Consider the following 275,132-nt stretch of genomic DNA (forward strand, 5'->3'; position numbering starts at 1 on the left):
AAAATGAAAGAAAACGTTATCCTGTAAAATATTCTGAATTGCATAATTAATATTATATATTTTGCCTTCAGAACACTGCTCACAATGAGCTGCATGGTCGGTTTTCAAACGTGTTATTGCCATTGTTCCCTGTCTATCTTATCTCCTGTGTCTCGCACCCATCTTCCTGTTTGCTAAAAGACCAATATATTGAAATTCTCCTTTTTGCTTGAAATGGTCACAATTCCTGACCTGTATCTTTATGTCAATTCTACAAATTAGACTAGTTGTTATATACCCTACATTTTTCTGTTATCCATTTACTTTTGAACCTTTCTTTCGAATTCCTTCTACCTGATAAGTTACCTCTCTTGAAGCTCTCCAGCCGTTTCTGAATCTCTAGGTATTTCCCACGGTAAACCTTTGAAAATGCACTTAAAATGTCTGACAATATTATAAATAACAAAGCGCCGAGTGTCAAGCCTTGGCAAAGCCCAGCTCTATTAGAATCACTTCTTTCACCATATTAGGTCTAGGACTCACGGTACATAGCATGTACTCCCCGTTCTTCTTTGGGTTGCTTCTTTGTATCTTCTTTAAGTTTCTTCTTTGTATCTTCTTTAAGTTTCTTCTTTGTATCTTCTTTGGGTATTCTTCTTTGTATCTTCTTTGGGTTTTTCTTTGTATCTTCTTTGGGTGTCTTCTTTGTATCTTCTTTGGGTTTCGTCTTTGTATCTTCTTCAAGTTTCTTCTTTGTATCTTCTTTAAGTTTCTTCTTTGTATCTTCTTTGGGTATTCTTCTTTGTATCTTCTTTGGGTTTTTTCTTTGTATCTTCTTTGGGTTTCTTCTTTGTATCTTCTATGGGTCTCTTCTTTGTATCTTCTTTGGGTTTACTCTTTACATCTTTTTTGGGTTTCTTCTTTGTATGTTCTTTGGTACAGTACAGTCCTTTTTAGGCACAATTAGATTAGATCTCTTCAATGCCTGCCATTAGTACTTGGAACACCCATCAATTTACGCTGCATTTGATATCTTTCATTCCTTTCATGTTTCCTAAAATCCTAATCCGTTTGATAGTAAACGATTCTTCTTTAAATCTTCTTTGGGTAATCTTCTTTGTATCTTCTTTGGGTTTTTCTTTTTATCTTTTTTGGGTTTATTCTTTGTATCTTCTTTGGGTTTCTTCTTTGTATCCTCTTTAAGTTTCTTCTTAGTATCTTCATTAAGTTTCTTCCTTGTTTCTCCTTTGTATCTTCTTTGGGTTTCTTCTTTGTATCTTCTTTGGGCTTACTCTTTGTATCTTCTTTAAGTTTCTTCTTTGTATCTTCTTTGGGTTTCTTCTTTGTATCTTCTTTGGGTTTTTCTTTGTATCTTCTTTGGGTCTCTTCTTTGTATCTTCTTTGGGTCTCTTCTTTGTATCTTCTTTGGGTTTACTCTTTGTATCTTTTTTTGGTTTCTTCTTTGTATGTTCTTTGGTAGAGTACAGTCCTTTTTAAGCACAATTAGATTAGATCTCTTGGTACCCTGTCGCACGCTATTTTCAAGTGAACAAAGTTTAACAAATACGAGCGAAAATTGATAAACAGAAAAGAAATATCACGGCAGTTATCGTCAAAAGAACTTACAAAGGAACACTGCTAGCAAGAACTCCATTGTCGACCCGCTAGAGGGAATTTGGTATCCTTCAAAAGAGGAAAATTGCAAACATCTATATTTAAATGAGAATCATAAAATCTCCCTTACCAAGAAATGGAGTGTTAAGATACAATTAATGAACTGTACATAGTGTTTTAAAATTAATTTTTATTGAACGAAAATCTAATACAGTAAATGAGGAGGAAAATAGTTGGGGAGAATGGGAAAGTTATGCGAAAATACTGTCTGAAATTCTCGTCATAGAAGAAAGAAAAATCATTTGTCTTTCTGGATAGAATGTGACACCTCAAAATGCAACAGCTAATGCTTTTAACGATAATGAGAATGATAGAGTAATAAATCCTGAAGAAGGTTTATCCAGGGATGTGGTTGTTCAGACTTAAAGTAAGAAAACACAAGAAAACTCAGCCTGAAATATAAAGCGAAGATTACTCAAAAAAATGCGTCAAGATAACTTATTAGAACTAATACAGAATTGATGACACTTGCGTAATCAATTTTTTGTAACGGTTTCTCTTGACAAGATCAGAATTGGTTTCATGAACTTTCTTTTTTCCATTTTTGCTAAAGTCCCATTTTCTCATAGTTTTGAGAGCTGGACGTAAGTTGGACTAAAACATGTCCATGAAAAAGACCAAATTCCTGACCAGGGAGAAAGGACCGTATCAATGAAAAACGACAGTACAAAATCCTGATATTTAATAAATATGATAAACAATAAATATACAACCATAATAACATTCTAACACGTTCTTAGTAGTCATCATTGTCAGGAATATTTACATCCACGCCGAACTGGCGCGACAGTTGTTTCAGTTGTCTTTCATATAGTACATTTCTCTCCACAGATTTCTTGTAATTGTATTTCAAGTCTTCTATCTCCTCGAAGAACGCCGGATCAAAAGCTTCTAACTCACGTTTTAGCTATAAAACGAAAATACATAGATATGGTGGGTTTGGCAAAAATTAGTTAAAGTTAAGATGCATAGGATACAAGCTGGAAATTTTAGAACCACCTACCTTCTGAAAATACCACTGATTACACAAAATTAGATAGAACTCTATTGAAAATGTTCCATTGATATGCCAGCAAACTACAGCGCCTTCTAAAATTCTTGGTATACTACACAACATTTTTGAACATTTTATATTGCATCACTATTGAAAAATACTGTATTATGCAACTTTGACAGATTCGTTGTGGTCCAATCGATTCATTTCAGATAACTATGACATTTAACTCTACCAACAACAATGTTTTGAGGGAGAAGAGTGAGATGTCGGTTATTTTTACAGAAAACAGCAGCTGATTGTTTTCAAAAGAACACTTAAGCAACTGGGTGTTCTCAGCACTTTGGGCAAGGATTATAGTTTATTTATATTAGATGCTGTATTCCTTCAACATATAAAATCTGAACATCAGTAACATTTTTTGTGTTGATAGCTGATTAAATCGACAAAGCACAAAACAACAAACCTTCACATTTTCTGCAACAAGGCCTTCATTCTCGACAATAGCCACTCTCAGCTGAGTCCTGTAAGAACCACATAAACATTTAGCATTTTAGAAGCAAACATTTCTTGCATATGTTGAGACAAAAATTGTCTGGCTAGAGCTAGGCCAAATAAAGCAGCTTGTAAGAGGTACGTTTGTGTAGAAAATTGACTTTAATAATTGTAAAAATATTTGTGGAGCTCCATCCAAGATGGACCTTTTGTACATCTACGCGCATCATGAGCAAACAGTTGACTGGCTGCTTGGAAAACTGTACAGAAAGTGTGAATACTTCTGTTCCTTTTTCTGAAGAAATTTCAGCAAATTTATCACCAAGCAATTGTAGACAGGAAGTATTATTTGGGTTACCTTAATTCAACTTCTATTGCCAACAAACGATCATACTTTTTCAGCTTGTTCAGTATTTCATCTTCATCCTGAAAACCAACACAACAATTATCTTCAACATCAAATAACGTTGAATAGTTGACAAAATTTTTATGAAAATGCTCCTTGTTAATCAGTACTTAAATTAAAGAGTCCCAATCAATCAATCGCTAAATATCTTAAAACAAAACATACAACCTTTAGAAAACTTCGAGTGCAGCTGTAGATTGTGCAAAACATATATTGTACATAAGCTTTTTACAAATAACTACATTTTAAATAATCACATTCATTGTAAATAGTTTCCTTACATTAGCTTAATGATAAATACACGAAATAAACTATTTCCAACTGTAAAGTCATCACCTCATTATATTATATATCATTATCAACAGGCCTTTTCCGGCGTACACAGTGATGTATTGAATATTAATTGCCCAGGAACAGCATAAAAAATAACTCTAGCAAACATAAACAAACTAAATTTCAACAATTTTATGAAAAGCTGAATACAGACCATTTTGAGTGGCTGCGTTCCATCACTCGTAAGTTCTCTCATTCTGGACACATCGTCTAGGAGTTCATTTTTCTCGGCCTCTAAAGTCTGTATGCGCAGCCTACATGAAAAAGTATTTGATGTCTGTAAAGGGTGTCTATTTTCATCGCGTTGCCTCTGAGAAATGCCAGAAAATAGATAACACAAGGGTAATACTGAATGCAATTCAATTGCAAGTGCATCTGAAATGTTGAGTAGCCATGTCAGACTACCTTAAGTTGAAAAGGAAGGCATAAAACCTTTCCAAAACAAAAGCATGAACAATTGGTCCCCTGTCTAGGGTCTTCTGTAAAAGGAAGATGATGTTCTATTGAGCAGACAATAAGAAAGAAGGGAAAGAAAAATGCAAAGAGCAAGAACCTTGCTTTTTGTAAATGCTGAACTACATCACTGTCAGCTTTGATGTCTGCAGGAAATCGCTCTAGCAGCGAAATCTAAAACGAAAGAGAGTTGTTGCTCTTTACTGGGGGAAATACACGACGTGTTCTAAGAACACAAAGAGGAAACACAAAACCTAAATCAGAATCAAACGAGGCAAGGTGAATCAAGAAGAACAAAATCCAAAGATAATTGTCAAAAAGCCATTCAAAAAGCCATTCAAAAAGCCATTCAAAAAGCCAAAGCATAGAGTGTCTAAAAGGGAGGGTGCAAATAATATGCTTAGATGAGCCAAATTTGAACCTAGAAAAAACTAGCTTTTGAATTTCGACTGTTACGAGTCATTCTAATGATACTACGGGTAAACTGCCTTAAGCTTCTCTAAACTACCCAAACCCTAACCCTCCCCCCTCCTCCTTAAAAACCTTCTCTGTCAAATCTTCGATTTCCTGATTGATTGAAAAAGGAAAAAGCACGTGAGGTACCCGAAAGGTAGGATTTCAACGATTACTAACAAACAAAGTTTAACTGCAGCTAATGTCTTATGCTGCCTCTTTTGATAAGAATTGGCAAACGATAAATAAGGCACAAGCAGATACAAGTTTGGGTTATACCAATGAATAGCGTGCTATGTGGTTATAAGAATTTCTTGGAATAAGTCTGTCTTCTTTAAGATTATCTGAGATTATCTGAGATTATCTGAGAATACAAGACATCAGCAAGAAGAAACAAAGGATTACCTTTTCTTTGTATTCATCTTCTTTTCGCAGTAGCTCGGCTTCCCTTTCAGCTGCAGATCGCAAATGGTTCTTCAAATCATCCAAGAGCTTATTCTAGTAAATAAAGAGCAACTCGGGTCATACAAAAATAGAGTTTGTTAACAAAAACATGCAATAAGCAACACTGATTGAAATACACTCATGGCAGCTACAATAATTGAAAAACGAAACCTTCTTCTCGAGTTCCGCCTCAATTTTCCCGACCCTCTCTTCGCTCATTTTTGTCATCACTGCTGCTGTCCATTGCGCACTGTCTGCTTCTTCCAATTTTGGTGCACGCGCCTCCGCAGCTACTAGCCGCTGTGTGACCTGCAAATTAAGTCAAGGCGACAATACTTATCAAATTGAATTCACCTTTTTTGAAAAAGGGTGACCGGGCTTTAGGAACTTCATAAGCTAAGGAATGAAGACTTGAAAAACTTTTGAATACTTAAAAAACTAAGGAATGGCTTTGGCTTAAAAACTGCTTTATTAAAACTCAACCTTTTCGAGATCCTTTGACAACTTTTCCTTTTCAATTGCAAGGCTTGAATTGCTGTTTCGCAGCTTTTCAATTTCTTCATTGCACTAAAAATTGATATAGTCACGAGATAAAATATGAATTCAGACCAGACATCAATAAACATCGAGTATTCATTCAATCCACAGGTACATGGGAACATTAACATAAAGAATCATAAAAATTAGCAAGTGCAAAATACCTTCTTGAGGTCTCGACGAACTTTTTCGTTCTCCTGAACAAGTTTGGTTGCCGCTGCACCACGGGCTGATAACGAGCCCCCGTCTTTGGATCTGAGTTTTTGAATCTCTTGCTGTAAAAAAACAGATGATTGGCAACAAAAATATATGCGTCAGAATAAAAACAAAAGGGGGAACAACAATAACGTGCGTACACCAAATATTTGCTATTTATGTCCCCTTACATTTCTCGCTGGACAGGGTCATACGATTTGTCCCCCCCCCCCCCCCCTGTGTACGCGAATGTGCCATTTCGTGCGCCCTTCTAGAACTTAACACTTTAACTAAACTTGAATTATTTTCTTACAATAAAAAGTTTGAGAAAACATTGGAAAAAACTATTTAAGACATTGCTACGAAAATCATGTTTAAAGCAACAGAGAAACAAAGCTTTACTATCTCCAGAATTTCCAAAATGGAGGAATGCAAAAACAAAGCTTCGTTGTTAAACATAAAACCTCTGGTTTTAAATCTTAGCGATAGCATATACAAGATAAACTCATAAAGAACTGTTAAAACTCACTTTAAGTTGTCGATTTTCCCTTGCAACATCAGAATGCGGTGGCGCCTTCGACTTCAGTTTCTTCAAGCTATCATTTTCACCCTGCAGTCTTTCTATGACCCTCCTCATAGCGGCGATTACTCTCTCCATGTCTTCAACTGACTGGCCTCCCATCCCTGTGCCCATCGCTCCCTTTGTTTGTAAAATTAGAAATTAGTCAAAAAGAACAAAGGACTGATAACAAGAGCTTTACATACAGCTCTGCTTACACAAAACATTTAAATTGCTTACGTTCGGTCACATGGACAATTTTGGAATTTTCCTTAAAAACTGTTGAAACGATTTCTGACTTGGCACATAATCTGGAGACAAGCGTGATGAAAGTCTTTTGATGAAAAGCTTATAGCTGAGATGTGAAGAGTTAAAATGAAAATCTAAATTACCCTTCTTTCTTTTTCTCTTTTCTTCACAGTTTCTAGTTCTGATTTCAGAATTTCACAGTATTCCTCTAAATCCTTTACTCTGGCCTATGAATAACAAACCAAAACAAACCCATAATCTCCACTTGATACTAAAGAAAAGACACACAGAAAGTATTAAATGAGGGTGAACTTGTCATCAAAGAGAGGCTGAACTGGCTCACCTTTAGACGAGGAATGTTTGTTCGGGCACGGTCGTTTTCAAATTTCAGTTCCATGTTTTCCTGCAGAAGATTCAATAGATCAAAACAATTCTTTAATAGAACAATAAATGAAAATTTGCTATCTAGCCGAAAGCGAACACGGGGTAATGAATTGATTTTGAAAAGTATAAGAACAAAAATAACAGTTAGCCTTGGTTAACAGTTAGAACGGAAGTTTACTGACCTTTCGCACGCTTAAAATTTCCTTTTGGAGATTCTGTTCTCGGGCCAAAGACCAATCATACTGATCAGGATCATCTCCCGCCTGAAACAAAAACCCAAATGAATAGGATCAAAGCAAAACCAACAGTTACCCTTCGGAGTTTCCCTTGAAACTTGGAACTCTCCCTGAAAACACAAAGGAGAAAGAGAAGCGAAGGGGTGCGATTCACTCCATAAATATGTCAGTAAATAATCACGGAGGTAAAGTTGCCTTTGATCAATTACCTTACCAATAACTTTCACAATTCTCGGATTTCTCCCTTCCTTTGTTTTTGGTGTTATTAACTGATTATTCAATTCAATGATTTGACTTTTTCGATCGCATCTTCCATATCATTTATTCATTATTTCGATCATTTTCTGATTGTTCATAACAAACTTTTGATCAATTTTCATCATTTCAAAAGGGAGAGAGTACATTTGATACGTGAATTTTGTCACCACAAAAACAACACTGCGACAAAATTGACATAATGAAGTTAAAATTAAGAAATCTAGTTAATGATTGTAATAGGTAAATGACTGCAATGGCTGTAATGTTGTAATTCTAAATGGTGTAATTCTAAATGGATTTTAAAAAGTATTAAAGCAACTCGCTTGTGAAGTACATTGCTCTGTTCGATTTCAAACACGTTGAAGACAGCTAGCACACAGCCAAAAACCGTTTACTATGAAAGTATGAATGTACAAAAGTGGATTTGAACAAGACTAGAATAAGCCACAATAGCTGATACATTAAATCTGGGTTGTGCGATGTAGCAAAGATTGTCCTAAATAAAATGCTTATTTCCTACCTGCTTGTCGGTCAGCTCGATCTCCAACGCCCTCACGTTTTCCACTAATTGACTATTTCGAATTCGCAATTCCTGAAAATGGATGATCGAAACTTAGGGCAACTAGATATGACAATAAAGCAACTGAAAAGTGTTATCTTTATGTCTTACGGCTTGGAACCTCTTTAAGTGACTTGTTGCCTTCTCTTACATAACGAAACAAATTTCTCAATTTTTTCAAACACAGCACTAAATTCATTTTATTGTTGTTGGTCAATATAAATAAAAGCAACTCACATGTAACTCGTTGTCCCTATCCAAAGCAAGTCGCCTTTGCAAATCGTTGTTCTGTCGAATTAAAAGATTAACGTGACAGATAAGCTTTTAAAATTTTCATAGATCATATTGCTATCGATCATTTAGAATTTGATGATAAATCTTCGAACGTTTAACAGAATTTAAAAAATTATGTAACTGGTCTATTGGTGACCACTAAAATCACCTTTTGGTGAATGGAAGAGAGATACAACAGAGTCAAGAAAATGAAAGGGGATAGAGTTGTGACCAATCTTTTTTATAGTAGAAACTGTAATATCTCGAAAAAGCAGAACTAATTTATCAATCGACATCGCATGCAAATAGATTACAGTTTAATGAGCAGCAATCCAAAAGTAAATTTCCACTATCAAATGGACAACCGCCTAATAGTAGAGGTTAATTTCGTAATGAACATCAAGTAACTGTGATCAAAATTTTACATCAAAGATAGGTAAAAAACCACTCCAGTCAGAGATCATGCAACAATATTTCGTAGTTAAAGGATGGTAGGGTGATCTTATTGAAAAATTTCGATTTACATTGATGCCACAGTTGCCTGATATGAAACCCGATTAAGCGTTAAACTCGTCGGAGTACATACTAAAACCGTCTTGTTCTAACCACCAAAGATCTGTCTATATGTCATCAAGAATTCTATGACAAACCCGTTAAAAGTAACTGAAATTTTACCTCCTCTTCCAGCTGGAATATTCTTCCTTTTAACCTCTGTACTACTTCTTCTTTGCTTGTGCCAGTGGCTGAAAATTGCACGTCTTCAGCTGATCGAGAAGAGCTAGGGATCGACAGAGTGAGTAGGATTAACAAATGATCAAATATAATTATCATGAAATACAGCAGCTGAATGGAAATCCTCATTTCAAAATGAAAATCGAAAAGTTGCAGTGTAAAGAATGAAGACTACTGCATAAGCACACATTCTGATACAATAACGAAACTATTGCTCAAGAAGATGGGCAAAACACAAGCCTTATGATACAGTATCATATCTTGTAGAGCAAAGCTACGTCATCAACTTTTACTAGTTCCCAGTTCTCTGTCTTATTTCTCCAATTGCTTTTTAGCAACAAAATTATTCGGCAATACCTTTTAATTTTGGCTTGCAAAGAGGCCTTCTCCTTGTCATTTCTTGAAATGATATCTTTCATCATTTGAATATTCTTCTCAGCTTTTTCAAGTTCCTCCGTTTTTTCTTTTAATTTGCTTTTCAAAGACTCCATTCGCTTCTGCCACTTCTTATTTTCCTCCCACCTAATGACTTCTTCTCGGGACTATAAGTACAGATCAGATACTTAACTTGAATGACTATAAGTTTACTTATAACATTGGTCGTAAATACAAAATAAGGATTTCATTTTGCCACTCTCCATTAGGCTTCTCTAGCTTCAATAAACTAAAATTTGATTTAACAGCAATTGAAAATTAAACTGAAAACCATTTAGACAGGATAAATATCTATCAAAAGCTATCTTTAAATTAGCTCAGACAATCTGTATTGAGAGAAACACAGCTGATAATAACCCAGACATCTTAGAGTATAAAAATTACTCTCTAAGATGGAAGGGCTGGCTGTCCATGAGCATTAAATGGCAAATACCTTTTGTTCTTTCCCCGGCTCGTCCTTTGCAGTCTCATTCTCTTTCTCGGGGAAATAATCCAACTCAGCGCCAGTCTGCGCGTTATCAGCTTGTTGCACCTCAAGCTGCTGCTCCTCTTCCAACACCTGAATTCGCTTTCTCAACTTCTCCGCCTCCACTTTATATTTTTCAAGCTGCCAAGAACACCAAATAATCTCATCAAAAACTAGAGGATACTTAAAGATTTTATTAACAGAAACACTTGCAAAGCAACTGAACTGATTGCTATTACAAGAACTCAAGTTGATTGCCTACTAATCACATGCTGAACAAGGATTCAACACGCTTGTGACTTTCAATTGACAACCTTGAGTTAAGCAACAAGTGGGTTGCGCTATTATATTTGATTCAAAGATTGACTATCTTTCATATACGATTGTATCAGCATGATCAGAATAGCAAATATCGTGGAAAAATGGTATCGTACTTGCATCTAGAAGTGTGACACAGAAGTAGGCATTATACCTTACTGCTTGCAAAAATCAGATAGAAAATCAGCAGTGGGCATGGCTGGCTCCCTTACAGGAAATGACCAGAAGTAACAAAAATTAGCCCTCTCTTACCGATCTAATCTCTGCCTTAAGACTTGACACTTGATCTTCCAACTCTTCACGTTCTTTGAGTTCCAACGCAAGTTTCTTTACACTGGCCTCCTTTCTTCCATTATCCTGAGAAATATTAAAAGATGCTTCAATCTTTCTTACAGAAAAAGGTACATTTTTTGAATTTCTTTTACCCGTCAAGTCCTTTGAAGTTTAACAATCATTTTCAACTTCATTTACACGATTCATAAAGGGTCTAAGATGGCGACGAAAGAACAGTATATCAGTCAGACAACGATAAAATTTACAATGCTATAGAGATTTTTATCATCCTGAAGCAAGAAAGTATTGTTTGTAAATGATAATTCTGACAATATCACTGACCCTTTTCAGTTGATCCAGCTCTGTTTTCATCGCATTTTCAGATTCACGTTTAGCTTTCAGTTCTGTCTTCAATTTTTCTTGCCTTGCTTGCAGCTCTTCTATTTTTGACTAAAGACGGTGTAAGAAAGACATAGATTACATCAAAACCATGGACACCATAATAACATGGGACTAGACCACGGACACTTATCATGTTTGGAATATTTTTCAAGATATGGTCATCAGATGATTGCCTCTCTAAAAAGGTTGAGTATGGTGTTTGATCAGCATGTTACAAAACTGGCAAGCAGGATCTTTATGCACCATGTCGAAAAACATAATGCTTTCAGCAATTATTAAATAAAGTAAAGACCTTTACCTCTAATGAAGATGTTTGCTTATCGACGATTTTCTGCACATTCAGCTCATCTTCTGCTTTTCTTGCATGAGTCTAAACAAATTGATGAAAAATAAGTTCGATATAGGGTATATAATGAGCAAAAACAGGGTATATGAGAGATAAACAAGGCACGCTTTTGCTTCAAAGGCCAGGCGTGGATGAGTAGGGCACTACAGGTTTGTCATTACTTTCTTAAGCTGCTAAAAAGATCTTTAAAGGTTCTGGAGTAGAAATTACGAAACTTAAGCTTGTCATTTGAAGCCACCAATTTAAAGGAAACAACTGAAAATTACAGAAAAGAACAAGATGATGATGATATAAAAATTATGAACAGAATGAGCAAACGAGTAGAAGGCAACCTGGACGTTTTCTTCAGCTTGATTAACCATGTCTCTTCTCAACTGTAACAATGCTTGACTCAACGCCTGGCAGGAAACGAGACCAAAAATAAGACGAAATTCTGAATCCTTGAAATTCACTTACCCTTTAAAATAGCTGGTTGGGAAATAGTTCATGCTCACTATAAGTGAGCTCTAAGCACGCTTTTTTTTACCTTTTAACAAAGTAATAATCATGCATATTCTTAGTGGTAGCAGGATAATAAATTGCTATGTGGATACAGAAAGACGAATCCTCTTAAAAGAATAAGCCCTAGTGGTCAAAATGTTTAGCCTTTGCAATAAAAACGAAATTAGTTCGAGTAAACGAATGTGGATGACAATTTAGTAACAAATTACTGCAATTTAGTAACACGACACTTACTGAATTCCTTTATCTTTGGCATTTAATTAAGTTAATTATTCAAACAATCTTTTTGTGGCACAAAATTTAAAAATGGCTTTGAGAAAAGCAAATATTAATTGCTAAAGTTAATTTTTTAATGTAAAACTGTTACCTTCAAAATTCCATATCTGTGAACGGTTTTTAATCTCAAAACGGCAAGATTGTACGCAGATTGAAATAAAGCGACGCCTCACCTTTTGCTGTTTCTCCTTCAAGGCTAATTGATTCCTAAGTCTTTCAACCAAAGCTTTCATGGTCTTTGTTGGTGCTCTTTCATTAGCCTCTTTCGCAGCATGGAGATCATCATTCAGAATCTCGATCTGAAAACAGTTGAATCGGCAACGAAATTAAAAGGTGCAAGATTCAACTTTTTACTACAGCATGTAAAATGTCCACTGCAGATGATTACCCCATTAGCTACAGAAATGTGTTTCAGGTAGCCACAAAGCACTCTTGGATAAAACTCACACCTCCAGTGTCAGTAAAGTGCCCTTAAACATGAAATTAACTCGTATACTGCAGAACCACAACCTTTAACATAAACAGATAAATGTTTTAACTTGTCGATTCAGTTCATGCTAAGGCAGCTCAAGAGAGCTGATGTAGACCTGAAAAAGTAAAGCTAATGTTATAAAAGGATAATGTTCATAAGGAAAACTAAATCCATAAACAATGATAGACGAACCTCCTTGCTAAGCTCCGCGACTCTGTTTTGCTCTAATTCAATATCCTTGTTCAGTTTCTCTATTTCCGCCTTGTGTTCTTCTTCTTTCCTGCCAGATAAATTACAGAAAACCAAGTGAGCCATGTAGTTACTCTTCAAACAAAACTTCGAACAAATCCTTAAAACTCCAAAGAGTCGAGTATTATTATTTTGCGATTCTAGTTCTAAATTCCCTAAGAGAGACCGTGCAGACCAAAAGACTGCTTGCAAATCTCTTATAATGATATAAAAAAGTCTTTTGATTGTAAGTTAACATACATTTTTATCTTCTTCTTTTGCATTCTAAGCTCAACATCTGACTTCTCCTTCAGTCGCTCAATATCATCTTTTCCTTTCTTCACCTGTTCCTTTGCAACAGCTAATTTGTTGTCTTGCTCTGCAACCATTTCTTCCAATTCGGCAAGCCTATTCAGCTACAGAAACAAAATAAGAATATACACATTTATACAATATAGAAGTTTGTTTGTTGATACATCCGTAGCACAGTGTTCAATACGTTTGCACGTAGAGTGTGATAGAGTTTAGAGTAAATCAACATCTCTTGAACAGAGAGTTATTCACAAAACAGGCTTGAAGAGACAAAACATATAGTTTGATTTTCTTAAAGTCTACACTATCTACTAGATATATACGTCCGTATTGCATGCGTATCCTTGATGTAATCCTTGATACCAAGCTTAGGAAGGAACACAAAATCTACACAAAATACAAGATAGCAATTTAATATAAGCATTCTTTATCCCTACGTAGTTAAAAAAAATCATTACTGATGGTTAACCACATAAAAATTTCACAGAGAAAACAGAAGAGCCTTCAACTGATAATTGGTTGGGTCGAAAGAAATAAGAAATGCACACAGAAAATTTGGTTGCTTTTTTGTCAAGTATTTTCAGGCTGCGAAACTTTATCTTTGAAATCAAGATTGTTCTGTAGCCAATGTTACACAACATACCTGTCTTTCTGATGGCGTTGGTGGCTGCGGGGCGTTTATGTACTCCTAAGACAATAAGGAATAATATGACTTTGTGACTTTAAGTGATGGAAAATTGGGCTATAATCACAGATGTGCATTAACAACAAGTTGAAATCTTCAGAACAAGAAAGAAGGCCAAATTCAAAATGAAATATAAGCTTTTAAATTGGTCAATACAGGGATAAGAGGCACCCTCAGGTAATAAAAATGCACACTTTCAGAAAAATAACAGCATCGTTGTTAGACAAAAATATTTCCCGCTAAACAATTTCGACATATTCTTCCCCATAAAATAATTTGGACATTGTAATCAAGTAAAGCAACAAGTACCAAATGCATTTTCTTCAACTTCTTCACTTTCTCTTCTATTTCTAAGTGCAGTCTATCCTGAATGACTTTCATCTCATGTTTATGTGACTCTTCTTGTGCCTTCATGTCCTAGATATCAAAATGACATTTGCAGATATGAAAAGAAAAATCATTTGTAGTAATGAAATTTGAGATGCAAGAATCCTTTTTCAAAAAGACCCCTCCGGACAAAGGTGGCTAAAGTGCTTGCAATTAACTTGCTGGAGGTTTGGTATGGGCGATTAAGTGCGAAATTTACAAGCAGCCATCTAATTCTACCAGAAGCAAATCTTTGGGCAATCATTTTGAGGTGAATGTAGAGCTTTGCATCACAGTCTAACAAATATTTCATCACATTAAGGCAATACCTCTACAACAGCAGTGCCTAAAAAGTCAGTCTTCAGAGAAAACAAAAAATTCAGCACAAATTGGCAAGAGTGACTCAAAAATATTGCCATACTTCTCTAAGAGACTTCAGCATTTCCTGATACTTGGAAATCGTTTCTTCCTTCTTTTTAATCATTATCTATAAAGTTATAAGATGAATATGATTAAGATTGAATTTGAATTATGCAAATGCTAAAATTGAATAAGTGGGTTCACTTAATGGGTTTACTTATGGCAAATGAAGAAAAAACAACTTCATATGTCAATATAAGACCGATTTCTATAGGCAAGAGCTACATCTTGGCATGACTGTGATTTTTTCAACTCAGAATCTTTTTTCAACTCATAAAGTATATCATTGTATTATAAATGCAACATAATAATGTATATATGTAATATAAAATAATTAAAATATATTGTGTTTTCTTCTCATTTGGAATGTTATTTTGCGATTCAGTATTACTGCTAAAAAAATCAAATTCAGCTGAAAATATAACTACGTCACTGGTGCATTATGGATAGTGAAATAGCCGTGTAATACAAGGAAGCTCAACCTTGAGACTGTCGACTGTTGACTGCGCCACTTGCAAAGCATTCTGGGCATGCTGCTCCTCGTGGGACTTTTCACTAGAAACAGTCCCAACCTCTTGTGGAAGAATACCTCTCTCGGATATTGGAATTCGCAAGCGGAGCTCGTTAATCAGCTAAAAGGTAATTTTTTTACTGTTTCAACAAATTTTGAGAAAGAACACTCTAGATGCCCCGTTTGTGTAAATGATCAAACTCTTCCGAAAAAGTTAAGAAGTTTGTAACCCAATACCGACAAATTTACTGGGGCAGTTGAAAGCATTTACACTTGTGTTACAAAATGTATTACAGCCAAATAAATGTCCCTATTATTCGAAATTATCATAATTACATATATTAAAGATGAAGAAACCAGAAACCACGGCTGCCTCTTTTGAAAATTGATAAGCGCGAATAATTCTACAGAGTCAAATGTTGAATTAGAGGCATTATGTTCCGTTAGTCATCCATGCAGAGTTAACAATGGGCTCTGCAGCAAGTTTATGATCCAGGAACCATCGAGAAATTAGCCGATTGGATACGTAACAATAGGTCTCTTGTGTGTCCAACCAATGGGAAATATAAATGGCCAGCGAAATGCATCGGGGCATACTACGATTGGACCATCAATAGGTGTAATACCACCTAGGCATTTCTTGATTGGCATTTCTTGATTGGCCAATATTTGACTGACAGATAGCATACGTATTTTTCAATTGCCTTTACATAAAATACGAGAAAACCTGAAATTTCATAGTTAAAGATACGAGAAATACAAAAAAATACCTGATCTTTTCTGACAATTTTCTTCTCGGCATCTTGCAACTTTTGTTCCCATTCTTGCATGTTCTGGAAAAACACATCATTGAAAACCATAAAATAATATTTAGTTACAAATTTTTCGCAATTAACATATTTCCTCCATCTACAACGTATCGCTTTCCTCATGCACCATAACATTTTTTATTCAAAAACCTAAACATAACCAGATCTATAAAAAGGACTGGATCGAGCTTCTTATTGTTTTGAGACACCCAAACAAAAGCGGGATAACTTTCCTCAAACCAATACATGAACGGTATGGATATGAGAGAGCTGCAATGCTGTGTGTATGAGTGCTGAAAAAGAAAAAGACCAGAGCAGCTGAAAACATACTCTGGAAAATTTTAACGGCTCTCTGGTACCCAGGGTACTGAAAACATTGCTAGGAGCGACAATGAAGGCCCTCTCCTTCTTTGGGCTAATCTTGGTCTCTCATCTCGGATGACGACACTCTTGTCCCCACAAGAGCTCGATCCAATCTTTTTCATTACCATGCTTTGGAAATCTTAGCTTGCACGCATTTTTACAATGTCCCACAATATATATGTTTCCACAAATATCCCTCATCTTCAAACTGGCTCCAGTGGTGAAGCAGCAGCCTTAATTTGCTTTTATTCCTTTCCTTGCAGCAATCTTATGAACATGTTCAACTTGAGATGCAAAAGAAAACGTCTAATTTTCCACTTACCGCTTTTAACCTTTTCGCCTCTGCTCTTGTGATAACAACTGTTTTGATGTGCTCTTTGAGCTTCACTATCGCCATTTCCAACTGATTTGCAATTGGCAGAGTGGGATCAACATAGGAACCTGTGGCCTCTTCAAACTGTAATAAACAAGGTAAGCATTGGTGACTCGTCACACAGGGTATATCCTGAACTGTGCCGGAGATATATGGCAAAGTGACAGACAGTAGATGGAACTAGCGAATCCGGGTTGGGTAATCTGATTAACCTCATTGTTTACATATAAAGGAGTTTTGGACTGCATTAGCAAATCTACTTGGATGAGAAAACGCTAATGTGGATGAGGAAATAGCATATAGCAAAACAGGCCCCCTATCCGGATTCACGTCGCTTAAAATTACAAATGGCTAACAGTGTTTACGAGTGATTGGGATTGCATTTAAGCAACGAAATCGACTGATTTCCCATAAAATCTTTTCCCATAAAATCTGCTATAATCTTGGGGTTGCACAATACTATGGGAAGCAAATATGCAAGTAAGATTGCAAACCAATGAACTAGCATGCAAACAACATCTTAAAATACTGCACTGAATATGTTATAAATATTACAGTGACCCATCGAGCACAACAAAGTTTCCAATGGAAATGAAAAAAAGAAAGCGAACAGCTATCTTCTTCCATAAGCAACACTTGCCTTTTGTGCCGTTTCAAACAATTCGTCTTGATTTTTCTCCAGTCTTGCTATCTTTCTTTCCAGTTCAACTTCATATTGCTCCCAGACCAACTGGCGATCCTCGTATTCCTTGGTAAGATTCGAAGATATTTAGAAAATTTGCTAAAGATACCTATTCACATTAAAAGAAGGTGCAAATATAAAAAAAATGTAATAAAAGGAAACTTCCACGAGCTTGTAGCATTAAAAAGACTTAAATTCAGCGAACATTATACAAATACAAATACAATTTAACGATGTCCTAGACTTACTTTAGATTGCTTGAAATTCTCATCTTCAAGAAGAGAAATTGATTCTTCTAGTCGCTTGTTTTGATCTTCCAAGTATTTGATCTGCATAAAAAAGTTTCAATATGTATAAGAAGTAATGAATAGGATGAAAATCTAACAAATAACCTGACCTTAGCTTTGAAATCATTAAATTAAATGCAACGATAAAATGCAAAATGTAAAACAATGTCAAAACTTTATCAAGTGCCACTACAGGCAAGATTTTGAGAGAATTTAAATCTAAACGTGATATCTATAAATTAATATTGACTCAATTCTCATTGTATATAATATTGGCAAAGGGTACATTTTTATGAGAATATCATGAAATGATAGGCCTGTTATCAAAAGCGAGTCCAGTAGCAGCTCTCGGGGAAATTCCTATTAAGTTCCTTCACTTTTAAGTTAGCACGTACGTTCAGAAAATTTACTAGATGGTCTAATTAGAATTTTGAAATCTGAATAAAACTAGCAGCAGACTTCTAACCAGTCAGCTTAAGGTGAGCCAATGTTTATTGTAAGTTTAAACAGAATAGAGAACGCGGCTCCAGAGGCCTCAAATCTAGTCCACAAAAAAACTATACATATTTTCTTAAATAATTACCAAAAAGGATATTGATTCAGCCCTTTTGAGGAAAAAACCGATATAAGATTCAGTAAAACCCTTAGGAAAGTTTCAAATTGAAGTACTAGTTATACGACAGGCCTGAAAAGAAACCTTTGAATACCCTCTGTTCGTTTTTCTCCAGCTGTCTTCTTAATTTCATATCTTGGAGACGTATTTCAGCCATTCTGTTGTGCCATTCCGCAACCTGAAACGAAAAATATCCCTTAAAAAAAGAAAGTCTAAGACACTTTTGACACGTAGTGGCAAAAAGGGAATTCGTTTCGGATTTGCTGCATAAAATGAGAAAAAATAGAATAAATGAATTTCTGAAAGCGTCCAGTCCGCAACATTTAGCTTTCATAAGAACTGACGTCAGATGTTTTCAATCAGATTTGGTATCAGCTAATTAAATAATGATTTTAAACATATCCAAGCCACATAGCCAATAGTAGTCATATCTAGACATCAACCAGCAGCAGTACTGTTTACATATGGGAGCATGAGGATAGCACCGAATACAACATTTATAAAAAACATCAAACATCAAGCACAAAATAGAAAACCATCAACAATCACCCACCTTTTCAGCACCCTTTCCATCCTTTAACGTGACGATTAAATGTTGCAAGCTGACGAGCTTCAACTCTAATTCGGAACTTCTGCCCTCGGCTTCTTGGCTTTTGGTCCTCAACTTCAAACGAAAAGTTAGCTGTCTGAGATTCATGCACTATTAATCATATTTAAAAAACGAAAATCGCTGTAAAGAGTAGATTAAAAGGAGAAACAGCACCCCAGCAAATAAGGCATGTTAATCTATATGAAGAGAGCATGGAAAAGTATTAGCATAACATACTAAAGTATCTAAGTACCCATCAAAGAAATTATGTAAACGTCTTCATACCAAATTCAGCTGAACATCTTGGTCTGCCTTGCTGTCCTGCAACATCCTCAAAGTTTGTGCAAATTTTTCTTGCTTAATTAGAGGCAGAGCGCCACTAAATTGTCTTCGCAGATCCTGGAAAGCAAACAATGCAAATTATATTAGTTTCGTTATAGTCAACTGTTCTTTGAAAGGGAACCATGAGTGTTGCCGCATGTGCAAGATGAAAGTTGCAGATATCACAGGCCACACAGTGTAAATTTTGCAGAAAATTGTCAACAGCCTGCCCGTAAAACTTCCACAAACTATTAGTCATAGGGCTATCGAAAAGTTTGAAGCACAAAATAACAGTTTTAAGAAGCTAATAGTTTTACCTGCACTGTCTTTTGCAAGAACCTCGCCTTGGCTCTCGCTTCCATCCGAGTTCTGTATAAGATCTGGTCCTTCTCATCCAACTGCTGCTCAATTCGCAGTATGGCAACCTCTAGTCTCTTTACCTATTGAAGCGATCAACAACAAAAATCAAGCTATAATTAGGTTTCAATGAAAGGAAAAAAGTTCATCAAAAGCTGCTGCAAAAGAAAACGGTTACAACTAACCTACGTAATTGTATTCTGTGTAAGCAAACAACGCCTTGCTGAACTTATTAAACAAAAGTAAATCAAGGTATCATAAGCATCAAACCTTTGCATTTGTTACTTCAAGCTTCCGGACAGCAGTCGCTTCGCTTATTTGCTGTGCGACAATGTGCTGGTGCAGTTTTGCTGAAATCGATAAAAATTACTGAATGCTTCAGCATAAATTAACTAGTCAGAGCTAAATAAGTAGCTGCTCTTCGTCTTGAAATATCATTGCAGAAACATCAGCAGATATAGTTGTTGTTCTCTGAAGCCTAGTGACAACTAAATCACTGCTAGTCAGTCAGGTACTTGCCTAAAATTTATAGTTTCACGGGACATTAAAATTCCTATTATCCTTCATGATTCTACATTACATTGAAAATGCCTTTAAAAAAGATTAACTGAGACAGCGTGCTTGCAGTAATTGTCCTTTCAAAATCTTTTCATTGATTGTATATACCTAAAGACCTACATAAATTAACCTGAAAATCAAAACAATACCTATGATAGTCTTCTCGTCCCCTTCCATTTGAATATCAAGAAGCTGGTTTCTCAGTGACGTTAGCTCTTTCTCCTGTGCCTGCTGCCTGGAGGTCACTGTCTCGGCTTGGTGGTTTGCAATTTCAGCAATTTCTTTTAATCGTGACATTTCCAGCTTTAACTTGGCTGCCGATTCTTCTAGTTCTCCGATGCGTTTTTTGTCAGCTCGATTAATTTCAGCTGGAACCGCGTCTAAAAATGCATGACATTTTAAACTCGCATCATGTTTCAATACATGGATTGCATTAAAAATGATATTTTCCAAGAAACCACATCTGCATTAAAAGTTTGTATTGATTCTAAAAGCACCCTTAAAATTCGGTATTTCCTATTTATTTAACGAAGTCTTTGGATCGAATCTAAAAGGTAAGACAGCAAAGGTGTTGTTCTTTTGCATCCCTCAGGATCTGGCCGCTTTAATGCATCGTTCACTGGAAAAGTGAGCTAAATTAGTGCCACTGCCCCCACTACCCTTGCTGAACTTACAATTAACCACGATAAAATGGTCAGTTCTTACCTTGCTGAACTTACAATTAACCACGATAAAATGGTCAGTTCTTCCTGTTTTGACGGATAATAGATATCAAGCATTTAGCAGTGAATCATAACGAAATGAAATAATGGTGTTTGATATTCTACCTCAAAAATGAGAAAGAGATGTCGAGTGATCAATAGGTGTAATGCATGACTTACTGATAAGTTCTTCACGCAACTCCCGTTCGACTCTTTGTGAGTCCAAATTTATTTTCGTGAGCTGCAGAAATAAATGGTTGTTAGCTAATGTCTCCACAAATAAAACTTTGATAAATATTGAATACAATAGTTGGTTTTGATCAGTACTCTATCAACAATCTCAGAAATAAAAAAACTAATGGCAGAAGTGAGAAGGCTTGTCAAACCTCAGCAAACTTTTGCTCCAGTTCCTCAATTCTATTCTCCAACTCAGCTACTGTTGATTGCAATTGTTCCCTCCTCCTTACGGCATGCTCCGCTCTCTGTCTCTCATTTAGTTCCTACAAAAGCAAATGATAGTAATTTATATGTAAAATATCAATGAATAAAATTTATAAACAATAAATGAAGCTTCAGTTGCATCATTGAAATTGTACTAAAACAAAGATTCTCTTCATATGGTACCGGTACAATAATTAACGGATGTATGGAATCACACAGAATTTAGAATTGCCTATTTTTCTTCCATTGAAATGCTTTATTTTATCCGGTAAGTAAAGTTCGGACTTGAATGAGAAAGTGATCTTGAGGAATAAAAAAATTGACAAAACTAGTCTTCTTTTACAGATTTGATTTAAGATTAAACTTAAAACCCTACAAGTAAAAAGTCAATTCTCTTGGTCGTTTTTATTGAAATGTTATATGTAAACATATAAAGCAGAGCTTACATACGAATCACAAAGGTATTAAGTAAAAGAAGCACAGTGATCGAATTCAATATACCTTCATCTCCAGGGTTGCCAACTGTCTTGCAATCGAGGTTATCTCATCCTGCCTGATATTGCTTTTCCCTGTCGTGTCTCCAACTAATAGAGAAATTGATGCAATTAGCAAAAGTGATGGGAATAGAAAACAGGAGACATCCATTCTTTAAAGCAATGCAGTTTAGTCAGAAGAGAAAGAGCAACTGCAACGCACTTACAAAACAACAATACATTGCTGACCAAAAGAAAAAACATTATAGGACTGAAGCACTGCATTTTTGGTTAATGTCTTTCATTGTATTAACTTATTGTGATGACTTTAATAATACCAAAGGCTTTTGTATGATAATAATTCAATTTAAAACATATGAAACTTTTTTCTTACCTTTTTTCAATAAATCATTCATTGATTGCTCAAGCACATAACTTCTTTCCTTCTCAACGTGTAATTGTTTCCTTAGGGTCGCTTGAGCTTCTTCAAGAAACTTTTTTTCGTACTGAAAACGGGATTTTAGAATTCATTATTTATGGATACAGTGTTTTATTGTATTACACTCGACCTGTTGAAGTTTGTAATTCAAGTTGCTGCATATGCCTAATGTCTTTAGTTGATTGACAGCAAATTAGAGGGAAATTCCACTTTTGAAGACAACGATTGCAGTCAGAAAAAACCTAATCACGGAATACTCCACGACGTCACACTTAAGACCTTTATTATATCAATTTATTGGAATAAGCTAAGTAAGATGCCACGATGGAGAACATTGATACCTTCCATCACCTTCGGAAGTAGATTGCTCATAAGAGGGTGATTTGATCACCATGTCTGATAGAACTTAATAAGGTAAAATCATCCGTCACTAAAACACAAAAATGTTTTCCTAGCCAACCAGCTTATGATCAGAGAAATCTTACCTCAAGGTTTTCAACAGCTGTTGATCTTGAGATCAGAATGTTCTCTTTTTGAAGAAGGTCTCTATATTTAGCGGTTAGCTCGTTATATTTTTTGTTGGCAAGCTGCAGCTCAAGTTCAGGCACACTTTCATCCAACGCTTTTTGAAGGGCTGCTATTCTGTAAGATGCCATTTCCTACAGTATGGAAAATTGCGATTGGGTTACAGCATAAATGACTGAATAAGAAAACTTACAATAAAACATAACATAATATAACATAACATAACATAAAATATATAACATAACATATAAAATATAACACAATATAGCAGGTTAATAGGCTGGCTAAAAAAATGGGAAATTAGATCTCAAAATCCTCCAAACCAACCTTATATCGTGTAAGATAGCCAATTCTCTCGACTACAGCATTCTCCACCGACGTGATATCATTCCTCAACTTGCTGCATTCCTTTCGAACGTGTTCCTCTGACTCCTTAAGAATTGTATACCTTCTCGAAAGGGACTTCTCGTTTACCCGTAGCAATGTTATTTTTCTAGCATACTCAGATAAACGAGATTTTTGCCTGTCAGGGTCACGACTAAGTGTTTCCAACAAACGCTACAAAAAAGCAATACACGCTTAAACGTAAGATATTTTAATCATTGCATATAAAAAATTGTAGGGATAAATGTAAAAACATACTGAATTTAGGTAGGGCAAGCTTCAAATTTGGTAGCATATGTTCTAGCATGTAACAAAATACACTGGACAGCTTTAGTGCCATATCATAAATAAAGAGTTGAAGTTTAAACATTGAAACAATAAAAAAGATTGTTGAAACATTTTGGATTGCCTAAAGCATGGTTATAGCATTTAGATATCTAGAAAAGTGCTGCACCGATGGTAGATTACTGGTTGATATCCGGTAGCGAATTAATAAAATAAACTCTTACTTCATATTCTTGTATACGAATCTGGTCTTGATCTCTGACTAAGCTCAAACTATTGTTCTCTTCTCGAAATTTTTGAAGCTCAACCTCTCTTTGTTCTTTCTCTTCCAAATATTGGGAATAGAGTATACTCTAAAAACAAGACAGTAAAATTCATCATAGCTCAAAATTGAATTTCAATTAACAAGTGAAACGTGGCCCTGTTTTGGAATTGGTTTCAAAGTGGCTATTACAAATAAAAAAGTTAGCTGACTCGAAATAAACTGCAAAAGTAGCTTGAAAAAGATTGGGCCAGAGTCTTACCAAGAGCTAATTCCAGTCACCCCTCGAAGCCCCCGTAAATGCGCCAGAATCTGCCCATTAGGCTCGATGAAAACATGAAACAATTCTTTTCGTGTCTTTATTGTGCGATGGAAAATTTGAAAGGTAACCATTTCAAGCAGCTATTTCTTAACCAAGCTAAAGTATTCCTGATGGTTGCTATACAAAGCCAAAAGGTGATTTTATCCCATGTTGCTCCCTCTCAATGCTACTGGCAAGGACTTCTTGTTAAAAACTGGCTATCAATGCATCCTGACCCTATCCATAACTGAAAATGAACTAAGTACATCAAAACACACCTGCTGGTGCATAGCAACAGAGAACTTCCTCTTGTACGACTGTAAACTTTCTTCCATGGTTTTGAACTCTTCTTCTTTGTTGGAAAGCTCCTGCAAACATCAGTTGAATTTTGCCGGAAAGTTTACACAAAGTTACATGACAAAAAAGAAGGTCAGTCTATAACGGTAGCCTCAAAATAAAGCGACTCATTTCCAGGTTAAGAACTAGTAGAAAACTGCATGTATCCAGACCCCTCTAAGTCTTGTAACACTCTTTAAAGAAATTTAGTCATTGTACCTTTTGCTCACCTAGGATAAATTTATTAGCCTAATAAACATAGAGTGGTTACAGCATAAACTCAGGTAATTTGAAAAAATTCGTTGGTCGATTTTTTGGATCTCAAGCAAAGCAAAACCGTTGAGTAACATATACCATACGGTTCTTCAAGAAGAAAATAGATTTGAAGTAGGCGAAGGTTGAACATTGATCCGTATTTATGTTTCACACAAAATCTTCACTGACAAGTTTTTTCTGGGCAGACGTCGTGAAAAAGATACCATCAAAAAAGAATGGCTGATGGTTGAGTACGACAGTGACTTTCAAAACAGTGATCGACCATAGCTAGGTTCGGAAATCTGCCTGGAAAAGAATTATCTTTTGATGATGGAGATAAAAAGTAAAGTGATTCTGAGACATGGGGCCTTGACACTGATAAAAGTTGTAAGTTTTATTAACAATGTTTAAAAAGCAAGGCTCTCTGATTCATTACAACAACTGTGGCAGATATTATGTTACCTGAAGAATTTGAATGAGAAATTCGTTGAGGCTAGCAATGATGTCGACTGATGATGGATTCATCCCTTGTGGCAGTTGAAATGGACTGAGTTTGATGATCCCTTGGCCTACAGATAACATTAAATTCAAGAATTACATAGCATGAATACCAGCTATGGGTTGATGAAGTACGATAATATAATGTATTCCAAGGAAAGCAACACTTTTTAAAGATCCTATTGAGAGTCATATAGTAAGGCTGGCTTGAGGGAAGAGACGGTATGTAACAGGCATCAAGAGATACATTATCGAAGCTGATTCAACATCGATAGGTATTATCCAGGAACAGACCTTGTATCTACCATTAACTATTTCATGCGTTATTACATAAAGTTCTTCAGTTTTTACCGGCTTCTTTTAAAAGCTCCACCTCTTTTTCCGCTTCCAGCATCTGTTGACAATATAGGAAATAACATAGAAAGGTAGTGATACAAAATTAAAACTACGATCAGGAAAGACATTGAGCAAGAAATTATTTTTAACTAATTGCCTGATAAATAGAATTTTGCATTATAGCAAAGCAGTGTGTCCGAAAAGGTTCGCAGAAAGGGTCTCTGCAAGTAATACAATATGTTTAATTGAGTTATTGATCACGGTTTGAAAATCATAAAAAAAGATGGTTACAGATTGAGCTTTACAGCAGAGAATTCACAGATTGCATTCAGGGATTCAGACACCAGCCGAAAAATTTGGCAGGAACAAGTGTTAATTACAGGCTTATAAAGAAAGTATGTGCCGGAAGTATTTTGCTTCACAAGTAATAAGGGGTCATTCCACCGTCATCAGAGACCCCTGTTCCATGATACAGCTCTATTTGCGTTTGCAAAAAAGGAAAGTGCATAATTGTACCCCTATCTCTGTACCCCTACCCTTATCTTATGTGAAGAATTATCTAATAAAAAGTACTGTTTCCCTATCTGTCATAAAGTGCTCCGTGCCGTATAAGAAGAGCTGTACACCCTATTGATGTATAGAACAGGGCGGTTCTAATATGCTACTCCGGTTTTCACGCTTAATGTGACCATCTGGTAACTGTTCCAGAATCATCTATATTTCCAGACCGAAATGAGCTGCTACTTGCCTTTTGATCTTTTCGCTCAATCTCTGTAATCAGTCCGTTAACTTCATTCCTGGAGTTTCTCAATTCCAACCTCAGTTCTTCATTTCTGCCATTCAGCTGATCAATCTATGGTTAAAGCACAAATATGTATGGCAGTTTTGTTCGATCAAGCTGAGGTGGAAAAGTGATTTATTTTTTCATACAAAACTAAACATTCTATAATGAAAAGGAATCGTTGAAAACTAGTGCCCGATAACATGTTCAAGTCCACAGCAACTAGAATATATGTGTTTAAGTGACGTAATAAGGCCAATTGATATAAAATTTGTTACGAAAACCTAAATTCAATGAAAAACCATAAACAAAATTCACAAACTCAGGGCAGAAAAATGGAAAATACAGCAACGGCTCACCTCAGCCTTCAGCTTCAAGTTTGTATCATACTGTCCAACTGCATTTCTAGACTCAATCATCTGGAAAGATTGCAAAAAATAGAATTCTGATACACATATTCCCACAAAAATAGTTTATCAGAAGAAAATACCCAAAAATATTTTCTGGCTGATTCAAATTGGAAAAGCAGGTGTGCTAAATCTCACCGCGATCAATTTCTCCAGCGCTGGAATTCGCAAGTCAAGCGGCCCATTCTGATCTGAAAAAAAAATCAAAATGCAGTTTAATAACAAATAAAATTCAAGTCTAAAAAAAGGACCAAGATAAACAAAACCCAATAATTTTTCTTAAAATTTTTTGATTAAGCAATTAATTAAAATAAATTAATGTATAATATACTTTCCCATTTCTCTTACCTTCTTTGAATCGGTTATCTTTCACAAGAGCCAGTATTTCTCTAAGACCAACTTCAAGTTGCTTGTTTTCATCTTTTAACTCCTAATATTGATCAATAAAAAATGACGCGGCTTATAAATACCATAAACTGGACAAATTCCCTTCATCCAAAATAACAGAAAACGTCTTTTGTAACGTTATTTCAACTTTTAATGAGAATATCTTGCCAAAAACTCACATCACTCTTCGAATCAAAATGTTGATTAAGAAAATCTAGTTTCAGGAGTTTCTACCGAAAAATTTATAGAGAATTGCATAACGCTATCTGCACATCGAGAAGGTGCGAGGAAGGGTCCATGGTTCGAGTACCTGGCATGACCAAACTTTCACCCAGAGTGGGGGGAGTCGCCAGCTTTCTGTAATTCCAGGCATATGAATCACGAGGTGTGGTCACATCGAGAGAAAGGACCAGGACACTGCTTGATAAGCTAGTGAAGGGTAAGCTTCTAAGTATCCTAAAAACTACCTTCGGATGCTAGGTAGCAACAAATACAAATACAAATACAAATACATCAAGAAGAAATGCTGATTTTTATCTGCAACTAACTTTGCTTGAATTGATTCTATTCAAAACGCACTTTTACACACTGAAATATAATATTCAGAAAAGCTAGAAGCAATCACTCAAAAACTCCCCTTAGTGACAAAGGACAGGCTAGGGTTTTATCTGAACTTGAATTGCAAATATTTACAAATTACAAACATTGCTTTAAGAAGATAACGACTTTACCTTATTTTCATTCTCCAATTTTGTCACATTTGATTTCATTTTTTCTTTACTCTTTTCAAGCTTGGACTTTTCTTCAGGATTTAACATCTCTCTACCTTTATGGTATGCCTTGAAGGTAATAGGAAACATGTGAAGAACATGAGTAGGGTCCCCCTTGTTTTTACAAATCAAGTGCTTGATATGTAACTTTTCACATAAGTTGCAACATCAAAACCAGCTAAGCATGCAAAAAAGCAAAAAAATAAACTACGATAGGTATAAAAAAAATGAAAAAGTTTGATCTAAAATATTTCATACTTTTCAAGTGAAATACTTTTCAAGAAGGTGATAAAAAATGAAATAAGGAGCAGACATTTAAAGTTCAATAGACAATACTTCAGGCAAATATTTAAGTGCTAGGTTAAAACCTGTCCTATGGTTATGTTTGTGTGACCAAAAGTGATTTCTTTATAGGACTTTAACACAGGCCTATAAAAAACGGGGCTAACATGTGAGTGAAGTCGACTGAATGTAAAAGAGGTCAAGTATACTTACAAACGACTGAGTGGCATCTGCGTGCACCTCTTTCACGCTGATTGGTTTGATAACAGGTTCTTCTTGCGAGACCAAATCCTCCACAGTGACAAGATCTTCAGTTGTAAGGCCAAGCTCAACTGCCCTAATAGTGAAAAAAAAAATCTCAGAGAACATGTAAAGTATTTCAAAGGCAATCATGACATAGTTTGTCAATTATGACATAGCATAAGAAAGTTTAATAATTAATTTCTTAGTTTGTATCAATATAATGATCTATTTTAACGGACGAACCTCTCTCCTCTGTGCATTGCTTGTTTTCTAAGCATTTTCTTTAAATGTTGCCTCTCTTCTTCCAATCTCTCCACCTAATACAACAAATGAAATTCAAAACACGATGTTCCTTAAAATCTTACTATATACGCTGATTCAAAATTTATACCCGGTTAAGAAAATCTGATAATTTTACGTAAAAATGAAAAATTGTGAATAATCATATTGATCTACGATTTTTAAAAAAAGGACTAAATCTTCGCATTGCTATGGCTTTAAAGACATAACTTTCAGCCCCTCCATCCACTTAAAGAAAAAAGTGGACACTGAATTTAAGCACAAGAGAGCAATTTTAATGTATAACAGCTCTACTTGGGGACTGACACAAAAAGAGACGAAAGGTCTAGATGCTTTTCACAGACAGCAACTGAGACAGCTAATAGGAAAAAGTATCCTAACAAGATCTCCAATCAGAACTTGTACAAAAGATGCGAAGAAGGACCAATTTCAATTGACATCCTCAAGGGTAGATGGCGGCTGTTTGGTTACATATTACGTTTGTCCGACGATACACCGGCTGTGAAGGCAATGAGATTTTACTTTGAGGGATCGGAGAGGGGATTCAGAGGCAGACCTAGAGAAACTATCGTGACAACCTTAAATAAAGATATCACCAGAGCAAGAGCAATGAAAAGGTCTTTTTCACTACCGAACATAAAGAACAATGGAGATTTTGAAAAGATACAATCCACAGCAAAGGACCGCAAAGAATGGAGAAGATTATCAGAAGTAGTGTGTAGAGCTGCAGAAGCAGAAATGACATGAAACCTTCATGTCGGGACTGCGCAACTGCAATAATATATATATATATAGAGCAATACACAATTTTATATTGAGAAAACCTAAATTTATAACTGAGCATTGATGTTCTTAAATTTCCTAGTTTTAGTTGTGAAATTATACTTACGTCATTCTTAAGCGTAACAACCTGTAAATTTGCTAACATCGATCAACATCAACATCGTTTTTGTAGTTTCTTCAACACTTAAACAATTTTGGAATTGAAATATTCTAACACAATGCGAATTTGAAGATAAAAATATAAAGCAAAGATAAAAAGCCGAACTGTAGACGAAATTCGGGCTAAGATATTATTCTTAACTGTTATTCAAAATTCAACAAATTTAAGCTTCAATATTCTTATAAATGCAAATAACTGCCTAGCATACCTCCTTCGCAAGGACTCTGTTAAGGGCCAGTGCCTGCTCCTCCTTAACTTGCTTTTTCTTGCGTATTGAATCAGCATCTAGTTGCTCTTTTGGGTCCAGTCCCAAACGCTCTCTAAGCTCCTCATTTTCTAACATGCAGTCATCAAGTTCCATTTGAACATGATTGAGGCTCTGCGTCAAGTCTTCGATATTTCTACATGGAAATTTACCGAGTTTTGAAACCTGAGCTCGGTTCAACATTTTATTTTAATGACAAAGCATTCCTAGAGCTTACAACGAATTCATTAGAAACGGGAAGTAGCTTGATCTATTAGAATTTGACAAATAAAATCATCGAAGAAAATTATATTTTCAAACATTAAATTTAAAAAGCATCCATTTCTAATGTCACTTGGTACCAGTGGTAATAAATGGAAATTTTAATTTGCTGGAAAAAGAGACGCTGTCATCTTGAAATTAAAATACTCCTTCAAGGTCTTGTGTTAAGACTTAACGAATAACAATAAGAATAGAAGGTAATAAAATCTTACTTGTCTCGAATTTTTATCTTTGTTCTAAATTCCTTAATTTCTTGCACAGCTTCTGGCAAACCAAATTGGCCCTACGAGGGAAAATTCAAGTTTAGTTATATTAAGTACCAAACATTTTATTGAGAATCATTTTTGGTTCAGCAGGGCAACCGAAAATTACTCCCATCGTAATTTTTGAATCCAAAATTCCATCTCACAGAAATTTCAAAATCAGCATCGTCAATTTATGCTTTACATTGGTTGGTTTCGCAAATAAGAAACAATGCTTTGCTTGAAATTTTCAGATGTCAGAGGATGTGGAGATTCAAATCTAAGATGACGAAGCATGACTGAAAGATGTTAAATATTTTTTAACTACATTTTTTAACTACGAACATTGCTTACGTACTACTAAAATCACTGCAAAAAGTCTTGGAACACTAACGTCAGTCTTCAAAGGGAAATTCAGCCATCCCCCTCTCCCCTAGGAACAATGTTGATTTACTATTGAAATAATAAGGGGGTTACGGAGTACGCTTTTTTGTGTGCCTTGTATGCTGTTTTTCTAAACATTGTTTTGGGGGGAAATGGGGACGGAAATTGTTTTAATCGGGAAAACAAAATGAAAATGAGAAATCTCAGCGCAAAATGTTGGGTGTTCCAAGTAACTTTGGCAGTGATTGTACATTCAATTCAATATCAATTGTCATTTCCAAATTTCGGTTCTTTTCCATCATTAACAAAAAACCTAAGCTCGTCATCACTTCCTTTTTCTTTCTTATCTACATCCAGGTATTTAAACTTCACCTCGACTTGTACAAATGCTTTTATCCGCACTACCAAAAGTACGTTAAGGGAAAAGGCGGCTGGCATTTAGCAAAGGCATTAATCTGGTAGGCGTGCAAAGTGAGCTGAAAACCAGGAGGTCCAAACTTTTATGCCACCACCCTCTAGATTGCCAAAAAGAACATCGAATCATATTTCGACCCTTTTATTCTCTTAAAAACATATTTTACGTTACTGCTTAGTCTAGTTGATTTTAAAAGTGAAAAAGGCTTAATACGGAATCTACTTTAAGAATTTCTGAATTTGTATCAGACAACCTGGAATACCTCTGTATCAAAATCTTCTAAAATCAAGCTAAAAACAGTGATGTGGTAGCAAACTTTAAATCTTTCACTGGCAATATTTCCTTAAATTATCAACACATTCAGCTGACCATGTCAAACATTCTAAACAAACTTTTTTAGACGTCATACCGGGTAAAAATTTGTTTTCCTTACATAGTTCAATTGGTTACTGGGTGGTTACCAACGAGAAATTTTGGCCAGTGCGGTTAATCGAACTAAGTTCCAGTAGAAAAATTGAGTAAATAGATTTGTGTGAAGAATTATTTTAGCGAAATAATCATTCAATGGAATTTTCATCATGAATTTCTCACGACAAACAGATGAAAGTTTTTCTTAAATAACAAGGTAATTTCTAGTTTTCGATCATATCATGGCGTTTTAAACTCTGATGAAGAGTATCAGACGAACACGAAAAGCTTTAGTTTACTCAAATGTTTCCTTTTTTCAAAGCTTTTCGTCTGACACTCTTTGACACTCGTTTAAAGCTTTAGTTTACTAAATGTTTGCTTTTTTCAAAGCCATTTACAAGTTTTGTACCACAAAAAGATTTTTTTTTCAAAGCCATTATCAACAACGTAATGTCCTTGAAATTATTTTTACCGAAGCTTCAGAACGCCAACAATAAAACATCACCCTAACAATATTGTTCTGACAATTAAAAACGGCAAAAATTGTTACTGAACTAAAAGTGAAAGTTCCGCGTAAAAATTCAAGTCCTAAAACTAATTTGGAGCAGAAATGAAAAAATGCGTCAGCCGGGAGTCGAACCCGGATCGATTGCTTGGAAGGCAACCATGCTAACCGCTACACCACCGACGCCTGTTGAATAAATATACTACGAAAATATCGTAGATCACCACAATAGAACAAACTTTGTGTTCCATTGAGATAAAATTTACTATGAGTTGTTTCTTACGACTCGAACAAGAAGTTAGTGTGTAAGTACCATCTCGTACTGCATCATCCTTGCTCGCAACTCGCTAATATCCTTGTCTTTTTCTGCGATGTCCCTCTCAAGCTAAATGAAAAAGAAAAACAACATTAGGGAAATACAAGGTTTCATCTAATTAATTGATAGTATTTTCTTTTGAAAGTTTGATCATAAAAATGATAATGTTTTGTTCTCATTTGTTACTGTTTCTCCATCTTAGCCTTTTACGTTAGGTTTCTGCATGAGGCCTGCAAGTTAAATGGCAAGACTTTTAGGGAAACAGAGACGCCAGGGGGGGCAACCATTTTGATATTTAGATTTGGAAGCGTGGGACCCTGACCTTGGCCCTGTTTAAATGCAAATAGGGAAGAAAATGCTAGAACTGCTAAAAATGCCGTGACCAGGATTCGAACCTGGGTTATTGCGGCCACAACGCAATGTACTAACCACTATACGATCACGGCCCATGAAATTAAAGAAACCGCAAATAGGGGAAGCCCTAACAAAGGGGCAGGTAAACAGGAAGCAGGTCCTCAGTCCCCTAGTCAGGACCGTCGCGAGGCAAGCCGTGTTGGGGGGGGGGGGGGGGTGTGGACTACAAATTTACCTGATTAACAAATTATTCTCTGAAATTCTTTAGTTGCTGTTACAAACCTCTGCAATACATTTTGCCAATCTAACTCTGCATATAATTCGCAACTTTTATTTTTATATGATAATAACGGATTTTCCTAATAGTTTTGTCCAATCTGCTTACGGGACGGGCAAGAACATAGTTACTACCTGAGGTGGCACTATGGCTGCCGCCGAAGGAGCAGAAAATTTTCGAATTTTGATGCTTCCAGTTCCCTCGAAAATGCACTCTTTTAAGTAAATTTCACTAAAGCAATCTTGCTAATCCTATTGAAAATTCTTTTTTTGCAAACAAATTGAATACCAGATAAAAACAACTGGTACAATTTCGCCGTGGTCTTGAAAAATACCACGTTGTCACTTACTGATAAAGCTAGGTAACAAGCAGCACTGGTTGTCAATTTAAATCCCTCTTTCCATCTTAGCACTCCTTTTCAATGGCAAATATATCTGGAGCTCATAGTGATATTTTGTTGACGCATCTACCGAGAAACTTTACGGGAAATGGACACAAGGCAGAATTTTACCTAAAGAGGGCCTGGATTTTTAGATTCAGTGCCAACAAGGAATCTTCAAATCTTCAAATCATTAGTTTGTTTACCTTTATTCTTATCAAGAAATGTCATACTTAACCAACGGAGCAACTACCTTTGCTTGATCCTTTATTATTTAATGATAGGGAGGTCTCTGAAATACCTAAAGCGTTTCTTCCACCGAACGGATTTTACCTGAAATTTCCTACTGAGATACTATTGGGGGTGTGACACGTTACTTTCGGCATTTTAAAGTACGAAATTTCATGCAATGTTTTCGTATTCCAAAGAACCCCTTGAGACTTGCTAGAAGCTAGTCAGTTCTTTTGAAAACTGGACAGTACTGGTAAGTTGAATGGTCACTATCCTGACTATATGGTAGGACAAAATAGACAACAACGATGGAGTTCTGGATATCGTATAAACCAATACATTGTTGAGGGGTAGATGGGAACATTTATTGAAAATATGTAAAAACCCTTTATATGGCCTTTAGCAACTATCATAATGTAATGATATCTGCTTCTCTGAATTTGGTAAAAAATTCATTTAGATTTTTACTCTAAACTCAAGATTGTTACCTTCATAGCCTGCTCCCTTTCTTTCATGGTTGAGATTTGTTCTTTATGCAGCGTCTGGTTCAGTGACTCTATTTTCATTTGCTGACGCATGGAAGCACCACCTTAAGAAATAGCCAAAAGATAATGTCAACTCATCCAACATGAAAATCATTTCAATAAAAAAATAATTTTTAACATAGAAAAATAGTCTATTTTCACAATGCTTGGATTTTCAAAAAAGGCATTCTTTCATTACGGAGAGTGTTTAGAGCGCGGTTTCATATGATATTCCAAGGGACCCCTCCCTCAAACCCCCACGCCTCCAGAAGGCCACATAAGCCACGGCATTTTTATCATAACAAACAAAAACTGGTGTATTTTAGCTCGTTTGCTGTTTAAAACCCTGTCCTTTCGTCAAAATATCCACGCTAAAAGTGATACAGCGATATTCGTCAGAGAGAAAAAAATGGATAATAAATCCCCGTCAGTACAAATTCCCTTAAAGAGAATTTACAATAAAACATATTGTCACGAAGGCTGTTTAAAATACACTGACAATAATGGTAGATACAAAAGTGATGATGGAGTATTTTGAACGCTAATCACCGTCTTTAGCCTTCTGCTTTGTTTCTTCAATTCTCTCTGTTATTGACTGCATGTCTTTGGAAGCCTGGAAAGTATGCAGACAGATATGTCAAATTTTATTGTAAACTTGACTCTTTACAAAGTCATTATGCGTTGGGACTAGAATCCACAAATCAAGATATTAAGGGATATCAGAAAGGACTACCATTAAACACGGGATAGGGAGCATATCAGATGCAAGGAAAAGAACTCATTGGCAACCTTTGCCAAGCGTTTCTGCTGGCTCGAAGCTAAAAATAGAAGGAAATGAAATCTTCTGACTATATTTTCGAATATGACAGATGATAAGAATAGGGGAAGCAAGATGAAGGTAAAGCATTTCAAGGTTGACAATTGGTTAGCAAGGTTAGCTCTGCAAGGGAGAAATGAGTTATAGGACTAAGTTCGGGGCTAGGCATAATTTAGCTGATTTCCAGGGAACAATGTCCATGTAAATATTTGTAAAGGTAGGTTGATTGGGAACACCACGCCGACAAGAAAAAGGTTAAAGTTGTTAAAGACGCCAATAACGTTGGTTGAATTTCGTCATCGAGATGGTGCAAGATTGAGCGTCACCCAAAATATGGGAGCACTACTCAAAATAATTTGTTATTGGTAAAGAGCTTAAATATATTAGGGTAAGAATGGCCAAAACGCCATATTAAAAAAGTTTTTGAGTTGTGGATTTAACGATGGAAGAAATTTCAAACAAGGATTGGATGAAACAGAAAGTTTTGAAAAAGAACAGTTTTGAAAATCATCAGCGAGTGGGGTTGAGATATCACATTGAAGGGAAGTAAGTGTTCATAACGGAAATGTTTTGTGAACAGATGTGTATAAAAGAAAAATAGTCTTCACTTTCTAAATCACCTAGCTATTAAGAGAGCAATTAAAAAAAGAGATTGAAGTAGGGTCTCAATTTTATCAAAGTGGAACAACAAAACAGACCTTGGAAATCTCGGAATTTAGAAACAGCTACGCAAACTACAATATTTCAACAAAAAAGAGCTTCAGTTGCATTTTCTGAGTTTGATTTTCAACTTTCGGTTGCTCCGGAAGGAATTTCAACATTTTAAGACACCCCAGCACAAAGTATCTCTCAATTCACCATAACAAAATCCCTCAAGCAAGGAAAAGTTTTTTTAATGAAAGTATTTTACAGGTACACCTATCATCAAAGCTCAGTTTTCGTGTTTTCGTAATAATGGATATTGTTCAGAAATAGAAGAAACTTGAAATTTGTTTGCAATTCATATCTTAATTACAATTTCTTGATAAATTTTCTATTATTTCCCGCTTGAACTGATTAAAACTTTCTGTTACTTGTTACGGTTACTTGAATTCTTTTAGTTAAAAAACTTTGTACGGCCATTTTTTGGCGAAGGGTGCAACACTTTCGGACCGAAACTCGGAGAATTTCGGGGCATAACTCCTAATGAATGTATGGCGAAAGTTTCATACATTTGGAAAATAAAGTATTGATTGATTTTTCTCAACAACGTATTCAGAGATGGTATATCCTCCACGCTTTGATTTATGATGCTTCTTAAATTGTCAGTGTTCCATGGGCTCCGAGGCAGGATGGAAAGTTGGAGGGGGGAGGGGGGTGCTTGTCAAGGGAATATCTAGAAATCACAAGAAAAGATTTTGAAAAAAGCTCTCTTGTTTTGCAAAAAGTAGGGGGGAGGGGTATGCACAGTGTTCATTTCCTTCTCGCATCAAACACACTTTACTTTCCGTCTATACTTTAGCTGTCGATCAATACTTTAGACTTCATCTCGAGGCGAATATAAACATGTGCGCGTTGAGCTCGAGACGAAAGCTCTGATCGATGGACGAAAGACAGAAATGTATATCTTATGTATGTATACAGACTGTTGCTTGCCTGGTTCCTGTTTTGTTTTCCCAACTGGATGGAGATTGAAAAAAAGATGGGGGAAAAGACGATAAAATCAAAAACCAAGCTAGGGCAAAAGTAGCAATAAGAGTGCGACCTAAAGAGAATTTTCAGATATTCCCGATAGATACACTGACAGCCATAAATTTGCCCGACAAAATCTACCTTTTTGAAAATTAGGGGGTGCAGCACGTTTATTTGCCGAAGTGACCCGTTTAGTCGTTGTTGAATTAGATGAAACTATAAGAACCGTCGAACCAAGAAATCAGAACACGCTTAATGAGATTTGTACTTTCTTTTACTGCCGAATCTGCGAACACAAGCCTGTAAAACCCTCGTAAATTCAGTGGTTTTACACAACGGTTTTACACAACAAAAAGAAAGCTGCCAATCCACTTGATATGGGTTTGGTGAAGAGACACATTTCTTAATCGTTTAATTTAATGTTGGACATAAGAGCTTCCTTCATTACATTTAAATATAATCAGCTTTTTAAGACATGAGAGGTGAAAATGAGCACCTTGCGTCCGATACTCTCGGAGTCCTTGAGATGCCGAGAGTTTCATAAAGTGGGTGAAAGGAACCAAATTGCCTTGGCTGAGAAAGGGGGATGGAGAATTTTTAACTTAATCTTGGTTGGCTGGAGACAGCATTCGGTTTGAAAACAAAACTAAAACAAAACATGACACCATACCACTTCTAAACTCTTCTTGAGTTCATTGATTTTTTCATCTTTTTCTTGATTACTCTAAAACAAAAATAGAGCGTAATCAGTGCATTGAAAATCGTTAAACCAACGCAACTCACTTTTGCAACTTTTAAACATTAAACGAACTTCCTCTACCTCAATATTTTGAGCTAGTTGAGAAACATTACAGTGGCGTACCCAAGGGGGGGAATAGGGGGATCCGGACCCCCCCCCCACTTTTCTAAAATATGATCCTCGAGATTTGTCCAGAAACGATGTAAAACTCATTGGGGGGGGGGGGGGGTTGTATACTGTATGCTTGTGTCAAAAACAATTGTAAAATGCCTTGCTATTTACCGTAGCTAATATGAATCAAATAATTGGGTGACATTTTGCAAAAAGGGCGTTTCCCGCATTTGCGAGTGTCTGAAGGGCGTGGTCCAAAAAATTATGGGGCTCCGCCCTAAACCCCCCACTAGTACAGCCCTGGGTACGCCACTGATTACTTCGATTTTTCGTTTAACATCTACTTTACTTATTGTCACCAAAAATGACTAAGAAAATTGTGAAAAAGCAGAGAGGCGGAATGGATCTATGTGGGGGGGAGGGGGGTTCAACCTACGAGTTGTTTTCTGTGCTTGTTAACATCTTTATCTGGTCATGAAAACGACATGAAAAAAAATCAAATTGCCCAATCTTTTATTTCACCCGGTTTACAATCAACAGAATACTTCAAACTCTTCGTGACCTGCACCTTTCAACGCAACAACTTTAAACTTCAAAATGTTCCCGGTTAGAGAGATTCCAGGTTGCAACTTGCAAGCCTGTATGTACATGTGTGTAACGCCGACACGTTATTAGTTTAGAAATAATCTTAGACGGTCTAACAAACTTACTATTCTTAAAGAAGTAACTAAACAGTGCATGAGAACTGAATACAGTTCTGTAGAAAGTATGTAGAAATGGCGAAGTTGTTGGTTGTGAAAGAGGCAAGAAAGGAAATTGCGTCCCCGGGTGGGCTCGAACCACCAACCTTTCGGTTAACAGCCGAACGCGCTAACCGATTGCGCCACGGAGACGACGCTTCTCCAGTCAGTAATATCCAATTGTCAATTTACGTCACAAAACAGCCGCTGTTTTAAAAGAAAGATGGGGTTGCTTTCGTAGGTACAACTCGTAGGGGACCATTTTTTAATAAACAAGCAAGCACCAATTCATTAGGCTTTTCTTTTATTATATCCAGCAGACAGGCTTTTATGAAACTTGCCACCAAGCACTTTGGCTCTTACCAATTGGTAATCCGGTTATGTTGGTAACTACTTATTCTCAACGATGCCTGTGCTTTTCGTTTCTAAACAATAACCAGCCAATGGGGACATTTTCTTGGTAGCGCAGCATATGGAAATGGTACTGACTTTCATGGGAGTATCCCTCACAACTCTACCGTAAAAGTTCTATCAGGCCCCCCGGGGGGGCTTATTTATTTCTCCAGTCCTGAAGGGGGGCTTAAAAGAGAGGAGGCTCATTAGAGAGAGAGGCTTATTAAAAATTTAAAGTAAAAATGTTTTAAAATGCCTTTTTCTATTTTTTGTTATAAAAATGTCACACAAATGTTCTCAGAAAACTTTTCTAGCAGCTTCGAAAGTCTAATTAATCAATTACAAAGTCCTTATTTTCATCAGAATCACCAGGATCAATTGATAACCCTGGGACATCTTCTAAACAAATTTGGACGGATTTTTTGGGAGCACAAGTACGTCTTTACATGGGCCCTATTTAATGAATTCGATCTTATCATCACACCCGTTAAGAGACCCACTAAATGCGCATGTTTTTCTATGTTTTCTTGTTTGACAACAAAGACTAAAAAGGGAGGCTTAATAGAGAGTGGGGGCTTATTTTAAGTGTTTGCTTGTTAAGGAGGGGCTTAATAGAGAGGAGGGGCTTATAAGAGAAAAGGGGTTTAATAGAGAGAAGGGGCTTAATAGAGCTTTTACAGTATTTACATAACTATTTCAAGACACAAGTTTTAGGCATTCTTCACTGTCTGACCCCACTTTTTTTATTGTTGCTCTAATTCCCATTGTAATCACTAATAGGACTCTTTTTTTGCGGCACAGAACTTGAAAATGGCTTTGAAAAGAGCAAACATTTTACAACTTATTGGCTAAAAGCTTTTTCGTCTGACACTCCTCGGAGCATAAAACGTCAGAATAAGGGTCCAAAAGAACACGATGAAAAATATATACCCAGTTGTTGATCAAAATAAGCCAATCAGAAAAACGCAAGCCCGAAGAGTTCATCAGTGCCGCGTGCCTAAAGAAAAATTACCATTGGAGTCCAAGAGAGAAAACGAACTCCTTCTGCCTACACAATGGCGGCTTTTTCGTTTGTGTGTAGATCAATTCCAAAACTGCTAGATGTAAAGACGACCGAGCTCTGAAACATGTCGTGACTCTAGCTTGCGATAAATGTGTATAGGGTGGCGAATACGACCACTCCCTACGTAACCAGCACTTTCGAATTAGGACCCTAATAAACGCCTAGGTTAAAAACCAAATAAACGCCCCTAAAGTGTAAAATGTTCATACAAATTACCCATTCCATTCTTTCTGCTATAACAACTGAGTTAACATCCCTGTATCGTTTCCCAGTAACACAAAAACTTTAACCATGTTATGATATACTATCAGATGGGAAGCTGCTGAAAAACACATGAACGCTAAGCAGCATGTTTCAGGCTTTTGTCTGAGCAGCTATACGTCGAGGCAAGGAGCACTCACCAAGATTAATTCTGCCATGGCATTTTTGTCAGTATCCATTCTGGCAGCCTGCAGCTGTTTCTGCAATTCGGCAATGCGTTCATGCAACTGAACAATTTCCTCATCTTTGTAAGAAACAGCCATCTAAAAAAGGTAATAATTTATTGAATATTCATTTAATACCCTCTGAGAAAGAAGTGGCTTGAGATAAGGCATGCCAGGAAGTCTCTGTTTACCAGGAGACCCCTCCTAGAACCGGATACCTCCAAAGAACAGACTAAGGTGGAAGTATTATACAAGTAACATCTAGAAAATATCTGCCACCCACAACGGACAGTATATCTGTCTAAGATGTGTCCGCTATAACATCGTTTATCTCTATTCAAATAAATGCTTTGTGTTCACATTATGATATACTCATTTTTTATTCCTTTGAAGACAATGGCGACATAAGATAAACACTAACATCTAAAAGCATAGGCAACTCCATAGATATATACAGAGATTTGATGAATCTCAAAAACTGGAATCGACTTTTAGCAGGAAATCAATTTACTGAACAAAAGTCAAATTAAAAACTTTTAAATTGATATATCTCGAGTTCTCAGGTGATAAAAAATAAGGTAGCGAACCTTCCATTCATCTACTTTCTTGCTGAAAGCCACCATCATTTCATCGTCTGCGTCTGTCTTCAAATGACGTTGCTCATTCAGATCTTGCACCTGGAGTTTAAGAACAGCAGTTTCAAATAAAATAGAACAAATAATGGAAAAAAATATTAAACTCTTGAAAACACTGATGGAAGAATATAACAAAAGAAGAGCGAGATTCACCTGTGATCTCAACAGATCTCGTTCCTGTCGCATGTTCTCAAGCAGGGAATCCGTGTCCTCTAAGACGCTCTGTGAATCGAATTAAGTCCAATTGAATTTGCAGAATACAAAATTTACAATATCAAGCAAAGAAAAAAAAAATGTATATTCCAAGCTTGGGCCAAAAATTGCTAGAACTAAACAAAAAATAGAAAAACCGAGCCAAAAAAATTAAAATGAGAAAAACACATTTGTGAAGAATTTTTGCGATGGATAATATCGGTCTCACTGTACTTGACAAATATTTTGATACTGGGCTTTTTAATGCTTGATTTTAAAAAAGGGTCAAATATTATTCTACACACGCAAACTAATGTTTTAATTAGTTAGATGTGTGAAAGAAAAATAATTAATGATTTGAGTGGAGATTACTTTAAAATGAAGATGGAAGTTTGCCAGGTATCTTAACAACGCAATTACTACAAAAGAGAAGACCAGTTTTGGGAAAAAACCTATAGAAGAGGAAGCAACGCAACTAAAGCGATTCTTCGTGGCACAAAAACGATGTCTTTATGACATTCGTTTATAACATACTAGCATTTCTTTAAGCAGAACGCATTAGATGCTATGGTTGTTGTGGTTTGTGTCATCTGTTTAACTGGGGGTTTGGATAAGGGGCAGTCTTACCTTCAGCTTAGCATAATCATCTGCCATCTCATTCATTGCCGCTGTTGCATCTTTAAGCTCCTTCTGAGCAAGAGTCACGTCTCTTTGCAGCCGATCATTCTCATCCTGCAGCTCCTGCGCAATTACAAGCTCTCTTAAATTAGAACACCATATCAAAGCACTCTATTTAAGATGACGTAAGCAAGCAGATACATAACTCATCACATAGCAGAAATATAAGCAGGTATTTTATTCTACTCTTCAGTTTAAAAGGCACAAAGAACAAACATTGAATGGAGATTTATATCCAGGAGAGTGGAAATCTGTTGGTTTCTTGTTCTGACCAATCAGCGATCGCTAGACCTGCATGTAGTTGAAGGCTCCAATCAAGAAAATGAGCACTTACTGTCTATATATTTCTAGATTATTTCATCTTAAACAAACAGAATCAAAAAAGCAAAAATCAAAAATGACCTCGATTGCCCAATGATTCTGAAATTGACGTCACTGAAATTGTCTAAAATATGTCTCTCGAAACGATTGAAAAGCTGACGTTCAGTGCTCGGTTTAACTCCACAGAAAAAACGTGAAAATTAGAAGCACTGCACAACCAGAAGATGCAAATATTGAAGCGTTAAAAAATACGCACCTACTGTCATATCACTATTGATGCAAAATTGTTGACGGAAGTTTCCGCAAACAAAAGTTGAAAGTCTGGTCAAGGCCTGAATAGCTAACTCGAGCTAACTGGTAGATCTTATGCCAAATTTAGCCTGACTTACCCTGATTTCATCAATAAAACCCGAAATCTCTTTGTTTTTCTTCGATATCTGATCTTTCACTGTCATATCTTCACCTCGACGAAGGATTTGGCTTTCTCTCTAAATTGAAGAAATAATTTGGGAATACGTTTAGGAAGTATTGCTGCTAAAAAATGAAAAATTTCTTGAAATGGTTGCGAAAAGAATAGATGAGTCTGAAATAAATTTGAATTGAAATGCAAATGCTTGCCTTATACCATAAAAGTAGTATAGAAAGGGATTTATAATTATTACCCCGCATGCCAACGTACCCTGTGTTCAAACCCATTCGAAATCATTAATTATATAAAGTTTACAGTCAGAAGTCAAAGTTAACCAGCGCCGAAAAACCTCTTTTTGCCAAATCCACCTCTTATTCTCCATCTTAAACTACGGGTCTTTGCCATTGCTTCGTAGGATACAAGGCTTTTCTTTGTTTTCTTTTATTGAGCCGTGTTTGCAGGTTTTAAATATTTCAACAATCCTAAAATTGCTTAAAACATGCATTCAAGTCCATGTGGCTAGAATGCAGGATAATCTGATGACTGTCAACAAGACGGTATAAATTTAACATTCTTGCAAAATTATTAACAAAAGCTAAACAGGTTAAAACAAGAAGTGTTACCAGCTCAAATAAAGATTCCAAATTAAATCTAATTCAGATGGAAAACAAGAAATGCAAAAATCTCTTGGAGATTCAAAAAAGTTTGAAGAAATAATCTGAAGGCTTAAGGCCATACAAGTGCAAATTAGTGAAACGTGAAAAAGAAAACATTGTGTTACTTGTGACTCAAGCTGCCTTTGGTAGTCTTTGATATGGTTTCTTAGTCTATCTCCCTAAATCAATAAAATCATAATGATTGGTTATAGCAAAATTGATCTTAAAAAAATTGGGGAAAATCTGGCCAGAAAATTAAAAAGAAAGTGTTCAGATATTGACATAACACTGAGTTTAAAATATTAATCGTTCTCTTTGTTATCAAAATAAACATCAGCTTTAAATTTTCAGTAGCTAGTTGTTGCGAATCGAATACTCAAGCCTTATCATAAACACGGACTAACCCTGGCTAGCCCCGGTTTAAGCTTATCCGAGTTAGTTTTCTCGCTGTGCAAATGCCACCTCAAGAAGTGGCTTAGTATAAATCGAGCTTGGCTGAGTTTTCGAAATTGTATTCTTAGCACAAACTGAGGTGAAGGTCAACAGGGTTCGTTTCTTTTAATGGCGCCGTCTAGCAAAAAAAGGCGCCAAGCAAGGATCTAACTAAAACTTACTAATGTCAAACTCGCCCGGGCAAACCTAATATGGAGCAAACCCGGGTTAGTATGTATAGTGTAAATGGGGCTTTGTTTTCGGGTTTCCATTAAATCATGGAGCTTTTCCATATCGCCTTATTCAAGAATTAGATGTGCTGCTTTCCTACCCATTCATTACCACTCATCTTCATGATAAAATCCACTAAATTGGAACAGGATAACAACTTTAACCTATACTGTCAACCAAATGTATTACCTCTCTTTTCAACTCTGTGTTTTTCAAATCGAGGTCTTCGCACTGCTTTGACAACTGCCATTCAATAAAAGAAACGTTAAATAAAAAAGGCGCCAGAAAAAAGAAGCAAGAGTCTAGCAACAACTATTGAATCAACTGAGCAACAGAACACAGCACACAGAAATAAGTTCAAAAATGGATACACCAATTAAAACACAACAAGAGTCTTTTGACTAAATAAAAGGTTTTCCAGACTGTTGCCTGCTCCCTGCTTTTGCTTATAGTTTTGATTATTACTTTATTACTTATAAGCAAGTTCCAATTTAGAGACCGTTTCACATCACATTCGGAATTATCTTGTTTTGCTGCAACATCTTTCACGACATCATAGATTTTGTGGCTTTACATAGAGACTGATTTGAAAGCATCTTATTTGTACCATCACTTACAAAAATTTTAGCAAAGGCAAAATGTTACTGAAAGGATTTAGCTTTAATAGCTAGTCTTCTTATGGAAAAAATATGAAAAATTCTGAAGCACTTCCCATTTGATCTAAAGATAGATCACGTGCACCATTTCTCTTCATGAAGACGGGGCATCCTAGCGAAAACTGCTTGGATATTTCAGCACGACAATTCCTCTAAATATACAATATACTTTTCGATTAAAATTCAGATTACCTTGTCTCTCTGTTGCTGCTCTTTCACTAGTTTTCTCTCCAGCTCTTCAAGTTCCTTTTCGTATAGCTACAAGTTGAATAAGATTATTAACTGTGAAGCTTCTATGCATTAACAGGACCCAATTTAATGGCAATTAGTGGGACGTTTTGTTGTCTGAATATTGCTTCTGGGCAGTTTTGACCGATAGCAAAAAATTCTGGAACAAGCAATTTGTGTGTTATTTGGAAGTATTTGGTACTGGTTATTTTAGAGTTTTCAATGTTTATTCTCAAAAGTTGCAAAGTTATTATGAAATTCATTACTATCGTCTATTGTCTATTGTCCACCAAAAGGCTTTGGTAGATAAAATGTCATAAAAGTATTTCGACAGTAACAGGGATGTCAACATTGTTGTGCACAGAAAAACAAAAGGCCTCGGGCAATGAAATTATCAACAAAAATATTTAATACAGTTAGGACGATAGCTAAAGTCAGTTGACGTTGAGAATCAAAGACAGCACGGTCTCAGGCATTTTCTCTTGGTTAAAGACTGACATTCGGAGGTTTTTTATCAACCTGTTAGTGCCTCAGTTTAGCAAAAGTCCTTTTGCTCCTCGGGGTATCATTTCCAGCGGTAGTCTTTATAACTTTATTTTTTGTCAAATATCTTCCTCCACGTGACTGTAGCTTCAAAGTTGAAAATATATAGAAAGCGTTCAAAGTAATACGATACATTACTCGTTGCAAAGTGTATCAACATCAGCAAAAAATCACATGTGCATATTGGATCTTAGAGACAGCGAAAGAAATGTACTTAAAATCATACCGAAAATTGCCCTGATCTTAGTTTTTAGCATGTTAAGCCCCTTCAAAACGTTTCAGCCCCCTAAATCTGTAGTGTGCTCCGCGGTCCTTGTTGGATTTCTATGCTCCGCGGCCAATTCTCAAAATTGGGACATATAAAATGAACTAAAAGTGTTTTCGGATAACGTTTATGACAATAATTCAAGGAAAATTAATCCAAACCTTGTTTCTCTCCTCAAGCTGTGCCATTTCGGATTTCAAATACTTGTCCCCAGCATTGCTATATTTCTAAGAAAAACAAATACCACTTATCAGTGACTTTAGTTACCGTAAAACATACTTTTCTTAGCATAGTCTGCATTCGCTAACAACTCGCTCATGAATACATCCTTGGTAATGTGCGGTTGAAACTTTTCCAGGCTGGACGAATGCTCTAAGACGTCACAAGCATTTGAAAGTTTGAGGGACACTATCTCTGATCTCTCAGAGAAGAGTACTTCCCAAAAAGTTCATAAAGGGAATTCTACAAAATGAGCATTTTCTTCTAGTGCCCCCGGTTTCGTCGTCCTACGAATGCTACATTTGTTCTTTCCATATAGTATAGAACAGAATAGATAGACTCAAGCAAGAGGCACTGTTACGAGCCCTTGACACGTAATGAAAAAAGTCCGTAAGTGTATTCGTTACAAAATTTTTGTGTGAAAGTGAAATTGCAAATGGCAACACAGAGGGTATGACGGTTGATTAGAAGGTTATCGAAAATCAGTAAATTCAACATCTGTTCGCTATGTTGTCCTGCTATCTAGCCAACGCTATAAATAAAAGGATCAGTAGATCTAAAATCCAAAGAGAATTTATCAAATCTAAATTTACGAAAAAAAACAAGTGAAAATAAGAATATAAAAAAGTAAACATTTTGCTAAACATTAGCAATCAAAAGAGTACAGAAAAGTATGCCAATCACGCAACCTTATAATAAAACCGTTACCTGGTAATGTGCCAACTCTTTTTGCAAAGCCTCTACCTCCGCCATCAAATCGCTTTCTGAAAGAAACAAGCGTCAGTTTTCGAATGTGGTTTGTTACTGATATAAAAGGGCCTGAAATTGCCAGTACCTAATATGAATCACGCGTTGAATGATATGAATCAAACACAGATAAAAAACAAACGACAGAGGGAGAAAACAAATGAGCCAGCTTCATTGGCAAAATTCGCATATGAATCCAATTCTCATACATATTTATGTTTTGACATTCATATGAAAATTGGCAACATTTTCAGCCATGAAGAAGCAAGTTAAAAAAACAGAAGATATATCGACATACATTTAATAAATATATAATGTGAGATACAGAATAATGATCAAATTAATGGAGAAAAAATGGCAAGTTGGCTACAACATTGGCTGAAATTCCAATAAAAGATCATTTAGAATTTAATGCTACTATCATGGTCATAATGATCCTGGACTATCAATCTTCCTCGCATATCTTGTAAGCAATTAAGCATGTCAACACAAAGATAGCAAGACCTATTAAACATAAATTTGGCATTCAAGGAAAGACTAATTTGGATCACATGCACTAATGGAGGTAAACACTGGAGACTGTAGTTCCCCAATGTAGGAGTCTCAGCTCAGTTTATGTGTAATTGTGAGGTTCAATGTTCAAGGATGCAGCAAGATATATTTTCTTGGGTTGAGGACCCTCTAGATAAAGAAATGGCATAAATTGAAGACAACCTTCTTCTACAAAGGTTTGTAAAATTTTGAGGATGTTGCAGTTTTCTTTGCATTTTTATGCTAATCTACACCATGATAAAGCATCTCAAGTCATATCAACTCAGGTTAGATGTCACCCAAAGTAAAAACATGTTGCTTGTTTAGAACATACAAGGCACATGCAAAGCTTTTTGTTTATCATTCTCACAATGTTTAAAGTTCTTTAGCCTAATGTACACACACACATCATTTTTCTTAGGTGAAAATAAACAATAATTCAAAGATGGCACAAAATAGAAGAAACGAAGCATAGCTAAGTACTTTTCTATATGTCACTTTTGAGAGTATAAACATTGTAAGGAATAGTACTCCAGCATGCTGTGTTTTGTGACAATCTTCAAATTTTGTGAGACAAGAAACCTATTTGATATGTAGTTATCTGTAATAGACAGATCTTGGAATAAGAATCTAGCTAGACCAGGTGCAGTACACATTAAATCTTAGTAAGTACTTGTTCTAATACTTGAATTAATTACACAAAGAGATAAATGATGATGGCATTAAGCTTCAAACTCAAGAAGGAACTTAGAATTTCTGATAGACCAAACCAAAACTTTCAGTTTTATATGATAGCAGCAATTATCCATGAGAATAAAACCATCAAGAATAATTCTTACCTTTTGTCCCACCTCCTTTCATTGCTTGTTCCAGTTCATCTAAAGCTGTCTCATATTGAACATTCTTTACCTAAATGGGATTTATTCCAATATTATGGCTTTCTAACTTTCCAAAAAACACATACTATCAGCTTTCTGATGCAAAGAGCTTGGAAAAGCTTGTAAAACTTAGACAAACTAAAGATTAAAGAAAAATCAAAATACTAAAAGATAATGGTAAAAGCATCCCCAAATTGTCATTGCTTGAATGGTTAATTGTTTTGATGCAAAACATGTCTTAAAACATTTGTTTTGAAGCCTAATTTACCATCATCACTGCCTGTGTGACTCTAAAAAGTTGAACCATGTTTTGGGGGCTTGATGCTTCTTGATTTTCTTCTTGAACTTCAGCCTAAAAAGACGAGATGGAAAATTTAGGTGATAACTGATGATCATTGAAAGAACCTATTTTATTGTGAAATAAACTTTCATGAAATACTGCATGAATGGGTAAGCAAAATGTGGTATCTATAAAAAAAATACCAATTTGACCACCAATTCGGTGTACTTTCAACATTGCTACTTTCCTGAGATTATTTCTGAATAATTTTAGTCAGAGTACCTAAACCATAACAAAAATGATTTTCAAGAACCTCAAAACATGCTACCTCAAAACCATGAAAATGCTTATTCCTTATCAATATTTTATGCCAGGCTCTTTGTCCTTTCCTACAAAGCCTAACATTAAAAACACCTTAGCTGAACTATTTTGGTTTCCTAATCATCAGACTCTGTTTAACTTTAACCAATTTATATAACTAGATTCCTGCCAAGGATCTTTAGGTCTTGGAATAAAAACTAGATAAAGTTTAATGAAGGAATTTTAAGTTTTAGAAGCATGTTTAATGACCATTTAAGCTTTCATGAAAAACAAAAGTATATAACTGATTCTTGTTTGAATTTCTGCTTGATATTTCATAACATATGAAATATTGAATAAATAACATCTTAACAAAAAGGAGCAACCCACCTGAGCAAGTATATCAAACATCTTTTCTGCTGCATCCTCATCATTTTGAAGAGAACTGCTTTCAATGCTGAGAATTACATTCCAGTCTAATGGTGCCATCTCTTATACACCTAAAATTGAAAATAAACTCTCTGGTTTACACCAAATATTCAGTCTCCAGGATCTAGCTTGTAGTAGTTTTGCCATGAAAAATACAATTCTTTGAAACTCAAATATTAAAATTGGTTCAATCAAATTCTTTTTTAAAAACCTTTGTGATCCTTTTTCAAAGTGTTAGCAACTTTAAAACTAAGTGTAATGATCAGGGTTCTTGTTATGATGGTGAATAGCCTGTTAATAACCAGCTCATTGATGGAGCGACGGGCTACTTCTTTGGTGTTATCTTCAACAGAACATGTGATCTAAACACGCAACGGGAACATTACCAAATGGATTGAATATAAAATCCAAACCGTTACATAAGTTAACCTAAGTTTTAAACTAAAGCTGACCCTACCGTCACCCAGCCTTTGCTCATTTTTAAGTTCCACCATTCATACCATGAGAGAATAGTGTTTTAATATTGCTTCTTAAAATTTTTATTTCCTGTTAGTTCTGAAATGATATTTCTGTTGCGTAGCACCGCCTATATGGAGTAGGGATCTCCGGCCTCCAATGATACCGAAAACTTATCAGCACCGTCATTGTGAAAATCTTGATCTATTTTTTCCCCGATTCAAATGCTCTCGTATTATATTAAGAATAATATAAAAACTGCCTTCCTCAATTGAAGCACAGTCTAATTTGCATTTACAGAGGTTTAACCAAGGGTTTCAAAAATTGTAATTAATTGCTGGAGCTGACAAATGTTTAGAATAATATCGATATTTATTCGTAAAACTCAAACTCAAAACATTTTTTTCAGCAAATAAATTAATTACACGTTAAGTTATTTAGGTAAGTTGTTTAAAATTCAATTATTAAATGCAAAATTACAATAAGAACATTAAAGAAAAAACAACCCTATATAAAAATAAATCAGCATTACACAGCCAAGGCTATCCAAAAATTACATACATCTCTTACCTTGGCTTTTTCCAAGTGTATCTACGCAGCTTTATGTTTGGTTTTATGACGGTCTCAACATGTCAAGTTAACAAACAAACATGTACAATATAAAATTTTGTAGACAAACAAAACGATACAGTTTTATTTCGAAATTTCCAGTTGGCGCTTCTCCTGTCGCCTAGGCCATAATAACAACCTTCAGGTGGATTCTGGGAATTCTTAAATTCACCTCAGTCCCTTGTGGTCTATGACGCAAAGAAGGAAGATGGAGCCGAAGAAAGAGAAGGCATATGTAAAAATTGTGTTATGTTTCATAGTTATAACTGCCCAGGTCGCAGTTTCTGATGATAATATTTGTGAAAAGGTTATAGGCAATACAATTAAAAACTTATGTAGTGAGCTAAGCTCAGAATCGACTTGGCACAAAGATTTTATTTGCAAAAAGGAAGCGATCCCATGGCCTATTTCGAATTCCAGTTGCTGTGTAATGCCAGATTGCACAATAGGGTAATTTTCTTCTTCTTCTTTTTTGGACAATTTAAATTTATGACTTTTAGCTATGTAGTGTACACTCCTCACGAAAAGTATCCGCACAGTTTCAAATTTGGTTGCGAATCTGTTGTTAGGCCTAGAGAACTTTGTTTACAAATTTTAAAAACAGTTTTCATAAAACTGTTTTTATCAATTTCCTCAAATTTTTTCTTGAAGTGTTTTTGGCCTTTAATCTACTTATTCGTCGAAAAAAAAATACTCTTATCAGCAGTGTTTAGAAATAATGTTTTATCACAATGATGGGAAAAAGCTATCCTTAAATTGCTAATATCATTGGATGCATAAACACTGCCACTTTCAACATATGCAAAAAAATTGAAAAACAAGAAGCATGAAAAATTTGTCACAGTCATCTCTCACAAAAACAATGATCGAACGTTCTGCCCTAACCAAATTTGCATCAAAACTTGTTTACATCATTACAGAAAGATGCATTAAATGTTCACAAACAGTTGAACTTTCAAAAGCTGTCGGTGAATATTGCAAGGAAAACGATATAGAATTGTGAATATACTTTTGTACCAATCGATTTCATCAAAACTTATTAGCGGTAAAGAAATAATGTGGGTTTTGGCCCTGCACTGAATCATATGTCTGCTTTTCAAGAACGTTTATGATCTGGTAAAATGTTACCATATGTCATGCATGCTTTATGACCAATCAATGCAAATATTTTTCGCAACTAAGAGTAAACACATATGTATTTCTCTTTATTCAAAAATATTTGTGTCTCAATAACCAGTTTGAAAAAAATTATCACCTGACTTGCCGGTTCTTTGCTTATTTGACATCAGTTGATTTGTGTAAGGCCTATAGCGCAAGTTTTTCTTTTTAACAAAAATGATAACAGATAAAAAACACAGAAGTTGGCAGCATTTTAATGTCTTGTTTGGTTTTGGAAGGGTTTCTCAAAAAATTATTATCACTAAATTAGTCTTTATCACCAATCTTCGAACTGTTCGGATACTTTTTTTAGGAGAGTGTATTATGATTTCAAATTTTTGAAGAAAGTCAATTAATGTTACATATAATTGAAGTTGCAAGTTGTTTTTTTGTAACATTGATTCTAAGCCTATTCATCATTCTAAACCAAATTACTCTTTTATTCAAGAGTCAGGCAATGGGCATTGTATTTTACCACTTTGTTCAGTTTGTCATAAATTTTTCTGCAACAATGTACATACATAAGAATAAAAAAGATTTGCACACAATCTTCACTTGTTTGTAAGCAGTTCATACAATTTTCTTAAAATTTCAAATATTTATTTTCAAGCATTGATTTGGTTGGACACAGTGGCAACAATCCAGCCTTGAAAAAACACAGTATTGAAATGGAAAATAATCTGAAATATATGTAAGTGCTTTTTCTGCTCAGTTATATATTTTGTTTGACTTGTAATTTCATTTTATGTATTTTTTTAGCTGATTATTATCATCGAAAACTCAGCCTTTCATTCAATATCTGCCTAGTGCGATTGATGGTGATCAGCAATGCAGTTCAGGAGAAAGCTCTTGGTCAGAAGTAAAGGAGCATGATGGTGTTAAGATATGTTCAACACCAAATGCTTGCACAAATAGTAAGTACTCTTAGCAAAAGTGTTGATAAGGACTAATGAAAAATGATTAGATTTTGATATGAAGCTAAAAAAATTTTGCCAGATCGTAAAGTGAGGTTCCTTTTCTGTAATCACATTGAAATGGTTGTAATCAGTGGCGGCGCCAGCTGCTGCAGAGTGGGAGGGTAATGAGTGTTACCTGTGAGACCACACCCTATTGGCCTCGTTTCAGTGCTTTGTATCAGGTCAAATTTCCTAGGAAATATACCTAGTGCTTTTTAATCCGTTTTTAGATGAAATATGTAGACCATGTTTCAACAAATATATGGAGGTAAAAACCCCCCCTTCCCCCATACCACCCCTTTGTGCCGCCACTGGTTGTAATCACAACTATTTTGTGTGAATTTGTACTCCTTCAGAAGTAATTTGTTTATTTTATGGTCTTTGAGATTAGGTGTTGAGCAATAGTAAGATTAAATATGAATTGAATTTGAATGTTTAAAATTCTTCTAAAAATGTTTTTTTCTCTTCTCCTTTCAGTTGTATTTGCAATTTAATAAAAATTAAAAGCCTCAAATTGATCATCAGCAGGCAATAGCTCGAGCTATGAATTGCTCTCCTAAACAGAACATGAAGGGAGAATCGCTCCCCTAAAATTCCCATTCATTTGCCCTTTTACTATTCAGAGAACCCTGAAAACGTATGAGGGTTAATTGGTTTATTCTTGTAACAGCAATTTCTCCTGTCATTGCATTTTTTGCAGTTAACTTTTTGCTTGTTGGGTGGTTTTTGTTATGATAGGCATGAACTTTGATCTATTTGGAAAAGGATAGTTAAGCGAAAGGTATGTTTGTAGCAATTAGAACCTTTCCATTTTAAGAAAACAGGCATATTTTTGGAAGGAAAGTCAAAGAAATTGGTAGGAATTGTAGATTGGGGGGATATAATAAAACAGCAGGACCCTTCCAGCAATAGAAATAAAACTATCCGTCAAAGAGAACAGGGTAGGTACTCTGTCTTGCAGTTAAAAAACGACAACCAAAACATGAAATTCCACTATCCAGCTGCATTTACTGAAAAACCCAGATTGGGTGAAAAACTATAACAGTGACATGTTTCGCATTATTGGCAAAGCCTGATCATCATTCCATCTAGACAAATGGAGTTCATTTTTACTTTGTGACTCCATTGGTAACATTTTCAATAGGAAAGCGGGACTGATTGGACAACCTCAACAGTCATGTGCTCACGTTTTCTGATTGGCCTATTTCAATCCAAAACTGAGTATTTTAGCGTAGAGTTTTCTATCTATGTTCTGACGTTTTATACTCTGAAGAGTGCTAGACGAATAACTTAGGTTTGTTTCAAGATTTGTTTTTCAAAGCCATTTTCTAATTCTGTGCAAGAAAAAGATTGTTTGGCAAGATAATTGTTGTTTTTGTGTTGTGCCAGCTTTACATGAAACTGAAAGAGTCTGTTCTTTCAAATACTTTAAGTAAAGGGGGTGTCTAAGTAATGTTTAAAGCAAATACAAATTGAAAGAAGTAAAACAGCATCCTCCTGAATGAGGCTATTAAAGGCTACCAACAGATACTAAAGGGGCTTAAGTCATCTGTCGATTGTCTTTAAAGTACATTCTATGTGTTACTGATTTAGCTCGCCTCAGCAAATGAGGGGAGCGATTCACAGCTCACCTAAAAAAATACAAACGGCCAGACCTGCTATCAGCAGATTTTATTGCAGGTCCTAATTATGGAAGATTTTCATTCTGAAAAAACTTATATTTCAATTTTCAGTCACATGCCCTGATAATTCTCACTGTGTTGTCAATGGGTCAGGTTGGTGAAGTTTTTTCCTTAAATGCTTAAATTTTAAGGCCTTTAAACCAATAGGCTTATAGCAGCAGTAGCACAGAAAACATGTTAATTAAAATGGAGCTGAATGATCTTATTATATGTTTTTGTGTTCTTCAACCAATGTTCATTGTGTCGCCTCTTTTATTTCATGAACCTACCAGTAGTTCTCTTTCCCAGCACAGTATTTGACGAAACATCATTGTTGATTTATTTTCAAACACATGAATGGTGGGAATTTTCTGCAATGTTCACTAATATTAATTGTATTTTAATTAACTTTCAGCTTATCAGTGTCAATGTGACAAAGACTGGCATGGATACAAGTGTCTCAAATATGTATGAAGTCCTATTGATAAGTTCAATTGCATAATTCATTTTTAAAAGCAAAGGGCTAATGTTTTGTAGCAAATCCTAACCATTATTAGCTAGCAGAAAAATTTTTCAAGAGTTTATGGTATTGATATAATATTCAAAAGCTGCAATTCTAGAATGGAATCCATTTCCTTTTCAAACACTGTAGAATGGCATCTCTACATTTTGCTATTTGGCATCATATTGTACAAATGATTTATTAACAATAAATTGTAATCCTTGATAACAAATTAGTGAAGTTTGGCAAGCTAAAAATTGTCTTTGGTTTGATTTGTCTATCAGAAATATAAAATTGCTTTGTCTTGTAGAAAACATTTCCAGCTGAAACTTGGCTGATTAGTATTGGTGCCTCAACATTTGGAATTATTTCAATATTATGGTCATATCAAAAGTACAGGTAGGAAGTTGCTTATCATAATCATGCTTTATTATAATGTCATTAGAGACCTGTCAATTCCAGCTAGAAGTCTTGTTTTGTGTGTTTGCTAGTATATATATGGACACAGGCCTGGCCATTTGTATTTCTGCAGGGTGAGCTGTGAGTCACTCCCCCCGCATTTGTTCAGGCAAGCTAAATCACGAGGAAATCAGAATGTGTGTTAAGTGGTCTAAAACTCAACAAAATGTAGTTGTATCTACAATAATTGTTGTTGAAATCTGCTATTGGATAAACAAAGCTTTTATATACCACAATTGTCTAAGAATATATGTCAAAAGAATGCCACAATATTTTGAGTTCCAAGAATAAATGTCACTGTCATTCTTAATGGTTGAACTGAATCTTCAATGTTGGTAGTTTCAACATGCCTGCCTTCCTCAAGGCATACTATACCTCTTATAAGTGGCTTCCTTTCAGCGTCTTATCTTGACAATTTTGTTCATACTTAATCAACTGTTAACAAACAGAGTTTTTACACTGAATGCCCTCTCCATAGCAAAATTGGAGCCAGCAATAATTCTCATCAACTCAACAACAAGACCAAAATTGGGAAATTGAAGTCCTTAAAACTTATAATTTGCTACCACAGTACTTCTAGCCCCATGAAAAACCCTGTTGATTGTCGACAGGCAAAAGGTTTAAACCTTTTCTATTTAGTAGAGCTGCGGAACAGTAAATCTATCCAGAATAACCTCAAGACTTTAAACACCATAACCACTATTATCACCATAGTACTTTGTGTAACAAATTTGCATTTCTTTGGTTTTATGCATTTTTAGCCCTCAAAGCAACCACCCATGACTTAATTGAGAATGTCATCCATGTGATCATTTGATCAATACCTTCTCTGTTCACTGGCTTCTTTCTTCTATGTCCTTCCTTCTAGTAGGCCCTAGCAATTTCACCACTCTCTTCTACTATGAAACCTTGCATCACTACTCTCAAAACATCTGCTATTAATCTTTTGAAAGAAGTTTGCTATTTATTCCTAGACACATGTTGATTTTGATGAATTTTTTACAATACAAAATTTTAATGGCGCTGAATGTTTTACTTTTCACAATGTTTGTTTCATTTATGTATGCTTCTAATGTGGCACGTTTACCCATTTTGCACAAAGGATTTAAAAGAACAAATTCTTTATTTTTCTTGTAAAGCCTGCACAACACATAAGTAACCATATTCTTTGTCTTCCTATCCTACCAATATCTTACCAATTTATTCAACTTTCCAATCAAGAATGTGCCTGTTTTCATAAGATTGTTTGGTTCTAAGCTCTACATAGACCCTTCTGCTTCACTACCAATTTCCAAATAGATTGAAGTTCATGACTATCATAACAAAAATCGCCCAACAATCAACACATTCAGAAGAGACATGGCTTTACAAAAAGAAACCAATTAAGAAATTTAGGTTTTTCAGGTTTTGTGAATATGAAAAGAGCAGATAATTGGAATTTTGATGGGGTGATGCGCCTCAAACAGATGGGCTTTTTTAGGATGGTTGTTTTGCAATATTTTCTGCAAACTTGTTGTGCAGTGCATTTGGTTGTTGTGCACCTTAATTCTGATGTCAAAGTCCTAACAATTTGAAAAATTTCATAGTTTTCTTAAAAAACTTGGAGAATCAAGAAACCTGAAATATTGCTATTAATAATCTTCATATGAATCTCAATATAGTTTTTTTATCAATGTCCCAATGATTCTTGGTGATCACCCTGTGTTTTTCAATGGACTATTTTAAACGTTTGAATCAAAAATCATTGCATTGCTGAAAAGAACAGGGAGTAACACTACAACTCTTGACTCCAGAATAAACATCGCCCTCCTATTAATTTTTAATATAGCTATAATTGTTTTAACTAAAGGTTTTCCTAAATCTAAAAAAAGGTAATATGCCGTTCCTTTTTCAGAAATTTCACCCAATATTCAAACTAAGAGAAAAATAATCTAATAGGATTACTGTAAATAGAATGCTTGTGTCTGGAAATATATAGCAAAGCTAATCAACATATCCCTTCTGGCAGTTTTCTATGTTCCCTGGTTGTTGTACTTAGTCTTTTGTCACCCATTCCAAGAGTTTCTCAAAGGGGTAACTTACCTTTGTTTTTTTCTTTCAGCATGGTGAAGAACAAAACGCGCTCAGTTAACATAGGTACCCGATAGAAAGCTGGTTTTCAGAAATTATTTTTGTTTAATAATAGCGATTTTGTGATTGAAATTTTTTTAATTTTTTGTCTTAATTGATGAATGTTAATATTAGATCTATCTTAATGAATAAGAAGAATACGCAAATCAACATTTTTCCCTGGGGGAGAGGGAAATACCTGGATTTGTCCTTGAGAACTGACATCAGTTTTCCAAGACTTTTGGCAGGCATTGTAAATGACAGTCTTGGATACTAGGTAATCTTGTAGGGTTGAATAGATGGTTAATTCGAAATATTTGATGAATAGTTGGTTTCTCTTTTATTTACAGTTGTTCAAGAGTATCTTCTTTTGATTGTTTCAATTAGAAAGCCCTTGTGAAACATTCCATAGGCAAAACAAACATTCCATAGCAAAATTATCATTTGTTCATACGGACTTTTTTATTTTCCCGGTTTGGTCAGATGCGGGGTGATCTTGGGCACCTAGTCTAGTTTGAGTCGTTATCCGACGTTTCATTTTGTATGGAACATGTCCATGTACGCGTTAAATCTTTCTTCTATTTCAATCTTTGTACAAATGCTTCAGGAATCTAGAAGATCTCTTATAAATATGCAGTTTCTGCTTAAAAGTTAAAACCGTGAACAGTTTGCTGTTGTACGATTTTGCAACTTGCGCTTATGCAATTTTTAATGATTACAAGGAAAACTGACGAATGTGACTTATTTGTATAAATAATTTTTTACTAAATTCGATTAAAGAGAAAGTTTGATATCTGATGCTTTATAGTCTGATCTTTTTCTTCTCCTGATCGAACTAGTAAAAGTATTTTTTTAATTTTACAGCATTCAATCTATGGTGAAATTTAGCTTAATGTTCTTGCATTGTACTATTAAAGGTCATAAGCTCAGGCTTCAGAATATATGCTGCCAGTTTATTTGGATATACGTGCGAATCATGTGACCTCGCAATTTGATATGGTGTTCCACAGTGCTCTTGTGTAGTGCCAACGCTGTTGATAGCTGGTGTCTGAATACAATCGGCCACCAAATGTCTCATATACAGGAATATGTTTTGTACGCAAGAGGCCTGTAAACGGCCGGACAGTAAAATCCTGTAAATGAGGTATACTTTACACTGATATCAAAGTGTTGTCCAACATATTCTACCCAAAAGGCACAGAATATTTTAAAAATATACAATTTCAAGAACCTTTCGCGGTAGCTGGTACCCCCAGCCCTCAATTCTATCCACGTGCCTGTTACACCATGACAAAGCATTAAAAACCTGATTGATCTTTTCTATGAAACTACGTTTGCAGATTTGCGTATATTGATAATGGAAACATTTCATTTCCAATCAAACTCAAACTACAATTACAAATCTCACTATTACAAGGTAATTTAATTTGGAATTGGCTTGCCTGGTTTTACAAGGAAAAACTATAACAATCGAGGATGTAATTCTGGGTTTGTCCATGGTCTATTCTTGCAAGAAATATATATAGTCGGTGTACGGATGGCAATGCTGGAAAGTTTAGAAATGAGATACTGTTTTTGTTATTGATTGATTGAGAGAGAGAGTAAGACATGTTGAAGAATGAGTTGCAGGAATTGCCGAAGATAATAAGAGAACTCATATAAAGATTCAGAAAAGAGACACATTTGAATTGCCGCTGTAAATCAGATAAGAGCGGAGCATACGTCCTGTGTTTCCTTGTTGCATTTATGTCAAAATTGGATTCGAAACCAACAGCTAGCTCTAAGATGTAGAGATGATTGTTGTTTGTCTACAAGAGATAATATGGGCGAAGGTTTTCTCCTGTTAAGATTGATGGTGAAAGATAGGCAGGTATATCAGCGTAGATGCTAAATTCGTTAACAGCTTTTAGAGACGTAGCTAGGAAGTTTAAGATAGAGTTATGCAGTGGCGAATCTAGTCTTATAACAGCGCTCGCTATTACTTTCCGAACTAGTAGAATGTAAAGCAATGGTGTAGTGGCTCAAAATTGGCTACACAGCACCAATTTTGGCGCCCCCTAGAAAAGCATGGCCTTAGTACAACTGTTTCAGGGCTGATGAAACTCAATGTTAAGATCGATCGAGGGCTTTGTAAAGCTCGCCGCCATGGGTGGTGGCAAGACAAGGTTTGGAACTATTACATTCTAGGGATGACATTAAATTACATTTAAATATCTACAACATTCATAGGTTTAAGCCCATTGAAGAGAAACAATGTTGCTGGGGGCCTGTAAAGATTGGGGACCCTTTGTTCTTTAACTAAAGGTAACTTTGGTCCTTTTCTCCCTAGATTTTTATCTGTTTAACAATAATGCATGAACATTAGAATATCAACAGAAGAACTATACTTCTAAAAACAAGCAAATCATTCGGTTACATAGAATTTCAAATCATAGAATTTCGAAATAAATGGTAGACTGCCAGGGTATCTTGGTATTGGTACTTCCCTACGCTGGGTTCCAGAGCGAAAAGAGTTTTCAATGGAATGCGGAGAAGCTTGCTTTGACTCACCCTGCGCAACCAACCGTCAGGGCCCCTAGTTGTTAAATAAAAGCAATAAAGAATCACATTGAGCCAACAGAAGAGAGCAACCCTAACAAAGTCAAAAAACGATTGACCAGCTATGGGAGAAAACATCAAATTTTTAAAAGTAACTTTTGTAAAAACTGGGCTGGCCAAGCAAGGGGCCAAAAAAAATTCTGGAGGGCCATGGCCCTCCTCCCCTCTCCCCGTTAAAATGCATCTGGAGTTATGTTGCCAAAATGCCTTGTTCCGGTAGGTTTTCAGCAACAAAGTGAAGGAGGGTTTCTGGCAGAAAACAGTTAGAGTAGTCTGGCTCAGAGTTATTTTTGTGTCTTTCAATTTACTCCTTTCCTCAATTTGTCATTAACCCTATCCAGACTAGGCTTTTTGAAACTTTCGGGAGACTAGGGGGGGGGCACAAAGTGCCCCCCCTCCGTAATTTCTTTGTCCCTCTAGCTAGGACAATGAACTTTGTTTGGATGGTACTCTTATCTGTTGTCCACATTTTAGTATTTTTGTTCAATTTTTAAGTCACGTGGTTTTACGATGACGTCATCATAATGGTGGCCAGGTGAAGCAAAAATTTAGAAAATTTTAGAAAATCTTAAAATATTCATTAATTCCAAAGCATCGGGCTAAGATATTAAAATAAGCAAATTTGATGCATTTTCTAATAGAAACAAGAAGATTGACACAATTTTAAAGGACAAGTGACACGCTTTTGGCGCCAAATTTTCTTCTTCTTTTAACTTAAAGTAAAATGCTGTATGAGAGTGCTGTTAAAATATTTTTCCTTTCTGATTTCATTTTCCTACTTAAAAACCCTTTTAAAATTATGGCGGGAAATGAATCACGTGACACCGTGACGTAGATTGTGATAATTTGTTCTTGCTGCTACTGGTATACAGTGCAATATTAATGTTTACAACACGGTTCTAAACGAATTTAGTTCGTCTGGACCTGTCGCGTTGTGTTTCGTAAACTCTCTATTAATGACAGGAAAATTCCAAGTTATCACAATGTACGTCATAGGGTCACGTGATAAAAAGCGAAATCGCGCCCCCTGCGCCCCCTGATTAGAATTTTTTGTTCTAAACCAGGAAAAACTTACTTCTAAATGATGATCTATAAGTAAATGAAAAGAAAAGATAGGGTGAAAAGTGTGTCACTTGTCCTTTAATGCTACTTCTCAAAATTATTAACGTTCCAAACAAAAGAACTCAACATATTTTGTATTTGGCTATAGTTTTTTCTATATAACTAATTGATCGATACAACCAAATGTCATGTTTGAGTTCATTATTAATGCCTTAGCGACAAATTATTCTAATCTTGCAGTTTTATTAATGTAATACCTATAAATATGTCAACAAATGTGTGCGCATGCGCAGCAAAAAAATCATAGAAAAGGATGTTGAATTTGAATTTTCTGGTCAGAATCATAAAAAGAGCACAAATTCATGCCTAGATACTAATTTTCATCAATATATCTACTTTTGTTGCGAATCCGTGGCAGATTGAACTATTTTTACTTGACTAGTTTTGAAAATGCCCCTACACAACCCCCTGATTAATAATAAAAAAATTATCTTTTTATATGAACATGTGTCAGATAGGTTAAAACTAAAATTCAGGAAGTCTGAGGGGTATTGCTTTGAAACTCCTGAAGTTATGAAAGAAAAACCAACTAGGGGGGCACTTTGTGCCCCCCCTAATCTGGATAGGGTTAAAGTAGCTTAACTTAACATAATAGTTATTTCCATGACTATAACTATGACCTTAACCGTTGAAAATAATTTTTGCAAACATTACGAGAGCAGAATGTGAGAAATTATTGGTTGTCATTTGTCAATAATAATATATTATGTTTTCATTGATGTTATGTTACATTCAGAGTGACGACTACCGAGAGGCCCCATCAATTTTGTCCTGCCTCAATTATCTTAAGAATTTGTCTTTTTGAGCGTGAGTATATTATTTAAATATTCTTCGGAGAAGCCGGAACATGTTTTTTGAGGGGGGGGGCTCTAGACAAATTGGCAAACTTTTATGGTAGTTTTTACCCATTATCTTTTATGCCACTGCCTGAATATCATAGTTCAGCAATAAGGTGAGGGGCTAGCAGCCCCCTCCCCCCACAACTGCCTAAAAATGGGGGGGGGCTCACTTTTGCAAATTATGATGGTGTACGAAATTTATTATGGTGTACGAATATTATGGTGTAGGAAATTTCCCCGTAAACCAAAGGACTCTCAGGGATTTTCAGAGAAAACAATAGGGATTTTGCTATAGTGATTTGCCCCTCATTATAAATTAGACACGAATATTCGATCTGAGACTGACGTTGTGCAATATTCTTACAATATTCTTATAATCTGAATGTTTCTGAGCCTGAATACCGTAAATCCTTGAATTAGCCTCCTGGGGGCTAATTCATTTGTGATATTTTTGGAAGGGGGCTTACTCGAGGAGAGCTTATAAGAGGAAGGGCTTATACAATTATTGTAGACATTAAGAAGACATTACTAAAAGACCTCGTTTATTCTAGTAGGAATTTCTTTATGATCATTTAATTAATTACTACCAGAAGTATGAATTTGTTGTGGTAATTCAATAAAACGCCATAGGCAACCTCTGATGGCAAAAATCATCAAAATGAGGTGTCCAATTCGAGAATTTACAGTAGCAGTGGGGGCTTATTCGAGGGGTGGCTTATTGATAATTTGTAGCTCTAGGGTGGGGGCTTATTCGAGGGAGGGCGGTTTCAAGGGGGGCCAATTCGATGATTTGCGGTATTCTGTATTTTGATCTTTTTGTTTTTGATCTTAATTTTAATTTTGAGTAATAAACTAGCAAGTATCCTGATTTCCCAAATCTAATTTTGTTACTTTAGTTCCATTTTGCTCAGTTTAATATTCTTATTTTATCTAATCTTATTTCTTAGCTGTTGTTGTTATGTTACTATTAACATAATATGTTTCATTTATATTGCAAATTGTTGTTAAATTGTGTAAAGGGCACTTGGCTCGATAGCTCTTCTGAGTTTTTTCCAAGTGTCCTAAGCTTACCTATTTAATATTAAATCGTATTATTAGTATATAAAAGTTTGAATTATCAATATGAAATGAATGAAATGAAATGAGATGTAGATTTACGCTGTTCCATTTCCCTGGCCTGGAGTTTAGCGCCCAACGCCTACGCAGGTGCTATCATGCTATGTTTTGGCGAATCTTTCTTCAAAGATAGTTGTGGGATGTTTCAGTTTAAGGTTTGTTACTTATTTTTCAAAGCATTTTCTTTAATTTATTCTTTATGAATTACTTTTCATTTAATGGGGGTAATTTAATGTTGTTAGTAACCCGCTCCCTGCATCAAACCAAACGGAAACAGTGAAAACTTCGTTTTAGTGTTTGCTTTTTAGGCCCATTTTTGCTATTATGACCAAGTAATGCACACATTCTTCCTACGAAAAAGTGATGCGTTCCAATGAAAGTGGAGAAGGTATTGCTTGCAAATATGTAGATTGTAGAAGGGAGTAGCTGTATTTATGAACTGCCTTCATTTGTAATATCAAATTGAGAAGGGGTTTCAACTATATTCAAGTAGTCGCAGTGAAAATATGTTGATCCTAGCAGCAGCTAAGCTAGCAGCTAGATCACAGTTAAATATGGGTGTCCTTTGATCTAGAGCATAATTTCATGAAATAATATTACCAAGGTAATGCGTTATGTATATAATTATGAAAGTAACATCTGTATCATTGATAAAGATAATCTGAACAATTTTTTTGCGGTACAGAATTTGAAAATGGCTTTGAAAAAAGCAAACATTTTACAACATACTTAAAGCTTTTTCGTCTGACACTCCTCAGAGCATAAAACGTCAGAATAGGTTCCGAAAAAACACCTTTGAAAAATATATACCCAGTTGTGGATCGAAATAAGCCAATCAGAAAAACGCAAGCACAAGACCGGTATAGTTGACCAATCAGTGCCGCGAGCCTAAAGAAAAATTACCAATGGAGTCCAAGAGAGAAAACGAACTCCTTTTGTCTACACAATGGCGGCTTTTTCGTTTTTATGTAGATTGACTCCAAAACTGCTAGATGGAAGGACGACCGGGCCCTGCCAATTATCCGAAACATGTCGTCATTATAGAGTTTTGCACAATCTGGGTTGTCTAAAAGATGTTGACCAATGGCAGAATCACTTGTTTTAACAGTGTTTCTAGACCTACAAGATCGAGGAGGCTGTTCACTTTGAGGGGCAGTTTTGTTTCGTATGTTGGAAGGAACATGCTGTTTTATCCTATCCCCCAATCTTTGGGTTGTGCGCCCTACATAGCCAGAATCACACTGGCACGTAAATTCATAAATGACGGAACTTTTTATCATAAAGATAATCAATACAATACATGCAATCTTCAAAAATATCAAAGAAGGACAACAACAAATGTAAAAAGAAAACTGAAACAGTTGGAGTTTATATGTAAAGGGATTTACCTATCATTCATAAATCTCTTGGATGTTCTTCCTGACCCATAGCCCTATGTACAGTTTGATATGATTAACCTCAGAGCCATTCAGTTCTAAAAAAGGAGCTTTTCCCATCTGGTGGTTGGGAGCTGTCCTCTTGAGCACAATAGCTAGCAATGGTCATGAGTGACCCTATGCTAAGAGGTTCTGGCACGGGTTCATTATATTTTATATTCCACAACATACTTTGCCATTAAATGCTATAACAATACAACAAATTATTATCACAATTATATGTGGAACATAATGGTATGCTAATGCATTAGGGCAGAGGAATCCTAATTCCAATTTGCTGGGGTCAAATGATGTCCTAGTCTTGTTGATTTCTAGAGTATCTTGTTTATTTATTCTCCTTTGCTTCAAACTTGTGTCTGGTTTGAACACTTCCCCTTTCGAATTTTAGGTTCTTTTGGTCATAACCACCAAGAACCAATGGCTTGAAAATTAATCCACATTTTGCCATTTCAATAAATGAATGATGAACCAGTGGCTAATTATTGTGGTTAGTATTTGCCATGCAGTAACAAAAGCCATTGCTCTGTCAAACAAACAATGTGATACTGAAGAACCAGTGAGAGGGATTTTAGACTTGAAACAACCTACAAAACCAGCACAACTCATCAATGCAACATCAGCTAGTTCCTTAGCAGACTGCAGTTTACTGTGCTGCAATGTCAAAAGATGCAATACATACATCTGGAGGAATGGTGAACAGTGCTTCTTGTTTATCTGTAAATCAAGAGAAAAATGCAAGATTTTACCATATGAGCACACAATGACTGGATATGTGAATAAAGGACAATCTTCGATAGGTATGTTTGATTTATTTTATTGGTAGGTTTTTGGTTATCAGAATGCTTTTATCATATTTGTTGAAAGACCTGTAACTGAAAAACTTATATATTTTTATAGAAACATTTGTTTTACCCTCTTCTTTTTTAGATTGTTCTGTATGTTAGACTGGATATTTATCCTTACCAACAGACCTAAAAGCTCCTTCCAAAAATGAATGCTTTGAAATTCTGCTCTGTTCTTAAATACTTGCAAATTTACTCCTAGTCAATCATGAATTTCATAATAGTTTTAACATAACCTTTATTGCTATTCTGTCTGCTTTCTCCTCTTCTTCTTTCTTCTGTTGATTTTCTACTGATGCACATATTGATGACTTGTGGGCCCATGTCTCAATATCCTTGAACCTATAGAAAGATTTGCCAAAGCATTTTGACAGCTTATTTGGATTTGTTTGTTTTTTGGTAGTTTTTGGGGTAGAAAAAGGATCAAGTCAAAACTTGCCTCAGAATTGAGTGCAGGGCTTTTACGTTCAAAAATCAAAGCTCACAGCCAAAAACTCACATGATAAGAGTGGGGCACGCGAATCAAATTTAATTTTTAACACAAGGCAATAAAGTTTTTTCTATTGAATCATTAAACATGACAAAACTTTTGATAGATGAACTGAATGCTACACATTGTATAGTTATGTCCATGTTTCCCTCACCAGTTTTTGTGAAAGGTACTGTGCGACATAGAGAGATTTCAGTGACTTTAGAAATATGAGAAAGTTTGAATTCTGTTCAGCAAAGTTAAAGGAAAAAACAGACAAAAATAGTTTCAGCAAATAAAACAAAAAGAAGGCCCTGTAACCAACAAATGGCAAAGTGGCATTTAATAATGTGTGAGTCCATTGGAAATCAGGCCCTGTTCCTTACTCCGCTTTCGTAGCAAAAAGGAACTGAATGAAATCTTTTTTGATTTTGGGTTCCGATTGATACGCTCAAAAACGGATACATTTGATAATGATATTCAAAGTTATTGAAAACAGAAGCAAAGTAATGACAACATAGTTTCCATACAAATATGTGATTTTCCCTTATTATAAATTTAATTATAAATATTTCACCAAAGAGTAATTATAAGTTTCTCTTTGGTGAGACCCCACCGTAAGCACTAAAAGGGTAAATAAGCAAAAACTAACAGATACAGGCTGGATTGACATGTTTGTCAGAAAGTTTATTCCTGCTTACAAGCTGTTTTTTTAAACTTGTCGTTATCATTACAGGAAGTCATCAAAATACACCACAAGAGGGTATAAATTCCAATGCATCACCACTTGAAAAGAAAACCTCTTTAAAGGCACAGGTACAAATTTTATGAAATTATTTGTTACTTACAAATTCATTATACTTATGGGTAAATTATTTTTTATTGAAGACATAAAATACCTAATAAGAAATGCTTTGTTTTTGTAAATCTTAGAGAGTTCTTTATCAGTTTTTTGTTTTATTTGATTGTGGTTTGAATTGGATACAGTAACAGGCTGCTGTAATTGTTTTTCAAATTGTGAATGAAGGGGAAAAAGCATAAATATAGACATCGATAGAAGTGGGTTAATCATAGAAAAAATTTAGCATTTATAGTTTGCCCCTAATTACTGCAATTTGTGCACCATGTTTTTTTGCTGTTCAGAAATTGGCAAGGAACTATTGGAAACTGTCCTTGAAATGCTCTTGGCGACTCACTGAACAATAGCAATCAACAAGGATTAGGAAATGCAAAAAGGATTTTCGGGCATTTTATTGCCCAAAAGTTGAACAAAAGTGAAACCCTGCAATGTTGATAATTTGAAAATGTATATATGGCAATAAATATGCAACCTGGACATATAAACTAGGCACTTTATTGCCAGTCAACTAAATGCAGCAATTAAATGCCTTGTGTATTCCCTCCTTAACATTTGCATAGAGTGACAGGGATCCTTGGTTTTGACTTTTTAGGATGCCAATCTCTTTACATTTGTTTCAGGCAATATGTTTATGACAATCCCAAGTTTTTGTGGGTTGACAAAAAGTATACAGGGCTGGAAAATGTATTAAGTTAGCAGGTGGTTTTACCAAACAAATTCGCACTGACTATATTTTTTCCTGTACAATGCCTTCATCTCTTGGTATGATCATACACCTATATGCCTATTTTTGAGTCCCGTTTTATAAGTGTTATTTCTTTTTTGATAGCATAACTATAATTTGAATTTCCTTCAGACAACAGAAGAATATCCTGTCAGCAATGATGCTGAAAACACAGTAGCAATCAAATCTGTTTCTATGAGAAAATCGCCTGATCTACATGAGCATGCAACCATTGCAAAAAAAGAAGATTCTCCGTCTTTACATGATTCACAAAAGTCACTTAAAGGTAGTTTAGGTATGCTATACTGAATATCTTCACCCAATAACCTGGAATTTATTTGCAAAAGTATCATGAAAAGTCTATAAAGAACTTTCATATAATTTTTTAAAGAATGTTTTAGTTAATGTCGAAATACAACTGCTGGTCTGACCAGGCGGCTAAAATTTTCAACAGAGACCCAGAATTTCTATCAGAGGGCCGGTTGAGAGTTAACTGGAAAAAACTGGCTGAAATTCTCTCTAAAAGGGATGATGTATATCAGAAAATAGTGTTTATTTGTAGGGATTTTTTTATTTTTAGTAAATCCAATATAGCAAAAACATAAAATTTAGTAGAGAACATCTGTTTTTTTTATTCAGATTTGTAGGCAATCTTACACCACCAAATCAGATTCTATGTAATTTTTGCTGCTTGATGCCTGTTTTTGCCTGAGCACAGTAAGATAAGTCAAAGAAACCTTTCCAGGGCACAGGACAAATTGACAAGTTGGTTTTATTTTCATTTCAGGGAAAAACAACACTAAACATACTTCTTCATCTACAGTCAAGACTAAAAATTCCACCCTCAAGCATAAGAAGATGAAAGGTTTGGAATTTGTGACTCCCAAGTTTTTTTCTTAAAAATTTTTTATTGTTATGAAAAAAGATTGTAATTTATGGCTAGGTTTATAGTAGCTTCCAGTCATTCAATTTAGCAAACGAACACAGATGATAGCAGAAATCAATTCCCAGAAATCAATAAGTTTGCATTTAAAGATAACATAAAACACTTATTAATTTCAAAGCACAAACAAAATTAGGATACATTTACAGTTTTTTTTAAAAGCTGTTCTCCGTTTTTGTGTTAACAATTGTATTTGCCCCCTAAAATGTTTGTTTCATAACTTGATTTCTTAAGAAAATTAATGCCTCGTTTATTGATACCGCATGTGATTGTTCACTTAAATTGTTCTTTTTCTAATCTTTCTCTAAGTACTGTTTTAGCCTAAGCTACTTTATAGAATATTTGATTGAAAAAAATGATGAAAATTAATTGAGCCTACGTCTACATGTATCAAATGAAGAGTGCAATGCATTTCCATTCCATTGCCATGGAGTCATTTTATCAACATGTTCTAGTTCTAGTGGGCGTCACTATAGATTTAAAAGGTCAAAGTAAATCGCCATGAGGGGTTAATCTGTGTTGATCAAGCCAAGACTGCTGTAGAAATGAAGTTGAGGCTGTTAGAAAACTACTCCGACGCAGAAATATCCATTGTGAATCATTTTAAAAGTTTTTTGGGGGTCTCATACAGACTGACATAAGCTTATTCTGTGCTGCAATATTGGGGCTACGTTTATGTTGTAATATTTGTGGTGTAATATTGGGCCACAAATCCTAGCGAAGTCATTCCGAAGAAAAGAAGTTAATGAGCCCAAAAGAACGAAGACGGAAAAACGTTGAAAAAGTCCAAGTTGGATTTGAGAAATTGAAACAGTCATTTTTGATCAATTTTTGCGCCTTAGTGTAATTTTCTTGAAAGGGGGCTAATTTGATCAATTAGAGAAAATTGTGTTGTGTAGTTCAGGCGGATCCAATGGGCTGATCTCAAGTACGCTTTGACAATCTTGGAACTTAGCATTAACTTGGTGGGAGATTTACGGTTTTGTGGTGAAATTTTACATGGAGATTCAACGGCAGTGTCATTTGTTTTGTATTGTTCACCTTTAATCTATTTTTTTGTTAGATAATGAGATGGTAAAAATTGCTGCAATGACGAAGGTAGCATGACAAATGTGATGAATTTCTTTCTTTCTGGTGATACTTTTTTACTGCAAATCTCTTTCGCCAGTTCTAAATTCAACACTGGTATGATTGTGATAGATAGTCTATCTGAAATGGTTTTTTGTTGATTTTAGGAAGAGTTATGAAAGCGAGCAACCAAGAAAAACCCGTTCCTCTACTAAATACCTCATTGCCACAAAAAGTGTCCCACACAACTACAACTTCCCTTATTGCTGCATTGGTATTTGGGGTAATATTCCTAGTTGCAGTGGCAGTACAGATTGGAAAACCATGGTGGGAATCTTTGTTTACTTACAGAGATGGCTATAATAGAATTACGTTTTTGATGAACGGCAAATGAGGTGAGTTTTAAGCCACGTGTTAGTGTCTCTTCGATTTTAAATATTACAGCAGCAATCCAGCCTTTGTTCTTGCTGCAGTCTAGAGTCTCTGTGATTCCATCGCAAATCAACACACTCGAAATATTTTCATATCAACAGCTAATTGATTTGTTGATTGAATTTGCGCTATAGAAGCCGCTAAGCAAAACCAAGTTCTCAGTTGCCCTGTGACCAAGTAGCGTTTGAAACTTGTTAGCCCATGACTGTAAATCAGAGGCGCAAAAGATTGAATTGATGCCTGATAGGGGCTTATTTTTCCAAACAAAATTCTTAAAGAGGATTTGATAGAGAGGGCAGCTTCGGCCACGAGTCTGAGGTATTAAGGAGCGGTCATTTTGTTCCCAGGACTCTTCAAAACATTGAAAAAAATGAAAGACAATGATATATTTTTTTGAAGAACGAACTAGAAAACAAAATTAACCAATTGAAATTCAACGTCAATGCAGTAATTATTATAAATTAAATATAACAAATAAATATTAAATTGAAGTTGTGTGCCTTGATTATTGGTGGTGGGTAGATAAAGAAGGGGCGTTATTTTTAGAGCTGAACAGGGCAGTTTTTAGAGAAAGAAAACTTTATTCAGAAAATGCGGTTTTTAATGTTACCTTCCGATCTCTTTCAGCTACTGGCATCTATATGTTGCTTGTATGAATATTGCTCGAGTAAATGGAATTTTTTTATCTTTGCAGAATGTTTGCTGTCCGAGAAAATATATGGAATCAACGGAATGACTATATATTTATCTAAACCTGACGAATATGCTATTTATTTTGGGAAATGATTCGTTTCGACTTGTATTATATAGAGCTTTAGTTGCACACTGTCACGTATTTGCTGTGGATGCCTCAAAATATATCGCAAAAGAAATTAGCATCCTCGTATTGTTTCTCTGCTTTTTTCACATTGGGGCTTCTTGCGTCAGCCTTATTAAAGTCTTTTATTTTTGGTAGAGCCTAACGCAAGCTGAAGGGGATTTTTCGAAAATTGCCTATATATCCGTGTCTTTACGTGTTTCGCTAATTCCAGGTCCCTTTGGTTAGGCTCTGGTTCCCAAACAAGTCAGATTTTCTGGTCCACGTCAATAGTCTTATTGTAAAAAAGTCCACCTCAAGAGTCTCGCTGAATTTAGTGCGAGAAAACAACTCACTTTCTTACAAGATCAAGCAACAAATTACTCCATCCTTAAACAGTGTACACTGCAATCGTGGTAAAATCAAGATTAAGAGGTTATCGTTTCATGTTTATATATGATGAAAAGCCACGTTTTATAAATCAAGTCCAACACCTTTGCATTTAATCTAGAAAAGCATGCTCCTATGGCAATAAATGGGTGTCTGCAAATTTTCCCCTTGGCTCACAAAAGAGTTTTGGAAACTGTCTGCCACTCGCAATTAGTTACGCAAGCAACCAAAGCGCACCAAATCCGAAATTCTGCAGCAGGCAAGGGAGATTAAGATAGGGGCTTTTAGCGCTGCAGCATAAGGACCAATCCTGAAATAGGCCCAGATGAAAACTTTCCTTAACAGTGGCGTACCCAAGGGGGGAATGGGGGCCCCCCACTTTTCTAAAATATAGACCTCGAGATTTGTCCAAAAACGATGTAAAACTCATTGGGGGGGGGGGGGTAGTATACTGTATGCTTGTGTCAATAACAATTGTAAAATGCTTTGCTATTTACCGTAGCTAACATAAATCAAAAAATGAGGAAAAATTTTGCAAAAAGGGCGTTTCCCCGCATTTGCGAGTGTTTGAAGGGCGTGGTCCCAAAAATATTTCTGGGGGCTACGCCCCAGACCCCCCCCCCCTGTTGCAGCCCTGGGTACGCCACTGTTCCCTGAAGTTTCCCTAAAGCTGAATAGACCTAGCAATAGGGTACTGCGGCATCAGGTCCAATTATAGACAGAGAATTTGTTGCGGAACCAATGAGAGTGTAGGGAAGTAGGGTGTGAAAGTGTTTGCCAAGCCAATGAGGTATTGCTCGTCGAACACTCTCTCGTTTGTCGTTAAGTTGCATTGCAGTAACGGTGTGATAGTAATGTCTTTGATGGTATGTTCCGGGCTGCAAAAGTGTTCTACAACGCCAGACTTGTCTACTTTTTTGTTGACAATGTCTCGTCTGTGTTCATTAAATCTGTCTTTCAATCGTCTGCTTGTTTGTCCGATGTATTGGCAGTTCTTATGTCCGTTGGTTAAACAGCGTTTGCATTGTAATGCGAAAGTAATGCTAGTAGAGTTGCAGTCTATTCTTTGTTTTATGTAGCAGTTTTTGACATTGTTAGTAGAGTTAAATGTAGTTGTTCTGGGCTGCATTTCCTTTTTATGGGGGCTTCATTGTCTTCAGTCCATTCAAACGCACGGTTGAAGGACAATTTGTAGACCTAAAATTTGTCCTCGTACTTTTTTCCATTATTTTTACTGTTTCTGCTTCACGAATAAAGCATCGATTATAAAAACTAAACTTATAGTATTCGAGGTGCATGAAATGTCGTTGCTGCCAAATTGTTATCCTAAATGTTGTACAATGTCTTGCTCGGAGAACTACGTGCAAAACGATGGTGATCCTGATTCGGTTACTTTTTCCACTTATAAACGGAGTAGTACAAGTTTCTGAAAACTTTGCTAAGACCCTAGTAAATGCTTAGTTGCTGTGTTGATGCTCAGCAATTTCCTTCACATTTTTTTCCAATCATTGAAAAGTTTTAATGGTTTTTAAATGTTTCTTATTAAAACTTTCCTGTAAAGACGTGGCAAGCGATCCATAGCTCAACTGGCTGAAGACAACTAACTCGACTCAAAAAGTATCTAGTACATTAAGTTATATTATGAAATTTATTTTGGTATTTAGGTAGTTTGATTTCTTTGCGTCAAACTTCGCACGTCAGATTGCGCCAGAAAGCCACATTTCAGTTGCATAGTTTTTTGTTTAGTAAAGTTTTGTATCTAAGTTAACGACCATCGCAACCTTTTTCTACGCGTTTCTACCGAAGTAAAAGGATAGAGTCAGATTGCGCCAGAAAGCCACATTTCAGTTGCATAGTTTTTTGTTTAGTAAAGTTTTGTAACTAAGTTAACGACCATCGCAACCTTTTTCTACGCGTTTCTACCGAAGTAAAAGGATAGATACCAATATGGCCTTAAAGGACACTGAAACGATACAATCAATTCAAACACTGACCTTCCCACACGATAAAAACAATGATACTTAGCGGGTCTGGCAATCCTTTGTATTCCACGGCAATATTTTTACCGCTTAGTTTCACATGATCTGCTGTTTTGGATATGTATTAAATTCTTTTCTGTTGTATCACTCGACAATTGTGAAGTACAGTGAAACATCCTTGAGACGGAGGGACTTGAAAGCAGAAAGTCATAAATGTTTCACTGAACAGTGTACACGTATATCAGAGTCTTTAGAGGGCTATGGAAAACAAGCAAGTCGACATAAGTTTGAAGCTAGAAAGGATTGGTTTTGGAAAATTCCAAATTGTTGCTCTAGCGATTTTGTGCCTGAGATACTTTTCGTATTCATCCACAACAAGTCTTGTCGCAATTTTGGAGCCGTATCTTCGATGCCATTGGAGCCTTAGTTACATTAACGCTGCATGGATTGTTCTACCAGAAGCCATTACGAAGATTATAGGATCGATTTTGCTTGGTAAATTGTCAGATATATATGGTCGACGTAAGATTTTGATTCTGGCTTCTGTTGCGAATTCGTATTTGGCCTTACTTTATTCGTTGTCGTCAAGTGTCTTACTGCTGTCCATAATTCGCGGATTTATCGGTCTTGTGTCCTCAAGCACTTTAATTATTTTTACATATACAATGGAAATTTTGCCACTATCTGGACGTAAGTTTATGTCACTGTTTGAACTCGCGTTTTGCCTTGGATGTGGATATGGGATTGTAGTTGCTGGCGTTACATTAAAATATCTAAACTGGAGATGGTTTGATACTTTTGCAGAAACAATACCAATTGCGTTGTCAACATTTCTAGTCTTTTACTTGCCAGAATCCCCCAGATATCTTTCAGCTGCAGGAAAACGTGAAGAAGCCGAAAAGTCTCTGGAAAGGATAGCTGAAATGAACGGGTGTGAAAAAGGGTATGTTCCATTGGGAGAAGCCTGTGCCGAAGCTGAATACCAAGAAGAAGGGGCAAAGAGAAAACTTGAATCTGAATGCAAACTTTCAAGGAGAGAATTAGCAGAAAGAATAGCTTTGCTTTCACTTTTGCAGTTTTACGGAGATGTTGTCTCTGGAACGATGCGCTTTGGGTCAATGCAGTTTGGTGAAAATTCTGATGTTTTGGGATGTGGAAAATGTTTTCAAAATCTAACGTACAAATACCGTTGGTCTGTGGAAACAGCTGTTTTATTGTCCTTTGTTGCGTCTTATTGGTTGTTGAACAATGTAACAAGAAAGCTTACTTTGAAGATTTTGATTGTTTACCTTGCTGCTTGCCTTGTACCATTTTACTGGCCTCTGCGTGGCTGGCCGCTACTTATGGCACTAGCTTTCACAGTCCTTGGTTCTTCGACGCTTAATAATGTTTTGTTAGTTTACAGAGCTGAACTCATTCCTACATCCTCTAGGACGTTTGGGTGCGGCTTATCTGACGCTTTTGGCCAGTTTGGTATTATGTTTGGTCAAATGATCGCACTTTACCTGTATCATATCAGTATTCCTCTGTCTTTTGGCCTTGTGCATGGCCTTACAGTATTGTGCTTTGTTGCTGTGTTTACAGCTCTCATAGAGACAAAGTATGATTTCTTAACGTGACAATGTACATACTTTCCTACTTCCAATGTCATTACTACCCAATACTTAGTCAGCTAAAAAAATATTTCATTACTTCTCAATTAGAAGCCAGAGATTCCCAATATTTAGTCGGGTCATGCCAGCATTCCCCGTGCATTAACAAGGCATTGCTATAATTTATGCAATCAATCCAGGCCCCATTTCTGTAGTGTATGAATAATTTTATTTCTATATATTAGTTATATCAGATAGTTACTTGATTTATAAAAAGATGTCTTTGTCCATCAGTGAGTTACTGCCCTCGTTGTTCATCTCTTTTCAAGCAAGAGGTATCGAAGGTTAAGTTGGTATGCTGATTTTGCTATTTGTGACAACCCAGACAGCCTGGACCAGGGAGGTAGTCGTAAAATTTTAACAAGGGGGGCTCTATGCAGTGGTGGCGCCAGCTATCAAAGAGACCACGCCTTTTTTGCCTCGTTTCAGTGCTTTGTACCAGGGTAACTTTCCTAAGGAAATTTGGTCTACTTGTCAAGTAGAGTCACATGAGTCACATGACAATCAGAGTCACATGACAATCACATGACATTCGTAATTGCTTATTAATCGCTTTTGACATTCTTAACGAGCTTACTGCTGAGTTATGTTAGTTTTCGTGTAAATACTAAAATGTTATGTATATATTTCGCTACTAAACACACACTGTCTCTTCTCTGGCTACTTAAAATCCTAGATCTAAGAAGGACGACGCAAAAATATCAGAATAACTTTTCAAAAGTTCAACAAGTTGAACGTTTTCTGCAACTGTTGGTGTAGGGCTAGACAAAGATTTAAACTGCATATATAGATCTTTAATAGGCTCAGAAGTCGTAAAAGACTGCGGGCTAAATTGAGTCTGTGAAGGAGCTTCTTTTGTGGAAAACTCGTTATCAAAAATTAACGCAATAATATCGTCAGGTGACTTTACTTGTTCAAATTTATCAATGACAGAGCACTTGTTTAAAATAACAGGCGTGTCCAAAGGGTTCAGCAAACGAAAAGATACCTCACCAAGTGCTGTTGTAGTTGGAGCTCGATGACATCATGTCTTTCCCGGCCACGGCAGACACAGAATATTTATATGTAGTTAATTTTGAGTTGTTTTTATTTGTGATATAAAAAAAATATTATAGCGATCAGAAAGCTTTGGCAAAGCTTCAATAAGACCCACAACAGGCGGTTGATGACAGGTTTCTAAATTAGCTGGAATTATGATTTCGCTTTGAGCATCTATGGCCCTATTTGCACTGAAAATATGATAATGTTTGTCAAACCTGATATTCTCACGCCAATTAAGAAAACTTTTTCAAGATTGACAAAGTTTGTCAGACTTCTGTTCGCATTAGGCAGTTTTCTGAGATGTTGCATCGTTATCTAACACGTTCTCAAGGCGGGTTTACACGATCGTTTTTCCTTAAATTTTTTTTCGATATTGGACCGCGATGAACGACAACGATCGTGTAAAAGGCTAAATTGCTGAAAAAAGTTTGATGCTATCTGTCGTTTTTAATCCGCTTAATTGGCGATAATGATCCATCGTTGAAGATTTTATTTTGACTCCGGGTCAAAATAAAATCTCTACCATCATTTTTTTCAGAGGGGCCGACAAATTCTGACGTCATGTCAGCCTCGGGGAGAGAATTCGAGACTTTTTATTAAGTATTCGCGTGAAGGTCCAGATAATTTTTTATTTGTGCATTTTGTCTATTGGATGGATTGTTCTCTATTTCTGTTGCTCAAAACCTTTAATGTGTAGCTAAGGACGGGCTATGCTCAGAGAAAACTTGTGAAACCCGAACCTCATTTTATCTAAAAATAGTCCCCTGCCAGTTTAAACTACCTTCCCTGACTATTTTAGTTCTCAGAGCATGAATCCAATCTTTTCTTCACGCGAATACTTAATAAAAAGTCTCGAATTCTCTCCCCGGGGCTGACATGACGTCAGAATTTGTCGGCCCCTTTGAAAAAAATGATGGTAGAGGTTTTATTTTGACCCGGAGTCAAAATAAAATCTTCAACGATGGATTATTATCGCCAATTAAGCGGATTAAAAACGACAGATAGCATCAAACTTTTTTCAGCAATTTAGCCTTTTACACGATCGTTGTCGTTCATCGCGGTCCAATATCGAAAAAAAATTTAAGGAAAAACGATCGTGTAAACCCGCCTTCAGGTTGCCATTAAGAAATTGTACCTTTTTAAATTGTGACATGATTTCAAATAGCACCCTGGGCTTTTTATTGGTGTTAACATAATTCTGCCAGAGCTCTACGACGGAACCTTTGACCAATTAGTCGAAACCTTACAATTTGTCAGATTTCAGATTTTGCTGTTCGCACTCTACCAATTAAACTACTTACTGACAAACCCTTGCCGCCTTTGAAGATAGAACAATAAGGGATTAGCATTGTCAGGTTTCTAGATGCAGTGCGAATAGGGCCTATTATAAAAGCTAGTTAACGAAATTGAAGGAATTTGTTGAGTTAATTCCACATCTTTATCGTCAGTAGAATGCTTAGATGCAGGGTTGATAAAACAAAAAGAAACAGTGTCATTTTTCTTAATCGCATTGTCTACCTTTTCCCAAGAAATATTCGACATCTGTTTACGCTGTGCAGTCCATTTTTGCAAGTCAATATCCCTATCAAAATTAGATAAATTGGCGTTTCCACCAGAGTTGTTTGAAGGGACCTTCATTGACCCCACTGGGAAGGTCCTGACCCGTTTAAATTTTCATGAACGATACCAGTGGCATAATGCTTTGACTGGGATTGCGGTTTTGGCCTGGAAAATTGTTGGCTTTGAGCCTGGAAAGATTGCGAACGACAATAGCATGTCACATGACCCACGCGGCGGCATTTATTGAAAATAGATTGGCCGTCTGTTGTACGTAAATTTCGACCACATGAAAAAGGACGATTATCTTTCTGAGGAAACTTGGACCTGCCATTTTGGTTGTTAAACGAAGAAAAATTTGCATCAAGGGCTGCCAAAACATTGTTTTGAAAATCAAGCAGCTCACTTCTTGTTGCTGGTTCCCCCTTACAACAGCTTGTTCAACAGAAAGGTTGGGCGAAACTGCATGAACGTTTGAAAACTGGCTATTTGAAGCTGGTTTTGACATCGAAGCCAATAAAACAAGTAAATCAACTTGCCCCTCCAATTCCTTAATTCGCTGGTCCTGCAGAATATTTCATCGGGCGGTAGTAGGTTTTTGGCACCGAAAGGATCTTTTAACGCATCGCACAGAACATTAAAATTATTGGCTGTTTCCGGGGACTGGGTCTGCAACCATGCTTGGGCGGGGCAATCCAAAAGAAGTGTCATTGCCCTCACTTTCTTGGCGTTAGTCCAGGCAAAAAATTTTGCATACTGATCAGATTCAAGAAGCCATTCGTGTATATTTTCACTGGGCAAACCACTAAAAGAACGGGGTTTAAAGAGACCTGCCTGTCCTTTACCCTCCAAAGCAGCGTGTACAGCTGTCATTTGATTTTGCAACTCATTGACTGTCGCCTGCATATCTTCAGACATAGTTTTAACGCAAAAATTTCAACGATAAGAAAACAGGACGGAAAGCTCAATAGTGCGATTAAAACAGCAACAAACGTGAAAGCAAAGATTGTCAATCTTAATTCGCAACAGGGTAGTAAATACCAAAGTGTATGTGTCAATCATGAAGCTAATAAATCGATCAATGCTGTGAAAGGATTGTCACTTTAAACGGAAATTCAATAAAAAGCTAATCTTGCCACTTACGACTGTGAAAAACTCCAAGGCCAATGTTCACGTCTTGCTAACGAATATTTATACAAAAATGTCAACGTCGATTATTCCTACAAGATATTTTATATTTACTTCTTCCTTCTTTTTCTCCTCACACGGGGCACCAATGTTAACCTTTTTGCTTAATCTAGGAGAAAAAGTCTAAAGAAATGCGCGTTCTTCGGTAAAAAACCAGTAACATCAAGAGATTAAACCACTAAATTACTAAAATATAATAAGTAAAGTAACTCACAACCTTGAGATTATCTTTGCGAGCTTTAAAGCGGATGCTTGAAGGATCTTGAGCTTGAGTCTGAACCTTGGGCAGGGCAAGTGTTTCTGGACTTCTTCTTCGACAAAAACCTCAAGTCTCTTTCACCAACAATATTGCTCTCGTAGCGGCTGGCCCCTCAAGACTCACTCCACCCTAAAGCTGGCACGCTAGATATGACTGTATAATCGGATTAAGCTAATGTCCAATTAGTGTCCTAAAATGATGATGCACACAAAATTAACCAATGGACATTAAGAAAAGGATCAAAGATCCACAGAAATGTTAAAAATTTAAGCGAACACATGAAAATGAAATGATCAATTAAAAGGTCACTTCCAACGTAACGGCGCCTCCATTGCGTAACATTCCCCCCCCCCCCCCCCTTAAGATCAAACCTCCTGGTTGGCGTCAGGGACAAAGTTTCGAATTATATCTGGTGTCCAGGTGTCTTCTGGGCGTGTTATGTCAGGTTCCTCTTCCGAAGTCACAGTGACGGCAATTTTTGAGACACGTTAGCGACTTCAGCGGGCTCAGGAGTGCAAAAGCTGTCCGGTGGCAAGTCTGAGTCGCACAAATCCGAAGTCTCACGCAAATTTTCAACTGGTGGATCAAGCGGACGATCAGCTGGGTCGCAGTACGGTTTGAAACAATTGGCGTGCACGGGTACGGAGACAACACGATTATCTAGCGTGCGAAGCTTGAAGTGCACAGGAAACAATTTCGAAACGATACGGTATGGGCCGTGATTATTATGCAGCAGCTTTTTCGATTAGCCTTTTCGACGTTTAGGCGTGTAAACCTATACGCGTTGGCCGACTTCATAAAGTACAGGACGACTACGTTTATAGTGCTGCTCCTTCATACGCTGCTGAGCAAGTTGGCAACCTGGTGATAACCAGATTGAAGATCTAGGAGAGCTCCAAGGGCTTGTTGACACACTAATAATGTTTTGTTCAAGCAGATTAGAAATGTGATGGCCAATTTCCGCTCTTTGTGTATTAGAAACTCTTTATGGTTGTTGTTTTATAGGCCTAGCATCACCAGTGTCTATTTCATGTTCGATTATTTGTGTATGTCCTAGATCTAAGGAGGACGACGCAAAAATATCAGAATAACTTTTCAAAAGTTCAACAAGTTGAACGTTTTCTGCAACTGTTGGTGTAAGGCTAGACAAAGATTTAAACTGCATATATAGATCTTCATTAGGCTCAGAAGTCGTAAAAGACTGCGGGCTAAATTGAGTCTGTGAAGGAGCTTCCTTTGTGGAAAACTCGTTATCGGAAATTAACGCAATAATATCGTCAGGTGACTTAACTTGTTCAAATTTATCAATGATAGAGCCTTTGTATAAAATAACAGGCGTGTCCAAAGGGTTCAGCAAACGAAAAGATACCTCACCATTTTCACCTGGGCAGTGCACTGCAAATATGATAATGTTTGTCAAACCCGATATTCTCACGCCAATTAAGAAAACTTTTTCAAGATTGACAAAGTTTGTCAGATTTCTGTTCGCATTAGGCAGTTTTCTGAGATGTTGCATCGTTATCTAACACGTTCTCAGGTTGCCATTAAGAAATTGTACCTTTTTAAATTGTGACATGATTTCAAATAGCACCCTGGGCTTTTTATTGGTGTTAACATAATTCTGCCAGAGCTCTACGACGGAACCTTTGACCAATTAGTCGAAACCTTACAATTTGTCAGATTTCAGATTTTGCTGTTCGCACTCTACCAATTAAACTACTTACTGACAAACCCTTGCCGCCTTTGAAGATAGAACAATAAGGGATTAGCATTGTCAGGTTTCTAGATGCAGTGCGAATAGGGCCTATTATAAAAGCTAGTTAACGAAATCGAAGGAATTTGTTGAGTTAATTCCACATCTTTATCGTCAGTAGAATGTTTAGATGCAGGGTTGATAAAACCAAAAGAAACAGTGTCATTTTTCTTAATCGCATTGTCTACCTTTTCCCAAGAAATATTCGACATCTGTTTACGCTGTGCAGTCCATTTTTGCAAGTCAATATCCCTATCGAAATTAGATAAATTGGCGTTTCCACCAGAGTTGTTTGAAGGGACCTTCATTGACCCCACTGGGAAGGTCCTGACCCGTTTAAATTTTCATGAACGATACCAGTGGCATAATGCTTTGACTGGGATTGCGGTTTTGGCCTGGAAAATTGTTGGCTTTGAGCCTGGAAAGATTGCGAACGACAAAAGCATGTCACATGACCCACGCGGCGGCATTTATTGAAAATAGATTGGCCGTCTGTTGTACGTAAATTTCGACCACATGAAAAAGGACGATTATCTTTCTGAGGAAACTTGGACCAGCCATTTTGGTTGTTAAACGAAGAAAAATTTGCATCAAGGGCTGCCAAAACATTGTTTTGAAAATCAAGCAGCTCACTTCTTGTTGCTGGTTCCCCCTTACAACAGCTTGTTCAACAGAAAGGTTGGGCGAAACTGCATGAACGTTTGAAAACTGGCTATTTGAAGCTGGTTTTGACATCGAAGCCAATAAAACAAGTAAATCAACTTGCCCCTCCAATTCCTTAATTCGCTGGTCCTGCAGAATATTTCATCGGTCCGTAGTAGGTTTTTGGCACCGAAACGATCTTTGAATGCATCGCACAAAGCATTAAGATTATTGGCTGTTTCCGGGGACTGGGTCTTTAACCATGCTTGGGCGGGGCCATCCAAAAGAAGTGTCATTGCCCTCACTTTCTTGGCGTTAGTCCAGGCAAAAAATTGTGCATACTGATCAAATTCAAGAAGCCATTCGTGTATATTTTCACTGGGCAAACCACTAAAAGAACGGGGTTTAAAGAGACCTGCCTGTTCTTTACGCTCCAAAGCAGCGTGTACAACTGTCATTTGATTTTGCAACTCATTGACTGTCGCCTGCATATCTTCAGACATAGTTTTAATGCAAAAATTTCAACGATAGGAAAACAGTACGGAAAGCTCAAAAGTGCGATTGAAACAGCAACAAACGTGAAAGCAAAGATTGTCAATCTAAATTCGCAACTGGGTAGTCAATACCAAAGTGTGTGTGTCAATCATAAAGCTAATAATTCGATCAATGCTGTGAAAGGATTGTCACTTTAAACGGAAATTCAATTAAAAGCTAATCTTGCCACTTACGACTGTGAAAAACTCCAAGGCCAATGTTCACTTCTTGCTAACGAATATATATACAAAAATATCAACGTCGATTATTCCTACAAGATATTTTATATTTACTTCTTCCTTCTTCTTCTCCTCACACGGGGCACCAATGTTAACCTTTTTGCTTAATCTAGCAGAAAAAGTCTAAAGAAATGCGAGTTCTTCGGTAAAAAACCAGTAACATCAAGAGATTAAACCACTAAATTACTAAAATTTAATAACTCACGACCTTGAGATTATCATTGCGAGCTTTAAAGAGGATGCTTGAAGGATCTTGAACTTGAGTCTGAACCTTGGGTACGGCAAGTGTTTCTGGACTTCTACTTCCACAAAAACGTCAAATCTCTTTCACCAACAAAGTTGCTCTCGTAGCGGCTGGCCCCTCAAGACTCACTCCACCCTAAAGCTGGAACGCTAGATATGACTGTATAATCGGATTAAGCTAATGTCCAATTAGTGTCCTAAAATGATGATGCACATAAAATTAACCAATGAACATTAAGAAAAGGATCAAAGATCCACAGAACTGTTAAAACGTGATCGAGCCAAAGGTCACTTCCAACGTAACGGCGCCTCCATTGCGTAACACGTTGGTACGTTCATAACTGTTCTGGCCTTGGACCAAGGGTTAACGTCTCCATTTAGAAATAGTTTCAAAACATGAACAGAAGAAGGTTTGGAAGTCAAAAACCGCATATAAATATAAGAAAATGAATTTTTTTTTCAAAAGAGCAAGATTTTTCGATTATACAGCAAAAAATTTTGTGAGGACGTTGGTAAGTTCTCTTCAACTTTCATGATCATGCTGAACAGATTTCAAATTGCTACCAACGTTGGCTCGCATTTGTTTGATATATCAGTCAAGGCATTAATGATGTCTTGAAATCAAGCAAAGGCGTGAGTACCGGAGGGCACAGTAGGCCCCTTTTTTCCAAAATTCAGTTTACCTGCTCCTTTGCAGGTCACCGAGTTGCTTTTTTTGCCGACTGGATAGCTTAGGTACTATGCAAAAAGAGCACAGGGGTGACCTTGTAGGGCGATGATCTAAAATTTTTCTTTTCGATCTGCTTTTAGAAACACCAAAAAACAAGCCCACAACAAGATTACCAAAAGGTGGTGGCGATGGCAAATTGGCCTTGGGCATTGAGGTTTAGGGGGTCCTCGAGGTTTCCAGTTTGTGAAAGCAATTAGTAAGGCATAACAAAATTGTGCAAATTTTTAAACGATTGCAAGAAAATGATTGCAAAAAATATTCTGAAAAAAATTATAGATAATCTAAAAAATGGCATTGCCGCCAAAACTTTTCTGCTTGCTCCTGACTTCTATTAACGATCCCCAAATGCCTTTCTTGAAATGCCATATGAAAATGTAAGCTCATTAACAGGTACCGGGGTGGGGGAGGGGGCGGTAGGTTTTTTCTACAAAACAGATCATGCAATCATGTTAAAGATCATCTTAATCATGCAAGGCTAATGACGTCTCTTCTAGCTAACAAGCGGCGGTGTACCATAAGGCTCATGTATTTAACCACTCCTTTATTAAAGCTACCTCCCCCAAATGACTTTTATAACTAAATTAAACCAATTAAGAAAACTTACTTTTGGCTTTTAGCATGTCCAGCCCCTCCAAATTCCCCCTCCCCAATCCGTAATGTGATATGCATGCCCTGCTAGTGGTATGCCGCGAAAATTTGGCAACATAGTTTTCTTTCCAATTTGTCGCTACTTTCAAATGCGGTAGATAGTTCAACGTTTTTATAAATCTAAAGTGTAAGTCTCGAAATTACCGTAGTTGGCGACCGAAACATTTCGGAACATAATTATGTATTGGAATAAACGCTGTTTTAGAGAATATCTTGTTATACGAATATGGATGTAGCTATGTTTTTTGCTATTGATTCTAGTCGATGATTCTTCTACTGTATGACGCACGATATCGCAAACAAGCACAAAATCCTCGTAATATCCGCTTGCGATTAATTAAAATTCTTATTTATTTTACTCTAACGCGAGCGAAACGAAAGTTGCAGGTGTTCTCTTTCTTCAGGCAATGCATCATGGGAAGTTTTCTTTCAGTTTATTTGGTTGTTTCTACTACATTGTGACATATTTATTAAAATTTATGTAAACAGGTGGCTGTTTATAAAAGAGGAATTCTCACACATCGCATTAACAGTCTTGCTCAGTGAACGAAGTCGAACAGCCAAAGCTATGTATTTGCAATTGTAAGTAGATCTATATTGATTACATTAATGTCTCTAATGCAGAAGTATTATTGAGTAGAAAAATTCAAAGCATACACTGCTTTTTTATAAGAATATTGTTTATATGAAATTTCATGTTCGAGATCATCGAATATGCCTTCCTATGTCATTTTTTTTATTTCCCTCTTCAAACAATGTTGTCATCTAACAAAGTTGTACTTTTGTGACGAACTTTTTATAACGATTTGACTTTTTTGTCCTTTTGTGACAAACTTTTATGTCCTGCTTCGAAACCAGAATTTTTTTGGGAGGGGAGCTAGTCTGTTAATAACAAGAAAAAGAAAATTCAGCTGGCATCAAAGATTCATTTTTGCCCGTCTTTTGCCAATGTTTTATTCAGATACTTGTGAAACTTTTTAATCAACGTTGTTTTGGAATATGCTACTAGAGAAAAGGTTTTTCTCAATAGGGTGGCTAGGACATAATGCAATAGCAATGTATTTGAAATTCTTTTTAGCAAAATTTGTGAGCGTTGAACAACTTGTTCGGTGCTGTTCAGTCGTCTTGCTCTGCCTTGTTCAGTGTCGTTTAGTTATGGCCAATCTTGTTAGGTCTTGTTAAGTCTTGTTGAGTCGCTTCAAGTGTTTTTTTCAGTCTTATTGTTATGATAGTATTATCCAATCTTGTTAAGCCAAGTTATGCCATGTATAGTCTTGTTCCGTCTATGTTAGTCTTTTTCAGTCCCTGTAAGTTAAGTTTGTTAAGTCTTGTTGAGTCTTTATCATTTTTGGTTAGTCTTGTGAGGCTTGTTCAATCTCATCTTTTTTAGTCTCGTTCAGTAAATGTTGAAATCGATCGAAACTATTTTGTGAACTTTCACAGCTTTTCCATTCTTAGTTTTGCTAAGTGTGGCTGAATGGGTTTTGTTACACCCTTCAAATAGTTTAAGCAAGAACAAGTGCATTTCGCCTGAGACCATTTTTCTTAGAATAATGGAGTTATTGGATAATTGTGAAATGAAAGGGTTTAGACTAAGTTTATGTTTCTTTCCGAAATAAAGATAGAGTTATTTATCCGCTTGATCACACCGTTTTTAACCAAAGTCCAAGATACCTTTACCAGGCGCCAGGGCTCCTTATCAGTGTTTGCAAACTTTTACTCTTCTTCTTTGCTTCAGTGAGATTAATTTTCCATCTCTATTTTTGCTTGCGATTCTGAAAATGATTCTTATGGTACTCTTTCTTCTGAATGAACTCAACCTTTCAAACAAACAACTTACTTCATAAAACCGTATTTTCATCCTTTGCAAAAAGCCGTTTTACACTAAATAATTAATCAAATAAGCAAAAAGTTAATGCTTCTTTTGTTGCAGTTGTTCGTTTTTATATCAAAACTTTTATATTATTCTGCTGCAAAGATAAATATTCTGACACAATAATCGCCTGGAATCCTGTTGGTCAAAATTAGCGAAAATTTAATTTCAAACCCTGTCTGTTTGTAAAGTAAACATTGTGTGCCGACTAAATTTGCCCCAAAAGCAATTCGAGCAATGAAGTACGGGTGAAACTTGCCAGTTTGGCAAACATCTCAGCCATAACCGTTTTCTATTCATGAAATGAACCGATGATACGTGTGTTTTATAACTGAACCAAACAGAATATACAGCGTTGCCATAATGCTTAGCTTTACAAAAAAGGTAGTACTGCAGAAATCGGAGCAATAATTAAAAATCAAATATTGCACTGCTGTGTGAAAACTTCGTAAAAATGTCTACATTCTCAATTATCCATCTTGGTTGAAATATGAAATACTAGTGGCAAAGACAGACATCACTATTAAAATCTGGGTTATATTTTCGGACTTGACTCAAGATCCTGCAAATTTCTTTTTGATGATATGCATGGTACACGTAAAATCAATTATTCAAATTTTGATAAAACTTTTAACGAATTCAGGCTGACCCTTAAGAAGCTATAAGAGAGGCCAAAGTCTCAGAGAGTATGTATTTCGAAGCAGAAAAAGAAGATTAAAGCAAATAAATTGGATAATATTGATGAAATATGCACTTTCGATAGGACTGGTAAAAAAGAAAGTATCAAATAAAAATGTAGCATCAAATAAAAATGTAGTATCAAATAATGTCAAAGCCAGTGTCGCTCTTTTCTAGCTCAAATAATAATCTCTTTTACATACAAAATTCAAGGACTAATAAAAGGCGAAGTTCTGTGTTTTTGGTTTCTGTTGTTGAATATTGCGAAATTTGCGCATACAGCAAACATATAGTACCTCATAGCCCTAATTCGATGCTTCCTGGAAGGGTAGGCCTGTTTTCAAGAAAAAAGCTAATTATACAAAACATTTCATTTCAGTTTGCTGTTTATTGCCAATGCCTTTCTGCCAAATGGAGAAATACTTCGTTTACCATGCAAAACGTTTGCAAACTTTTCTGTTGTGCTTCATGGTCACTCACTCAATGCTATATATCGCACTTTGGAAAACTTGGACGAAAAGATGTGTAAGGCTGAATGTATCATAGAAGGTCAATGCAAGTCTATAAACATAAACAAGGATATGGAGATTTGCCAGTTGAATGACAAGTCGGCACAAAATCCCAATGATCGTGTCAAAACTGATGCAAAAAGCGGTTGGACATACTTTTCTACTCGATACGATGAAAAGCATGTAAGTTTATTTTTTTCTCTCTTTTATTGCCGCACCAAAATTGATAAATGTCACGTATGTTAACCACAGATTTCGAGTTTTGAAAAATACAATACAAACAAGAATGCCAACAGGTGCTAGAGATGAGGATAATCGATGAAAACATTGAAAACATTACCAATTGGATAACATCATCAGAACATCATAAGAACATCAATAGAATATTATTTTCAAATTGAGCACACTCCCGAAAACCGAAACGAGGAAATTGCTTTAATTCAAGAACATGACGTTAACTCACGGCTAAACTCTATATGAATTTCTCTGCAAAGTTGGGCTTATTCTAAATGAGAAAGGCCAATAAAGCATTATAACCAATTTTGAATCATATAATTTCGAAATTCGTATCCTCTTCATAATTTTTCTGCGGGTCACGCGGATCAAACAATTTTAAGAATCCTTTGGCCCAGACCAAATTTGTCCATGGGCGAACAAGTTTGCTAACGTTGCTAACGCAAAAGTTTTTCAATATGCAGCTTCAATTAATCACAGCATTTTACATTTTGAAGCAAGAAACCAGGATGCGTCAAACCAAGCAAATGTTTTATTAATAGATTCGTTGATTGCGGTGTGCCAGGAACTATGTGGTATAAACATAACTACGATTGATTGCTTTTTCAGTGGTGGACCTCTAGCAGGTTGAAATGACCTACTAACATAGTAACCGTGACTTGCTGCTAACACACTCAGTGGCGGCTCCAGCCTGGGATAAGTGGGGAACAAAAGGTGTGTCAGGGACCACGCCCTTTTGGACCACGCCCTTTCCCCTGTTTGAAACTGTTGTCTCCCTAAAAATGTAATTTATATGTGACGATCTAGATAACGTACATACCCCCCCTCAAGTTTTCTCATCAGGTTTGCAAGAATCTCCAGGACCAACTTTCTGAAAAAGTGGGGGGGGACTAGTCCCCCCCCCCGTTCCCTCCCGTGGCTCCGCCACTGGTCACACTATGAGATAATCATTAAACCATGTCAGATGACAAAATTATCTCAAATTAACTCACATTAACTTAATTCAAAGTGGAAACCAAGCTTTAGCTAATTATCAATTTAACTCAGAATTATCTCACGTTAACCAATAGTGGAAAACAGACACAAGAAAATTCATAAACCAGCCACTGAAATTTTCATGTCGAGGTTAGATGTTTTCTTCTCTAAGCTTCTTTAAACTGGATAAAGTCCATCAAGTGCCGACGGTATTGGAAAAGCCAAAATAGATTGGCTGCCCGCTGGGGGGATAGCTAAGATGGTGGGGGGCTTCCCTGTCGAAATTTTAATTGAATTGCGAGGACTTTTTGGCTGGGTGACGCGGCTAAGTAATTCTGATTCATGAGGGGCGATTCACTCTTGCATATAGCGTACGAGGTTTTGCCTAAAACAAAAGGATTTCTGGGGAATTTTTATACAAAATAATAGGATTTTCACAAATGGTGTACGAGATTTCCTGAGAGTGATTTGCCCCTCGCTGATTCCACTGCGTATATCACTTTGTGTTCGCATGCGAAATCAGAGATGGGACCCTTTGCGATTCACAATATTATATTCGAGAATGGTAGTAGTTGCAGTCATGTTGAATGCGAGAGTAGATACGGAGCTCTCATTTGATTCTTTACCGATTATGACGAATATGGCGGGTTCTGTCAATTTATAATATACCGACCGGTTGGGGGGGGGGGTACTCCTATTAAAGTCTGACAGGGGAGTCTGGTCGGTTTGAGGGTCTAACCAAATGTCCCAATTTTGATAATAGCATTACGATCTGGGGGTATTTGAAGTAGTTGTTACCTCGTAGGGGGCACGTCTACATGACTGCTGAGTTAAGATTGCGATCTGTTTCAAAAAGTATCTATCTTTACTAGCCTGTCCTCCAGACCCCTATCTTGAAAGTTAGGGGTCTAGAACACAGACTAATCTTTCCCGGATCAACGCGGTCAATATAGAAGGCATTTGTCATACCCGTATTCTTATATTTTATACCCTGTAGAGTGTCAGACAAAAAAGCTTTCAGTATCTTGTAAAATGGTTGTTTTTTCAAAGCCATTTTTGAATTTGTCAAAAAAACACAAAGCGATAACAAATAATTTTGATTCTTTTGTTACTGTTTGGGGATTATTGTGAAAAAACTACAATTCGAGGGTAAATTTTAACAATTTAGCGTTGGCCCTTTTTTACCTTGACTGGACCCCCCATTAAGCCTTAATTGGAGGGGGGGAAGGTATTTTCAGGATGATGTGCTTAAAAGCAAGAAAACGTGTTTTTTCTCTGAAAAGTTTGAAAACCACACAATTGTTGTACACCAAATCAAACGATGTTAATTTTTGAACTTTGACATTTTGAACTCGAACCTTTGTAGGCTATAATTTAAATATTTAGCAAACACTTTATTTCCGGATAACTTTGCTGTTAATTATCGATGTTTCTTTTAGTTTAAGGTTTTACGTGTTTCAGCTGATTGGTTATTATCAATAGTTGTAAAATGCTTGTATCTATAAATACGCTGTAGTAATTTTAAAAGGGAGGCTTTTTGGGAGAAGCATCTTGCTGTTTGTTCAAAGTGCTGACGAAAGAAGTCGTTGTCTCTCTGCTCCTCTCTGCCACAAGTCGAGTTGAAAAGGGCCGTGAGTTATTTTCTATATACTTAGTTGCACTGTAGTTGAAGTGTAGTATAACACAATTTCAGAAACTATTCTTTGCAAAAATCTTCTTCATATAGCTTAATGGATTATCATCACCTGCTTCTCCTAATCAATTATTATGTAACAGATCTTGTTCGGGAGATGAATCATGCCCGTCTTCAAGACATGCACTAGTCCCCGTTTCAGGGTCATTGCACATGCGAATTATCACTTGAAGCCCTGGCGGAAGTTGTGTGGTTCTAGACCAGGGACAGCCTGTGCGAATGCTGTTATTAATGCGCATGTGCTATGACCTACCCTGGGTGCCAGAGCCTCAGAGAGTCAAAGGATGAAGAACGGGGGAAAGGAAATGCGAAGGAGCTATGACCCTGTGACACTAATTGGTTTAAGACGGTAATGTTTCGAAACAAAGGACTGAAGGTTCCGTCTCCCGAACAAAATCAGCTTTTAAGTCCGTATCAATTGTGATTAAGCAACGTTACCCGCCTCTAACCAGTTATAGTCTATACTAGTCAATGATATATAAGCGACGAAGTCGCTGGATGTCTAACTCTATTGTTATTGAGTGAGTTAAAATCACTAATGCGGTAAAATGGTGCCCTTATCAACCCTACGGTAAAAAAATATTTTAAAAATCTCAAAACTCGTGTACAAACAAAAATTATGGCCTAAAACCATCTAAATGCACACGGTAAGTTAGACAAGTATAACTAACCTTTCAAAACTATGCTAATTTTCGATAATCTTGGTTTTTCTTCGTCTAACTTGCAATGTCCCGTACTGTGCCCTGATGAGGAATCGTCTTTTTGCCTTATTACCGCTTGAGTGATTTTGCCTCACTAGCTCAATGGGCAATTATGCCCAGTAAGACATCTAGCGCTTTCGGCGCTTCTATATCATTCATACCAGAAATTAAGAAACCTTACAGATTAGCCATATTTCAGGTTGGTGAGCTTTGTAGAGCAACTGATCCTTGCATAGCAGGAGAGCAATGCTTCGACACATGCACGTGCCCTGGATATCAATGCATTGGTAAATACCATCCAAATATTTTACAGCACATTCAAGCATATTTATTGCCTCGGCATTCTTCTAAATGCACCCTCTAAGGTAAAACTGCACCCTTTCTCAAAAACAACCTCACAAAACATTCAGGGCATTTATTGAGGATTTGTCAGTAGTTGGGCATTTCTCAAAAGGGGCCATGCTCACGACAACCAATTGAACGGTGCTTCAATTTGTAATATGCTTCCGTTTTCTCTAAAAAAATCAATGTGTTGTTGTGACAGCTAAATTGGATGTTGCACACATATTTTCGAAGACAACTATTTGGTTAAGATTTTCTATTATCAAGGACATTAGCTGAGGGATGAAGTAAACAATTGAGCTTGGAATGAAGAATTTAAATTTTGGTGTTTGCATTTTATCACATTTAGGAAAATATTACTATAGCGAAGACACATATAGGAAAATATTGTGGAACCTTTGTTTATGAAGTTTTCAGTGAAGTATCTGGATGTCTATAAGAAATTTCTAGCAAAGATTCCAGAAATGTTAAAAATGACTGTTTCTGGAAAGCCAGAAAGCCATGGTCCCAAAAAGTTGCCCCCACTCTCTTTGCTCATTTTATATAGCAACTAAGTATTCAAAGGGCAATATTGGGTTATGCAGTTGAAAAAGAAGGGCAACGTCGTAATCTGCAAAGGGGCATTTTGCCTCTAGTTTTTGAAAGTGGGGGGGGCACATTCCTCCTGTGCCCCTCAGTCTCTACATCTATGAAGCAGGATGACTTAGCCTTTCAGGAATTAGCCAAAATTGACAAATCCATTGTAAAAAAACAATAGGAAAAAGGTCGGATTTAAGCAACAATGATTGGAGGGGTGTTAGACATTAATTTTTGTGCCCCACCCTTAAGGTCACTGGTAAATGATGGAAACGCTATTTTTAAGATTTTGCTTTTAACTGTGGCGTAGCCAGGTTTGGAAGACTGTTAGGCCAAAGAGGAAAATATTTTTGCTGATCACACCTCTTCACAATTTGGGAAAACACCCATTTGGTAAATGTGTTTGAAAAAGCCATGGCATTTTTACGTGGCAATTTCCCTTTATTCAACGTCATAGGTTGCTGACCATATTCTAGAACCGTCTATATCCTGAATTGTGTAAGGCGAGGAATCTCTACTTGTAATAAGTTATTTTCCAAAGTTGTACTCTAATATCTAAAAAAATTAACAGTATTCAATAGTTTTAAATCAAATCAGTTTTCCTTAGAGCAGAGTCCACGACAAGCATTTCAGAATTCATTTTTGTTAAGGATTGGACTGCCTTAGTATTTTTGCTTCTATTTTATCATGATATGCAGATTTAACACAACTACGAGGAAAGTCTGTTATTTGATGACACAGAGTTTAGTTGAGAAAATGTATTGCAGAGGTATGTGTCAGCAACTAAAGAATTTCAGGTAATTATTTTTCAATCAGGTAAATTTGTAGTTTACAACCACCCCCCCCCCCCAACAACGCTTGCCTCGCCACAGCCCTGTTAACGAGGCATGCAAACGAAAACAATTGAAACGTTCATTTTATATATATATATTATAGAGAAAGTGCTATGCCCCTCCCCCTCTTCATTTTTTGACTCTACACTACTGCATGCAGCCCAATGTTCTCTTACTTTATACCTCCCATTAAAAATACAGATCTAGATATCCTTGAAACGTGTTTTTTCCCACCAGATTTCGATGAATGCAGTACAGGTGTCCACAACTGTAACTCTAATGCAAGCTGTATCAACGCATATGGCTCATTTTCCTGTCAATGCAATCCTGGTTTCGTTGGCAATGGCACAATGTGTACAGGTAAACCAGAATTACGGTTACTCTATCTTTCGTACTTTTTCAAGTATAATATTTTGTGTAACAGTAAAACTTGAATGGGGTATTGTGGCCTAGATTGTTGCTACCTCTAACCGGACAACGATTTCGGAATGTCCGAATAGAGGACAAATTTGACCATGAAAAAAGCAAAATCCAACTCTGAATTATCGACAGAAGCTGGGAATAGACAGGAGACCAGACAGAAGGTATTTACAGATATTTCTTTAGCACGTTGACTTTTTTATAATCGGGCTGATAACATTTTTCAGTAATTGACAGCTCGAAGTAATTGAACCTTGGGAGCTGAGAATCAAGTTTAATGACATAGGATGACCCACTTGTTTGGGCCGAGGGGGAAGATTGTTTTTGTAATCATAACTTCTGAATAGCTCAAAGCGCATCTCCCAGACCAAGTTTAACAAAATACTATACCATTCAGGATAAATCAATCGACGTTTCTCTGAAGAACATAGATTATTGTTTCTGGGAGAAATTGAGGAGGGGAAAAGTTATGCTTAAACTCTAGTGACAGACGTTAGGGAAAGAGGGAAAATGTGTACTCTATTCGAGATTCGAGAGTAAGCGATTTTTTCCTGAAACCATATCGGATTCGAAAAAATAAGGATGTATCTAAGAGCATAATCGGGCTCAAAACGAAAAATTTCTTAAAAAAAATCGAGGCTGGGCAAAATTGATTACATTCTAATAACAAAGAGTGTAGTCTATATTAAATGCAAAAGTACTTCTTTATTGACTTGGTACTTTTACGCAATTTAATTGTATTTCTTGTCCTCTTTATCTTTTGGTCTTGTTTTCTAGCTACAGCTACTATCATGCCACTAAATGTGCAGTTAAAACTAAGAAGCTAGTATGGAGGTCTCTTGGTACCGAAATTCGACTAATAGAGGTTCAAAAATTAGGTACATTAGGACCTAGATTTTGAGTTAGGATTTTTATAAAAAGGCGTGTAAGGAAAATTTATGTAATGTCAAGATTTATGATTTATTACTTGCATGTTTTTTTGAGATTTATTCAAGGGGCGACCGTTGGATAAGATATTTAGGGCTAGTCCCCCACGTGGGCATCATCGCCGACTCGACATAACTCTGCAAACATAAATAACAGCCATCAACAATAGTCAACTTACGCTTGACACCATGACATCTGCTGAGGTTTGCTGCAATAACGCAGAAAAACTTAGTTTGGTTCTAACCCAGCTACCAGGGATTCCTTTCATTAAAAGAAAATAACGATAATTTTACCAAAAAAGTCGTTTTGCTTCAGATTTTTGGGGGATCCAGTCCCCCACGTCCCCCCGACATTTACGCATATGAAATCAGCTTATCTCTTTCTCTATGTCAAAGTTCTCTATAGGTCAATACATCTTTCAGAGTATTATTATCTTTGCACCTCCAAGCTAGTCTTGGACATCCCTGGGTCTCCTGCTATAATTTTCTGTTATACCATCTCAAGAATATCATCTAACAAAAAGCTAATCGTCTGATTCATGAGCAGTGGGGTCGTGATCGGTCTTCCCCGTGTTAGATAGGCCAGTCAAGAAAAATTTCCAATATTTCCAAAAATTTCAGTTAAAGCAATAAGATTCCGCTAGAGGTACGAGATTTTCATGACTATTTGCAGCGTATGTTCGTATTATTCATACTAATGATGATTTTTCGTTACCAACAGAGAATATCGCTTATAAGAAGCCGTCCTCGCATTCATCTGATCATGATTATGGTGGAATTACATATTTTGCCAGCTTTGGAAATGACGGTGACAGAACTGGTGACTATCAGCGATGCAGTATCACAAAAGCTGACAAAGTACCCTGGTGGCAAGTGGACCTTACAAGGCAAGCTGCTGTTAAAAGTGTCCAAATAAAGAATGGCGCAACTTTTGGTCAAGAAAAAATCAATCCATTCGATGTCAGTGTTGGGGATGATAGTTCAAATGGTGGACGAAACAATGCGCTTTGTGTGAAAGATGGAAGGTTGGCAATCGGTGAATTGAAAAAGTTCGATTGTCCAAGGCTTTTGATTGGTCGGTATGTGACTGTGTTCTTGAACAGGCAAGAATATCTTCAAGTATGTGAGCTTGAGGTTTATGAAGGTATGAAAATACTGCTCATCATCAAGCAAAATTAACGTGATTAAATGTAGTGCAATATATTTTGACTTCTGATGATTATTGCTTCGGAATCTTGTTGTCGTCAATATTCGGTTAAAGGAGGTTTTAGCTAGGCAGATTTTGAATCCAAGAAAACTTTTCAAAGTGCACACATCTTTAGTCATTTAGTTATGATTTCTTAAAAACTTAAATCCTATTTGGAATCGAGCAATGTAGCATACAGGAAGCTGAAGGCCTGGAGTATCCTTTGTCATTAAATTAGCATGAATTATCATATTTAGCATAATTCATAAGAAACATTATCAACAATTATCGCAGTTTATATACCGTCATGGTAGGCCTTATTTTCTTTGTACCTCAAGCCCCCAAAAAGCTTTTACCGGGCCTATGTAAGGGGAGCTAAAGCCGAAGTTTGCATACAACATATCCTAACAATAACTCAAAAATCTGCTGTCTGCATTTAACGAAGCATAACTCTGCTACCTCAGTGGCTTAAATGTTTTTATCAAAAGACATCATATGACAGATTTCAGCTAAACATCAACCTTACAATCAGCCGCAGCCACATTCTATCGATAGCCAAGATAAATGGGGCCTAGGGGTTGTGAATCGCCCAAATATTTTGAAAAGGTTTTACAATTCTTCAAAAGGTAACTCCAACAACCTCAACATTCTAAGTCATTGTGACTGGCGTGAGTCATATTATCCGTGAATAAACTGAAAAGAACAATATCACTTGCTAAAGATCTCTTCGGCTATTCTATTTCACAGGGATTCTAATAGAATAATAGATATTCTAATCAACAAGAAGCTATTGTTTAATGAACTTTTACAAGATGATCACAGGGATCTACTGAACATAAACTTTTTGGGGAAATTGATCAGTGCATCGTTCTTACGAGTGTACGCTGACGCGACTAGTTGAAATAAAAAGAAGGTAATATCATCTCTCTCTCTCTCTCTCTCTCTCTCTCTCTCTCTCTCTCTCTCTCTCTCTCTTTTCTCTCTCTCTCTCTCTCTCTCTCTCTCTCTCTCTCTCTCTCTCTCTCTCTCTCTCTCTCTCTCTCTCTCTCTCTCTCTCCTCTCTCTCTCTCTCTCTCTCTCTCTCTCTCTCTCTCTCTCTCTGTCTCTGACTCTGACTCTATCTATCTCTCTCTCTCTCTCTCTCTCTCTCTCCCTCCTCTCTCTCTCTCTCTCTCTCTCTTTCCCTCCTCTCTCTCAATCTTTCTCCACTTCCTTTTTCTTTTGGCCACATCCTTGAATCTGAGCATAGATCTTCATTGATTCAGATTGCCATTATAGAGTTGTGAGTATAACAATTGGCGATCACGTTCCATCCTGTGAACATGGCCGAGCCAATTCAAGCTTTTCTGAATGCGGATATCAGCCATTGGCGGCAAGTTACCACGTGATAGGATTTCTTCATTTGTGATCGTGTCGTACCACCTGATGCTCATGATGTCTCTGCAAATGGTCAAACCGTTGCACACTTGACTCGACTACTAAATCACCGGAAGCAATGAGCAGTGAAGAAGATTTTAGCAGCTTTTGGGCATTGATAATGAAAATGAAGTCTGAGTGCAATATTAATCCTCCAGCACTCTCCCAGCAGATAGCTTGTTTTGAGATTGAAACTGTACAGCCGGTTCTTCTCAACAATGCAGCACAAAAAGATCTACAAAGAGGCTTCGGATTCAAGGACTCAAATAGGTCCAACCAAGAGGTTGCGTAAAAAATATGTCGAGCTCAAAAATCTACTCATCCATCAAGAAGGTGTGCATCCTACAAGGATGATTCTGACATACAATCACTGTAATCACAGTTACTAATTCATGCAAAAAGACTGATCACCAATGAAGCAACATCAATGAATAAAATTTAAAAAACTTCAAGAAGACGTTAAAAAGAAGAGAATGCTGTGTTCTGAACTCCTTACCAGATTGGCTTTCCTTCTAGTGGTGCCTGCAACGAAGGCAGTTTCAGAGAGAAGTTGCTCTGGTTTTAATAGGCTGGAAACGTATCCACCGCTATCCTGGATACAGTAGCGGCGCTGCAACTGGGGCAGAGCCTGGTGTCTGGCACCGCAACTGCCTGGGTACCAGAGCCTCATGAACCCGACGATAAAGTATTGTAGATGGCTGCGACAGCTAAGAATGAGTGGATGCAGAAAATGGGAAGGAAAGAGGCTCTGGACTGATCTGATAAGATTCCTTGTCTTGCTAGGTAAACCAAAACGAGATTAGTCATCTTCGAACCAAAGTATCTATTTGCAATCCTCGTCAAGAAATTTGCTGTGACTAGTTTCTAGCTGTTTTTCTGAGACTAAATAATGGAGACTGTGTTACCGAGGCTGGAAAACCATGGAACATGCAGGAAAAATCACCTAATGACTTCAGATAAAAACAAAGAAAATTAAGGATAATGTATGCTTGATTGCTGTTGCAAATGAACTTGTTCTTTGAACAAAGACTGGGTTCTCTTTGGCAGTCGTTTTGCTATAAAATGTTTCAGCCATGAGCTGAAAGGGGTCACAAAAGCCAAGCCTAAATATTATCTCTGTACTAAAGATGCTACTTTTAATTTTGTGTTTACTATTGCCTTTCTTAGGCGTATCTCCATGTCAGATTCTTAGGCGGTAGTAAAGTACACACATTTCCTTATTTGAAAGTCCTTTTAAGAAATTACATTATTTGCAACTTTTTAGGAAGCATACGACACATTTGCTTTTGTAAGGTGGCACCGATAGGAGGGTTCAGCCGGGGCAGTGCCCCGAGGTCCGGGACCAAAGAGGGCCCATGCTCAAAATCAATGCTATTTTTTAGGATAATGCAAAGTTCCAATTAGGCTTTTTCCGTAAGGGCCCCAAAAGGTCTGAAATTAAATATTAAAGTGTTTGCAATTTATTCTGTGATTTTTAGTTTAAAACATTTTTTCGACGATCTGAGCTCAGACTAGTGGGTTCGTTGAAATAACAAGGAATGATGGCTTACTGGATGACGCGGCTGTTCTGTGTATTGAAAATGATGTTGCTAAAAGAACAGACCTTAGTGATGTTATCGACGCTTCTGCCTTTGAAAATCTCGTAAAGTGTTACCGTGAAGGCTTTGAAAAATAATGGGTAGCAATTTGTCGTGAAGAGAAGGGGTCAAAAATTGATTAATTTTGAATTGCCACGATACCAGTTTTTTGTCTTAATTTGTAACACCGCATTCATACCTCTTTTGTTTTGATAGAGAACGATCTAGAAAAGATAAACATTTGAACCATGCTACAAAGCAATGAGGGAAAAACAAGGCGTGGTTCTTAAAAAGTTTCTCCTTCTGGTTCTCGCCCAGGCATTCGCTTCGTGGCCCGTCCCGCCTAGCAGTGCCCCTGGGTTATACTCTCGGGCTTCAAGCTTTGACTTTCGACTTTCGATTTTCGACTTTCGACTTTCGATTTTCGACTTTCGACTTTTGACTTTCGACTTTCGACTTTCGACTTTCGACTTTCGACTTTCGAATTTCGACTTTCGACTTTCGACTTTCGACTCTCGACTTTCGACTTTCGACTTTCGACTTTCGACTTTCGACTTTCGACTTTCGACTTTCGAGCAATTTAGATACAGGTCGTCGTCATTTAAGATTGATTGTCGGCCAGGCATCGTTCTTATTTACCTTTGACGTACAACATGACGTACAACACGTACTCATTACTCGACCCACAACACCCACAACTCCATTGGTTATCGTTTTTATTTACCTATATATGATATGATAAGAAATTAAAAAGCCTCATTTAGAATTTCAGTTTTTGTCATATTTAAGAAGGCGGGGAGAGCCCTTTCTTCACCCCTCACAAAGTCTGAAACTTTTCTTTTAATTTTGAGCAGCCGAAATTGATGTCTTAATTGACAATTTTTCAGATCCTGCATTTAAGAAACCAACTGAACAATCGACGACTGCTTACGGCATGATTAGTAGCAATGCAGTTGATGGCGTGAACACAACATGTACCCATACAGCAGAAAATACTGCCAACGCCTGGTGGATGGTTGATTTGCAAAGTGATGTTCATGTCTTCAGTGTAACTATCACAAACAGAAACGACCAAACATACGGAGATTTTACATACAGGCTGGGAAATTTCGATATCCGGGTTGGCAACACACGTGCTTACAATGCCAACCCGCCTTGTATTTCGAACGCTGGTTTTCCATCTAATGGCACAAAGAGGATTCAGTGCACACATTCTCGGCGCGGGAGATACATCTTTGTTCAGCAAAATCTTCTTAATGAGCCCTTAACAATTTGTGAGATTTCCGTAAATTGACCAGAAATCGACCATAGTTCATTGAAGACGTGATTACAAAGGTTCTCCATCGAGGACTTACAGTAATACCTTTTCCTTCATGGGCATTCGCTATTCCTTATTTTCATTTTGTTTGCATTTTTAATATACTTAAGACTTACAAAGGCTCATTATTGCCTCCTTGGCATGTCGATTTTCTCAATCCAACTGAACTTTACATTGATGTTGATTTATCTCCCTGTCTTGGAGACTTGGTGGTGGCTCTAGACAAATTGGCACTTTTTATGGTAGTTTTCCGCCATTATCTGGGATACCAAAACATTAATATCACACTTCAGCAAATGAGTGAAGGGCCTACAGCCCCAAAGCCTCCTTGCTCCAGCGTGCCTGCGTTAATAGTATTTTAACTCTAGATTTTCTCTATTTGAATCAAATTAACTATTTCAAAACAGTTGAGCGTTGATTGAGATGATGTGCAGCTTTCATATCTTTGGCTGAGATCAAAACTCCACCATCTTAGGAATTCATGATACCTCTCTGACCTACTTCAAAGTGGATCTCTGCTATTCGAATTTGCTTAGCTTTAATTTGTTCGCAATTGAAAATTTTATTGAGCATCATTCTGTAGTTTTAAAGTTTAAATGCACGTGTATCTATGCACATCTGCATTAATAAAATCACAGGTTGTTGTTTTTATCTGTAAATACACATTTGCAGGCAGCAATGTTTTATGAATCAATGCAAGTATGTAAATGTATAATCAAATATGATATAAGATGTTGTTCCAGTAGCAGTGTCGAAATTGAAATGAACACATTAACTGAGTTGAAAGGAAGTCCAATACTATTATGATAATTTTTAACTATACATTATGAAATTATTCATAATTTTGATTCGGATCTTAGTAGCCAGTTAATCCTGTTGTAATAAAAGGTAATTTGACAAAAGCTAGTAGTTATAACGTTGACACTTTTGTGTTGATTGCATTAGTAAATGTAAAATGTGTCCTTGCAGTCTTTTCTGCATTTCATCTTCTGCTTCTTTTCTTGTAAGTTTATCTTAGCAATGAATTCGGAGATTTTAACTGCTTTGAAATTGATGCAAATGCACGCAACCAAGACACAACCGAATTTCAAATCTGGGGGGTTGCCTCTGTTGTTGCTTGTTTGATCGGATACACTTCATGATCATCATCATCACGTACCATCTTCTATCAGAAGGTGGTCTACCATGACCCTTCAACTATCCCAAAATCTGAGTTTTGGTTTGTTGTCATGGTCGTAGATACACTTCATGATCATCATCATCACGTACCATCTTCTATCAGAAGGTGGTCTACCATGACCCTCCAACTATCCCAAAATCTGATATGCTTGAAACAAGTGTCACTAAAGAAATGACCATTGCTTTGCTATAACAAGGTAAAGCTCTCGCTGGTCAACCAAAATCTGATAAATAAATCACAGTTGTCGTTAATAGCATTAAGCTTGAGGCTCAGAATTTAAAATTATAACCTTCCTGTCCTGCACCCATAAGGGCATATCAACTACACTCTTTAGTTTTCTATAGAAAGTGGGGAGATGTGGCTGATGTGGCTGATGTGGGACAGTTGATGTAAGGTCCCTTCAGCAGTTGGCATAGACCTGAAACCCACAACACTCAATATCTATAGCTTATAACGGCTTCAGTTTTTCAGAGATTTTGACTCTAGCATTCCATATTGACAAAACAATCACGTGATGCATTGATACACGTATCTATGTTAAAAATGATGCTGAAATATCGTGACGACAATTCGTTGCGTCAGTACTGCTTTATTGATATTCAAAGAGATGAAGGAAGGCTACTACCCTATCATGGCTGAAAACATTATCTTAATTTTTTGATTTATAAATGTGCTTTTTAAATAAAGATGATATCCATTATGCAAGTCGGAATTAATATGTTGCAAATACTTAAAATAGATTCAATTCTGAGAATGGTCCTTACGATTTGTTAGAATTAAATCGATTTGTAGTCGGATACAGTTGGAATTGTATGTTCCATTATAAGGTTATTGGGTTCAATAAAAAGAATATTCTTGAAATGCTATTTATGACCATTCTATTTCCAATCTTTTGCTTGATAATAGGTTACGGTTTGTTTATAGATTATATGAAAAAAAATTCCGATTTTGTTTGCATCCAAAACATTTTCATAAAAAGATAAGTAAAATGAGCGTTTTAGTTAGGCAGAGAAAACGTTACAATCGAAATAAAATGTTAGAAATGATCATCTTCTTCAGAGTTCAGAAAACATTACGATTCAACTGAAATCATAGAAATGGTCTTCTTCATAGCTCACTAAACATCACCATTGAAGTAAAATCCTAGCAATGGTCTTCTTTAAAGTCCAGAAAACATTACGATTCAACTGAAATCATAGAAATGGTCTTCTTAAGAGTTCACTAAACATTATGATTCAAGTAAAATCATAGAAATGGTCTTCTTCAGAGTTCAGAAAACATTACGATGAAAGTAAAATCAAAGAAATGATCTTCTCCATAGTTCACTAAACATTACGATCAAAGTAAAATGTTAGAAATGATCTTCTTCAGAGTCCAGAAAACATTACGATTCAAGTAAAACCATAGAAATGGTCTTCTTTAGAGTCCAGAAAACATTACGATTCAAGTAAAACCATAGAAATGGTCTTCTTTAGAGTCCGGAAAACATTACGATTCAAGTAAAATCATGGAAATGATCTATTTCAGAGTCCAGAAGACAGTGAGTAAGCCAAATCATAAATTTTTTTCCAAGATGGAGAAAAATTACCAGTTGAGGCTTTTTGTTGAGGCATTTTCTAATCTCTGATCTTCTTTACCCGTGTGTTTTCAATCCTTGATACTTGATACTTGATACTTGATACTTGATACTTGATACTTGATACTTGATACTTGATACTTGATACTTGATACTTGATACTAGATACTTGATACTTGATACTAGATATTTGATTCTTGATACTTGATACTTGATACTTGATACTTGATACTTGATACTAGATATTTGATTCTTGATACTTGATACTTGATACTTGATACTTTATACTTTATACTTGAGACCTAAGTCCATTTTAAAATATTTTGGAATCCAACTCTCGTTTCTATCCAAGTGAATATTTTGCCTAGCTTCCATTTTGTGCCTTTGAATCCTGGTCATTTTAGTGGCTTGTTAATCGAAAAAACTTCTAAAGGTCGATAAGCAAGATTGATTTGCCTTTGCGTGCAAAAATTTCAAACAAATGTATCTCTTGAACCAAAACGTTTTTTCAAATTAAGTTTTATTCAATATTCTAACTTGCCTTCAGGTAGATAAGACTAGATAACAATCCATGATTAAGTTTATGGTATCTTGGCTATTCTATGCATTGAAGATATTGAATCAGAAATGAATCACCGGACCATTGTATCTCTTTAAATACCTGTTGGTTTGCCTTATGCAGCAAAAACATAACAGTTTAAGATATACCAACATTTCATGCCAACATCATGCAGTCAGGTACAAACTTGTCTTCCGTACAGTACACAAATTGAGCTTATCTCACATACATTAATTCGTATTGGCCCAACTACTGCGAATTATTCATGATGCAAATTTGCTCCGCCAACTTGTTGCTGATGGTGATTTCTGTAACAGTAAAAGGAGAAATACTTCGTTTACCATGCAAAACGTTTGCAAACTTTTCTGTTGTGCTTCATGGTCACTCACTCGATGCTACATATCGCACTTTGGAAAACTTGGACGAGCAGATGTGTAAGACTGAATGTATCATAGAAGGTCAATGCAAGTCTATAAACATAAACAAGGATTTGGGGATTTGCCAGTTGAATGACAAGTCGGCACAAAATCCCAATGATCGTGTCAAAACTGATGCAAAAAGCGGTTGGACATACTTTTCTACTCGATACGATGAAAAGCATGTAAGCTTGTTTTTTGCTCCCTTTTATTGCCTCACTAGAATTGATCTAAGTCAAATGCACCTGATTGGTTTTGCTGTGAAACAGACGATACTCATAACCTTTGTTGTTATACATAAACTTTATAAGAAATATTATCCAATGAATAAAATTGGGCTTGTGGCCAAGCCACCCCAAAACCAGCATTTTATGTGGAAGGGGTTCTTACGGGACAGCAAAAATGTAGTTTACGGTGTGGCAAATTATTGACCCATTGAGATCGTCTATTAAGAAGTGTTTCTAATGCTATTCAATTATGGAGGTCGAAATGCATCTTTGCAAATGATATAAATCCTTACATATTAACAGTATTTTAATTCACATTCTTGGGCCACCTGGTGGAGAATCGAAAGTCGGCTTCAATGCACTGAATACACTGAAATGAGAATCGACAAGCTACTAACGTCCTTTGCGTTCGATACATTGCCTTGTTGTAGGCATGGCATTTCAATTTCAATTGAATAGTTAATAATTGAAAGGTTGATGGGTATTCACTTTATTGTTTCGGGGTGTGGGAAAAGGGCATGCATGAGTGGAATCGCGCTCACTGATTGGTCAATTTTTGATTGAAAGATTGCTTATGGTCGATACTAATTCAATGTCGATGTCGGGTGTCGTGCAGAAAAGAAAATATGCGGTCTTTAGTTGAATATAAGTACTGAAAAAGTAGTTTTCAAGCAATCTATTTTGTTTGTTAATTAAATGAGAATTGAAATCCTTTCTACAATGTATGATCCTTTTAACATTTTCTTCAACTTTTGTTATGTACTGCTACTATTAGAAGAAACAAGTCAGAAACACTTTCAAGTAAAAAGAACCAAATAGATTTACGTTGCTAGCATCTCTCAGCACACTTCAGCCAAAGCTATCACATTTTTTTTGCAGACAGTGGCGTAGATAGAAAAAAAATCAATGGAGGGACTAGAAATATAGATTTTCCACCAAAAATCTTATAAGTATATATATTATTCGTACATTTTAACAATTCCAACAATATCAGCAGTTTTACAACAAAATAGCAGTTTTGCTTTGCACCTTATGCGGAATCACTATTTTGCTCTTTTACCGCTTGAGTGATTTTGCCTCACCACCTCAATGGGCAATAAGTCAACCCCTCCCCCCCCCCCCACCCAGACATCTAGCGCGTTCGGCGCTTCTATATCATTGATACCAGTTATTAACTCATAAATCTTAAATTAAGAAACCTTACAGATTGGCCATATTTTAGATTGGTGAGCTTTGTAGAGCAACTGATCCTTGCAGAACAGGAGAGCAATGCTTCGACACATGCACGTGCCCTGGATATCAATGCATTGGTAAATACCATCCAAATATTTTACAGCACATTCAAGCATATTTATTGCCACGGCATTCTTCTAAATGCACCCTCTAAGGTAAAACTGCACCTTTTCTCAAAAACCACCTCACAAAACAAGTAGTGGGGCATTTCTCAAAAGGGGCCATACTCACAACAAGAAATGGAACGGTGCTTCAATTTGTAATATGCTTCCGTTTTCTCTAAAAAAATCAATTTATTGTTGTGACAGCTAAATTGGATGTTGCACACATATTTTTAAAGACATCTATTTGCTTAAAATTTTCTCTTATCAAGGACATTAGCTGAGAGAAGAAGTTAACAATTAAGTTTGGAATGAAGAATTTTACTCTTGGTGTTTGCATTTTGTCACATTCCTCCTGTGCCCCTCAGTCCCTATATCTATGAGGCAGGACGACTGAGCCTTTCAGGAATTAGCCAAAATTGACAAATCCATTGTAAAAAAACAATAAGGAAAAGGTCGGATTCAAGCAACAATGATTGGAGGGGTGTTAGACATTAATTTTTGTGCCCCACCCTTAAGGTCACTGGTAAATGATGGAAACGCCATTTTTAAGATTTTGCTTTTAACTGTGGCGTAGCCAGGTTTGGAAGACTGTTAGGCAAAAGAGGAAAATATTTTTGCTGGTCACACCTCTTCACAATTTGGGAAAACACCCATTTTGTAAATGTGTTTGAAAAAGCCATGGCATTTTTACGTGGCAATTTCCCTTTATTCAACGTCATAGGTGGCTGACCATATTCTACAACTGTCTATTTCCTTCACAATTCCACTAACGTTTATATCCTGAATTGTGTAAGGCGAGGAATCTCTACTTGTAAAAAGCGACTTACCCCAAAACGAGGGGTAATTACTGAACATTGATGCCTTTGAGATTAGCTTAAAATACATTTGAGAGTTCCCCCCCCCCTCCCCGTAACTACTGATAAGAAGATAAATACTGATAAAAAATAAATCAAGTAAAATCTTGTCGTCACTTCGTTACTACTGACTACTAACAAATAATTTTTACCGAATGAAACAAAATATACCGAAGGACGTAGAACTATTGGGGGGTGTTGCAACCCCTACACCCCTCCGCTATATCCGTCCCTGAATAGGGATTACTTTTGTCACTTTTTTTTCATCTTTCAAGTTTTATTGCACCTGGGCCCCATTATGTTTACCAGCACATTTGCATTATGTTCTTTCTTTTGAAAGAGTCCCACAATGGCCTAGGCAATTGGGGTTGCAAGAGCATTTTGGTCATCAGTGGCGGGGGAAGTCGGAGGGCCTAGAGGGGCAATCCCCCATCACTCAGTATGTTAAATAATGCCCTGAAAACGAATGTAATGCTTCAAAACAAGACCTCTATGAAAATGTTTTTGCTTACCAAAAAAGTGGGGGGGGGGAGAGGTGGTGCATATGCCCTGTTATGTTATGATGTATAATGCATCTTTGATCAAGGATTGACACTTTTTACAATGCCGCTGCAGCATAGTTATAAAAGAGTCTGCCCATTTTGATGCACCAAGGCTGGAGGACATGCAGCCAGGGCTGTAGAAGAGAAGGCTCTAGTAAATTGGCCTAAAAAAGTGCATTTTCCAGAGAATTAGAAGCATCGAAATTCGAAAATTTTCTGCTCCTTCGGCGGCAACCTTGGTGCTGCCCCTTGTAGCAACAATATCCTCTGCCTGTCCCGATATACAGATTTAACAAAACTACGAGGAAAGTCTGTTATTTAATGACACAGAGTTAAATAGAAAAAATGTTTTGCAGAGGTTTGTGTCGGCAACTAAAGAATTTCAGGTTATTATTTTTCAATCAGGTAAATTTGTAGTCTACAACCCCCCCCCCCCCCCCCCCTTCCCCCCTAACAACGCTTGCCTTGCCACAGCCCTGTTAAGGAAAAATGCAAACGAAAACAATTGAAACGTCCATTTTATATATATATATATATTATAGAGAAAGTGCTATGCCCCTCCCCCTCCCACATTTTTTGAATCTACACTACTGCATGCAGCCCAATGTTCCCTTACTCTTTATCTCCCTTAACAAATACAGATCTAGATATCCTTGACACGTGAATTTTCCCACCAGATTTCGATGAATGCAGTACAGGTGTCCATAACTGTCACTCTAATGCAAGCTGTATCAACGCATATGGCTCATTTTCCTGTCAATGCAATCCTGGTTTCGTTGGCAATGGCACAATGTGTACAGGTAAACCAGAATTACGGTTACGCTATCTTTCGTACTTTTTCAAGTATAATATTCTGTGTAACAGTAAAACTTGAATGGAGTATTGTGGCCTAGATTGTAGCTACCTCTAACCGGACAACGATTTCGGAATGTCCAAATAGAGGACTAATTTGACCATGAAAAAAGCAAAATCCAACTCTGAATTATCGACAGAAGCTGGGAATAGACAGGAGACCAGTGAAGGATTCAGACCAAAATTTGAGTAGGCTCCTAATTTGGCGCGGTCCATTTCCATCTTGATTCCAAGGCATGGTCAGAGAAATATGTATGTAAACCAATCAAAAAATTGTCCACGTGAACTCTAATAGATTGATTTCTATTTTCTGACACACTAATTACTTTAATAGAAATCTAGTACCTGGTTACAGCTTGCTGAGTGTTGCAAAAAATGAGCTAGATTTCGTTCTACATATATCTTCGTATTTTGACAAAAGGGATTTTGATAATATACAAGACAAAATGAACAAATATTCAGCAAATTTGTGAATGAATGTAAAGTGTGCATTGGGTCATGGCACCACCAAGCAATTTATGGTATGTGTGTATGGAAACAGTTTGAGGGGCAAACAACTTAAAGAACAAAACAGATTTGTAGTAAGGTTTTTTCAGTTCTACAGAAGGTGTTTACAAATATTTTTTTAGCACGTTGACTTTTTATAATTGGGTTGATAACATTTTTCAGAGAGAGCTCGAAGTAATTGATCCTTGGGAGCTGAGAATCAAGTTTAATGACATAGGATGACCCACTTGTTTGGGCCGAGGGGGAAGATTGTTTTTGAAATCATAACTTCTGAATAGTTAGAAGGGCATCTCCCAGACCAAGTTTAACAAAATACTATACCATTCAGGATAAATCAATCGACGTTTCTCAGAAGAACATAGATTATTGTTTCTGGGAGAAATTGAGGAGGGGAAAAGTTATGCTTAAACTCTAGTGACAGACGTTAGGTAAAGAAGGAAAATGTGTACTCTATTCGAGATTCGAGAGTGAGCGATTTTTTCCTGAAACCATATCGGATTTGAAAAAATAAGGATGTATCTAAGAACATAATCGGGCTCAAAATGAAAAGTTTCTTAAAAAAATCTTTGCTGGGCAAAATTTATTGCATTCTAATAATAAAGAGTGTACTCATTGCTTCTCTCTATATTAAATGCAAAAGTACTTCTCTATTGACGTGGTACTTTTATGCAATTTAATTGTACTTCTTGTCCCCTTTATCTTTTGGTCATGTTTTCTAGCTACACCTATTATCATGCCACTAAATGTGCAGTTAAAACTAAGGAGCTAGTATGGAGGTCTTGGTACCGCAATTCGACTAGTAGAGGTTCAGAAATTAGGAACTTTAGGACCTAGATTTTAAAATAAGATTTTTAAAAATAAGCGTGTAATGAAAATTGATTTAATGTGGGTTTGTCTAAATTAATGGCGACTTCTTTTTTTACATGCCTTTTGAGATTTATTCAAGGAGAGACCGGTGGATAAGATATTTAGGGCTAATCCTCCCTGTGGGCATCGTCACTGACTCGACATAACTCTGCAAACATAAATAACAGCCATCAACAATAGTCAACTTACGCTTGACACCATGACACCTGCTGAGGTTTGCTGCAATAACGCAGAAGAACTTAGTTTAGTTCTAACCCAGCTACCAGGGATTCCTTTCATAAAAGAAAAACACCAAAAAAATTGTATTGCTTCAGATTTGTGGGAGATCCATTCCCCCCCAGTCCACCCCCAGTCCTCCGGAGATTTACCGCCCTGTATGACATATGAAATCAGCTCATCTCTTTCTCTATGTCAAAGTTCTCTATAGGTCAATACATCTTTCAGAGTATTATTATCTTTGCACCTCCAAGCTAGTCTTGGACATCCCTGGGTCTCCTGCTATAATTTTCTGTTACACCATCTCGAGAATATCATCTAACAAATAGCTAATCGTCTAATTCATGAGCAGTGGGGTCGTGATCGGTCTTCCCCGTGTTAGATAGGCCAGTCAAGAAAAATTTCCAATGTTTCCAAAAATTTCAGTTAAAGCAATAAGATTCCGCTAGAGGTACGAGATTTTCATGACTATTTGCAGCGTATGTTCGTATTATTCATACTAATGATGATTTTTCGTTATCAACAGAGAATATCGCTTATAAGAAGCCGTCCTCGCATTCATCTGATCATAGTTATGGTAGAATTACATATGTTGCCAGCTTTGGAAATGACGGTGACAGAACTGGTGACTATCAGCGATGCAGTATCACAAAAGCTGACATAGTACCCTGGTGGCAAGTGGACCTTACAAGGCAAGCTGCTGTCACAAGTATCCAATTAAGAAGTGGCGCAACTTGGGGTCAAGGAAAAATCAATCCTTTCGATGTCAGTGTTGGGGATGATAGATCAAGTGGCGGACGAAACAATGCGCTTTGTGTGAAAGATGGAAGGTTGGCAAGTGGTGAATTGAAAAAGTTCGATTGTCCAAGGCTTTTGATTGGTCGGTATGTGACTGTGTTCTTGAACAGGCAAGAATATCTTCAAGTATGCGAGCTTGAGGTTTTTTAAGGTATGAAAATACTGCTCATCATCAAGCAAAATTAACGTGATTAAATGTAGTGCAATATATTTTGACTTCTGATGATTATTGCTTCGGAATCTTGTTGTAGTCAATATTCGGTCAAAGGAGGTTGTAGCTAGGCAGATTTTGAATCCAAGAAAACTTGTTAAAGTGCACACATCTTTAGTCATTTAGTTATGATTTCTTAAAAACTTAAATCCTATTTGGAATCGAGCAATGTAGCATACAGGAAGCTGAAGGCCTGGAGTATCCTTTGTCATCAAATTAGCATGAATTATCATAATTAGCATAATTCATAAGAAACATTATCAACAATTATCGCAGTTTATATACCATCATGGTAGGCCTTATTTTCTTTGTACCTCAAGCCCCCAAAAAGCTTTTACCGGGCCTATGTAAGGGGAGCTAAAGCCGAAGTTTGCATACAACATATCCTAACAATAACTCAAAAATCTGCTGTCTGCATTTAACGAAGCATAACTCTGCTACCTCAATGGCTTAAATGTTTTTATCAAAAGACATCATATGACAGATTTCAGCTAAACATCAACCTTACAATCAGCCGCAGCCACATTCTATCGATAGCCAAGATAGTTGGGGCCTAGGGGGTGTGAATCGCCCAAATATTCTGAAAAGGATTTACAATTCTTCAAAAGGCAACTCCAACAACCTCAATATTCTAAGTCATTGTGACTGGCGAGAATCATATTATCCGTGAATAAACTGAAAAGAACAATATCACTTGCTAAAGATCTCTTCGGCTATTCTATTTATAATCAAGAAGAAGCTATTGTTTAATGAACTTTTACAGGATGATCACAGGTATTTACTGAACATAAACTTTTTGGCGGGAAATTGATCAGTGCATCGTTCTTACGAGTGTACGCTGACGCGACTACTAGTTGAAATGAAAATAAGGTAATATCATATCGGAAACGTCTCTCTCTCTCTCTCTCTCTCTCTCTCTCTCTCTCTCTCTCTCTCTCTCTCTCTCTCTCTCTCTCTCTCTCTCTCTCTCTCTCTCTCTCTCTCTCTCTCTCTCTCTCTCTCTCTCTCTCTCTCTCTCTCTCTCTCTCTCTCTCTCTCTCTCTCTCTCTCTCTCTCTCTCTCTCTCTCTCTCTCTCTCTCTCTCTCTCTCTCTCTCTCTCTCTCTCTCTCTCTCTCTCTCTCTCTCTCTCTCTCTCTCTATCTCTCTCTCTCTCTCTCTCTCTCTCTCTCTCTCTCTCTCTCTCTCTCTCTCTCTCTCTCTCTCTCTCTCTCTCTCTCTCTCTCTCTCTCTCTCTCTCTCTCTCTCTCTCTCTCTCTCTCTCTCTCTCTCTCTCTCTCTCTCTCTCTATTATAGAGTTGTGAGTATAACAATTGGCGATCGCGTTCCATCCTGTGAACATCACCGAGCCAACTCAAGCTTTTCTGAATGCGGATATCAGCCATTGGCGGCAAGTTACCACGTGATAGGATTTCTTCATTTGTAATCTTGTCCTACCACTTGATGCTCATGATGTCTCTGCAAATGGTCAAACCGTTGCACACTTGACTCGACTACTAAATCACCGGAAGCAATGAGCAGTGAAGATGATTTTAGCAGCTTTTGGGCATTGATAATGAAAATGAAGTCTGAGTGCAATATTAATCCTCCAGCACTTTCCCAGCAGATAGCTTGTATTGAGATTGAAACTACACAGCCTGTTCTTCTCAACAATGCAGCACGAAAAGATCTACAAAGAGGCTTCGGATTCAAGGACTTAAGATAGGTCCAACCAAGAGGTTGCGCAAAAAATATGTCGAGCTCGAAAATCTACTCATCCATCAAGAAGGTGTGCATCCTACAAGGATGGTTCTGACATACATTCAATGTAATTACACTTACTAATTTATGCAAAAAGACTGATCACCAATGAAGCAACATCAATGAATGTAATTTAAAAAACTTCAAGAAAACGTTAAAAAGAAGAGAATGCTGTGTTTTGAACTCCTTACCAGATTGGCTTTCCTTCTAGTGGTGCCTGCAACCTAGGCAGTTTCAGAGAGAAGTTGCTCTGGTTTTAATAGGCTGGAAACGTATGCACCGCTATCCTGGATACAGTAGCGGCGCTGCAACTGGGGCAGAGCCTGGTGTCTGGCACCGCAACTGCCTGGGTACCAGAGCCTCATGAACCCGACGATAAAGTATTGTAGATGGCTGCGACAGCTAAGAATGAGTGGATGCAGAAAATGGGAAGGGAAGAGGCTCTGGACTGATCTGATAAGATTCCTTGTCTTGCTAGGTAAACCAAAACGAGATTAGTCATCTTCGAACCAAAGTATCTATTTGCAATCCTCGTCAAAAAATTTGCTGTGACTAGTTTCTAGCTGTTTTTCTGAGACTAAATAATGGAGACTGTGTTACCGAGGCTGGAAAACCATGGAACATGCAGGAAAAATCAGCTAATGACTTCAGATAAAAACAAAGAAAATTAAGGATAATGTATGCTTGATTGCTGTTGCAAATGAACTTGTTCTTTGAACCAAGACTGGGTTCTCTTTGGCAGTCGTTTTGCTATAAAATTTTTAAGCCATGAGCTGAAAGGGGTCACAAAAGCCAAGCCTAAATATTATCTCTGTACTAAAGATGCTACTTTTAATTTTGTGTTTACTATTGCCTTTCTTAGGCGTATCTCCTTGTCAGATTCTTAGGCGGTAGTAAAGTACACACATTTCCTTATTTGAAAGTTCTTTTAAGAAATTACATTATTTGCAACTTTTTAGGAAGCATACGACACATTTGCTTTTGTAAGGTAGCACCGATAGGAGGGTTCAGCCGGGGCAGTGCCCCGAGGTCCGGGACCGAAGAGGGCCCATGCTCAAAATCAATGCTATTTTTTACGATAATGCAAAGTTCCAATTAGGCTTTTTCCGTAAGGGCCCCAAAATGTCTGAAATTAAATATTAAAGTGTTTGCAATTTATTCTGTAATTTTTCAGTTTAAAACATCTTTTCGACGACCTGAGCTCAGACTAGTGGGTTCGTTGAAATAACAAGGAATGATGGCTTACTGGATGACGCGGCTGTTCTGTGTATTGAAAATGATGTTGCTAAAAGTACTAACTTTAGTGATGTTATCGACGCTTCTGCCTCTGAAAATCTCGTAAAATGTTACCATGAAGGCTTTGAAAAATAATGGGTAGCAATTTGTCGTGAAGAGAAGAGGTCAAAAATTGATTAATTTGAATTGCCACGATACCAGTTTTTTGTCTAAATTTGTAACACCGCATTCATACCTCTTTTGTTTTGATAGAGAACGATCTAGAAAAGATAAACATTTGAACCATGCTACAAAGCAATGAGGGAAAAACAAGGCGTGGTTCTTAAAAAGTTTCGCCTTCTGGTTCTCGCCCAGGCATTCGCTTCGTGGCCCGTCCCGCCTAGCAGTGCCCCTGGGTTTTACTCTCGGGCTTCAAGCTTTGACTTTCGACTTTCGACTTTCGACTTTCGACTTTCGACTTTCGACTTTCGACTTTCGACTTTCGACTTTCGACTTTCGACTTTCGACTTTCGACTTTCGACTTTCGACTTTCGACTTTCGACTTTCGACTTTCGACTTTCGACTTTCGACTTTCGACTTTCGACTTTCGACTTTCGACTTTCGACTTTCGACTTTCGACTTTCGACTTTCGACTTTCGACTTTCGACTTTCGACTTTCGACTTTCGACTTTCGACTTTCGACTTTCGACTTTCGAGCGTTTTAGATACAGGTCGTCGTCATTTAAGATTGATTGTCGGCCAGGCATCGTTCTTATTTACCTTTGACGTACAACATGACGTACAACACGTACTCATTACTCGACCCACAACACCCACAACTCCATTGGTTATCGTTTTTATTTACCTATATATGATATGATAAGAAATTAAAAAGCCTCATTTAGAATTTCAGTTTTTGTCATATTTAAGAAGGCAGGGAGAGCCCTTTCTTCACCCCTCACAAAGTCTGAAACTTTTCTTTTAATTTTGAGCAGCCGAAATTGATGTCTTAATTGACAATTTTTCAGATCCTGCATTTAAGAAACCAACTGAACAATCGACGACTGCTTACGGCATGATTAGTAGCAATGCAGTTGATGGCGTGAACACAACATGTACCCATACAGCAGAAAATACTGCCAACGCCTGGTGGATGGTTGATTTGCAAAGTGATGTTCATGTCTTCAGTGTAACTATCACAAACAGAAACGACCAAACATACGGAGATTTTACATACAGGCTGGGAAATTTCGATATCCGGGTTGGCAACACACGTGCTTACGATGCCAACCCGCCTTGTATTTCGAATGCTGGTTTCCCATATAATGGCACAAAGAGGATTGAGTGCACACATTCTCTGCGCGGGAGATACATCTTTGTTAAGCAAAATCTTCTTAATGAGCCCTTAACAATTTGTGAGATTTCCGTAAATTGACCAGAAATCGACCATAGTTCATTGAAGACGTGATTACAAAGGTTCTCCATCGAGGACTTACAGTAATACCTTTTCCTTCATGGACATTCGCTATTCCTTATTTTCATTTTGTTTGCATTTTTAATATACTTAAGACTTACAAAGGCTCATTATTGCCTCCTTGGCATGTCGATTTCCTCAATCCAACTGAACTTGACATTAATGTTAATTTATCTCCCTGTCTTGGAGACTTGGTGGTGGCTCTAGACAAATTGGCAATTTTTATGGTAGTTTTCCGCCATTATCTGGGATACCAAAACATTAAGATCACACTTCAGCAAAAGAGTGAGGGGCCTACAGCCCAAAAACCCCCCTTGCTTCAGCGTGCCTGCGTTAATAATATATTAACTCTAGATTTTCTCTATTTGAATCAAATTAACTTTTTCAAAACAATTAAGAGTTGATTGAGATGATGTGAAGCTTTCATATCTTTGGCTGGGATCAAAACTCCACCATATTAGAATTTCATGATACCTCTCTGACCTACTTCAAAGTGGATCTCTGCTATTTGAATATGCTTAGCTTTAATTTGTTCGCAATTGAAAATTTTATTGAGCATCTTTCTGTAGTTTTAAAGTTCAAATGCACGTGTATCTATGCACATCTACATTAATAAAATCACAGGTTGTTGTTTTTATCTTTAAATACACATCTGCCGTTTGTTTGTGAAAGGCAGCAATGTTTTATGAATCAATGCAAGTATGTAAATGTATAATCAAATATGATATAGAATGTTGTTCCAGTGGCAGTGTCGAAATTGAAATGAACACATTAACTGAATAAAAAGGAAGTCCAATACTATTATGATAATTTTTAACTATACATTATGAAATTATTGATAATTTTGATTTGGATCTTAATAGCCAGTTAATCCATTCGTAATAAAAGGTAATTTGACAAAAGCTAGTAGTTATAACGTTGACACTTTTGTGTTGATTGTATTAGTAAATGTAAAATGTGTCCTTGCAGTCTTTTCTGCATTTCATTTTCTAATTCTTTTCTTGTAAGTTTATCTTAGCAATGAATTCGGAGATTTTAACTGCTTTGAAATTGATGCAAATGCACGCAACCAAGACACAACCGAATTTCAAATCTGAGGGGTTGCCTCTGTTGTTGCTTGTTTGATCGGATACACTTCATGATCATCATCATCACGTACCATCTTTTATCAGAAGGTTGGCTACCATGACCCTCCAACTATCCCAAAATCTGAGTTTTGGTTTGTTGTCATGGTCGTAGATACACTTCATGATCATCATCATCACGTACCATCTTCTATCAGAAGGTGGTCTACCATGACCCTCCAACTATCCCAAAATCTGAGTTTTGGTTTGTTGTTATGGTCATAGATACACTTCATGATCATCATCATCACGTACCATCTTCTATCAGAAGGTGGTCTACCGTGACCCTCAAACTATCCCAAAATCTGAGTTTTGGTTTGTTGTCATGGTCCTAGATACACTTCGTGATCATCATCATCACGTACCATCTTCTATCAGAAGGTTGGCTACCATGACCCTTCAACTATCACAAAATCTGAGTTTTGGTTTGTTGTCATGGTCCTAGATACACTTCATGATCATCATCATCACGTACCATCTTCTATCAGAAGGTGGTCTACCGTGACCCTCAAACTATCCCAAAATCTGAGTTTTGGTTTGTTGTTATGGTCATAGATACACTTCATGATCATCATCATCACGTACCATCTTCTATCAGAAGGTGGTCTACCGTGACCCTCAAACTATCCCAAAATCTGAGTTTTGGTTTGTTGTCATGGTCATAGATACACTTCATGATCATCATCATCACGTACCATCTCCTATCAGAAGGTGGTCTACCATGACCCTCAAACTATCCCAAAATCTGAGTTTTGGTTTGTTGTCATGGTCATAGATACACTTCATGATCATCATCATCACGTACCATCTTCTATCAGAGGGTGGTCTACCATGACCCTCCAACTATCCCAAAATTTGAGTTTTGGTTTGTTGTCATGGTCGTAGATACACTTCATGATCATCATCATCACGTACCATCTTCTATCAGAAGGTGGTCTACCGTGACCCTCCAACTATCCCAAAATCTGAGTTTTGGTTTGTTGTCATGGTCATAGATACACTTCATGATCATCATCATCACGTACCATCTCCTATCAGAAGGTGGTCTACCATGACCCTCAAACTATCCCAAAATCTGAGTTTTGGTTTGTTGTCATGGTCATAGATACACTTCATGATCATCATCATCACGTACCATCTTCTATCAGAGGGTGGTCTACCATGACCCTCCAACTATCCCAAAATCTGAGTTTTGGTTTGTTGTCATGGTCATAGATACACTTCATGATCATCATCATCACGTACCATCTTCTATCAGAAGGTGGTCTACCATGACCCTCCAACTATCCCAAAATCTAAGTTTTGGTTTGTTGTCATGGTCGTAGATACACTTCATGATCATCATTATCACGTACCATCTTCTATCAGAAGATGGTCTACCATGACCCTCCGACTATCCCAAAATCTGAGTTTTGGTTTGTTGTCATGGTCATAGATACACTTCATGATCATCATCATCACGTACCATCTTCTATCAGAAGGTGGTCTACCATGACCCTCCAACTATCCCAAAATCTAAGTTTTGGTTTGTTGTCATGGTCGTAGATACACTTCATGATCATCATTATCACGTACCATCTTCTATCAGAAGGTGGTCTACCATGACCCTCCGACTATCCCAAAATCTAAGTTTTGGTTTGTTGTCATGGTCGTAGATACACTTCATGATCATCATTATCACGTACCATCTTCTATCAGAAGGTGGTCTACCATGACCCTCCGACTATCCCAAAATCTGAGTTTTGGTTTGTTGTCATGGTCATAGATACACTTCATGATCATCATCATCACGTACCATCTCCTATCAGAAGGTGGTCTACCATGACCCTCAAACTATCCCAAAATCTGAGTTTTGGTTTGTTGTCATGGTCATAGATACACTTCATGATCATCATCATCACGTACCATCTTCTATCAGAGGGTGGTCTACCATGACCCTCCAACTATCCCAAAATCTGAGTTTTGGTTTGTTGTCATGGTCATAGATACACTTCATGATCATCATCATCACGTACCATCTTCTATCAGAAGGTGGTCTACCATGACCCTCCAACTATCCCAAAATCTAAGTTTTGGTTTGTTGTCATGGTCGTAGATACACTTCATGATCATCATTATCACGTACCATCTTCTATCAGAAGGTGGTCTACCATGACCCTCCGACTATCCCAAAATCTGAGTTTTGGTTTGTTGTCATGGTCATAGATACACTTCATGATCATCATCATCACGTACCATCTTCTATCAGAAGGTGGTCTACCATGACCCTCCAACTATCCCAAAATCTGAGTTTTGGTTTGTTGTCATGGTCGTAGATACACTTCGTGATCATCATCATCACGTACCATCTTCTATCAGAAGGTGGTCTACCATGACCCTCCAACTATCCCAAAATCTGAGTTTTGGTTTGTTGTCATGGTCGTAGATACACTTCATGATCATCATCATCACGTACCATCTTCTATCAGAAGGTGGTCTACCATGACCCTCCAACTATCCTAAAATCTGAGTTTTGGCTTGTTGTCATGGTCGTAGATACACTTCATGATCATCATCATCACGTACCATCTTCTATCAGAAGGTGGTCTACCATGACCCTCCAACTATCCCGAAATCTGAGTTTTGGTTTGTTGTCATGGTCATAGATACACTTCGTGATCATCATCATCACGTACCATCTTCTATCAGAAGGTGGTCTACCATGACAATCCAACTATCCCAAAATCTGAGTTTTGGTTTGTTGTCATGGTCATAGATACACTTCATGATCATCATCATCACGTACCATCTTCTATCAGAAGGTGGTCTACCATGACCCTCCAACTATCCCAAAATCTGAGTTTTGGTTTGTTGTCATGGTCATAGATACACTTCATGATCATCATCATCACGTACCATCTTCTATCAGAAGGTGGTCTACCATGACCCTCCAACTATCCCAAAATCTGAGTTTTGGTTTGTTGTCATGGTCGTAGATACACTTCGTGATCATCATCATCACGTACCATCTTCTATCAGAAGGTGATCTATCGTGACCCTCAAACTATCCCAAAATCTGAGTTTTGGTTTGTTGTTATGGTCATAGATACACTTCATGATCATCATTATCACGTACCATCTTCTATCAGAAGGTGGTCTACCATGACCCTCCAACTATCCCAAAATCTGAGTTTTGGTTTGTTGTCATGGTCGTAGATACACTTCGTGATCATCATCATCACGTACCATCTTCTATCAGAAGGTGGTCTACCGTGACCCTCCAACTATCCCAAAATCTGAGTTTTGGTTTGTTGTCATGGTCGTAGATACACTTCGTGATCATCATCATCACGTACCATCTTCTATCAGAAGGTGGTCTACCGTGACCCTCCAACTATCCCAAAATCTGAGTTTTGGTTTGTTGTCATGGTCGTAGATACACTTCGTGATCATCATCATCACGTACCATCTTCTATCAGAAGGTGGTCTACCATGACCCTCCAACTATCCCAAAATCTGAGTTTTGGTTTGTTGTCATGGTCGTAGATACACTTCATGATCATCATCATCACGTACCATCTTCTATCAGAAGGTGGTCTACCATGAACTTCCAACTATCCCAAAATCTGAGTTTTGGTTTGTTGTAATGGTCATAGATACACTTCATGATCATCATCATCACGTACCATCTTCTATCAGAAGGTGGTCTACCATGACCCTCCAACTATCCCAAAATCTAAGTTTTGGTTTGTTGTCATGGTCGTAGATACACTTCGTGATCATCATCATCACGTACCATCTCCTATCAGAAGGTGGTCTACCATGACCCTCCAACTATCCCAAAATCTGAGTTTTGGTTTGTTGTCATGGTCATAGATACACTTCATGATCATCATCATCACGTACCATCCTCTATCAGAAGGTGGTCTACCATGACCCTCCAACTATCCCAAAATCTGAGTTTTGGTTTGTTGTCATGGTCATAGATACACTTCATGATCATCATCATCACGTACCATCTTCTATTAGAAGGTGGTCTACCATGACCCTCCAACTATCCCAAAATCTGAGTTTTGGTTTGTTGTCATGGTCGTAGATACACTTCGCGATCATCATCATCACGTACCATCTTCTATCAGAAGGTGGTCTACCGTGACCCTCAAACTATCCCAAAATCTGAGTTTTGGTTTGTTGTTATGGTCATAGATACACTTCATGATCATCATCATCACGTACCATCTTTTATCAGAAGGTGATCTACCGTGACCCTCAAACTATCCCAAAATCTGAGTTTTGGTTTGTTGTTATGGTCATAGATACACTTCATGATCATCATCATCACGTACCATCTTCTATCAGAAGGTGGTCTACCATGACCCTCAAACTATCCCAAAATCTGAGTTTTGGTTTATTGTCATGGTCGTAGATACACTTCGTGATCATCATCATCACGTACCATCTTCTATCAGAAGGTGGTCTACCATGACAATCCAACTATCCCAAAATCTGAGTTTTGGTTTGTTGTTATGGTCATAGATACACTTCATGATCATCATCATCACGTACCATCTTTTATCAGAAGGTGATCTACCGTGACCCTCAAACTATCCCAAAATCTGAGTTTTGGTTTGTTGTTATGGTCATAGATACACTTCATGATCATCATCATCACGTACCATCTTCTATCAGAAGGTGGTCTACCATGACCCTCCAACTATCCCAAAATCTGAGTTTTGTTTTGTTGTCATGGTCGTAGATACACTTCATGATCATCATCATCACGTACCATCTTCTATCAGAAGGTGGTCTACCATGACAATCCAACTATCCCAAAATCTGAGTTTTGGTTTGTTGTCATGGTCGTAGATACACTTCGTGATCATCATCATCACGTACCATCTTCTATCAGAAGGTGGTCTACCATGACCCTCCTAATATCCCAAAATCTGAGTTTTGGTTTGTTGTCATGGTCGTAGATACACTTCGTGATCATCATCATCACGTACCATCTTCTATCAGAAGGTGGTCTACCATGACCCTCAAACTATCCCAAAATCTGAGTTTTGGTTTGTTGTCATGGTCGTAGATACACTTCGCGATCATCATCATCACGTACCATCTTCTATCAGAAGGTGGTCTACCGTGACCCTCAAACTATCCCAAAATCTGAGTTTTGGTTTGTTGTTATGGTCATAGATACACTTCATGATCATCATCATCACGTACCATCTTTTATCAGAAGGTGATCTACCGTGACCCTCAAACTATCTCAAAATCTGAGTTTTGGTTTGTTGTTATGGTCATAGATACACTTCATGATCATCATTATCACGTACCATCTTCTATCAGAAGGTGGTCTACCATGACCCTCCAACTATCCCAAAATTTGAGTTTTGGTTTGTTGTCATGGTCGTAGATACACTTCGTGATCATCATCATCACGTACCATCTTCTATCAGAAGGTGGTCTACCGTGACCCTCCAACTATCCCAAAATCTGAGTTTTCGTTTGTTGTCATGGTCGTAGATACACTTCGTGATCATCATCATCACGTACCATCTTCTATCAGAAGGTGGTCTACCGTGACCCTCCAACTATCCCAAAATCTGAGTTTTGGTTTGTTGTCATGGTCGTAGATACACTTCGTGATCATCATCATCACGTACCATCTTCTATCAGAAGGTGGTCTACCATGACCCTCCAACTATCCCAAAATCTGAGTTTTGGTTTGTTGTCATGGTCGTAGATACACTTCATGATCATCATCATCACGTACCATCTTCTATCAGAAGGTGGTCTACCATGACCTTCCAACTATCCCAAAATCTGAGTTTTGGTTTGTTGTAATGGTCATAGATACACTTCATGATCATCATCATCACGTACCATCTTCTATCAGAAGGTGGTCTACCATGACCCTCCAACTATCCCAAAATCTAAGTTTTGGTTTGTTGTCATGGTCGTAGATACACTTCGTGATCATCATCATCACGTACCATCTCCTATCAGAAGGTGGTCTACCATGACCCTCCAACTATCCCAAAATCTGAGTTTTGGTTTGTTGTCATGGTCATAGATACACTTCATGATCATCATCATCACGTACCATCCTCTATCAGAAGGTGGTCTACCATGACCCTCCAACTATCCCAAAATCTGAGTTTTGGTTTGTTGTCATGGTCATAGATACACTTCATGATCATCATCATCACGTACCATCTTCTATCAGAAGGTGGTCTACCATGACCCTCCAACTATCCCAAAATCTGAGTTTTGGTTTGTTGTCATGGTCATAGATACACTTCATGATCATCATCATCACGTACCATCTTCTATCAGAAGGTGGTCTACCATGACCCTCCAACTATCCCAAAATCTAAGTTTTGGTTTGTTGTCATGGTCGTAGATACACTTCATGATCATCATTATCACGTACCATCTTCTATCAGAAGATGGTCTACCATGACCCTCCGACTATCCCAAAATCTGAGTTTTGGTTTGTTGTCATGGTCATAGATACACTTCATGATCATCATCATCACGTACCATCTTCTATCAGAAGGTGGTCTACCATGACCCTCCAACTATCCCAAAATCTAAGTTTTGGTTTGTTGTCATGGTCGTAGATACACTTCATGATCATCATTATCACGTACCATCTTCTATCAGAAGGTGGTCTACCATGACCCTCCAACTATCCCAAAATCTGAGTTTTGGTTTGTTGTCATGGTCATAGATACACTTCATGATCATCATCATCACGTACCATCTTCTATCAGAAGGTGGTCTACCATGACCCTCCAACTATCCCAAAATCTGAGTTTTGGTTTGTTGTCATGGTTATAGATACACTTCATGATCATCATCATCACGTACCATCTTCTATCAGAAGGTGGTCTACCATGACCCTCCAACTATCCCAAAATCTGAGTTTTGGTTTGTTGTCATGGTCGTAGATACACTTCGTGATCATCATCATCACGTACCATCTTCTATCAGAAGGTGGTCTACCATGACCCTCAAACTATCCCAAAATCTGAGTTTTGGTTTGTTGTCATGGTTATAGATACACTTCATGATCATCATCATCACTTACCATCTTCTATCAGAAGGTGGTCTACCATGACCCTCCAACGATCCCAAAATCTGAGTTTTGGTTTGTTGTCATGGTCGTAGATACACTTCATGATCATCATCATCACGTACCATCTTCTACCAGAAGGTGGTCTACCATGACCCTCCAACTATCCCAAAATCTGAGTTTTGGTTTGTTGTCATGGTCATAGATACACTTCATGATCATCATCATCACGTACCATCTTCTATCAGAAGGTGGTCTACCATGACCCTCCAACTATCCCAAAATCTGAGTTTTGGTTTGTTGTCATGGTCATAGATACACTTCATGATCATCATCATCACGTACCATCTTCTATCAGAAGGTGGTCTACCATGACCCTCCAACTATCCCAAAATCTAAGTTTTGGTTTGTTGTCATGGTCGTAGATACACTTCATGATCATCATTATCACGTACCATCTTCTATCAGAAGGTGGTCTACCATGACCCTCCAACTATCCCAAAATCTAAGTTTTGGTTTGTTGTCATGGTCATAGATACACTTCATGATCATCATCATCACGTACCATCTTCTATCAGAAGGTGGTCTACCATGACCCTCCAACTATCCCAAAATCTGAGTTTTGGTTTGTTGTCATGGTCATAGATACACTTCGTGATCATCATCATCACGTACCATCTCCTATCAGAAGGTGGTCTACCATGACCCTCCAACTATCCCAAAATCTGAGTTTTGGTTTGTTGTCATGGTCATAGATACACTTCATGATCATCATCATCACGTACCATCTTCTATCAAAAGGATGGCTACCATGACCCTCCAACTATCCCAAAATCTAAGTTTTGGCTTGTTGTCATGGTCGTAGATACACTTCATGATCATCATCATCACGTAGCATCTTCTATCAGAAGGTGGTCTACCATGACCCTCCAACTATCCCAAAATCTGAGTTTTGGTTTGTTGTCATGGTCATAGATACACTTTATGATCATCATCATCACGTACCATCTTCTATCAGAAGGTGGTCTACCATGACCCTCCAACTATCCCAAAATCTGATATGCTTGAAACAAGTGTCACTAAAGAAATGACCATTGCTTTGCTATAACAAGGTAAAGCTCTCGCTGGTCAACCAAAATCTGATATTATAATCACAGTTGTCGTTAATAGCATTAAGCTTGAAGCTCGGAATATAAAATTATAACCTTCCTGTCCTGCACCCATAAAGGCATATTAACTACACTCTTTAGTTTTCTATAGAAAGTGGGGAGATGTGGCTGATGTGAGACAGTTGATGTAAGGTCCCTTCAGCAGTTGGCATAGACCATCGTTTTTCAGAGATTTTGACTCTAGCATGACTACGCACGCTATATTGACTACGCACGTAGCTATGTTAAAAATGATGCTGAAATATCGTGACGACAATTAGTTGCGTCAGTACTGCTTTATTGATATTCAAAAAGATGAAGGAAGGCTACTACCCTATCAAGGCTGAAAAAATTCTCTTACTTTTTTGATTTATAAATGTGCTTTTTAAATAAAAAAGATATGTATTATGCAAGTCGGAATTAATTTGTTGCAAATACTTAAAATAGATTTAATTCTGAGAATGGTCCATACGATTTGTTAGAATTACATCGATTTGTAGTCGGATACAGTTGGAATTGTATGTTCCATTATAAGGTTATTGGGTTCAATAAAAAAAATATTCTTGAAATGCTATTTATGACCATTCTATTTCAAATCTATTGCTTGATAATAGGTTACGGTTTGTTTAAAGATTTCTTGAAAAAAAAATTCCGATTTTGTTTGCATCCAAAACATTTTCATAAAAAGATAAGTAAAATGAGCGTTTTAGTTAGGCAAAGAAAACGTTACGATCGAAATAAAATGTTAGAAATGATCATCTTCTTCAGAGTTCAGAAAACATTACGATTCAACTGAAATCATAGAAATGGTCTTCTTCATAGCTCACTAAACATCACCATTGAAGTAAAATCCTAGCAATGGTCTTCTTTAAAGTCCAGAAAACATTACGATTCAACTGAAATCATAGAAATGGTCTTCTTAAGAGTTCACTAAACATTATGATTCAAGTAAAATCATAGAAATGGTCTTCTTCAGAGTTCAGAAATCATTACGATTCAACTGAAATCATAGAAATGGTCTTCTTCATAGTTCACTAAACATCACCATTGAAGTAAAATCCTAGCAATGGTCTTCTTTAAAGTCCAGAAATCATTACGATTCAACTGAAATCATAGAAATGGTCTTCTTCATAGTTCACTAAACATCACCATTGAAGTAAAATCCTAGCAATGGTCTTCTTTAAAGTCCAGAAAACATTACGATTCAACTGAAATCATAGAAATGGTCTTCTTAAGAGTTCACTAAACATCACCATTGAAGTAAAATCCTAGCAATGGTCTTCTTCAGAGTTCAGAAATCATTACGATTCAACTGAAATCATAGAAATGGTCTTCTTCATAGTTCACTAAACATCACCATTGAAGTAAAATCCTAGCAATGGTCTTCTTTAAAGTCCAGAAATCATTACGATTCAACTGAAATCATAGAAATGGTCTTCTTCATAGTTCACTAAACATCACCATTGAAGTAAAATCCTAGAAATGGTCTTCTTTAAAGTCCAGAAAACATTACGATTCAACTGAAATCATAGAAATGGTCTTCTTAAGAGTTCACTAAACATTATGATTCAAGTAAAATCATAGAAATGGTCTTCTTCATAGTTCACTAAACATTATGATTCAACTGAAATCATAGAAATGGTCTTCTTCGTAGTTCACTAAACATCACCATTGAAGTAAAATCCTAGCAATGGTCTTCTTTAAAGTCCAGAAAACATTACGATTCAACTAAAATCATAGAAAAGTTCTTCTTCATAGTCCAGAAAACATTGCAATTCAAATAAAATCATGGAAATGGTCTTCTTTAGAGTCAAGAAAACAATATGATTCAAGTAAAATCATAGAAATATTCTTCTTCAGAGTCCAGAAAACATTACGATTCAAGTAAAATCATAGAAATATTCTTCTTCAGAGTCCAGAAAACGTTACAATTCAAGTAAAATCATAAAAATTGTCCTCTTCAGAGTTCAGAAAACATTACGATTCAAGTAAAATCATAGAAATATTCTTCTTCAGAGTTCAGAAAACATTACAATTCAAGTAAAATCATAGAAATATTCTTCTTCAGAGTCCAGAAAACATTACGATTCAAGTAAAATCATAGAAATATTCTTCTTCAGAGTCCAGAAAACGTTACAATTCAAGTAAAATCATAGAAATTGTCCTCTTCAGAGTTCAGAAAACATTACGATTCAAGTAAAATCATAGAAATATTCTTCTTCAGAGATCAGAAAACATTACGATTCAAGTAAAATCATAGAAATATTCTTCTTCAGAGTCCAGAAAACATTACAATTCAAATAAAATCATAGAAATATTCTTCTTCAGAGTCCAGAAAACATTACAATTCAAGTAAAATCATAGAAATATTCTTCTTCAGAGATCAGAAAACATTACGATTCAAGTAAAATCATAGAAATATTCTTCTTCAGAGTCCAGAAAACATTACAATTCAAGTAAAATCATAGAAATATTCTTCTTCAGAGTCCAGAAAACATTACAATTCAAGTAAAATCATAGAAATATTCTTTTTCAGAGTCCAGAAAACATTACAATTCAAGTAAAATCATAGAAATATTCTTCTTCAGAGTTCAGAAAACATTACAATTCAAGTAAAATCCTAGAAATATTCTTCTTCAGAGATCAGAAAACATTACGATTCAAGTAAAATCATAGAAATATTCTTCTTCAGAGTCCAGAAGACATTACAATTCAAGTAAAATCATAGAAACATTCTTCTTCAGAGTTCAGAAAACATTACAATTCAAGTAAAATCATAGAAATATTCTTCTTCAGACTTCAGAAAACATTACAATTCAAGTAAAATCATAGAAATATTCTTCTTCAGAGACCAGAAAACATTACAATTCAAGTAAAATCATAGAAATATTCTTCTTCAGAGTTCAGAAAACATTACAATTCAAGTAAAATCATAGAAATATTCTTCTTCAGAGATCAGAAAACATTACGATTCAAGTAAAATCATAGAAATATTCTTCTTCAGAGTCCAGAAAACATTACAATTCAAGTAAAATCATAGAAATATTCTTCTTCAGAGTTCAGAAGACATTACAATTCAAGTAAAATCATAGAAATATCCTTCTTCAGAGATCAGAAAACATTACGATTCAAGTAAAATCATAGAAATATTCTTCTTCAGAGTCCAGAAAACATTACAATTCAAGTAAAATCATAGAAATATTCTTCTTCAGAGTTCAGAAAACATTACAATTCAAGTAAAATCATAGAAATATTCTTCTTCAGAGTCCAGAAAACATTACGATTCAAGTAAAACCATAGAAATATTCTTCTTCAGAGATCAGAAAACATTACGATTCAAGTAAAATCATAGAAATATTCTTCTTCAGAGTCCAGAAAACATTACGATTCAAGTAAAATCATAGAAATATTCTTCTTCAGAGTTCAGAAAACATTACAATTCAAGTAAAATCATAGAAATATTCTTCTTCAGAGTCCAGAAAACATTACGATTCAAGTGAAATCATAGAAATATTCTTCTTCAGAGTTCAGAAAACATTACAATTCAAGTAAAATCATAGAAATAATCTTCTTCAGAGTCCAGAAAACATTACGATTCAAGTGAAATCATAGAAATATTCTTCTTCAGTCTCCAGAAAACATTACGATTCGAGTAAAATCAAAGAAATATTCTTCTTCAGAGTTCAGAAAACATTACAATTCAAGTAAAATCATAGAAATATTCTTCTTCAGAGTCAAGAAAACATTACAATTCAAGTAAAATCATAGAAATATTCTTCTTCAGAGTTCAGAAAACATTTCGATTCAAGTAAAATCATAGAAATATTCTTCTTCAGAGTTCAGAAAACATTACGATTCAAGTAAAATCATAGAAATATTCTTCTTCAGAGTCCAGAAAACATTACGATTCGAGTAAAATCATAGAAATATTCTTCTTCAGAGTTCAGAAAACATTACAATTCAAGTAAAATCATAGAAATATTCTTCTTCAGAGTCCAGAAAACATTACGATTCAAGTAAAATCATAGAAATATTCTTCTTCAGAGTCCAGAAAACGTTACAATTCAAGTAAAATCATAGAAATTGTCCTCTTCAGAGTTCAGAAAACATTACGATTCAAGTAAAATCATAGAAATATTCTTCTTCAGAGTTCAGAAAACATTACGATTCAAGTAAAATCATAGAAATATTCTTCTTCAGAGTTCAGAAAACATTGCAGTTCAAGTAAAATCATAGAAATGGTCTTCTTCAGAGTTCAGAAAACATTGCAATTCAAGTAAAATCATAGAAATGGTCTTCTTCAGAGTTCAGAAAACATTACGATTCAAGTAAAATCATAGAAATGGTATTCTTCAGAGAGTTCAGAAAACATTGCAATTCAAGTAAAATCATAGAAATGGTATTCTTCAGAGTTCAGAAAACATTGCAATTAAAGTAAAATCATAGAAATATTTTTCTTCAGAGTTCAGAAAACATTACGATTCAAGTAAAATCATAGAAATATTCTTCTTCAGAGTTCAGAAAACGTTACAATTCAAGTAAAATCATAGAAATATTCTACTTCAAAGTTCAGAAAACATTGCAATTCAAGTAAAATCATAGAAATATTCTTCTTCAAAGTTCAGAAAACATTGCAATTCAAGTAAAATCATAGAAATGGTCTTCTTCAGAGTTCAGAAAACATTACGATTCAACTAAAATCATAGAAATATTCTTCTTCAGAGTTCAGAAAACATTGCAGTTCAAGTAAAATCATAGAAATGGTCTTCTTCAGAGTTCAGAAAACATTGCAATTCAAGTAAAATCATAGAAATATTTTTCTTCAAAGTTCAGAAAACATTGCAATTCAAGTAAAATCATAGAAATATTCTTCTTCAGAGTTCAGAAAACGTTACAATTCAAGTAAAATCATAGAAATATTCTTCTTCAGAGTTCAGAAAACATTGCAATTCAAGTAAAATCATAGAAATATTCTTCTTCAAAGTTCAGAAAACATTGCAATTCAAGTAAAATCATAGAAATGGTCTTCTTCAGAGTTCAGAAAACATTGCAATTCAAGTAAAATCATAGAAATATTCTTCTTCAAAGTTCAGAAAACATTGCAATTCAAGTAAAATCATAGAAATATTCTTCTTCAGAGTTCAGAAAACGTTACAATTCAAGTAAAATCATAGAAATATTCTTCTTCAGAGTTCAGAAAACATTGCAATTCAAGTAAAATCATAGAAATATTCTTCTTCAAAGTTCAGAAAACATTGCAATTCAAGTAAAATCATAGAAATGGTCTTCTTCAGAGTTCAGAAAACATTACGATTCAACTAAAATCATAGAAATATTCTTCTTCAGAGTTCAGAAAACATTGCAGTTCAAGTAAAATCATAGAAATGGTCTTCTTCAGAGTTCAGAAAACATTACGATTCAACTAAAATCATAGAAATATTCTTCTTCAGAGTTCAGAAAACATTGCAGTTCAAGTAAAATCATAGAAATGGTCTTCTTCAGAGTTCAGAAAACATTGCAATTCAAGTAAAATCATAGAAATATTCTTCTTCAGAGTTCAGAAAACATTGCAATTCAAGTAAAATCATAGAAATATTCTTCTTCAGAGTCCAGAAAACATTACAATTCAAGTAAAATCATAGAAATGGTCTTCTTCAGAGTTCAGAAAACATTACGATTCAAGTAAAATTATGTTAATATTCTTCTTCAAAGTTCAGAAAACATTGCAATTCAAGTAAAATCATAGAAATGGTCTTCTTCAGAGTTCAGAAAACATTACGATTCAAGTAAAATCATAGAAATATTCTTCTTCAGAGTTCAGAAACATTGCAATTCAAGTAAAATCATAGAAATGGTCTTCTTCAGAGTTCAGAAAACATTACGATTCAACTAAAATCATAGAAATATTCTTCTTCAGAGTTCAGAAAACATTGCAGTTCAAGTAAAATCATAGAAATGGTCTTCTTCAGAGTTCAGAAAACATTACGATTCAAGTAAATCATAGAAATATTCTTCTTCAGAGTTCAGAAAACATTGCAGTTCAAGTAAAATCATAGAAATGGTCTTCTTCAGAGTTCAGAAAACATTGCAATTCAAGTAAAATCATAGAAATTGTCCTCTTCAGAGTTCACAAAACATTACGATTCAAGTAAATCATAGAAATATTCTTCTTCAGAGTTCAGAAAACATTGCAATTCAAGTAAAATCATAGAAATGGTCTTCTTAAGAGTTCAGAAAACATTACGATTCAAGTAAAATCATAGAAATGGTCTTCTTAAGAGTTCAGAAAACATTACAACTCAAGTAAAATCATAGAAATGGTCTTCTTAAGAGTTCAGAAAACATTACGATTCAAGTAAAATCATAGAAATGGTCTTCTTAAGAGTTCAGAAAACATTACAACTCAAGTAAAATCATAGAAATGGTCTTCTTAAGAGTTCAGAAAACATTGCAATTCAAGTAAAATCATAGAAATGGTATTTTTCAGAGTTCAGAAAACATTGCAATTCAAGTATAATCATAGAAATATTCTTCTTCAGAGTTCAGAAAACATTACTATTCGAGTAAAATCGTAGAAATAGTCTTCTTCAGAGATCAGAAAACATTACTATTCGAGTAAAATCGTAGAAATAGTCTTCTTCAGAGATCAGAAAACATTACGATTCAACTAAAATCATAGAAATGATCTATTTCAGAGTCCAGAAGACAGTGAGAAAGCTAAATCATAATTTTTTTCAATCATTGATCCATCAATTTTTCAATGTGTGTTTTCAATCCTCGATCCTTGATACTTTATACTTAATACTTAATACTTTATACTTTATACTTGTTTTACTTGATACTTGATACTTGAGACCTAAGTCCATTTTAAAATATTTTGGAATCCAACCCTCGTTTCTACCCAAGTGAAAATTTTGCCTAGCTTCCATTTTGTGCCTTTGAATCCTAGTCAGTTTAGTGGCTTTTTAATCGAAAAAACTTTAAAAGGTCGATAAGCAAGATTGATTTGCCTTTGTGTGCAAAAATTTCAAACAAACGTTATTGTATTTCTGGAACCAAAATGTTTTTTCAAATTAAATTTTATTGAATTTTTTAACTTCCCTGCAGGTAGATAAGACTAGATAACAATCCATGATTAAGTTTATGGTATCTTGGCTATTCTATGCATTGAAGATGTTGAATCAGAAATGAATCACCAGACCATTGTATCTCTTTAAATACCTGTTGGTTTGCCTTATGCAGCAAAAACATAACAGTTTAAGATATATCAACATTTCATGCCAACATCATGCAGTCAGGTACAAACTTGTCTTCCGTACCGTACACAAATTGAGCTTATCTCACATACATTAATTCGTACTGGCCCAACTACTGCGAATTATTCATGATGCAAATTTGCTCCGCCAACTTGTTGCTGATGGTGATTTCTGTAACAGTAAAAGGAGAAATACTTCGTTTACCATGCAAAACGTTTGCAAACTTTTCTGTTGTGCTTCATGGTCACTCACTCAATGCTACATATCGCACTTTGGAAAATTTGGACGAAAAGATGTGTAAGACTGAATGTATCATAGAAGGTCAATGCAAGTCTATAAACATAAACAAGGATATGGGGATTTGCCAGTTGAATGACAAGTCGGCACAAAGTCCCAATGATCGTGTCAAAACTGATGCAAAAAGCGGTTGGACATACTTTTCTACTCGATACGATGAAAAGCATGTAAGCTTGTTTTTTGCTCCCTTTTATTGCCTCACTAGAATTGATCTAAGTCAAATGCACCTGATTGGTTTTGCTGTGAAACAGACGATACTCATAACCTTTGTTGTTATACATAAACTTTATAAGAAATATTATCCAATGAATAAAATTGGGCTTGTGGCCAAGCCACCCCAAAACCAGCATTTTATGTGGAAGGGGTTCTTAAGGGACAGCAAAAATGTAGTTTACGGTGTGGCAAATTATTGACCCGTTGAGATCGTCTATTAAGAAGTGTTTCTAATGCTATTCAATTATTGAGGTCGAAATGCATCTTTGCAAATGATATGAATCCCTAAATATTAACAGTATTTTAATTCACATTCTTGGGCCACCTGGTGGAGAATCGAAAGTCGGCTTCAATGCACTGAATACACTGAAATGAGAATCGACAAGCTACTAACGTCCTTTGCGTTGGATACATTGCCTAGTTGTAGGCATGGTATTTCAATTTCAATTGAATAGTTAATAATTGAAAGGTTGATGGGTATTCACTTTATTGTTTCGGGGTGTGGGCAAAGGGCATGCATGAGTGGAAGATCGCTTATGGTCGATGTCGGATTTCGTGCAGAAAGGAAAATATGCGGTCTTTGGTTGAATATAAGTACTGAAAAAGTAGTTTGCAAGCAATCTTTTTTGCTTCTTTGTTTAATGAGAATTGAAATCCTTTCTACAGTGTATGATCCTTCTATCATTATTTTCAACTTTTGTTATGTACTTCTACTATTAGAAGAAACAAGTCAGAAAAACTTTCAAGTGAAAAGAACCAAATAAATTTACGTTGCTAGACTCTTTCAACAAACTTAAGCCAAAACTATCACATTTTTTTTGCAGACAGTGGCGTAGATAGAAAAAAATCAATGCAGGGACTAGAAATATAGATTTCCACCAAAAAATCTTATAAGCATATTTATTTTCCGTACATTTTAACCATTTCAATAAGATCAGCAGTTTTCCAATAAATAGCAGTTTTGCTTCACAGGGGGGTTTCCCGCCCCCTCTGCCCCCTCTGCCCCCTTTGCTCTCTTTGCCCCCTCTGTCCCCTTTGCCCCCTTTTCCCCCTTTGCCCCCTTTGCCCCCCTCTGCCCCCTTTGCCCCCGCTGCTTCTCTATCTACGCCATTGGATGCAGGCCCACTTATCGTTCCAATTTTCTAACGAGCTTGATATACTTCCAAAAGCAAGGCCGTACACAGAATGTTTTCACCACATAAGCAGTTTTAGAATCTTTCTTTTGAATACATATCGGCTTTATCTTGTTAAATTCTCTGTGAAAACCAAAATTAATTTATTTGTAGAAGAGAAACTCTTTTAGAGCAACTAATGAATAGAAATACTTTGACTTCGAAAAGACATCATTTTGAAAAACCCTCGAGTTTTTGCAATGAAGATAAATAAGTACCGCACTTTCTTGAATAGAAGCGGCCCTCGAATGGATGCTAGAGCACATGTTGTGTAGTGGGACCTTTATTAATCGAAGAAGTGTGATAAAGAGAAAAGAAACTAGCTTACTTTTCAGCTTTATCGTTAGCAGAAAAGTTCTTAACTAACTCATGCTTAGTGCTACATCATAAATTGCATAATTAAGTGTGTCATAATTTACATGATCACGAATTTGATTGCAGAAATGATTTTCTTGTAACACCAGGTGAGCCAATGTATTGCACCACTTCGAAGAATGGCGACAGTGTTGTAAACAACATGACCCTCGACATAAACACCCCCCCCCCCCCCAGTAACGACCCCGCTGAAACTCTTCCCCGCCGAGGTAGCATGATGACCCGCCAAGAAAATTTGTTTCCCCGTCAGATTTGATTTTCAAAACATTACCCGCCAAGTTTCGGTTGTTTTCCGCGCTGAAAAGTTCTTTCCTTTCTGAAAATATTATTATGCTCAATCCGAGAACAAGAGTTCTTGTAAATATCCTATTTATTAGTGGGCGAGGACGGCGGCCTAACCTGCTCTATCCGTGATGCGCTAAATATACTGTGATGTAAATGGGACTAAATGTAAATGATGCTCCTTTTGCACCCTGGTGTTAAGAACCGAAGTATACCCTTCAGTTTTGGATGGCACGTTGATAAGCCACACGTGGTACTATGTAAATTTTGCCATTGAATGACAATGGTTACACAAATTTTGTTGATACCCCCGCTTCATTAAGTACTCTGCTGCAACATCGGAAGATAAATCCTAGCCCATTGAGCCTCAAATATTGCCTTTAACTAAAATGTTATTTTATAGCGTAAGACATTCACTGCAACTATGGCACCTGATTAACGTTCACAGTTCCAGGTAGTACCTTCACAAGTATTTGATTGTTTCGAAAATGGAGCTATGGATATTCTTAATTAAATGGGCAAAATATTTTGAACGTATAGAAGACCAATTAACAACATCGCTGTGGACGTATTGGACTATCATCATTTCAGAACATCAAATAAAGTAAGAGGGCAACGTCGGGGGAACCTCATGTAAATCTGACATATTTTGGAAATAATCATTGTGCGTTCAATATGTCTTATCAAGAAGTCATGACTTTTTATCGTTAGACTGTTGAATGAGCATCAGACCAAATAGAACATGTTTCTTTCACTTTCGAGAAGTTGGGGGCTTAGCAGGTACATCATGTTCTATCTTAATTTTCCCCGCCGAAATTTTGCTCTTCTCTGCCATGATTTAAGTTATTCCAGCCGAAAATTTATGATTTGGGAATTTTCCCCCACAATATTTTCAATGCCCAGCGAGGTCGTTACTTGGGGATATACTTAAATAACTTTTGTGAAATCCTTAGGCGTCATTCCATGATTAAAACTCAATCGAACAAAACTTCAAACTTTGGCAAAATTTCTTATTTTGACTTTGAGTAGAATATCTTCCAAAATATTGCAAAAAGTAGATTTTTTATTGCAAAGTCCAAAACTTTTTTTGCAGCAGATCATTTTCAAACGTCAAATAATGAATTTAAAAAAGCTTTGGCAAGATCATAATTCGGTGTCTGAGACCTCAGATGATCATTATTGCCTGGCCTTGAACTTGTGACACTTTTGCAGCCGTTTTTTCACTTTATAACAGGCTATGCTCGGAACGTCGCTATTCATTCAATCCATTTTTTTCCTGGTACAATTTACTTACATTCATAGTTATTATAGCATTGCATTGTACCGCACGCAATCTGGTATATTTATGGAATCTGTATGGTTTTTTAATTGAAGATGAAATTGCAATTATGCTCAAAAACGGAAAAGAGGAGTCTTGAAAAACAGATGAAAATGGAAGTTAATAGGTCAAAATACAAGAAATGGATGAATTTTTCCTTTATAAATGTTTGGATGCATAAAAGGAAAACAAACCTCACTACAGAAAATTAACCCCACCACAACTCAGATATCTGAGATAAGTCAGGGTTGTCAGAAAGGATTCACAAAATAGAGACTTCCACTTATGAATTATGTTGTTATGTTGTGTTGTGTTGTGTTGTGTTGTGTTGTGTTGTGTTGTGTTGTGTTATGTTGTGTTGTGTTGTGTTGTGTTGTGTTATGTTGTGTTGTGTTGTGTTGTGTTGTGTTGTGTTGTGTTGTGTTGTGTTGTGTTGTGTTATGTTATGTTGTGTTATGTTATGTTATGTTATGTTATGTTATGTTATGTTATGTTATGTTATGTTATGTTATGTTATGTTATGTTATGTTATGTTATGTTATGTTATGTTATGTTATGTTATGTTTTGTTATGTTATGTTATGTTATGTTATGTTATGTTATGTTATGTTATGTTATGTTATGTTATGTTATGTTATGTTATGTTATGTTATGTTATGTTATGTTATGTTATGTTATGTTATGTTATGTTATGTTATGTTATGTTATGTTATGTTATGTTATGTTATGTTATGTTATGTTATGTTATGTTATGTTATGTTATGTTATGTTATGTTATGTTATGTTATGTTATGTTATGTTATGTTATGTTATGTTATGTTATGTTATGTTATGTTATGTTATGTTATGTTATGTTATGTTATGTTATGTTATGTTATGTTATGTTATGTTATGTTATGTTATGTTATGTTATGTTATGTTATGTTATGTTATGTTATGTTATGTTATTAACTCTATTTTTAGGACCATTTTTTACGATGCATTGTCCGTTTTCAATGAGAAAGATGCCCACAAAAATGTTTTGTGAAATGTTTTGCGTGTGTAGAGTTTAAGAAAAGGGCCTGAAGAATCAGAAAATCAGGACAATCATGGAAAATCACTATGCAAAAAAATGTGAGAAAGCAATTTCCATTTGATAGATCTGTGGACATGAAGCAGCAAAATAATAAGTTCGGCATTCGTTACCACAAAAGGCCAAAGATTACCGATGTTTTCATAGGTTTCCTGAGATTGGGAAAAAATTTGTCTCTAAGATGAACACTATAGCATAGTCTATGGCAGATGAAAAAATTTCCGAGGAGTCCTGTAATAGATATTACTTGTGGCCAAATAAAAGTCCCCTTTTGAAATTGCCCGCGTAGTTATGATGCCAAAAAAGAGGCCCTGTTTAGAAATCCGTGATACTTTGGAGTCTGAAATATAAATAAAGATTTTTTCTATTAATAAGTTGCTTTTGCCCGTAAATATCTTTCAAAATATTTTTCGACCATCTCTATTGTGACCATCTCTGAAATTAATTTTCGTTACAGAAAAGAAGGCCATGGCCCCTGAACCCCTAGTTTTACTGGTTCTGTAAGAAGTGCGTATGGGGCAATTGCCCCCTTCCCCTCGCTTTTCCTCTTGTGTGCAGCCTTGGCTAAAACGTAGGTTCTAAGATAAAACGTCAATCGCATTTCAGATTGGTGAGCTTTGTAGAGCAACTGATCCTTGCAGAACAGGAGAGCAATGCTTCGACACATGCACGTGCCCTGGATATCAATGCATTGGTAAATACCTTCGATATATTTTATTTGCAGCACATTCAGGGATATTTCTGGTCTCAGCAGTTATCTAAATGTGCCTCTAAAGGAAAACTGTACCATTATCATAATCAGACCAAACAATGCTCCTTCGCTAAGTTTATTTTCACCGCCCACTACATACAGATAAAATAATTAACAGATAAACAGATAAAAAACAGATAAAATAAATCGATGAAAAGAACAGCCATGTTCTTATAACTAGAATACTTGTTAATCTCGCATAATTCCAATATGTAAAATATCGAATTTTAATTCCCTCTACAACAAAATATGACATATCGAATTATCTGTATCCCATTTGGTAAGAAATATAAAGTTATATTTAAAGCTCGAATGAATTTTATTTACAGATAATGATGAGTGCCGCACGGGAGCTCATAGTTGTCATCCAAAGGCCAATTGCATCAATACTGTTGGCTCATTTTCATGTAAATGTAACGCAGGATTTTCTGGAGATGGAACAGTGTGCACAGGTAATGATTACAAGGCTTCTAACAGCATACTGGCTTTTAAACACACCTATGAAAGAGCTTTAGAAAAGGAAACAGATCCTTGAGAAATAAAAAACCGTTACCTGTATGGAGACTTACTGGCACTTCAAGAAAAATTGTTTTATTTATGAATATTTATAATAGCACTTCCAAACCATTTGATGCAGAGAATTCTGAGTTCAAAGAAACAAAATGACAGTTGAAATGCTTAGCTTTATCTCAATGCAATCCAAGTCTTGCTTACATCAATTGCATTTCAAATTGAATTCAAATTTAAAAGGCTTCAGCTCAAATTCTAGAAATATTTCCAATCAATAACGAAGATGTTCCCATTGGCATGTATATTCACTTGTACTGCAATAACCATTTGAACAAATCATTTTGTGCCGTCTTTTTATTTCTGTATCAAGATATTGATGAGTGCAGCACGGGAGGTCATGGTTGTCATCCTAATGCTATTTGTACCAATAATTTTGGCTCATTTTCATGTCAATGTAACGCAGGATTTTCTGGAGATGGAACAGTGTGCACAGGTAATGATTACAAGGCTTCTAACAGCATACTGGCTTTTAAACACATTTTTCAAAGAGCTTTAGAAAAGGAAACAGATCCTTGAGAAATAAAAAACCGTTACCTGTATGGAGACTTACTGGCACTTCAAGAAAAATTGTTTTATTTATGAATATTTATAATAGCACTTCCAAACCATTTGATACAGAGAATTCTGAGTTCAAAGAAACAAAATGACAGTTAAAATGCTTAGCTTTATGTCAATGCAATGCAAGTCTTGCTTACATCAATTGCATTTCAAATTGAATTCAAATTTAAAAGGCCTCAGCTCAAATTCTAGAAATATTTCCAATCAATAACGAAGATGTTCCCATTGGCATGTATATTCACTTGTACTGCAATAGCCATTTGAACAAATCATTTTGTGTCGTCTTTTTATTTCTGTATCAAGATATCGATGAGTGCAGCACGGGAAGTCATGGTTGTCATCCTAATGCTATTTGTACCAATAACGTTGGCTCATTTTCATGTAAATGTAACGCAGGATTTTCTGGAGATGGAACAGTGTGCACAGGTAATGATTACAAGGCTTCTAACAGCATATTGGCTTTTAAACACAGTTAAAATGCTTAGCTTTATGTCAATGCAATCCAAGTCTTGCTTACATCAATTGCATTTCAAATTGAATTCAAATTTAAAAGGTCTTAGCTCAATTTCTAGAAATATTCCCAATCAATAACGAAGATGTTTCCATTGGCATGTATATTTACTTGTACTGCAATAGCCATTTGAACAAATCATTTTGTGTCGTCTTGTTTCTTCTATATCCAGATATTGATGAGTGCAGCACGGGAGGTCATGGTTGTCATCCTAATGCTATTTGTACCAATAACGTTGGCTCATTTTCATGTAAATGTAACGCAGGATTTTCTGGAGATGGAACAGTGTGCACAGGTAATGATTACAAGGCTTCTAACAGCATACTGGTTTCATTTGAAGAAGTATTATTAAATAACTATTAAAAAGTTTTGTAAAGGAAACAGACCCTCGAAGAGGAGAAAAACTCTTACTTGTATCGAGATTTTTGGGAAATTCAAGAATAATTGTTTTACTCAGAGGCGGTCTGGCGTCAAAATTGCAGGGTGGCTAGAAAACTCAAAGAGCCCGGTTTAGGGTGTGGTGGAAAATTGAGCCAAACCCACTAAAAATGTGGCCTTAAAATACAATTAATTTAATAAAAATTTATAACAAAGGAATGTGCTAACAGCAGCAGTATATCTATTTTAATTCGTAAATTCGGACCTAATTGGATCGATACGTTTCCTCTCGTGTAAAAAGGGTTTAAAATCCGATGTAGAGTTAAAAATCAAGATCAAAATTTATTTAAGCACTCAGAGTTTCAACTCTTTTCGAAGAAGTGCAGATGGATCAGGAAATTGGTCAATGACTTGCTCGTAATCAAGCTTTCTCTTCGCTGTATGTTGTATTCACTAATTTTTTTATAAGAAGCAGTAAATTTAGGTTCAGGCTGACTTTGCCACCCGGCCCAGACCACCCCTGGTTTTATTTATGAATATTTCTAACAGACCTTCCTAGCAATTCGTACAAAGATTTCAGAGCTTGAGTAAACAAATTAAAAGTTGTAATGGTTAATATCTTTTCATTGCAATCCATGTTTGTATATAGAGTTGGCATATCAAATTAGCAGCTTGGGTATTAGTTGCCTTTAAATAATTCACTCCTCTTAGGGGGTCGTCATTATACGTTGCCGTTGATCGGATTGGGTAGCGTTTCAGCGGGGTGGCCACTCGGGGTTGTCAAAATGAAGATGCTTTCATTTACATGTATATTATTGCAAGTACAATTTTATTATACTATTGATCAAATCATCTTGTGTCGTCCTTCCTTTCTATTTGCAGACATTGATGAGTGCAATGCTGGTTTGCACAACTGTCATCACTACACTGGCTCCAAATGCAACAACACAATTGGTGGATTTTGGTGTGAATGTTTTCCAAATCATCTGAAAATTGGAAAAGCTTGTTTGGGTATTGAAAGCTATAATAATATGAATAATTATATATACAATGGCATAGCTAGAGGGGTTGCAATAGTGAGGACACATTGCCCTGATTTTTTATTTCATTGTTTTAAGGGGGTATCTGCAAAATAGCTATCAATAGCTGATGAAAACCAAATAACGAACATAACAAAATAATGATTAATGTACAATATTATGATTATGCAATGGAACCAACGCTTCTAACACAAAGACCGCGGAGCATATCACAGACTGAGGGGCCTAAAACATTTTGGAGGGCTGAACATGCTCAAAACGAAGAGCAAGGCAAATTTTTGAATAGTTTTAAGTACATTTTGCAAATTATTGGGGGGCTAAAGCCCCCCACTCCCCACGCTTCCGCGGTCCCTATACTAACATACTGCCTACAGGTGCAATTGAATTCAGTGAATTATTCATCAACTTTCATCTTTAGATGATTTGGCAAAAAGACCTCAAAAAACAACCTTTGCAGTTTCTCCCTTCCCAGTGGTAGTTACACAATCAAGTTGCAAGAGTATTGAGGGCAACTTGCATCAAAAGGGAAGTTTAGGGGTTATCTGTTGCTTCATGCTATTGAACTGTCTTACCCCTCAAAAAATCTAGGTTACACCTCTGCAAACTATCTGTTTAAGTGTGCATAAAAACTTGAGTTTCTGTACTGGATTGTCTCTACTCTTTCATTGTTACAATTTGATGTTTAATCCTATACTGCAAATTAACCAAGTTTCTATCAGTTCGATTAAAGTTTGCTCTTATATCACTTTAGTTAGGTCTGTTTGTACCTTATGCATTTTTCATCTGATGTATATGCATTTCAAATAGAATTTTACTTCGGCGCTATATATGCTATGTCCATATTATTTAAGACTATCATTAACCTTACAATCTGGCAAAGTGGAGCTTAAACGAGGCCCCCACCCAACGAGAAAGCTGCTTATTTCATGCTCGAGTTTCCCCAAGAAGAAAGAGCACAGAAAGGACTGGTTTTCAAATTCGCCATTAAATAATAAATAAAAACTGTTTGTGTTATATATCGTAGGAATATCTTTCTAGCAAAGATAGGTTGTTTAGTTGGTTGTAAGCAAAAAATATCTTACAGAAAATGTCGCAGTGAAAAAGACTTCATCTCAATCATCAACATTCACAGACAGCCAGGCAAGGGCGCTGGCTGCATCTTTTGGAAATGATGGAGACCTGAGCGCATGGTGGGAGACCAGTGCTGTAACATTAACTGAATATTTGCCTTGGTGGCAAGTGGATCTCGCAAGAGTAGTTGTGGTGATAATGGTTAGAATCAAAGTCTGCATGTACGATTGGGACATGATTAATCCATTTAATGTCACTGTTGTCAATAGGGAATACGCTAGGTTCAGCACCAAATTCTGCGTCACCAACGGGAGATTGAGTAATTCTTCGATTGCAAGGTTCAATTGCACAATTTTACCGTTTGGTCGTTACGTTACAGTGTTTGTCAAGAGACAGGATCAATTGAGAATTGCTGAGGTTGAAGTTTACGAAGGTATGTCAAGTAATACACGCTTATGATGTTATGACTTCCATCATACCGTAAATTTCGGTAAATTGCAATGTTTTAGAAAATGCTGATATAGCCATCAGGGGCGCAAAACTCAGGGGGAGTAGAGGATGTCACACATCCAATATTCCCATCCAGTCTGTTCCAGATTTCATAATCGTGAAAAGTTGTTTTTTCTATGGCTGTTGGACCAGATGAGGGCAATATAGGCAAAGGGGAATATCGGTTCATTTTTAAGTACAAAAGAAAACTATGAAAGAGGCAAGAGGCATTGTGAAAAGAGTCGGTCCTAACCGATCTGAAACGTCCCTTTTATTCTGCAAACATCCACTCTTTAATGTCAAAGTATAACATAGATGACTAAAGATGACAAAGATGACAAATTTATAAGAGAAAACTGTCTCATTTATTTTACTTAAAGAACATCATAAGAGTTGGTTTCATATAATGTTAGCTTTGTATGCATTTCTTATTTCTTGTTACATAATGCACCGAGACTGTTCCTTCATTGATGTGACTTGAAATAGCAGTAAGACGTTCCTAAGATGAATAAATGCTCTCGTCATTTGGTCTCGTGGAGGCCAACAGCGCCTAGAAAGAAGCCTATAATTTTAATACCTTCCTATAAGGGTGCATGTCTGTTTGCCCCCGAAGTGCTGTGTCCTCCAAAAAATACCATGGGTACTAAAGCCACATAAACTCGAGAGCGGAAATAGAAGATAGGAGTGGAGAAGCGGAGCAGCGTCTATCCGAGAAGAAGAAAAAGTGGCTCTGACCTTTATGGCAACGTGGCAACCGAAATAATCCGAAACATGTCGCCATTATAGTTTTTTGCACAATCTGGGTATTCTAGTAAATGCTGCCCGATAGCAGAATAGCAGGTTTTAGTTGTAATTTTAGATTTGCAAGACCGAGGTGGCTGTTCTCTTTGGGGATGGGTTTTGTTTCTAATATTAGACGGAACATGTTGTTTTATTCTATCCTCCAATCTTATTGGTAAAGCCGATGGTCGTTCCACCTAGCAGTTTTAGAATCTATCTACATAAGCACAAAAAAAGCGCTACTGTGTAGACAAAAGGAGTTCGTTTTCACCTTAGGACTCCATTGGTAACATTCTCAATAGGCAAGCGGCACTGATTGGTCAACCTATACAGTCATGTGCTTGTGTTTCTGATTGGCCTATTTCGATCCACAACTGGGTATATATATTTCTTCGCGTAGAGTTTTCGATCTATGTTCTGACGTTTTAAACTCAGACGAAAAGCTTAAGTTTACTAAATGTTTGCCTTTTTCAAAGCCATTTACAAGTTTTGTACCACCAAAAAACTATTTTTAGAACTTTCGAATTATGACCACATAACATAAAAGAACACCATGAAATACTCCCATATATGCAAAATCGGTTAAATTTGTCAAAAGTCGGATGAGCTATGGCCAATAGGAGATTTGAAGTTTGCTAACGAATTACTGTTATTTTGGCTCAGTTTATAAAGTTATGAATTGAGACCAAATTACAGAGGTTTGATGAGGCCAGAGCTTTTGCTCATCGGGTCATATCTCAGCCAATTCGTAATACGTTTAACTGATTTTGCAGATTTAGACGTATTTCATGAAACCCTTTCAGCTTATGGGAATAAATTTCAAAAATTTTGAAAATATATTTTTGTGACGTCATCACTTGACAACTCTATTCCAGAGCCACTTTTCCTTCTTCTCGGCTAGACGCTCCTCCGCTTCTTTGCTTGGCATTCTATTTATGTGCTCGTACATTTGTGGCTCTGTATACAGATGTTGATATCACCATTTTTGCCATCCCTGATGTGTCCATTTTGAATCTTCGAAGTTGATTGCTACATTTGGGAGGGGGCCTCTCAACCGTCTGCTAGAAGGGAAAAATATTTACTCCAAAACAACTTACTACAGAGCCGTCGGAGCCCCCCCACCCCCCCCCCTCCCGGTAATTGTCAAACTGTAGTATGTTTTCTTCATAATAGTGTACTGAATGAGAAAGAACACAATGGGCAGACTCCCTTCCCCAATTTGAATCTCGTTCCGACGGCACTGTTCTGTTGTATGGTAAGTAAATCATCGTTGGATTGGTGAAGAAGCCTTTTTCTACTTGTGCGCACAAAAAATCCAATTCAAGATTCATTTTATACAAGCTCTTCAAAACATTTACTAAATTTATCCTAAAATGACGTCAGTGGATGTCCGTGTATTGGGGCTAGTGGGGCGCAGCACCACCAAAGTTTTCCAAAAATGAGTTTAAGATTTATAAACGTAAATAAAATCAACGCCCATTATCAATTTAGTACTGTTCGCTAATTTCGTTGCTTCGAGTCTCACCGTTTGTCCAATCTCTAGTCTGTTTAGGACCGACTGCCCGCGGTTCTTTTGAAAACAAGACAAACGCGCGTATCAGAAACCTTGGGGCGAGTTGAACTAGCCCCAAGCAATTCAATTCAACGGTAGCTGAATTTTTGTTGTTGTGAAAGGCAAAGTTTATCTTGAAGTGGAACGCAGCAGAGTTGCGTGTCTTCGTTTACTCGCAATTTCAGCTTTAAAACTTCGAAATAAAACAAACAATCTCGGTATTTATCAGAATTGATTTTGCCAATCCTGAATAAGCTCAAAATAAGAAGGCTGGGCCATAGACCTTCTAAAGGCATAAAGCATATTTACAATGCAGGCTTTCAACTTGAACAATTTTTGCGTCACGGCATATGAAAATTAATCAATTAACAGTTTGAGCTTTTTGGTTTTTAACAATTTTTCAATTGCCATGATATGCAATGCAAAGGATATCGTCTACGGGTTGGCCATTTTCAAGTTGTCTATGTTTTTATGGACATCCCCCCACGAACTCCCCTTTTTGTGAAGAGAGAAACAGTTCAGCAGATTTAAATAAATAAAGTCGAGCATACCAAAATTTCACAAAGTTTATTACTTTGCTTGTTACAAATCATACATAATCAATAGTGGCACTTGTTTTTATTTCAATCAAAACTTTCAAAATGATGACAGCCTTGTTTATTAGAGGTAAAGAAATGGAAAGAGTAAAGAATGGAAAGGGAAAGGCTATTTATCATTCTTGGCGTTCCGTGTCAATGGCTTAGATTTCGAATATTACGTCATCAGCCCTACCAAAAATCTACCCAACGAGCCGCCACTGCCTTTGATAAATGAACATAGCAACTGAAGGCGTATTTTATTTTTATCTTTTCCATCCCATTCTGAAAATTGTTCCCACAATTGACATAATCTCTTTAGATGAGAAGACGGAAAAATTTTGGGTGCAGAAATAAGGCAATGCTGCTAGTAAAAGAACCATTTTAGCTTGCTAAAATAACACTTGATCAGTTCTCTATCTTTTCAGGGTCAGCGAAACTAGCAACATGCCCCCTCACTCTTGTATTTAGAGCAAAATATAAGAAAAAATAAAATGAAATGAAGTACTATTCTGTACGTCATTGTGCTTTGTTGTCCCTCAAATATACCCTTAGCTATAAATTTTGTTTCTATACTTGTGCCATTAAATATGAGATTTTGGTGAAAGAAGCGGATTTGTAATATGAAAAATTGTTAGCACATTTAGCTCAAATCCTTGAAGAGAATTAAAAGAAATGATGACATTCAACGAGCGACTAATCACCTTTTTTCTGTTATCATATTTGCAGATCTTTCCAGGCTAAACTTTATTTTGCAGCTATTACAATAATGCAACCCTCGGTTCTCCGCGAATGGACATCACAGTCTTTCTCAAGTACTATCTTGCTGAAACATATAGCGAGGCCAGGAGCAATAAGTTACAAGCACTGCCTGTCCTACATAAATCTAAATAACAACAAAATATTGACGAGAGCTTTCTCAAGCCTCTTGAACAGAGCAGTTAGCATCCTTAAGCCCCGCAGAGATCCAAGACAAGTTTGGAAGATGAACTTCGGATACTCTTTCACTTTAGCAGTAGCTGCCTGATGATTTCCTAAGGTCAGGATATTGGTCTTGTCTTGCAACATGCTTTGAATTGCTATCTCATCCGATTTGCTTTCACTGCCAACTGTTTCCAAGCGCTTGTCATGGTGTGCCATTACGATTTATAAAATTCAACTTCTCTCAACCTCTTGGTCTGATCTGAAATCTTGACACGCTGAATCCTTTCTTTGGCGCGCAAAATCCAAGTCTAGTGCGCTTGCGCCGACTGAACATTGTTGTATGGGGTGTTAAAACGCTCTCAACATCTCTCAACAACACCTTTAACAATAGAAATGTTGAGTCGACCCGCTGAATATTTTTGAATCTGTTCAAACTCCACTCAACATCGCTGAACACCGCTCAACACCACTCAACATCACTGAACAGGGTGTTAAAACGCTCTCAACATTTGCACTCTACAAATGTTGAGCGATGTTCAGTGAAATGTTGAGAGCGTTTTAACGGGGCTTTAAATCGTAAGAGCCTGGACATCTTACATACCGCTATGTATCTACGTGTATCTGCCCGTGCTTCTATGTATCTATCTAAATCTAACTTGCCAACTCATATATGTACGTTAATCTACATCCCGTTGTTGCTTTAGGGGCTATTTATTGTAATGACTTTTCGATTACCTCGATCACTTTTCTTGCATTATCAATATCTTCAAATTGTCCTTTGAGTAATAAACTAAGCAGAGATAAAATGCCTCTTTACTGGCTACTTTCAAAAATTTGCTGAAACCATCTTTGAAAAATCAAAGGGTGTGAGAGTTCTTGTACAGCATCAAACATTTTTTTTCTTTTTCATTTTTACCTTACCAGAATAACTTGTATGTTAATTAGATTAGGTTTTTAGACAGGGCACATTGTAAATCAGTTATTATATTTTCATTACTGAATGTATTACCCTGTATAAATAATTAAAAATCAAATCAAATCAGTATAAACTGACATGATGACGTAGAAAACCTTGATGAAGAACAGCTGAATGAAGAATTCATGATCATTGAAAATGATTCGGATCTTAAAGGTCATATAAAACGAAATTTTTTATTGGCCATTTTACGCAATTTGATGGCGCTGATTGCGAAAATCTTGGTTAAATTTTTGAAAGATACCAGTAAGACACCAAAATTTCAACTTTAAAACTCAATTTTGGAGACCAAAAGTGATACCGGGGTCTGGGACGAGAAGACAGGAAGTGACGTAACAGGTTTGACATGTTCTTGGCCTTGAAGCCGCAGTAAACATAAACATTAGGCAACTGCAGAGGAGACGTATGGTAATGTTGATTTGGATCAGTCTTCGAATAAATTAAATGAGTTAGGGAGGATTGGCTGAATTTGGTGGCCTTTCTAGCTTTACTAGCACACAACACCGGTATCCTCCGAAGAAGAATCATCAATCCTCGTCGAGCGAACGATGTGAGGGAAAGGACTAGGACCATCCTGGGTGCAGAATACTTGTTCTCTTCTGTGTCCTGGGAATGAAGATTGCATTTGATCAACACAGCTTGGAGTTTGGTTTGAGAGACATATTGCCTTGAATCAAAGGTAAACTAAATTCTTTATTTTTTCATTATCTTTACAATGTATAGTATTTAAAGGCAGAAACTTTCACAGACACGAGCCTGGCCTACTGGCCTAAAGCAAACGGGATACTAGCCTGATAAACAGACCTTACTATGTGTAAGTTTCACTAGATTGGCGAACTCTATTTCATTAAATTGGTGGGAAAAGGGAAAGACTGAATCGTGATTATATTTTTCTATCACAGGTGCTCGTGTACAAAGTGCTCAACATAATCGCTTATCAGACAAGGAAGTACTGCTGCAGCCGAGAAATAAACGAGACGTAGGACACGCTCACATCTGATGGTTTATCAAACAGGCATGAATAACGGTGTAACAGAATAAAACCTCTTCAAGGATCTTGTTCACAAAGAAGTTCTCCTCCTTGCCGGCTCATATTTCAAGGACAAGACTCAAAGTCAGTACAAACTGCTCTCATTTGTGGAATAAAATCAACACTTGCTGTTGAATCAGAAAGTGTTGTCACAAGGAACTGAACGAACATCGAGCATTTCCCCAGGGCCGCCGAAAGCAAGGCCGGGTCCAGCTCAATGCTTGGAATCCTATCTAAAATGTATTTGATATGAACTTGAAATACATAGAATTTTTTCTATGTACTTGAGATTTATATTCCTAAAGCCTTTTTTAAATTTTCTCAATGCAAATTACCATGTCATAACTACAATTTGATTATCCTTACAAAATAATTTTGCTGCACAATGAGCATATAGTTTTCTAGAACTTGTTTTACATACTTTTGCAAAGTTCCATGACTGATCTATGGGAAAACCCTTCAAATTCCTTGGACTTCCTTGTGTTTTGCAACTGATTTTTGAAAAAAAATCCTCAAAGGCCTGGGAACAAGTACCCTCGTCTAAAAATAGCTCAAGGGGTACTTGACAGTTGGGGGCAGTATCCCATCTTCAGCGATCAAGTCATGTACTTGCAGCACGATTCTTGCTTTAATTGTGTTTTGAAACTGATTTTTGGGAAAAAATCCTCAAAAGCCTGGAATCGAGTACCCAAGTCTAAAAATAGCACAAGGGGTAATTTGCCACCTTGGGTCTGCATACTATCTTTTTCCACTTATCAAACTCTGTATGTTCACAAAGTTTCATGCTTTTATCGCGATCTTCAACTGATTTGTGGAAAAACCCCTTCAAAGGCCTGGAATCGAGTACCCCAGTCTAAAAATAGCACAAGGGGTAATTTGCCAGCTGGGTTCCGCATTCTATCATTTTCAGCGTATCAAACTATGTATTTTCACAAAGTTTCATGCTTTTATCGCGATCTTCAACTGATTTATGGAAAACCCCTTCAAAGGCCTGGAATCGAGTACCCCAATCTAAAAATAGCACAAGGGGGCATTTGCCAGATAAGATATGCATCCTATCTTTTTCAGCGTGTCGAACTCTGTATTCTGACAAAGTTTCGTGCTTTTATCTTGTTTTGCAAGATTTTTTTATCAACATCACTGACAAAGGTTCCAATGGCTATCGAAGGGACATGTCAAACCTATTACGTCACAGCGTCGATCTGACCGCGTTCGAGTGGCATCGCTTTTGAGGGTCACTACTTTTTCGGGCTTTCGAGCGCCATCTAGCAATATCTAGACAAGTTCAAGTCGTAGAAAGAAACGGAAAACGGCGTCTTGACAAGCAAAAAAAGCTCTACCAAATATGTGAAAATCGTTTTTCGGTTCATATGACCTTTAAGGAGACGACATTGAATAACTGATGCAATTTTAATAGGCGCATGCGCCTGTACCTGAGTCGTTTATTCGTACCCTGATAATGAAAAAATCATGAATTTCCAATTATAAGCACATGCGCTTTTCAGGGGGTAACAGGGTAATAATTTTGCATCTTTACTGTCAAATGAGTTTTGCCGGCCCTGTTCGCTTTCCACTGCGCTCCTTTTGAAACTTATGTCTGTAAAAATCAGTTACGATTCTCTCTTTGAGGTATTTCTATGACCACCTTAATTCTACGATCCTAAAAAATTTATTCTAAAATTTCTAAAATTTAGCAACAAATATCGCATATAAGAAGCCGTCCTCACATTCGTCAACATCTACAATACAAGAAATTCCATTGGTTGCCAGCTTCGGGAATGATGGTGACAGAACTGGGGAATGGCAGAGGTGCAGTATCACATTGAATGACATATTACCCTGGTGGCAAGTGGACCTTGCAAGGCAAGCTGCAGTCACATTTATCCGAATAAAGAATGGTGCAACTTGGGGTACAGATAGAATCAATCCATTCGATGTGAGTGTTGGGGACGATAAGTCAAATGGCGGACGAAACAATGCACTATGTGTGAAAGATGGAACATTGACAAGTGGTCAAACGAAAAGGTTCAATTGTCCGAGCCTGTTGCTTGGTCGGTACGTGACTGTGTTCTTGAACAGGCAAGAGATTCTTCAAGTATGCGAGCTTGAGGTTTATGAAGGTATGCATTTACATTTTAAAGTTCGTTGTCAGGTTGATAATAATCTTACAGGCAAAGCGAAACGATTTACGATTGATTGGACAATATTATAACAGAATGCTGTTCGAAAGGGTTGGCTATGAAGCTCAACTTCAACCTATTTGTTGGAGCGCCTACTATTCCGCAATATCTAAACAAGCCCATCAAAGCTTTTTATTTTGCTATGACATCTATATTCTACTTCTTTTGTGAACAATTTTTTCGCGGTGCAGAACTTGAAAATGGCTTTGAAAGAAGCAAACAGTGCACAACATCCTAAAAGCTTTTTCGTCTGACACTCCTTAGAGTATAAAACTTCAGAATAAGGGTCTGAAAGAACACGATAGTAAATATATACCCAGTTCTGGATCGAAATAGGCCAATCAGAAAAACGCAAGCACAAGACCGGTATAGTTGACCAATCAGTGCTGTGTGCCTATAGAAAATTTAACACTTGAGTCCAAGTGAGAAAACGAATGATTCCGACTACACAATGGCGGCTTTTTCGTTTTTATGTAGATCGATTCCAAATCTACTAGATGAAAAGACGACCGGGCTCTGCCAATTATCTAAAATATGTCGTCATTATAAAGTTTTGCACAATCTGGGTTGTCTAAAAGGTGCTGTTCGATGGCAGAGTCACAATTTCCTTCCAACATGTTCCTTTCAACATAGGAAAAAAACTGTCCCTAAAAAAACAACAGCCTCCTCGATCGTGTAGGTCTAAAAGTACAGTAAAACCTAATGACAGACGAAAAAGCTTTTTATAGTATGTTTAGAAATGTTTGCTTTTTTCAAAGCAATTTTCTACTTCTTTTGTATCCCAATTGGGAACTAGATGATGTCGATCCATTTTTAGGCCTTACTGGATGAATGTTGCCTAGCCTCTGAGAAGCACTTCTTTCTGGTAAAGGAACTGTTTTGGTGAGTCGCTATAAAAGGAAAAATATGAATTTATGCAAAAAGGACATCGATTTTCCCATATGAACGGCTCAGTATTTTACGAACTGCGTGTAGATAAATAAATTAATCATAAGAAAAGGCTTCTTTTTTAAGGTTCTTGGTTGAAAGAACTAACTCAAAGTTGTTGTAAATATTTTTTCTGTTTACCTTATAAACTGCACATTAAAAATAGGATTTATTTGAAAAAGACATTTTCGGCAATTATGGCATATAAAAATTACCATAGTTTTTAATGATTATTTGAATTGTAGAATCGGAAATTTGTTACACGTGATTCGAATAAGTGTAATAATGGATTTTGAAGTTATGAATCACATCTTACTATGTTGAACGTGTATGATGCACACTGTATGCGTTACTTCTTAGTTCATTAAATATGTTTTCCTAAAGTTAAGTGGATTCATATACCTGTCGATCATACATTGTCGAAGCTGTTTATGTCTTTATCAAATGTTAGGAAGTCCCTTAGACTTAAGGGTAACTTTCGGAATTAGAGAAACCAGAAATCCCATGCTCCTGTCCGCATTCGGTGCAACGCCAATCACTAGGCTGACGAGGGGATTAAAGTTTAGGCCCCACCCGTTCTGCTGTCAAAACAAACCCTTTTACCAGCAGGGAACGCAAATTTTGCCAATGTGAGATGCTAGAGAGGAGCGTATACTACATTTCAGAGTTTTTAATTAGGCTTTTGATAATTTAGTTTTTCTTCGTGCCTTTTTTACTGAGAGGCAGTGGCATACTTTCACCTTCAAAATTGGGGTGATATTAAACGGTCATAAAATGTTAAATTCACCACCGTAGAACAATATTTCCTTGTGGCAAGTGAATACAAAAGTAAAACAATATTTCACGTTTTCTTACTGGCAAACGACCTTAACGACCAACTAAAGATTTCAACAACAAGCTCATGGAAAACTTGGGGATGTCACCCGCCCCCCTTTATATTTCCTCATCTGGTTGCTAAATTTTAATGTTTGGCAGCCTGAGCCAGGCCGAAAACCAACGATATATCTATAAACCTATTTGTTTATCGTCTAGTGTACCGGCTTTTTGCTTCATGCAGCTTTCATTATTTGAGCTTTCGCTGCAAATTTTAGGAAAATTTCCAAAAGACCAGGGGCCTCTTAGAAACTACTGCCGTGCTTGATTGACGAGTGAGCAAAAAATTGCCGAACTCTGCATTTCACAAAATTGTGATTTGATATAGTCTTTTGATATGGTTTCAAAGTAACCTTGCATGGATAACCAAAATATTCAAATGAAATTTATCATCGATGTCGAATTTAGAATTGCGACTATCCAAGATTGAGTAGCTACATTTTCATACAGAAAAGAGAATCATCTTACAAAATGAAGTTACTTTTAGGGCATCCAACTCGATTTTATAGATAAGATAGTGCCCACCGCTTGGCTAGATAGAAAAAAAGTTCTAATGAATTGCTACTCAAAGCCTAGGAATCACTTTATAAACTGAAATGACATACAAACTTTTGAAGATTGAAGATTATATTGTAAAGAATTCATATGAACGAATATATACGTGGGAGAGATGGCCAATAACATCATACATAGCTGAATGGTTGTCCTGTTTACTAAAGCAGAATATTTGTAATTAGCTGATTTGGATGGTTGCTTTACGCTTTTATAAAAGACCTAAAAGACGTAGTACGACAAAATCTCAACAAACTCAGTGGCCCACTTGCAGCAGAACAGATGTGACAAGAAAGTCATCGAAATATCAAGAAAGAGAGACGAGGAAAAAGGTCACGTGGTTTTTCTGTGCTCAACTTCCTTGCAACTCGTTCCTTTTTTGACTGTTTCCAAAGGACATATCAAAACATTTTTTTGAAGACATTAAAAGATGCTCGATTGTAATTTAAACTAAAGGAAATTTTGTTCCAAGTTTTTCGAGAGTATCTAAGCCGTAGCTGTGAATTGTTTTTTTCAAACCTTCCATTCCACTTGATGAAATATCAGAACAAATGATTCTTGAAGACTTCCTATAACATTAGTTTCAAAACAGAGTGAATAAAACCCTGGCACTTTTTTCTTCTGCATTTTTCATCAGCTCTTGGCAACGAATTCTTTGCTTGACGAGCAGTGTTCTTACATGCAACGCTTCCCTATTCCAGTTTGCATTGACGCCTAAACATAACTATAAACGTGCAAATAAAAATGGCCTTTTAAAGGTATCGTTGCAAGTACCAGTGCTAATTACACAACATCATTCATAAACCTAGCATGGCTTACGCAAACTGAGCTTCAACCACCTCGTAGGTCATTCAATATTTATGCTAAAGATGAAACCCAGTGGTCGTAGATTTCCGCACTGCTTTACAGACAAAAAATAACACAATCCTCGTTGACCTTTAAAGCAGCGCTATGGTCATTGGATGTTTTATCACACAACATTTCACATACACTAAAAATGACTTAATCATATGACTCATAGAAGAATTAATAGCATTTGATACTCTCTAATCTTTTACATAGTGTTTGTTTTCTCACTTGTGATCTACGTTTTCCTGATTGTGCCTTGAAGTACGCTTTCTGACAATGTTAACAAGGTAAACTTTTATTCAATTCTGTTACCTTTACTCTCTACTTGTTTGAATCTGTCTGTTTGTGTGTTTGAAAATACTGTACTGATGCAGGGAGATTGCAGCAAAAGGAAGGAGGTTGTTAAGATTAAGTAGTGCACACGTAGATTCCACCATTGGCACGCGTAGATTCCATCTCTTTTTAAATACCAACATAAGTAACTATCATTGTCTTTCTGAATGTCCACTGTGAATTTCAAATTTAGAGATATTTTCATAAAATCAGTAGCAACTTTAAACAATCGTTATAAAGCTGTTCAGTGCACCATGAAAGCCTCTACTGCCCCAAAAAAATGTAATTTTAAGACATTACGGTGAGGTATGGATCTTATGGATCTGCAGAGAAGAGAATCCTGCTAATTTTTATCAATTTTTCTATCAATCAGTGAAAAGATTTGTTAACGTTTGCATGTGAGAAATGTCAAGCATGCTTGTGGAAGATAACCCATGTGCCACAGCAAAGGGTGCACCTCAAAATCACTTTTTGGAATATACCACTTAATAGGCCCCTTATCAGTAAATCCTATCACTTGATCTGCCCTGACCATGTCTCTGTCATATAAAAGCAAAACCAAAAGAACTTTTGATAAAAGAAACTATCTGGAATTATATTTGCGTTGCCTGGAGAAAAACATTTAGGGAGCCACACCCTGTTCGCTCATACATTTGAACATAGTTCAGTTCAGTTCAGTTCAGTTTCTTATATTTTAAAATTCCTCTTCATACAATATCTTACTACAACTGCACTGCAACTAATTACATATAATGTTCACACATTACATAAAAACACTTGTAATAACAGGCAATAAATAACAATTACGTAAGATGTTATTTGCAGGGGAATTTCTTTAGGAGGAGCTCTCTCAGTAGATGAACTAATAGAGGAGAGAGCATCCCCTTTTCTAAGATGATTTTAATTCAATTGATCATTTACATGAATGACAGAACAATAAATTTCGCTTCAGAATCAATTGTATAGTTCTGGTTGAATGAAAAGGTTTTAGGCTTTTGACAAAAACAGCCAACATACAGTGATCTTTTTATATCTATAGGAATATTGTTCTAAAGATTTAGCACTAAAGAACGCACAAATCTGATACCAGATTGCAAAGAATTTTTTCATATTAAAAATGTCATTTCTCTGGCTTGTCGTGTACCATATTGGTGAGCATCTGACACAGATTCAAAAAATTGTGACACAGATTCAAAACATATCATAACGACATTACAATTGAAATAAAACAGAAGATTAAGTCTAATTATTTACTCAAAGTCATGTGTCATAAATAATACTAATTGAAGATTTTATGTTCTTTTTTTGCCAAAGGCATTTTTAAGTTGCCCATATGATTCAGAACAACTGAAGAAATCTTATAATTACCTTTAAAGACTGTCCTCTCAAATCGTAACACTTAGTTAAAAATAGAAAACCATGTTTTGCTTCCGGCAAGATCAGAAATTTTCCGACAAAATAGCTGCTTTGCTTTACAAGGACGTTTGGCCCCCACCGATCCCCCGCTATCTAGGCCACTGTATTATCGTAGATTATCATATTATCGTACTATAATGGCTATAAAAGGTTAGAGGGCCAATCAACTATCTAATGAACTCATCAGATATTCTAATTACGGCAATAGGTAACTGAGTGATTATGGTAAAGCCTGAGTTCCAGACCCCTGGCTATAAGTCTTGGGCTCAGGCTAATACAATGAAGTTTGCATTATAAACCTCGCTTTGGGGAAGAGGTGTGTAAAATAAAGACCAACTGAGGCCTGGTTGAATTAGATTTGTACTGTCTACAACTGTAGTATGGATCAATTGTGTAAATATGTTGTGGTGGCGTTGAAATAGCATTTTAGGGTCTATTGACCAAATAGGAAGATGTCTTGAATTTAAGATATATATCAGTATATTTTTATGAATAATTGCCAAGATTAAAGGCTTTACTGAATTCACCGCTATCGGACAGATTAATTTTACATTATCGAACTAAACATTGTAATTTTATTTCACAGTAGTCTCTGTCCACGTAAATTTTCCCCGTGTTTCCAAAAATGGGTCATTTCAAAGAAATCCTGATAAAGACACTACCTTCTCTGATACAAATCCATGTGACATATAGAAATTTCTCGGACATGGTTTTCCACACCAATTTGCGGAGAAATTGGCAGAATCTTCTAGAAATCTATTCTTTCTCACTGTTCGCGATTAAATAACAATTGCGGCTGGTTACCAAGGTAACTTTTGCATTTTGCAACTATGTAGCGTAGTTCTAAATCGTTCGTCAAATCAAATTTGAAAAAAAGACATAGAGCTTTTTGGGAGTCAAGCTTCTCGCAGTATACAAGAACTTTTAGTAAGCAATCAGATTTCATTTCGCTTCCTATTATTGCAAGGCAGCTCTGACGCCTAGTAGCAGGACAGCTTATGTAACTCTGATATTGTGAATGTTCTACCTGCAGGGTTGTTGCTTAAACTACCTACATGCAGCAGGGACAGATTTATGATGGGGAAGGGGGTGTTAGATAATGATTGACTTAATTGAAACATCACATCCTGAATTTGACTGATAATTGATGGAAATGCCTACTTTTGAAATTCGGTTTTTAATCTTAAGATAAAGAAGATAGAAAGGTAAATAAAGCAACTTCCTGCATAGATTGGTTACTACTATTGACCAACAAATTTTACCGAGTTTTTTACCGAATTGAAGCAAAATTTACCCAAGAACAGATAAATATTGGGGGGAGGCAGGGCCGGATTAAGGCTCTACGGTGCCCTTGGCCAAAAATATTTTCGGGGCCCTACAAAAGTAGAAATATGATGACGTCATAAAAATCAATTTCAGAATTTTTGGATTTTGTACAAATGATGAACCAAATGACATGAAAGAGCATTTGTCTGAGGGTTGGTTGGCTTTTCAAAATTTTGCATCATATCCAGATGCGCAGTTAAAGTGAAATTCGTTGATTTCACATCAGATGGCACTTTCCTATTATCTGGAACGTTCTTGGCACTTACGAGAATATGCAAATCTCGAAAAAAAGACGAAAAAAAATTCAGAGAAAAGGAGTCAAGCGAAGAGTGAAAATGAAACTCTGGTTAATATAGAATGTAAATTTTGCCTTCGCTGTAATGCGCATGCCCATATGATGCATTTTCTCATTGGTTCAGAAAAATTGATAAAATAATAGCCCTAAACAATATGAATTTAGACTTGTCTCCCCAACAAATCATGAAAAGCTTCAAAATTTGAAAGTCAGCTAGATATTTTACAGGTTTTATGTGTTTTGACCACATCACTATAGGCTTATCTCTATCAAAGCACTTTATTTTGGTCCTGGTTCTAAAATGTATGCAATTGAATTTTCAAGTTTCATTGATTCCACAACATTAATTACAATAATAACACTTACAAGAAATACAAGAAGAAAACATTTATATATTCTTTGCAACTTTAGATGATGTGATGTAGGACACTGAGAATTGCCTTTAAGACACTGTAGGGTGTAAGACACTGTTCAGGTCCTCTAGGTGTTTTGAACCTGGGTGTTCTGCATCAGTTAACAATCTAAGGCTTTACTGAAGCTTATCAGTACTTGAATTATTAGAATTATAGTACGGCAAGAAAGCAAAAACTAAAGATGCAAAAAATACAACGAAAAAGAATAATAACGCGAATAAGAAGCCAGGATAAAGACGACACGATATTTTTGTTTTCAATGTTTAGTAAGACAAGAATGGAAGTTTTATTAGGAATTGGGAGTGCTATACTTTGTGTAGCAGGGGCGGCGCCAAGAAATTCAAAGCATTATTAGACTAAAAAACAAACTTTTGACAGTCACACTAAAATGCTTCACGATAATACATGCCTATGATTTTATGGGGCACTCGTTATGCGGTACATTGTAAAGGGCGACGCGAGGTGGTCGGAGGCCATAGGTACATCTGAAAGAAAAGGCTTCCCTGCGTGCGCAGTGAGCAGAAAATTTTTGCAACCACGCTCTTTAGATTAGCTTAAAATGCATTTCAGAACATTTCTTGTAGCCATTTTTTGCAGTCTTAAAATGGAATTTATTACTTTATGAGGCACTATAGACCACGACTATTCCTTGAGAAATAAAGCAATAAAATATTCACTATTCTTTTCATTTTCTCTTTTCTTTGCAACGTATGTTTTTCCAAATTTTTACTCATTAAAGGAGATACTTTTCCAGAAGTCGTTTCTTGCGGTTGATAGGGGCAAAGATGTTGCTTTTGTGTCAAACATAAATTTTGCTCCTTCCATTCATGGCAGTCGTGGAAGTTCTGAAAATAAAGGACTTGAGTCGGCTTTACAATCTTTTAACCAAGCCAAATGAACAGAAATCCATTATCAAACTTGAAAAGGCCATTTGACATAAAATGGGCAACAGATTTAAATTGTTTTGCAGATCCAGATGTATTTTAACGTGTTCTCTCTGCTCGTGCATTCTTAATTGAAAAATTAAAAAATTGATTTATGTGATGCCATCATTTTGCGACTTTATTGCTGAAGTCTGGTTTTATTGTTTTAATTGTCAAACAACTAAATTTTGCCCACATTGCAGATTTTGTGAATATATATTCCGTGCACGGCACAAAGTTTCCAATCTTGTGTCAAAGATGCTGCTTCTACGTCCTATTTCATTGATGCTATCATTGTGGATCAAAAGATTTACCTTGTAAGCGCGGGGCCCTAATAACTGCAAAGCCCCAGGCCATGACCTAGTTGGCCTTTGGGATAATCCGGCCCTGGGGGAGGTATCGCACCCAGACACCCCCGTTAAATTCGTTCCTGCCTACATGTTATTTAAAGGAACAAAGACAGCATTAGAATGGGGATTTAGGCAAGCGCTTTTTCACGTAAATTTTTCTCTTCAAAAACATTTTCACAATCATCGAAGTCTTATCATATTTTCATACTAAATTAGAATAATTTCCAGGAAATTGCCAGCACTTGAAAGAGCTTATAATATTGCAAGAAGCTTACAATGTGCATATTGGCCTTAGACAGTTACTTAAGTATGCATAATGCCTAATCAACGATTAGCTTTTTTTGATAACTTTTTTTCTCACGTCAAAGTAAACAGACAGGAATCCAGCATATGCCAGAATTTTTAATCTTAAGTTTTGTGCAAAATTGTTAATAAGCAGTCAAATATATCATTTTTGCAAATCTAAATGATTATCTAGTGAGAAGCAAAGACAAACTCACAAGCCCAAGAGATACCGTTAACAAACTGGAGACATGATACCCAGAGATAGCCTGTGCTCCAGACCCTTAACCTGAAGGAAGAGTCTCTACCCAGAGACTGCAAGGGAAAACGAAGCCTTTGATACAGAATAGCTCTTGTTATACATTTCAGTGAAGCTAAAAGCTTGACCCCAAGCTGAAGCCACCAAAGTTGAGGTTCGAGAAGTGACAGGATATAGTGACAGGTTGGGAGCAATTTCCAAAGGTCTGCTGGTACTTAAACTGTCTCTATTAAAAAACAATTCTTACTCTCGAGTATCGAATAATGTCCCCCTCCCGGTGTGGCTCTCGGTGGCCTTGGACAGAAACCCTTCTACCAGTTGGGGTCGATTGAAAACGAAAAAAGACAGAAAAGCGGAGCCTTTTTGCATCAGTAAGGAAGAAAAGACAAATCCGTTTTATTTAAACATACAAATATTTTACGCATATGACGTCTGAAGCTTGCTTGAGTCACATTGAGCAGCATGCTTCACTTCAATCACGATGCAATCAAGTACGTCATTCAACGCCCCCTTCCTTCGGGCTGACTTGGTTGTCAGGATGCAGATAGATGCTGAAAACTAGATCCAAGCCCCCAAACAGCGCGCCGTCTTGCTGCTGTTGTTGGTGAACCGAAGAAGGCCTGTTTGAACCGAGGAAGGGAAATTCAGCCGAAAAGCTTTTCTTTTGAAGGAGGATCACCGTAACTTTTCAGACATCGTTTTCGACTGAAATTATTTGGGACCAAGCCAAGTAGAAATTCATGGGCGTGTCAGCCAGGGGGTTCCTGAGATAGCGATCAATTATACTAGGAAAGCCCGTATTTCGAAATCACTCTCCATGCAGAAAGTTTTTTCACAACATTGCACCAAGGGAGCTGAAGTAAAATTCTGCATTTTATTATTTCATGCAGAGAATAACGACATTTTACTGAAAATAGTGCATCGAAAAAGGATTCTTCATTCGAATGGAAGCTTGTGTCGAAAATATGACGAGGAAGGCTGAATTTTGAAAGGGAATTTGGTGACTTCAGCAACTTCGTTGTTCAACGTCGAGGTGATAGTTTATCATTACAACGCAACTCGAGTACTTAAATTTGACTGTTAAACGTGGAATCGACGAAGTAAATTTTGCTAACAAGAATCTTAAAGCCGAAATTGCCACATCCTAAACTCGTTCGTTTGGTCTATGATCAAAGACAAGAAGATCAAAAAAATTCTCACAATCCTCAAATTTTATTTTTTATCGCAATTAATACAGCGGGAGTGAAAGAAAATTGATTTTCGCAGTTTTATTCATTACATGTTTTATTATCTCTTAGACTTATGGCAAACGCACAATCTTCAGACAACCCCCATACGGCAGTAATCAAGGATTATGTTGCATACAAGTTAAGATGTCACGATCTCCATATTCCAGGATACAATCAGGAACCCAGTTCTCTGTCTGAGCCTTGCAAAACTCTGCGGCGAGTTGCCGAAGAACTTGAATCAAGTAATAAGGAACTTTTTGATAATATGTGCGCACAGCTGAGCATAACTCCCAACACGGCCTATCCGACTTTTCAAGGAATAGCAGATGAGATATTCGAGTCTGGAAAAAACTGGGGGCGAATTGTTGCATTTATTTGTTTTGGGGCAAATTTAGCAGTTTATTGTGCCAGTCGCGACGAATTAGGCCCCCAGTACGTTGACAATATTATCAATTGGGTTTCGAGATATATGACAGCAAGACTGGATAACTGGTTAATAGCTCACGAGTCATGGGTAAGTCACAAATTATTGTCATTCATATATGTATATCATATATAATTTTGCTTTTAGCTAGAATTCCATTTTCACTTCTTCAACAATTGTAAAATTTAGCACTGTGTCAAAGAGTTATTTTTCATCAGAGCTGTAAGCATTATGGTGACCTAAACTAGATCATACTAAGCATCACTCTGGCAACAATTCGCATGATTAAAATTCCTAGAATACCCAAACGCTGTTTATTCATATTTTTTTGAAAAAAAAAACATATCAGTTCAGTTTTATTGATAGGAAATCTTTATGTTGGTTACAAAAAGGTCCTTTAAACTACTAGAAACACTGTTTTCCCTGTTTTAAAAAGCCTTTGCCAAATTTTCACCAAATTCCCAGAGGACTCAATTCTCAAAACCAATTGGACTGTGGCAGTAATTCGTTTTACAGTGGGGGCCAATGCCCACAAAAACAAGCTAATTTGCTGACAAATGATATAATTTACTGACAAAATCATGTCTTAACTGAAAATTTAGTAAAACCTGGGGAGACTTGCCCCAACACCCCCACAATTTCCACCACTTCAGTTTGGGTGAGTTTTATAAACTACCTGTACTTGACTTTAGAGTTGAAATTATAGTCCCATTTTACTGGTGAGATGGTTTCTTGCAATTTAATCTCCTTTGATGCCAGGGAATCTGGAAAGCTAATTTGAAAATCACACCGTTTCTTGAGTTTTCATCTACTGCATTTTTAATTAGAAGTGTTTGGATACCAGTTCCCTCATAATGCAAGTACCTTTGCAGGTAGTTGAATGTATAAAACTGACCAATATGGCGTAGCCTGTAGTTAAGATCCTAATTTTACTTTTCAGCAGTGTTGAAGGGCATATTAAAATTTGATACTAGAAGATCCAAACTTTTTATTACATTATTTGGAGAAGTTACAATGTTATTTGCAAGTCTTATAATGGAAACTTTATTTTGAATTCCAGTTAAAACTACAATTACAAATCTCACTATTACAAGGTAATTTGTAACTGGCTAGCCTGTTTTTACAAAATAAGACTGTTACAATCGTAGTAAAGAGAAAAATAATGATAATAATAATAATAATAATCCAATGTTTTAACAGGATAACCTATCAGTACAATATATACTGTTATCATCAGGGTCCTGATACTTAATAAATTAATGGTAAAAGATCTAAAAACTGATTACAAGAGTTCAATACAGTCCAATCTAAAGGTAGAATAATTTTACATCAAATGAGTTTCTAAAAATCATCTAAAAATAGTTCTAGATTCAATCTTTCTGGCACTTAGTGGCAAGTCATTAAATGCCTGATAGTAAGAACCTTTGCATCCAAATTCTGTTTTCATTTGTGGCAACTTGACTAGATGTTTGTCGTTTCTAGTATTTTCCCATGAGCATTTATAACAAAGTAATCTTTCATTGCATCACAGACATTTCTTATAGTAAAAAGCAGGGCTATGGTGTCATGCTCTCCCTTTGGCATGACCCTAAAGAATATAAGACACCACAGATGTTGCGACTCTTGCTTGAAATGGTTTAGAATGTCTGCTAGTAAGTACAGTTAGGCTCAAGTTTTGCCAGATCTTCACAAAACCAGGAAAAACAATGATAAATTTCTGAACATGGATATATGCTTTGTCAAGGACTCGAATCAAGGCATTGAAGCCCATTTCTATTTGTAATAGAATGTTTTGAACTTAGAAGTCCCCAAGTCTTAAAAATAGTTTTATATTATTTTTGGTGTGTAAAGAAATAAGGAAATGAATGGGCAAATATATCGAATGGGAGTAACACAAAACAGTTTAATAAGGAGGGCAAGTCTGAACAAGCAGAACATTATCACATATTTCATTGGATACTGAGGTTTAAGTATTGAGGTTATTCTAACATGTTAGACATAAAGTATATGAAATATATAGCTAAAAGCTCCCTAACCCTTCCCTTGTATCACCTGTATATTAGATAAAGGAATTCTGCTCCCAATTCATAGCAATTAAAATTTCTTCATAAAATCCAAGACTCTTTGTATGTCAAAAGTTATCCCCCTTCTCTATAGTTTATACCATTTTTGTTATCCCTGGCAACTTTTCTTATTTGAGTTTGATGAATTCTTGCAGATTTGCACTAAGCATCTTATGGTGCAAGCAATATTCAGTTTTCTCTTGACACCACAATTTTCATGACATTCTTTGTTCACCCAGTTTTTCAGTTAGAATGAAACTAGTGTGATGAAAATCCATTTTAGGGACTTTCCCCCAAATATATTCTGAAATACTGGCTGGATATTTCATCTCATTTTCCTCACCATGCGCTGAATTCTGTGTTCTAATATCATTAAGGAAACATGCTAGGCGAGTATAAAAGCTTGGTTCCCACCATGCAGTAGCAGTTTGAACAAAACTTTGATCTATAACTGGCAATGGGATGAAGAGAATTTCCCAGGATTACCTTTCATGACCAATGAACAGGTGGCTGTGGGAGAAAGATAACAACAGGTTTCTGAATTGTTTGACTGTGTGAATTTTTAGAAAATTGAAGTTTTAAACATTTGTGAGCTTTGTTTCACAAGGCAGGTTTACCCTGTCGGCCTCCATGTGGCGCAATTTTAAAAGCCATATGTATGAATGCTTTTTGTCGCTTCCTAATATAGATCAGCTACAGGTGTCATTTTTCTGCTTGTAGTTGTTATAACTTGCATTACATTTGAATTGGTATTTAATCTGGGTTGAATACCAATCCAGTCTACTGGAAACAACCTGTATTCCTTCTACCTGCTGAAGCATCTGCATTTTCTTTCCTCTAGATCAGTGGTTCCCTTCAATCTACTCAAGTCAAGGGGTTAAAAAACAAACCATCATGGTCACATTAGAGACTTCATTTCATTATGCAGAGAGGCATTTAAAATCCATTTGAAGAACTGTTTTCAATAATTCTCCATAGGCTCTTCTAGAGCAGGCAAAGGGTCCATTGCCTTCCACTTTTTGATAGCAAAACTTTCTTTTCATCCCCCCCCCCCAAGTTTGCAAGGCATTCCCCATGACATGCAAGCTCACTTTAACTACCTCCCTCTTCAAATTTTCACAGGTATCAACTCTTCAAATTTACTGATATCAGGCACCACAGAGAAGGGACTGAGGGTACATGAAAAGAAATGAACCACCTGTCAAGCCTGTTTTTATTCGGTTTTAGTCCCCCCCCCCCACCACTTTTTTAGACTCCTACTTTTCACAGCGCTCTGTGTAGCATGGATGTGTATCCATATACACATTCTATCTAGTGTTGTAGTGACTATCCCACCACCCCCCTCCCATATGTAACAATCTTTCCTTGCCATTGCCCGCAAAATGTCAATTTCGAACTAGCCTGTGGGAAAAATGAATACGTCCTGAAAAAGCATTACATTGTGCGGCTGTTTATCTCCATTTCACAATAGCGAATGCGTCATCGAAATGCCCAATTGCCTGGGAACGAGGAAATTTTTGTAGGCACGTGATAGCTTTAGCATTCTTAGAATGGCTAACGGCGTCATATTCACATCACGAGAATCGGGAATGCAGTCCCGACATCATGCAAGGAAACCACATGATAAGATACCGAACAAGGCTGGGCCGCATAATAAGAATTCTTATTCTGTGACTAACTGAGCAGTAACCAGCCAATTCATTCCGCAGATTGGGGCGTAAAGCCGAATTACTAAATCCACACCGCGACCCTGCTGTAGAGAGGTGTAAAGTGGGGGCTCTCAGGGGGCGCTCAGGGAGGCTGAACTGCCCATGTAAGTGCAAAAAATTGCCCCTTTCTTCGAGAGGGCTCCCATTGTATTGTAATCTTCAAAGAAGAAACCCATAAGAGGAGACTGCCGTGAAACGGCATCAAGTTGTGCAACATGTGACCCCTAGAACCAAATTTGACCGTAACGGGGTTAAAGCCTAGGTGTAACCTAGATGATTGTCCCATTGATGGCCACTTCTAAGGCTGGACGAGTTGTTCACATCTGTGTGTCCCCGAAAGGTTTCCTTACCGGTTCACTGCCTACCCGAAGATTTGCCTCATTTTTGGCTGAAATTCTGAACAAGATTATACCGTTTTCCCCTTTTTCCAGCACAGTTATGCCGGTTGAAAACAGCCTGTGTTCCAGACCCCCTAACTGCAAAGTAGACACAGGAAAATTGAAGATATAATTATTTCAGGTATCATGTTTTCAAAATTTCAGGACAGGTATCATGTTTTCAGAATTTCAGGACAGGTACCTTGTTTTTTGGAATTTAATTTCAGGACAGGGTCATTAAACGTTTTCTGGCAGGCTCAACCCATCATTTTTCTCCAAGGTAGACCCTAGGGCTTCCATAGCAAGGAGAGGTGTGTTTTCTTGCTTGCCTGAGCCAAGAGTTAATTTGATCCCGGCATACCAAGCATTAAACAAATACTGTTTTTATCGTCGTTGGTTTCACTGTCGAGGGCCTTCGAGAGCATGCGCAGGCCATGGGCGGAACGAGACGAACGAGCGAAAATCACCGAATGAGTGAAACAACTCTAGTCGTTAAAAGAACATCCATAATAATAATGATTGGGTTTCGGGAGTTCTTTGAGTCATGGAGTTATTACCCTAGCTCAGTGGTGGCGCAAAAGATTAGTGACGGAAGGGTTTGACCTTGCGACAAGGGGGAGGGGGCTAGGTTGAGCCTGCCAAATCGGAGCGCAAATCAGAAAATTCAGAGCCAAGTGATTCACAAGAAAAGTTTTATTGATAGAAAGTTTATTTATTTTCCGCGAGGTTTTACTGTATTCTTAACGGTTCAACTTTGGGGAGAGGGTGGGGCGATCACAATCAAAGTCTTAGTAGCCCTAAGGGATTTTTCATTGGCCCTTATACCACTTGTTGGTAAGTCCCTGGATTATTTTTATTAAATATTGCACAGTATTGCAATAGTCCTGCTAACATGATACTAAGGTGCTGGAGGTGATACAAAAATACAATTATAAGTTTTTCTGGTTTAAAAGTGGAAGTTGTGCCACAATACACCTCATAGAGTAAGATTACGCTTTTGTGGTGATATGGGAGTCCAAGTATTATTTCCAACACTAAACCGTTTGACTTGCCCTCGTCCACAGTAGTCACAAACTCAGTAGGACTGAGATGAAGTAAAGACTGTCAAGTCAATACTGCTATGGATTTCACCGCTTTTGGAAACCGCCATGTTAAAGGCATAAGCACTTAGCTAGATATATATGTTTAGTGCTGTTCTACAGACTCCAGCAACTGCTTCAAGAGAAATTGATATAATAAAATAAGAAACAAGCGACACTGCAATGTGTATCGAGATATTCGAAGGACAAGGGTGGGTTATGTTGCCTATTCGTTCTACATTCACCCCGTGTGTGATAAATAGCTTGTTACCAGGGCCCTCCAGAAGCAGTTTTATTGATTTCTACATTACATTGTGTTATTCATTATTTGGGATCCATGCTTGAATAAAATTGTGTTTATTTTGAATATAAAGGCAAGCCTGAACTAGAAACAGTTGGCAAACTGATCCCGGATGGTTTGCTTATTATGTTCTGTTTATGATTTTGACTAGTCGCGTGCAGATCTTTGCTTGTCAGTGTACCTGGCTGTGTGGAATCCACAGTTTCAGTTTTCACTAAAAATACACGAAAATTCTAGCGTTGCATAGTGAGCAAAGTCGCTTTACTGTTATGATACAAATGGCCGTTCAGCCTCCCCATTTCATTAGAATGCCCTGCTCATCTCCACATTTGTTCTCCACCCTTTAAGGGAGATATTAAATCTGCTTCCCTCTTCCCCCTCTCCCCTCTTCCCTCCCAAATTCATATCGAAATGCTGTTTGAATTACTTGCTTGAAGTGTACGCTAAAAGCAATGAGGAAAGGAGGCATCCTGCCTGATTTTGCTTTAGAGCAGGCAAGTGCCTTCTTTAGCAGGCACTTCCCTTGTGCGCTCATGAATAGTATTGACCATACACGATTCGCCTACGGGGTAAAACTCTTCAGATGCCTGGAAACGTTCCTTCATCTTTCCTTGTGGAAAACACTTAATACTAGGGTTGCTGTTGAGTTTCTCTGCAGGGCTGTTTGATTAACCGATGTTTCATTCTTTTGTAGGATGGATTTGTTGAATTCTTCAAGAAAAGAGATGCGTCGAACGAAGCTTCAAAGCATGGTCTCGTTTTGTCAACCCTGGCTGGCCTCGGAATTGGCGCATTACTTATGCTATCTTGCAAATAACCATGGCAACTTATCCCTAGGGGACAACTTGAATACGCGATTTAGGGATGTCTTTGCCCTCTTTAGTAACCTTACACATTGCCCCATTAGGCCTGAAGCGACAAAACCATTCATATTGGTTAGTTTTCTTAAAATTTCATTATTTCCTTTACTTAAATAACCGACTTGATTAACCGGTCTTGTGATTGTATTCCCATCAAAATATTTAGCAAAGGCATTTCCTTTTTTAAATGAGAATAAATCGAGTATTCAAGTTGTCTCCTAGGATATTTTTTATTTGTTTTGGTGTTGTCTGCAAATCATGGGGAATAACACTATCAAGGGGATTTCCCCTGGGAATATGTCCAATCATCGATGAGGTAACCCTTGAAGATTGGGCGTAGTCTGCTAGGTCATGATATCTTGCACAGGAGATACCTTTCGCATGTCGAAGCAAGTAAACTGCATCGCCAAAATATCGTAACTGGTAATGTCGCTTTTGAGTGATATCTCACTATGCACTGTGTAGCGAGTATTGCTAGATCACTTGGTGCCGAATCATGGCATAATTTTAATTTGCTGCCAATATATCATGTGCAATTCCCACTTACAAATGTTACCGAAATCATTTTATGCACAAACGAGTATATAATATAGACTTATTGATAGTGGGACCTATTTTTCATTACCAGTCCTTCTAGAAGATGGTCAGAAGAGGTTTTACCATCGACTAAATAAATGCTCAGAAATGAGTTTTATTTTATTTAATTGCTGTACTACAAAGCTATGAAATGCCCTATCTGATTAACCTTTTCATTGTTAGCCACGAGAAGCTTCAACCGGAGCCTCTTTAAATTATGCCTCTATCGGACAGGATTGTTTAAATCTTAATTTCTTTCGTAACGCTCAGGTCAGTATCTTCAGCATGATATTTAAGAACAGTAATGGAGTTGAAGAGTGTGACGTAACTTTTTGGCTTTTTAATGGACCATCGCTTGTAATGTTCTTCGCCACTTGATATGGTATGATGCAGTAATTGTCATAATGATTTAACGTCTAAATTAGTAGTTTATATTCTTTAAGTATATTTCGTCGACAAATAATCATAATGGCAATACAATTACAATTCTTTCCAGTTTCACCACAGTAATAGATGTACCATTATTTTATATCTTCCCATATAAAAGATGTATTAATATCTTCCACAGTATCAGATGTACCAGTTCATTGCGTCACTGACGTTTGATATCGTGTTCTTAGAATTAAGTTCATGTTTTCACTATATCTATTGTAAAATGGTTTTTTTAGGCAAGTTTTTTAGGCAAGAGAGACTTCTCACAGCGTTGGGTAGACACTCATGTTGGTTACACGTACTTTCAGTTACAGTTCAATATTTCTACTTAGATGTGTAGTTTCTTACTCAATCGCACCTTGTATCGACTAAGTAGAACCATGCATACAATACTTGGGCGGGTGCTTTGGGTCGAGCCCCTTCAATAATTACAAAATGGATGTGGAGCTTCTTCTCCCCTCTCTACGGTTGTTTGGCATAATCGTAACTCGATATATTGAAACAAGTTTGAGCCATGCAAGGTATTCTTGGGATATTTTGCATTAACTGCTTTGTCTTTAGCTTCTTTTCTTCCAGGTATTTTTGTCGATCTTCTATTTAATTGACCCTTTGATATTGTTTTGTCGTTTCGACATAACACTGGGAATGGTTCAGCTGAGTTGATTTGATTCTAATTTGGGATTCAGGCTTAAGTATTTTTTATGTTAAAGAGCTGTATGATACATTGTTCGGTTCTAACTGCATTTAATTTGTAATGGAATCTTTAAAAGCAGGCATTGAAGTTAGCCTTTTAGTCATTTAAGACTTTACCTTGCAATTGAATCAGGATTTTCGTTTGTTTGTAAACGGCTCAGCACCTGTTGACCATTGCAGTACCGCAAACAGGGTTGTTCCCCCCAGCCCCTCGGAGATGGGAATTTGAAAAGTGTTGTACTAGACTTTTTTGCACTGCTTTTGTAAAAAAGTTAAGCATGCTTGTTATAGCTTTTGATGAGCACGAGAATATAGGCATCCCATGCATGGCAAGAAATTGGCAATGATAGAGCGCTTTCTGAGCTCCCCAAACCCATGCACCTCTTCTGCCCATGCTACTACTTGGAAGCGTGTGTTCAATTTAATTTTACAACAAACCCAACGATTTTATATGCGATTGGTGCTGGGCGTTAATCGAAACTTGGTTTGAATGTCGTGGTATTTACGTCGTAATGTTGTAGTATTTTTTAGTATGTTATAACTTTGGCAAGCCCGTAGCTAGGCCTGTGGAGTAGGGGTGGCAGATCCCCAGACCTGTTGCAAGATCCCCAGACGTTTCAGCGAGTCTTTTTTGAGTTTTACTTAGCAGCGAAAAATGTTTTGAGCGTCAGGCACCATCTTAAGAGGCTCCAATAAACATAATATATGGGTAATATATGGATAATAAGAGATGCAAATAAACAATTCTCTTGCTCCAGGGGTAGCATTGCCACCCCATGCGCCCCTTTGGCTACGGGCCTGAACTTTGGTACATTTCGCAATGTTAAGAAGCATAGCAGGGCTATAGGCAAGATTAGAAGATTGAGGGTGCAGTTGTTTTCAATCAACTGAAATCAAAGGTAATTTTGCAGACAAATTAAAATAATTGTGATGTAAGTGTATGGAAAACAAAAGGTTGGTGATTGTTTGGGTGACAGCTGCCCCTTGGCCCGCTTACCAGTGTGTATGGGCTGCATAATCAGCTGTTTTGTTGAATATATACGTTGCCACCCACTTCAGGCGTTGAAGCAGTTATGTTAATGTATTAACTGTAAAGCTTACGTTAACAGTCACGCAAGTAATTTATAATCAACATTTTTACACACCCATGTGCTACCGTTTAGTTGTTGATTGTTTGAATTGCGCAAATCGTAGGTTTTAGTGCATTTGTTATTTCGATAGTTACTGATATGAGAAGTCTAAGGGGACATTGTTGTAGTTTTTGAGCTAAGATGAGTCTTTTTGTTTATTACAATCACAAAAAAGGTTGAAATTGCGAAGGCACCGGAAGAGTAGTTTTCTTCATTTATCTTGTAGACAGGGAATTTTACATAACAATCTAGCAAACTGGGTAACCGAAGTTTTTAAAGTGTAAATCATAAGAGTAAAAGCCACTGATCATTTCAAGCCCTGGGAACATTCTGGCAAATCTGATGATACTATCGGAAAGAACGTGCAAAACTGAGCTAAAGATCTCAAAAGAGCAATGTGATCTGACCTATAAGCAAAAAGTTATGGCTTTGGAAACTTTTCGTTTTGTCAATCAACTTGCTTTCTGAAGTTTCCTGATAGTGCAGACGCATAGCAGTAGAACTGTGCATGTTACGATAATAGCATAAAGTTAGGCACAAGTACACAATCCGATATGCTGAATAAAATGAAATTCATATCAAGCTTAAAAATGCCCCCAAAAGCTATTTTTGGACTGGGGTACTGTTACCCAGTCCTCTTTTAGGTATAGTGCTACAATGTTCTTAACTTTGCAAGTTAAAACGCTAAAACTTTTTCTGGCGTTATTTGACGTGCTGGATAAAAAGAGATGCAAAACAGCTTTAAAAATTCCACAAAAGCAATTTTTAAACTATGGTTCTTGTACCCAATCCCATATTGGGTCTCACACAATAACTTTCTAACTATGCAAATTGTATAACTGAAACTTGGCTTCCTGGCGTAATCTGAAGTGCTAAATGTAGACCTAGATTTAAAACTTCACCAAAGTCTTTATTTAGACTGAGGTATTTATACCTAGTCTACTGCTAGTTATCGCACTAAAACTTAATGACTAGGCAAGTTGTACAACTGAAACTTTGTTTTCTGGTGAAATCTGACATGGTTAGTTAAATAGAGTATGTCAAGTCTGCGAAACAAACAAATAAACTACTTAAATACCTATAAAATATATTTTTAATAAACTTGTTGTGCTAAATGCTTTCTAAGATCTTTTTGTTTTGTTTTTGCTAGTTGAGATGTGAATCGCTTGCCACATCTTCTTAGTTAAGCTCTGATAAGAAACATAGTCAGAGAGCATAATCAGGGGCATTGCTAGCGGGGGGTGTAGGGGGTGTAACCCCCAATACTTCGTGAATTCGTCGGTAAATCTTCAGATTGTTTATAAAAACCTTTGTTTGTTGGCGTAATTATCTATCAGTAGGTGAAATAGCACCTAAATTCTTCTCTATCTATGTCTTCGTCGGTAACTTTTTCTATTGATGACCCCCTAGTCTAGAATGTCAAGCTTATAATTCATAAAAATTAGAAAGAAATGTGAAAGAAATTGCTGAGCATCAACACATAAATTCTACAAGGGACTATTAAAAGTTTTCAGAAATAAATAATACTCCATTCAACAAGTTTTGCTTTCTTCAAATTGCAGAGAAAGAAACTGAAGTTGATTTGACGCATACTGATGAAGTAGCAAATAGCGTATTGGCCCCAAATGATCATGATAAAATGATTTTTGCTCTTCGCAAATCCTCAAATTGGTCATTGGGAATGCCAATGACCAATTTTTGGTTGCTGAAAGGCAAGGCCAAAATCATAGGATCACACCACAAAAATACGTTGCAAAAACAGCCGGCGCCACCGGGGGAGAGGCGGGGTAGACATGGCCCCCACTTGCGAAGCCAGTAGTTTTAAAGCTGTAGTATAAGAGGTAATAGGGCTTAACCCCCTACTTTTTTAGCCTTGGTCCCCCACTTTCAAATTCGTGGTGCGGGCCCTGCTGAAGATGTTACCACTCCCCCAACACTTTCTTATCAAATATGTCCTCCCCAGTTCTCCCCGTGGTGCCGTTACTGCAGCACTTCAATAATCATCAGGGGAGTCACAATTGAAGGGGGGCTGGTAAGTCTAGAGTGGTTAGAACTTGCAAAAAGAAGCATTGTTCCAAAGTTTGGTCAAAGCCGCAACCATGGTTAGCGACAAGAAAAACTTTGAAAATTTGACATTCTAGGGAAGACCGAAAAATGGATCTAGTCTATTAACAGAGTCGATTTAGAGCCAAGGAAAGTCTCAGCCAATATTCGTGAACTTGTTACTATAATCATGTTCAATAATTGTGGCTTTAATTTTACATGACGTTTAAAAAGGTCTTAGAAGAAACTTTAAAGCGCAAAAATTTGAAAAAGTTTAACCAATCAATCAATCAATCAATCAAAAACTTTATTAATGTGTCAAAAAAATATTTAGCTTGCAAGCTAATCGGGAACACAACGAAAAAGTATATAAAGTTAAATTAGAGCATAAAATATGTAATTACAGTATAATTATTAAAACATAAAAATTTCTAAAAATCCTGTGTACGACTAAACTAAAATCTGCAATCTAAAACAGTTTCTATGTTTATTCTTCTTATACATCTTTTGAATTAGTTTATTGTTGGCACCTCCTTGGTGGCTCTCTTTAATTTGCTCCGCAGATATGGGCCAAAGTATCTAACTGAATGTTTTCCTTCCTTTACGGTACAAAATTTTGGAATTACAAAGTTGTTGTTTTTTAATTCATAAGGAGTTTATTTTATTGCAAACATGTCTTTTCTAAAATGTGGGGCTATGCCGTTTTTTACTTTATACATAAGTATGACAATGTCCTGAAGTCGCCTATTCTGGAGAGATGGCAGGTTTGCTTTCATAAGGAGTTGAGCATATGGCGTAGACTTATCATTATAAACAACTCTAAAGGCTTTCTCTTATAGTCTCTCTATCTTTCTTTTATCTGCTACTTTGCAGAAGTGCACTGCAATATGTTAAGTGAGGGATAATGGCCGACTTGTAGATTGTTAGTTTCGCATTGGTAGGTATTATATTACGAAAACTAGATAAGATACCTATTCTCTGACTCACTCTCTTGCAAAAATTGCTGATATGAGTGCCAAAAGTTTGCTCATCGTCAACCTCAACACCAAGCAGCTTAAGACATCTTGTTTGTTCTGCTTCATTGTTTTCATCAGCCATCACTTATTATCTTTATATTGCTTTTCTTGCTATTTGAATCACCATCGCTTGGTATTTGTTTTTGTTTGCTTTCAGATTATTGTCCTTGTACCATTGTGAGGCTGTCTTGATGTCTTCATTCAAACGCATCTCGACTTCATTACCGTTGTCTCCGAAATAATAGATCTGATGATCGTCGGCATACATGCTTATCTGAGAGTGCATTATTTTGAAGACCAAGTCAGTTTCACTTCCTCTTTATTCATGGCCATCGCTTGAACTCGGTATTTGAAGCATCAATAATCTTGCACCTAATATTTCTATATTATTTGGGAATATTGGGCAGAGTACTAGGTTTCGATTCCGAGCTAACTGCGTCATTACTCATCACTCATCCCCAGGCTTCCTGTCTAGCTGTTGTCTGAAACAAACGGATGGTTGGAGAAGGCAGCGAGTGGGCTGAAATGTTTCTGATCTATTTTTGACATTTATTTTGGCAAAGATATATAACCACCTGAACGAAATATGGCAGAAGCAAGGGTACGTAGTAAGACATCAGGATTGGTGGAAAAGCAAGTGGAAAAAGACGGCGAATGTTCGAAGCAAGGTGGAGAAGTTTTCAAGCAGTTTTTGTATGAAAGAGTAGGGAGCGATTCAAAAGAAGAAGCAAACAAGGAAGACACGAGCGTCAGTGAGATTCCAAAATCCGTTCCTAGCCAAATTGTACATGAATTTTCCGACAAGCGTGCATTGACAGAGGAGCAAAAGCTTGGAAGGGTAAGCAATCAACGGTATTTCCTTCTCAGGTGCGGCCGATAGGCCTAAAAGCTAGGCCCTCGCGTCTTTGTAGCTAGGGTCTTTATGGGAGCAAGTTTTTGACTTTCTTTAACGGCTGGTTTAAGCTATTTGTCCAGCTGATTATATCATTTTGCCAAACGTTCTTTCTTTTAAGTGGAATTAACAGGCCTGGATTTAGGGACAAATGAGGTACTGTGTTTCAAGTAATGAGACCCCTTACTTAGATCCTGAAAGGAGATAGCCTGATACATCATTACCTTCAATTTGAACAAATTTTGAAAAACGCAGGCTAAGATTTGGATAATTTTTTTGGAATTTGAAAGCAGACTGTATGTGCTGAATAGATCATAGATGAATATTTAACCTTGGAGTTTTCAAATGAGATTAAATGAATTTGTATTGACCACAAGAAGTCTATGTGCCTATACAAGTGCTGCATCAACATTAACACACATAAAGAACAGAAAACGCATGCAAAATATAGAGATATGGGGAGCAAAGAATAAATTTCATATTTAAAAAGTAAGGTTACCAATTTAGAGCAGCTTTTAAATTTGTTATGTCTGAGGAAATTAAGTAGATCAATCTCATTTTAGGTCAATAATATGACCCAAAGCTAATTTCATTGATAGAAATATATTTTAATGCATCTAAACAAGATTTTGCAAACGTTTTAGAAGGAAGATTGCCAACAGGGTCTTGTGCTTAAGCCCAAATTAGGATAATGGAAAATCTGACACTTGGAGAGATTATCAGTTACCAAGGAAAATATTTCATGCTTTCTGTTCTATTATCTGGGTTCTTCTAATTTATATATGTCAGATATAGAACCTAGTTTTCTAGAAGATTTGTATTTGCATGCAGACAATTTTTTGACAAAAACTAGCAAAATGCAAAATCTTAGTTTCTGCATTTCTAAGTGTTTTGTAGAATTCCCATGCTTGGAGGAGCTTCTGTGTCATTTGTGTGCCTTTCCTTCTTTTTCAAAGCTTATAAAAACATATTTAAGATTCACTATGAGCCAAGACTATCTTTTCAGGATGGCACTTTTTTCTATTGAACAAGAAGGAGCCCAAGGCAACCCTTTGGTCAAGGGGCAAAAATTTGTCACAGTGACTTTTAGTGCCCATATTGGTCAATCTCATGTAATGTCAAGACAACATATGAAATTCATATTTATTGTTCAATATTTGTTTTCATTTCAGATAATGTTTTGTTGTATTCCATTCTTAATGGTTTGTTGTCTACCATTTAAATGCCAACCTTAAGCATGCATTACATTTAAAGCAAGTTGTTAAATGTCAGCTGAAGGGGAACCTAGCTTTGATTCTTAAAGGACCCTTGATCACTAGTTGGCCTTTGTTTATGTAAAATTCATAAAGTTGGGTTTTGCATCCCTTCTAAAGTATTGCTCACATTTGAAGGCAGAAGCAAGAACACCTACTGAAGAACCACAAATGGCTGCAGGGCAAGAAACAAATGATGATGAATTTGCAAAGCAGACCAGAAATATTTTCAAGCATTTTATGTACAAAAGGCTAACAAGCCAAATAGAAGAAGATGCAAATGAAGGAGACATGAGCGTGGGTGAGATCCCAAGAACAGTTTTTAATCAAATAATACGGGAATCTGCTGATGAGGGGGCATCAACAGAGGAACAAAAGCTTGGAAGGGTGAGCAATCAACTGTTTTTCCCTTTCTGATGGAACCATCTTATGCTAGGTCCCTGCATCTTTGTAGCTAGGCTGCTTTATGATACAGTCATTTTATGCTGTTCAAATGAAGGTAACCATCTCTATGTTATGGCATGTTCTTGTGTTTATCACTTTTTGTAATGTTTAGTTAATTAATACCAGTGTATTAATACTTTTCAATATCATGGGTATGTCCATGACCAATAACTATACCTCATCAGTTACTTCTTCAAGCTATTTTTGAAGCTTTGATAGTTTAAAAAGATATCCAGACTTTAAATCCTTGTATTGTCTTATTTCTGAAGTTCTGATTGTCTTATTTTCTAATGCTGGTATCTAGGGTAATAGGGAAAGTTCTACATGCTTCAGATGAAATAGGCTGAACAACCAGTCTGTAGATATAAGGTGCAATGTTATTATTAACTGCTTTGTTATAATTTCAAAGCACCTGGCTTGGCAGCCTTTAGTTAAATGTTTTCAGTACACAAATTATGTTAACACATACTGCTCATCTCCTCTGAGATTGGCAACCTTGATGAAGCTTGGCTCTTTCCAAAAACCATAACCCTAACAACCTCTCACAACTCAAGTTTCTGAGGCCATGTCCAACAGTCAGCCTTAAATTTTCAATAGGGAATGGATATTAGAAGTTCAAATTTCTGTTTTTCTATGAAGCTATGTAAGTCTAAGTGGCCTTTTCCATGTAATGACCCTGGTTATAATCTGTTTTAGTCTATGAATTAATTATAAAATGTCAACATTATTTTTTCTAGTTTGACTAAGTGTTTGTTGAAGGTGGTTGAGTGACAGATTTTTGTTTTAACTTTTGTCAATAGGTGCTGGTTGGCATGGCAGACAAACTTAATAAGAAGTACCATCATGAGTTTGTTGAGATGGCAGTTAGTCTTCGACTTACCCCAGATACAGCTTATAGTACATTTGCTAAGATAGCACAGAGACTCTTTCAAGATACCATAAATTGGGGAAGGATTGTAGCATTACTCTTATTTGGATACGAAATAGCAGTATCTGTAATAAAGAAAGGAATGGGAGGAATACGGAATTTCTTAAAGAAGATTGTTAACTTCGTTGTTACCTTCATTATCAAGGGACAAATTGGAAATTGGATAAGAGCACAGGGTGGTTGGGTATGTATTTCATGCTAACATTTGTGTCTAATCATGTAAAAACTTATTTTATTGAAATTGGGCTCAAAATTGCCAAAACTTCAGGATTAATTAAGTATGCATTATAAATTAATAATTCCACATCCATACCATCTGACACCACCATCGCCTATTTTAATTTGGTGCACTTTTTAGTCTGTTTACTTTTGCTTTTATGAACTAACTAACCATGTCTAACTAATTTTCTAACTATAGCCTGCGCAAGCCATGCTCAAGATGAATTTGTGAGGGCTTTTTCCCACCTGCACAGTTTTTCAAATCAACATTCTCATTTAACCCGCGCAGTTTAGCTTCCTAGTGTTTGTACTACCTACCGCTAAATATCAAGGTGTTAAACTATTGTATTATCTGATAATATGCAATGGAATAGGAAATGTGTTCACACGAAAGGAATAACAAATAGTGTGATTAATGTTACAAATAATTAAAGTAATATTACAACATGCTGTCAAATGCAAAACAATTTATTTTCAATTCATGACATATAAACTAGGCATTCTCCAAAAAGCCTCATTTCAGCGGCAAAACCTAACAAAGCTTTGCTATATTCCAAAAAGTTTTTTCCTCTCTTGTCTCATCTTAAGGAGTGGAAATAAAAAATTTAAAGGTTGTAATACACACAAATAGGCCTTCTTAAGGTGAATAATGTTTAAGGAATTTGCAAAGTAATGTATTTTTGCCTTTGTACTCAAATACTCAAATGTAAAAAATTAACCACAGTTCTGCAAGGGCTAATAGCCCACGCTGCCAAACAGCTTTTTATAGCCTGAGTTTTTTTTCAGAGAGGCTTGTTACTAACCAAGCTACTAACTAAACTAACTAATTAGCTAAATATTAAAACTTGTATGGTAACATTTATATCATTTCATTTACACAGTATGTGTTCTTTCGATGCTGGTTTTCTATTATAGTTACAACCAGATTTTGTTTGTTTGTTGCAAAATGTGATGTTTATTGATTTCATGAATTTAATTACTTTGTTTATGATTCACAGTAACTTTTTCACAACATTTAAGAAGCTGCCCTTGAAGATGAAATTGGATATGAATCTAAAATTACACAATAACTTTCTTTACTTAAATGTATTTTATGAAGGTTTTGTTCATCCAAGCAATTTGTAATTGTGTTAGCAACTGGATTAAATATAAAACCATTTTTATTTCAGCTGGCCATTATTGATCCCAGACATCACAATCAAGATATATGGCTAACAAGACTTGTTGTTGGATCTGCAATGGCAGCCATTGTTTATTTCTTTGTTCTTAAATTTGGTCCAAAAAACAGTTAGATTGCTAACAAAAATAATCCTTCTGTAGTACAGATTGCCACAAGACATTAAAATTTATGACAAAATACCCATTAGAAGTGCAAGTCATTAAGAAAGGAAAAATGTTGTTGGTGGCATCAAACAGGTAAGCAGTGAGAGCATTTCTGGGCCGCTTATAAGGAGAAAGTTTCTCTACTATTTATCCATCAATTTTCTCCCACTGGGAATATTCAGAAATTTCCTCCATATGAAAAGGTCTTGGTATGAAAAAATGAAACACAATGTATCCACATTTGTGATAATTGAAATCCCAATAAGAGTTTAGGAACATTTTCTATCAATAGAGCTGTCACGCAACTTACTATAGGGCATTTTTACATTCATAGTTGATTGTCAAGATAATCATGCTTTGTTACATAATGTTAAGAGAACTTAATTTATCAAGATAAAAGACTTAAGATAGCACTTTTGACACTTGTTTCTAAAAACTCTTATCAATCTGTGAGTGGTGGATTTTAAAAGTTACTTCAAGGGAAGCTAACTAATGAATTATTCTCATTAGCATGTCTGGAGTCACGTTTTGAAAGTAAATGTGATGTGTTCTAATGACATCATCATTATAACATTGTTGAAAACCTAACACAAGATTATTATTTTCGTACTATATACATGATGTTTGACGTTATTTTCTTAGTGGTCATCTCTTTAACAAAAGTTCTATTTTGAGAATATATTAGCATTGTGAGTATAAAGACTGACAGGCAAGCATAGACCTTGAACAATTATAAGAATGGAAAGCTGTCTCTGATTTTTACTGACACATAGATCAAGATTTTCAACATGTATAATTTATATGTATATATATACCTTTGAAACTATTGCATCATTAATTGGTGATACCCTTGTGATGCTCAGTAGTCAACAATTATTGAAATCCCAAATAGAACACAAAAGGGGGTACATGGTTGCAAACACAGCCTTATTGCTCTCAAATCTGTCTTGTTTTGTAACATTATTTATTTTCCTGTTTGTGGATTAAGGCACAAAAGATAATCAGAGCAAGGGAAAGTCCATGTCATTTTTATTTACATGAGTATTCATCCCTTCTATTGAAAACAAGTCTTGTAAATTTGAGGGAAGCATCTCCTAAAGGTCGACCTGCATCAAGTACATCAAAAATTCCTAAAGTTTGTTCCCTGATGCTTAAAGACAGGTTTTCGGCAATTTTTGAGACCCTTCTCAAACCTTTCTGTCTCACTGACAGATACACCCTTTTTGCAAAATTGTGGTTAAACCCGTTAGGATAGTTGCTTGTCTATAATCTCATCCAATGACTATTTTCAAACTATTCTGCAGAATTACTAGAACATTTGTATAGAAATATTTTTAAGGCAGTCGGATAGTTAGAGGTGGTACTTACCATTTTGAGATTGATTTCTTAAAATTTAGTCAATCTTTACAATAAATTTTAAATGACCCTCATTTGCAAAATCCCTCTGTTGCTCTTTTAAAGCCCATCCTTTGTTTTTCAAAACTCTATTTGAAGATCTTTTAGAGTTTTGATTTTATCTAGAAATATAAGATACCCTTTCAAAAGTGTGCGAAGCAAACTACCAACAAACAGATTTTAACATTGGATATATCAAAGTAATAGATTCTTCAGATGTACAAAACTGGTGCATATATGTTGGCGTAAAAAGTAATTGAGCACATCAGTGATATTTAGCTTTGGAGCTTATGAAAATCAATTATCTTTATTTGGACTATGACTTTCCCTTCCCTGTTTTAGGAGTTACAAGTGCTTTGCAAGTTATTGTATAGCTTAATTGCGACAGAGAGCTTTCTTTTTGAAAGTTGTACAAATACATTTATTAAAGTTCTCATTATATTTGAGTTTGATAGATTCTACTAACTTTGTTATGTTTTCTGTTTAGATTTTAATTGCAAAGAATCCTGCTTGTAATTTAAAAAGTTAATTAACAATGTTTGGCTTTTCCTCAATGATTTTCCTCTTTTTGTATAAGCAGAAGTGTGATAAAATAAAGAATAACAAATCTGTCTGCAGCGGCAATGGGCAATGGTCTTATCACTTCATTTAATGATTGAAATTGATGGCATCAATGCCATGATTAAAGAATATGGTATATCAAGACAGCTGAGTCTTGAAATCCTGTGCAGAGACTGTGTCTCAATGCCTTTTATGCTTCTAAAATTCCAGCTTCCAACCATGTTGCTAAAGGCTTTATCTTCAATTTTGATTTCTCAATAAACAAAAAGCATTATATTAAGTTGTTTTTGACAAGGTCATCATAAGATTATATCTTTGAGCAACTTTTGAAATACATTAATTGACAAGTGAAAAGGAAAAATGTCAAAGATAAACAATCTGGATTAAAAGGTGGAAGCGCTGCTTGCAAGAAAGTTTTAAATCAGTAAATATTATTTTGAACAAAGCATATTGCACTTTATAGTACTCTCAACAATTATGGACACAGACAGTATTTTGAATGACTATATGTGACATTTTGACTTTTATTTAGATTCTTTAGGTTGTTTACTCAGCCTCATATTAAAATTAATGTTTTTCTTAAGATAATTAATCCTTCAATGTTAAAGGAAATCCAAGTCATCAAATGTGAAATGATTACTACAGTAGGAAACCGTTATCATCAAACCAGGTGCTGATAACTGTAAACAGAGTAAAATTAAAGATATTGCACGGTTGGGTTTAAATTTTGTGTAGAGTTGAATGTAATTGCAAAAAATATCACAAAGAAAATGCTGTTTGAATCCAAAATCGTTTTAACTTGCAAAAGTAAATGTTTACTGCAAATTGAACTTGCCAAATATGAATGTGCGAATTTAAATATAATGTACATTTTAATGAAGTTTTCTTGTTGTATATTTGTTTTCATTTAGGTTTCAGAGTTTTACTTGAATTACAACAAGACATATTTAGCAGGGATGACAATCATGTTTTCCTTCTGAATGTAATAATAAACAGCTTCTAAAAAAGAATGGTTTTCGTTACTATATTTTTCATCTGAGTGCAAACCACAAACAACTTGCTTCCAGAATATTAAGCATTCAACAGCTTTAAGATATCCATCACATCTTGTATGCAACTTATTTCCAAATGAAATAAGTGATGAAAAGTGATGAAATCAAGCAATTTGGACAAAAAGCATACTTAAACAATGAAAGTGGTTTTCCAGCACGGAATGAGTACAACTGTTTAGCAGCAAATAGTAGAGTAAAATTTTCAGAATTTGCTTTTTCAAAAGTACAAAGTAAAATTACATTATTCGATCCTTAAACTATGCCTGGTGGTGTCTGTAGATAAAAGCTTTTAGTTGATATATTGCCATGCCATATAGCCGATGTACGATGTTACAATTCCAGAAATAGAGGATGATAGAAGATTGACCAAATGGTTATCAAGTATGTTTTTTCCACAAATGTGTTTCACAGTGCTTGATGGCTTGCTGACAACCTTCTTTTGTTCTTCACAGAAGCCAGAATATTGTAAAGTTGCTCCCAAAACAGAATCAATAAAGCTACCAAAGAGCCCTGCAAAACCACCAAGAAGAATAACTGGCCATTGGGCAGGGTAATCTGCTGTAAAACTGTTGATGAATCCTAGTACCAAAATAGAAATGTAGTAAACTAGGCCAATAAAAAGGCCACCAATCAGACTGGCAGTGGTACCAACAAAAGACACTGCACCATTTGTTCCAACTGGGACCCTTTTTAGTGTAGTTATTAGCCTGGGTGTCTTAGAGCCTACTGCAATACCAATTTCACTTGACCAGGTATCACCATTGCAACAAGCTATTGCACCTAAAACTGCCATACTGAGACAAGATGCCGGGAAATCTCTAGCATAATTCACTGGTCGGTCTTTGTACCCAACTTCCATTAAATAAATTATACATAAAGCGGATGGAAAACCACCATTACATAAGACTTGAAGCCAGTTTCTTTGTCCCCCTAAAAAGGAAAATAAAAATGAGCCAAGATTTATCATTCTCCAGATTTTCTGTGCTAAAAATACCTCAAATATTTAATTCAAAGGTGAATTACCAATTAAATTGTTGGGTAAACTGTTTCTGTAAGCAAAGACATTATGGACAATTGCTCTGTTGGAAATTACAGACAACTTTAGGTAGTACACAATTTAAAAACAGCTTTCTTGAAAAGAGCAAATGCTTTTCATCTTACACTCTTTAAATTATAAAAAATCAAAATAATTATCAAACATTCTGAGGTAGGAAATAAATGTATGCAGCTGGAGGTTAGAATAGGTAAATCGGAAATGCAGGCACATTATAATTAAGGTTGCCTGGTCTGTGCTGTTTGCCCGTAGAAAATATTACCAAATTGAGTCCTAGGGTGATAACCATTTTCATTTGTTTACACAGTAACAGTTTGTTTCAATTTCATACAGTAGATCAGCTAAAAAACCGCTATATGAAAAGACAACTGGGCAGATTCTCTAAATCTGCAAGACTTAAAAAGAGTTGCTAATGCCATTTACCATGAAACCTAATACCATTTACCGCTGTTCATTTAATGATTCTGATAGTGGAGCATCAGCTGTCACAAGAACTGGATTTTGAATATTGTCACAACCGTTCGTGACTAAATAGCTTTGCTTTTTAAATCCCACTTAGCATTAATTTTTCTTTGTGATATTGTTTTGGGACTTCCATTTACAATATATTTTTTAATTCAAGAGACATTTCTGAAGGTGTAGTTATGGCATAAATAGAAATGGTTAGAGGCCTTATGCCATAAAACTTACAAAAATGTCCTATCCAACAAATGAAATTCAACAAATTAAATGAAAATTGATAGTATTCAAACCAAATGGACTGGGACCACACATTATTGTCCAAGTTATGAAGTATCTGGCTAGTGTTAGCTTGAATGTATCTTTGAATGTTCATCTTCTAAGGTTTTAGGTTTCAGCATGGTTTGGGTGCTTGTTATCTGCCCTTTCTAGGAAAGATTGGCCTCTAAAAAGATGCAAACATTCTTGCCACTGCCTTAAAAGTGGAACATTAATGCTAATTAAGTTTTCAAAATTCTCAAATTATGGAATTTATTACTAAGAAAATTATCATTCGCTCAAAAATTGTTGTATAATTCAAAATTCCACTGCAAAGGACACACCCAACGTTCACATGCTTTCTAGTTTTTTAGTTATATGTACTAACTTGTTCTTTCCATGTTCAATTGGATGTCAATACAGTGAGGTTAAAGATAGAAAAAAGACAGAAATTCGAGATAAAATCAAAATAAAATACAGATTCACTAGGATAGAACTAGATATAAAAATTTTAAATAAAATGTCAGGGAAGAAAAAAAAGGTCAAAAAGGCCAAAAAAGGTCAAAAAGGCCAATCCTAAGGGCATCATGAGGATGATCTAAAGCAGGGCCACTGAGATGGGGACAGGGGGCAAACTGCCTTGATGTCTAGGGAACCTCATAAAGAAAGGAATTCCATTTTAAGAATGGAATAAATCCATTTATAGTTTTTTTTTTCATTTTTTTTTCATTTCATTTTAAAATTATCCTGTTCTTAAAAGAAGATAAAGAGGGAGCTTGCTTGGCCTCGCGGCTGAGATCATTCCAGATTTTTGCTCCACGAAATGCGAATGCTTTCTGTCCATTACTAGTTTTCATGAATGGCACTAGCAAGTCAGTTTCGGCATTTCTAAGGTTGATAATATTGCGTTCAGAATTTCTAACAAATAAATGCGAGAGATAATCAGGCGCGAGACTATTAATAGATTTATATACAGTTGTTGCAGTCTCACTTCTGATCATATCCCTTACAGTTGGCCATCTTAACTCTGTAATCAAAGCTTCAGCAGGAGCATCGTAGCTGCTATTTGTAATAATTCTAGGGGCTCGATTCTGCAATTTTTGAAGCTTAACCAGTCGGAACTCTGCACAGCTCCCCCACACAGTACAGCAGTACCGAAAATGTGGCTCTACAATACCTCTATATAATTTGCAAAGTACATTTTTTGGCAAAAATTTTTTCGCATATTTTAAAAAACCTAACGAGCGGGAGACTTTGGCTTGAACAGATTTAATTTGCTCGTCCCACACGAGGTATTGGTCAACTTGGACACCAAGATACTTAATACTGTCGACGAGTTCTACAGGGGAATCACCGATAACGAATGCAGGTGAACCCACAGTGTTTTCACCAATCTTTTTCAGATTTGGTCTAGATCCAATTACCATTGCCTGAGTCTTGGTTACATTCAAAGACAATTTATTGCCCTGAAGCCATTCTTTCAAACATTTCAATTCGTTGTTGAGCGTTTCAGTTAGATCGTCAATGCTCTTAGAGGAATAGGATATGCTAGTATCGTCGGCGTACATCGTAACTTTGCAGTTTTTCAAGGCGAATGGCAGATCATTTATATAGATTAGGAAGAGTAGTGGACCTAAACAAGAACCTTGTGGGACACCACAGTTGATGCTTCCGATGTCAGATTGCACTCCATTAACCTTAGTGAATTGCTGCCTACTGCTAAGATATGATTTGAACCATTGAAGCTCAAGACCCTGAATTCTTTTAGATAGCTTTTGAATAAGTATGGCATGATCAACAGTATCAAAAGCCTTTTTCAAATCAATGAAAATATTTCCTGTAAATTTTCCACGCTCAATATTAATGTGCCAGTCATTAGTGCCAGAAAGCAAGCAAGTTACAGTGGAATGCAGAGCTCTAAAACCTGATTGGCCAGAATACAGAAGTTTATTTTTGTCTAGATAATCATATAATTGGTAGTATAGTAAATGATAGTAAAACATGACAATGAAACAATTAAAACAAAGTAATATTGAAACGATTTAAAGAAAATGACTTAGGTGCGGGCGCATATCCAGCCTGAATTCTGACCTATGCAAAGGTTGTCAGAAACAGAAGCCATGCCCTTTTGTGCTGGAAACGCCTAAATATTTCTGAATAAAATCAGTATCACTGATATTGAATAGGGAGTTCCAAAATGGAATTCTAAGGAAACAACTCGCAAAGAGAAGGCTTAATTTACCTGCAATTCGAAGGAAAAAAGATTAAGTAGCCTGATCCCAGTAGGATTCAAACCAGGGACCCCCACATTCCAAAATCAGTGGTCATACCTCAACACTACAGAACAGACACTGCAAGGTTGACTAACTTAGCTAGAGGTTCCTTAGCAGAGGTGAAGCAGTGAAAGTCAATTCTCATTTCATTGGTTGCAACAAACAATTAGAGAAGTCCACTATAAACAATTGCATAGGTCAACTCTGATTCCTATTGGTTGGCTGTACCGCTGCAGAGGCAAGCTCAACATCTAATTTGATGAATCAAATCTCACCTATGATCTCCCCAAAGATTGCAAAGGTGAAGTACACTCTGATTGGCTTACAAGACATTTGCATAGGTCAAACAAGCAGTGATTGGCTCTCGAGGGACAAACAAGTTTCTGGATTCAGAAAATACGGACCAGATAAATGCCTAGAATCACCTCTCGGCTATTCTGTGCAGAGGCCGAAAGATAGTCAGCAAAACAATGCCCTGTCGTCTGCAGGTTGTTGGTATCAACGGGGGCAGATCTAGGACGGACGTCGCTAAAGAATTTGCCAAAGAAACTTTTGATTAATAATTTCCATTTCATTTTGTTGTTGTAAAAATCTGACTTATGCCTCTGCATAAGTTGCTGTAGTCTGGACCCGCCTCTTAATCTAAAGAACAGGGTGAGAAGAATTTTATGTTTGCTTGCAAGGAGCTTTTCTTCAGTTTTACCCCAGGCCAACTGAAACTTTTTGGCAGCCCTGATCTTAAGTGGATCACTCAATTTGGAATGGCACACTTTTTTCCAAGCTCCAAGCGAACAAATTTGAAGGGATATTTTGTTGTATTTGAAAAAACTTTTTAATTTGCACCACATCCAAAAACACACCCAAACACGCTCATCTTTTGGGTGTGCAAGAGGTCACTCGTTGTTTTACAAAAATTTCTCAGGAGTGCAGTTGCCATACTGGAATAGAAAGAGGTCAGGGACGCTGGAGAGGGGGGCACAGGGGGTCAACTGCCCCTGTTGCCTTTTGATAGGAGGGGCAAGGGGGGCTTAAGTGCCCTTTTCATAGAAGTGCCCTTGACACCGGTCTTTTGTAGGAAATCCATGAGATTCATATGAAATCCTGACTGTATTGCCTTATTGATGACGACATTTCTCGAAACCTGTGAAAAAAAATTCTTATGCCAAAATTTAGCCGATTTTTCAGATACCGACAGAGGATCGAAAGAAAATGACAGTTACGAATAAATTTTTGTTAGCTGGGAATTAATTTTTTCAAATGTCCTTTTACTCAAGCTCGCCCCCCTTGCCCCTTGCCTTGGTCGTTTCCGGATCCGGCGTCCCTGAAAGAGGCTTTAGACAGAGATTTCGAGGCACAATAATAGGAACCTAAAATAAAAGTTATTCTAACCTTCCTTAAAGTCCTCTTCGATTTTTCTCTTTTTATCTGATTTCCACTTCGTCCACAACGAAGAAGTTGTGAAAAAAGCTAGCAAGGATGCAAAAAACGCGTAGCCTGCTAACGTTAGAGTAAAACCAACTATCACAGCAGCAAGTGCTCCACTGAAGTTAAGTGACCGTTTACTGTATCCTCTGACTGAAACTAGAATCGATGAAATCCATGCAAAAATAAATCTAAAAATAAAGGAGTTCACTATCACCGCCATGGCCATGGTTCTTTTTTACGGTGCAACTACAAGCCCACCTCCAATTAAGATGCACGTGTGCTATTAAGGTGATTCGTTTTCAAAAAATGAAAACCAGCTGCCAAGGTGCGCATTTACAGGGTGGGAAATAAGGCCTTGCATTACTGTTCAAAACATGCTCATTTAGGCATGCATTTCATCTAAGTAAACTGTTCTTCTATCTTCCAGGGCCCCACGTTATTGCAGAATAATAGAGCGTTTTTAAAAATCTTTTGTTATGATTGTTCAAAACTCCTATGCCCCCCCCCCACTTTTCAACCTGCGTCGGAGCCCATGTCTTCAGCATTTCCAAGCTATTTGCATGTAAATATAGGTTTTCTAAATAAACAATTAGCATAGCGTAAGTAATAAAAATATGTAGTTAAATAAGTTGCGGACGTTCCAACTTAAGAATATTTAAAATGGGGAGATATTTTTAATAAATCTTCGTGGAATTTACGAACTTGCCCCGTCATCAAAAAATCAATGCATGCCAAATTTGGAAAAAATCACAAAAAATGCTCTTGCAAAAATTGATTTCTTAAAAATTGGTTGATTGATGATAATGATAATACAGTGATGGTCGTCATGAGGCTGGAGATGATGATGGTACCACTTCTCAAATGCAAGAACGCATGACTAAAATTCCAATCAATTTATATCCTAACAACTGGCGTTGAAGAGACTTCATGCAATGCTGCCTTACGACAGCTGAAAATTTTCGGTATAAGAATGTAGTTTTTATGTTTATTTGTTTGCACTTGATGACTGTGACAGCTAAAATTTCTAACTGAGGATTAATCATCATAATTCTAAAAATTAGATTTTTAACATACACCCAAAACAGGTCATCACGAATAAAGCTCAATTTTCCCGCTGCTCTAGCTTTGGCCAGTCTGCCTTCTTTAAGAAAATGCTTACAAGACTGTGGTAACAGTATTCTGAAAACTAAGAAATTATCCTGCCTAGTTATAACAACATTCTATTTTTTGATGTGGTTTATCAAACTTTTATGAACAAATAATGGTCAAAAATGTTTCATTTGCGTATCATTAGAAGAAAATGTGGATATTCCTTAAGAACATTCTCCCATTCGTTGCCATTCTCGTTACTCAAAGTGGCGCAGCTGTCTCTTTTTAGCGAGTTTTGGTGAATTGGGAAATTGTTAACTTGCAACATGTTACGAATATAAGTTTTATGGGAGAGTTTTGGTAAAGAAATTATTTCTGCATAAGCACGAATATCCTCGAGATTATCATTGCTAAGCGTAACTCTATTTTTAAGATAAGGGCATAAGATTATTTTTTCGATAAAAATAAACGTGATACAATTTTTATTTGTGTCTAACGACGCATGTAAGGAAGGAAGGTTCGAACTTTGACTCAACTGCGACTTCGTTGGTCAAGCTTGTGACAAAAGTTATATCACTTGTGGAGCCAGACTTTGTCTCTCACCTCCCCATCCACGTTGCGTACCCACTCATAAAGGAGAGCACTAGCGTTTGAGACAGTGACACGCCCGTAACCGTAGTCGTTCTCGGCATACACTGACCAAGGCATTTTGAGATGGTCATCTTTGTCACGTGTCATTCCAGCAGTCCCAACAACAATATGAATGACGCCATCATCCCTGCATTCTTGTCGATACACCTTGCAGGTGCGTTCGTAACTATGGTAATGGGCCCAGAACGCCATGTCAACGCGGTATTTGAAGAGAAGGTCCTCAAACGCAAGCTGCATGCCGAAGGAAACTCTAAGATCACTGCTTATGTCTGCACTAGCGTACATCGCACGGTGACCTCCGATCAACACCCAAGGTGTCTTCGCACGATTTACACTTTGCAGATCATTTTCTAGCCATTCATACTGCCTACTGCCAGGCCTGAAGTCATGTTCCGTGCTCATCATAATCATGTGCACCATACCATAGTCGTAACTGTACCACCAAAGATGGTTTCCATTGTCTGGCATGTGAAATCTGTTGAACATCGGAACCCCACATTCACCTCCTGAATCATCGCCATAATTTCCCCAGTATGGGTGAAAACCTAACCCAGATGCCCCACTGGGGTCCTTTTCCCCGCCACTGACATGATCCTGTTCGTGATTTCCAATTCCAACCATGTATGGTATGAGAGTTGAATATGGCTCAATGTATAAATGCCACAGATCCCATAGATAAGCCTAAAACACAATTTTTATATGAATATATTCATGTTAGCTGCATTTGACTTATTGCTGATTAACTTTTGCTATTAACTTGGTCATCAGTTAATTAAGCAGATTTACTTGTGAATACTCATTGATCTTATACTAGCGAGAACTGGGTAAGTCGCTGACTTGTAATATCATTTCTACTATTTGAAGCATGGTATCTAATGTCTGTGGCATAGTTTCAACTACACAATGTTCACCCTTCGTCAATACAGGGGGGTGTAATGGTATCAAAATAAGGGGATTCTTGTCGAAAATGGCTATTTTTCGGCATTAGCGAGGCAGGCTCAGCCCCTGACCCAGCGCCCCCTAGCACTACACCCCTGGTCATCAGGGTCGTCACCTATTGTGCTCAAAAGGGTGCTTAGGTCCAATTTGCCAAAAAGTTGGTGTACCAGCCCTTATTTGCTAATGAAGCAACCCTAGATGGCAAAAGACTTCAGTTTTTACAAACGGATGTTTTCCCACACCCCACCTTAGCGGCAAGTTAACGTTGATGCATAAAAAAATTACCAATCCCAAGGTTGTCTTAGCTTCTCGTGGTGAGATTCAGCCACAGAGAAAGGAAGCTTAATCATTTGCCCCAGGTCTCATTCTTCTTTCTTCAGTGAGTAAAGTCATTTGGCGAATACAAGACCGTACCTGTTTTTGTTTTTCGGAGGCTCGTGCCCCTCATATTTCAAAAAACGTTTTTTCCAATGAAAATATCTTTTTCACGATTGTTTGCAAACAATGCTGCCGCCTAGGCACACTGGCGGATTGAATAATAGGAAATGGTTTTAATGCGAATCCTTGTGTCAAATATTTAGAATATATCCTTGTACCAAATTCTAATAAATACTTTCTATCTAAAAAAGTAAAGTTTCAAAAGAGTTCTCACAATCATTTAGTTATACGTACATGACCTCTTGCATACGAAATATCCCCATTGTGGAAAATGAATTGAATATCGTTCTTCCTATACTCTTCTAGCATCCAAGCAGCGGTTTCGAAGGCACTAGGGAGTGTCAGACCCATGTCACCATAAACGATGAATTTGAATGGCTTCTTTGATCCACTTGGAAGTGCTGTTGTAAAGTTCATCACTGGACTCATGGCCTGCCAAAGATACGAAAACTTGTCTAGCTCAAGGAGTTCGCAACGGGCTAGACTGGAGTAAATACAATAGTTCTCCCTAGAATTCGGTCTCTTATCCTAAAAAAAGCCTATACCAAAATTCAAGGCGGCAAACCCCCAATAGCAGATAGATCAAATTTTATAAACACAAATGAGACTATAGGAGAGTTACCCCATATTTTGCATTGCTAAGAAAAATATATCTGTTTAAACAGTTTTCACATTAGGCTGTTTAAACATATTTTTAAAGTAAAGTAGGCCATCCTTGTCAGGCCAGGGCAGGTAGCAGAGCAAGCCAACACCCCTTTCATTTCCCAATCTTACGCAAATAAGTGCTACTTTTCAGGTAATATACTATAGTAACGTTATTCTTGCATTTTGATTTAACAGATATCTGCTAATGAGGGAGGAGGTACTCAAATATATTTAGGATAGGGGTGCTCAGGCTGTACTACAAACCCTCAGCCCCCCCCCCCCCCCAAAAAAAATAATTTCTAGCATAAAAATATTTTTCTCGCCATCCACCAGAAATCTTGCAGTTTTCTCTATCCTATAAAAACATTTCTCATATTCGAGATCCAAACAAATAGTTCTGGATTCCATGAACCCAAATAACTGTTTAAAATGGTGACCCAAAAAGTAACTTTCAATCAAATTCTAGACCCAAAAACGTAGCCTGAGCGTCCCTTTGCTCAAATAGTCAGGGCTGTTAGCCAAAATTTTGTGCAAAACCAGATACCAGCATGAAACCAAGTGAAGGTCTAAAAATAGCACATAGGGGCATTTCTCAGCTGGGGTCTGTATCCTATCTTTTTGAGCATATCAAACTGCCAATTTCTTCCAATTTTCATGCTGATATCACAACTAGCAGCGATAGCAGCGATATTATTGAAATAAATGCTTTGGGGCCTGGGACCCAATACAACGTTCTAAAAGTAGCACTTGGGGGCATTTCTCAGCTGGGGTCTGCATCTTATCTTGCTCGGCGCCCAAAACTACCCTTGTGGACAAAGTTTCATTCTGGTATCCGATTTTGCACACCTCTCGCAAAATCTTGGTCTAACAGCCCTAACTAAAATATACGAGTAAACTCCTGGGAGGATTACGAAGGATAAACAAGATAAAAGAAATCAAATTACAACATAAATACAAAGGCCTGTTGTACCAACCTCAGTTGTGCCATAAGAATAAAAGTAGCGTGTCATGGGCTTCAGCTTTGTAAGCAGTATGTCATGAATATAACCAGGCTCCCTGAATCCAGTGGTATTGGCAACTGGTCCGCACATATCACTTGCTTTGTACGTCCAAGATTTACCAGTGGCTTCCATATCCAGCTTGCTTTTGGATACACCATATTTAACAACAATGCTTTTGGCTACAAAAAAACCGTTTTAAATTAGGGCCCGTTCACGCTACTCTGTTTTCAAATGAAAACGGAGTCAAACTAATCCGTTTTTGCCTTGCGTTCACACTACTCTGCTATGAAAATGGAGTCGTTTGAAAACGCAAATGAAAACGGATATTTTCGAATACGCTCCGTTTTCAGTATTAACACCAAAAATGGAGACATGTGTATACGCTAACAGCGGCAACAAAATACATGCTTTCTAGCATACCAAATTTAAAAAATTTTGAAATCGAGATTTCACAATGGACTGGTAGCGGTTACAACAAAAATTTTCACAATTTGCTTCATTTAATTTCATCAAAATGACGCCAATTTGTTGAGGATTCATGAACGCCTCTTTTCAAAAAATGAGGGCACCAACACAATGATGTATCATTGCACCAACAGCGTTTTTGTTGGAGCAGTGTAAGCACTTACCGTATTCAAATCGTATTCTTTGAAAAATTGGAAATTTTCTGGCAGCTTTGGAAATTTTTTGGCAGCTTTGGAAATTTTCTGGCAGCCTTGGAAATTTTTTGGCAGCTTTGGAATTTTTTTGGCAGCTTTGGAAATTTTATCTTCAACATTCCTAACGAAAGGCTTTTGCGAAAAATGTACATTTTTCTGCAAAGGACAGCTTTTGTAAAAAGTTATTTTAAAAAACATCGTTAATGTAACAGGTGGCTGTGTGACAGACGAGAAACAGAGCCAAGGAAAGAAATTACTCGAGGCTGGTACAAGGAAAAGAATGTCTTGCTAAGGACAGTTTTGTAACTTTGCTCGCCAGTTGCTAGTCCTACTACTAGGTATCGCTAGAAAATCGCCTGCAGCTACTGTGAGACATAATCATTCATGCGAAAAAGTCTACTGAACTTACATAACGATGACGTCCACATAACTCGCATTTCTGCAGGGTTGCCCGTCAAAGCAAGCCTCCCCTGCAAAGGAGCGTTTACGCCAAACTGAAAAGAAACCTTGTTGCTTCTCGCAGTTAACGTCGATTTTCCATAATTCCTAAAGTAACGAAATTCGCAGTCATCTCTTAAATTGTAAAGTCGAACGGAATGACTCCCGTATCCCAGGTTCCATGTGGAGGTCACATCAACAAAGAAGTGATCAAGATGTCTTTTTATGTTATCATTTGGTGGGCATAATAGGGCAATCCAATCTTTGGCGTTTGGTTTGGCAATCCCACTCCAAGACACAGTTACCCGCTCACCACTCTTCAGAAAGGAAGGCCTCACGGTCAGCACGGAATGTTGCAAATCGTAGCTCGATATCTTTTCGATTATAGGATGATTAATTTCACGGCCATAGTCAGGCCCGTCTTTGTTTATGAGATTACCATCTTTGTCTTGCCTCCTGAAATATGTGGGTACCACATGCGCATGTTTGGTGTTCTTGGATACTGCCTGTTTGGAGCCAGCATATGCCGTAGCCAAGTAGAGTAAAGTGACATAAAACTGAAACATGGCTCACCCATCAAATTTTAGGAAGCTACTCGCAGAGCATTCTACTTTCAAAAACATACCTCTCTTTAGAGCATGCGCTGAGGTCTTGTGACATTGGTGTTAGTTCCAAAGTTCTGTCATGCCATTTCCGGCTCGCAAAAAGACAGACACAAGGGAATAAACAGAGACCTGAAAACTGTGAAAAGTAATTCAAATTCCAATTCACTGTAATTCGACAACAACTTCTCAGGATGACACTAAGATATAATAGAAATATCTAAGTTTGCATCGAAAAATATTTTTAATTAGATATTGGTGTTGCCTAGGCCGTTTTAAGGTGCCATATGCTGCATAAAATTACAATTTTAACATTTGTTCAAGTAAACTGACAAGTTTACAACTTCAAAAGCTTTTATAGAATTTGAACAAAGAAAAGTAGTAAAAGAATGTGATGAAAAACGATAAAAGGAATAAATAAATTATGAGAACGGTAACTGAATGGTAAAAGGAAGGTATTTACTTTCAGCCGGCAAATTGCTCCCACCGTTTAATGAGGCGTGTTCTGCGATGACCTCCTAAACGTTGTTATACAGCTAATTCTGTCCTTTTTCTTTGTGATCACTTAATTTGCTTGCTTTTAGATATTTTCGTCAGTACTACAATACTGTTGTTTTTACCTTGTCGTGTTTATACCTTGCCAAAATTCTATGTAACTGCATTGTGTCACAACCATTATTGTATTCATTAACAGTGCCGTAGGAAGGGAAGGATAGAATTATTAGGGGTACCATTGCTTGAACAAATTTGGAGCAAAAGGGATGGTTCATTTGAAAAACAGAAGAATGATTTTTTGGGCAAGAGGCCCATCAAGAACAGAAGTGCTTACAGACCTGATTACAACATTGGTAGTTTTTGCATATCTCGATGAGTTTTTTAAAGATTTCCCCAGTTGCATATTGTAAACAAAAATTTAGGTAAAGCGGCTTATTTTCCCATGAAACATATAGCATAGAACCGGAAAAGTGTTGGTAAGGTCTATAGATAAACCTTCCAATTTCTTTTCATAAAGATGACAGACGACGTTTCTATCAAAGCTATAAAAGCCAACTGTCTTATCCACAAAACAGGAACTTCTGACAAATATAAAAGTGATCTTTAGGTGGTATCATGGTGGCTATGTACCAAGGCAAGCCCAACGAGAGGGGGCAAGGGGGGGACAAATTGCCCCAGGGCCTCGAGGTCAAGAGGGCCTAATAAAAAACCAATTTTATCTAGAGGGTTAAATTAATGAAATGTAATAAAAGTATTCCTCAAAATATCAAAACTTTTCAAGTTATTGAAAAAACGGAGACCCACTACCGTGTACGGATATGAGATCCACTTCTATGGAGAGAACACATTTGTAAGTTAGCCTCGTCTTCGCGATGCTTTTGGAACTTATTTCAAAATGTGCACGAGAAGTTGAGATGGGAAGGTCTGGTTGTGAAAGGTTTTATAAATAATTTGCTTCTCAGAAGTTGATGTGAGCCTAAGATTATATCTTTCAAATATATGTTCTAGTTTCAAGATTCTTTTTAACTTTTTTCAGTCACTGATTTTAGTTCACGAACCATACATAGTATAGCACTGATTGATTGATGATGGTGGCCTAAATTCTTGCGACCTTTTGTGCGTTGTTGTAATTTTCATACAATCTTTTTCTTGATAGTTACTGCATTAAAATAGCTAGATCAACAGTCTGAGTTTGCATCCTTGAGCTTGCTTTACCTGCTTGGAAATATAAATATAACACAATAGGCCGACGTTTTACGAAAAGAATAAATGCATGCCTTTTGAGATTGGAAGAACGTAATTTTACACCAACGATCTCGATGAATATGCGTGTACGAAGAATTTGTATGAATCAAAACCATTTCAAGAAGTAATATCTAGATTTATTATTTAAAGTAGTATTTACCTATAGTACTTTGCGAGAAAGATTTTTTTAAAACCATGTAATGATTATCTAATAATCATTAAAACCAACTTACAATCTTGTATCCTTCATTGAATAAACGCAGGGAATAAAAACATAATGTCAGGATCTCAAAAACAACAGAGAGTCACTTTGGAAGAGGTTCAAGCTGCAATAAATGCTCTTTACAAAGGAGCAGATGTCACAAAGAAAGATGAAGCTTCAAGATGGCTTGAGCATTTCCAACATTCAGTATGTTTTCTTAACTGTCTCTTCTACCTTATCAATCATTGTTCATCAATTAACAAAGGCTATGTTAATTTTTTGTGAACTATTTAGGCTCTCTGTGTTCATATCTAGTCCTGAACAACTAATTAAATCTTTGATATATGCTAACTTATTGCAAAGCCTTGCTTCATTATTACATTTCCTATTATATTTGTCATAATCCCTATATGACCACTGGCAATTCATCGACCAACACTTAGATGCATCCTTTGCATCTAAATGATTATTAGGGGGCCTCCTTTGTTTGACATCTCTAATAACAAACTACAGGTCGCCAAAAATGGTACCTACCTGGAAACCATGCACCAAAATTACAAAGATGCCAGTTTTTATCATTTTTTAATGTTCATCTGCTATATTTGTTGGGGTGTGTCCCCTTTTCTCTAACCATAGTTTCTTTAAGATTGCAAATTTTGCAGTTTGCCCCTACTTGTCCCCCTCTTGGCGGCCCTGTTTATGTGTATTGAAAAAGTTTCTTTTGAAGATGCTTGTCCTTCTTTTCAGCTTTGTTTTTCTGAGTTACATCTTTTTATCAGTCAGAGATTGTTGATCTGCTGATATATTAGAGAATAAATCTGAGTCAGGCCTGATTAGGCCAGTTATTAGACCCAGCAATATCTGGCTAAATGTCCTCTTGTTTGTATGGTTTTGCTGTATTCAATCTCTTTGTTTTAGGTGCATGCTTGGGAACTTTCAAGTCAGCTCCTGCACTTAAACCCTGACACAGAGACAAGTTATTTTGCAGCACAGACTATGAGATCTAAGGTTTTATTTTGTTTATGTTTTAGTATTAATCTTGTATTGAGGTTCCTAGTCTTAAAGCTTTGGCAATGTCAATTTGTTTTGTTCTTTTGGTGACACTTTAGCCAAAAAGCACTATTTATATATTTTATCTTTTCAATATCATTAAACTGAATTATTTTTTAAAATGACACAACTTTTGATACTGATTTATTTTTAACTGTTGTTTCACACAAGTGGAAGTGAAATTCATTATATTTGAACAATCATTTTTGATATCATATTAATTTTAATGTTATTGAAGCAAATGGTATAAAATAGCTATTCTCCACAAGTTCTTGATTATTTAAGTTTTTGCATTTGTGTTGTTAAGTTTGGTTAACTTGAGTATGTGGTTTAGAATCTGGAGTTCTAAACATAAAATCATCTAGAGACTTCAAAATGATGTAAAGCTTTTCAACCAGTTTTGTGTATAATCTTATTTTGTGTTTGTTTTGTTTAGATCCAGTATCATTTTGCAGAACTGCCTATTGATACTCATAATGTAAGTAAAGAGTTATTTGATTCCATTGCCTATCACTATATCCTGTGCTGTCAGCCTAACTTTGTTTGTTTTAACTATGTTTTGCTAAATTTTTGCTTCTCATTTTCTTATGAATCCAAATTTGCAAAATTAGTTCATATGTTATCAGATTTATACTGTTTTTGCTTTTCATGTTACAAGTCCCCCCCCCCCCCCCCCAAAAAAGTGCTAACTCAATCTAAAAAGTTTTCTTTGTTATTGTCAAATGTCAAATTCAACAGGTCTTGAAGAATTCTTTGATGCAGCAACTGAAAACATTTCAAAAAGACTCTAAATCAACCATCACTCAGGTATGTAACAGCAGCTCCTAAAGGTATTGATAACAATTTGAATCTTGTAGGCTCCTGAGCGTTTTATTTTTCAGACATTTTGATTTATGGTTTAATCAAGTTTAAAACCAATATAATATCATAAAATTAATGGATTGAACTCTTATAGTTGCATACATTAAAAATTGAATATTTTAATTATATTTGTGTTATTTATGAATTACAGTTCAAATTATTTCTGTGTAAAAACATTTCTTAAGGCCTTTCCCGGAGAAGCACTGGATCAAGTGTGAGTGCCTAAAGCACATAAAATAGCAATGGAAAGTTATTTAGTGGGCGTCTGAAAATGTAAAACAATTGCCACAAAGCAAAGTATTGTTTTATGATAATGAGGATCAAACTTGAGCTATCACCCAAATGACCTCAATATTATGATTTATAAGATTTGTACAAGAGGTTATATTGCTAATCTTTTGATTTTTTTTACCTCGCATTTTATAAAAGCATTTGAAATTTGGATTATTTGAAAAAGCAAATTAGTGTTTTGGCCTTTTAGCAAGAAAAAGTCCCAAGCGAGTGGCCCAGCTCTCCCGCGATTTCTCTTGTGCCAGTAATTGCTCTTAAAATAATAATAGTAATAAATGATACTGAAAGCGTTATTAACCTTTTTAAAAACCGTATTATTGTGTTATGAGGTGCTTTTGTGTAAGGTAACATGGGCTCAGAGACATGTTGGAAAGTGAGAGGGCTGAGGTAAAATTTAAAAATGGTAACAAGAGTTTTTGAGAAAAGCTCTATTTTTTGCCAGAAAGTGGTAAGACATGCTTCAAATGAAAAGGCCTGAATGATATTCAAAAATGCAGTGATATTTGAAAATGCAATGATATTTGAGATTCCATTGTTTTTGTTTGGACCCTAAAAGTTTGATTTGTTTTCATTAAGAAGAAAATGCAAACATTTGAAAATGTATGTGTGTAGATATGGTGTGCAACCTGTTCACATGATACTGTATACAAATAAATATGTCACAATATCATACCCAGGACCCAGAGGTGTTGTGCCATAGGAGCTCAACCCCCACTATCTATGCCAAAAAGGAGCCAATTTCCACTTTTACTCCTATTTTTGCACTCCTCCCAAATATGTTCTTAATGTAGATATATTTAGAAGTGTGAAATACAGCACCTTATGGTATTGAGAAGTTGCTTTATCAAGCATTTTCATTTTGTATTCTGTTTCTGTATCTTTGTAATTTTGGGATTTTTTTTCTCAAATTTGATAAGCTGACTTTCTCATAAAAAGTGTATTATGATTATTCAAATTATATAAATGACTGATGAAGCAGCCAAGGTCTGAATAAAGGCCTAGTTGGAACAAATGCCTACTCTTAGACCAATTTTTTTTTAATGTGGTCCATGCCTTAATAAGTGCCTAGGTACAAATATGCACTATATAAGTATAAATTATTGAGTATTTTGTTTCTTTTTTAAAACAAAATAGTATTAAAATTTGGTATTCTCAAAACTGTGATAAGCATCAGAACTGGAATAAACTCCTCTTCTAAATGCATGTCCCTCCTAATAGACTAAAGATTAAATAAGCCGCCCGGATGTTTTACTGATGAGTTTTGGAAGTCACAATGTTAAGCAAACTTTATATTTTTCAACAGCTCTGTCTTGCTTTAGCTGATCTGGCAACACAGTCTCCTCAGTGGAATAGCCCAGTCAATGAATTGATTCAAGGGTAATTTTTAGACTGTTTAATCCTTAGAAACAAATTTTCTGATACAAACATGTTGATTTGTATATATTATAACATCCAATTTTTATATAATGTAAATTTGATGCAATTTATTCTTCTTTGTTTTTAGGTTTTCAACTTCTGTCGAGGAACTTCCTATTTTGCTGGAAATTTTGGCATATCTACCAGAAGAGGTTAAATATCATTTAGCAAGTTTTCTATCTTTGGCAAATGACTATATTGTATAACAACAGATCTCTCCAATCAAGGCTCCTCTAAAATCTTTCCAGAACTGAAATGTTTTTTCATATATAAGTAATGGTTGTGTTAATTATTTCACCTGGAGTTGTTCTCAGTTTTTCATATAGCCTGAAATCTTAAGCTGGTGTAAATTAGGTCAATTTTCCGTATTTTTTGTGAACTAACAAAGAAGCAAATTTTGCACAAGGTGAGTCATGTTGTAAATTATGCTTGTACTTACTTTAGAGAATCCTGCATCAATATTTTTGTTTTTTTTACTCTATAGGTTGAGAGCCCTCACTTGAAAGTGGGTAGAAACAGACGTGAGGAATTCTCAACCTTGCTCAGAAAATCATCTGAAACAGTTCTTCATCTACTAGTGAGTGATGTTACAGCTTGTTGACTTTCTAGTGCTTATGGTAGGCTAAGATTTGTCTTGTTGGTTTCTTTTCTTTGTTCTAGCTGTAAATAAACTGAGAAAGGGAAGACAGAAATGGGCCACCCAGCAGCTGATTATAAGGATATTATGTTGATTGGCTTTATGGCTCATTCTTTTTGCTTTTTTATTTCCATATTTCTGAGATTCAGAGATTTTAATATGCTCAATATATTCAATATTTCTCATGTTGGGATGTCTTTTAATTTCTTTTCTGATCTTGGTTTGTAAAATATAATTTTTTTCTATGACAAAATTGGCTTCATTAACTGTCTTGTTAGGTATTTAATGATACTGTGTATGTATGATCATTTAACATCTAATGATTTTAGCTTCATTGTCAAAAAAATTGTCCAGCTGATGAAAAAGTTCAATGCAAGGTATGTCTTTAATCATAATGAATTTCAAAATTTTGGCAAAGGGGTTTTGCTTGAAATTTTTTAAAAATGTCAATATTGTATTGCTTGTGAGTATTCTTGTAAAACACTGGCAATTAAACTATCAAAAAATTCTCTTTGGAACTTGCAATTTTTGAAATTGAAGAGTGAAGTGAGTACTGTTATTAGCTAATCTAAGTGATTTGCAGGTAACTTAAATGATAATGACTTTTTTCATGTAATCTTCTAATATATAATTTATTTGTATTGACAAATCAAACACGGCTCATTTTCTTTGTAGATATATTATTGCTTTGGAAGTTGGTTGGAGCTGGGGTCATTTCCTCCTAGTATAATTGCAAACAGTGATTTGCTGCGGTCAGTGTTTGAAACATTGGTAAGTCTTTCAGTTTATTGGCCTTGCTAAAAACCACTGCAAGGATCATTTTATTTTTAAAGTTCTTGTCTCTTTGAAAGATAGCATGATGTTTTGGAGATTTTTATTATGATAAAAGACCCAATTTTGCAGCAATTATGCAAAAAGCACCGGGACTAGTAAAGGATGGACACCCAAAATGCTCAGAGGCTTGGCCAAATTGCTAAGCAACTTTTAGAAGCAAGGAATAATGTTTGTCAATATGTTGATGCGATTATGCAATGGAAAGTACGTGAAGCACAAAAACTGAAGCCCTTTATAACTGGAAATAAAATACATTTGTGGTTACAACGTTTCATTTCATTTTTAAATATTTATACATGGAACAATCATCAAAATTAGATACTGCTTTACAGCTTGCCCTGGAAACTAAAGCAAATAGAATATAAATTCCTAACTGCATCGATATTTCAAATTTAAAATGATATAAAATTGAAAGAGTAATAAGTCTTTATTTCATTATGGCCCACGTACAGATTTTTTTAAAGTAGAGAAGCTATTTGTTGTCGTTTGGAGCCCAATCGATTCCAATGTTTGACTCCCCTAAATAAGAATCTCTTTTGTCCTAATTGTGTGTTTGTTTTTTAGTGGCAGATTTTCAGTTTATCTCCTTTTTTCATCTTCAAACTATTCCTAAAAAACGGGGAAATGACAGGGGATAGTTTGTACTAAAAATTTGTTCCATTGGTACCAACTGGTACAAAATCGATTAAATCAGGTTACTCACCAGAATAATCAACGATTAGAGCAAAGATTCAGAGATTAAAACGAAAATTTCATCGAGTGCAGCTAATATCAAACGATTTTGGAATAGCAGAAAGAAAATCAGTCTTTTCTACTATAAATCAATGGAATAACAACCTTCACCACTTGCTTTTCTATGCTATAAAGATTAGATGGGACTGTGATGTTTATTTCTGATGATTACATAACTGATCTTGGTCGAAGTGGCTGGCATACTTAAGATCATACCTACCTGTAATGAAGTATGTAAATTCATTTCAATTGCTATTGTATTGATGATGTCCCCCATATTTGTACTTTTGGGTAATTTGTTTAAGGTCAATCGTATAGCCAAGTTCACTAATTATCATTTTGTTTCAGCTTGCTCCTAACACGAGTACGACTCTTCACGACACAGTAACAGACTGCATATGCAGTGCTTTGTACATATCAGAGGTAAGCGCAACCAATATTATGCTTAGGTCTCTACGCTTCTCATTCACATCTGTTACCAACAAACACTGTTATCCTGTGCTAAAGTTTCCGTGCATAGTTTCCTCTCTTGTATCTTCCACATAAGACAAGTTACAACGTCTCCACTTAGTACATTTTCAGTGCTGACATTGTGAATCCTGATAAAGACCAAGATTTGCTCGATATCATGTTTTCAATAGAGAAAAAAATTACCCTATGTGAGCAAAATATACTCAAGCAGCTCCCTGGCATACATGACAGCTAGTTACCTTCTCTGTTTATTATTTTTATCCCGCAATTATGTTATATTATTTTATTAGGACACAAATCGACATCGCGAACTGGCAGAGCTGTGTTTTAACTTCGTCATGTCATTGGCCCCTGCGTACGAGAAATCTGTAAAAGATGGCGATTTAGACAGGTTTGTGACTTGACCAGTCTATTCTGTTAAGGAAGCAAATGCTTAATTAATGAATGAATGAATGAATGAATGAATGAGTGAATGAATGAATGAATGAATGAATGAATGAAGTGAATGAATGAATGAATGAATGAATGAATGAAGTGAATGAATGAATAAATGAATGAATGAATGAATAAATGAATAAATTGATGAATGAATGAAGTGAATGAATGAATGAATGAATGAATGAATGAATGAATGAATGAATGAATGAATGAATGAATGAATGAATGAATGAATGAATGAAGTGAATGAATGAATGAATGAATGAATGAATGAATAAATGAATGAATGAATGAATAAATGAATAAATTGATGAATGAATGAAGTGAATGAATGAATGAATGAATGAATGAATGAATGAATGAATGAATGAATGAATGAAGAAAATGAAGGAAATGAAGGAAATAATGTATAAATAAACGAATGATTGCATAAATGATTGAGTTATTAAATGATTTCCGACGGTGTCCGTAATGTGGCTATGTTTAGAATTTCTGCCAACAGGATTCTTGGTCCTTTAGAACCCTTCAAGGGTCCTTCATGGCGCCTTGTAAGTTTATCGTTGTTGCCAGATCAATTGCTACTACTGCATTACTCGGATGAAGTGTTCCCCTTCTTCGCATTAGTGTCCGCCTTTTGTTTGCTATTCACTGTATTTCTGTTTTAGGGCTATCAATTACACTCGACTGTTTACAGAAATGGCTTGCTCCTTGCTTGATGATGTTTTAAGTTCGGTAGGATCGGTAAGTAAATGCTACCATTTTTATCAATCTTTCATTTGAGTCAAATCGGGGTAATCAAGTTTTATTAGCCTCGCGTCTCCATCTGTATTGAAATATTGCAAACCAAATTTAGGTGCAACGTCCACCGTTTACGTGGTGTGAGGGGTTTCCCTCGAAGAATCGAGATGCATAAAAAGACGCACTTGTTACGCTTTTGCCATCTCAGCAACAACTCCCCTTTTTTCATGTCAAATAACTCACTTAAATAATAATTTACAAACAGAAGATGATTAAGGGCTAAGAAAATGTGAAGGGTTCATTCATTTAATTATACACGAAAACGAGACTACGGATACTAAATTGTCCAATCATATTAGAGGAGGCTATTCCTGTTACAGTGGAAGAAGGGGGGGGGGGAGTAAGAAGATGAAGGTTGCTATAAACAAACGAGCAATTAAAAATCGTTATTAATGCTGTATCTCCTTTTCATCTTTTCCCAGGGCACCGAAAGCTCAAAAACAATACACATGTTGCTGTTATTTCTAGATCACCCTGAATATGAGGTATGTACCTATGCACAGTAGATACACTGATTCAATGCTCTAGTTTTTGTCAATGTCAAAGTCCTACAGAAGGCTTTAGATTCCTATACAAATGTAATAATTCATTGAAGATTTTACCCTAGACGCTTCACGAATAAGAGCCTTGGGTAATTGACTTTTTTATTTTGTTATTGTTTATTTTCGTGGCTACATTTTCCCTTGAAAAGAAAATTTATCAAATGAATTTATGAAAATTGAAAGAATGTTCAAATGTTTAAATGTATCTATCTTTAAGTTTATTAAATCGTTGGCTTAATTCGGGTGAATTTTTTAAGACCACACAAAGGACTATTCAGAATCTTTGCCAAAAAATACTTCAAAGATTTTACTAATTGGATTGCCGCCGCTACCCTTTGAATCTAAATATTACCCAACTATTTTCCACAATGATTTTGGTTTAATCTAAAGTACTTTTAAGTTCACATTGGTGATGAATTGCTCATGTTTCTTTGTAGACTGATTTTAATGAAGTCTTTGCTTTCATAGGTTGCAGAGATAACTTTTCGATTTTGGTACCGCTTTGCAGAAACTTTGTATAAAGATTTTCCAGACAGCATTTTAGACAAATTTAGGCCGCATGTTCAAACGCTAATTATGAAAGTATTCATACGATGTCAATTAGATCCAGACCACGTGAGTTCATATAGCTTAATGATTTCATTTTTCTAAATTTCACTTCAATGCATGGACATATAGTTTGTTTTAGGGATTTTTGCTCTTTTTGGTGAGTTAATGCGAATTATCTGCCTACGAAAAAAAACTCTTTACAAACATTGCAGATGGATGTACGTCTCCCCACTGCAATGCTAAATTCATCTGCGTCATTTATAAAGGATATCATGTAGTCATTAAATACTCGTTTGTAAACAACTACAGCAACCTTGATGGATCAACTGGCTTAAAACCTTGGTTGCAGGTCTCGTTCATTCAAAAATAGCTCTAGGATTCGGCAGTACATTTATGTGAAATTGCTTATTCCCGGCCTTCAAACTTAAAACTTTATGGCTGTTTTTATTATTTGAGAATCTCTGTCACAAAAATGGTGCAAAACACATATCTGGAAAAACGGAAGTAAACAAACTCAAGTAGCGTGAGACGAAAAATTGTGCGTCTGATTGGTCTTATTTTTGGCCAATCAGCGTAGTACTTTAGTATGTTATGCTTATCCGTGCTTTCTTCAAACACACATCTTTTGGTTTTCCCTCCTACATATTTCAGAATTAATTGTTCTTTATATAAACAGTTGTTCCAAACAACTTGCCATTTTGTTTCCAGGAAGGCCCTGTCGATCTATCTGATGATTTTCAAGACTTCAGGTATCGGGCTATTGATGTTGTTCAAGATACAGTCTTCATATTTGGCTACACCACCTGCTTCCTGGAGGTAAATTTTTTGGTGTTAAGCCGCAAGCTTAAATTCAGTTTATGGCAAATGAGTAAAACATTTTACGGCAAATAAAAACACCTGCAGAATTCATGTCATTGTTTTTTATGATAGTGTACAGTATCCGTTCTCTCTAATAAACAAGTTTACAAACTTCATGTTGCCCAATTTTCTGTTTCGTCTTGCTACGTATATTTTTCAGTTCGTTCCAAATTCGAACCCATACACTGCTTAATCCTCTGCGTAACCAGAAACGCTCTTTTGTTCTGCTAATTTTTTCATGTTTGAAAATGCTTTTAACGAGTTTATTTTGATTTCTATTCAGTTCATTTGACTTTAAACTTTAATTACCCTAAACAGATTCTCAAGCAAATTTGCGCGCAAGGGACTTCGTGGAATCGAATTGAGGCTGGCATGTTTGTGATGCGATCGATAGCAAACAAAGTCAGCCAAAGGTATGCCTAGTCTGCATTTTATGACAATTCACAGGCATTGTCAAAGCTTTTCCTTGCAATGCAGCAAATCTAAATGCAGTGGCATTCTTTTCTGTATATGATTTGATATTTGATGCACGGCAGTCGAATTCGCTGTTTGTGTGTGCTTGCAGCAATCTTGTAACACGTGACAACTACCAGGTATCTGGATCTGTATCTGCTTGAAATGTATTGATTGGCTGCTTGAAATGTTTGATTTGACCAACCTTGCCAGGTATCCTATGTGATTGTGTGGCGAAGCACTAAATCCTTTCTCCTTTTCCTACTATCGTAGTGGCTGATTTTGAAAATGCTAGCAAAAAAATTCTTGCCAGCCTTTTGACTTGATACTTGATACTTGAAGTAGCCTTTGCCTGCTAAGTTTATCTGCCTTATTTTAATAGAGAGAAGTGAAAAGGTTTCTTTAGTAGCTTCGTCCAGGGCCTACCGCTGATGGCAACAGCTTCTTGTTGCCGCTTGTTATTATCGCTTGTTGCTACTGCTTGTTGTTACTGCTTGTATTTAACGCTTTATACTGCTTACCTCCTGTTACTACCGCTTGTTATCATCGCTTGTTGTTACCGTTTATTATAACTGTTGGTTATCACCGCTTATTACGGTTTACCGCTGTTTACTATAGCCTGTTAAAAATGCCCGTTTTCATAGCTTGTTACGGGGTGTATTGAAATTAACGCCCACATGTTTTCTCATGTTTAGAAGCGAAGAAAGCGTTGGTGATGCAGTTAAATTGATTATACAATTGCCACAAAATTCACACATAGCCCTCAAGATGACGAGTTTGGAATTACTAGCAGAACTGACTCCTTGGGTAGACGAACATCCCGCGGTTGTAGGTATGTACTTTACTATGTCCTTGACAAGGTTTGAAAAAAGTTTTCTTTTTCTGGCAACAAAATAAAAAATTCAACATTTCCTGTGAAGCTTCGACAAAGTCCCCAGCCACTGAAAGTGATATTTTAAGTTGCTTGATTTGTTTAAATATTTGTCTCAAAATAAACTGTTATACTAAAAGGAAAAATTTTTGGTTCTCAACTTTTTATCATAGCTATTCGAACAGCAATGATTTTGTTATACTGTATTAGATGATTAAGGAAAACGTGATCGTGCACAACACTTATAGTAATACCAGATGATTGTATTTTGAAAGTTATTCTTCATTTTTGTCAGTAGTGCAGAACAAAATTATACAGTATGTATGAGTAACATAAGTTCAATGTTCATATTAAAATCAAGCAATGTAGATTTCAAATTTCTGGCAAACAGCAACAATTTCTTGCAATGAATTTGTGCTAAAAATTTCCTGGCAGCACCGCTGCTGGATATTTTCCAGCCCTGGTCGTTGACATATTTTAATTCTTAGTTTTTGATGCTTAAAATGTCCTACCTCTTGATACAATCCTCGGCCTTCAAGAAACTTTTTGTTTATGATATTTTCTCTCAGATCATACAAGAATTGAGCTATCCTTATATGCGTACTATAACCCCTACACAAAAGTTTGTTACAAAATTGCATGTTTAGTGACCTGGCATGCGATGAAAAAGCATGCCTGTTCATATGGCGAGTTTGTTATAGACCTAAAGACATGAAAATAATGCACGATGCAGTTTGGGTAGAACAGTTGCCTGATGATTGCGTCAAACGTGAAACTAGGCGTTGCAACTTAAGACCATCCTGTTCTACATGCTGAAGCATTATGCATGGATAATACAGAGCGAATGTTGCCATATTCAGGAGTAGACATGAATAAAGAAAAAATATTCACGTTGTTTGATGTTTTAGGGTATTCAAGCTGTGGCAAGCATTGTTAATTATCAAAGAAAATGAATCCCATAAGTAAGCGAGGATTTTGTTTTCTAGATTCTGTATTCCAGTTCATTTTGAATGGCCTACAAAGCAAAGAATTAGTTTCAGCATCAGCCACTGCATTTGAGCATCTTTTGGTTGACTGCAGCAGAAAGTTGACTTCTAACTTCCAAATCATTGTCCAGGTAATCTATCTGCCTCCAAATTGCCAACAATCTTACAGGCTTTTTCTTAAATTAATAATTATTCGGTCATGATTTCAGGACTGAATTATTTCTTCTTTCGTCTTTATTCTTTGTATGTTTATCTATGAGTTGTTTTCGTAGTGTAGATCATCTTTCGTCAGTTTAACTCCACTTTTCTCTATGTGACATGTAAATTTGACAGTCGACACTTCATTTGGCGCCAAAAGGCCAATTATTTTTTTACTTGTAAATGCAATTATATTACAAACGGCAAGATGCGAAGAAAAGAAGCGATCTCGCTTGCTAATATTTTGTCAGCTTCTTTTGAATGCTTCATAGATCGTTGTGTACCAAATTTATATATTCAGCCATGCAAAAACTCAGATTAGTGAACAGCAGCCTTTACAATAACAATGTATTCAGATGCCAGTATAAGGATTGTCCTTTTTGTTTTATGTTTTACGTCGTGCACAATCTGACCATCTACATCAATGACATCATACACCAAGATTATAATTACCCGATTGCATTTCATGCGTGTGCGATTGGTTTTGCAGGTCGTCAATGCCATCGACTCCCTTGGGCTTCCAGTCGCCAAAGCCGACAGTATTTTGCGAGGTAACTTGTTAACGCTTCATTTGATAGAACGCTCTTTTACATTTACGGAGAGTAGCTCTTGAGTCACGTGCTGTCAAAGTCCTGCCTAACTTATTATTGATTTCCGTCATATTTTATGACTAAATTGCATATATTTTTAAAGCATACTCTTTCTTCTTGTAGGCGCGGCTTACGCTTTATCATCGCTGCCATATGGTGAAATAGAAGACGCCCTCACACATTTGTGTATCCCCCATGTATCAAAATTGGACCAGGTAATGTCTGCTGTTCTAGAGAGCTGCAACAAGTTTTTGAATATTTAGCTTTCAAACGATAACCAACATTGTTAACCAACATTGATAAATTTTGTAATTATAGCAATGTACGCAAAAAATTATAATGTAATATAACGCTTAATATAATATAACGCTAAGTGTGAAGGGGCTTATTAATATCTTTAATAGGCCTAAATCATAAACAAATCATGTCATAAACAAATCATAAACAAGTCATTATTTGGTCACAATTTTAGCAAGGAATTCCTACAGTGTGCTTCATGATTTTATTGTCTTTTCTGTAGTTTATTTAGTTGTTTCGTTGTAGAGAATATGTTCTTGCTTATTGCTGAGATGCAGAGCTATTTTGGAAGTATTTCTTTGAATATTTTGACAGATCATAAAAGAAGCCCAAGGTGTCAAAAGACCCCGAGATGCAAGTGACCCAGTCGTTCCTATTGATCGATTATCTACAATTTTCAAGTAAGAGCATTAAACGTTTTTTAAACTTTGTAGCAATGTCATGTGACACTAGTTGTTTCATTCTAATGTAAACAGAGTGCTATGTTAGTTGAAAATCTTTTGAATATCATGAATGAAAATCATGCTAGTACACCGAATTTATAAAACCTTTAGTAACAAGTAGCAGATATTCGCGCTTTTTGTGCATTCCTTGCTGTGTCCTGCGATATTGGTTCAGACTTTAATGCAGTTTTCTGCCAATTTTCTTATTCTTCAGTCCCTCAAATCTTGCATTGTTCCTTGTTCCTTCTATTTTTCCTGAATATTATCCCAGGTCGAATCTTTTGTTTATTGTTTCCCTTAATAATGTTTTAATTTCTTCTCCCTCATACTCTAAATGTGTCCCTGTCAATGTACCCTAGCGTCGACAATGTCACAAATGTATCCGTTTTCTTTGTTGTTGTTGTTTTGTTGCTGCTGGATTTCCCTTTGACATGAACTCAGGTCCATGATTTTCTGTACCGAGTTTCATGTACACGTTTCGTTAGAAAGTGATGTCTTCTTCATTATTCAAGGAACACAGCACCTGATGCTCCTGAAGGAAAGGAACATCCTTGTCAGTCTGTTATAGAGAAGGTATGCGTATGTTAATATCATACTAGTATATGACAAAGTCATCTTAGGGGCATGTTAACTACTTCAAAGCACATCTGGATTTTCATAGCTATATTTCTTTCTTCATCTTTCCACACACTTTTTTATAAGAATACATTTTATAAATATATTCAGGCTCGGAATCAGTTGAATTTAAGAATTATTAAAAAAAAAGATAGTTGGGCTTGAGGCACAGTGCGTTAAGACTCAACAAAAATTAAGGTTCCTTGTAAAAAATGTATACGTTGCCTTGGCAAAATATTTCTGTGCTAAGTTTTAAGTTACTACTTTCTGTAAGATCTAACTAGGGTAATCAACTATCACTTAGGTAGGTGTTTGAAGGCTTTAGGCAAAAAGGTCTTCCAACTATTGCAGTATGTGACATTTATTGTTTTACGTCATAGCTCTGGCCAGTTCTATCGCACGTGGCAGATAAATTCAAACACGACGAAAGGATCATGGAAAGGATTTGTAGGTTAGTGACACCCATGATGGCATTTTCAATTTCGTTTTTTCCAATTTTTCCAGAAAAAGATATACTTGGAGTGTGCTCCAGACCCTAGCTTGAAAATGGAAGTCTTCTTTCAAGATAGGGGTCTGGATTAAAGACTAACTTTCAACAGATGACAATAAATTTGAAATATTTTTTATTGTTCCTTTTCCTCGTTGCCCTTCCCTTTATACTTGGACTCCGTTGCACAGGCATTACCTTTTACTAAATGGCATTACCAGTTTTGTTTCGCGTCAAAAATGACGTACATTCTGTGTATTATCATTATAAAAGTAAACTGAGGTCTTGAATTTTTTAATTGTAAAATTTTCAAGCTCTCAATATCTTTAGTTCATAATAAAAATCCCTGTCTTAAAATGACGTCTTTTTAGTACATTGAGTATGTGCTTACACAAGCTTTCTTTCCCTTACACTTAGGTGCCTCCGATACGCCATAAGATGTGTTGGAAAGGGCTTCAGAAACCTGCTACAGCCATTTGTTGAACAAGTATGTTTTCTTAGCATTTAAACGCCTTTTTGTATTTTGTGTAATTTCCTATAACTCTGCAATGCCCAAGCAGACTAGTCTTAAGTATGCTAAATTTTATTGAACTTCGTTTAGACTATTATTCGTTTACTTCAAACTTATTATACAATAATTTTGCATTCAAGATGGTTGACTAAGTTCTATTGTCGGTATGCAGTAGAAGCGTTTTCTCTAACCAATAAAGTATTCTCGATGACGTAATGTCCTTTCGCTTTAACTTGTGTTTTCATGCAGATGATAACAATCTACTACCAACACCAACATTCGTGCTTCCTTTACCTTGGAAGTGTTTTAGTCGATGAATACGGCCAAGAACCTAACTGTGCACAAGGACTCATTGAAATGCTTAAGGTAGCAATCATTTCTTCAATTGCTTAAGTCAATCTCCATTTTCGGCACCATGTGTATCAGAATAATTGTCATTCATAGTTCAAGATTTTTTTCGTTTGATTTATTCATGAAATATGAGAAAACATGAGAGTTTAGCTTTCTCAATGGGTACTTTTTATATTTTACGTTGTTGTATTTGTAATTGGTGTTTCAATTGAATGCAAGAATTCAAAAAACTAGCTGTTTAAGCCGTCTACAAAGTTGATATTTTCCCAGATCTGAACAATCTAAAGACACTTGTTTTCAACTAGGCCTTTTCCGGACCAACGTTCACGTTGCTGTCAGCTGAAAATGGTCTCATGAATCACCCAGATACGGTTGATGATTTTTTTAGGCTCTCAATAAGGTGAGTTTGATTTTCATTTAAGCTCAATCGTAGTACTACGCACTGTTTATGCCGTCCTTTCTCCTTTGCCTCAGCTCAGTTATTCAGCTTTTGTCTTCATGTATAAAGCACAGTTCCTTTCACTTGAACTATGCTATCATGAATTAGTCTGTCACATTTAACAATGTCGCTACAACATCGTACATCCATCGCAGGAAGAGACTTTGCGTCTGTTTTATTGTTTTGAATCAGGCCAGGCACTAATTTAACTTGAAATAGCAAAGAGATTGTTAAGAATCAGCTGGACGAAAAAGAGATCAAACAGAAGTGTGCTCGACGAGATCGGGGAAACAAAAGGACTTGTAAATGAGATAGAACAACAGAAACTTCAATTCATGGGACACATTCATGGAACTTTTCTTGATATTCAAAATTTTGTTATTTTTTCATTTCTATGCACAAGATTCATAGGAGTTTACTGCTCTTTATTTTTCATTTTCGTATTTCTGTTTTTCCAGACTTCTTCAAAAATGTCCAATACCCTTCCTCGAGAATGAGTCAATGGAGGCTGTGCTACAACTAGCGACAGCAGCATCAACACTGAACCACAGGGAAGCACATGCATCGACGCTGCGATTCCTTGTTGATTTAGTACGCTGCACAGGCAATGATCCGGTAAATTATTTCCCTAAGAACTTTCGATCTCTTGTTTTCTTGTTGCCATGGAAGAGCACTCGTTGATATCTGAAACTTGTATTTGAGGAGATAGCTCGAAATAGATTATGCCTTAAGTGTGTTAACCAATATGGCTGCATAGCAACCAAACGACTATACATTGTGCAGGAACAAGTGTCATATTTTCCAAACCCTTTGTTGAACTATGGTTAGTTTTCTCTGCTGCTGTTTTAAGCCTCATGACGACATAGGTATTTTAAGAATCTCAAGCAAACTTTAAAATCTTTTAATGACAAAGTTACACTTTGCCAAAAACAAAGTTAATCTCCAGAATTAGATAAGGCTTTTTCAATATTAGCTTGTCAAAAGTCAGGTTGAATCAAATCTATCAAATTTCTGCACGATGCTCCACTGAAGGATTCACAATCCTTCACAATCCTTAAAAATGACTCTCTTTTTTTATTCATGATGTTTCTATCACATTGCTTTTTATTTGTATCCTAAGAAACTAGGAGTCCATGTTATCAAAACATTTTCGATTCATTTAGGTTTTTTCATTATCGCCTTTTCATTATACCATTCCCCCGCCTTTGAATGATAAGGAATGATAGCTTATCTTCCTTAAAACAAAACTTTGCAAGTGCATCTCTGTTTAGTTTAAAACTTTTCATACTGTGATGTCTAAACGCGGAAGCACGTTCTGCAGCTCATTTCTTCCTCATTAGTGCACCTATTTAATCCCGAGCCTACAGAAACCCACGAGGCCTACTGAAAGTACGATAGAGGGGAGTATCTTGCTCTGGAGACTTTCAATCCTCTCTAACTATGCTGCAATAAAATCCTGAACTGTGCCCAATTTTGCACGTTTTTGGTTTCATATTTGTTTGAGAAGACTGATTCAAAAGACACGATCTCTTGAAATGTGAACTCCGGCACTAAGTCAATATCTTTTTAGGTTAGAAAATTCCCTTGGAAGGTCGAGCAAAGTACGTCATCAGTTGTCTTCGAAACCCGATCTTCCTGTCAAACAGATGGCAACTTTTTGGATTAGTTCTCAATGGACCATTTCAACGTGACCTTGTATCCCCTATCGCCTTTGCAGTTTTGAATCTTTTTCCCCTTAGATTCCTTTTCGTCCTCGCCCACGTTCCAGACAAATCTTTCCCAGTCAAAAATCTCGCTTGAATATAATCAATAGATATTAATTAGCGATTCCCATCTTTACGAAGCGTCAACCAATAACATCAAGATGAAACTCCTTTGTGCTCCGAGATGTTCCTAGCAATCACGTCCATTGAAACTGCTTGTTTCCTACCCAAATTAGATGGAATTAGAAGTTATTTTTCGTCGACGACCGTGATTTATATCCGTAAGTTTTTAGGAAACGTGATACCCAAATCGTAAAAAAGCCCGCAAGAACACTCAAGCCTTCGCCTTTCGGAGCTTTTTGCTCAAATGAGGATTTTTATTGATGTTGATTGTGGGTAAAATTAATTTTCCTTCGTTTTCACTGATCAATTACCAAATGATAATCATACTTATTGTTCATGCTTTTTTTGCAGTCACGATCAGAACAGCATAGACGCAACACATTAGTAACTGGTCTTATCAATCAACATGGCGCTAATATTGTGCGGGGTAAATGCTGCATTTTCTATAAACTTTGCCATTTTGTACTCTGCTTTTTCCGACGTAGCTAGTAACTGCTGTGCCAGGTCATTTCGTCCTCTGACTGCCTGCATATCGCCACGTCTTTTATACTGACCATCGTTTGTAGGACTGATAAAGGCCACAGCAGGAGAGGTCCAAACTTACATGGTCCCAGACGTAGCAGATGTCATTTGGGAATTGCTGAGTCAATACCGTGAGGTTGGTAGCAGAGACATAGAACTCTTTTATAAAATAGCAGCTAAAAACTTTTTTGCATTGGTTCTCTTTTTACATCTGTACGCAAATAAATGCTTTTTGCTATTTGTAACGATTTCTTAAATACGTATTAGAAAATCGAAGTTCAGGCTGGCTATCCTCAATTTTTCAAAAACTTTGAGACTGGATTGTTCTAACTTGGTTTATTTGATTATGAGGGTATAAGTTTAAGAAATTATGAAAAAAGGCAAAATTTAACTGTAGATTAGCGTTGGACCGGTAAAGTGCATTTTTTTCTTTAATAACATTGGCAAAAGACATACCCTCTCATGGAATATACATCCTTAAAATCAATGTTCTTGTATTCTTACATTTTCTAGTACCTAGCCTGTTCTTAATTTGTTCCTAATCTGTTCTTAATTTGTGACCAATTTCAAGGCTCTTGTTCTCATAAAATTGTTCTTCTAAGAATGTATAACGGGATCTGTTCTTGGAGACAAGATAGTGTATCTCGAATAGGCAAAAGATTTGAAACTAGGGTTACCTTTAAGATGAAACTTGTCTTCATCTTTCTGTGCTGTCACTCTCAATATTGCTGTTTCAATTTCGCTTTATTACTTAACTTTATACGTTACCATTCAATTTTGGTTTTTGCTGACAATTTTTTCAGTAGCCTTTTTATCTAAACAAAATTTTCTGTTTGATGCACATTCACATTTTGTCAATTGAAACGGTCCATTCTTTTAGGTCTGTGACTCGGTCATTTTGGCTTTTAGTGTGATTGAGTCTGACAGGCCACGATTTAAATAGTCGACACCGTCTCTCGATTTCTTCTCCGCTGCAAGAATAGCAAATCTTGTTTATCATTTCTTAATTTAGTTATATACAGAGACATACGATTGTTGACGGTAAAATAATGTTGTCATGTTACTGTTGCAGGGAGAGAGAACGAAAATTATCATGGGTTTTAGGGAAGAAAGGAGTCTTGCGAAACTTCAAAATCACTGCCCACCCTAGCGCTGAATGGCCGTTTATATATCAGTTGTATCTGCATTCAAACAGTAGCGTTGCTTTGCTTATTGACATGGGCCAATGTTGTTTCCACTTGGCCATCGCTACATCTTTCCGTAGGAATCAAAAGTTTTGATAACCAATATTTAGCCCAGCAGTTTTGTATAAACTTTGTTTTTGTTTCAGCCTACTTGTCAATGGCTGAAAGATGCTTTAAACAGCTTGCCTTCCCATAGTCCAACTGGGGCTATTTATGCAACGCCCGAGCAGATTGCAAATTTTTACCAGTCAGTTACTAGGTAAATATTATAAATTGCCTTATTCTATTATATATTCTATTATATTATTATATATTCTCATTACTTTGTTTTTTCACGTTTTGTTATGCAGAGTCATTCTGCTTGTTCAGAAACTGTCTTTCGATCCCTCTTGGAGTCAACTTGCTCTCTTGCACCACCTTTCCCTTGAACTTACTCTTTCCTTATCGCTTTTATTTTTATTATGCATTCTTTCACTGCTTTTATTGTAAGCAGTTCCACAGAAGTCTCTATTTCAGCATTCTGGCTAAACCTGCTCGTAATTTCTTTGACATCAAATGAGTTTCCAATGTCTTGAATTCTTAATATGGCCATTCAGTATCGGAAACAGGTTGTTCAAAGCAGTTACTTCTTTGCATGGGGATTGTTAGACATTAGGGAGGCCAAAATTATTTTACCAACATAAAGAAATAACTACAGTATATTAATAATAACGTACAGAGGTAATGCTCAAACATAAACAAACCAACACATTCATGGGAGACAGGGTTACGAGGCAACATTTGCTCATTTTTAACTCAGTAAGATCTACAAATGTTTTAGTTTTGGGACCCTCTATAACATTGGGGGGCCCATGCCCCCTCCCCAACCTTCTTCTTGCTAGCCCCCCTGTCTTTGGGTGCTCCATCTTCAGCATTGATACTACCTTTGCATTGTTATTCATTGAAGTAATCAGTGGCGTACCCAGGGCTGTAGCAGTTGGGGGATCTGGGGCGTAGCCCCTAGGAATTTTTTTTAACCACGCCCATGAAACACTCGCAAATGCGGGGAAACGCCCTTTTTGCAAAATTTTTCCCCATTTTTCTATTTATGCTAGCTACGGTAAATAACAAAGCATTTTACAATATTTATTGACACAAGCATACAGTATACTACCAATCCCCCCCCCCCCCCCCCCCAATGAGTTTTACATCGTTTTTCGACAAATCTCGAGGACCATATTTCCGGACTCCCCCCCAACCCCCCCCCCCCCCCCATTCCCTCCCTTGGGTACGCCACTGGAAGTAATTTCAATGTTTCAGCATTGATATCTAGCTATTTTGACTTTTTTAATTTGTTTTTCAGTGCTACTGCAATAAATGAAGTATGGAGAACATTCAGGGAATTCTGTAGGCTGTATCAGTAATTGCTGTTTCCAAGGTATGTTGTTATCGCGGTTTCATAACAAAATCTACCCACATCCAACTGCGTATGAAGTATGATAAAAGTTTGCGGGGGATCACTCCAAGCTTCATTGGTTGCTCGCCTCCTGTTAGATCTGCCCAGGGTCTTGATTAATTTCGAACAGAGCGGGCGTACATAGCAATGCCACTAGGAATTTCAGGAAAGAGAAACTAGAGTCGTATTGTTTTGCTCTGTTAATATAGTTGAAACTTCTTCCCATAAATTGACGTTTTACGTTTGGTTTCCAGTGAATTTCTCCTGTTATAATTCTATGAACATCACAATTCGCTAAAGTTCGCTTCATTTATCAAAGTATTACTTTTGGATTGCGACAAACCATTCTCTCCCATCTAAAATTATTTCCTCGCAAGTAAATTATTATAATTGGAATAAATTATCCGACGCTCTTTGAATGCGGTACTGTATTTTATCTATTAAACGCCCCCTGGCTCATATATATTTCTTGGGAATTTGACGCTACATTTGTAAGAATAGGGCGTTTTTTAAAGAGCTGCATTTATTGTAAAAATTAAAAATTTCTACTTTAGATTTACTTATTGAAAATGTTCAGCAGACAGCTGGTATTGCATGAATGAAGTTTTGTATTTGTTTTGATAATCAAGTTTTTAGATCTAGAAGTTATTCAGATTGACATTGTATTTTCGTAATTTCGTTAGGTCGAAGGCAAATTCAAACGCATCTTGCTAGTTATGTTTTATTTTAAATATGCTACTTTTGATCAAATGATTATTCCAATCTATAAGAAAACTTTCGTAGACTGACAAAGGGATTTTTTTTTCAACGAGAGTGTGTCCAGTTGTATTGTACAGGTCTTGCCTGAAATCGAAATCCAGTGTCATGTATCGAAAATCAACGCTCATTCCATTGAGTCAAACGACTGAATGAAATAATTGGTGACTTATGCAGCTCTTTCTTCTGTTCCGATCATTTACAACAATAATCTGCCCAGCCTTAACATATTTTAGCCACTAAAACGTTTCTCTATTTACCATTTTAGCTTTCTTTCTCTGCTTCGGATATGCAACCAGACAAGTCGGTTATGAACAGTTTTGAAAAAATGTTATCGTTGGGATGACAGCGTAGTCTATTATTGCTATATTGTCCAGGAAGCATTAGTTATCATATATGAATTTATTTATGGCTTTGATCAAAAGACTGCCTGGAGTATGGCTTATAAGACAATGTTGACACGGAATCACCATCGCAGAGAAAAGTCTCCATTGCAACGGACCTTCACAAATCCACCACGCGGGTTAGCAGTTTCAAAGGTCATTTGTGAAGATGAAATTCGTTGAGATTTTATCGACACAGATTTTATCGACACAGATACTGATGAGTAAAAGAGGCATTGGACGTTTCGAGGCATTGTACGTGCGTAAAGAAACTAATGCTCATCCCAGTTTGACGTCATATTGCAGAATTCTTTAAATTCATATGAAAAAGTATTTTAACTAAACGACCGAGCAAACGTCATTTTTATTCACTACGGGACAAGATTGTCCTCCCACACTGCCACTCATTCCAAAGATTGTAAGCCACTGTATTTTTTGATAGTCGAATGACTCCACAGCTTTCCATATTTAAACCGATATAGCAAAAGATTATTCTGTTAAAAGCTAATCACTAGTCCTTTATCATTTTGGACCATGTTACATGCCACGGACATTTGAACCACAAGGGTGTGTAATTTGTAAACATGAGGTTACTACAGTCACATTTGTTCACTTCTGCAACCCATTTAACCCTTTTACAAAATTTAACCAGGTTTGAAATTTTTGTTTTAACGTTTGTAAATATTACTGCGCATGAACGAGTCACACCTTGCCTGCCTATGCTCCATCTAGCGTTTACAATGCCTGTCGATGTAGCTAGCACGGGTTTTTCTGAACCCATCTACCGTAACTTGGTTACATCGACAGTGGTCGAATCAACCCTAGTTTCTTTTATCTTTAACAAACTCTATCCTGTTTCTGTTGCGTAAACATTCCTCGTGTGCTTAGCGACATGCCACCCACAGCCGGATATTTTTTCGGTTGAAGTGACGTTTTTCCCCATTCGTATGCTGTCTTTCCCGAAATTCCCATTCATTTACAGATTCGATAGATAATACTTAGCATTAGTGTGTTATGTTTTGTTATATTTTATAAGCAAAGTATGATTTTCTAATTTTGTGATTGTTTTCACTGTCTTCTGTCTAATTGGCCACCCTCGTGTAGAGAATCGGCATTTGCCGGTGCGAGGCTTTTAATTGATTTTTATTCATCTGCGATGGTTCCCTTTATTGCAGTAAGATCTTGAGTTACAAATAGAGTTTTTGGCATTTTCTTATTTCCCTCGGTTTTATATTGAGGTACTTGATACACCGACACGAGCTTTAACCATTTATCTTTTTAAGATGGCATCTATCTTGTATATAGTGTATAGTTTAAACCAGTGTTTTTCAACCTTTTTGATCTACGGAACAATTTTCCGTTGAAAAAACGACGAGGAAAAACATCAACAGAAAATAATGAAAATGAAATTTTGTAGCCTTTATTCACAATATAAAGTCGTTCTCGTCCAATTGTCTTGAATAGGAATCAAATAAGCACAAAGATAAAAGTATATTGTAATGAAATAAATATTTTTATTCACTCAGTGTGAAACCTGGACTGGACCTGTGTTGATGAACACATGGTTGACTGGCAGGAATTGAACAAAGACGAGATGTTTTTCAATCTTTTAGACCAATTAGGTGAAATTGGAGAATTTTCCACGGCACACCAGAGAATCTCTCATGACACACTAGTGTGCTGCGGAACAGTGGTTGAAAAAACACTAATTTAAACAATAGCGAACGCTGGGTATATATATATATCATATTCAATGATAATAGTTTGTTAATACATCAGAAAAAGAAGGGCTGCGGCCGTGTCTATATTACAGAACAAAGCCAAATTGTCAGTAAGGTATCTTTGCATTCGACCCCGGGGTTGGTTTGCAAGTGCCATAGCAACGCTGGGTCACGCTTTGTAAGCTGCGGTGGCTCTCAATGTATACTTCCCCTATGACGTCAGCATGATAGCACAAGGATGGTAACACAGAATACTATGATGATTCCACTAACTGATACCTCTAAATTTTGATGTCTCCTCTACATTCAGTATTTACTACAAAACTGTAAACGATTTGGACGATAAGCATGCTTTCTTTATAAGAACAATTTTATAAGAACACGAGCCTCAAAATTGGTCAAAAGGTTACGAACATATTAAGAAAAAACTGAGGCTGAGCTAGTGGAAATGTAATTTGAACAATGTTTCATCTTAATAACGTGGAATTTTTTGCCATTTAGCGGGGCTTTTTGGTGAATTTTCAAACCTGTTGGCAAATAAAAGATGTCTTACTCACCTTTTTAGCAAACAAGACCTGAACATCTTCCTAGAGCGCAACAGCTAGCAATACCATTGCTTAGACTAGACCCTTATAATTTAGGAACAAATTAAGAACAATCCAGTCTAATATTTTCTTAAAATTTAAGAACAGCCAGCATGAACTAAAATTTACTGGTTTTTATAGAAAAGAGTGTTCTGGGCTGGATGATGATTCTGCTTCGGTATGGGTAAAGGATCAAAAGACACACCTTTCTTTCTCTTCTTTTTCTTGCGACAAAGCTTTAAGAACAACATGTTTGTTGCTGCTTCTAGCAAAGTTTCTGTAGCTTGGATCCTATACTTGCTGTGCCACGCATTTCAGTTAGGAAAAAATAACGCATAAATTCAGGCTTCAGACAAAACGCTGGGACAAGACAGCTTCTGGTTATTCCTACTCTGTAGTTAGGTCTCAAGCATTCACAAGGAAATTGTTGATTCAGCATTGGATTGCATTCCGCGTTGGATTGCGAACAACTTTTTGAGTGCTAGTACGCCGGGTGTGCGTGTTTTTTCATGAAAATTGAAAACTTAAGAAAAGTTTCATGTCAGTTTTAAAAAGTGGCTTAGGCTTGTTACGAACTATCCGAATCCACTTTTGAAATCTCAGATTTAGCTTTCTGAGAACTGCAGGACTATAGGCAATATATGTATATTTTCTGAAATACTGACAAAGATAGCTGGGAAGTTGCCATCTGCCTCACTCTTCAGAAACAGAGGAAAAGTGCTTATTTGCAGCTCATGGATTACCCCCTGTTTGTCTCTATGTGCAACCCCTCCCTTTTGAAATGCTTCCTACATCTGTGCTGACGAATACATCACATGTTTATCACTCTTTTGCAATTTCTAAGGAACTTTTTAAAAGTTTATTAGCAAATCAAGAATTAAGAATACTCAGTAAACCAAGTATGGTTATGGTTTAGTATCAAGTGAGATAGGATATACAGAGGAAATATGTGAAAAAAGACAAATATCTTGCATTTATTCCTCAAACTTCATCTAATTATTTTTCTTATTAATAAATTATTGCAGAAAAACATATAAATAAATAAATACTTTACAGTTTGGCAATTTAACCAAGCATTTCTCATAAATACTTTTTATAAAACATTGTAGAAATTGGCTTTTTAGCAACACTTAAAATTTTAGCAACACTTGGAGTCTTCAACTGCTGGTCCTCCCATAAAGGCTGATCGTGATGGTTTCGAAATATCTGGTCTTGATGATGAAGAAGCCAAAGATTTTGCAACAACATCCTAGGAAACAAAAAGAGCAGGAGATATTAGGTTAAAACCAACAATCAACCATAAAGCACAGTTTGCAGCATGAGCCCTTTGGGTACTTTTCATATTGTTCTGAGAATTCTGGGTGATTTCTTAGAAGCACATATTTGCCTGTCATTGGCACATAATTCCACAGCACCTCAGATCCTTAATAAAGCCTTCTGACCAAAAGTCAAAACATCATATCAATTATATTGCTCTTTCTGCTCATTTGATCAAAATTAAAAGATTCTAAATATAGATTCTTAACACATCATCACTGTGCTACTTTGTAGAAATAGCAAAATAACACTAATTTTACACACCTCTCCTTCACTGCTTTCAAACAGAAATCGAGTGTCTGGTGGAATTCGCTGCTCGTAGACTGGAGAGAAAGGCAGTGAACTGGCAGACAGTCGTCTGATTTCTGAAATTATATGCTCTTTCTGGTGAGTGACTTTGTTCAGGCATTGCCTGAACCTCTGATTCTCTGCAGATACCATTTCTAAGCTTTCACTTGCTTGTTGTAACTGTCCTTCTAAAAAATTTTTCTCATTCAGCAATTTCTCTTTGTCTTTTCGCTCATTGTTGAAGTCTTCTTGATACAGTTCAATCTAATTGAATTAATTTGGATACCATAAGCATGTAGCTAAACTATAACTGCAGGGTTTTTTAATGATAAAATGTTTTAGATATCATTAGCTAGGTTTTAAGGCAGAAAAATTAAATTCTTGTAGTATATAATCAAAATGCTATCAGCTCATTAAGAATTCAACCAAACCTGGCTGGGATACGGCTAACCATTCTGAAAATTATAAAACAACAAAACAAGGTCCAAATCATCTGAAGAATCTAGACATCAAATTTGGAGATTCTCTGAACCAAAAATGTAATTGGTACTCAAATAGAAACATGCTTGCCAGGCCCTAAATTAACTAAAGTTTGTCTCACCTGTTGTTTCAAAGCTTCCATCTCATCAGACTTGCATACATCATTGGCTTTAGGTGTTTGTATTTTTGATGAAAGACCAAGCTTTTTAAGATCTGCACTAAGGTTGCAAACAAGCTGTTTCAACTTGTCATTTTCCTCTTTGTCCTCCACAATTTCTTTCTTCATATGTTCACAGATTGTTTTTAGATGTGCATACTCCAATGATACAGCCTCATATTTCCTCTTCCATTCATGATTTCCTTTAAGTAGCTATGGAAATGATATAAAATCAATTCACTATGGGAAATGTTTTATTTGTTAAAGCTTCGACTCTAGACTTATACTTTCATAACGACTTCCTATGAGGAAATCAAGCCATATTGAAGTACAAAGAAAATTTTTGCAATGAATACCATTGAAAACTTTAATTACTCTGACTTGTGACTTCAAGAATGTTAGAAAGACACTTACTTCGTGTAGTCGCTCTGTTGATTTACATTTGCAAGTGCTGAACTCTTCAAATGTTCTCTAAAAAACAGCACTGGCATTATTAGCTACAATTTTTGTAGACAGCATCAATCTTTTTTATTTATATTATTTTTTATACTTTGATTGCATAAGAAAATGATTTTTTTAAAAAGGCACATCATTATACATATCTATGCTTTCACATACACTGAAAATATTTCCAATCATTTGGATAAGTTTTACCATGAGTTCATTCAATCCTACATCCAGAGTTTTACTAAACACCTGACAAGAGGCCTCAATTTGATAATCATAATTTTGTGAACACCCCCTCCTTGATCCATGCCCATTATCTAGCTAGCACCCTCTTTGTGGGATGGGGTTTATTGTAAAAGGTAGTTGTAGCAACCTATTTTGCATGAAAGGAGGAATTGACATACTCTGATTCATATTATGTTTTGAAGACTTGAGAGTTTTGTTCTATTATTGCTTTCAAATAATGATGAGGTTAATGCCACTTTCCTGTCTGATGAAGCCAGTGAAGAGTAAAGCAAATTTGCTGATGCTAGTTATAATGAAGATGATTTTGTAGATGCTGACTACATATTTACTGTAAATTTGTTTTAGTTTGAGACATTACCCTTGATGTTGTGAACATTGAAATGTAAGCTATGAATATTTCTTTCTATAAAACACCCCTCTCTATTCAATGCCCTTCTCCTATAAACTTCCCCAAAACACCTGAAAAGTAGACAAAGACTTTTGAGCTTCACCTTTGCACAAGACTTTGGGGATGCTTTATCTTTGCATGCACTCTTTTTCTAAGAATTCTGTTTATAAATATGAGAATATTCAGGCTCAGAATCATCCAATTTATGAGAATACTTTAATTAAGAATTTTGTTCAGCCTTAGCTTGCATCTCAATTTTCAGCAGTTACCTGCTTTGCCACGTTCATGACAGGGAATCGCATAAATGACATATTTCGTCTTTAAAAAAGTGTGGTTTCTATTCAAGGGCATGTTATTTATGTATCGAACCACCAGCATGTTCGAGAGCGCCTTATGTCAGGGTTAGAGACTTGCACTCGCAGCTCCACGCAATATCGTCTAGACCACTGCTTCAATCTCATCAAACGCACAATTTTAAATTATCGGTATCACAGTTTATAGACCAAAGCTAAACAATTTTACTCCCGGCATATTTTGGGGGCTATTGCAATTTCGCACCTCTTAGGGTAGGGTTTGGGTAAGGATCAGATTTCAGGCAAGTGGATATGCATGTTTTCAAATACTACAAAATTTTATGTCTAGAACAATAAATGGCATTTCTTTCTTAAATGCATTTTACTGATAAAAGTGAGATATCAACGACTGATTCGGCATACCTTGCCATTGCTTGAATTCGACTCTATGTCCAAAAAATAATCATCTTCGCCAGAATAGATCGACTCGAGTTGCCCTTTGCTCGACCGTCGCGTTTCTTCTTGTAGCCTTAAAAGCAACTCCCTTTTTTCTTCCAACAATTTAATGTTGCGTCTTCTTGTCTCATTAAAACATTCTAGAAGTTCATTATACATAAGATCAGAACTTGAATACTGGTGAGCCATTTTTCATCCGAAGTAACTGAAACTCTACTCGCTGCTACCGTGCAGCCATCTTTATTATTTACAGTGAGTCACGTGAATGACGTCAAGAGCTGGGCGTTAATCGTGATTTCCCCCTTGCGTTTGGTGATTCATCCACACAAAAGCGATCTAATTCAATGGGCTTGTCAGAAATACCGTTCGGAAATAACGACTGCGAATGCCGTGTCACCGCATATGCATATCGACAGGGAGTTTCTTTGCTGAAGCAAAAATATCCCCGATTTTAGCTAACACAAAAAATGATAGTTGACAAAATAAATAATGCTTATACAATGAAAGCATGTAAAACTCTTCCCTCATTTAAATTCAATAATACTTTTCAAGTTATGCTAAGGACAAATAGTACAATCTGAGAGTAAAATTTAACGACATTTTGGTCTGGTAATTTTTTTACCAAAAAACCAGCACTTGTGCCGAAGATTTCTGAAATAATAGAACATAGAAACCCAACCCTAGTAATTTGTACCCGGAACTGGAGCATAATTTCAGCCCGGTTGTATTCCGAAAGCATTGCACAAGAATTGGCAAAAAGTTATTTTTGTAAAACCATATTCGGTGTCCCACGAGCTGACATCCCAGCATATCAGCACCGAACAATCAAACCGCAGTTGGTTCACGACACTCGTTTAGCTTTCCAGTCATACCATGACTATGGTCATACCATGACTATGGTCATACCATGACTATGGTCATACCTACCTTGCCTCATGTCCTTCTCGAACCTGAAAGGCACATGGGACACCAGAAAGTGATCTTTTGCGTTTCATACTCCCTGTTATTGAACTAGGATTCACACCCAAAATGAGGGTGTGTAGAAAGGGAGATACTGCTAGTGAATAGTCAGGCGAGAAAGGGCCCCGTCAGTTTTTGGCTTCAGTTAGTCAAAATTTCTTTTTAGAACAAAACTCCTAGTCTTGACAATGTTCATAGTTTCATGTACCAAAAACGAGGTTTTTATGAGTTCTCTATTGTTCAATCCCCACCCCCCCCCCCCCCCACACCAATCTTTCATCCAGTCGGAAAATTTGAGGACAGTCGGAAAATTTAAAGCTGTTGGTAGAAAGCTAGGTTGATCTGAGAAAATTTGAATCATTTGTGAAAATTGAAGTGTTGACTCAAATGACCTTGTGAACTGTAGCTCAAAGAGAAGCATAAGAAAGGTATAAGTTCAAAAGAAAATAGTTATTTGGTAAAAGGCAGTCCTAAAAAGAATGAGAGGCGACGCAATGCAGAAAAAACGAAGTTTTGTATGAAAATGCAAGTATTTCAACTACATTCGTCGTAATGGGAGTAGTGTGACAATCATTCCATCAAATTGCTTCTCAAAACGGGATAAGAAATAGAAGTTTTCAAATAATATTTATCAGTAATGCTTAAAAAATCGCAGTACATTTCCCATGACTTGTCAAAAACTTTCTCCGTTCGAGATCGACCAATGAAACATAGGCGGCGCCAGGTGGAGAGCTTCAGCCCCCCCCCCCCCCCCACATTTTTTGCAAAAATGTATTGTTAAGCAAATAAAAAGAGTAAAGAAAAAACAAATCCTTTAGTTGCTAAATTTCCAAGGAATACGCCGAGGTCTATGGGGTCTCAGAAAGTAATGAATTCAAGAAAATAACAATATGCTTTAAACGATTGCAAGAAAATACCTGCAAGAAGTATTCTGAAATGTATTTTAAGCTAATCTAAAAAGCGTGGTCGTGAAAATTTTCTGCTCGCTTCGCTCGCAGGAAAGCCATTTCTTTCGAAAATCCTTGAGGCCTCCGCCAACCTCCCGCTGGCCCCTTCAAACATACCGCTAGCATAATGAGTGCCACATAAAATAATAGGCATAAAATAGCGTGAAGCGTTTAAGTGCGTTTTTCAAAAGATGGTTCTTTAGTCTAATAATTCTATCAACTCGAGCCCCCCCCCCCCCCCCCCCACTTTGAATTTCTTGGCGCCGCCCCTGTGAAAGACTAAACGACCTCATGATTCTAACTTGCGAGAAAGACACTTTGGACAACGTAAATTTAGATAAGATAGTGGAGCAATGGGCAAGTCTTAGAAGGAGACAAATTAACACCTAATTTTTGGACTACGTATGTTTTGATGCACTAATTAAACTAACAGTATTTATGCTCGATCTTCCAAATTTACGAAATCTAGAAACTTATCATACAGCTAAATAATTACTTACGAGACAATATATAAGGTTTTGTTGGTAAAAGACTATTAAAGTTCAGGCCCTCATACAAAATAAGAATTGACCTTTGTTAGTCGAAAATTTTGGGCCCTTCACCCCTCCCCCCCCCCCCCCCCCTAAAAAAATATCTGCCAATTTACGTCCCTGAGTCAGTCACAGGAAGTTTGGAAATTGTTGAGCAGCAATTACACGAGCCAGTTTTCCTTGACAAATTTTCTTTGAGATGTTAATTTTGCTCGTGTAGCTTGGGGTAGATTGAGGAAAAATGAAAATTTTTTACTGGACCGATCAAGGAACGTCAATGCTCTTGGAAACTCTGCAAAGCCGCAAAAGCCTTTCGAGTGAAATGGCAGATAGTTAAACAAATATGTACACCAATAAAATATTATTGCCTGCTAAGATTTCCAATGAAATTTTCGAAGACTCCAAACGCAAAATTTTAACAGTTGGACTTACTGAAAAAAACTCTGGAAACTGCTTGGGTCTGTGAGTCACAGTTCTCCAATCAAGCTACCTGCTAATTCTTATGCTGATCTGCCTGCGACGATTGCTCGCCCAAGGCTTAACCCACCAATTTCGTTGTTTTTTTTCGCATTTCAATTTCGCTATTGGGCAGCATTTGCTAGAAAACCCAGATTGTGCAAAAAACTATAATGGCGACATGTTTCGGATTATTGGTAAAGCCCGATCGTCGTTCCACCTAGCAGTTTTAGAATCTATCTACATAAGCACGAAAAAACCGCTACTGTGTAGACAAAAGGAGTTCGTTTTCACCTTAGGACTCCATTGGTAACATTCTAATAAGCAGCGGCACTGATTGGTCAACCTTTACAGTCATGTGCTCGTGTTTCTGATTGGCCTATTTCGATCCACAACTGGGTATATATATTTCTTAGCGTAGAGTTTTCGATCTATGTTCTGACGTTTTAAACTCTGAAGAGTGTCAGACGAAAAGCTTTAGTTTACTAAATGTTTGCTTTTTTCAAAGCCATTTACTGTTTTTTTTCTTAGATTCATAGTACATTAGTAGTGCTTCAGCTATCCCACACATGAAGTTTCTTCTTCGTTCAAGGAGCCATTTTTGCAAGATAATTTGGAGCAAAAAGCGAGCCCCGTCAGAAAACGAAGCTAACCTCCGCTTGCCATAACGCAAATAGATATTGTCAAAGAGATTTTTTATCTTTCTACACGAAATGCGGCTTTATTCTCTAACATACGTAGAGGAGATTTCACTATTAAGGAATATTCGACGGCCAAAAGAAAAGGCACTATCATCCAACAGGGAAAACATAGGGAATACGCACATTTTAAAAAACCCTTCTCCTTATTTATCAGTTAATAAGTGCAACAATAGGTCATAACAATGGCGGTAAATGTTTCTGTTCCCCCCCTTCTTTGATTGCGTTATATCGTAATCCTCGAGTTAGCCCCCTGGGGGCTTATTTATTTTTGATATTTTTGAATGGGGGCTTATTTGAGGGGGGGGGGCTTATAGAATCATTGTTGACATTAAGAAGACATTATTAAAAGACCTCGTTTATTTTTTTAGAAATTTCTTTATGAGCATTTAATTAATTACTACCAAAAGTATGAATTTGTTGTGGTAGTTCAATAAAACGCCATAGGCGTCCACAGATGGCAAAAATCATCAAAATGAGGGGTCCAATTTGAGAATTTACGGTAGCAGTGGGGGCTTATTCGAGGGGGGCTTATTGACAATTTGTAGTTTTAGGGTGGGGGCTTATTCGAGTGGGGGGTTTCGAAGGGGGGGCAATTCGAGGATTTACGGTATGTAAAGGTCTCCCTCTATACAGTGGCATAGCCAGGGTGGGAAGATTGGAGGGGCAAAGAAGAGTGTAGCGATAGGGGGTTCCGAGAAATTGTTGTTGACCACACCCTCAAGAATTTGGGAAAGCACCCCATTTTGAAAATGCAGTTGATAAAAGCTATGGTTTTTTATAATGGTTTGCTGGTCAAACACAATAACAGTCATATGTAGCTCTTTGTGGCTGGCCTCATTCTACAACTGTCTATTTCCTTCACAATTCCTCCAACGTCTATATTGTTATACATTTAGTTTTGTCTGTCGTGCATCGTGTTTGTGGTTCGCTATTGTTAATGAGAATGTCTTTCGATGTTTGCGTCAGTCCATTTTGTTTTTCATCGCGCTATCTCTATTTTATTTGTTTCTACAATCCTTGCCAAAAATAACTGGAACATGCAAATGCAAATAAACAAAGCAAGTCTAAAACTACCTCACCAAAATATCACTGCCGCTTCAAAAATTTCGACCCCCTCCCCCGTACAATGTTGATTTATTTTCTCAATACTTTCATACAGCTTTCAGTGAAAAATTTTTTACTCTCAGGATCAAAACATCCCAATTGAACAACATTGTAATAGGGGGTAGGGGGGGATTTTTCAAAAAAAGCTTCAGCTTTGCGCAAGTGTTCCAACAATTTTGGCAAGGATTGTAGTCTATTTGCCGTTAATTTATGTCATTAGGGTTTTGTGTGCGTCACTCATATTGCTAAAAGCGTATTTTCTTTCAGTGCAAGTCCAGTCGAGTCGAAGTTGTCGTTCAACGAAGTTGTTGTTTTGCATTTGTTGGTTGTCACTACATTGCACTATCAGGGCCGGCGAAACGTATTTGAAAGTGGGGGGGGGGGGCAAATATGAAGGTCTTGAAAGGGCTTAGGTTAGGCCACCACCATGGTTGGCGGCAAGAAAATTTTAGGATTATTGTATTTTAGGGATGGCCAGAGACTGTATCTAAAATGGATTTTTACTGAAGGAAATTCCGAGGCAATATCTTTAAGCTTTGTTTAATCAATATGTACAAGTTCAACAAAAACAGGAGAACTATCAACTGAAATAAAAGCAAATTAAGCAATTTGTACACACGGGATATTGTTTTGTAACATCTGATCTTAAATTTTTCGGAAAAAAGGTGCTTTTAACAAAAATCAAAAATAGTTTTAATAGAATTTACAATTGCGTCTAGATTTTCTTTTTTAGTAGGAATGGATTATCGATACAATCAAGTGTTGAAGTTTTCTTGATTTTACTTTTTTAGAACAAATCTGCCCATTTTTTTTCATGTGCTCAAAAATTTTCTTTTCGTCAGTTTCTTTCCCTTCCGTATCGCTAGCAATTTCTCTTTCATTTTGCAATGTTCCTGAGAAATTTGTTGTTAACAAATAGACCTTGTGAGCCACGTTTACGCAATAGAAAAAACAAAACTCCGTCAATTTGTGCTGGCACCAAGTTATTCTGGATCAGGTTTCTCGATCTATTTCCTAAGCCAAGCTGTTTCTCGTTGTACAACTTAGACAATGACCGATTTCTTTGATCTTATTTCCCATATTCAAATTTATATATGTCTACTATGTTAAAGACATAGCAACCTCATAAAAAATACTATGGTAAAGACATAGTATTCTCATAAAAAAGATTCTCGTCATTGTTGTGTTACGATCGTTCCTGTGCAATAAATAGAAATATTCAAAATCCCCAAAACAAACCTACTTGAAATTTTCTCATGCCATTTTGGCCGCTGAACAAAAATCAGAAGATTGGCAAAGAAACAAAAAAAGGTAATCGTTCTCATAAATAGCAATTTGAAACACTCTAATAAATAATAATAATTTCTAATAGAGGCTAAAAATACTTTATACAAAAAATTTACAATTAAGTTAAAATCTCATCGATACTTCATTTCGAATTGTTTCAGGTGCAAAAACAGCTATGGACCGCAAGCGACTCCACCCTCCCCCTCCGGGGGGGATACACTCTCGTTAAGGCCTAACATGGGGGTCCAGTCGGTTTGAGGGTCTTACCAAATGGTCTAGTTTCGATAAATAACTCAACTGCTTTGTTTAGCTTTAATTGATTATAGATTTCGGTTCTTTTGCTACCATTTGAGGGTTATTGTGAAAAAATACTACCATTTGAGGGTAACTTTTTAAAATTTTAGCGTTGGCTCTCTTTGACTCTGACTGGACCCCCCTGTTAAAAGTTCAATCATCTTGAAGATGGCAGCCGTTTCCCAAAACCGTCCAAATCGGTGCGGTATATGCAATCATCCACGACTGCTAGTGCATTAAACCCTTACACCACTACTAAAAGATAGTTCTTTGATCCGGTGAATAGCATTCTGTTATTTTCAAAAATTGCACAAATAAAAATCTTAGCTTTTGAACACCTCGTCTTCAACTCACATTATCGAGCGGAGTCTGAAAACCGAAGTTCAACTATACAGGCGCTCACTATTGCTCATTCACCATCGAAGTTTGGCACAGTTAAAAAAGTATCCACATTTTCATCGCCATTTGCCATCGGCATCAAGCAATTTCTATACTGATTATCAAATTTTGCTATTTTGTGACTGCAATGAAGATGTTTTAACTGTATTTTTCAGATATTGCGAAAGGGTGATCTAGAATACTAAAAATATGGACAACGATTTGTTTTGTTGATGTGAATTTTTCAAAGTTGGTCGTTGAGCGATAAGTTTGTTCTTGCATTTAAGCAAAAAAGGCTGTTGATATCAGCAAGTTTTATGTAACACTACTAGGGAAACTTTACGAGCTTTACTTCGCCAAATGAAGAAAAAGTATTTCAAAAACGACTTTACAAAACCACCCCTTCTGATGTCGTGAAATGGAGAATGACTGAATTTTCGAGTACATGCAACCAGTCGTAGCCATAATTAAATCACAGCTTTAATCTGATGCATCACTTGGTGCTCTTCATGCTAGCAGAAACTGATATGGGCCTACTTTTCCCTCTCGCTCCACTCTTACTTTTTTTGTTCGACCATCCAATAGGTACCTCCCACACACTTCTTGGTATATGTACAAAATAAGTGAAAGTGAATGACCTTGAAATGCCCTGCGAGCTACGCTTGCATTTCAGGTCAAACATTCGTTGCAGATTTTCTTCCCTTCGCTTCAGCAACTCAGCTTTCCTCTTAGCCGCCTTGACAAGCATCATTTGTCTCCGTTCATTGGCAATTATCTCAGCCTCCTTCTGCCTTTCGAGCTCAGCTTGAAGCTTCAGATATTCCGCGCGCTTCAGTCGCTCCCGCTCATCTGCTATTCTTTTCTGCTCTTCCTCTTCTTGTAACCGTCTTTGATCTTCAACTTCTCGCATTTTCGCCTCTTGTACTTCTGCAACTCGTCGCAATTGCTCTCGATACTCGCGCTCCTCAATGAGACGTTCTAACTCTTCCTATAAAAATAAATTAACAATATAAAATGAAGAATCTTTCACTCGAAAGTACTTGCTTCTCATTATATTTCTTAGGCCCGAGATAAACTTGAAATTTTCTGCTGCAAAACAAATAGAAAATAACCTGTCTATGTCGAAAGTCTGACCAATAAAAATTTGAAAAACAGCCATCAGAGACAAATATTTTTTGCAAAGCTGATTGAAACAGAGGATTTTAAAAACACTTCACTTAAAAACGTTCATATTGCTATGGAAACAACAAAAACAGACCAAAAGCGTAGGCTTTTAGAAGCATCGTCATAGTAACAAAAATCAATCGCGGAAGGAAAGAAAAAGTTATGTCTAACAATTTGTAATGTTGTAAAGAAGTAGAAAGTAAATCAGTGAGGAGTAATCCTCCGTTTTAAATCACTTTTGTTAAAGTGGCACAAGGGAAAGGTTTTTGTTCAAGTACGGTTGAAGAAAAACGGATAGAAATAAAAACGGTTTGCAAACGGTTTAGTGGAAACGCGGCCTTGTCTCATAATATTGAACCGACTTATCAGTAGATCATTTTAACTTTTTATTGACAATGCTTGCTAAAAGTGTTGTCTTTGCTAAATGATTTAAACCGCTTTATGACCGTTATGACTTTTTTCTCTATTTCTGGAATTACTAATTTGTAAGCGGGGATTTGGGAGGTACCATCTCTACCTAGAAACTTATCAAAAAGGAAAAAATGAATTCAAAACCAGCACTCATGCTATTCTGCACGTACCTGTGCTTTTCTGATCCTTTCCTCTTCCCGTCTTCTCTCCTCTTCTTCCCTTTTCATTTCTTCCCATCGCTCTTTTTCAAGCAGCTGTTCCTCCTCCATCCGTTCTTGCTCCTTCAGTCTTTCCCGCTGTTCCTTTAATTCTATTGCTCTTCTTTCCTTTTCATGCTTCAGTCGTTCAGCCTCTTTTTCCTTTTCAGCTATCTCAGTCTCCTTTTGCCGTCGCTCTTCTCGCCGTTGCTCCACCTTTGGAAGAAGAAAATTGAATTGATTCAAGACAAAAACTGAAAATTATGGCATTCATAAAGTGATACTGTGCTTCAACACATTTCTTTTTTATTTCAAACGCTTAATACATCTATTTAAAGTAGATTTAAGGAAGTGAGGTTATATCTGGCTGCTTTGGTATTAAACGTCCTTTAATGAAAGGCTTCAGGTAAACCCTATCAAAATTATCCTGGTTTATACACAAACTAATTACTTGAAGCAAGCAAGTAGACCAAAGACTGTTACATTTCGTCAGTTTTTTTGGAAACACCTGTTGATTACATGGATCAATTGCTTGAGATTTTTCATATAATGTTCTTGCTTTTGATGATAACATAATACCGGGGATGTGGTACGACAACTAACAAGGATCTAAATTTCATTCCTGTCCCATCTCCTGCTTTCTGCGTTTCTCTTGGCATATGATAACATACCATACCATTTTCATGGGTGAAATTTCATGATTATGTAATCGAATGAAATAAGTTTACCCTGGGAATTTGGAGCTAAAACAATAGAACATCTTCCACAGTGATTACGTCATTACGTCATGTCAGCGTAACTAAGTATTTTGAGATATTCAGGGCCCTTGAGTATACTTAAACATCATTACTGTTAGCTTTAGTGGTTGTTTGGCATTATGCCTCCAGCATTAGAGTTCTGGTCCAAATATCCAAAATATAATGAATGGTACTGTTGTCTCTTTAGTCACTAACGTATTACTATGTTCTCTGCCGCTAATTTCAAATGCCTTGCTCGTAAAACCGTAATACGAAGATTAATATAACACGTACTTTATTGTGATATTGCATGAAAATTCATACTAACTACTACGACGATATCTTCCAAGACATCTACATACCAGTTGTCGTTTCTTCTCAGCGTCCGCAAGTCTCTTCGCTTCCCTCTCTTCTTTCGCCTTGATTTTCGCCTCTGCGAGATTCTTTCTTGCCTCTTCCTCCTTTATCTTCGCCAGTTCTTCTTCCTGTCTATATCTCTCCCTTTCCTCTTCAAGAAGCTTCTGTTTGGCTACTGCAGCCTCTCTTGCCTTCTGTTGTTCAACCTCCTTTTCATGCAACAGTTTCATTTGCTCCTCATACCTTAGTTTATCTTCGGGCTGTTCCTTTATCACGGTGGCTTTTTTGGAGGCCTTCTTGCCACGTTTTGTTCTAGACGGTGGATAAGCCCCTTTCTTTTCAGGGTCAACTTCCGAAACCTTCTTAACCTCGACGTTTTGAATGCGAACATTTTTAGAGGCAGCAGTTTCTTTCTGCTCTAACTGGTTCTCGAAAGTAATCTCCCTCTCAATGATGACCTCGGATTCGGTGTCTGGACTTGGTTTCATTGGGTTGTCTGATGGATTGGGTCGGCCTATCATCGTTTCAACTGTTTCCATCTTTTTGGGCAAATCTAATACAGGAGAGAGGTTCTTTGAATCTGTCCCCTTTTTGGAGATACTTCCTTGGCGTGATGCCATGCCACGCTTTTTCTTCGCTTTTCCAGCATTCCTTTTCAATGGTGCCGTTTCCCCTAACTTTTTCTAAAAGGTAAGAGCATTCTAAGCTTTACAAATTCTACGTCAATAGAGCAACTTTAAGCCTCAAGTATACTTTTAAAAAGGCAAAAACTACATATGGAAATAGCGATGTTAAGAATGTAACAGGTAGTCGAAACAGACCAAACTTGAGACCTTTTCCGCCGATTCGCAGACAAGATGAGATCTGTTTTTCATTACAAAAATGAACATTATTACCAAAACAACCAGTGCTATTACGATTTGCGACTTAAGGAGAATGAGTAACTGCCTGAATTTTCGGTGGCTACTACCTTTTCAAGGTCCAACAAAGCGGCGTGAAAGGGGTAAATTGGGGGTTGTTGCATTCTTGGACAAGTTGTATTGCTTGCACTAGATATCTATGGAAAAGCAAGAATCTTTGGACAGTGCCTTTTAAGGGTTTACGCAAGATCAATAAAATATCACAGATGCATCTTTTAGCTTTTTATACTCTTAATCCTTCCAAACATCGCACTTTCGGCGCCTTATTCGCCAGCACATTTTTGTTACACACCTTAAGTTTTGTGGTGTCCTCGGGAGGTTTGTTTTGCTGCAGCAGCAACTTCAAATCTTCCAGATTCTGGCTTTCTCTTTTGATTTCACCTTCACTAACACCATCTAGCCTCAAGGTCTCCTTCGAAGGCAGTTCCGTCTTGTTGACATTGTTTGTTGCAGGTTTCACCGCCGCCGTATCCAAATCGATGGTCCCGTTTTCTGGACTACTGTCCCCTGTTACCTTGAGATCAATTTTAAGTTCGACAGTTTGTTTATCTCGTTTTTCAGTTGTTTGCCTTTCAGGTTTTGATTCCCTCTTATAGCCTTCATCTTTTCTCTCTTTTGCTGGTTTCTGTGAGGGTTGCATCTCCTTTACTTCATGAGGATTCTGCTTTTTCATGACATTCAGGTCAACAACGCTTTTATCAACTTTCTGAAGACTCTCTTTGCTATCAGCAGTGTCCTTTGCACTGCATTGCAAAGATCGCTGTTTTCCGATCAATCCCTCTTCGTACGTCGGTTCTAAGCTGGCAATCTCCTTTACATTGGTATTATCCTTCAACACTTTCTTGTTGAAAGGACTGTGAAAATCAATCTCGCTTTTGTCAGCTAAACTGCTCTTCACCATCTGCCTTGCACCGAAAACGCTATTTTCTACGAATGCAAAACCTTGAGTTTTTGTTAGCTCTTTGCTAATCGGATCAGTCAATTTCTGCGAGTTTGGTTTCTTTTTAAAGCTTTTATCGACCACATCTTCTGGCAAAGCACTCTCCGCAAGTGCAAGGGGGTCGGTCTTGGTCAGGTTGCCAATTACAGTTTTGCTTTCGTTATCTTCGCTTTCTGTTTGACTATCAATCAGATCTTTACTTTCTTTGTTTAGCACTGGAACAAAGAGACATGTTGTAACGAACTAACAAAAACGCATTAATGTTTTACAATGTACAAAACTAAATTATTAATCATCAAAAGTAGCGTATTGATCTAAATATCATTAGCAACGGAGTAAACAGACAGTAGATTGTAATTTTAAGTAAATGAAAAACACAGAGGAGCTTTTTGGCAGCGTGTGTCGGTGATTTTCGTGGGTGAAAAAGTAAAGGAGAGAGAGAACAAGAGTACAGAAGATGATTGGTTAATAAAAAACGAAAAGAAATATCAATGAGCAACGAACCTTCTTTTGCAGACTGACATATCCAAACTGATGGTAACGAATTCTCTTGTGTTAGCGACTCAAAGCTACTGCCAGAATGAGTTGATAGAACTCTATGGGTTAATGGGTCGTTATCATTGATCTGCTTTAGATCGGGGATACTGTCCCTTACAGAAACAACCGTTCCACTATTTGAAATAAACGATGACTGCCTACGATGAATTCCCTGTCGTTGGGCATCTACTGCATTATGTGTAGATTTTCCTATCTGATTACCATCTCCATTTGTACAAACATCTTCCTTTACTGCCATCAGAATTTCAGAATAATTCTGCCTCTCTGTCTCGCCAACCAAAGTAGACGACTTGTTTCCTTGTGGTGACATAGCTTCATTATGAAATGGAAGTAGATTCTCCATCCCAGCCGATGAACTCGAAAATTTCTGCTCAGATTTTCCTGCACTTTGAGCATTGTAAGAATTTTCTATGCAAGTATCTTTTTTGTTGATATGATTATTCGGCTCACTATCGCAACTCAAAGGCTTTCCTGACGACGATCTTACATTTGACATTTCGCTCAGATCACAAATGTTTTTGGAACTGTCTAATGAACTCAAAAATTGATTTGGCAAAATTTCTTCGGGCGAAGCAGATGCATTTTTTCTAGAAGAACTAGCGCCTACACTGTTAGTTAGGCCAGAGTGGTGAATATCTCCTCCGACAAGATTACTATTTATGACTGCTGAAGAACCATCCAAGTTACCAAGTCCCTTTCTCTTAGTTACATCGCCTGTGCTTTTACTTTCAGCTGATAAATCTCTCTCCATCTCATACTCTGGTGTCTTTACTTCTGACTGCTCTGTTCCTGAAAATGACCCTTCCATCAGTAAATCACTAGACCCTTCTAACGAAAATGAGATCATTGGGTTCCATGATCCTTTGCGTAAACTTGGGCTGATGTAGCTGAAAAGAATTCTGTCGTCATCATTGTCTTCCTCAATGAAGGAGCCAAGAGAACCAATGAAACTGCCAGCAAGCCTCTTTTCTGAAACACTTTCATTTGAATCCGAATCTAGATCTGTGGTTTGCCCGGCCTCTGTTTGTGAAGACCGTTCTTTCATACCATCGGCATGAAGCGATGTTTCAGGCGTCTGATTATCCACATTTTGCATCGTTGTCTTCTCAGCCTCAACCTAAAACAATGAAAACCATTTGTACAATAACAACTTTTCGTATCTGCAAAAAGTTTGAAAACACATTTGCTTTCAGTGAGCAGTATACAGGGTTTCAGTTTCAAATTGACTGTTTCCTTTCTCTTACATTGTCCCACCACATTACATTGTAATAACATTCCACTTTCTAGCACATTCTAAATACAAAATTGAAGCTCAAGCACATAAATTCAAAATTAAAAAAGATAGCAGCCTTTTAAAACCACTCAAAAGACAATTTCTAAAGATTCTTCAAAATATATTCTCAAAAGGACAGGCTTCATGGAAAAATTACTGAAACAAGAAAAAAAGAAAGATGATACCAAATTACGGTCATGCTACTTTGAACTGCTTCTAAATGTTCAGAATTTTTATGAGGAGAATGGTTTCGCAAAACCATGGCGTATTTACAAATACTTTTCAATAATTCCATATATTAATTTCTGAAATGCCAAAAGACTTCTTTTCCAAGAGATATGGCTGAAGTAGGCCTAGTTTTACAAATTGGATCAGACAGATAGAAAGAGTATCAAGAAGTATCGGATGACTTATTGAAAATATCTTGATGTGACCTAGGTGATTTTTTCCATACAATGAAACGTTAGAAGAGGACGATTGTCGGAAAAGTGAGAGGGTTGTTTATTTTTCGTGTGAATTCCTTTCGCTCCCTGTTCCTCACATCAAATTTTGTAGCAATATAATTAAATTCAATGTCGAAAACATACATAGTCTGTCAAACTACTCTGGCTTATTACTGATTACGTGATTTCTTAGAGTAAAAATGTTTTCTTGGAAAACACTTCATTGACTGATTCTAAATATAGCTACATGAAAAGCAAACACGCGAAGTGGGGATATCCTAGTTAAGCACAGGGAAATAGGTGAAGACTTGGGGAATTACGATGGCTGTTTCATTGCTGTGATCCAGGGACATTAAATTCGTAACTGAACCTCTTTTTATTCCCTCATTGCAATTTTCCCGTTTCTTGTAGCCCTGCTGTTCTCACATTGTTATCAGCAAGTTGGCATTATCTTCCACAAGCAACAACTACAATGCGCAAAAGAACACAAACAAAAAGTAACCCGCCATCAGTTCTGCTCAAAAGCTGCATTCTGCCAAACTCATCGATTACAAATAAAATATTAAACATCCCCAAAACAGCTTTTCTCAGTCTTGGTAGATGATAAGCCAAAATTCTTTATAAGATCATATTGCAAGACTACAAAGAATTGAGAAAAGATCCACCTACAGTCTTCGCGAAAAATAGCTGAGACATTTAAACGAAAAAGGAATTCGCAAGCTATATCATTATATTATACGTGCTGGTGACCTAAACCACCTTTCCCCCCGGGGTTATTGGTTAAGATGGTTAAAGAAACAGTAGGGATTACTGCATTGGTTACCAAGCCAATCATAACATTGATTTGAGGGGAAGGGGGCAGATGATTTGTAAGTAGCTTCTTTTCTTGCAAGTGTCTCAATCTTTTTTGCCAAGATTGTAGCAAAGCTAGCTACTCAAAATAGAATTTGTGCAAGGAGATGAAACTAAAGGAACAGAAGGTCCTCACCTTATCACCTGCCATGGTTTTAGAGTTTAAGAATTGAAAATCATCCATCCCATAGTTGACAGGCAAGTTTAGGCTAAATTTGTCTGCTGATTTGACCTCAATCAGTCGTGTGAATTCCTCAGAGGTAAGAGATATTGCCGATGGTGTGACTCCAAGGACTGCAAGAAATTTAATCTCATTACAAATTGCTTGACATACGGATGAAAATAAGACACACTGTTTCTTTGTCAATTATGTACATATTTTACTCTCTTACTCCAAAGGCTTTAAACGGTCAAGGTCGCATATACTCGAAAACGTTTTCAAATAAAAGCATTTTTATGTTTTTACTTAGCGTTTACAATAAAACGGTAAATCTGAGATCGAATACGTAAAAATTTAAAAACTTCTTCCAGGGTGGAACATTCCGAAATGGGAAAAGATTTGAAAATGCATCGCATCCATGTGGACACAAAGCTTTTCATTTAATTTCATCAAGGTTAAAAAGCAACCTTTCGCAAATGTATCAGTGAAGACATGGCTGAAAGGGCTCGCTCTTTTATTGGGCCCGGATCTAGACAAAACACACAACAAACTACATTTCGATATAACAGCAAGGTTATTTTATTTTATCTTGTAAAAGCCAAGTTCTGATCTTTTCTGGAAAGTTCATAAACCAAATGATGATTTATGTTTAACTTTCGCTCTAAGTATAGTCTATGAAATGTGGAAACCGTTTTACTTTGTTTGAAGAAAAAACGGAAAATCCTTGAAAGTGCTAGAAGTGTAACAAAACCTAAATGCCGTGTACGTGCTTTTGAAACTGCTCGAATACCACTGGGCTCCTTGACGATAGATTCAGGAGCAATTCAGCAAGAGTAAATCCACAAAACCCACGTTTAAGTGCTTTTACGTCTCAAACTTTTCAGCATCTCAAAACGTAGATATACAAAATATGACAAATATGTATGTATCTCTCAATGTTAGTTGGAAATCTTATCAGCTTTCAATCTGAATCGCACAGTGGGAAAAAAGAAGCTTTCGTTTTCAAAATCAACTCTATACCAGTGTGAAAACACTCGATATGTTCAATATCTTGATAATATCCATGCGTTTGCAGTTAAAAAGAATAATAGCTGAGGATTTGGTATTGGCAAACGTTCTGATTATATCATCAAAAACCAATTGTTTGCAAACAGCATGCGATGAGGCAAGAGATAATAACGTTGTAACGAGGAAATCTTTTCAGCTGCTCAGAATAAATTCTTGTGCTTTTTATTGCAATGATCAACAAGAAACCTGAAAATAATTTTATCAGACTCAAGGAGGACAAATGCATAAAAATCTTGTGATTCTTATTTACAATCAGTGAATTCATCATCTCTTTAAGCTGTGACAAAAACGTTCATTTTGATTTAACATAAAATAACAAATTGAGATACTTTTTGAGATACTATTTTAAGAAAATGTTGTTCAAGCCTAATTCTTCTGTAATAAGCATATTGAGTCCAACACAGCAGTGAAAAAATTAGGTATCCGATTGCTCCAAATAGCAGCCGTTTTCTAGGAACTTCGCAGATTTTCCATTTATATAGATGCTTAAAATATAAACCTAAATAAAAAAGGCCAGGGAGACGATCTTCGGTTGAAATCGATTTCATTATTTGCAATGTCTTTCGGTATCAGCTGATCATTGTTATTGGCTGAAACATAATATGGACACCATTCTTCATCCATTGAATTAGTTCAGTATATAAATATCACTTTTGCTTCGGTCATACAAAATGTTTTTTACTGTAAGTAGATTCCACGCTGCAAAACACAACATCTGCTGCCAAATATTCTTCAAAAACAAGCAAAAGCTATTTGACAATCTGCATAATTAACTGTAAGTCCCATTTTTCGTGTAGCCTGACTGCATCAAGCAACATATTTTTAACATTCAACCTTGATTTCTTGGATATTAATTAAAAATTAAGCATTACAAATGAAATCATACCTCGCGTTTCTCTAACTTGCTTTGGACTTGTCGGGTGTAACTTTGCATTCTTTAAATCACCGACACGAGGCGATCTGACGTAATCCGTTCTCGAAAATGCGCTGCTCTGACGGGATCGAGGCAATGCCGAATGGCCCCTAATAGCGCTGGATTCCTGATCGAACATAAACGGAAGAATATTACTGGTTCCATTGCCTGGTGGGCTTGTTACTTCCCATCTCTCATCTTTGTAATAAGCAGCACTTTCATAGTTAGAAAAAGCCTTAAGTTGGTTTTCATTAAAGTTTTGTATCAAACGCTTTACAGAAGATGGTATCGCTTGGTTATTGTTGTTGTCGTTGTTGTCGTTGTTGTCGTTGCTGTTGTTGGAGTAGCCGCGGATACTGTAAAGAAACTCTCTTTTAAAGTGTTTCAGATGCGGTACAGTTGTCATAGCACTGTGGGCTCCTCTAGGTGAATTGTCTAAACAATCCTGCTCATTTTTGCCGCCATCAAACTTGCTGCTAATCATGAAATACTCTTTCGTTGGCGTCTCCTCGCTGTCATGCCTGGTTGTAATCTTTCTTTCTAGCCTTGGCGAGCGTAGCTTTCCTCTCACACGCATGACGTCATTTGCAGGCAAAGCTAGGCGCTCAAAGTCTTCTTTTCCGGCACACTTTGGTTCCTTTTCTTCTGAATGAGTTCTATTGTCTTCTGCTGATGATCTGCTAGTAGTGGAATAAGATAAACACATATTTGAATTCTAATACAATAAGATCAACTCAAAATAGCAACAATTATACATGTAACACCATGCCTATATCACGTTCAGGGGGAATATCTTAGAATTCTGATTCTCTCAGATCGCCGAAAAATGCTCTTTTGCAAGCAGTTTTTGATAAGAAAACTTTACTCTTGAAACAGACAGTTTCCAGAAAAAATTACAGTTTCACGGCTAGAAGCCAAAGGGGGTCATCAAACGTTTCAGTAGGAAGGCCAATGCATAACTTGACAAAGTAGGTAAAACGAGAGGAATTTACCGTTTTGCTTGAAGTTTTCTTCCTAACAAACCGTTGAAATCAAATAAAAATAACACTTAAATTTCATTATTAAGAAATTTTGAGGAAGGACAAAATTTCATCCCGAAGAAGGTTGAAGCGTTTTTTTAACTCTGAAAACGGATATCCAAAGATATTGGAGAAATTTGACCGCTAAATTTGTGCCTTTCTTCACTTCTGAAAGCAAAACCAAATATGCAGCAAAACCAGATTGAAGGATCTTCGTCACTGCATGCCTTACAAGCGGATTTGCATTCCTTGAGTGGCTGTTTGCTTGGCTTCAAGCAGAGATATAGTAAAAAGGGTTACGAACAAATATTTTGGTTTTTAATATTGAAGTTATAAATTTCTCCAATTAATGAGAGGATCGTGAGATATCTAAAAAGTGTAATTAAATAAAGGTAAAGAGAAATGATGGGAAAAAAATTTGATAATATAGAAAGACAAAAATGCACCAAGAAATGCATGGCAATATCAAAGAAATAAGAGGTGCTAAAACGAGAGCAAAAGGTAGTGTATGTATTAAGAATAAAGAAAGGAAGATGATCTTTAATGAAAATGACATCAAGAAAGATGGCAGGAATATGTAGCGGAACTATTTGATGATGACAGGGATAAAACATATAACATCATAATCAACGGAGAGCTGACAATTTAGAGGCGGAGATATCAGATGCCATAAATACATGAAAACGGGAAAATCCTCTTGTGCTGATAAAGTCAACACAGGGGTGCTTAAAGTCTTAGATACGATCACGAACTAAAGGACGAACACCAAATTACTTGCTAGCTTCTGCAACTAGGTATATAAAGTCACAACAATACCTGGAGATATGAATGCACAAAAAGTTAAAGGCCATCACATGCAAAAAGTTTAGAACTATCAGCCTTATGAGCCACATTTTGAAACTTAAATTACGAGTTATACTGAAGAGAGAAAAAACCACAAATAGAGAGAGAAGTAAGCGATGTGCAGAGCGATTGTATGAAGGGAAAAGGAACCTGTGAAGGGATATTCAATATGGTAGCTATGTGCGAGATAACTTGCAATGAACAAAAATATAAGCATGCATTTTTAGACTATGAGAAAGCATTTGATAGAGTGAACAACCAGATGATGATTGAAAACCATAAAAAGGTTGGAATACCAAAGAAGGGATATCAAGTTCATAAGAATTGTGTAATGGACCCAAAAATCTTTTGTGAGACTAGAAAATAAACTGTCTGATGAAGGGATGATGAAACGAAGAGTGAGACATGGCTGCGTTCTGTCTCCTGCTCTTTCTGACCTGACTTTGTTAGTATCAAAAGTAACGCTGAGCGCCAAATTTTATATAACTGTTGACAACGGCGCAATTAAACTAGTAGATTCATTTGTGTATGTAGGCCAATTATTAACAGAGAATGTTTAATGTGAAAAAGAAGTCTTATGTTGTATATCTATAGCCCGAGGTGCCTTTAATAAAACAAAGTCAACATAAACAAATAAGAAAATCAATCTTGAAACAAGAAAAAGAATTCTGAAATGCTGTGTATGGAGCATCCTATATTTTGGAGAAGAGACATGAACTGTTACAACATAACTTGAGAAACGTCTTGAAGCGTTCGAGAAATGTCGAAATTGTCATGGACAGAGAATGTAACAAATGAGGAAATGCTAAAAAAATAAATGAACATTGAACAGTAAAATAAAACGAACATTGATCAGTATCTCGAGGGCAAGAAAATTAAGATATTTTGGGCATTTGATAAGGCTAAATAACATATACAAAACATTGTTAGAAGAACACATTGATAGACAGGGAGGCAGAGGTAGCCCCAGGATGAGTTGGTATGACAACATCAAGGAGTGGACTTTGATGCAACAGGAACAAGCAATATGAATGGACAAAGAAACGTGGAGGGCTACAGTGTCATCCAACGTTGAAAGATAAGGAACAGAAAGAAAATAGAGAGGAACGGAATTCCGTTTTATTTTCTTGATAAACGAAAATAATCTCAATTTAACTGCATTGCTGTGACAGGCACCGCGGACTGTTGAGAAAAGTCAGGGGCCTAAAAAGGTGGAGGGGGCTAAAACCGTATAAAAAGAGGCTTTCCTGGTAGTTTATTACTCAATATTTGGCATTTTTGCAAGTCACTCAATTTGGATGGTGGGGCAAAGTCTTGATATTGTGATTGTCCCAGTAAAACCAAGTGGTTGCAAACAATGCTGTATGCTTCCTAAAGGCTTATCTAGCAAGCTGGTCAAACACAAAATGAGAACAACAATTGCATAAAAAATTTTGCTTGGATGCAATAGAGTGACAAATATTGTTGGTTGCTAATTAAGGCAGTTCTCCAGAAAAATGACTTTGAAGATTTTGAAGCTCACTTGCAAGGGTGAAATTACAAGATTTGCAACTTTCTGTTTTGCCCAATAAAATTATTAATAATTTGCACGTCCAGGGCATATCAGATTGTGCACATCCCGGTTTTTGCTTTCTTTCCTCTTCCCTTCATCAAATTATTAAATCTTTCTCTTCTTTGCATTCCCCTTTTTTGTAGCTATTGCTGCTTTTAACTTTATTTCAGATCAAGTTAGCAATATTAAATGAAGTTGGGGCCTTAAGAGAATGGAATGCTATTTATATCAGAGTTGTTATCTATGAGGTCCTTAGCAACTAGTAATTGTATTTGATTGAGAAAGTTATCATTATTATATCAAATGCCATTCAAATAATTAAAATTAGATCTGTGGTTTCTTGTAGTTGAATAAAAGTTTTATTAAACTGGATTGAATCAAACAACAACAACAAAAATGATAGGAACATACCCTCCAGCAGTTCCAATCACACTTGGTACCATTGATGCTTGCATAACAGATTGGTCAGTTTCATCTTCTTTTGGCACAGTGGTCTTCGCCTGAGTTTTCTCTTTATCCCATCTCTTGGCAACATCTTCCACACGTTGTTTATAACCAAATGATTTGTAATGATACTTTGCCTGATATCCAAACCGGAACAGCCTTTTATTGGCTGATGCATACAAGTTCTTTTCCTGCAATTAAAATACAGTCATCAGTGCAGGGATGAGAGCTACAAGGAAATATATTACAGTTCTTCTTTTCATTATTGAAATATAATAAAGATTGATAAAAATGTTTAGTAGTATGATAAATTTCTTAATCAAAACAGGCACTAGTTGATTAGGCTCATGAAACAGCTTTTTGAGCTTAAGGCCCAGATTGATTGAACATGCATACAGAAAATTTGATTACAAAGGAGATAATCATCTTGTTGTTGGCAACTGAATATTATCATTCTACAATCCTTGCCAAAAGTCTTGGTACACCAAGCTAAAATTTCGCATAAATTCAGTAGCATCCCCCTCTCCCCCTTGAAACAATGTTGAATAACAACAGTTTCAAAGCTTGAAATTCGTCCAATGTCAGTTTATCAGCTAGGGTAAGTAATAGTCTTTTCAGCCAACATTGTTTTTGGGGGGAGGGGGGATATATCTGTATCTTACAGCCGGAAACCTTTATTTCTTCAAAATCTTTCATTGGTCACAGGGTGTTCCAAGGACTTTTGTCAAGGATTGTCTGACAAATATTTTTGAAGCAGTGCATTTGAGATCAAGCAATTAGTTCCAATCTGAGGTTTTCCATGCCGCTGATTTCAGTGGTGGTGTTTTTTTTTCAATATCTAGTCCACTTCATAACATAATTGTCTATCTACTCTAAAAATATTGGTTTCATACGTAAAATAAAGCAAAATTAGAAATTATTTGTATTCTGAAAATTTGTTGCATCTACCTAAAGAAGGGAGGTCACTTTTTGAAACCGAGGCCAATTTGGTTGACGGTTGAGGGAGTAAAAGTTGAAATTCTTTAATTATGATTACATATGTCTTCAGATAGTCAAAATGGCTAACTCCAGTAGCAACGCAGATCCTCAAAAAATTGGGGGCAGAGACGTAAGAAAAGTTTATCTGATAACATACAGTAGCGCTAACACTGAAGTTTATGATAGAGAAAAATTCTCTGATATGATCGTGAAATGTTTTGAGGCAGTAACGACAGCAAAAATTTCCCAATGGGCATGTTGCATGGAGCAGCACAAAGTAAACGGCTACCATTTCCACATGTGCATTTTGTTGGACAAATTACAGAGATGGCTAAAAGTGAAAAATTATGTCCAACAAAAGTATGGTATTGTCATTAATTTTTCTGGTCACACAGGCTATCATACAGCATTCAATTATGTTGTCAAGGAGGATAGTAGTTTCATTACCAGCAGCAATCACCCTGAAACTGTTTCTTCTCCAAAAACGAGCAAGGCAACAAGGAAAAAAGCTGCAAAAAACCCTTCAAAGGAAAAGAAGCTGAAGTCAAAGCGTCTTTCAAACTTTGATGTCGCCAATATTATAGTTGAAAATAAGCTGCGATCGCGTTTAGATGTTCTTGTTCGGGCTAAGTCCAGTTTTGAAAAGGGTGACAGAAGGTTGTACGAGTTTGTCCTGAACAGAGGCGATAAAAAGCTGAATGATCTTCTGGACACCGTATGGGAGTTGGAGACTGCCAAGGAGAAGCAAGAAAGGGCTTCTATGTCTAGAATAGACATCCTTAAGGAGCAGCTTAGCGTTGGGTGCACCTGTGAAGGCCAGTGGCTCGAGTGTGCTCTCCAAATCCTTGACAAAAATTGCATCGATAGGTCTGTGTTTGCAAATGCCATTGTCAAACTGCTTGTTATGGGTCGTGGCAAGGGCCGTAATATTTACATTACTGGCCCCGCCAACTGTGGCAAGACTTTCATCTTAGACCCCCTTAGAGTGGTGTACGATAGCTTTCTGTCCCCAGCTACTTGCTCGTATGCATGGCTTGGAGTTGAGAACAAGGAGGTTATATTCCTCAACGATTTTCGTTGGTCTCCCGTTATACTTCCTTGGGCTGACATGCTGCTGTTGCTTGAAGGCCATGTGGTACATTTTGCTGCACCCAAAACCAACTACAGCAAGGACATCGAGTTCACGAGGGACACTCCAGTGTTTGCTACTGCCAAGGCCCCCATCTCCTTTATCAAAGGCTCGGTAATGGATGATCGTGAAACAGAAATGATGTCTGTTCGCTGGCGCATATTTACGTTCAGGCATCAGTTTTCTTTGGAAGAGCAGAAGACAGTCTCCCCATGTGGCCATTGTTTTGCAAAAATGCTCTTGGAATAACAATGATTTCCAGACGCTCCTTCCTAGAGAAGCTGCCCCGTACAAAGCGAAATGGTACTCGGGCAGCCAAACGACAACGGTTTACCATTGCATTTCCCCCTTGAATTTCTTGTTTATATGACAGTTTTAAAATAATTCCCCGAAAAAAGTGGTACACTATGATGTACATTCTAAAGACAAAAAAAAACCATTCTCGCGTTTGCCTATTCGAGTGTAATTGAAAGAAATCACCACGGTTTACCATTTTCCATCTAAGAACAGGAACAGTTAAGATTCATTTTTTTCAAAAATGGTAAACCGTGAACATTTTTGGCTAAATCTCAAAATTTATCAATCCAGTTTCGTAGAAACTTATCAGCCTTGTGGTACGTTGTAATGTACCTCCTTTGCGGAAACTACCGAAATATACCTGCAACCTGTTATTTTTTATAAGCTTTTTTAAAATGGTAAACCGTGATGGTAAACCGTGGCCAAGAGCATTTTTCCAATCCAATTCAACTCTATCACTTTTTATTACGTAAGCAATGGACGTTATCCAGAACTTTGAACAACAATACTAATTAGTCAGTTATAAAGGGCTTTTTGAAAATTTTTGCTGATAAACAATAAGCAATAAATTCAGATGAACTGCTAGTATGAGTATTTTAAAATAATCTTCAAACACGCAGCTTACGGAGGAGCTGCCAAACACTACAGAGAAACAAATCCATAGAGAACAAAAGCAATTTCAAAGCTGCAGTTCAAATTTTATGATACATAAGTTAGAAACTTTCATACAAAAAAACACTTTTAAGTTTTTTTGAATTAGTATTTAGTTCTATATCCATCATTTATGGCTAGAGTGCTCAAACGATCATGCATGCTTCGAATAGTTCTATCTATAACAGTTACATCAAAGTCACTAAATGCCTGCAAAACTCTTCCTTTAAAAGTCTGAAAGTCCTCTTTCACGATTTTTCCTCTCAACGCCTCCTGTCGCAAATTACATTTTATAATATTAAATAAATTTTCAATAGGATTCAAGTCCGGTGATCTTGCTGGTATCTCAACAAGTTCAGCACCCACTTCTTCTAAAGCATCGCTTGCCAATTTGCTCCTTTGACTGGGGTCATTGTCCATAACGAATAACAGTTTTTCCTTCTTTTTCATCGCTGCACATTCTCTGAGAGTGCTGTCCAATGTCTCATGCACAAATTTTGCGAACCACCGGGCGTTCATCTTCTCGTACTCCTCCGCAACAACAACCCCTGCCGAATAGGAAACACCAACCAACAAATGTAGTGTACGCCCTCCAGGCAAGTTCTTCGATCCTTTACTTGTAAACACAAGGCCCTCTTTTTTTGTTCTCCACACTCGTCCCCTTGGGCACAAAGCGTCGTTATACGGATTTTGTTTGTGATGGAATGAAACTCCGTCCAGATACATCAAAACATCGTCCGTCCAAAAATTTCTGTCATGTTTCTTTAAAGCATCCCTGGCATATGATACTCTCTTCCTCCTATCCTTAGCTGACAGTATACCCTTCTTTCTAGGATTCAGAAACCTATATCCAGCATCATGCAGAGCTCTTACCAAAGTCCTGTAGCTAACATGTGTGATCTGGCATTCCTTTGCTACATCCATCACTCTGACGTTTCCATTTGTTTCTCGCATCTTCTTGAAAGTCCTAAGAAACCTTGCCTTGTCTCTTTTGCTCATCAGTGGTGGTCTACCTGTCCTCTTATTCTCTTGTTTAGTTGAAGGCCCCTCCTTACAAATACGGACCACACTTGAAACAGAAATCTTGCAATGTTCCGCTATTTTTCGAAACGACAAAGACCTTCCCTTTCGCAAGTAGCAAGCCAACGCTCTCTCTCTGTCGCTAATTTTGCTATGAAACACCATGTTTGTTAAAGAGCAACTCAACAACTGCTTTTGATACTATAGTCAATTTCGTTTTTATTTCTTAGCTTATCGTTTAATTATACAACACCGACACAGTGAGAAACAGGAAGGTTTCCGCCATTGACATTCCAAAAATTCTATCTTGGAGACATTTTCACACGTACATGTGCTTTGAACAGCAATTGCAATACTTAATTTTCCTGTTTTTCATCTTTTGTTTTTTCCCTTGCAAGTCTGGTGAATTTTCAATATCTAATTTCGAAAAAAACAGAGCAGAATTTGAAGAATTCAAGTAAACAAGTGAATAATAATCATAATATCTCTAAAATTCGAAAAATAGCTAAATTAGGCCAATTCCATTTTAAATATCAAATTTTTTTCGACGCCAATGAAATCAGCGCTACCAAGAACCCCTACCCCCATAACATTGATTTTCATGCAACTAACGGTTTAAAAAAAAGCGCTCAGACAATCCTTGCCAAAAGTCTTGGTACACCAAGCTAAAATTTCGCATAAATTCAGTAGCATCCCCCTCTCCCCCTTGAAACAATGTTGAATAACAACAGTTTCAAAGCTTGAAATTCGTCCAATGTCAGTTTATCAGCTAGGGTAAGTAATAGTCTTTTCAGCCAACATTGTTTTTGGGGGGAGGGGGGATATATCTGTATCTTACAGCCGGAAACCTTTATTTCTTCAAAATCTTTCATTGGTCACAGGGTGTTCCAAGGACTTTTGTCAAGGATTGTCTGACAAATATTTTTGAAGCAGTGCATTTGAGATCAAGCAATTAGTTCCAATCTGAGGTTTTCCATGCCGCTGATTTCAGTGGTGGTGTTTTTTTTTCAATATCTAGTCCACTTCATAACATAATTGTCTATCTACTCTAAAAATATTGGTTTCATACGTAAAATAAAGCAAAATTAGAAATTATTTGTATTCTGAAAATTTGTTGCATCTACCTAAAGAAGGGAGGTCACTTTTTGAAACCGAGGCCAATTTGGTTGACGGTTGAGGGAGTAAAAGTTGAAATTCTTTAATTATGATTACATATGTCTTCAGATAGTCAAAATGGCTAACTCCAGTAGCAACGCAGATCCTCAAAAAATTGGGGGCAGAGACGTAAGAAAAGTTTATCTGATAACATACAGTAGCGCTAACACTGAAGTTTATGATAGAGAAAAATTCTCTGATATGATCGTGAAATGTTTTGAGGCAGTAACGACAGCAAAAATTTCCCAATGGGCATGTTGCATGGAGCAGCACAAAGTAAACGGCTACCATTTCCACATGTGCATTTTGTTGGACAAATTACAGAGATGGCTAAAAGTGAAAAATTATGTCCAACAAAAGTATGGTATTGTCATTAATTTTTCTGGTCACACAGGCTATCATACAGCATTCAATTATGTTGTCAAGGAGGATAGTAGTTTCATTACCAGCAGCAATCACCCTGAAACTGTTTCTTCTCCAAAAACGAGCAAGGCAACAAGGAAAAAAGCTGCAAAAAACCCTTCAAAGGAAAAGAAGCTGAAGTCAAAGCGTCTTTCAAACTTTGATGTCGCCAATATTATAGTTGAAAATAAGCTGCGATCGCGTTTAGATGTTCTTGTTCGGGCTAAGTCCAGTTTTGAAAAGGGTGACAGAAGGTTGTACGAGTTTGTCCTGAACAGAGGCGATAAAAAGCTGAATGATCTTCTGGACACCGTATGGGAGTTGGAGACTGCCAAGGAGAAGCAAGAAAGGGCTTCTATGTCTAGAATAGACATCCTTAAGGAGCAGCTTAGCGTTGGGTGCACCTGTGAAGGCCAGTGGCTCGAGTGTGCTCTCCAAATCCTTGACAAAAATTGCATCGATAGGTCTGTGTTTGCAAATGCCATTGTCAAACTGCTTGTTATGGGTCGTGGCAAGGGCCGTAATATTTACATTACTGGCCCCGCCAACTGTGGCAAGACTTTCATCTTAGACCCCCTTAGAGTGGTGTACGATAGCTTTCTGTCCCCAGCTACTTGCTCGTATGCATGGCTTGGAGTTGAGAACAAGGAGGTTATATTCCTCAACGATTTTCGTTGGTCTCCCGTTATACTTCCTTGGGCTGACATGCTGCTGTTGCTTGAAGGCCATGTGGTACATTTTGCTGCACCCAAAACCAACTACAGCAAGGACATCGAGTTCACGAGGGACACTCCAGTGTTTGCTACTGCCAAGGCCCCCATCTCCTTTATCAAAGGCTCGGTAATGGATGATCGTGAAACAGAAATGATGTCTGTTCGCTGGCGCATATTTACGTTCAGGCATCAGTTTTCTTTGGAAGAGCAGAAGACAGTCTCCCCATGTGGCCATTGTTTTGCAAAAATGCTCTTGGAATAACAATGATTTCCAGACGCTCCTTCCTAGAGAAGCTGCCCCGTACAAAGCGAAATGGTACTCGGGCAGCCAAACGACAACGGTTTACCATTGCATTTCCCCCTTGAATTTCTTGTTTATATGACAGTTTTAAAATAATTCCCCGAAAAAAGTGGTACACTATGATGTACATTCTAAAGACAAAAAAAAACCATTCTCGCGTTTGCCTATTCGAGTGTAATTGAAAGAAATCACCACGGTTTACCATTTTCCATCTAAGAACAGGAACAGTTAAGATTCATTTTTTTCAAAAATGGTAAACCGTGAACATTTTTGGCTAAATCTCAAAATTTATCAATCCAGTTTCGTAGAAACTTATCAGCCTTGTGGTACGTTGTAATGTACCTCCTTTGCGGAAACTACCGAAATATACCTGCAACCTGTTATTTTTTATAAGCTTTTTTAAAATGGTAAACCGTGATGGTAAACCGTGGCCAAGAGCATTTTTCCAATCCAATTCAACTCTATCACTTTTTATTACGTAAGCAATGGACGTTATCCAGAACTTTGAACAACAATACTAATTAGTCAGTTATAAAGGGCTTTTTGAAAATTTTTGCTGATAAACAATAAGCAATAAATTCAGATGAACTGCTAGTATGAGTATTTTAAAATAATCTTCAAACACGCAGCTTACGGAGGAGCTGCCAAACACTACAGAGAAACAAATCCATAGAGAACAAAAGCAATTTCAAAGCTGCAGTTCAAATTTTATGATACATAAGTTAGAAACTTTCATACAAAAAAACACTTTTAAGTTTTTTTGAATTAGTATTTAGTTCTATATCCATCATTTATGGCTAGAGTGCTCAAACGATCATGCATGCTTCGAATAGTTCTATCTATAACAGTTACATCAAAGTCACTAAATGCCTGCAAAACTCTTCCTTTAAAAGTCTGAAAGTCCTCTTTCACGATTTTTCCTCTCAACGCCTCCTGTCGCAAATTACATTTTATAATATTAAATAAATTTTCAATAGGATTCAAGTCCGGTGATCTTGCTGGTATCTCAACAAGTTCAGCACCCACTTCTTCTAAAGCATCGCTTGCCAATTTGCTCCTTTGACTGGGGTCATTGTCCATAACGAATAACAGTTTTTCCTTCTTTTTCATCGCTGCACATTCTCTGAGAGTGCTGTCCAATGTCTCATGCACAAATTTTGCGAACCACCGGGCGTTCATCTTCTCGTACTCCTCCGCAACAACAACCCCTGCCGAATAGGAAACACCAACCAACAAATGTAGTGTACGCCCTCCAGGCAAGTTCTTCGATCCTTTACTTGTAAACACAAGGCCCTCTTTTTTTGTTCTCCACACTCGTCCCCTTGGGCACAAAGCGTCGTTATACGGATTTTGTTTGTGATGGAATGAAACTCCGTCCAGATACATCAAAACATCGTCCGTCCAAAAATTTCTGTCATGTTTCTTTAAAGCATCCCTGGCATATGATACTCTCTTCCTCCTATCCTTAGCTGACAGTATACCCTTCTTTCTAGGATTCAGAAACCTATATCCAGCATCATGCAGAGCTCTTACCAAAGTCCTGTAGCTAACATGTGTGATCTGGCATTCCTTTGCTACATCCATCACTCTGACGTTTCCATTTGTTTCTCGCATCTTCTTGAAAGTCCTAAGAAACCTTGCCTTGTCTCTTTTGCTCATCAGTGGTGGTCTACCTGTCCTCTTATTCTCTTGTTTAGTTGAAGGCCCCTCCTTACAAATACGGACCACACTTGAAACAGAAATCTTGCAATGTTCCGCTATTTTTCGAAACGACAAAGACCTTCCCTTTCGCAAGTAGCAAGCCAACGCTCTCTCTCTGTCGCTAATTTTGCTATGAAACACCATGTTTGTTAAAGAGCAACTCAACAACTGCTTTTGATACTATAGTCAATTTCGTTTTTATTTCTTAGCTTATCGTTTAATTATACAACACCGACACAGTGAGAAACAGGAAGGTTTCCGCCATTGACATTCCAAAAATTCTATCTTGGAGACATTTTCACACGTACATGTGCTTTGAACAGCAATTGCAATACTTAATTTTCCTGTTTTTCATCTTTTGTTTTTTCCCTTGCAAGTCTGGTGAATTTTCAATATCTAATTTCGAAAAAAACAGAGCAGAATTTGAAGAATTCAAGTAAACAAGTGAATAATAATCATAATATCTCTAAAATTCGAAAAATAGCTAAATTAGGCCAATTCCATTTTAAATATCAAATTTTTTTCGACGCCAATGAAATCAGCGCTACCAAGAACCCCTACCCCCATAACATTGATTTTCATGCAACTAACGGTTTAAAAAAAAGCGCTCAGACAATCCTTGCCAAAAGTCTTGGTACACCAAGCTAAAATTTCGCATAAATTCAGTAGCATCCCCCTCTCCCCCTTGAAACAATGTTGAATAACAACAGTTTCAAAGCTTGAAATTCGTCCAATGTCAGTTTATCAGCTAGGGTAAGTAATAGTCTTTTCAGCCAACATTGTTTTTGGGGGGAGGGGGGATATATCTGTATCTTACAGCCGGAAACCTTTATTTCTTCAAAATCTTTCATTGGTCACAGGGTGTTCCAAGGACTTTTGTCAAGGATTGTCTGACAAATATTTTTGAAGCAGTGCATTTGAGATCAAGCAATTAGTTCCAATCTGAGGTTTTCCATGCCGCTGATTTCAGTGGTGGTGTTTTTTTTTCAATATCTAGTCCACTTCATAACATAATTGTCTATCTACTCTAAAAATATTGGTTTCATACGTAAAATAAAGCAAAATTAGAAATTATTTGTATTCTGAAAATTTGTTGCATCTACCTAAAGAAGGGAGGTCACTTTTTGAAACCGAGGCCAATTTGGTTGACGGTTGAGGGAGTAAAAGTTGAAATTCTTTAATTATGATTACATATGTCTTCAGATAGTCAAAATGGCTAACTCCAGTAGCAACGCAGATCCTCAAAAAATTGGGGGCAGAGACGTAAGAAAAGTTTATCTGATAACATACAGTAGCGCTAACACTGAAGTTTATGATAGAGAAAAATTCTCTGATATGATCGTGAAATGTTTTGAGGCAGTAACGACAGCAAAAATTTCCCAATGGGCATGTTGCATGGAGCAGCACAAAGTAAACGGCTACCATTTCCACATGTGCATTTTGTTGGACAAATTACAGAGATGGCTAAAAGTGAAAAATTATGTCCAACAAAAGTATGGTATTGTCATTAATTTTTCTGGTCACACAGGCTATCATACAGCATTCAATTATGTTGTCAAGGAGGATAGTAGTTTCATTACCAGCAGCAATCACCCTGAAACTGTTTCTTCTCCAAAAACGAGCAAGGCAACAAGGAAAAAAGCTGCAAAAAACCCTTCAAAGGAAAAGAAGCTGAAGTCAAAGCGTCTTTCAAACTTTGATGTCGCCAATATTATAGTTGAAAATAAGCTGCGATCGCGTTTAGATGTTCTTGTTCGGGCTAAGTCCAGTTTTGAAAAGGGTGACAGAAGGTTGTACGAGTTTGTCCTGAACAGAGGCGATAAAAAGCTGAATGATCTTCTGGACACCGTATGGGAGTTGGAGACTGCCAAGGAGAAGCAAGAAAGGGCTTCTATGTCTAGAATAGACATCCTTAAGGAGCAGCTTAGCGTTGGGTGCACCTGTGAAGGCCAGTGGCTCGAGTGTGCTCTCCAAATCCTTGACAAAAATTGCATCGATAGGTCTGTGTTTGCAAATGCCATTGTCAAACTGCTTGTTATGGGTCGTGGCAAGGGCCGTAATATTTACATTACTGGCCCCGCCAACTGTGGCAAGACTTTCATCTTAGACCCCCTTAGAGTGGTGTACGATAGCTTTCTGTCCCCAGCTACTTGCTCGTATGCATGGCTTGGAGTTGAGAACAAGGAGGTTATATTCCTCAACGATTTTCGTTGGTCTCCCGTTATACTTCCTTGGGCTGACATGCTGCTGTTGCTTGAAGGCCATGTGGTACATTTTGCTGCACCCAAAACCAACTACAGCAAGGACATCGAGTTCACGAGGGACACTCCAGTGTTTGCTACTGCCAAGGCCCCCATCTCCTTTATCAAAGGCTCGGTAATGGATGATCGTGAAACAGAAATGATGTCTGTTCGCTGGCGCATATTTACGTTCAGGCATCAGTTTTCTTTGGAAGAGCAGAAGACAGTCTCCCCATGTGGCCATTGTTTTGCAAAAATGCTCTTGGAATAACAATGATTTCCAGACGCTCCTTCCTAGAGAAGCTGCCCCGTACAAAGCGAAATGGTACTCGGGCAGCCAAACGACAACGGTTTACCATTGCATTTCCCCCTTGAATTTCTTGTTTATATGACAGTTTTAAAATAATTCCCCGAAAAAAGTGGTACACTATGATGTACATTCTAAAGACAAAAAAAAACCATTCTCGCGTTTGCCTATTCGAGTGTAATTGAAAGAAATCACCACGGTTTACCATTTTCCATCTAAGAACAGGAACAGTTAAGATTCATTTTTTTCAAAAATGGTAAACCGTGAACATTTTTGGCTAAATCTCAAAATTTATCAATCCAGTTTCGTAGAAACTTATCAGCCTTGTGGTACGTTGTAATGTACCTCCTTTGCGGAAACTACCGAAATATACCTGCAACCTGTTATTTTTTATAAGCTTTTTTAAAATGGTAAACCGTGATGGTAAACCGTGGCCAAGAGCATTTTTCCAATCCAATTCAACTCTATCACTTTTTATTACGTAAGCAATGGACGTTATCCAGAACTTTGAACAACAATACTAATTAGTCAGTTATAAAGGGCTTTTTGAAAATTTTTGCTGATAAACAATAAGCAATAAATTCAGATGAACTGCTAGTATGAGTATTTTAAAATAATCTTCAAACACGCAGCTTACGGAGGAGCTGCCAAACACTACAGAGAAACAAATCCATAGAGAACAAAAGCAATTTCAAAGCTGCAGTTCAAATTTTATGATACATAAGTTAGAAACTTTCATACAAAAAAACACTTTTAAGTTTTTTTGAATTAGTATTTAGTTCTATATCCATCATTTATGGCTAGAGTGCTCAAACGATCATGCATGCTTCGAATAGTTCTATCTATAACAGTTACATCAAAGTCACTAAATGCCTGCAAAACTCTTCCTTTAAAAGTCTGAAAGTCCTCTTTCACGATTTTTCCTCTCAACGCCTCCTGTCGCAAATTACATTTTATAATATTAAATAAATTTTCAATAGGATTCAAGTCCGGTGATCTTGCTGGTATCTCAACAAGTTCAGCACCCACTTCTTCTAAAGCATCGCTTGCCAATTTGCTCCTTTGACTGGGGTCATTGTCCATAACGAATAACAGTTTTTCCTTCTTTTTCATCGCTGCACATTCTCTGAGAGTGCTGTCCAATGTCTCATGCACAAATTTTGCGAACCACCGGGCGTTCATCTTCTCGTACTCCTCCGCAACAACAACCCCTGCCGAATAGGAAACACCAACCAACAAATGTAGTGTACGCCCTCCAGGCAAGTTCTTCGATCCTTTACTTGTAAACACAAGGCCCTCTTTTTTTGTTCTCCACACTCGTCCCCTTGGGCACAAAGCGTCGTTATACGGATTTTGTTTGTGATGGAATGAAACTCCGTCCAGATACATCAAAACATCGTCCGTCCAAAAATTTCTGTCATGTTTCTTTAAAGCATCCCTGGCATATGATACTCTCTTCCTCCTATCCTTAGCTGACAGTATACCCTTCTTTCTAGGATTCAGAAACCTATATCCAGCATCATGCAGAGCTCTTACCAAAGTCCTGTAGCTAACATGTGTGATCTGGCATTCCTTTGCTACATCCATCACTCTGACGTTTCCATTTGTTTCTCGCATCTTCTTGAAAGTCCTAAGAAACCTTGCCTTGTCTCTTTTGCTCATCAGTGGTGGTCTACCTGTCCTCTTATTCTCTTGTTTAGTTGAAGGCCCCTCCTTACAAATACGGACCACACTTGAAACAGAAATCTTGCAATGTTCCGCTATTTTTCGAAACGACAAAGACCTTCCCTTTCGCAAGTAGCAAGCCAACGCTCTCTCTCTGTCGCTAATTTTGCTATGAAACACCATGTTTGTTAAAGAGCAACTCAACAACTGCTTTTGATACTATAGTCAATTTCGTTTTTATTTCTTAGCTTATCGTTTAATTATACAACACCGACACAGTGAGAAACAGGAAGGTTTCCGCCATTGACATTCCAAAAATTCTATCTTGGAGACATTTTCACACGTACATGTGCTTTGAACAGCAATTGCAATACTTAATTTTCCTGTTTTTCATCTTTTGTTTTTTCCCTTGCAAGTCTGGTGAATTTTCAATATCTAATTTCGAAAAAAACAGAGCAGAATTTGAAGAATTCAAGTAAACAAGTGAATAATAATCATAATATCTCTAAAATTCGAAAAATAGCTAAATTAGGCCAATTCCATTTTAAATATCAAATTTTTTTCGACGCCAATGAAATCAGCGCTACCAAGAACCCCTACCCCCATAACATTGATTTTCATGCAACTAACGGTTTAAAAAAAAGCGCTCAGACAATCCTTGCCAAAAGTCTTGGTACACCAAGCTAAAATTTCGCATAAATTCAGTAGCATCCCCCTCTCCCCCTTGAAACAATGTTGAATAACAACAGTTTCAAAGCTTGAAATTCGTCCAATGTCAGTTTATCAGCTAGGGTAAGTAATAGTCTTTTCAGCCAACATTGTTTTTGGGGGGAGGGGGGATATATCTGTATCTTACAGCCGGAAACCTTTATTTCTTCAAAATCTTTCATTGGTCACAGGGTGTTCCAAGGACTTTTGTCAAGGATTGTCTGACAAATATTTTTGAAGCAGTGCATTTGAGATCAAGCAATTAGTTCCAATCTGAGGTTTTCCATGCCGCTGATTTCAGTGGTGGTGTTTTTTTTTCAATATCTAGTCCACTTCATAACATAATTGTCTATCTACTCTAAAAATATTGGTTTCATACGTAAAATAAAGCAAAATTAGAAATTATTTGTATTCTGAAAATTTGTTGCATCTACCTAAAGAAGGGAGGTCACTTTTTGAAACCGAGGCCAATTTGGTTGACGGTTGAGGGAGTAAAAGTTGAAATTCTTTAATTATGATTACATATGTCTTCAGATAGTCAAAATGGCTAACTCCAGTAGCAACGCAGATCCTCAAAAAATTGGGGGCAGAGACGTAAGAAAAGTTTATCTGATAACATACAGTAGCGCTAACACTGAAGTTTATGATAGAGAAAAATTCTCTGATATGATCGTGAAATGTTTTGAGGCAGTAACGACAGCAAAAATTTCCCAATGGGCATGTTGCATGGAGCAGCACAAAGTAAACGGCTACCATTTCCACATGTGCATTTTGTTGGACAAATTACAGAGATGGCTAAAAGTGAAAAATTATGTCCAACAAAAGTATGGTATTGTCATTAATTTTTCTGGTCACACAGGCTATCATACAGCATTCAATTATGTTGTCAAGGAGGATAGTAGTTTCATTACCAGCAGCAATCACCCTGAAACTGTTTCTTCTCCAAAAACGAGCAAGGCAACAAGGAAAAAAGCTGCAAAAAACCCTTCAAAGGAAAAGAAGCTGAAGTCAAAGCGTCTTTCAAACTTTGATGTCGCCAATATTATAGTTGAAAATAAGCTGCGATCGCGTTTAGATGTTCTTGTTCGGGCTAAGTCCAGTTTTGAAAAGGGTGACAGAAGGTTGTACGAGTTTGTCCTGAACAGAGGCGATAAAAAGCTGAATGATCTTCTGGACACCGTATGGGAGTTGGAGACTGCCAAGGAGAAGCAAGAAAGGGCTTCTATGTCTAGAATAGACATCCTTAAGGAGCAGCTTAGCGTTGGGTGCACCTGTGAAGGCCAGTGGCTCGAGTGTGCTCTCCAAATCCTTGACAAAAATTGCATCGATAGGTCTGTGTTTGCAAATGCCATTGTCAAACTGCTTGTTATGGGTCGTGGCAAGGGCCGTAATATTTACATTACTGGCCCCGCCAACTGTGGCAAGACTTTCATCTTAGACCCCCTTAGAGTGGTGTACGATAGCTTTCTGTCCCCAGCTACTTGCTCGTATGCATGGCTTGGAGTTGAGAACAAGGAGGTTATATTCCTCAACGATTTTCGTTGGTCTCCCGTTATACTTCCTTGGGCTGACATGCTGCTGTTGCTTGAAGGCCATGTGGTACATTTTGCTGCACCCAAAACCAACTACAGCAAGGACATCGAGTTCACGAGGGACACTCCAGTGTTTGCTACTGCCAAGGCCCCCATCTCCTTTATCAAAGGCTCGGTAATGGATGATCGTGAAACAGAAATGATGTCTGTTCGCTGGCGCATATTTACGTTCAGGCATCAGTTTTCTTTGGAAGAGCAGAAGACAGTCTCCCCATGTGGCCATTGTTTTGCAAAAATGCTCTTGGAATAACAATGATTTCCAGACGCTCCTTCCTAGAGAAGCTGCCCCGTACAAAGCGAAATGGTACTCGGGCAGCCAAACGACAACGGTTTACCATTGCATTTCCCCCTTGAATTTCTTGTTTATATGACAGTTTTAAAATAATTCCCCGAAAAAAGTGGTACACTATGATGTACATTCTAAAGACAAAAAAAAACCATTCTCGCGTTTGCCTATTCGAGTGTAATTGAAAGAAATCACCACGGTTTACCATTTTCCATCTAAGAACAGGAACAGTTAAGATTCATTTTTTTCAAAAATGGTAAACCGTGAACATTTTTGGCTAAATCTCAAAATTTATCAATCCAGTTTCGTAGAAACTTATCAGCCTTGTGGTACGTTGTAATGTACCTCCTTTGCGGAAACTACCGAAATATACCTGCAACCTGTTATTTTTTATAAGCTTTTTTAAAATGGTAAACCGTGATGGTAAACCGTGGCCAAGAGCATTTTTCCAATCCAATTCAACTCTATCACTTTTTATTACGTAAGCAATGGACGTTATCCAGAACTTTGAACAACAATACTAATTAGTCAGTTATAAAGGGCTTTTTGAAAATTTTTGCTGATAAACAATAAGCAATAAATTCAGATGAACTGCTAGTATGAGTATTTTAAAATAATCTTCAAACACGCAGCTTACGGAGGAGCTGCCAAACACTACAGAGAAACAAATCCATAGAGAACAAAAGCAATTTCAAAGCTGCAGTTCAAATTTTATGATACATAAGTTAGAAACTTTCATACAAAAAAACACTTTTAAGTTTTTTTGAATTAGTATTTAGTTCTATATCCATCATTTATGGCTAGAGTGCTCAAACGATCATGCATGCTTCGAATAGTTCTATCTATAACAGTTACATCAAAGTCACTAAATGCCTGCAAAACTCTTCCTTTAAAAGTCTGAAAGTCCTCTTTCACGATTTTTCCTCTCAACGCCTCCTGTCGCAAATTACATTTTATAATATTAAATAAATTTTCAATAGGATTCAAGTCCGGTGATCTTGCTGGTATCTCAACAAGTTCAGCACCCACTTCTTCTAAAGCATCGCTTGCCAATTTGCTCCTTTGACTGGGGTCATTGTCCATAACGAATAACAGTTTTTCCTTCTTTTTCATCGCTGCACATTCTCTGAGAGTGCTGTCCAATGTCTCATGCACAAATTTTGCGAACCACCGGGCGTTCATCTTCTCGTACTCCTCCGCAACAACAACCCCTGCCGAATAGGAAACACCAACCAACAAATGTAGTGTACGCCCTCCAGGCAAGTTCTTCGATCCTTTACTTGTAAACACAAGGCCCTCTTTTTTTGTTCTCCACACTCGTCCCCTTGGGCACAAAGCGTCGTTATACGGATTTTGTTTGTGATGGAATGAAACTCCGTCCAGATACATCAAAACATCGTCCGTCCAAAAATTTCTGTCATGTTTCTTTAAAGCATCCCTGGCATATGATACTCTCTTCCTCCTATCCTTAGCTGACAGTATACCCTTCTTTCTAGGATTCAGAAACCTATATCCAGCATCATGCAGAGCTCTTACCAAAGTCCTGTAGCTAACATGTGTGATCTGGCATTCCTTTGCTACATCCATCACTCTGACGTTTCCATTTGTTTCTCGCATCTTCTTGAAAGTCCTAAGAAACCTTGCCTTGTCTCTTTTGCTCATCAGTGGTGGTCTACCTGTCCTCTTATTCTCTTGTTTAGTTGAAGGCCCCTCCTTACAAATACGGACCACACTTGAAACAGAAATCTTGCAATGTTCCGCTATTTTTCGAAACGACAAAGACCTTCCCTTTCGCAAGTAGCAAGCCAACGCTCTCTCTCTGTCGCTAATTTTGCTATGAAACACCATGTTTGTTAAAGAGCAACTCAACAACTGCTTTTGATACTATAGTCAATTTCGTTTTTATTTCTTAGCTTATCGTTTAATTATACAACACCGACACAGTGAGAAACAGGAAGGTTTCCGCCATTGACATTCCAAAAATTCTATCTTGGAGACATTTTCACACGTACATGTGCTTTGAACAGCAATTGCAATACTTAATTTTCCTGTTTTTCATCTTTTGTTTTTTCCCTTGCAAGTCTGGTGAATTTTCAATATCTAATTTCGAAAAAAACAGAGCAGAATTTGAAGAATTCAAGTAAACAAGTGAATAATAATCATAATATCTCTAAAATTCGAAAAATAGCTAAATTAGGCCAATTCCATTTTAAATATCAAATTTTTTTCGACGCCAATGAAATCAGCGCTACCAAGAACCCCTACCCCCATAACATTGATTTTCATGCAACTAACGGTTTAAAAAAAAGCGCTCAGACAATCCTTGCCAAAAGTCTTGGTACACCAAGCTAAAATTTCGCATAAATTCAGTAGCATCCCCCTCTCCCCCTTGAAACAATGTTGAATAACAACAGTTTCAAAGCTTGAAATTCGTCCAATGTCAGTTTATCAGCTAGGGTAAGTAATAGTCTTTTCAGCCAACATTGTTTTTGGGGGGAGGGGGGATATATCTGTATCTTACAGCCGGAAACCTTTATTTCTTCAAAATCTTTCATTGGTCACAGGGTGTTCCAAGGACTTTTGTCAAGGATTGTCTGACAAATATTTTTGAAGCAGTGCATTTGAGATCAAGCAATTAGTTCCAATCTGAGGTTTTCCATGCCGCTGATTTCAGTGGTGGTGTTTTTTTTTCAATATCTAGTCCACTTCATAACATAATTGTCTATCTACTCTAAAAATATTGGTTTCATACGTAAAATAAAGCAAAATTAGAAATTATTTGTATTCTGAAAATTTGTTGCATCTACCTAAAGAAGGGAGGTCACTTTTTGAAACCGAGGCCAATTTGGTTGACGGTTGAGGGAGTAAAAGTTGAAATTCTTTAATTATGATTACATATGTCTTCAGATAGTCAAAATGGCTAACTCCAGTAGCAACGCAGATCCTCAAAAAATTGGGGGCAGAGACGTAAGAAAAGTTTATCTGATAACATACAGTAGCGCTAACACTGAAGTTTATGATAGAGAAAAATTCTCTGATATGATCGTGAAATGTTTTGAGGCAGTAACGACAGCAAAAATTTCCCAATGGGCATGTTGCATGGAGCAGCACAAAGTAAACGGCTACCATTTCCACATGTGCATTTTGTTGGACAAATTACAGAGATGGCTAAAAGTGAAAAATTATGTCCAACAAAAGTATGGTATTGTCATTAATTTTTCTGGTCACACAGGCTATCATACAGCATTCAATTATGTTGTCAAGGAGGATAGTAGTTTCATTACCAGCAGCAATCACCCTGAAACTGTTTCTTCTCCAAAAACGAGCAAGGCAACAAGGAAAAAAGCTGCAAAAAACCCTTCAAAGGAAAAGAAGCTGAAGTCAAAGCGTCTTTCAAACTTTGATGTCGCCAATATTATAGTTGAAAATAAGCTGCGATCGCGTTTAGATGTTCTTGTTCGGGCTAAGTCCAGTTTTGAAAAGGGTGACAGAAGGTTGTACGAGTTTGTCCTGAACAGAGGCGATAAAAAGCTGAATGATCTTCTGGACACCGTATGGGAGTTGGAGACTGCCAAGGAGAAGCAAGAAAGGGCTTCTATGTCTAGAATAGACATCCTTAAGGAGCAGCTTAGCGTTGGGTGCACCTGTGAAGGCCAGTGGCTCGAGTGTGCTCTCCAAATCCTTGACAAAAATTGCATCGATAGGTCTGTGTTTGCAAATGCCATTGTCAAACTGCTTGTTATGGGTCGTGGCAAGGGCCGTAATATTTACATTACTGGCCCCGCCAACTGTGGCAAGACTTTCATCTTAGACCCCCTTAGAGTGGTGTACGATAGCTTTCTGTCCCCAGCTACTTGCTCGTATGCATGGCTTGGAGTTGAGAACAAGGAGGTTATATTCCTCAACGATTTTCGTTGGTCTCCCGTTATACTTCCTTGGGCTGACATGCTGCTGTTGCTTGAAGGCCATGTGGTACATTTTGCTGCACCCAAAACCAACTACAGCAAGGACATCGAGTTCACGAGGGACACTCCAGTGTTTGCTACTGCCAAGGCCCCCATCTCCTTTATCAAAGGCTCGGTAATGGATGATCGTGAAACAGAAATGATGTCTGTTCGCTGGCGCATATTTACGTTCAGGCATCAGTTTTCTTTGGAAGAGCAGAAGACAGTCTCCCCATGTGGCCATTGTTTTGCAAAAATGCTCTTGGAATAACAATGATTTCCAGACGCTCCTTCCTAGAGAAGCTGCCCCGTACAAAGCGAAATGGTACTCGGGCAGCCAAACGACAACGGTTTACCATTGCATTTCCCCCTTGAATTTCTTGTTTATATGACAGTTTTAAAATAATTCCCCGAAAAAAGTGGTACACTATGATGTACATTCTAAAGACAAAAAAAAACCATTCTCGCGTTTGCCTATTCGAGTGTAATTGAAAGAAATCACCACGGTTTACCATTTTCCATCTAAGAACAGGAACAGTTAAGATTCATTTTTTTCAAAAATGGTAAACCGTGAACATTTTTGGCTAAATCTCAAAATTTATCAATCCAGTTTCGTAGAAACTTATCAGCCTTGTGGTACGTTGTAATGTACCTCCTTTGCGGAAACTACCGAAATATACCTGCAACCTGTTATTTTTTATAAGCTTTTTTAAAATGGTAAACCGTGATGGTAAACCGTGGCCAAGAGCATTTTTCCAATCCAATTCAACTCTATCACTTTTTATTACGTAAGCAATGGACGTTATCCAGAACTTTGAACAACAATACTAATTAGTCAGTTATAAAGGGCTTTTTGAAAATTTTTGCTGATAAACAATAAGCAATAAATTCAGATGAACTGCTAGTATGAGTATTTTAAAATAATCTTCAAACACGCAGCTTACGGAGGAGCTGCCAAACACTACAGAGAAACAAATCCATAGAGAACAAAAGCAATTTCAAAGCTGCAGTTCAAATTTTATGATACATAAGTTAGAAACTTTCATACAAAAAAACACTTTTAAGTTTTTTTGAATTAGTATTTAGTTCTATATCCATCATTTATGGCTAGAGTGCTCAAACGATCATGCATGCTTCGAATAGTTCTATCTATAACAGTTACATCAAAGTCACTAAATGCCTGCAAAACTCTTCCTTTAAAAGTCTGAAAGTCCTCTTTCACGATTTTTCCTCTCAACGCCTCCTGTCGCAAATTACATTTTATAATATTAAATAAATTTTCAATAGGATTCAAGTCCGGTGATCTTGCTGGTATCTCAACAAGTTCAGCACCCACTTCTTCTAAAGCATCGCTTGCCAATTTGCTCCTTTGACTGGGGTCATTGTCCATAACGAATAACAGTTTTTCCTTCTTTTTCATCGCTGCACATTCTCTGAGAGTGCTGTCCAATGTCTCATGCACAAATTTTGCGAACCACCGGGCGTTCATCTTCTCGTACTCCTCCGCAACAACAACCCCTGCCGAATAGGAAACACCAACCAACAAATGTAGTGTACGCCCTCCAGGCAAGTTCTTCGATCCTTTACTTGTAAACACAAGGCCCTCTTTTTTTGTTCTCCACACTCGTCCCCTTGGGCACAAAGCGTCGTTATACGGATTTTGTTTGTGATGGAATGAAACTCCGTCCAGATACATCAAAACATCGTCCGTCCAAAAATTTCTGTCATGTTTCTTTAAAGCATCCCTGGCATATGATACTCTCTTCCTCCTATCCTTAGCTGACAGTATACCCTTCTTTCTAGGATTCAGAAACCTATATCCAGCATCATGCAGAGCTCTTACCAAAGTCCTGTAGCTAACATGTGTGATCTGGCATTCCTTTGCTACATCCATCACTCTGACGTTTCCATTTGTTTCTCGCATCTTCTTGAAAGTCCTAAGAAACCTTGCCTTGTCTCTTTTGCTCATCAGTGGTGGTCTACCTGTCCTCTTATTCTCTTGTTTAGTTGAAGGCCCCTCCTTACAAATACGGACCACACTTGAAACAGAAATCTTGCAATGTTCCGCTATTTTTCGAAACGACAAAGACCTTCCCTTTCGCAAGTAGCAAGCCAACGCTCTCTCTCTGTCGCTAATTTTGCTATGAAACACCATGTTTGTTAAAGAGCAACTCAACAACTGCTTTTGATACTATAGTCAATTTCGTTTTTATTTCTTAGCTTATCGTTTAATTATACAACACCGACACAGTGAGAAACAGGAAGGTTTCCGCCATTGACATTCCAAAAATTCTATCTTGGAGACATTTTCACACGTACATGTGCTTTGAACAGCAATTGCAATACTTAATTTTCCTGTTTTTCATCTTTTGTTTTTTCCCTTGCAAGTCTGGTGAATTTTCAATATCTAATTTCGAAAAAAACAGAGCAGAATTTGAAGAATTCAAGTAAACAAGTGAATAATAATCATAATATCTCTAAAATTCGAAAAATAGCTAAATTAGGCCAATTCCATTTTAAATATCAAATTTTTTTCGACGCCAATGAAATCAGCGCTACCAAGAACCCCTACCCCCATAACATTGATTTTCATGCAACTAACGGTTTAAAAAAAAGCGCTCAGACAATCCTTGCCAAAAGTCTTGGTACACCAAGCTAAAATTTCGCATAAATTCAGTAGCATCCCCCTCTCCCCCTTGAAACAATGTTGAATAACAACAGTTTCAAAGCTTGAAATTCGTCCAATGTCAGTTTATCAGCTAGGGTAAGTAATAGTCTTTTCAGCCAACATTGTTTTTGGGGGGAGGGGGGATATATCTGTATCTTACAGCCGGAAACCTTTATTTCTTCAAAATCTTTCATTGGTCACAGGGTGTTCCAAGGACTTTTGTCAAGGATTGTCTGACAAATATTTTTGAAGCAGTGCATTTGAGATCAAGCAATTAGTTCCAATCTGAGGTTTTCCATGCCGCTGATTTCAGTGGTGGTGTTTTTTTTTCAATATCTAGTCCACTTCATAACATAATTGTCTATCTACTCTAAAAATATTGGTTTCATACGTAAAATAAAGCAAAATTAGAAATTATTTGTATTCTGAAAATTTGTTGCATCTACCTAAAGAAGGGAGGTCACTTTTTGAAACCGAGGCCAATTTGGTTGACGGTTGAGGGAGTAAAAGTTGAAATTCTTTAATTATGATTACATATGTCTTCAGATAGTCAAAATGGCTAACTCCAGTAGCAACGCAGATCCTCAAAAAATTGGGGGCAGAGACGTAAGAAAAGTTTATCTGATAACATACAGTAGCGCTAACACTGAAGTTTATGATAGAGAAAAATTCTCTGATATGATCGTGAAATGTTTTGAGGCAGTAACGACAGCAAAAATTTCCCAATGGGCATGTTGCATGGAGCAGCACAAAGTAAACGGCTACCATTTCCACATGTGCATTTTGTTGGACAAATTACAGAGATGGCTAAAAGTGAAAAATTATGTCCAACAAAAGTATGGTATTGTCATTAATTTTTCTGGTCACACAGGCTATCATACAGCATTCAATTATGTTGTCAAGGAGGATAGTAGTTTCATTACCAGCAGCAATCACCCTGAAACTGTTTCTTCTCCAAAAACGAGCAAGGCAACAAGGAAAAAAGCTGCAAAAAACCCTTCAAAGGAAAAGAAGCTGAAGTCAAAGCGTCTTTCAAACTTTGATGTCGCCAATATTATAGTTGAAAATAAGCTGCGATCGCGTTTAGATGTTCTTGTTCGGGCTAAGTCCAGTTTTGAAAAGGGTGACAGAAGGTTGTACGAGTTTGTCCTGAACAGAGGCGATAAAAAGCTGAATGATCTTCTGGACACCGTATGGGAGTTGGAGACTGCCAAGGAGAAGCAAGAAAGGGCTTCTATGTCTAGAATAGACATCCTTAAGGAGCAGCTTAGCGTTGGGTGCACCTGTGAAGGCCAGTGGCTCGAGTGTGCTCTCCAAATCCTTGACAAAAATTGCATCGATAGGTCTGTGTTTGCAAATGCCATTGTCAAACTGCTTGTTATGGGTCGTGGCAAGGGCCGTAATATTTACATTACTGGCCCCGCCAACTGTGGCAAGACTTTCATCTTAGACCCCCTTAGAGTGGTGTACGATAGCTTTCTGTCCCCAGCTACTTGCTCGTATGCATGGCTTGGAGTTGAGAACAAGGAGGTTATATTCCTCAACGATTTTCGTTGGTCTCCCGTTATACTTCCTTGGGCTGACATGCTGCTGTTGCTTGAAGGCCATGTGGTACATTTTGCTGCACCCAAAACCAACTACAGCAAGGACATCGAGTTCACGAGGGACACTCCAGTGTTTGCTACTGCCAAGGCCCCCATCTCCTTTATCAAAGGCTCGGTAATGGATGATCGTGAAACAGAAATGATGTCTGTTCGCTGGCGCATATTTACGTTCAGGCATCAGTTTTCTTTGGAAGAGCAGAAGACAGTCTCCCCATGTGGCCATTGTTTTGCAAAAATGCTCTTGGAATAACAATGATTTCCAGACGCTCCTTCCTAGAGAAGCTGCCCCGTACAAAGCGAAATGGTACTCGGGCAGCCAAACGACAACGGTTTACCATTGCATTTCCCCCTTGAATTTCTTGTTTATATGACAGTTTTAAAATAATTCCCCGAAAAAAGTGGTACACTATGATGTACATTCTAAAGACAAAAAAAACCATTCTCGCGTTTGCCTATTCGAGTGTAATTGAAAGAAATCACCACGGTTTACCATTTTCCATCTAAGAACAGGAACAGTTAAGATTCATTTTTTTCAAAAATGGTAAACCGTGAACATTTTTGGCTAAATCTCAAAATTTATCAATCCAGTTCGTAGAAACTTATCAGCCTTGTGGTACGTTGTAATGTACCTCCTTTGCGGAAACTACCGAAATATACCTGCAACCTGTTATTTTTTATAAGCTTTTTTAAAATGGTAAACCGTGATGGTAAACCGTGGCCAAGAGCATTTTTCCAATCCAATTCAACTCTATCACTTTTTATTACGTAAGCAATGGACGTTATCCAGAACTTTGAACAACAATACTAATTAGTCAGTTATAAAGGGCTTTTTGAAAATTTTTGCTGATAAACAATAAGCAATAAATTCAGATGAACTGCTAGTATGAGTATTTTAAAATAATCTTCAAACACGCAGCTTACGGAGGAGCTGCCAAACACTACAGAGAAACAAATCCATAGAGAACAAAAGCAATTTCAAAGCTGCAGTTCAAATTTTATGATACATAAGTTAGAAACTTTCATACAAAAAAACACTTTTAAGTTTTTTTGAATTAGTATTTAGTTCTATATCCATCATTTATGGCTAGAGTGCTCAAACGATCATGCATGCTTCGAATAGTTCTATCTATAACAGTTACATCAAAGTCACTAAATGCCTGCAAAACTCTTCCTTTAAAAGTCTGAAAGTCCTCTTTCACGATTTTTCCTCTCAACGCCTCCTGTCGCAAATTACATTTTATAATATTAAATAAATTTTCAATAGGATTCAAGTCCGGTGATCTTGCTGGTATCTCAACAAGTTCAGCACCCACTTCTTCTAAAGCATCGCTTGCCAATTTGCTCCTTTGACTGGGGTCATTGTCCATAACGAATAACAGTTTTTCCTTCTTTTTCATCGCTGCACATTCTCTGAGAGTGCTGTCCAATGTCTCATGCACAAATTTTGCGAACCACCGGGCGTTCATCTTCTCGTACTCCTCCGCAACAACAACCCCTGCCGAATAGGAAACACCAACCAACAAATGTAGTGTACGCCCTCCAGGCAAGTTCTTCGATCCTTTACTTGTAAACACAAGGCCCTCTTTTTTTGTTCTCCACACTCGTCCCCTTGGGCACAAAGCGTCGTTATACGGATTTTGTTTGTGATGGAATGAAACTCCGTCCAGATACATCAAAACATCGTCCGTCCAAAAATTTCTGTCATGTTTCTTTAAAGCATCCCTGGCATATGATACTCTCTTCCTCCTATCCTTAGCTGACAGTATACCCTTCTTTCTAGGATTCAGAAACCTATATCCAGCATCATGCAGAGCTCTTACCAAAGTCCTGTAGCTAACATGTGTGATCTGGCATTCCTTTGCTACATCCATCACTCTGACGTTTCCATTTGTTTCTCGCATCTTCTTGAAAGTCCTAAGAAACCTTGCCTTGTCTCTTTTGCTCATCAGTGGTGGTCTACCTGTCCTCTTATTCTCTTGTTTAGTTGAAGGCCCCTCCTTACAAATACGGACCACACTTGAAACAGAAATCTTGCAATGTTCCGCTATTTTTCGAAACGACAAAGACCTTCCCTTTCGCAAGTAGCAAGCCAACGCTCTCTCTCTGTCGCTAATTTTGCTATGAAACACCATGTTTGTTAAAGAGCAACTCAACAACTGCTTTTGATACTATAGTCAATTTCGTTTTTATTTCTTAGCTTATCGTTTAATTATACAACACCGACACAGTGAGAAACAGGAAGGTTTCCGCCATTGACATTCCAAAAATTCTATCTTGGAGACATTTTCACACGTACATGTGCTTTGAACAGCAATTGCAATACTTAATTTTCCTGTTTTTCATCTTTTGTTTTTTCCCTTGCAAGTCTGGTGAATTTTCAATATCTAATTTCGAAAAAAACAGAGCAGAATTTGAAGAATTCAAGTAAACAAGTGAATAATAATCATAATATCTCTAAAATTCGAAAAATAGCTAAATTAGGCCAATTCCATTTTAAATATCAAATTTTTTTCGACGCCAATGAAATCAGCGCTACCAAGAACCCCTACCCCCATAACATTGATTTTCATGCAACTAACGGTTTAAAAAAAGCGCTCAGACAATCCTTGCCAAAAGTCTTGGTACACCAAGCTAAAATTTCGCATAAATTCAGTAGCATCCCCCTCTCCCCCTTGAAACAATGTTGAATAACAACAGTTTCAAAGCTTGAAATTCGTCCAATGTCAGTTTATCAGCTAGGGTAAGTAATAGTCTTTTCAGCCAACATTGTTTTTGGGGGGAGGGGGGATATATCTGTATCTTACAGCCGGAAACCTTTATTTCTTCAAAATCTTTCATTGGTCACAGGGTGTTCCAAGGACTTTTGTCAAGGATTGTCTGACAAATATTTTTGAAGCAGTGCATTTGAGATCAAGCAATTAGTTCCAATCTGAGGTTTTCCATGCCGCTGATTTCAGTGGTGGTGTTTTTTTTCAATATCTAGTCCACTTCATAACATAATTGTCTATCTACTCTAAAAATATTGGTTTCATACGTAAAATAAAGCAAAATTAGAAATTATTTGTATTCTGAAAATTTGTTGCATCTACCTAAAGAAGGGAGGTCACTTTTTGAAACCGAGGCCAATTTGGTTGACGGTTGAGGGAGTAAAAGTTGAAATTCTTTAATTATGATTACATATGTCTTCAGATAGTCAAAATGGCTAACTCCAGTAGCAACGCAGATCCTCAAAAAATTGGGGGCAGAGACGTAAGAAAAGTTTATCTGATAACATACAGTAGCGCTAACACTGAAGTTTATGATAGAGAAAAATTCTCTGATATGATCGTGAAATGTTTTGAGGCAGTAACGACAGCAAAAATTTCCCAATGGGCATGTTGCATGGAGCAGCACAAAGTAAACGGCTACCATTTCCACATGTGCATTTTGTTGGACAAATTACAGAGATGGCTAAAAGTGAAAAATTATGTCCAACAAAAGTATGGTATTGTCATTAATTTTTCTGGTCACACAGGCTATCATACAGCATTCAATTATGTTGTCAAGGAGGATAGTAGTTTCATTACCAGCAGCAATCACCCTGAAACTGTTTCTTCTCCAAAAACGAGCAAGGCAACAAGGAAAAAAGCTGCAAAAAACCCTTCAAAGGAAAAGAAGCTGAAGTCAAAGCGTCTTTCAAACTTTGATGTCGCCAATATTATAGTTGAAAATAAGCTGCGATCGCGTTTAGATGTTCTTGTTCGGGCTAAGTCCAGTTTTGAAAAGGGTGACAGAAGGTTGTACGAGTTTGTCCTGAACAGAGGCGATAAAAAGCTGAATGATCTTCTGGACACCGTATGGGAGTTGGAGACTGCCAAGGAGAAGCAAGAAAGGGCTTCTATGTCTAGAATAGACATCCTTAAGGAGCAGCTTAGCGTTGGGTGCACCTGTGAAGGCCAGTGGCTCGAGTGTGCTCTCCAAATCCTTGACAAAAATTGCATCGATAGGTCTGTGTTTGCAAATGCCATTGTCAAACTGCTTGTTATGGGTCGTGGCAAGGGCCGTAATATTTACATTACTGGCCCCGCCAACTGTGGCAAGACTTTCATCTTAGACCCCCTTAGAGTGGTGTACGATAGCTTTCTGTCCCCAGCTACTTGCTCGTATGCATGGCTTGGAGTTGAGAACAAGGAGGTTATATTCCTCAACGATTTTCGTTGGTCTCCCGTTATACTTCCTTGGGCTGACATGCTGCTGTTGCTTGAAGGCCATGTGGTACATTTTGCTGCACCCAAAACCAACTACAGCAAGGACATCGAGTTCACGAGGGACACTCCAGTGTTTGCTACTGCCAAGGCCCCCATCTCCTTTATCAAAGGCTCGGTAATGGATGATCGTGAAACAGAAATGATGTCTGTTCGCTGGCGCATATTTACGTTCAGGCATCAGTTTTCTTTGGAAGAGCAGAAGACAGTCTCCCCATGTGGCCATTGTTTTGCAAAAATGCTCTTGGAATAACAATGATTTCCAGACGCTCCTTCCTAGAGAAGCTGCCCCGTACAAAGCGAAATGGTACTCGGGCAGCCAAACGACAACGGTTTACCATTGCATTTCCCCCTTGAATTTCTTGTTTATATGACAGTTTTAAAATAATTCCCCGAAAAAAGTGGTACACTATGATGTACATTCTAAAGACAAAAAAAAAACCATTCTCGCGTTTGCCTATTCGAGTGTAATTGAAAGAAATCACCACGGTTTACCATTTTCCATCTAAGAACAGGAACAGTTAAGATTCATTTTTTTCAAAAATGGTAAACCGTGAACATTTTTGGCTAAATCTCAAAATTTATCAATCCAGTTTCGTAGAAACTTATCAGCCTTGTGGTACGTTGTAATGTACCTCCTTTGCGGAAACTACCGAAATATACCTGCAACCTGTTATTTTTTATAAGCTTTTTTAAAATGGTAAACCGTGATGGTAAACCGTGGCCAAGAGCATTTTTCCAATCCAATTCAACTCTATCACTTTTTATTACGTAAGCAATGGACGTTATCCAGAACTTTGAACAACAATACTAATTAGTCAGTTATAAAGGGCTTTTTGAAAATTTTTGCTGATAAACAATAAGCAATAAATTCAGATGAACTGCTAGTATGAGTATTTTAAAATAATCTTCAAACACGCAGCTTACGGAGGAGCTGCCAAACACTACAGAGAAACAAATCCATAGAGAACAAAAGCAATTTCAAAGCTGCAGTTCAAATTTTATGATACATAAGTTAGAAACTTTCATACAAAAAAACACTTTTAAGTTTTTTTGAATTAGTATTTAGTTCTATATCCATCATTTATGGCTAGAGTGCTCAAACGATCATGCATGCTTCGAATAGTTCTATCTATAACAGTTACATCAAAGTCACTAAATGCCTGCAAAACTCTTCCTTTAAAAGTCTGAAAGTCCTCTTTCACGATTTTTCCTCTCAACGCCTCCTGTCGCAAATTACATTTTATAATATTAAATAAATTTTCAATAGGATTCAAGTCCGGTGATCTTGCTGGTATCTCAACAAGTTCAGCACCCACTTCTTCTAAAGCATCGCTTGCCAATTTGCTCCTTTGACTGGGGTCATTGTCCATAACGAATAACAGTTTTTCCTTCTTTTTCATCGCTGCACATTCTCTGAGAGTGCTGTCCAATGTCTCATGCACAAATTTTGCGAACCACCGGGCGTTCATCTTCTCGTACTCCTCCGCAACAACAACCCCTGCCGAATAGGAAACACCAACCAACAAATGTAGTGTACGCCCTCCAGGCAAGTTCTTCGATCCTTTACTTGTAAACACAAGGCCCTCTTTTTTTGTTCTCCACACTCGTCCCCTTGGGCACAAAGCGTCGTTATACGGATTTTGTTTGTGATGGAATGAAACTCCGTCCAGATACATCAAAACATCGTCCGTCCAAAAATTTCTGTCATGTTTCTTTAAAGCATCCCTGGCATATGATACTCTCTTCCTCCTATCCTTAGCTGACAGTATACCCTTCTTTCTAGGATTCAGAAACCTATATCCAGCATCATGCAGAGCTCTTACCAAAGTCCTGTAGCTAACATGTGTGATCTGGCATTCCTTTGCTACATCCATCACTCTGACGTTTCCATTTGTTTCTCGCATCTTCTTGAAAGTCCTAAGAAACCTTGCCTTGTCTCTTTTGCTCATCAGTGGTGGTCTACCTGTCCTCTTATTCTCTTGTTTAGTTGAAGGCCCCTCCTTACAAATACGGACCACACTTGAAACAGAAATCTTGCAATGTTCCGCTATTTTTCGAAACGACAAAGACCTTCCCTTTCGCAAGTAGCAAGCCAACGCTCTCTCTCTGTCGCTAATTTTGCTATGAAACACCATGTTTGTTAAAGAGCAACTCAACAACTGCTTTTGATACTATAGTCAATTTCGTTTTTATTTCTTAGCTTATCGTTTAATTATACAACACCGACACAGTGAGAAACAGGAAGGTTTCCGCCATTGACATTCCAAAAATTCTATCTTGGAGACATTTTCACACGTACATGTGCTTTGAACAGCAATTGCAATACTTAATTTTCCTGTTTTTCATCTTTTGTTTTTTCCCTTGCAAGTCTGGTGAATTTTCAATATCTAATTTCGAAAAAAACAGAGCAGAATTTGAAGAATTCAAGTAAACAAGTGAATAATAATCATAATATCTCTAAAATTCGAAAAATAGCTAAATTAGGCCAATTCCATTTTAAATATCAAATTTTTTTCGACGCCAATGAAATCAGCGCTACCAAGAACCCCTACCCCCATAACATTGATTTTCATGCAACTAACGGTTTAAAAAAAAGCGCTCAGACAATCCTTGCCAAAAGTCTTGGTACACCAAGCTAAAATTTCGCATAAATTCAGTAGCATCCCCCTCTCCCCCTTGAAACAATGTTGAATAACAACAGTTTCAAAGCTTGAAATTCGTCCAATGTCAGTTTATCAGCTAGGGTAAGTAATAGTCTTTTCAGCCAACATTGTTTTTGGGGGGAGGGGGGATATATCTGTATCTTACAGCCGGAAACCTTTATTTCTTCAAAATCTTTCATTGGTCACAGGGTGTTCCAAGGACTTTTGTCAAGGATTGTCTGACAAATATTTTTGAAGCAGTGCATTTGAGATCAAGCAATTAGTTCCAATCTGAGGTTTTCCATGCCGCTGATTTCAGTGGTGGTGTTTTTTTTTTCAATATCTAGTCCACTTCATAACATAATTGTCTATCTACTCTAAAAATATTGGTTTCATACGTAAAATAAAGCAAAATTAGAAATTATTTGTATTCTGAAAATTTGTTGCATCTACCTAAAGAAGGGAGGTCACTTTTGAAACCGAGGCCAATTTGGTTGACGGTTGAGGGAGTAAAAGTTGAAATTCTTTAATTATGATTACATATGTCTTCAGATAGTCAAAATGGCTAACTCCAGTAGCAACGCAGATCCTCAAAAAATTGGGGGCAGAGACGTAAGAAAAGTTTATCTGATAACATACAGTAGCGCTAACACTGAAGTTTATGATAGAGAAAAATTCTCTGATATGATCGTGAAATGTTTTGAGGCAGTAACGACAGCAAAAATTTCCCAATGGGCATGTTGCATGGAGCAGCACAAAGTAAACGGCTACCATTTCCACATGTGCATTTGTTGGACAAATTACAGAGATGGCTAAAAGTGAAAAATTATGTCCAACAAAAGTATGGTATTGTCATTAATTTTTCTGGTCACACAGGCTATCATACAGCATTCAATTATGTTGTCAAGGAGGATAGTAGTTTCATTACCAGCAGCAATCACCCTGAAACTGTTTCTTCTCCAAAAACGAGCAAGGCAACAAGGAAAAAAGCTGCAAAAAACCCTTCAAAGGAAAAGAAGCTGAAGTCAAAGCGTCTTTCAAACTTTGATGTCGCCAATATTATAGTTGAAAATAAGCTGCGATCGCGTTTAGATGTTCTTGTTCGGGCTAAGTCCAGTTTTGAAAAGGGTGACAGAAGGTTGTACGAGTTTGTCCTGAACAGAGGCGATAAAAAGCTGAATGATCTTCTGGACACCGTATGGGAGTTGGAGACTGCCAAGGAGAAGCAAGAAAGGGCTTCTATGTCTAGAATAGACATCCTTAAGGAGCAGCTTAGCGTTGGGTGCACCTGTGAAGGCCAGTGGCTCGAGTGTGCTCTCCAAATCCTTGACAAAAATTGCATCGATAGGTCTGTGTTTGCAAATGCCATTGTCAAACTGCTTGTTATGGGTCGTGGCAAGGGCCGTAATATTTACATTACTGGCCCCGCCAACTGTGGCAAGACTTTCATCTTAGACCCCCTTAGAGTGGTGTACGATAGCTTTCTGTCCCCAGCTACTTGCTCGTATGCATGGCTTGGAGTTGAGAACAAGGAGGTTATATTCCTCAACGATTTTCGTTGGTCTCCCGTTATACTTCCTTGGGCTGACATGCTGCTGTTGCTTGAAGGCCATGTGGTACATTTTGCTGCACCCAAAACCAACTACAGCAAGGACATCGAGTTCACGAGGGACACTCCAGTGTTTGCTACTGCCAAGGCCCCCATCTCCTTTATCAAAGGCTCGGTAATGGATGATCGTGAAACAGAAATGATGTCTGTTCGCTGGCGCATATTTACGTTCAGGCATCAGTTTTCTTTGGAAGAGCAGAAGACAGTCTCCCCATGTGGCCATTGTTTTGCAAAAATGCTCTTGGAATAACAATGATTTCCAGACGCTCCTTCCTAGAGAAGCTGCCCCGTACAAAGCGAAATGGTACTCGGGCAGCCAAACGACAACGGTTTACCATTGCATTTCCCCTTGAATTTCTTGTTTATATGACAGTTTTAAAATAATTCCCCGAAAAAAGTGGTACACTATGATGTACATTCTAAAGACAAAAAAAAAACCATTCTCGCGTTTGCCTATTCGAGTGTAATTGAAAGAAATCACCACGGTTTACCATTTTCCATCTAAGAACAGGAACAGTTAAGATTCATTTTTTTCAAAAATGGTAAACCGTGAACATTTTTGGCTAAATCTCAAAATTTATCAATCCAGTTTCGTAGAAACTTATCAGCCTTGTGGTACGTTGTAATGTACCTCCTTTGCGGAAACTACCGAAATATACCTGCAACCTGTTATTTTTTATAAGCTTTTTTAAAATGGTAAACCGTGATGGTAAACCGTGGCCAAGAGCATTTTTCCAATCCAATTCAACTCTATCACTTTTTATTACGTAAGCAATGGACGTTATCCAGAACTTTGAACAACAATACTAATTAGTCAGTTATAAAGGGCTTTTTGAAAATTTTTGCTGATAAACAATAAGCAATAAATTCAGATGAACTGCTAGTATGAGTATTTTAAAATAATCTTCAAACACGCAGCTTACGGAGGAGCTGCCAAACACTACAGAGAAACAAATCCATAGAGAACAAAAGCAATTTCAAAGCTGCAGTTCAAATTTTATGATACATAAGTTAGAAACTTTCATACAAAAAAACACTTTTAAGTTTTTTTGAATTAGTATTTAGTTCTATATCCATCATTTATGGCTAGAGTGCTCAAACGATCATGCATGCTTCGAATAGTTCTATCTATAACAGTTACATCAAAGTCACTAAATGCCTGCAAAACTCTTCCTTTAAAAGTCTGAAAGTCCTCTTTCACGATTTTTCCTCTCAACGCCTCCTGTCGCAAATTACATTTTATAATATTAAATAAATTTTCAATAGGATTCAAGTCCGGTGATCTTGCTGGTATCTCAACAAGTTCAGCACCCACTTCTTCTAAAGCATCGCTTGCCAATTTGCTCCTTTGACTGGGGTCATTGTCCATAACGAATAACAGTTTTTCCTTCTTTTTCATCGCTGCACATTCTCTGAGAGTGCTGTCCAATGTCTCATGCACAAATTTTGCGAACCACCGGGCGTTCATCTTCTCGTACTCCTCCGCAACAACAACCCCTGCCGAATAGGAAACACCAACCAACAAATGTAGTGTACGCCCTCCAGGCAAGTTCTTCGATCCTTTACTTGTAAACACAAGGCCCTCTTTTTTTGTTCTCCACACTCGTCCCCTTGGGCACAAAGCGTCGTTATACGGATTTTGTTTGTGATGGAATGAAACTCCGTCCAGATACATCAAAACATCGTCCGTCCAAAAATTTCTGTCATGTTTCTTTAAAGCATCCCTGGCATATGATACTCTCTTCCTCCTATCCTTAGCTGACAGTATACCCTTCTTTCTAGGATTCAGAAACCTATATCCAGCATCATGCAGAGCTCTTACCAAAGTCCTGTAGCTAACATGTGTGATCTGGCATTCCTTTGCTACATCCATCACTCTGACGTTTCCATTTGTTTCTCGCATCTTCTTGAAAGTCCTAAGAAACCTTGCCTTGTCTCTTTTGCTCATCAGTGGTGGTCTACCTGTCCTCTTATTCTCTTGTTTAGTTGAAGGCCCCTCCTTACAAATACGGACCACACTTGAAACAGAAATCTTGCAATGTTCCGCTATTTTTCGAAACGACAAAGACCTTCCCTTTCGCAAGTAGCAAGCCAACGCTCTCTCTCTGTCGCTAATTTTGCTATGAAACACCATGTTTGTTAAAGAGCAACTCAACAACTGCTTTTGATACTATAGTCAATTTCGTTTTTATTTCTTAGCTTATCGTTTAATTATACAACACCGACACAGTGAGAAACAGGAAGGTTTCCGCCATTGACATTCCAAAAATTCTATCTTGGAGACATTTTCACACGTACATGTGCTTTGAACAGCAATTGCAATACTTAATTTTCCTGTTTTTCATCTTTTGTTTTTTCCCTTGCAAGTCTGGTGAATTTTCAATATCTAATTTCGAAAAAAACAGAGCAGAATTTGAAGAATTCAAGTAAACAAGTGAATAATAATCATAATATCTCTAAAATTCGAAAAATAGCTAAATTAGGCCAATTCCATTTTAAATATCAAATTTTTTTCGACGCCAATGAAATCAGCGCTACCAAGAACCCCTACCCCCATAACATTGATTTTCATGCAACTAACGGTTTAAAAAAAAGCGCTCAGACAATCCTTGCCAAAAGTCTTGGTACACCAAGCTAAAATTTCGCATAAATTCAGTAGCATCCCCCTCTCCCCCTTGAAACA

The 275,132-nt window shown here is 36.8% G+C and overlaps 15 protein-coding genes and 3 non-coding genes across 28 annotated transcripts in view; 10 read left to right on the plus strand and 8 right to left on the minus strand.

The window, feature by feature from the left end:
- Nucleotides 1-2,318: 2,318 nt before the first annotated feature.
- LOC135681767 (centrosomal protein of 290 kDa) lies at nucleotides 2,319-49,886 on the minus strand. Its single transcript, XM_065196410.2, has 76 exons — nucleotides 49,702-49,886; nucleotides 48,637-48,746; nucleotides 47,935-48,018; nucleotides 47,628-47,697; nucleotides 46,219-46,274; nucleotides 45,453-45,518; nucleotides 44,448-44,513; nucleotides 43,789-43,842; nucleotides 43,062-43,115; nucleotides 42,261-42,359; nucleotides 41,500-41,613; nucleotides 40,834-40,902; nucleotides 40,633-40,722; nucleotides 40,022-40,144; nucleotides 37,245-37,298; nucleotides 34,636-34,699; nucleotides 34,051-34,151; nucleotides 32,319-32,390; nucleotides 30,264-30,334; nucleotides 29,734-29,926; nucleotides 28,526-28,599; nucleotides 28,253-28,376; nucleotides 27,719-27,826; nucleotides 26,949-27,030; nucleotides 26,739-26,791; nucleotides 26,553-26,612; nucleotides 26,161-26,265; nucleotides 25,428-25,470; nucleotides 25,041-25,147; nucleotides 24,266-24,355; nucleotides 23,649-23,777; nucleotides 23,083-23,313; nucleotides 22,716-22,889; nucleotides 22,186-22,297; nucleotides 21,820-21,902; nucleotides 21,264-21,377; nucleotides 21,058-21,118; nucleotides 20,326-20,556; nucleotides 19,889-19,968; nucleotides 19,579-19,701; nucleotides 19,226-19,339; nucleotides 18,905-19,015; nucleotides 18,446-18,529; nucleotides 17,700-17,780; nucleotides 17,410-17,517; nucleotides 16,719-16,853; nucleotides 15,995-16,057; nucleotides 15,196-15,345; nucleotides 14,715-14,780; nucleotides 14,237-14,344; nucleotides 13,886-13,930; nucleotides 13,192-13,346; nucleotides 12,895-12,982; nucleotides 12,404-12,529; nucleotides 11,786-11,851; nucleotides 11,406-11,477; nucleotides 11,048-11,155; nucleotides 10,685-10,789; nucleotides 10,082-10,255; nucleotides 9,571-9,755; nucleotides 9,157-9,259; nucleotides 8,446-8,496; nucleotides 8,170-8,241; nucleotides 7,338-7,418; nucleotides 7,115-7,174; nucleotides 6,915-6,998; nucleotides 6,493-6,663; nucleotides 5,933-6,043; nucleotides 5,715-5,798; nucleotides 5,403-5,540; nucleotides 5,193-5,285; nucleotides 4,435-4,508; nucleotides 4,036-4,135; nucleotides 3,501-3,568; nucleotides 3,114-3,171; nucleotides 2,319-2,560 (listed from the first exon to the last, which is right to left on the minus strand). Exons 2-76 carry the CDS (start codon nucleotides 48,733-48,735, stop codon nucleotides 2,390-2,392), a joined length of 7,446 nt encoding a protein of 2,481 aa, XP_065052482.2. The 5' UTR covers nucleotides 48,736-48,746; nucleotides 49,702-49,886; the 3' UTR covers nucleotides 2,319-2,389.
- Nucleotides 32,120-32,191, minus strand: Trnag-ucc (transfer RNA glycine (anticodon UCC)). The gene has a single exon. It is a non-coding gene; the product is annotated as a tRNA-Gly (tRNA).
- Trnah-gug (transfer RNA histidin (anticodon GUG)) lies at nucleotides 32,696-32,767 on the minus strand. Its single transcript has one exon. It is a non-coding gene; the product is annotated as a tRNA-His (tRNA).
- On the minus strand, nucleotides 38,244-38,317 carry Trnan-guu (transfer RNA asparagine (anticodon GUU)). The gene has a single exon. It is a non-coding gene; the product is annotated as a tRNA-Asn (tRNA).
- On the plus strand, nucleotides 46,836-57,390 carry LOC135682205 (all-trans retinoic acid-induced differentiation factor). 3 transcript variants are annotated; one of them, XM_065197109.2, is made up of 7 exons: nucleotides 46,836-46,985; nucleotides 51,509-51,589; nucleotides 51,706-51,812; nucleotides 53,588-53,629; nucleotides 53,931-53,983; nucleotides 54,328-54,416; nucleotides 56,578-57,390. In XM_065197109.2, exons 2-7 carry the CDS (start codon nucleotides 51,567-51,569, stop codon nucleotides 56,621-56,623), a joined length of 360 nt encoding a protein of 119 aa, XP_065053181.2. In that variant the 5' UTR covers nucleotides 46,836-46,985; nucleotides 51,509-51,566; the 3' UTR covers nucleotides 56,624-57,390. The 3 variants fall into 3 exon arrangements, with proteins under 3 accessions (XP_065053181.2, XP_065053264.2, XP_065053100.2); XM_065197192.2 differs by lacking the exon at nucleotides 46,836-46,985 and adding an exon at nucleotides 49,548-49,572; XM_065197028.2 differs by lacking the exon at nucleotides 46,836-46,985 and adding an exon at nucleotides 49,931-50,190.
- A 4,629-nt stretch (nucleotides 57,391-62,019) lies between these two features.
- On the plus strand, nucleotides 62,020-69,911 carry LOC135682015 (uncharacterized). Of its 3 annotated transcripts, none has more exons than XM_065196906.2 (7): nucleotides 62,020-62,415; nucleotides 64,085-64,493; nucleotides 65,744-65,823; nucleotides 66,723-66,876; nucleotides 67,378-67,455; nucleotides 68,769-68,996; nucleotides 69,728-69,911. In XM_065196906.2, the coding sequence occupies exons 2-6, from the start codon at nucleotides 64,157-64,159 to the stop codon at nucleotides 68,993-68,995; spliced, it is 876 nt and encodes a 291-aa protein (XP_065052978.2). In that variant the 5' UTR covers nucleotides 62,020-62,415; nucleotides 64,085-64,156; the 3' UTR covers nucleotide 68,996; nucleotides 69,728-69,911. The 3 variants fall into 3 exon arrangements, with proteins under 3 accessions (XP_065052978.2, XP_065052823.2, XP_065052901.2); XM_065196751.2 differs by having other exon boundaries at nucleotides 62,157-62,415; nucleotides 66,723-66,885; XM_065196829.2 differs by lacking the exon at nucleotides 62,020-62,415 and adding an exon at nucleotides 62,563-62,648 and having other exon boundaries at nucleotides 66,723-66,885.
- A 156-nt stretch (nucleotides 69,912-70,067) lies between these two features.
- LOC135681933 (synaptic vesicle 2-related protein-like) lies at nucleotides 70,068-74,856 on the plus strand. The gene has a single exon (XM_065196639.2). It carries the CDS (start codon nucleotides 72,459-72,461, stop codon nucleotides 73,815-73,817), a length of 1,359 nt encoding a protein of 452 aa, XP_065052711.2. The 5' UTR covers nucleotides 70,068-72,458; the 3' UTR covers nucleotides 73,818-74,856.
- An 8,288-nt stretch (nucleotides 74,857-83,144) lies between these two features.
- LOC135696532 (uncharacterized) lies at nucleotides 83,145-99,017 on the plus strand. 2 transcript variants are annotated; one of them, XM_065215953.2, is made up of 6 exons: nucleotides 83,145-83,266; nucleotides 85,615-85,927; nucleotides 89,547-89,634; nucleotides 91,336-91,458; nucleotides 93,166-93,588; nucleotides 97,511-99,017. In XM_065215953.2, exons 1-6 carry the CDS (start codon nucleotides 83,253-83,255, stop codon nucleotides 97,915-97,917), a joined length of 1,368 nt encoding a protein of 455 aa, XP_065072025.2. In that variant the 5' UTR covers nucleotides 83,145-83,252; the 3' UTR covers nucleotides 97,918-99,017. The 2 variants fall into 2 exon arrangements, with proteins under 2 accessions (XP_065072025.2, XP_088969639.1); XM_089113513.1 differs by having other exon boundaries at nucleotides 93,166-93,523; nucleotides 97,511-97,652.
- Nucleotides 99,018-101,554: 2,537 nt separating this feature from the next.
- LOC135681816 (uncharacterized) lies at nucleotides 101,555-108,022 on the plus strand. The gene is made up of 4 exons (XM_089113541.1): nucleotides 101,555-101,857; nucleotides 103,122-103,209; nucleotides 105,310-105,432; nucleotides 107,601-108,022. The coding sequence occupies exons 1-4, from the start codon at nucleotides 101,555-101,557 to the stop codon at nucleotides 108,020-108,022; spliced, it is 936 nt and encodes a 311-aa protein (XP_088969667.1).
- Nucleotides 108,023-112,111: 4,089 nt separating this feature from the next.
- Nucleotides 112,112-112,471, plus strand: LOC148958123 (fucolectin-6-like). The gene has a single exon (XM_089113542.1). The coding sequence runs from the start codon at nucleotides 112,112-112,114 to the stop codon at nucleotides 112,469-112,471; it is 360 nt and encodes a 119-aa protein (XP_088969668.1).
- A 16,614-nt stretch (nucleotides 112,472-129,085) lies between these two features.
- Nucleotides 129,086-156,417, plus strand: LOC135696328 (uncharacterized). Of its 2 annotated transcripts, XM_065215701.2 has the most exons (10): nucleotides 129,086-129,562; nucleotides 134,433-134,520; nucleotides 134,907-135,029; nucleotides 135,458-135,580; nucleotides 136,009-136,131; nucleotides 136,389-136,511; nucleotides 137,477-137,605; nucleotides 138,719-139,138; nucleotides 146,726-147,151; nucleotides 148,029-156,417. In XM_065215701.2, exons 1-10 carry the CDS (start codon nucleotides 129,227-129,229, stop codon nucleotides 148,040-148,042), a joined length of 1,905 nt encoding a protein of 634 aa, XP_065071773.2. In that variant the 5' UTR covers nucleotides 129,086-129,226; the 3' UTR covers nucleotides 148,043-156,417. The 2 variants fall into 2 exon arrangements, with proteins under 2 accessions (XP_065071773.2, XP_088969638.1); XM_089113512.1 differs by lacking the exon at nucleotides 135,458-135,580.
- A 186-nt stretch (nucleotides 156,418-156,603) lies between these two features.
- On the plus strand, nucleotides 156,604-166,999 carry LOC135682666 (bcl-2-like protein 1). 2 transcript variants are annotated; one of them, XM_065197662.2, is made up of 3 exons: nucleotides 156,604-157,042; nucleotides 157,308-157,752; nucleotides 163,886-166,999. In XM_065197662.2, exons 2-3 carry the CDS (start codon nucleotides 157,312-157,314, stop codon nucleotides 164,006-164,008), a joined length of 564 nt encoding a protein of 187 aa, XP_065053734.1. In that variant the 5' UTR covers nucleotides 156,604-157,042; nucleotides 157,308-157,311; the 3' UTR covers nucleotides 164,009-166,999. The 2 variants fall into 2 exon arrangements, with proteins under 2 accessions (XP_065053734.1, XP_065053727.1); XM_065197655.2 differs by having other exon boundaries at nucleotides 156,604-157,752.
- Nucleotides 167,000-170,232: 3,233 nt separating this feature from the next.
- Nucleotides 170,233-175,621, plus strand: LOC135682638 (bcl-2 homologous antagonist/killer). 2 transcript variants are annotated; one of them, XM_089113514.1, is made up of 4 exons: nucleotides 170,233-170,779; nucleotides 172,207-172,473; nucleotides 173,331-173,642; nucleotides 174,847-175,621. In XM_089113514.1, the coding sequence occupies exons 1-4, from the start codon at nucleotides 170,528-170,530 to the stop codon at nucleotides 174,967-174,969; spliced, it is 954 nt and encodes a 317-aa protein (XP_088969640.1). In that variant the 5' UTR covers nucleotides 170,233-170,527; the 3' UTR covers nucleotides 174,970-175,621. The 2 variants fall into 2 exon arrangements, with proteins under 2 accessions (XP_088969640.1, XP_065053683.1); XM_065197611.2 differs by having other exon boundaries at nucleotides 170,249-170,779; nucleotides 172,225-172,473.
- A 145-nt stretch (nucleotides 175,622-175,766) lies between these two features.
- Nucleotides 175,767-184,799, minus strand: LOC135682659 (transmembrane protein 19). The gene is made up of 2 exons (XM_065197644.2): nucleotides 183,442-184,799; nucleotides 175,767-178,938 (listed from the first exon to the last, which is right to left on the minus strand). Exons 1-2 carry the CDS (start codon nucleotides 183,701-183,703, stop codon nucleotides 178,298-178,300), a joined length of 903 nt encoding a protein of 300 aa, XP_065053716.2. The 5' UTR covers nucleotides 183,704-184,799; the 3' UTR covers nucleotides 175,767-178,297.
- Nucleotides 184,800-184,946: 147 nt separating this feature from the next.
- LOC135682629 (uncharacterized) lies at nucleotides 184,947-189,973 on the minus strand. The gene is made up of 4 exons (XM_065197599.2): nucleotides 189,309-189,973; nucleotides 188,214-188,419; nucleotides 186,829-187,026; nucleotides 184,947-185,898 (listed from the first exon to the last, which is right to left on the minus strand). The coding sequence occupies exons 1-4, from the start codon at nucleotides 189,901-189,903 to the stop codon at nucleotides 185,140-185,142; spliced, it is 1,758 nt and encodes a 585-aa protein (XP_065053671.2). The 5' UTR covers nucleotides 189,904-189,973; the 3' UTR covers nucleotides 184,947-185,139.
- A 1,330-nt stretch (nucleotides 189,974-191,303) lies between these two features.
- On the plus strand, nucleotides 191,304-214,759 carry LOC135683308 (transportin-3). Its single transcript, XM_089113511.1, has 33 exons — nucleotides 191,304-191,371; nucleotides 191,943-192,088; nucleotides 192,800-192,889; nucleotides 193,368-193,409; nucleotides 193,670-193,738; nucleotides 195,387-195,460; nucleotides 195,588-195,651; nucleotides 195,984-196,076; nucleotides 196,466-196,513; nucleotides 196,812-196,907; nucleotides 198,051-198,125; nucleotides 198,464-198,564; nucleotides 199,277-199,352; nucleotides 199,832-199,894; nucleotides 200,420-200,566; nucleotides 201,209-201,316; nucleotides 201,677-201,771; nucleotides 202,507-202,643; nucleotides 203,669-203,799; nucleotides 204,357-204,417; nucleotides 204,580-204,671; nucleotides 205,069-205,154; nucleotides 205,709-205,769; nucleotides 206,192-206,262; nucleotides 206,716-206,785; nucleotides 207,059-207,175; nucleotides 207,466-207,560; nucleotides 208,058-208,214; nucleotides 209,777-209,852; nucleotides 209,992-210,083; nucleotides 211,278-211,390; nucleotides 212,474-212,548; nucleotides 213,591-214,759. Exons 2-32 carry the CDS (start codon nucleotides 191,957-191,959, stop codon nucleotides 212,532-212,534), a joined length of 2,793 nt encoding a protein of 930 aa, XP_088969637.1. The 5' UTR covers nucleotides 191,304-191,371; nucleotides 191,943-191,956; the 3' UTR covers nucleotides 212,535-212,548; nucleotides 213,591-214,759.
- Nucleotides 214,760-216,978: 2,219 nt separating this feature from the next.
- Nucleotides 216,979-220,346, minus strand: LOC135682646 (uncharacterized). 2 transcript variants are annotated; one of them, XM_065197623.2, is made up of 5 exons: nucleotides 220,050-220,346; nucleotides 218,667-218,723; nucleotides 218,217-218,465; nucleotides 217,592-217,879; nucleotides 216,979-217,259 (listed from the first exon to the last, which is right to left on the minus strand). In XM_065197623.2, the coding sequence occupies exons 1-5, from the start codon at nucleotides 220,269-220,271 to the stop codon at nucleotides 217,149-217,151; spliced, it is 927 nt and encodes a 308-aa protein (XP_065053695.2). In that variant the 5' UTR covers nucleotides 220,272-220,346; the 3' UTR covers nucleotides 216,979-217,148. The 2 variants fall into 2 exon arrangements, with proteins under 2 accessions (XP_065053695.2, XP_065053703.2); XM_065197631.2 differs by lacking the exon at nucleotides 218,667-218,723 and having other exon boundaries at nucleotides 220,050-220,345.
- Nucleotides 220,347-224,966: 4,620 nt separating this feature from the next.
- The window catches only part of LOC135696309 (uncharacterized), an 86,475-nt gene continuing 36,309 nt past the window's right edge, over nucleotides 224,967-275,132 (minus strand). Inside the window, exons 3-10 of one of the 2 annotated variants that reach the window (XM_065215677.2) lie at nucleotides 240,558-240,781; nucleotides 236,706-237,409; nucleotides 234,728-234,885; nucleotides 231,970-233,140; nucleotides 230,818-231,680; nucleotides 229,611-230,288; nucleotides 228,485-228,727; nucleotides 224,967-227,727 (exon numbers count right to left, since the gene is read on the minus strand). In XM_065215677.2, the coding sequence (XP_065071749.2) occupies nucleotides 227,233-227,727; nucleotides 228,485-228,727; nucleotides 229,611-230,288; nucleotides 230,818-231,680; nucleotides 231,970-233,140; nucleotides 234,728-234,885; nucleotides 236,706-237,409; nucleotides 240,558-240,781 (4,536 nt within the window). In that variant the 3' untranslated portion in view covers nucleotides 224,967-227,232. Of the gene's footprint in view, nucleotides 227,728-228,484; nucleotides 228,728-229,610; nucleotides 230,289-230,817; nucleotides 231,681-231,969; nucleotides 233,141-234,727; nucleotides 234,886-236,705; nucleotides 237,413-240,557; nucleotides 240,782-275,132 lie in introns of both variants that reach the window. The other variant, XM_065215667.2, reaches the window with a different exon arrangement.

The sequence above is a fragment of the Rhopilema esculentum genome, chromosome 17 (assembly GCF_057945365.1).
Source record: "Rhopilema esculentum isolate cy_ngs chromosome 17, ASM5794536v1, whole genome shotgun sequence".
In the NCBI taxonomy this organism is placed as follows: Eukaryota; Metazoa; Cnidaria; class Scyphozoa; order Rhizostomeae; family Rhizostomatidae; genus Rhopilema; species Rhopilema esculentum.

Bases quoted from the DNA above. Each gene is read 5' to 3' on its own strand.
- LOC135681767 (XM_065196410.2), bottom strand. From the start codon at position 48,735: ATGGCACCATTAGACTGGAATGTAATTCTCAGCATTGAAAGCAGTTCT. The intron at 32,391-34,050 runs GTAACAATCTTG...TTTTTCATTTAG, and splicing joins AAAGGGAGCAGGCTATGAAG to CTTGAGAGGGACATCGCAGA. The intron at 13,347-13,885 runs GTATGTTGTGTA...TTGTTTCTGTAG, and splicing joins CAACGCCATCAGAAAGACAG to CTGAATAGGCTTGCCGAATT.
- LOC135682205 (XM_065197028.2), top strand. From the start codon at position 49,931: ATGACGCAAAGAAGGAAGATGGAGCCGAAGAAAGAGAAGGCATATGTA. The intron at 53,630-53,930 runs GTTGGTGAAGTT...ATTAACTTTCAG, and splicing joins CTGTGTTGTCAATGGGTCAG to CTTATCAGTGTCAATGTGAC. The intron at 53,984-54,327 runs GTATGAAGTCCT...TTTGTCTTGTAG, and splicing joins GATACAAGTGTCTCAAATAT to AAAACATTTCCAGCTGAAAC.
- LOC135682015 (XM_065196751.2), top strand. From the start codon at position 64,157: ATGATGAACCAGTGGCTAATTATTGTGGTTAGTATTTGCCATGCAGTA. The intron at 64,494-65,743 runs GTATGTTTGATT...TTATCATTACAG, and splicing joins TAAAGGACAATCTTCGATAG to GAAGTCATCAAAATACACCA. The intron at 67,456-68,768 runs GTTTGGAATTTG...TGTTGATTTTAG, and splicing joins CAAGCATAAGAAGATGAAAG to GAAGAGTTATGAAAGCGAGC.
- LOC135681933 (XM_065196639.2), top strand. From the start codon at position 72,459: ATGGAAAACAAGCAAGTCGACATAAGTTTGAAGCTAGAAAGGATTGGT.
- LOC135696532 (XM_065215953.2), top strand. The intron at 85,928-89,546 runs GTAAGTTTATTT...GCCATATTTCAG, and splicing joins CTCGATACGATGAAAAGCAT to GTTGGTGAGCTTTGTAGAGC. The intron at 89,635-91,335 runs GTAAATACCATC...TTTTCCCACCAG, and splicing joins CCCTGGATATCAATGCATTG to ATTTCGATGAATGCAGTACA.
- LOC135681816 (XM_089113541.1), top strand. From the start codon at position 101,555: ATGGTGATTTCTGTAACAGTAAAAGGAGAAATACTTCGTTTACCATGC. The intron at 101,858-103,121 runs GTAAGCTTGTTT...GCCATATTTTAG, and splicing joins CTCGATACGATGAAAAGCAT to ATTGGTGAGCTTTGTAGAGC. The intron at 103,210-105,309 runs GTAAATACCATC...TTTTCCCACCAG, and splicing joins CCCTGGATATCAATGCATTG to ATTTCGATGAATGCAGTACA.
- LOC148958123 (XM_089113542.1), top strand. From the start codon at position 112,112: ATGATTAGTAGCAATGCAGTTGATGGCGTGAACACAACATGTACCCAT.
- LOC135696328 (XM_065215701.2), top strand. From the start codon at position 129,227: ATGATGCAAATTTGCTCCGCCAACTTGTTGCTGATGGTGATTTCTGTA. The intron at 135,030-135,457 runs GTAATGATTACA...TTCTGTATCAAG, and splicing joins AGATGGAACAGTGTGCACAG to ATATTGATGAGTGCAGCACG. The intron at 139,139-146,725 runs GTATGTCAAGTA...TCTAAAATTTAG, and splicing joins TGAGGTTGAAGTTTACGAAG to CAACAAATATCGCATATAAG.
- LOC135682666 (XM_065197655.2), top strand. From the start codon at position 157,312: ATGGCAAACGCACAATCTTCAGACAACCCCCATACGGCAGTAATCAAG. The intron at 157,753-163,885 runs GTAAGTCACAAA...ATTCTTTTGTAG, and splicing joins TAATAGCTCACGAGTCATGG to GATGGATTTGTTGAATTCTT.
- LOC135682638 (XM_089113514.1), top strand. From the start codon at position 170,528: ATGGCAGAAGCAAGGGTACGTAGTAAGACATCAGGATTGGTGGAAAAG. The intron at 172,474-173,330 runs GTGAGCAATCAA...TTTTGTCAATAG, and splicing joins AGGAACAAAAGCTTGGAAGG to GTGCTGGTTGGCATGGCAGA. The intron at 173,643-174,846 runs GTATGTATTTCA...TTTTTATTTCAG, and splicing joins TAAGAGCACAGGGTGGTTGG to CTGGCCATTATTGATCCCAG.
- LOC135682659 (XM_065197644.2), bottom strand. From the start codon at position 183,703: ATGGCCATGGCGGTGATAGTGAACTCCTTTATTTTTAGATTTATTTTT. The intron at 178,939-183,441 runs GTTAGAATAACT...TTTCCTTTTTAG, and splicing joins CGAAGAGGACTTTAAGGAAG to GGGGACAAAGAAACTGGCTT.
- LOC135682629 (XM_065197599.2), bottom strand. From the start codon at position 189,903: ATGTTTCAGTTTTATGTCACTTTACTCTACTTGGCTACGGCATATGCT. The intron at 188,420-189,308 runs GTAAGTTCAGTA...GTTTTTTTGTAG, and splicing joins TATGTGGACGTCATCGTTAT to CCAAAAGCATTGTTGTTAAA. The intron at 185,899-186,828 runs GTACGTATAACT...ATTGTGTTTTAG, and splicing joins TTTCGTATGCAAGAGGTCAT to GCTTATCTATGGGATCTGTG.
- LOC135683308 (XM_089113511.1), top strand. From the start codon at position 191,957: ATGTCAGGATCTCAAAAACAACAGAGAGTCACTTTGGAAGAGGTTCAA. The intron at 198,565-199,276 runs GTTTGTGACTTG...TTTCTGTTTTAG, and splicing joins AAAGATGGCGATTTAGACAG to GGCTATCAATTACACTCGAC. The intron at 208,215-209,776 runs GTAAATTATTTC...CTTTTTTTGCAG, and splicing joins GCTGCACAGGCAATGATCCG to TCACGATCAGAACAGCATAG.
- LOC135682646 (XM_065197623.2), bottom strand. From the start codon at position 220,271: ATGGCTCACCAGTATTCAAGTTCTGATCTTATGTATAATGAACTTCTA. The intron at 218,724-220,049 runs GTATGCCGAATC...GCTGTTTTTTAG, and splicing joins CGAATTCAAGCAATGGCAAG to AGAACATTTGAAGAGTTCAG. The intron at 218,466-218,666 runs GTAAGTGTCTTT...TCATTTCCATAG, and splicing joins CAACAGAGCGACTACACGAA to CTACTTAAAGGAAATCATGA.